This window comes from Neolamprologus multifasciatus, chromosome 3, assembly GCF_963576455.1.
Source record: "Neolamprologus multifasciatus chromosome 3, fNeoMul1.2, whole genome shotgun sequence".
NCBI lineage: Eukaryota > Metazoa > Chordata > Actinopteri > Cichliformes > Cichlidae > Neolamprologus > Neolamprologus multifasciatus.
In genome coordinates this window covers 36,170,371-36,458,728 of record NC_140441.1, presented here as the reverse complement: position 1 = coordinate 36,458,728, position 288,358 = coordinate 36,170,371, and the positions used below count along the sequence as shown (strand labels likewise).

Sequence of the window (288,358 nt, the reverse complement as noted above, 5' to 3'; positions counted from 1 at the left end):
CTGGGCTGTTCAAATCAGGGACAAACAGGATCCCACAGCTGTTTATGTTTTTGAACCCATTTTGAAAAATTTATTGATAGCAATGTTGAATATTATTACACATGAAAAAAACAACTACGCGTAAAATAATCCCACCATGACGCCTCTGCCTTTGTAAATGGAGGGACAGTAACTGCCTGTGTATGTAAGCGTGTAAAACCTGCAGACAGTCAGATTAACAGTATTGTGTCTCTATCTGCCATTCTGCAATTCATCTCATGTAAACAATAACGTGGCGCACAGCGTGACGTGAAAAACGGCACATACCTTTGACGTCCCGCAACGAACTCTGTATTCCTCGTCCACGCATAAACGCAAAAAAGGAGTTTTAAAAGATCTCCGTTTTCGGTGATTCGAGACGCCGTTTACGAAACAGCTGCGTTTCCAAAAATCCTCGTGTAGGTGTGGATGTAGCGAAAAAGAGTTAGTAGTTTATTTTCTTACTACCTGTAATTTATTGCAGATTACTTGTATTTGCTTAATTTTTTACTAAATGTTTGAGGTGTGAAATAAACCGCAATGGAGCAAAATATGGGTGTGTGTGGTTGGAGGATTTGTGCGCGTGTGCGGGGAGGGGGGGCGCGAACATTTTTCTTGTAAACAAAGGGGGGCCCAGCAAAAAAAGTTTGGGAACCACTGGCCTAGGGGAAGCATGTATAATGTAAACAGAATTGGTCCTAGCACTGAACCCTGTGGAACTCCATAATTGACCTTAGTGTGTGAAGAGGACTCTCCATTTACATGTACAAATTGGAGTTTATTAGATAGGTATGATACAAACCACTGCAGCACATCGCTCCTAATCGCTCTAATAGGATATTATGGTCGAGAGTATCGAACACAGCCTTAAGCTCACCACCTGGGGGTCAAATAAATCTGGCAGCGTGGGAAGACACTGGACAGACATAAATGTATAGTGATTGTGCGTTGGAAATACTTAGTATCTTCAACTTTCACCTACAGCAGAGCTTTGGTAGTAGTCTGAGCGAGACTGGTGACATTTAGACTGACTGGACCATATTTCAGTTGAGCTGAAGTACTTGAAATTTAGAGATCTGGGACAAATCTGTTTAAAAAATGAAAATTATTTTATCGTTTATTTGACTAATAACTGAATTCTTGTTTTTAAAAGTTTTTACAACTGCATAACAGGAATGGTAAATGGCCTGTATTTGTATAGCACTTCACTTAGACCCTAGGGACCCCAAAGCGCTTTACACTACATTCAGTCATCCACCCATTCACACACACATTCACACACTGGTGATGGCAAGCTACATTGTAGCCACAGCCACCCTGGGGTGCACTGACAGAGGCGAGGCTGCCGGACACTGGCGCCACCGGGCCGTCTGACCACCAGTGGCAACGGGTGAAGTCTTGCCCAAGGACACAACGACCGAGACTGTCCAAGCCGGGGCTCAAACCGGCAACCTTCCGATTACAAGGCGAGCTCCCAACGATCGCCATGTGGCTCAAGAGTTGACTGTTTTCATTCAAAGGAAAAATTTATTTGAATGAAATTATTGAGTTCACTTTCTTCCTGAAAATGTAAATGTTAAAATCCTTTTCATTTTTTATTCATTTTTTAACTGGACAAAACTTGGGTTCAGTTTTAAAATGCTACATATAAAAACTCAAAGCCACATATATTATTATTCAAATTAAAGCTACAGATATCTTTATATATCTTTATTAAAAAAAATTGTATTCAATTGTGAATACAATTTGGTGCCATTTATAATTAAGAAATACAGATAGTTTCTCTCTTTACTCTTAAAGTTAACAAATATGTTTTTTTATATTTATCAACCTAAAAAAAATAAACATTTAGTCTGATTTGATGTTACAATTAAAAAGTGTGTTTTTATCTGAATATATATCTGTATATTTGATGATGTTGGTGTTTGGCTTGATTGTCAGCACAAAGAGGGAGAGAGAGGAGCAGAGAGGGAGAGAGAGGAGAATGAGGACAGAACAGATGGAACAAGAGCAGGTGAGACACACATGTTAGTCAAATGGTTGTTTACCAAAAGTATCACCGTATCATAGGTACTCATGTATCTCGTACCTAGTGTTTCTTTTTAGGTTTGTTATTTTTTAAATTCTATATTTATTAAGTTATGCAGGCTTGTTTGCACAACAAGGCTAAATAATTATATAAACTTTTCTCAATCTAAATAGTGTACTTTGGTAGAATTAAAAAAATAAGTGTAGTGCAGGTCTATGATGATTTTTAGTGCTACTATCATCTAGTTTTGATTCTGGTTCTGTCTTGGTTAAATCCTAAGTAGTCCTGATTTTGAACTGTTGTAGTCCTGTTTTAATTCCAGATCAGTTCTGGGTCTGGTTGAATTGGGCTTTAGTCCTCGTGTCTTGATACAGCCCTGATTTTGTTCTGCGTTCCTGCTTAATTAAAAAACTAGTTTAAGGTGTCCTGCATATGTGATATATATTTTTCCCTATATGAAGTCATTCTTTTAATCTTACAGTCATATTTCAACCCCCCTCCACACACACACACACACACACACACACACACACATGCATACTACCCTTTAGGGCCAAGCCCCGGGTGTATCAAGTGTCTGCCTCCGCCGCTGATTGAGCCTCATTCTCTTTGCTTTCTCACAACAGGACGTCATCCCATTTTAAAGTGTGGGATCATGCAAACAGTGTTGCCAACTTAGCGACTTTGTCGCTATATTTAGCGAGTTTTCAGACCCCCTAGCGACTTTTTTTCTATAAAAAGTCGCTAAAAAAAGACGTGAAAGACATTACAAAAAACAATAATTGCTAAAAGAAATTTAATTTATAGTTCTAAATAAATTCTAAATGCATTTAGGACGTTTTTTGCTCACTTTATGTCTTGTCCACGATGTTATTTCTCTCTCCAGCAGCGTAGGTTACAATTACATTAGCATGACCAATTATGCAAATTAGGTGATGACGTTTTTTTTACATCACTAAGATGTTGGTCATCCTTTTTCTCTCCATCCTCATCATCTATGTGGCTTACCAACGATGGCAGCGGGAGTCTTTGGCAACGACAAGTCACTCTGACATTTTTACCTATAATGTGACTGCCTCTGAACTAATATTTGTGTTGGGGGCTGCTGCTTTCTTATGTGGCACATACACTAATAGCTCAGTGTTGCTTCAGTTTGGGATGTATTCAATTTCTACAGTCTTCCCAGGAGAGATATTCGTTAACACTGTGACATGCATGGAGCGCTATCTTGCTGTTGTTCACCCCATCACCTATATGGGGCTGAGACATTCGGGTGGGGTCAGGATCAGAAACATCTGCATTGGGTGTGTGTGGTTAATGTGCTTTACTTGGATTGGAGTAATAGCTCTATATTACCCTGATTTTCCCTATATTCCATACTTCTCTGTGATGGTGGCCACATTAATTATCATCTCTTTTTGTAGCCTCTCTGTTCTCTGTGTTCTGATTCGTCCAGGTCCAGGAGAAATGGGAGCAAACAGGGAGAAGATTGATCATTCAAAACAGAAAGCTTTCTACACCATCACAGCAATAATGATAGTACTGGTGGTGTCTTTTCTAGGAATGCTTGTTACAATTGGTCTGACTAACTCAAATCTGTTCCGTGACACAGACAGATGTGTCATTTTGTTGTCTTATAACTGGTTCAATTTGCCCATGAGTCTGATTTTACCTCTATTATTTCTACACAGAGCAGGAAAACTATCCTGTAGCTGTTTCAGCAAGAATTAAAAATAAACAAAATAGGCAATCACAAAAATAATAATAGGTGGAATTTAAGCAGAAGTGTACGATTTGTTAAAAGTGTGCTTTTCCTGTGTCAGTTTGTGTTGCTCTTTCTAATCCTGGTACTGTGTTAAGTAGCAGGATTCAATCTGAGTCAAACTTTGTGCACCAACCTAATTCATAGTGATGTGTCGGTCGCGAACAAAATGGCTCTTAGAGCCAGATCTTTGACGTGAACAACACGAGCCGGCTCCTTATCGCGAGCCGTGGGTTTTTTTTTTCTTTCTCTCACCCTCTCTCTCGCACTTTTTTCCCGCTTCACTCCGCACGCGAACCTTGTGCTTTACGCTGGGCAGAGGGGGGAGGGGCGGTAGTTACACTCGCAGTAGCACAGGAAAAGAGCTGGAGGGAGAGAGAGAGAAAGAGAGCCAGGGACAACAACGTCACATTAGAAAGGTATAGTTATCATACACAACTATTTTCAGTTGCGGATGATAACGGATTCAGAAAGCTTATTCATGCAGGTCCATATGACAGAGAATGTGCATGTTCTTTTTGTTTTCATATTTTAATTTATATTTAATTGTGTTGTGGTTTGCAGTGTTTTGTGTTGTTTCATTTTAAATTTGTTTAAAAGGAAAAAGCTGAAAATTTAAATAGTTAAAAGTTGAACTGTGACTAGTTGTTTTTTGTATTATATGATTTATTTATTACATTTTATGTGGAGTGAATGAATAAAAGTATATTTACGATGTGTCTGTGAAGGTTCTCAGTCATCCAGGTCATCATAGTCAAAGGAGGTTGCAAAGAAAAGCATCTGGACTTCTTTAAGTCGTTTCACCTCTCATCCGAGAAGCTTCTTCAGTTCTAAGGTTAAATGGTGGGGAGTCCCAGATTTAAACCTAGTGGGAGTATCCTTAGAACATTTGATCTTAGAACTGAAGAAGCTTCTCGGATGAGAGGTGAAACGACTTAAAGAAGTCCAGACGCTTGTCTTTGCAAGCTCCTTTGATTATACTTACGATGGCCCCAAGAGACAAAGCATGTACAAACTCCAAAACATGTACAAACTCCGAAACACATAAAAATTCAGAAGCACGTAAAAACTCCAAAACACGTACAAAAGACAACAGAAGTGCTCCAGGATGCTAGGGGCAGTGTTGAGCTTTTGTTCATAGAGGCTAGCCAGCAAGTACCAACAACCGGATTTGGTGTGTGGTAGTAACAGGTAAATGAACTTTTTTTTTTTAATTATTTGAATATATATGAGTGCTTGTGTATACACAAACAATACACACATGCTTTCAATTGTGTAATTTAAGTGATCTAGGCAGCTCTGTTTTGGAAGTTCAGTTAATGCTAGAAATGTGTTTTGGAGTTTGTACGTGCTCTTTGAAGTTTGTACGTGTTTTGTCTCTAGGGGCCACTGTACATATTTATATATAAACATATATAAATAAAACCACTTTTTTTTTACATTAGTAATTCCTTTTGTGCATAATTTTATATTATTGTTAATAATAAATTAATTAAAGCAAAAAATCAACCTGAAGAGCCGGTTTGGAGCCGAAAGTGCCGGCTCTTTTTAGTGAGCCGAGCCAAAAGAGCCGGTTCTCTAAATAGAGCCGGAAATCCCATCACTACTAATTTAATTCAAATATGGACCTCACTGAAATTAAATGAAATAATAGCAGGTATAGAAAAAAAAACAACTGTAACGCCTGCAGTGTGAAATAATTGCATGAAACTGAAGTGTTCACTGAACCTTCTGACAAAAAAATAAATGTATTAAATTACATTAAGTTAAATTAAATATCAATTGCATATGACTTTTAATTTGTATGATTTTTGTTACATTTGGCATTTTTGTGCAGTTTATCACTCACGGCAGTACTGCATGTGTCTGATTGTATACAACAGCTTTTTCAGGAAAAAAGTCACAATGGTGATCTCAAAACTTGATGCATCACACATGATGCACTTGGCTTTAAGGTGAAGTTATACGTTAAATAACGAGTAGCACATCTGTTAAATTAAAGGACAAGTTTTTAATTTTCAGATTTAAATATAAATTCAGCGTTACTGTGTGCACAGAAAAACAAATACAACAATCAGAAAATCTCATAAAAATCATTACTGAATTAATCTCTTTTTGTGGTCAGTTTATGTTTATTTCAATAAAAACATTGTCTTTAAGCTTGTATGAAACCTTTCAGGTGCATTTGATCTATTATCTGTTTTGCATGTCTTGTCATCACAGCCTATTCTGTATTATAATTGTGTTGCATTAAAACTTGAAAAGTAAACTTATAACATGTGTGCCTTTGCATTAACTTCTTCTGTCAAATGCATAAATGCAGACTTTTAATCCAACATCCATCCTGTATATATACTGAATCTTTATATATGATCATAAATGTGAGAAAGAAATGTCCAAAACGATAATATCGTGTCTTTAATATATATGTGGCTTGTATCCTATTGATGGTGTAAGACATACTGTATTCCTAGCGACAAAAATACCATCTCTGTGGCAGCTGTATGCAGCCCCTCAGTTGTTTTTAATGTCAGGTTTTTGATTAGCAGTAGGACTGCAGGTTGAAGTTGAAGTAGTGGCCATTTGATTCACAGTAACCTTCATTTGCTTAAACAAACGAAACCATCACACCTGGCTGGGAACGAACGTGGAGAAAATTTGTTTAATTCAGAGAACACTTGATTTTACACGTTCACAGTCAGCAAAGAGCACACATTATGGAAACGTAGTCAAATTCTCTAAATGCTTGGTTTAAGTCAATATGAACAAACACCAGGCTTTATTTAGAGGTCATTTAGAGGGGATTCTGCCAAACAGCAAGTCTGTTTATATAGTTAAGAACTGGCATTCCAGTAAAGATGACTGTTCATGCTCATTATGAAATGTACATTATGTAAACTCCATTTATGTTTGCCATGTTTTCATTCAAATTTTCCAGTCTTTGGTATTTAAATTATTAGGTGAATGTTGGAGTCAAGCTTATTTAACAACAGCATTAAAAATAGGAATTTTGTGCTTTTTCTAAAAGATGCGTTCAAAAGAAAATGTATCCTACTTAAGTTTGTTTTAAGTAAAGTTCACATTTTAGCTACATTTGATGTTTTTAGTCTTTCAGATGAATCTCTTGTGTTTAATCATCCTATAAATGAAGATGTATTTATAAGTATGTACTTCGGTAAAAGAAAATTGTCTTTTTTCTTGGTCAAAGAAATAATGGAAATATAAATCTAATTAATATAGTGAATGAGAAATGCAGTTTGAGTAATGAAAAGGTTCGTTCTAATGTCAGGATTTTTTGTCAGCGGACATGATCCAGCTTTGACCTTGTCAGATTAATGTTTGTGTGTGGCTGCAGGAATCATGGCAACCTATCATACAAAATTCTGAGTAAAACAAATGGCATTGCTGGGTAAACACGGAAACATAATTAATTTATGATTTTGCTGATAGTCATTCCTATTTGCTTAATACTGATCAGAATATGATCGCAATATGAAGTTTAAAAAACATAGCTGTATGGAAGAGGACTCCCTTACTAGGATTATTTAGCAAGGGAGTCCTTACTCCCTAATGGAGTAAGGGAGTATAGCATAATATAGCATATAATTTATGCTATATTATAACTTGTATAGCATGCTAGGAGCACCGTTGCACTTTTTAAAAAGCACCTTATCAAGTACTTTATTTAGCATTGCACCTTGAGCATAGATTTGCACATGAGGAACATTTGCACAGAAGTTTAATTATTTATTGAATATTTATTTTCTATTTTGTAATCAGTATGCAGACTTTTGGTTCCAGGTTCTGCACAGCTGCTCCTCATTAGTAAGTGTGGCGCCTGTCTGTGAAGAGGAAAGGTTGTTACTGAGAGCAAATAAGGTTAACCATTGAGGAGAGCTGGGGCAAATGTGTGTGCAATTCTAGAAATAAAGGTGGTGCAAAGAAGTGACTATGAGATGTGATTACTCACCCTTCTTTCCTGTGTCACCATTTAAAGGTTCAGGGAGAGGCCTGAACCTTTGACCTTGAATGCCTTCTCCAGGTCCACAAAGCACATGTAGACTGGTTGGGCAAACCCATGCACCCTCAAGTATCCTTGAGAGGGTGAAGAGCTCGTCCAGTGTTCCACGACCAGGGCCAAAACCACATTGTTCCTCCTCTATCCGAGGTTCGACTAACGGACGGACTCTCCTTTCCAGCACCCTGGAATAGACTTCCTAGGGAGACTGAGGAGTGTGATTTCCCTATAGCTGGAATTCTTAAAAATTCTTAAAGATGGGAACCACCACCCCGGTCTCCTAATCCAGAGGGACTACCCCTGATCAACACTCAACATTGTAGAGGCGTGTCCACCAAGACAGCCCTAAAACATCCAGAGCCTTGAGGAACTCAGGGCAGACCTCATCCACCTCAGGGGCTCTGCCACCAAAGAGTTGTTTATCTGCCTCAGTGACTTCACCCCTAGTTACCGGGGTCCCGCCCTGGAGCCAGGCCCGGGGAGGGTGCCCGAGGGCAAGTGTCTGGTGGACGGGCCTTAGACCTGGGTCCCATGGACTTTAAGGTTTTTAAGGTTTTTGTTACATTGTTCACAAAAATTTGTACTGTTATTAAGAAATGATCAGACAAAAGAGGGCTTTCAGAAAATGTAAAAGATCAAGAGCGGGGGTTCTTAACCTTTTTACCTCGGGTCCAACTTTTCCACTACAAAGTGGCCCAGGGCCCATTCAGATATTAACACTGCGTTGAATATATTGATGTTGCATTTGGTTTGATTTATATTTAGTAGATAAATCAAGTCTAGTTAATTTTAACGGCTAAAACCTTGTCAAATAAGCACGATGATGAAATGATACAATGTAACAATCCCAAACTCATTTATTTATTATGTGTACTTGAACCTGGACATAAAACCAAATGCCAAACAGGTTAACAATTCATGAAAAAAATCAAACTGCAAGTAGAAATTCATGGGGGAACCATTTGAATGGGGAAACCATTTGAATACAAGCGCGCCGATCCACACAGGTGTGCACATGGGTGTTCACTGTTCGTAGACTTAAATCACACCTTTCTTGGCTGCTACTTCAAAGCACATTGTGCGCTGTCTGTCCTGCGTGCTGCACAACAACATTCAATATTTAGTATTTACTGCTGTTTACACTTAGCTAGATTAATGCGATGGTGTTGTGTATAGTATGTTGCTTTGTTTTGTTTTTTTTGCTTGTTTTCTATTCTTTTTCTCTCAACAGGTGATCCCGGAGATATTTTTTCTTCCCCCCTTTCTCACTGTCCCTCTCCCCTTCTGTTTTTCTTTTCCTTCCTCTTTCTTTCTCCCTTTCCTATCCCTCACTCATGTCTGTCCCGTCTGTAACAACTGAAAATAAAATAAATAATAAAAACAAAGGTCGATCAAATGGACCAATACGGCAATGCCATGATGATCCATTTGGCAAAATAAATCCATTGGGTATTCTTGTTGGTCTTCAGACAACAATTCTGATGGCTAAAGAACCAAATGGGACAGGCGAAAAAGAAAAAAAAAAAAAAAAAAAAAAAAAAAAAAAAACAATTCATGAAAAAAATCAAACTGCAAGTAGAAATTCAAAGGCTCAAGTCAGAGTTAATAACACAAAAATAATTAATAATTCAATTTTACTACAGCAAAAGAAAAATAGAAATCGGATAAATAATGTGGTGTTAAAATAAATACATTGAAAATAATTTTCCAATTAAATGAATAAACTGTAATAATATTTAAATAAAGCGCAAATTAACATACAGCCTTATAATCTGTTAGTGAATCTGAAAGTTGCTTCAGCAGTAAACCTTTTTTCATTCGCAGAACCAAAAGTTACTCTTTATATTGGAGACAAATGAACAACAACAAACAATCACAACATTTAATTTTTTTTGCAAGCTGCAACTCCCTTTTTATGTTCACCTCCCAATGAGACACTTGAGCCTGCCTCTGAGACACAAACATGTCGAGTCTGGGTGGAATGGAGGAAAGGCTCACTCTCAGAGTAGCTTTCAGTGTTGCTGTGAGTCTGTTTTGGGCTTTGGTCTTGGTTGTGGCCACAATGGAAAATCCTGATTCACACGGATATGTGGTGAACGGGAGCAGGAGTTTCACAGTTCTTAGTGCCAGACATGGGTACTCCTTTGAGAAAGGAATCCAGAAGGAGCTCAGGTCCAGTTTCCCCCACTGCAACATTAAAGTGCTGTCAGTGGAAACTTCTAGTAGCTGGGATTCCAGATGTGAGGGCAAAGCAACATCATTTTCAGTAGGATGCACTGAGGAAACTCAGGGTTTTTAAAAAGCATTTTAAAAATCAGTTTATTAAATTGGAATTCAAACAATAATTTACAAATGCAGAACTTATACTACAACTCATTATTTAAGCACAGAATTCTTTATTTCAATGCGTGTGGCTCTTGTGGTCCTCCATAAGCATTTTAGGTTGTCTAAGTGACGCCTTTCAAAGAAATTAAAATACTGTCTTGGTCTTTGGTTGAGAATGGTTAGCCTGGTGTAAAAAATTGCTCCAACACCGCCCCCTCAGCCTGTGTTTCGAAGTTTCTGGTAGTTAGAATGACTCGGTGGTGTTCATTCATTTAAACTAACATAATCATCCTGTTGCAACCAGGTTTCTGCAAGGCAGAGTAAGTTGATTTGTTGATCAATTATTAATTAATATATTAATTAATATTTAATTAATGTTTAATTAATATTTAATTAATATTCACTAATAGGTGCAGCTGTGGATACTGTATTGTTCTTTCTTTGTGATTTTTTATATTTACGTTTTTGTTTTTGCCGATTTTTAGTTTGTTTTTTCTCTCTGTAGAAGCTGACACAGTCTCTAAGGGGATGGGGTTTTGGGGGGATAGCAAGGAGAGAAAAGCTGCAGAGAGGCATGTAGGACTGCAACTCTGCTTCATGGTCCCAGAAATGTCACTCCTGGTCCGATTGGGAAGGGGACCAGAGAAAAAGACAGTGTGGACAACACACTGGATAATGAACAATGTACACAATCAAAAACAACCTGCCAGTCCAGCAGCCAACAGATGTCATCACATTTTACAGTGTGGAATCATACAAAGTCCATCATTTGTTTGACTGATGCCCATCTTTATACCACATTCAATAATACATTTGCACATCCTTACACACTGTTGGCTGGATGTCAGTGAAGAGCAACGTGTGTGTTTGGATTAAAACAATACTAAAAGGAGAACAACAAATAGTAAGATGGGATTATTATTTTTATTATGTTTTTATTGCTATGTACATTTTAACTGGTCGTTAAAAGATGTTGGGGACACCTCTATATTTCATGTGGGTTTTTGCTTCAGTTAGCACCAGTTACACCTCAGGCAGGTCACCATTTAAAGCATAGACAGTATTTTTGGTGTATTTATCTGAGACATTGTTTACTTTGGTAAATTTCTTTAATTAGATGTCCCGACTAACGGTTTTCCTTTTTTGTCTCCACACAAGCGCCAAACACCCCATTAAGCAACATGTCAGATAACTCGTCTTCCTCTGCCTTTGACTGCGTTACCTCAAGCATTGGGATTTCGATGAACACTTATTTTTTCATCACCAAGATATTTGTTGTACTTTTTCTCTCTGTACTCATCCTCTACGTGGCTTACCAATGATGGCAGCAGCAGTCCTTCTTGGCAGCAACAACTCACTCTGACATTTTCACCTATCATATGACTGCTATTGAATTGATATATGTATTAGGGGCCATTGCTTACTTATGTGGCACATACACCAATAACTCGGTATTACTTCTAATGGGGATCCATTCACTTTCTTTTGTCTACCCTGCAGAGATATTCTTTAACACTGTGACATGTGTGGAGCGCTACCTGGCTGTTGTTCACCCCATCACCTATATGGGGCTGAGACATTCGGGTGGGGTCAGGATCAGAAACATCTGCACTGGATGTGTGTGGTTGATGTGTTTTGGTTGTCTTGAAGTAGCAGCTCTATATTACCCTGAAGTTCCCTATGTTCCATATTTCTGTCTGATGATGGCATCGTTAATTATCGTCTCTTTTTGTAGCCTCTCTGTTCTCTGTGTTCTGCTTGGTTCAGGTCCAGGAGAAATGGGAGCAAAAAGCTCGAAGGTTGATCATTCAAAACAGAAAGCTTTCTACACCATCACAGCAATAATGATAGTACTGCTGGTGTGTTTTCTAGGAATGCTTGTTATATTTGGTCTGTATAATTCAAATATGTTAGGTAACACAGAGAGATGTTTCCTTTTATTGTCTGTTGATTGGTTCACTCTGCCCATCAGTCTGATTTTACCTCTGTTGTTTCTACACAGAGCAGGAAAAGTACCCTGCAGCTTTAATAACATCTAATAATGGTAAAAAGCAGGGAGCAGGGATAGCTCAGTAGGTGAAGTGGTTGCCCCATTAGAGAATGGTCGGCTATTTGAATCCACCAAATGGCTACCCTGAGGTAACCTTGACCAAAGGAACCATTTCTACACGCTGCTCCTCGGCCACTGGATTGGTAGCTTTCCACTGAGTGAATGGGTTAAATGCAGAGGACTACAAATATTCTCACGTGTGGAACTATAAGGGCTTTAAAATATATACATAAAACAGTAATGACAAAGCTGGAGGTTCTTAGCTCTATGCTTTCCTTTTCATTTAAATTATCCCATTTCATTTCCACACATAAGACAAAAGATATATATATATATACATAACACATAAATTCAAGTTAATGTAACTTTATCGTTAAATAAAAACATATCCTGTCATGTGTCAGAAACATGTCACAGCTCTTTAACTGTTGTTACAAGATATATATATATATATATATATATATATATATATATATATATATATATATATATATATATATTCTTAATGCTTATTTTCTGATTATATTGTTTTATGTATTTTAATAAGAGAGGCCTTTAGAAACCAAGCCCAGACGGAAAAAAAACTAGGTCAGAGGGTGACAGTTCGCCCTGGCAACAGACTTTAGAAAGGGGAAGTAAAGAAAGGGGAAGTTTAGTGCAGAGCTGCACAGGAAACCAGACACAAAAAAAGAGGAACTAAGTAAACTGTGTGTCGGTGTGACGTAGTGCAGAAATATATATATGGATTTAGCTGCAGAGAATTCAGACCTGAGCTTGTGTGTTCGTGTGGCGGGTCTCCATTTCCGGAAATGTAAAAATAAAGATTATTTTTTGAGCTTGACCACTCTGAGTCCAGTCTTTCACTGTCGCCAAACGAATTCAAAAGAATGGAATTTAATACTGTGTATAATTAAAAATCAGTGTGCAAGTGTGAGTTTTAATATGTATCATTTTTGCTTCAGCCTGAATTTTTGTGCAATTTATTGCTTACAGTAGAACAGCACGTGAGATTTTTAGGGTAAAAAAAACAGTCACACTGATGATTTGGAAGTCTCAAAAACATCAAACATGAGACACTTGATGTTACAGAATGAAGTTATGAACTAAATAAAGAGTAAAATGTCTGGTTTATTAAAGAAAACGTTTTTTGTTTTCAGATTTTAGGATAAAGTCAGTGTTATTGTGGACACAAAATACAACCTTCAAATAATCTCATAAAAGTTCTATTATCACTTATCTCACAACTTGACTCAACAGATTCTGTTCATTCTTTATTTTATTTGGATAAAACACTGTCTTCAAGTTGGTGTTAAACCTTTTAGTTGCATCTTATCTGAATTATTTTCGATCTCTTGTTATTACAGAAATTTTTTGTTTATTATAATAATTTTGTGTGTGTTTTGTTACACATGGAAACATAGTCAAATCCTCCAATAGCTTGGTTTGATTCTATCTGCACACCAGTCTTTGTGCAGAGGTCAATCTGCCAAACATCAAACTATTTAAACAGCAAGTCTGTTTAGATAGTAAAGAGTAGAGAGTTTGTAACTCTAGTAAAATCAGTCTGACAGTTGACTGTTCATATGAAATGTACATTATTTAAACTTTTTCATAGAAAACAAAGTTGTTTGTTTGTTTCCTAAACACAATAATAGTCTTGATTATTTATTTATTTTAAAAAGGATTTCTGGTTGTTGTGGATCTCATGGAATATTGTTCCTCTTCTAATTTTTGTATGCACATAATTTGGGTTGGAGTTAAAGACTAAAATTTTATAAATGCTGATTTGTAAAAGGAACCTACCTACCTAAGTCTTGTGTGTCCTGTGTTGCAATCAGATCAAGATTCCTGTAACCAGAGAGACTTGCAAAAGCACTGTCCCCATATCAAAATACTGTTTACTTCATGTTAACAAAAAAGTATTTGTATTTGCTGTATGCATAGTTTTAGAAAAATAAAACTAATTACATCTTGTCAAGGTTCTCATCAAAAAGTTGAGTGAATTTTATTAAGTCTCTTATAGATAAAGTTCACCTATTGGCAAAATTTGGTGATTTTAATTGTTTATTTGGCTTGACCTTGGAGCGTGTGTGTTAATGTCAGATGGGGGGTGGGAGTGAAGATGGCACAAAAGTGTTAGTGATTTCAGATAATCTTACTTTGAAAATGTATGATTTAATGAAGAAATGGTATCAAGTATATTGTGATCAGAAAGCACAGAGGTTTGGAGAGAAAAGGTAAAAGAAAGTATAATTCTGAATTAAGAATGAATTATACTACCATTCACCTTGTAGTACCATATCACCCCATTAGAGCCCTTTGCTCTCGCTCTGCAGGCCTACTTGTTGTTCCTAGAGTATTTAAAAGTAGAATGGGAGGAAGAGACTTCAGTTTTCAGGCCCCTCTTCTGTGGAACCAGCTTCCAGTTGGGATTCGGGAGACAGACACTATCTCTACTTTCAAGATTAGGCTTAAAACTTTCCTCTTTGGTAAAGCATATAGTTAGGGCTGGACCAGGTGACCCTGAATCCTCCCTTAGTTATGCTGCAATGAACGTAGGCTGCCGGGGATTCCCATGATGCATTGAGTTTTTCCTTTCCAGTCACCTTTCTCACTCAGTATGTATTAATAGACTTCTCTGCATTGAATCATAACTGTTATTAACCTCTGTCTCTCTTCCACAGCATGTCTTTATCTTGTCTTCCCTCTCTCACCCCAACCGGTCGCAGCAGATGGCCTGAGCCTGGTTCTGCCGGAGGTTTCTTCCTGTTAAAAGGAAGTTTTTCCTTCCTGCTGTCACCAAAGTGCTTGCTCATAGGGGGTCATATGATTGTTGGGTTTTTCTCTGTATCTACTGTACAATATAAAGCGCCTTGAGGCAACTTTTGTTGTGATTTGGCGCTATATAAATAAAATAAAATTGAATTGAATTGAATTGAATAAAAATGAAAAATAACCATCGGCGCACTGGGCAAATGCCCAATATGCCCGATGGCCAGTCTAGCTAAGCTGACCTAACCCCACCTACTGGGCACCTGAAACACAAAACACACAGCCAGTTTAGCAGCCAACAGATGTCATCACATTTTACAGTGTGGGATCATGCAAAGTCCATCATTAGTTTGAGCGATGCCCATCATTATACCACATTTAGTAATACACTTGCACATAAACTTACACACTGCTGGCTGGTTACCAGTGAAGAGCAGCGTGTGAATGTGGATCTGAAGGAAAAGGACTTAAAATGAGAGCTACAATTGGTAAGGTGGAGATCATTAGTATTATTAACTGTATATATATTTTTTTTCAGTAACTAACATCACCTCTACGTTTCATGTCAGTTTTTTCTTCAGTTAGTACCAGTTATACCTCACACAGGTCACCATACAAAGTATAGAAATATTTTTTTTACTTATTTCTCAGAGACATTAGTTACGTTGGTAAATAACTTTGCAGTTTCTAATATTTTTGGTAGTAGTGAGTTGTTTCAAAATTAAAAATATTCAAAATATATCTATTAGTATTATTATTATTTTTAAGTTGTATTGTGTCTAAAAATAAATAAGAAATTAATGTTAAATTGCAAAGATAATTTTTTTATATATATTATATATTTGATATTCATAAGTCAAATATCATGAAGTAAAGTGTTGTTTCCTGACCAACCTTTTTCCCCCTTTTTCTCCACACAAGCGCCAAACAGCACATTAATCAGCATGTCAAATAACTCGTCTTCCTCTGCCTTCAACTGCTTGACCTCAAGCACTGGGATTTCGGTCACCATTTCTTTTCTCATCATCAAGATATCTGTTATCCTTTTTCTCTCCATCTTCATCCTCTGCGTGGCTTACCAACGATGGCAGCAGCAGTCATTCTTGTCAACAACAAGTCACTCTGACATCTTCACCTATAATCTGACTGCCATTGAACTGACAAATGTACTGGGGGTCATTGCTTACTTATGTGGCACATACACCAATAACTCAGTGTTGCTTCTATGGGGGTTGTGTTTAGCTTATTTTGTCTATCCTGCAGAGATATTCTTTAACATTGTGACATGTGTGGAGCGCTACCTGGCTGTTGTTCACCCCATCACCTATATGGGGCTGAGACAGTCGGGTGGGGTCAGGATCAGAAACATCTGCATTGTGTGTGTGTGGTTGATGTGCTTTGGATTTCTTGAAGTAGCAGCTCTATATTACCCTGATGTTCCCTATGTTCCATATTTCTGTCTGATGATGGCATCGTTAATTATCGTCTCTTTTTGTAGCCTCTCTGTTCTCTGTGTTCTGTATCGTCCAGGTCCAGGAGAAATGGGAGCAAAAAGATCGAAGGTTGATCATTCAAAACAGAAAGCTTTCTACACCATCACAGCAATAATGATAGTGCTGTTGTTGTGTTTTCTAGGAATGCTTGTTACAATTGGTCTGCATAACTCAAATCTGTTCCGTGACACAGACAGATGTGTCATTTTGTTGTCTCTTGATTGGTTCACTCTGCCCATCAGTCTGATTTTACCTCTATTGTTTCTACACAGAGCAGGAAAGCAGTCCTGCAGCTGTTTCACCAAAAAGTAAAAAATAACTATTATTTAACAATAAGGACAATTTAAACAGAACTTAATTAGATTTGTAAAGTACGCCTGTCAATTGTATGAACTTCAGCATTTTGTGCTGCTCTTCCTAAATGCTGTGTTATGTACTGGGATTCAGTTTGAATCAACAATGTGTTTTACATTGTGCACAAACATTTGTACCAACTGATTTCAATTAAAGTAGGGACATAGTGGAAAATTAAATGAAATAAAAGCAGATTTAGACAAAAAGATTTGGAAAGAGCAGGTACTGAAGTTGGTGGAAAAAGATGAAAAAGCTCTGATGACAAAGCTGGTGCTACGTAGCTCTGTGTATTTGTTTTCACTTAAATTATCCCATCGCATGTCAAGATGAAAGATTTTTACACTACTGATCTTTTTACGTAGCACATAAATTCAAGTTAGTGTAAGTTTTTCATTAAACAAAAACATATCCTGGGATGTGTCACCAACATGTCACTTTGATAGATTGAATGATAGAATGAGTCAGCTCTAAACCTGTGTAAGCCCTGAGCTGGAGAAAAAATTGCAGTAAACTGAAGTCTTCATTGAACCTTTTATTTAACCTAATATGTATCATTTTTTTTGCCTTATCGTGCATTTTTTTTTAACAGTTTATCGCTCACAGTAGCACTGCATATGTCTGACTGTATACTTCAGGATTGTAGGGTAAAAAAAGTTAAACTGATGATTTAGAGGTCTCAGAAACATGAAGTATGATACACTTGGTGTTACAGAGTGAAGTTACAGTTTGTCTTGATTGCCTTGACCTACCTAAAGAATCTCAGTTTTCAACATCACTATCTCAGCAGAGCAGAAAACACCTCTTGACATATTTTCTCCACCCAAAAAAGTTAACATAGATGTCATTCAAGCAGTTCAAACCCCACGGTTTTAGCTATGGTAACCAAACAGAAATAACCTATTTATAACTATTAGAAACTACCTAGATCAGTATGAAATCAATGAAGCACCTGTTTGACACTCCTTCACACAAATCTTCACTTAGCAATCAGTCTGGTGGCCTTCAAAGATGCCACATCTGTGTTGTTCTTTGCCAGCATGTATGGAGGAGGTCTAAGGCAGATGAGAGTGACTGTCAAAAGTGGCAATTTCTTCAAAATAATACATTGTATTTTGGTTTACATGTATTTTCTCTCATATTTCCAGTCTTTCAGTTTTCAGTCACAGTTTTTAAAAAGTCATGCAATCAATAATGTTTACATCAAAGCATTTCTGATTCTGGAACCATGTAAGGAAGAGGACTCCCTTACTATATTTATTTATATTATATTATCTGTATAGCACTTTAGAGCACACCTTTCGCTTTATTAAAAGCACCTTATCAAGCACTTTATTTAGCATTGCACTATAAGCATGGATTTGCACAGTAAAACATTTGCGCACAAGAAGTTTAAATATTTATTGACTATTTATCTGGAATTTTAAAATCAGTTGGTAGCCTTATTTCAGATCCTGCACAGCTGCTCCTCATCAAGGAATGTGGTGGTTGTCTGTCAGGAGAAAAGAATGGTGATTGAAATTGTGATTAAGGTTTCCCAGTAAGGAAAACTAATGCAAATGTGTGTGTGAAATCTAGGGATAAAAGTGGTGCAAATAAGTGTAAGATAATGATTACTCACCTTTCTTGCCTGTGTCCTCTTCAAGGTGTTTGGGCAAATGTTTCCCTGGGGGTCCAGACACCATTTAAAGGTTCCAGGAGAGACCATTGGTAAAGAGAGTGTGGTGAATCTTTTTGTGCTTGGGTTTCTGGGTTTTTATAATATTGGGTTTGGTGTAATATTAAAGTGTGAAATATTTATTAATATGTAAATGTGAAATGTATTTATGTATTTATTTATTCTTATTGATATATTGTATACTGTGGTGGAGGGTTGGGATTTAATAACTTACCTGAGATTGGAATAATGGTTAAGTCTGTGACAGCTGAACATATTTAAGGCTGCCAGTTGTCATTAGAGTGTGGATTTTTGTGCTGTGATGAAGCTTGACAAGTTAATTATTGTAAGGAGAGCTGTATAGAAAATAAATACTTTTTGTTCCACTACACTTGCCTTGGTCCATCTCACTGTGTTTCCAGCCGCTAAGGGCCGCCCTGTTACAGTCCATCTCATTGCAAGAAGACAAATATGACACTTTATATAGAAAGATAATATGAAACGACACTATGAAGGTTCCATGAATAGGCTACACTGACAAGCAGTGGTGCACTGATTCCTACTGAGTACTGTGTTTGTATTTTGTTGAGCATTGTTTAATGATTGGAAGAGGTCATACAATTTTTTGCAAGTTGTTGTTTGAAGGCAAAATTGGCTGTTGTTTCATATTTTAAATGATTTTAAATGATGAGCCTTTTACAGAAAAACGTGTCACTCTGACCACGAGTGCGTCTGTTTAGGCCTGTGTGTTGAAGTTTGTCATTTTCAGATTTCGATATAAAATCAGCGTAACTGTGTACACAAAACACAACAGGTTCAGTTATCACTTATCTCACAACTTGACTCAACAGATCACTACATCATCATTATTTCATTCATCTCGTTTTCTTTTCAATATTTATTTTATTTGGATAAAAACACTCTTTAAGTTGGCGTGAAACCTTTCAGGTGCATCTTATCTGAATTATGTTCCATCTCCTGTCTTTACAGAATATTCTTTATTATAATCATTTTGTTGCATTAAAAGTGGAAAAAAATGTCTCTTGTATCCTGTTGATGGTGTGAAACATTCTGCATATCTACAGCAGGAAGAAAAGTAATATCTCTATAGCAACTGTATGTAGTCCTTCAGTTGTTTATAAAGGTTTTTGATCTGCAGTAGCACCGCAAATTTAAGTTTGGTGACAATTGGATTGATAGTAACGCTTCATTTGCCTACAAAAGCAAAACCGTCACACCTGGCTGGGAAAGCACTTGAAGACGATTTGCTTAATTCACAGAACACTTTTATTTTCATACGTCCAGAGCTGACAGAGAACACACATTATGGAAACATAGTCATATTCTCCTATTGCTTGTTTAATTCTGTCTGAACACCATTTATTGTTTAGAGGTCAATTTGCCAAACAGCAAGTCTGTTTAGATGGTGAAGACTAGAGAGTTTGTCACTTTAGTAAAATCATTATGAAATGTACATTATGTAAACATTTTTCTTCATGTTTTCTTTCAAATTTGTGATTCTTTGTTATTTGAATTATGTCAGACAAAAAAAATGTAAGACAGGTACAACTTAAAGTAAAATAGGAAAAACTGTAACACTATTAATGGCTATCAGCCATGTGTGTGATCAAACATTTGTTTCTTTGTTAGATTTAAAACATATAAATAAATCAAACCTTGAAGTAAAGAAAAATCATTGCAGAACAGTGAGGGAATTTGGAGAAGGGGGAAAAGTCAAAATGAAACACAGAGGAAGAGGAGTGTCATTAAGTTATAAAGTGTTCCCCATTAATTAATTTATTTATTTTAAAGGTAATTGTCCAAGTCTTTGTTTAGGAAGAAAGATGCAATTCTCCATGTTTTTGTAAGTTTAAAGTCAACAACAGTCTTGATTAAAGAAAAAAACAAAACAAAAGAGAGGATGCATGGTTGTTGCGGATTTCATGGATTACTTTTTCTCTTGTAATTGTTATTTGTGCATAATTTGGGTTGGACCTAAAGACTTAAATTTTTATAAAATGCTCATTGAAAAGGGAACCTACCAAGTAGGTCCTGTGTTGCAATCAGATCCAGATTCCTGTAACCAGTTGGACTTACAAAAACCTCTGTGCCCATATTAAAATGTGATTTACCATAATCCGGCGCACTGGATTATAAGGCACACTGTCGATGAACAGGTCTGTTTTCATACATAAGGCACATCAGATTATAAGGCGCATTAAGCTAAATAAAACAGCCAGATAAGTCAAACTTGTCACGGCTGCGACAGCAGACGTGTGGAGGTGAGGTAAGGACCCAAACGCAGGCTCTTATTTTGGTGAGAAAGAGCTTTATTCATGGGGAGGGTAGGATACAACAGGAGCGGAGATGGCATACGCAGAAACTAAGGAAACTAAACTGGGAAAGACTAACAAAACAGACCTGAAACCTGAAGACACAGAGGGAGAAACTCAGGAAGCCAAAACAGGGAGGAAACATGGGGAGACAACAGAGACAGACCAACAGCAAGCGGGAGAAAACATAGGGTTTATATACTCACAGGGGCAATCAATGGGATGCAGGAGGGCAACACAGCTGGGAGAAATCAGAGCTGACGAGACAGGGGAAACGTAAACTAAACATACTGACAAAAGATACGGACCTTCAAAGTAAAACAGGAAATACAACACGTATGCACAGACACGAACTTGACACAAGATATGGCAACAGGGAGGGAACACAAAGACGTGGGACCAGGGCAGGCATAGAGACACAGAACAAAAGAAATAAAAAAAGAAACTAAACCTAAGAACGAGAAATTCCCAACAACAATGAACCTAAAATATTCAATACTGTTGAATTATCTCGCAGCTGCTCTATTCCCATGTTGCTGCATATTAATGACTAACCTTGTGTAGCGCCTCTACTCAGGACCAGTACACTCTCACCTCAAAGAGAGACCCTAGACATCTTACTAGGTTCAGAAGGAGGTTTTGTTTTGGAGACTCACAAAAGGAGTTGGCTTGGAAGTAAATAACTGGGACCTTTATTGCCTCAGTACCATTTATATACATATACAACACAATAACCCAAATTGCACACTAATAGTGCATTTTAAAAGTGAATACATCTAAAACAAAACAAAGACATTTAAATGGAAGATTTATACTGAACCGTATCAGAGCTCTTTGGAATGAATGAAACAGATTAAAGTGTTCCCGTTGTGAAGTTTGAATTGTCCAGTCTGAATTGTCCTTTAAAGTCGTTGAAAACCCAAACAGGTGTACTGTAGGGGAATTGTCAGTGTACAAACCCTATTATCCGGGTAGGAAAAGTAGTGCATAGGGCTTATCTGAAATCCAGGGTTGCTTGAATCAGTTTCTCAGACAAATCCCACAATCCGATCGCATGGCTGGCCACACCATTTCACGATCATCCAGGATCTCATTTGGGCTGTTCTCGCCATCAGTGGTTCTCCAGAATTCTTCTAGTAGTTAAAAAAAAAAAAACAATCTACACAAACATTGCAGAACAATCAATTTCTTTCCCATTTTGTGTTCTTAACATGAGCTCATTAACTTCTTTTCCAAATGTATTAATCACAAATGGCATTCCCTTTAGCTTTACCAAGTTACAAGAGTTACAGTAACTTGTTTGTACCAGTATAAACAATTTTATCAAAATATCACAACAAAGAACATCAGCAGCTTAAACAGTAATGTAAACAGTCATAGCAATGAAAATGACATTCATCCATAAGGCTTACAAGCAAATGTAACTTAATTCAGTGCAAATACTATTAAACTTGAAATATGCTCATATCTATTAAGATATAACCATTCTAATATAAACAGAGCTAGTGCTTCTACTTGAATACCTCCCCGATCGGAATATGGCTTCGGTGGGGTGGCTAACAGCTATTAGCAGCTAGCATCGCATCTAGCATCGGCATCGTTTAGCTCAAAGCATTCAACACTTATAACACACTGTAAAGAACAACAGGAGAAGTAAAACAACACGCCAGATTCTCATAGCTCCCGATTGGTTTTTGTTCAAAGGTTTCTGAGCTGAATCGGCTAGTAAAATACATTATCTAACTTAACAGGTAGCTAACAAAAGCACATGACTCACCGGGATTTCCAGACACAAATAACTTGACAGACGTTATTCCCTATGTGGTCAGAGTTCGGGGCCTAATAAAAGAGTACCTTATTAGCATTTATACATAAAACAATCTGGTCTCATTAACCGGGTTGCAGTATTGCATACCAAGATACTTTTTCCATGCGCTCTGACACGTACTTGACCGCCATCAGAGGGAAAATCTCACAGGAAGAGACAGGTAATACTTCCTGCGCACTAGACGCAAGGTTGTCAAAACACAAGACTGCATCACAGCACCCCCTTGTGGCAATAACAGGCTATAGCCTTAGATTACAAAAAGGGACTTTGCAGCCCTGTATTTCACATGGGTTACACCCTCCCCCTTTGACCCAGCATGAGCCCCTTCATGCGTCACGCTGTGGTCTACAGATGAACTCTCATAGTCACCTATTGTATAAAGTGCTTGGTTAAAGCTCTCTATGAGGCTCTGCGCAAAGGAAATTAAGGGATTTCCCAACTCAGGATAATGGAAGCGCCCTGGTGGTCGACGTGTCCTTTCCGACTTACGAACATGGTCATTTTTTTCTGCACTTTCAACAGTTTCCTTATGCTCCAGAGCTACCTCAGGGGTTTGTGGGTTCAGATCAATGGTTTCCATAGCTATAGGAGCCTCTACCTCAATGGACGGTACATCAATGCTGTCTTCGGCCACAGCTGATTTTTGATTAGTCATAGTTGGTAAAGTTACATCGTCTTCAGTAGGGAGTTGCTCAGCCACAACATCTGGCTCCTCTCCTTCAGCTACTTCAGGAGGTACCCCTACAGGCTCTGCAGGCAGCAAAGGGGAGCTGCCTCTGCAAGGCTCATCCTGAGGCTGAGGGTTTACACAGTCTGCTGGCATAGCTGGTATACAACTACCCTCCGGTACTGTTTTTCCTGTTTGCTGCCGTCTCTTCGGGATTTCAAACACCTGAACCAACTTTCCAGGAATGACAGAAGACTGCCTAGGATAGACAGGTGAGTCATCTTCAGATTCTGATTGCTCCTCCAGTAACAGAGGCTGACTGCACCTCGTTCTTGGCCTGCAACTCTTTGGCTTGACCTGGTCAACTTCCTCAGCTTCAGATAAGTCACCACAAGGGAGTAAGAGATCCCTGTGAAGAGTTCGAATAGGACCATCTCCATTCATAGGCTGTACAACATACACAGGTAGGTCTACCAACTTTTCCACCACTCTGTACATGGTTGACTCCCACTTATCTGCAAGTTTGTGTTTATTCCGAAGTCGCAGGTTCCGCACTAGCACTTGATCACCTTTCTCCAAAGTTGACTCCCTGACAGTTTTGTCAAAACGGCGTTTATTCCGTTCAGCAACCTTTTGAGAGTTTTTGGCAGCGATCTGATAGCTCTCTTGAAGGCGAGCCTTCAGAGCTCTCACATACTGAGAGTGACATGTAGGAGAGCCATCTTTAACTGGCAGGCAGAATGCAATATCCACGGGAAGCCTCGGCTGGCGACCAAACATTAACTCATATGGGCTAAACCCGGTGGTCTCGTTCTTGGTGCAATTATAGGCGTGAGTTAGTGGTTTCACATAATCGCGCCAATGAGTTTTCTCTTTGTCTCGTAGAGTTCCTAACATGCCAAGAAGAGTTCGGTTGAACCGTTCAACTGGGTTTCCCCGTGGATGATAAGGACTGGTGCGCACCTTCGTGATACCAGCTAGGGCACAGAGCTCTTGAATGAGTTGGGACTCAAAATCCCTGCCCTGATCACTAAGCAGGCGCTCAGGAAAACCATAATGCACCAGAAACTGCTCCCAAAGACACTTCGCAACTGTTGTAGCCTTTTGGTCTTTTGTTGGCATAGCAACAGCATATTTGGTGAAATGATCAGTTATGACCAGAATGTCTTTGGTGTTGTGACTGTCAGGCTCCAAGGATAAATAGTCCATGCATACCAGTTCCATGGGACGGGTTGTTTGAATACTCACAAGAGGTGCTGCTCTTTCAGGAAGGGTCTTCCTTCTAACACAACGTCCGCAAGACTTAATCTTTCTCTCTACATCAGTTGCCATTTTAGGCCAATAAAATCTTGACCTAACCAAGTCGAGGGTTCTTTCCAAACCCATATGCCCCATGTTGTCATGAAGGCAAGTGAGAATGGTGGACCTTAAAGACTCGGGGACGACAAGCTGAAAGGTGACATTTTCACCTGATTTGCGGGTTCTGTAGAGGAGACCATTTTTCAGTTCCAACCGTTTCCACTCTTTGAGCATTAGTTTAAGCTCTAAGGATGCAGAGTTAGGATTGGAATTTGCTTCACCTCCATTTTCTAACATGTTGACCACATACCCAATAATTGGGTCAGACCTCTGATGTTGTTGGAGTTCTACTTCACTATAGGTAGGTATGACAGAACAACCTAATGTTCCATCATCTGCGTAGACGTCTGGCACCGCATCGGTGTGTAGAGCAAGGGACTCTACCAAAGTGATAGAAGGTAGGCTATTGTCAGATTCACTTAAGAGATGACGGTGGCACAAGACACTGAATGTGTCAGCTGTCACATCTTGTCTGTTGGGAGATGGAGAGAGATGATGGGAAGCGAATTGTTTCATTCGCTCTTTTTCTTCAAGAGAAGCATAGTCATCATCCACAGTATCATGTGGCCGCCTAGAGAGGCCATCTGCATCTTGATTGCTCTTACCAGCACGATACTTAATATTAAAGTCGAAGGTGGAGAGAGCGGCCAACCAGCGATAGCTGGCAGCATCAAGCTTGGCTGACTTCAAAACATAGGTCAATGGATTGTTGTCCGTTAAAACCGTGAATGTGTTCCCGTAGAGATAATCTTGGAACTTCTCTACAATGGACCACTTTAATGCAAAAAATTCCAGTTTATGAGCTGGATACCGCTTTTCATTGGGTGAAAGGCCTCTACTTGCGTAGGCAATAACCCTCACTTCACCATCCTGTTCTTGATACAAGGCTGCCCCTAGCCCAGAGGTGCTCGCATCAGTATGAAGGATGTATGGTAATTTTGGGTTAGCATATCCAAGCACTGGAGCTGACGTCAGTTTCTCTATGATTACCTCAAAAGCTTCCTGACAAGCAGGGGTCCAACGGCTGGAAAGAGGCTCTTTAGGGTTCAAGTATCCACTAGGACCGGGTGTCACCTTTCTGCCCTTCCTGTATGGTGGGTAGCCTTTGGTAAGATCATTCAGGGGTTTGACAATTTTTGAATAGTCCTTCACAAACCGTCGATAGTACCCTGCAAAGCCTAGGAAAGACTTGAGGTCACTGAGCGTCTGGGGTCTTGGCCAGGTTTTGAGAGCTCTGACCTTCTCAGGATCGGTCTCTACACCTTTGGTAGACACGATGTGTCCTAGGTATCGCACTGAACTTTAGAAAAAGGAGCACTTTTTGGGAGAAAGTTTCAACCCATATTCTCTCAGTTGCTGAAGGACACGTAGAAGCCTGGTTTCATGTTCCTCCAAAGTGCTGGAGAACACGATGATGTCATCTATGAACACCAGAACTTCTTTCAGATTGAGGCTGCCCATACACCGTTCCATTAAGCGCTGGAAGGTGCTGGGAGCATTGGTAATCCCCTGGGGCATACGGTTAAACTCGTAAAATCCCAAAGGGCACACAAAAGCTGTCTTGGGCTTATCACATTCCTCCATCTCAATCTGGTAATAACCAGACTTGAGATCCATTACTGAAAACCATTAGGACCCAGCAAGGGCTGAGAAAGCCTCTTCAAGGTTTGGAAGTGCGTACGCATCTCGTATTGTTAACGCATTGAGCTTACGATAATCAATACAAAGACGGACCTCTCCATTCTTCTTTTTAACCACCACAATCGGTGAAGCATAAGGGGACTCTGATTCACGGATTACTCCTGCATCAAGGAGTGCTTGCAAGTGCTTCCTCATAGCTTCATAATCATTTGGGTGGATTGGCCTGGACTTTTGCTTAAAGGGTGCTTCGTCCTTTAAGTTTATGTGATGTTTCACTTTAGATACATGTCCAAGATCCAAATCATGCTGGGCAAAAACATCAGCATAGGCACTTAGACGCTGGGTAACCCTCTCTTTCCACTCCTGCGGGAGGGGAGAATTGCCAAAGTCAAATGTCAAATCTGGGTGAGCAGGTTCATCAACTGGCTGTGCAGTAACATTACAACATTTCACAGTGTCATCATTTTTGGTTGAAATGGATGATTCGTCATATATCTTTGCAGGACTATGGAGCTCTGCAATGACACACCTAGAAGGCAGTGTTATGTCATGCTCAGTTTCATTTCTCACCCATATAGGTAACCTATGAGGATGCTGCTTGGGCAAAGTGACAAGACAGCACTCCACAAAAATTCCCCCTGGTAAGGTGGATGTTGTTGGCTGCTCTACAATGGCACATTCACCAACACTGCTGGATCTGACACAGCCTTCAAGGAGGACTCTCCCTTGAGCTGGTACTACATGTTGCACCTTGCCCTTAAGAGTTACAAAGCCATCGTTTCCGGCTAGGTTTATCTCTCTCCTGACCTTGAGTGTACGGAGGATCTGCCAGTAGCCATAGACTGGCGACAAATCATTGGGATCTTTACCTTGACAATATTCGTCGTACAGAACATCAAGTGCATTTGTCCCAATCAGCACAGGCAGGTCACAGTTAGAGCGTAGGTCAGGTACTACTAAAGCCAGGCTAGAAACCTCAGGCTCAGTTTCAATAAAGCTTTTTGGAAATTTAAGGCTGATGGGTATGTATCCCAAGTAAGGAACATTTTGGCCACTAGCAGCCTCAACATCCAGGCCACTGATAGGCTGAATGGGATGTTCTGAAAGATTGGTGTTGTAAAATGAAGCGGATACTGTGGTCACTTGAGACCCAGTGTCAAGGAGACAACTGCAATTGACTCCCGACACGGTAACATTTGCTGTACATTTCTGTCCTACAAGTCCCTTGGGTAACCTAATCTGGGGTCGTGCTGCACGAGAGAGAGAAGATGCTTTGCTCTGAGGTTCCGGTTTGGGACGTTCATGATTACTTTCAGTTCCTGGTAGTCCCTCCCCAGAAACTGATTTTAGTTTAAAGCTGACATATTCTGTTCCTCCCAGACTTGTAGTTTTTGGTTGAACTCCTTACGTTTCATTTCAACTAGTTCAGGGTTTGGTTCATTGCTGCAAGAGGAAGCAATATGACCATCCTCGCCGCACCTGAAGCAGTACCATGGGCGTGGCTTCTTAGTAAGCTTAGTCTCGCTTGGGTCAGATTTCTCTTTAGGAAGAATCTTAAACTTAGGTTTGGTTTTCTTATTTGGCTTGTCAGGGTTCTGGCTTGAACTGTCAATAGCTGATGCTTTTAGTGAAGCCACTTGGGCTTGTAGCTTTGCAAGTTTCCTTTCTAACTTATGTGCATCAAAAGGCACTAGCCTATCATTAACAGCTGATACGTCTGTATCATCAGTGACATACTCTCCTACTTCAAGGGAGTTCAAATGTGCCTTAGGCTTAGAAATGCCTAAGTGCTGTTTCATTCGGCTGGACTTTGCCGCTTGCCGGTCCTCCTCAGTACGCAGCATGAGGAGCAACTCTGGAAATGAAGGTGGCTTGTCCTTCTTCTGCTCAAGCTGCAAGGTTGTGATCAAGCTGTTGTTCCAGCAACCTCTACAAAACTGTTTAAGCAGTTGGCGATCTGAATCATTTGTAGTGATGCCACCTCTTTTAATGACTTTACTCAGGGTTATCTGCAACCGCTGTAAATAGGCAGAAGGCTTTTCACCTGAGTTCTGGTTTGTGCTCAGGAATTTGGCAAAAAGCTCATCCCCATCATCAACAGTACCATAGGCTGAGTCAAGAAGGCTGAGATAGTCATGGGGAGAAGCGTTAGGACCAAGGTGCTTTACAGTGTTAGCAGCTGGTGGAAGAAGGCTCTCAGCTATTTTCCTTACCATATGTTTGTCAGATATGGTACAATCTGTGAGGTGGAATTCAACATTGTTGCGCCACGTATCATAATCAGCTTCGAAAGTAGAGCAAGGGGTTTTCCCCGAGAAGGGCCTGAGCTTTGCATGACCTTGAGAAGGCATTTCATTGTTCTTAATGACATACTCAACTACCACTCTCTGTACTTCAGGTGTAGTGAGCTGTTCAGGTGGTAAGTAGATAGTGGTTTTTCTGTGCGAGGGAGTCACTTCTACACTTGGAGAGAATGAGTGAGAGTCATGCTCAGGCAAGTGGGTTAAATCACTGCCCAGTTTAACAGGACTTTGATGCTCTATGATGGCTGGTTCATCTTGGTCTGTGTCACTAGTGAGCTGCAGATTCTGATTAGGCACTGTTACATTTGGTCCAACTGTGGGGTTACTCTCAGTGGACTTCTTCATTCTGGCCAGCTCATCTAGCAAAACCTTCTCAAAATCTGCACCACTCAGTTTAGCAAGCCCTTTCAGTTCAGTTAGGTAAGAATGGGTTAAACATGAACCCCTGTCTGCAGCATACAGCGCAGACAGAAGCTGGATATGATGGACAACACTTGGGTTATGGCTTTGTCTTTTGCAAGGCAAGCTATCCTTAAGGAACTGGACTGGTTCACCTGATTGGAACTCCACAATGGCTGTGTTTTTAAACTGTGCCTCTGTGCTGGTTACTTTGATTACTCTTCCAATAGAACCAAACTGCCCTAAGTAATCAATAACCTCATTGTCAACCTCATCACCTGTTAACCCTCCTACTAGGACAGAGTTAGGTACTTTGACACCTTCACTTTGGATTACATCCATGTTGTCTTATTGCTCCAACCAGAATGTCATGGACAAATGTAATGATTTGACCCAAAAGGCATGAAAGCACCAGTTGCTCAACTTCCAAAAATAAAGGGAATTAAACCTCCTGGCTGGCTCGCCACGTTTTGTGTAGCGCCTCTACTCAGGACCAGTACACTCTCACTTCAAATAGAGACCCTAGACATCTTACTAGGTTCAGAAGGAGGTTTTGTTTTGGAGACTCACAAAAGGAGTTGGCTTGGAAGTGAATAACTGGGACCTTTATTGCCTCAGTACCATTTATATACATATACAACACAATAACCCAAATTGCACACTAATAGTGCATTTTAAAAGTGAATACATGTAAAACAAAACAAAGACATTTAAATGGAAGATTTATACTGAACCGTATCAGAGCTCTTTGGAATGAATGAAACAGATTAAAGTGTTCCCGTTGTGAAGTTTGAATTGTCCAGTCTGAATTGTCCTTTAAAGTCATTGAAAACCCAAACAGGTGTACTGTAGGGGAATTGTCAGTGTACAAACCCTATTATCCGAGTAGGAAAAGTAGTGCATAGGGCTTATCTGAAATCCAGGGTTGCTTGAATCAGTTTCTCAGACAAATCCCACAATCCGATCGCATGGCTGGCCACACCATTTCACGATCATCCAGGATCTCATTTGGGCTGTTCTCGCCGTCAGTGGTTCTCCAGAATTCTTCTAGTAGTTAAAAAAAAAACCAATCTACACAAACAGTGCAGAACAATCAATTTCTTTCCCATTTTGTGTTCTTAACATGAGCTCATTAACTTCTTTTCCAAATGTATTAATCACAAATGGCATTCCCTTTAGCTTTACCAAGTTACAAGAGTTACAGTAACTTGTTTGTACCAGTATAAACAATTTTATCAAAATATCACAACAAAGAACATCAGCAGCTTAAACAGTAATGTAAACAGTCATAGCAAAGAAAATGACATTCATCCATAAGGCTTACAAGCAAATGTAACTTAATTCAGTGCAAATACTATTAAACTTGAAATATGCTCATATCTATTAAGATATAACCATTCTAATATAAACAGAGCTAGTGCTTCTACTTGAATACCTGCCCGATCGGAATATGGCTTCGGTGGGGTGGCTAACAGCTATTAGCAGCTAGCATCGCATCTAGCATCGGCATCGTTTAGCTCAAAGCATTCAACACTTATAACACACTGTAAAGAACAACAGGAGAAGTAAAACAACACGCCAGATTCTCATAGCTCCCGATTGGTTTTTGTTCAAAGGTTTCTGAGCTGAATCGGCTAGTAAAATACATTATCTAACTTAACAGGTAGCTAACAAAAGCACATGACTCACCGGGATTTCCAGACACAAATAACTTGACAGACATTATTCCCTATGTGGTCAGAGTTCGGGGCCTAATAAAAGAGTACCTTATTAGCATTTATACATAAAACAATCTGGTCTCATTAACCGGGTTGCAGTATTGCATACCAAGATACTTTTTCCATGCGCTCCGACACGTACTTGACCGCCATCAGAGGGAAAATCTCACAGGAAGAGACAGGTAATACTTCCTGCGCACTAGACGCAAGGTTGTCAAAACACAAGACTGCATCACAGCACCCCCTTGTGGCAATAACAGGCTATAGCCTTAGATTACAAAAAGGGACTTTGCAGCCCTGTATTTCACATGGGTTACACTTGTATTGTGGATGGATTATCTCAGTTGCTCTCCTGACTATGCTAACATAGCTAGCGGTCACGTATCATTATATAACAGCTAGTCCAACTTCAGTAACCCTACAAAAGTCACTGCTGTTTTCTGTCTTCATTCATGTTGGAAGTCATAGCAGAGCTTTAGATTTAGCTTTACGGGGGATGGTGTGATCTCAATCAGGTCCAGGTTCCTGTTCTGCAAACATTTTAAATGTATATTTGTTGCCGGCCACTAATCAGCCAATAATGTGGTTGTGCATTTATGCATGTAGACATGGCCAAGATAACCTGTTGAAACTCCTGAGCATCAGGATGGAGATGAACACTGATTTAAGGGACTTTGAACATGCCCTGGTTGTTGGTGCCAAACAGGGAGGTCTGAGTTTTCTCAGAAACTGCTGATTTGCTGGCATTTTCCCACACAAACATCTCTAGGTTTTCCTGAGTCTGGTGTGAAAAAGAGACAATATTGAGTCATTAAATAGTTGGAGCTGAGTTTATGATCAATTGCCCCTATGGTGGAAAAACTGGGCCCAGGTGTTTCCAGTCGCTCATTATCCTAGCACACCTGCTGGGTACTTGGAACACAAAATAAACAGTCATAAATAACCTGCCAGGCTAGCAGCAAGTAGAGGTAATCACATTGTTCAGTGTGGGATCATGCAAAGTCCACCATTTGTTTGATTGACGCCCATCATGTCACCACATTCAGTAATACACTTACACATAGACTTACACACTGTGGGCTGAACACCAGTGAAGAGCAGCGTGTGAATTTGGATCAAAAGAAAAAGTGAATTAAAACGAGAGCCATAAATGGTACAGTGGAGACTATCATTATAATTTTTATTATTGTCATTATTATTACTATTATTATTTTCATTGTATGATGTATTTATCTGAGATATTGCTTACTCTGGTAAACATCTTATAAATATCTGCAGTTCACAAAACTTTTGGTATTGTTGAATTGTTTTAAATTTAATGATATTTTTAATGTATTTAAAAATGTATTTGCTAGTTCATTTAGTATTATTTTTCAGTAATTTCACTACAACACTTTAGCCCACCAAAGAAAAAGATCATTTTAGTCTAATGCCCGCATGAAAGAATTTTATTTGTTTATTATTTTATTTATTTTAAGACTTGTCAAAACATAATCAAGTAAGACATTAAATTAGTCATTATCTGATAACAGCAATCAAATTGTAAAATTACTATTCTTCATGCATCATATCTATTTATATATAAAATTTTATAGCACCATCAGTATACTGTAAACTCTAATTGGTTCTGCAAAAGTAAACATGAAAGTGGATTTTAATTAAATGTTGTTAACTAACTAACATTTTCCCCATCTTATTTTTCCACACAAGACCCAAGTACCACATTAAGAAGCATGTCAGATAACTCGTCTTCCTCTGCCATTGACTGCTTTACCTCAAGCATTGGAATTTCAATCACCATTTCTTTTTACATCACTAAGATGTTGGTCATCCTTTTTCTCTCCACCTTCATCCTCTACGTGGCTTACCAACGATGGCAGCGGCAGTCCTTCTTGGCAGCAACAAGTCACTCTGACATTTTCACCTATCATGTGACTGTCTTTGAACTGATATATGTATTGGTGGTCAGTACTTACTTACTTGGGAAAGACACTAATAACTCAGTGTTGCTTCTAATGGGGATGTATTCACTTTCTTTTGCCTACCCTGCAGAGATATTCTTTAACACTGTGACATGTGTGGAGCGCTACTTGGCTGTTGTTCATCCCATCACCTATATGGGGCTGAGACAGTCGGGTGGGGTCAGGATCAGAAACATCTGCATTGGGTGTGTGTGGTTGATGTGCTTTGGTTGGCTTGGAGTAACAGCTCTATATTACCCTGATCTTCCTTATGTTCCATATTTATGTATGATTGTGACCTCATTAATTATCATCTCTTTTTGTAGCCTCTCTGTTCTCTGTGTTCTGTATCGTCCAGGTCCAGGGGAAATGGGAGCAAACAGGGAGAAGATTGATCATTCAAAACAGAAAGCTTTCTACACCATCACAGCAATAATGATAGTGCTGTTGGTGTCTTCTCTAGGAATGCTTGTTGCATTTGGTCAGAATAATTCAAATCTGTTACGTAACACAGACAGGTGTATGCTGTTCTTGGCTGGAAGTTGGTTCACTTTGCCCATCAGTCTGATTTTACCTTTATTATTTCTACACAGAGCAGGAAAACTGTCCTGCAGCTGTTTTACCAAAAAGTAAAATTAAAGCAAATAAACAATAATAATAATAATAAAAAGATTAATGATAAGAAGATTAATAATGTTTGTACATGTGTTACATTGTTCACAAGTATTTGTACCAAATTATTTCAGTTAAAGTAGGGACACTATAGAAAACGAAATGAAATAAAAGCAGATAGTCAAAAACATTTGGAAACAGCAGGTACTGAAGTCGGTAGAAAAGAAACATAAAAAAGCACTAATAACAAATCTGGTGCTACTTATCTCTGTGGATTTCTTTTCATTTAAAGTATCCCATCATTTGTCTACACATTAGATCAGAAATATATTTTTTACACTATTGATCTTTTTACATTGCATAAATATTGTAGTAAAACCTTTTTCAACATAAAAATGTCATTTTGTCTCAGTAACATTTGACCTTGCAAGATTGAATGAGTCAGCACTTTATCTCTGTGATGCCTCGACAGTGAAATAATTGCAATAACGTGTTCTTTAAACCTTCTGAAAATTAAAACATAATAAATTAAATTGACTTTCAGTTTGCATTTGTATTAAATTATATCATTTTTGTTACATTTATTGCTCACAGTACCACTACATGTGTCTGATTTGACATACTGGTTTTTAGGTAAAAATAAGTCACACTGATGACCTGGGATGCCCAAAAACGTTTATTCCATTCACTGGATGGAACAAAGAAACAGTTCTTGTAAAAAGTGTTCGATCCCTTCCTTTAAGTCACTATCCCAACTTCTGTGTTTGGCTTTATTTACCATATTCTGACCATAAGGCGCACCAGATTATAATGCACACTGTCGATGAACGGGTCTGTTTTCATACATAAGGCGCACCGGACTATAAGGCGTATTAAGCGAAACAACAAAAAAGTCAGATAAGTCAAACTTTACTCAACTCATTCTTCGCGCTTCCTCCACTTCCCTACCATTGATTCCTTAATGTTGAATTCTGAGCTGCAAGAGAATTCAACATTCAACATGGGAATTCACATGTTGTTGCAGTATATTAATGACTAACCTCATATTGTGGATGGATTATCTCAGTTGTTCTCCTGACTGAAGTTTGGTCCATTTACAACATCCTGCCATGTGAATGCATTTGTCCCTAACCATTGGGAACCCTCTTCATTTATGTTAGAAATGATACATTTACATTTTAATTTTTTCTGAAATCTCTCAGTCAGAACATGCTATATCATGTTTAGGTGGAAACTAGCAAGCTAACTTCCTGCTAACTTCTAACTCTGTTAAGTTTCATAAATCCTGTTTTCATGGATGCCTGGATGTTAAACTTAATTGTTACACCTGGTAAAGCACACAGCAAATCCAGCATGTCCAAATTAACACTGTCAGATTTGATTTCAACACTTTTAAAGTGTCTATATGGGTCCACACCAGAGAGTGTTAATTTAACTCTTTTTGGAGAGTTGGTATGTTAACTCTGATTTAGTGTTAAACACCAAATCTCTCTGGAGTTGATAATTTAACACTTGGTGTTAAGAGTTTATATATTAACTCTCAAAGAGTATTTTAGTTTAACTACGTAAGAGTTATCTTCTAATTAATTCTAAAAAGCGGGAATTTTACTGTTCTGAACTTCTAGAAATTTCTTTTGGAAATAAACATTTACTAAAAAGACGCAATGGTTTTTGAAAAACATTTATTCTGAACTGTGCACCACAATTTCAAAATATTTTCTGAAAGATGTAACAGTGTACATGTTCTCACTTTCATTAGAATTTTGTTTATCAAAAGGTCTGACATAGGTGAGCTGGTAAATGCAAATAACAGCATTCTCATCACTTATTTCAATAAATACAAAATACAATATGCATGTCCTTCATTCATCACTTTGTGGAACTTCAACGCACTTCTGCTCTCCCCCATATTCCATCTTCACAAGCATATCCTATGTGGAGATTGAATAAAAATTAGTTGACACTAATTAATGGCACAAATCAATTGCAGCACAGTAAAAAAAAAAAAAAAAAGGAATCCTTTTTGAGACATTACTTGTGTAAAGTATTTTCCCAAAAGATAAGGACACAGACAACAGGTAATACTGAACTAAATGTAAAACCTCAACCTTTTTCATTTTTACCTAAACCGTGTGCACAAAACTCTGGAGGGATCTAAATGCTAACGTAGAACTCAGTCGGGACGTCTGCTACTGCTGTTTGCTCGTTTTTTATGGGAGATCGTTTTCAGGCTTCAAGTAGCACCATTATATCAACATTTCACATTCTAGACATTGTTTTAGGTGTATTTGACCAAAAAATTTAACCGAAAATTCACATGCAAGCTTTTTTTCAAGGCTGTGGTATTTGCCGAAAACAATACCTTTCAGCTAGCTAAAACAGCAAGCGGTGCTATCAGCGAGCAACATGGCTAATGCCTTTCACACAGCTTTGTCTCAACTCCAAAGAGCCACAGAAGTAAAAGCTAATAATAATAATTGAAACAATCTTTGAAAAAATGACTTACCAAGCATGGCAAACAACTCAAATATGTAGAGCAAAATGTTCTGAAACGGCTTCACTTCAGCTTCGATCGGAGCCGTGCTGGGGGCGGAGTCTGTGAATTTACTCTATTAGTGTCATAGCCCCTCTAGGAGTTCAGAGTTAAGAGGTCAAGAGTTAATGTTTCCATTGTAACACCTCCAGATTTGAAATAGAAACACTCATTTTTAACACTCGATTTTAACTACTATCATTTTACACCTCAGAGTTACATTAAAAGCATGTGACTCTACTTAGAGTAAAATTAACTCTAAGACTACTAACACCAAAACATTTAACACTTTTGAATTTGCTGTGCAGTAACACCAATCATTTTATTAAAGATGAAATAATTTAGACAGTTTTCACCTCTCAGTGATGCTGCAGTGTTCATTTGACTTTGGGACCTGAAATGGACGGTATTTTGGATCCAGATTACTCCGCAAGGTACCTAACTACAGTAGCCGTAATGCTCTGACAATCCATCAAGCGGCTTCCAAAGTTACTGTACTAGCTTACCAACGTCGTACTGAAGTACATATTCATACATAAGGCCCACTGTTCATCTGAATGTAGCGTTTTCAGTGGTTGAAACATTTTACCACTCATCCAATTGACTTCATCAGTCTCAGCTGATCAGCTGCCTCATACTTGCGTAACTGCAGAGCTCCTTCAGTGACAGACTGCTGCATCCTAGATGCATGAAGGAGCGTTTCCGCAGGTCCTTCCTCCCTGCAGCTGTCAGACTGTACAATCTGAACTGCTCCCAACAAACATAGATGTTTACATCAATGCTGTAACTGCAATAAGTTAGTTAATTAACCAATTCACACTACAACCTGGTTTGCCTCTTACCTGTAATTATTTTTATTTAATTTAATAACTGTACAGTACTCTCTGTTTATAGTAACCATTGTCCTTAATGTAAATATGTAAGAAAAATTGTGTATGTTTCTGTTCCGTGTCCTGTGTACTGTTTGTAGTATATTTGTCTTTTTGGCTGCTGTTACAACCAAATTTCCCCTTGTGGGACAATTAAAGGATTATTCTATTCTATTCTATTCTCTATGAAGCTTATGCGTAAGTTCAATAAGAAAGAACTATGGTCTCAAATCTGTCTGCTCCCAGGTGCTGCCTGACACAACAGGCATAACAGTAGGGTGCAAGATGCTAGCAGGCAAGGCATACATGGAAAGCCATAACCTAGTGGCCGGCATAGTGTACAGGAACATCTGTGCCGAGTATAACCTGGAAGTCCCAAGGTCAAAATGGGAGATGCCCCCAAAGGTATCCGAGCTAACCGAGCTAAGATCCTGTGGGACTTCCAGATACAGACGGACAAAATGGTGGTGGCTAACCAACCGGACATAGTGGTGGTAGACAAACAGAAGAAGACGGCCGTAGTGATCGATGTAGTGGTTCCGAATGACAGCAATATCAGGAAGAAGGAACATGAGAAGCTGGAGAAATACCAAGGGCTCAGAGAAGAGCTCGAGAAGATGTGGAGGGTGAAGGTAATGGTGGTCCCTGTGGTAATCGGAGCACAAGGCGTAGTGACTCCAAAGCTAGGCGAGTGGCTCCAGCTGATCCCGTGAACAGCATCGGAGATCTCTGTCCACTAACTTCCTGTTTTTCAGTCTGGCTGAGCACTTAGTTTGTGAGTCAAAAGTGGCCTTGCTTTACAAACCTTCATTATTAAAGTACATAAAACAATATAATTAGAAAATAAGCACTAAGAATATATTAATTACATGACAGAGTTAACCAGCAAAATAAGAGACTGAGAAGAGGAAGAGAGAATGAACAGAAAAGAAGAAACAGCTGATGGGACCTCTCATGGCTGCAGAGGTCAGGCAGCAGGAAGCAGCTGTGAGAAGAGGGGACGAGGACGGGTGAGAGGTGAAGCCTGGTCTTCCTAATTTATCCCATTAAGTTTATTGCATGTTAAAAGGCTAAAATATAACAAAAGAGATTATACTAAACAAAATGAAACCTTTCAATTGCCCAACCCTATCTCTCCCCTCAAAGGGTTGTATGTTTTCAATGTTTCCTTATTATTTTGTCATAATTACTTCTATCCACCACAAATAAATCAAGCTCTAAGACAGCACCTGTGAAATGTGAAATGTCCTAAATCTACTTCCTACACCCCCTTTTTTTACCCAGAATCCCAATTTAAACCCACTTCTGACTTCCCTCAGTGCTCACTGTAAACTCCAAACAGATAAAATTAGCTTTTTCTGGGAAAAGGTCCTAGATTATTTTGTCAGTCTTTGGAAACATCCTCTATAGAGTTAAACCGTTTCATCTTTAAAACTTAGCCCTGGTTTCTTCGCCCCCTTTAACGGGTAGCGCATATCCGGCCTGAACACTGTGTTTGGACAATTTACATAACATAGAAATCCTACAAACTATTCAATCTAAACAACAAATTTTCTGAAACTGGGCGATTCTCTGTGCTCTGTGCTTCTTTTGAGTCCCCCTTTCTGATGGTTGGCTTCTGGATTCTCGCCAACCCCTCCGTGGTTTCGCTCTGGTTCTGGAATCTTCTCCTGTAAATGATAGAAAACAAAACGCTTCTCTCTGCTACACCTCAATAATCTACTGTGTTCATCTATTGTTCCCTTAATTATTCAAAGTTGGTTCAAAATATCATGTTCTGGGCTCTATCCTTTATATTAACTTTACTTAACCTCTTAAGCCCCAACGCCCCCTGATACGGGGGCAAAAAGCAGGAGATCAGGTAGGCTTGGGGCTTAAGAGGTTAATCTTTACTTAATCTTAATTTACTTCATCTCAATGCTCGTTATGTGTGTGAGCAACACTTTTAATTTTATTAAACACACCCAGGGTAAGATATACACCATCACCATATCAGCATAAATCTCCGCTAGAAAGCACACTTCAAAATTTTGTCTATCAGGGTTTACGCCCCTTTTTGCTTCAAGCAGATACATAACATGCAAAAGTTACAGTTAATGACAGTTAGACAAGTTTCCATTATCTGCAACATTTTTGTTTCAACCGTCTCACCCCCACACGTTTCCTGTTGACTTATTCATGGCATGCTTATCATTAACACCTTCTGCATCACTAGTTGCTAAGCAAATACAAAGCAAAATGCGTTCCACCTTTACCCTAGAAAATAAATCTATGTGATGTTTGTGTATGTAAGCATGTTATGCATTCATTCACTACACTCCACGCCATCCCTGCAATATATCAGTTCAGACAGTCACACTGAATGAAGCTTTTGACCTTCTTAGGGCTAAGTGCTTAACAACTCTTTATGATCACACTAATAAAAAGAGATCAAAGAGAAAACAAATATTTTCAGTCAGTTAAGCTTAAGAATATAAGCAATTACTTATGCATGAGTTTTACTGTAGCTAAATGATCAAACACCCAAAAAGTCATAAAATGATCATAAAGCCCCGTATTTCAAATTAAACCCCAAAATCCCCCTTTTTTTGACACATTTTATGTGTCAAATAAGCTAAAGACCAGCTACTGAAACTGAAAATGCTTCACCACATCTTAGGAAATTAAAAGAAAAAGGTTAGCCAAATTATTTCTCAAAACACCTCAGGGCTTGTGCTCTCTGGTATATTTGCTCTGGGCCTGCAAACCTGTGTTAAGTAATAAAATCTGTTTAATTATCATGTTAAATCTTCTGAACTCCTGGCTCCATCCAGAGCCTGCATCCTCGGAACTTCCTAGAAACAAAACCTGTGTGTTAACCTGAACTTCACATTTCATACTCAGTTTTCCCCACTGTCCTTCTTTCACTGTGTTCCAATCTGTGCTATAAGAAACAAAACTTAAGACAGAACAGTTATCAGTCATGTTCTTCATAAAAAATTTCATATTTTTAATTTCATGTTGCTCCTCTGAATGTAATGGTACTTCTTTTAATTTTGACTTTATCAGAGCTAACCAAAATGTGTTTTCTCTCTTTACTTTGCTCCTGTTTTCCTCCAGTACCAGCTAGTATCACCTACCCTTACCGATCGTGCTCTTTTTAATAATTTACTGTTTTAAAGGGAAAAAAACCTCAGTCACTTGGACCAGTGTTTGTTATTCCATAACTGTACTTTCAATGTAAGAACTCTACCAATCCCCGATATAATTCCTAAATTTTGCTTTCGTTCTAACTATTTTCCTTCTATAAACTTTAATTGACTTCTACAGTGGCCTGCTTTTGTTAACAGTAACATGAGTAACGTCCAACATTTTCTCCCCTTTAGCATTTGGCATTTTCCCAAGTGTATAATGTACTACCATAATCTAAACCCAGTCAATAAAACAGAATTTCCTTAAAGCAAACATCAGCAACCCAAAATTAGCAGCCGAAAGATTAAGTCTCCAGCTCCACACTCTTATGTGAACCTTCAGTCTCCCCTCCGTTCTCTCTTCTCCTCCTGCTCCTGCCAAAAGCAAAGCAAAGCAAAGCATCCCCTTTCTCTTGCCGGCATGGTAAATTGTTTGTCAACATTTATTCATCCTAACATTGGTCCAGTCTTTGTCTCAGTGTCCAGTCAGTCAAACCTTTAGTCCCAAGGTCCACTTTAGAATTTATCCAATCTGCACAAATTAGCTTGTTCTTTGAACAGGTTTGTGCCTACCTTTAAATCTTTTTAGACCGGTCTTCTGTTCGCCTCATGTCAGATTCCACCTTAAACCAAATTTGTTCTCTCTGTTGCAAAGGGAACCGGGCGGAAACACCAAATATTAAAACTCAATACTTTGATCTCCATGATAGAACAGAGAAAACCCGACTCAGAGTGGTCAAAACATTTATAATTCTTTATTCAATCATCTTCCGGAAGAGAGAGCCCTGAACAGCCCAAAACCAGTTGCCGAATCTCTAACATTAGAATCTAAAAATGTGTCTCATATAGGTGTTTCAACAGTTTCAACAACTCCTTATATGGTACAAGTTCCTCTTTTCTGTCTGGCTTCCTGTATTTATTAACATGCTTGTATAGCTCTACACTAACTTCCTGTTTTTCAGTCTGGCTGAGCACTTAGTTTGTGAGTCAAAAGTGGCCTTGCTTTACAAACCTTCATTATTAAAGTACATAAAACAATATAATTAGAAAATAAGCAGAGACTGAGAAGAGGAAGAGAGAATGAACAGAAAAGGTAAATAAAATAAATAAAGAAATGAAGAAATAAATAAACTAATAATTATATAAATAAATAGAAAACATACATACACAAATAGAAACATGTGAAATTGTTTTTGGAGAGAATCAGGAGCTGGGGGAGACAGTTTCCATTCACAGCTTCACGCCAATATGCATGCATTAATCTGGATAAAAACCCATACATGCAATGAAGACCAGCTTACACTCACAAATGTTCATTCATTAGATAAATGCTAAATAGTGTAGATTTAACAGATACTTGCTATTAAATGCTGCGGTTATCCATTGCTGAGGAATAGCTCTAGAAGTCCAGGACAACAGGGGGCTTTTGTGAAAAGGAAAATATAGGGTATTACCAAACGGTGATCAGATAATAAATTTGATTTTAAAATAGTAAATTGGAAGTGATCCTGTGCTGATTGAGCAAAAGAAGTGATTACTGTAGGAAGAAAAAATAATAATAATTTAATTTTGTGGTAATGTTTTGAATATGCATTTCTGTTGTCATGGTAACTTCTTGAGATATGACTCAATATGCAAATTAGATGAATGAGTGAAGACAAAAGAAAAAAGAAAAAAGAAGAAGTTCTAATTCCATAACATACTAGTAAGCAAAAACTTTCCTGTGAATAATCAGCTCTCGCTCTCTCATTTCTGTTCTAAGCAGGCCTGCAAGACTGAATTAACAGCGCTGTAAAATACTTCCTTGAGAGCAAATATAAGGTGAGCTTTTCCAGATTATAATGGGCTGAGAAGAAGGCCACCTGTGGGGACCCAAGAATGTGTGGGTCCCTGTCTAAAAGGATTGCACCGAGTCAATCAAGTCCAAAATCATAAAGAACTTTGTTTTGTTTTGTTTTTTTTAAAGAAAACAACAAATGAATGCGCTCATATTGCTGATAGTGGAGAATCTGAAAATTTGTGCGTGACACTCAATTATCCGCAAGATCTAGTGCGAATGTGTGTGTATGAATGTATGACTGGACTGTGATTGACTGACGAGGTGGATTAAAGTTTTGACTGACTTGACACTGAGACAAAGACTGGACCAAGTTTAGGATTAGTAACTGTTGACAAACAATTCACCACGCCGGTAAGAAAGGGCAGAGGTTTTTTTTAGTTTTGTTTTTTGCAGGAGTAGGAGGTCAAGAGAGACCAGAGGGGGAGATTGCAGTTTCACATGAGTGTGGAGCTGTAGACTGAACCTTTTGGCTGCTAATTTTGGGTTACTGATCTCTGGAATAATAAAATTGGGTCATTGTTGGGAAAAGATAAATGTTAAAGTGGAAAAAACAAAAACAAAAGAAAAACAAAAAGAAAAAAAATCGGTTTCAAATGTGAAGGTCATAATAATTAACAGGTTTTGTTTTCAGGCATGGGTGATGTGGAAGAAAGCTCGAGGAGTCCAACAGATTTAACATGATAATTAAACTGATTTCATTTCTTAACACAGGTTTGCAGGCCTGGAGCAAATATACTCGAGAGGAGAATCGCTGAGGTTTTCTGAGGAATAATATGACTAACCTTTTTCTTTTAATTTCCTGGATGCGGTGAAGCCTTTGGGAATTTTAGGTTTAATTTGAAAGAAGGGATTCCATGATCAGTGTATGACTTTTTGTGTGCTTGATAACTTAGCTATGGTAAAACTTACGCATAAATCATTGTGTTCATGTTTAAGCTTAACTGATTAAAATAAACTGAATCCTGTTTAGAAGATAAAATGCCTGTGTTCAACAAAATTTCTATTTTTGTAAAAGAAAAGACCTTAAAAGTTGAAGAACTGCCATTTCTTCGTATGTTTCACCTACAGATGTTTAAGAAGTTAATGAAACTGAGTGGCATTTATGTTGTGGTTTTCTACAATTAGTGGACACTGCTGTGTGGTTACTACAAGCAACATTCACACAGATCCACACATGCATATAGCACTTTCAAACAATCACTCTTGAAGAGATTTTCCTTGAATTTTCATGACATTTTCCGTGAAAATCTCCATGAACCGCGATCATGTCACACGTTCAAATATGAGAGCAGCAGCAGATACTTGGCCAGGCAAAACTTCAGCAAGCTGTCGGGTCTGTTGAGTCTAAATATATCCTTCTCACCTGCACAGGGCTGTGCAGAGACGTTTAAAGGGGCGGGTGCTCAAAGTTAAAAAGGGGCACATTGAACCAGGCTGAATAACAACAACACATTTACCAAGATTCTAATATGGGATTGCATCATACTATATCAAGAAAGTTATGCCAGGGAGTCAAGTTCTTCTGATTTGAGGCTTTCAACAGTATCAAAAGTTGTACACAGTGAAGAAGTAACAATATTAACAAGATGATCAACCTTTGTGTGAGTTGGGTTCAGGTAGTTGCGCTGCAATGTGTTGGCACGAGGCATTAAGGAAGATAAGAGTGGATGTAATATATCCTTAACTTTCTTAACTTAACTTTCAGAAAGACATCTACTGTGATGAGATCTATTTAACACTGATCTCACAAAGGAAGGTTTTCAGGAAATACTGTTAAATGTTTCATTTGTTTGCCATCAATCAGATCAAGTTCTTGAGTGTAATTAAAGTGGTTGATGGGTTCTTTTACCCACCAGTTTATTTGATATCTGATAACAGCAATCAAATTGTTAAAATTACTTGTCTTCATGTATACATGTATTTGATATTCATATATCAAATGTCATCATCAGTAAACTGTAAACCTCAACTACAGAAAACATTAACTCCATTAGATTTAGATTTACAAGGGATGGTACGATCTCAATCAGGTCCAGGTTCCTGTTTTGCAAACATTTTAAATGTATATTTGTTGCCGACTGCTAATCAGCCAATATTGTGGTTGTGCATTTATGCATGTAGACATGGCCATGATTTTCTCAGAAACTGCTGATTTGATGGGATTTTCCTACAGTAACATCTCTAGGTTTTCCAGAGTCTGGTGTGAATAAGTGAAGATGTTGAATCACTGAATAGCTCGTGCTGAGTTTATGATTAATTGTCCCTATGTTGGAAAAATTGGGCCCAGGTGTTTCCAGTCACTAATAATCCTAGCACACCTGCTGGGTACTAGGAACACAAAATAAACAGTCATAAATAACCTGCCAGTCTGGCAGCAAGTAGAGTTAATCACATTGTTCAATGTGGGATCATGCAAAGTCCATCATTTGTTTAATTGACTTCCCATCATATCACCACATTCAGTAGTACACTTAAATATAGACTTACACACTGCAGGCTGAATACCAGTGAAGAGCAGCGTGTGAATTTGGATCAAAAGGAAAAGCAAATTAAAACGAGAGACATAAATGGTACAGTGGAGATTATTATTATTATCATTATTATTGTTATTAGTGTTGGTATGTTAATTTTCACTGGTCACTAACAGAGGTTGGTGACACCTCTACATTTCATGTAAAGGTGTCACCATACAAAGTAAAGACAGTATTTTTTATGTATTTATCTAAGATATTGCTTACTCTGGTAAATAGCTTAATGAGTCATCTTTGCAGTTTATAACTAGTTTATAACATTTTTGGCATTGTTGAATTGTTAAGATGTAATGATATTTTAAATATATTTAAAATGTATTTGCTAGTTCATTTAGTAGTTATTTTTTCAGTAATTTCACTACAACACTTCAGCCCACCAAAGAAAAAGAAAATTTTAGTAAATATAATGAAATAATTTTACTTATTTATTGTTTTATTTATTTTAAGACTTGACATGTCAAAACATAATCAATTAACACATTAAATTAGTTGTTATCTGATAACAGCAATCAAATTGTAAAATGACTATTCTTCATGCATCGTATCTATTTGCTATTCATATATCAAATTTCATAGAAATTGGTGCTGCAAATGTAAACATGGGGGTGGATTTTAATTAAATGTTAACTAACTAGCTTTTTTCCCATCTTATTTTTCCACACAAGCCCCAAACGCCACATTAAGAAGCATGTCAGATAACTCGTCTTCCTCTGCTTTTGACTGCTTTACCTCAAGCATTGGGATTTTGATGATCATTTCTTTCGTCATCACCAAGATAGTTGTTGTTCTTTGTCTCTCCACCTTCATCCTCTACGTGGCTTACCAACGATGGCAGTGACAGTCCTTCTTGGCAGCAACAAGTCACTCTGACATTTTCACCTATCATGTGACTGTCTTTGAACTGATATATGTATTGGCGATCAGTACTTACTTACTTGGGAGAAACACCAATAACTCAGTGTTGCTTCTAATGGGGATGTATTCAGCTTCTTTTGTCTACCCTGCAGAGATATTCTTTAACATTGTGACATGTGTGGAGCGCTACTTGGCTGTTGTTCATCCCATCACCTATATGGGGCTGAGACAGTCGGGTGGGGTCAGGATCAGAAACATCTGCATTGGGTGTGTGTGGTTGCTGTGCTTTGGTTGGCTTGGAGTAACAGCTCTATATTACCCTGATCTTCCTTATGTTCCATATTTCTGTATGACGGTGTCCTCATTAATCATCATCTCTTTTTGTAGCATCTCTGTTCTCTGTGTTCTGATTCGTCCAGGTCCAGGGGAAATGGGAGCAAACAGGGAGAAGGTTAATCATTCAAAACAGAAAGCTTTCTACACCATCACAGCAATAATGATAGTGCTGTTGGTGTCTTCTCTAGGAATGCTTGTTACAGTTGGTCTGAATAACTCAAATCTGTTACGTAACACAGACAGATGTGTCCTGTTCTTATCTGGAACCTGGTTTACTTTGCCCATCAGTCTGATCTTACCTGTATGGTTTCTCCACAGAGCAGCAAAAGTGTCCTGCAGCAGTTTTACCAAAAAGTAAAAATAAAGCAATTAAACAAAAAATAAAATAATAATAAAAAGATTAATAATGTATGTACGTGTGTTATATTGTGCAACAAGTCTGTATTCCAAAATATTTCCGTAGGGACGGAAATAAAGTAGGGACAAAAGTATGGAAAATCAAATTAAATAAAAGCAGGTATAGACAAAATGATTAGGAAACAGCAGGTACTGAAGTCGGTGGAAAAGATACACGAAAAAGTACTAGTGACAAATCTGGTGCAACTCAGCTCTGTTGATTTACTTTCATTTAAAGTATCCCATCATATGTCCACACATGAGATCATAAATATGTTTTTTAAACTACTGATATTTTTACATTGCATAAATATTGTAGTAAACATTTTTTCAACATAAACATGTCGGTTTGTCTCAGTAACATTTGACATTGCAAGATTGAATGAGTCAGCACTTTAACTCTGTGATGCTGTGTGATGCTCTGTGAACACCTAATTGCAATAAAGTGTTCTTTAAACCTTCTGAAAATTAAAAAGCAACAAATTAACTTTCAGTTTGCTTTGGAGAAAATCTTGGGGGATGGCTGTTATGAGGAAAGGTAGCCCAGAAACTTTACCAGCAGCACACATCGTTATGTGCCTCAAGTTTCAGTCTTTTACGCATGCTAATCTGCCATTTTTTCTTCTTTGTTTATATTTAGGGATTAGAGATCTGATCTAGTTCATAAGATCATATTAAAATTTGGAAAGCGTCATCAGTAGTGGATCTTGGATTCATTGGTTGTTTCGGCCATTTATCGCTAGACACCCTCTTCCAAGGAGGCCCTGCCAGGGTTGATCAGGCCCCAAAGTGTGTCGCTGGTTTATGTTTATTTGTTATTTCTCCTCTTCTTTCTGCTGTTTAGTTTTCTACAGTTTATTTTTCTATCTATTCACTGCAACTGAGAAATAATACGTACCTCGTTAACATTTATGGAGCCTCACTTCTTCAAAGGCATAGAAAAGGTGATGGAGAGTAAGACAAAAGGGACAAGATAGGAGAGAGCAGAGAGGAGAGGTGGAAGGGGGGTGCCCAATCTGGCTTCACACACCTCCCCACCGGATTGGGCTGTAAGAGTTTTAAATTGTATCATTTTTGCTTTTTTTGGGGATGTATCAGCATGTGTCTGATTTGATACATTAGGCTTTTAGGTAAAAATAATAAAAAAAAAAGTCACTGATGATCTGGGATGCAGGCACGTGCAGAGGGGGGGGGCCAGAGGGGCTTGAGCACCCGCCCCTTTCCTGATGGGTGCCCAAAGTGCCCTTTTGTTGAGGCAACTTTTTAAAAAATTTTTTTTTTTTTTAATGTGTGTGTGCGTGCGGAGTCCTGTCTGTGCCCCTCAACAATAATATTTAACTATTAATCACAGTTTTGCTAAATAAAAGGATCTGGCTTGCATCAGTCACATGATCACATTTAACCAATGATCGCTCTTGACAGCAGAATGCACTGGTCACGAGCCGGGAACGAGCTCACAAAGAGCACGCGCATTTTTTGTAGTCCGGAGCTGTAGGAGAAACACAAGTTAACTCAGAGACACAGACTGATGCGACAAAACCAGTAAGCAGGTGTACAGCGTACACTGTAGTGTATAGCACACAGGAGTGTTAGCTTATTATGTACACGTTGGTAAGCTGTCTTGTTGCAACTGTTGAACTGAAACAAACGAGCGTGCTGTGCGTGCAACAGCATGACAAACATTACCTGTCCTTTTATTAACTGCACATGTAGTGCTGGTCATAGCTGCTGGCTACCTGTGTAAGGCTGTCATGGGTCTGTATCTCTGTCACCGTTTTAGGGAACATATTTAGTTTTAAAGTAAGTTTCTGGGCTTTTCCTGCCTTTCTGGAGGGATTATATTTCACTAAAAACAATCTAATATGCATGTCCACATAATTATGCATTATTATAATATATTAAAAAACACACGCTGTATTTTAAAGAACATACATTAAGAAGCAGATTATATTAGATTTATATTTTAAATAAGACAAAATTTGGATTTTACAGCAGTAAAATTATTGTATCTCTACAGTTTAAAAATGTAATAAGCTTTGCCCCGGCACAGAGTGGATAGTGAAACAAATGGAATCATCATAATGACATTATTTCATATTTATTACTTCCCCCTCCTCATTGCTTTATTATTGTAGCTCTAGTAATAAATAATAATGTAAGGATTCTGGATCAGCACCGTGATGGCATGATAGTATATACAGTATTCTGAAGAAGGTCTAAAATGTCACTGTGTGTGCGTGCATGTGTGTGTTTTATTTTAAAAAAAAAAAATTACCCATGATATAACATTGTCCAGACATGGCTGGTAAGGACATGAGGAGGAAACAGTAGGAGCTGTGTGAGGCTACTAAAGGCAGGGCTATAACATTTTTCTGTCATCATTTTATTATAGATTAAGTGCTGGAGTTATTAGGTGTGGATAATTAGATTATAGTTTATTGCAATAGCAAGTTGTGCCTTGTTCTCAGATAGACAGCAAGTGGAGAGTGATATATGAGTTGATGGGATGGAAGAAGAGAAGAAAAGAGTGATTCACAGGCAGAGCCTAAATTATTTCTCACAGTTTTTTGTTGCCTTATGGTTCCAAGCGCTGTCACCAATCTTTGCATTTTGTTATTATCTCATGACACTTGTTTAATCAGCTACCATCTCTCCTGTGGACTTTTTAATGTCTACAGTCTCAGATCAGCACAGCCCTGCCCTTCCCATATTAGATTCTTGATGAATGTCTGTTGTTGTTATTCAGCCTGGTTCAATGTGCCCCTTTTTAACTTTGAGCACCCGCCCCTTTAAACCTCTCTGCACAGCCCTGCTGGGATGTCTCAAAAAGTTTGCTCCATTCACTGGACGAAGTTCTTGAATTTACTTATTTAAAATTTGAATTTATTTATTTAAAAGGGACAGTGCAGTTTAACAGTGCAAGACATGAAACTGATACAATGCACATAAGTTTATAGCTACTGCTAATTTTCAATAATTGTCCCTTGTTGGGCTTACAAGCTAAATAGGTACATTTTACAATAAAACATACATTTTCATAAAACCAAATTACATCATAAATACAATTAATAGACAATAATTTAAAATAGTGTACAATCCCTTCCTTTAAGACACTACCCCAACTTCTGTTGGGTTTATTGACCATATTCTGACCATAAGGCGCACCAGATTATAATGCACACTGTCGATGAACAGGTCTGTTTTCATACATAAGACACACTGGATTATAAGGCGCATTAAGCAAAGCAAAACAGTCAGAAAAGTCAAACTTTTCTGACTGTTTTTAAATTAAATAAAATTAAGAGGCAAACCCTGGTTATAGTGGGAATTGGTTGATAAAATAGTGCAAGATACAGCGCTGATATAAACATCTATGATTGTTGGGAGCAGTTCTGATTGTACAGTCTGACAGCTGCAGGGAGGAAGGACCTGCGGAAACGCTCCTTCATGCATCTAGGATGCAGCAGTCTCTCACTGAAGGAGCTCTGCAGTTCAGCAACATTTACATGCATGGGGTGGGAGACTCTGTCCATCAGAGATGTTATTTTGGCCAGTGTCCTTCTGTCTCCCACCACCTGCACTGGGTCCAGGGTGCATCCCAGAACACAGCTGGCCTCATAGCTGGACTGGCCATCGGGCATACCGGGCATTTGCCCAGTGGGCCGATAGTGATTTTTCGTTTTTATGGGCCGATGGGTTTTGGGGGGGTTTTTCCGTTTTTTTTCCATAACGGTATAAACACTGAAAGGTGGTGGATTGGCCAGATGCTGGGAGATGTGTAAAAATAACTCAATTGTTTGGTGGTGGTTATTGTGGAGCTTCTAAAGATTCAGTAACATTAGCAAGTGGTGGAGGCCAGCAGATGCAACACGCTGGCAGGTGGATGACGGAAAGGCAGGAGGAGCAGAGACTGAGGCGGTGAACTGAACTTCAGGTAAGAAGTTATGACCTGCAGTCTATCTGTGTCAGATATAAACCAAGTTTAGGTGGAGTTTATTTTTGTTATGCTGACTTTTTATAAGTTACAATAACTCGTACTGCATACTAGCTAGCATGATGGAGTTTCTATACAGCTGGGTGGGTGCTATGATATTATTGATGTTGAACTTGTTTTATCTTATTTTATTTATAAGGTTAGTTATTAGAGTTTCCAACCGTCCCGTAAAAAGCGGAATCGAAAAGAAAATATTACGCGTTTCTTATTGAGGTGAAAAGGAACAGTTTGTCCCGGACTTCAGCTACAATGAAAAAGACACAAAGCTGGAGTTATTCTGTGTCTTTGCTGCACAGCTGCCTCTTCCTCTCTCATTCGCTCCCCCCCCCCCCCCCCTCCTGTTTCTACTTCAATCATGAAACTGATCAATGATCAGCTGATCGGCTTTCCTCTCTTGTTTGTTTATCGCCCACTTTGCTAAACAACAGCAGCACGTTTAAGCTTGATCAGCTGTTGTTAGAATTTATTTAATATTAATTTCTAGTACAGCTGATGTTTGCTGGAGCCACAGCTGTAAAGCTGCTGGTCATGATATCGGTTTGGTTGAGAGGGAAACATGAAGATGAAACCAGGAGATGTCCTTACTGAATCATCAGAGCTGAACAGGTGATGGAGAAACAGGTTTACTTTTTAGGTGACATGAATGAGTTGAAGGGAAGTTATGAACTGTTTCTGAGAAATAACACCAGGATCCTTTTCTATGTAGCTGACAGCTGGTAACTGTGCAGGGGTGCATCTAGCAAAGTTTTGCCAGGGGGGCCAGGTAGGGCATTAACATGGAAAGGGGGGCACAAAGAAATACTTTTTTATTGTTATTTAAAATGTCTCGCTTTTAACAAATAATTATCTGAATCTTACAACAAACATTTTCATCTGATGTAAAATGTATAGAAATCCATTATTGTACATAGTAATTTTTTTAGGGTCCCATCATAATTTCTTCAGAAGTAGCTAAGTACTGTATATGATGCCAGTATTTTCCCCACATTTTCTAGATACTGTACCAGTACTGTGTGTAAAATGCCATCAAAAAGTCAATTAAGTTTTATTCTTTCTCACCTGTCTTTCTGTCTCCTTTCACTTATTAAAGGTTGCCATGTTAGAAAAAATATTTTGCTCTGCCATGCTGTTTATTGATGTGGCAAATGAATGGTTTATGAACATACATCTAAATCTGTCATCAGTAATCAGTAATGATCATGTCTCACCTTTAGTCTTCTCTGTCTTAATTTCAGGTTTTCACCATGTGTTGTAGATAGTTCAGGAGGTTAACTCGATCAAGCAGTCTACTTTCGGGCACTGTTTAGAATACCAGAATAGGGAGGATGATGTAGGTTTAAGTTTATTAGACTGATACATATGTACCAGCAAGACAGTGTACATCACTGTGACAACAGCGTTTGTTTTCATTCAAAGGCTTCATGGTTTTTCCTATAATACCTGGTGGGCCGGTCTCTAGTCAAAATGCCCGGGCCGATTTCTTGTCCCAGTCCAGCCCTGGCTGGCCTTCCTAATGAGTTACTTGCCTATAGGTTAATACTCATAGCATCACTTATCAAACAGAGAGCTAATCCAGACTTCCTCTATTTGGATGCTGGTTCCACAGATGGACAGCGCAAAAGTGATAACATCTCCAACAACTAGTTTATTTTTCGTAGTTTCGTTCTTCATCATGTCTGTCTTGCTGAACTATGCAACTATGCAAGGACTTCGCAGAAAAAATCATGACCAGAGTTTATAATTAGTGTTCCCTTTGCTGGGAAGACTGGGTCCAGGTACTTTGAGGTTTTTACAGTCAGTGACCAGACCTGCTGGGCACCTGAAACACAAAACACACAATCAAAAGCAGCCTGCCAGGACAGCTGCCAAAAGAAGTAATCACATTTTAGCTTGTGAGATAATGCAAAGTCCATCATTAGTTTGACTGATTCCCATCATTTAACCACAGTAATACACTTGCAAATAGACTTATACACTGCTGGCTGGATACCAGGGAAGAGCAGTGTGTGACTGTGGTCATGCAAGTTATAGACTATTTAGTATTGAAATATTTTGAGATATTGGTTGCTTTGTTATATATCTTAATGAGTCATTTTTGCAGTTTGTACAGTGTTTTGTAATGCTGCATCGTTTCAAGATTAGATATTTATGACATATTCAAAACATTATTTGAAAAAATATATATTTGGCAACACTTGGCATTTGATTGGGTGGTTACTTTTTTTTACTCTGATTTTATGTCTTGATGTTTGATTTTAGAACAAATCTGTTAATGAAAAATGTCAAAATGAAAAAGAAAACTACAACATATGAGGTTGTACTGAAAAGAATTAATATAAAATGAATTAGAATTAAGAAATACAGAGTTAAAATCAAAAGTAGTCAAAAACTGCCAATTATACCATGGAAAAAAGGGGGTTACGATCAAAACAGGCTGTATATAGTAAAGTAAGTAAAGTTTATTTATATTGAGCTTTTCACAGACATAACAATCACAAAGCACTGAACAACAATTACATGACCATGTTTTCTGTTCTTCCCTGTTTATTTCCTACATGTTTCCTTTCCTGTTTCATTATCTTCAGCTGCGTACTCACCTGTTTCCAATTTCGTCATAATTCAGTCTGTGTATTTAAGTTCCTCAGTTTTACCAGTTCACTGTTGTGTCATTGTCGCTGTTAGGTCATCGTATGTTCAGTTCCGTCAGTCAGTCAGCCAGTCAGCCATTTCCTGCTTCAGTTCTGTTCGCTCATTTCGTTCTGCAATAAACACCAGCCTTCACCGATCTGTGAGTCCAGCGTTTAGGTCCGCCTTCCCTCACCCACACTTCAACCCCTGACAAATGCACAGGGATATGTATAAAATGTACAGAGCTATGTATAAAATTTGCAAGGCTATGTACAAAATGTAGTAAGATAACCAAAAGGATGTTAAACTGTGTTATAGAGTCAGACAGCTGCTGGTAGGAATGACTTGCTGTAGCGCTCCTTCCTAAAATGTGGATGTAAAAGTCTACTGCTGAATGAGCTGCTCAGGGCTTGTACAGTCTCGTGCAGAGGGTGGGAGGTGTTGTTCATGATGGATGTTAGCTTAGACAACATCCTCTCCTCCCCAACTTGCCTGATGGACTTCAGCGGACAGTCCAGGAAAGAGCTGGCCCTCTTGACCTGTTTGTTGAGTTTCTCAAGAGTCCCTCTCTGCCATTCCACCACTCCAGCAGACCACAGCATAATGAATAGAAGATGCCACCACAGTGTCGTAAAACGTCCTTAGGAGTGTCTGGTGAACACCCAGTTATTTGTACTCCTCCACCGTTTCAATGTTTAACCCTTTAAGACCTACCATAGAACCAAGTCCGCCAGAGCTTATATTATATTTTTACATGTTGTAGAGCCATTTTTGGGAGCATTTCAAGTTGCTATACATTAATACAACCATTACAGCCTAAATTTTAATAATATGTATGCATTAAGTGCATAGTAATTACATAAATTGAAAAAAAGTGTAATAAACTAAAAAAAAAAATTGAAAATCGTTTTTGTTTTTTAACATATATTTAAATTAAATAAATTTAAGAGGCTTATCCCTCAAAACTGTAAATACAAAAAAGTTGCACAAAATAGTTTCCCACCACAGGAAATTTATTTTAAGTGTCTTCATAGTTTTATTTTTGAAATACACCAATTTCTATACACTGCAGGAAAAACGAAAATGAATGAATGAATGAATGCTTTATTGGCCATATGCAGGTTGCCCCGCAGAGGAATAGGACCCCCCCCCCCCCCCCCCCCCCCGACTTACACACACAACAAAGACATCACATGGGAGATCGGCAGCGTTACAGAGAAAACACTGAAAAAAAAGTACACAACAACGGGAAAAGTACAAGAGGAAAAAAAGAGACCTCTACTCATGCTGTCCTCCATTCTCATGCTGTCCTCCCACCTATGGGAGGACAGCATGAGAACATGAAACAAAAAAACTCCTCTGCACAAAAAAGCACATAAATGTCCACATTACAACATTGGAGCACATGACAAGCCACAGGGTTGGGTAGGGAAACCCAGCAGTCCTCCTGCACAGCGCTACCATTCCAGCGCGGCACACAGACCCGCCGTCTTCCCCCACAGGAAACAAGCATCGAAGGCGTTTGGAGAGGGAGGGGGATGAGTGCGTGCTTATCAGTGTAAGTGTGTGCATGTCCAGAGTTCAGCTGAGACAGAGTCCTTCGTCCTATCAGGCTCGGTAAACAGTCTGCTAGCCAACCCAGGTGGCCTTGGGATGGGAAGAACAGTCATCACACAGACGTTATCAGGGAGTTGTTGTTGTTCGGCACCAGCCTTGGGCCCGCAGCTGGCGCCATGGTTTCCGCATGTTGAATTCGTAGATTTTTCTTTTATGCGAGCAGCTCAGGAGAATTTAAAGCTGTTCATTTACACTCAGACGCTGGTCTCTCGATCTCCTGTTGGAGAGCCGCGAGCCTCCCCATGATGGTATCAAACTTCTGATCCGTGGTGTTGTCATTCTTGTGATTCTGAGATCCCACAACTCCAACTTTCGCTCAAGGGTCTCAATTTGAGCAGGCCTCTCTCTGATGTATCCCACCATACGCTCAATGGTGTTGTTTTGAGCCGTCACAGCAGCTGTAAGCGTCTCCAAGGTGTTAACCATGCTGCGTTCGTTGTGAGAGGCCGCGCCTCGTCCCATCGCTTCAATTCCAGCGGGCAGCTTTGGGGGGGTTTGAACAGCCGGTTCCGCTCTCTTATTTCTCCGATAAGTCAGGGCCAAGCCAGCTCCGATCAGCAAGAACCCTGTTATCATGGTTCCGAATAGGTAGACATCTTCAGCGTCCTCGATCGACAGTCCCGCCAGGCACACGACCCTCCATTTCTGCCACCCGTCCATCGTGTATCCGGCAGGGAAAGTCCCTCCAGGGCACTCGGGCTCTCCCGAGCCCAGACTTCTCGTTGAGAAGAGGGTGTCAATAGCATTCAGAGACCAGTTGATCAAATCCATAATTCTCTTTTAGGTTTTAGAGAACGACAGTGAGAGACTGTTCGAGGGAAAGTAATACACATGAGACAAGACAAGGACACAAGAGGCTAAGCAGGGAAGATAAGGGGAAGGAGGAGAGGAGAAAAAAGTGCGACCGCCTTCGCCAAGAGCCAGAGAAGAAAAAATAAATAAAATAAAATAAATATTATGATGCAAATTTGCAAAAAAGCAGCATATGCATCAAAATAAACTATTTCCAGCAGTGCAATATGAGTCCTAAGCATCCCAGAAACGACACAGAAAGTCATAAAGTCAAACATAACTTTTAAAAACACCAGTATAAGCTCATGAGGCCTTGATGGTAAAAAAAAATACATTTCCGCGAAAATGACGTCACTTCCGGTTTGGGGCAGGTCATAGCGGAAATGCGATAGTTCATGCTGATGGACGTAGGAAGTGTTATGAACAGCTGATCGGATCGGCAAAGCGTGTTTCTGGAATATTATGTTTTTGTTGCTGCAAGTGCTTTTTATGCAGTTTTTGCAAAGCTATATTTGGAAGGAAACTGTGACCGAGGACAAGCTGATGGCATAAGATGTAAGTACAACTCCTCCGGTTTCATAGGCAAAAAAAATTATTGCGCTAGCTTACGTGGTTGCAGAGCTACCAGGATTTAAAAATAGTTACGCAAAACAGAGCGTGCCCGCTCCGACCGGCTTTAAAGGGTTAAACCATGGATGTTCTTCTTGCTGAAGTTAATCACCAGCTCCTTCGTCTTGCTGCCATTAATGCGAAGATGGTTCTGTTCACACCAGCTGACAAAGTCATCGATGACCCCTCTGTACTCCAGTTCATTTCCCTCTAATACCCGACCCACAATGGCGGTGTGGTGTGAGAACTTCTGGACATGGCAAGTGTCTGTGTCATAACTGAAGTCTGCAGTGTACAGAGTGAATAGGAAAGGGGTGAGTACTGTTCCTTCTGGGGCCTCGTGCTACAGACTACCACCTCAGACACACAGTTCTGCAGCCTCACATACTGGGGTCTCCTGGTGAGGTAGTCAATAATCCACAAGGACATCTGATAGTCCACTCCTGCTCCCTGCATCTTCTCCTGTAGCAGCGAGGGTTGTATTGTGTTGAAGGCACTGGAGAAATAAAAAAAACATGTCTCTCACAGTTCACCTGGCGCTCTCCAGATGAGAGAAGGCCCGATGCAGCAGGTAGATGACAGCGTGATCCACCCCAATGTTCGGCTGGTAGGAAAACTGCAGCGGGTCTAGGTCTCTCCTGACTAGTGGGTGAAAGTGGTGAAGTATGATTCTCTCCATAGTCTTCATCAGGTGTGAAGTCAGGGCAACAGGTCTGAAGTGGTTCAGCTCCTTGGGGTGCATTGTCTTTGGGACTGGGACCACGCAGGAGGTCTTCTGCAGAATGGGGACTCTCCCCAGGCTGAGACTGAGGTTAAAGATGTATGTGATAACCTCACAGAGTTGATCTGCTCAGTCCCTCAAAAGTCTGGAGCTGATTCCATCCGGACCCGTGGCCTTCCTGATTTTCATCTTCCTCAGCTGACTTCGCACCTGGTCAGTTGTGATGGAGAGGCTGCTGTGTAGGGTGTGGGTGGGTGGCTCCTGATGACTGCCATGGGGGTAGGAGGCAGTAGAGTCGTTGAAGAAAAAAGGAGGCAGGTGTGGTGAATCTAATGTCCCCGTTGCTATGGGGGGTTGCAGAGAGGTGTGAAGAGCTCTGGTGGATGGGGAAGGGCTTCTGAATCGAAGCTGTTAAGAAACTGGCTCAGTGTATTAGCCCAAACCTGGTCTCCAGACTCTGGACCTCCTCTGCTCGTTGTGCTTCGTCAGGTGATTGTGTTCAGTCCTCTCCACACATCTCTGGTGTTGCTCTGCTGGAGCTGCTCCTCCAGCGTCCTCCTGTAGTTGTCCTGACTTCATGCCTTTCCCCTCCTTATCTCTCTCCTTAGGTCATTCTGGACTCTCCTCATTTCCTCTCTGTTTCCAGATCTGAAAGCCCTCCTTTTCTTCTCCAGCAGGGTCCTCAGATCTGGAGTCAGCGATAGCTTGTTGTTGGAGTAACACCGTACTCTCCTTGTCAGTACAGTACATTCACATCTTCTATTTTTAAAGTTTACGACAGCAGATCACTTCTCAACATCGGTAATAAGTTTGCACATGTAACCTTGGACACTGTTAAACCCGACCCGTCCTTGCTGACTGAGATACTATGCAGTGCGGACAGCAACAATGGACAGGAAGCACACCTGAGGCGAAGAACAAAGAAGCGCCGGGGTAAACATGCTCGTGTTTGGAACAGACTGAGGCAGCAGGCGCACTGCAGGCCAGAAGCATTTCTACTCTCTCCAGCAACTGCTCGCCACATCTGGAATACCTGAGCATTACGTTCCGCCTTTTTTTTTTTTTTACCTTCCCTGCGAGTTCACCACGGTAATCGCCAAGGTAGTCTACATCCCACCCCTAAACTACATGATGTTGCTGAATAGCAACGGGGACATTAGGACTCTGGCTCAGCCCTCATTGTAGCAGGAGATTTGAATAAAGCAAAACTCGGACAAGTCATGCCAAACTTTATCAACATGTCACAAGTCTGACGAGCTGAACGAGTTCTACGCCCACTTCGAGGTTAGCCAGGCAGCTAATGCTAACAACCGCCTGACAACTGAGGATGGTGACATCATCAGAGAGGGACCGGCGATCATCATCGCAGAGCACGACATCTGGGCGGCGCTGAGTGAGCACAAGGAAAGCAGCAGGACCAGACAGCATCAAGCTTTCGGGTCTGTTGAGTGTAAATATATCCTTGTCACCCTCATGTGTTTCTATTTCTGTCCTTATTTTTTTCCATGTCGTGTATTGAAATATTCCTCCACTGTAATCAGTTATCATATTTTTGATGTTGCATTTTACATTAATGCTGCATTTTGATTGCAAAACTACATTCATATTCAAAACAACTTTACTTTTGGCTCCCTTTGTTGGCTAGAGCTGAACAACTAAACAACAGGTGGTGCAGTTGTACATTTTATATTTATGTTACATTTGGGGATGTTTGGCTCCTCAGAAAGTTTGTTCCGTTATAATGCCACCCCATGCCACCCTTCTAGATCCGCCCCTGGTTTAGTTTCTGTTTTCCTTCCTAACCACTCTCATCTATGCAACTGCAAATCTCTTTCTACAACAGTTAATTCTTACACAGCCAAAATCAAACTCCTGTATCCTTCAAAAGATATTTTGGTAAGAGTATACTCTTTTTGTATCTGCATTAACAGCAGACATTTTTTTTGGGGGGGGGACCTCTTGTGCTCCTCACATCTCCGCACACCAGGTCTTGTCTTCATTCATCCAATTTTTTCCTTCCTCAGCTAAAAATACACACTCGTAAAACTAGATAAATACAAATAAACCTACAATAAAACACCAAAGAAGCTTTAGGTAAGTTACGTATGTCTCACTCATTATTTTCATACGCATTAATAATCATGAGTTTAGTAAAGCAAAAAGAATTTATGGTTTTTGTGGATCCCGTAGATTCCTGTTCACCTTCTAACTCTTATTTGCACATTAGTTGGAAGTGCAAAATTGTTATGAAATTCTAATTTTTCAAGTCAGTTCTTTGAAGAGGGCAAAGCTTTGTGTTGCAATCAAAACTGACAAACAGTGTGACTTACAAAAGAGCTTCCCACATGCGTTTTTCGAAGATGCTTCAACTCTCATCCAAGAAGTTCATTAGTGAGCCCTGAAAGTGCTTTCACACAATAACCTGCATTCATCCATTCATACACACACTCACAGACTAATGAAGGACTTCCTGTACTGTACTTTCATTTATGTTTGCACATATAATTTGATAAATGGATTTATTTTCAGTGCAGTTTGTGGGGATAGGTTAATTGGTTAATCCAAATTGCCACTAGGTGTGAATGTGCGAGTGAATGTGAGTGCGAATGGTTGTCTGTCTCTGTGTGTTGGCCCTGCGACAGACTGGCGACCTGTCCAGGGTGTACCCCGCCTCTCGCCCTATGACAGCTGGGATAGGCTCCAGCGCCCCCCGCGACCCTGAAAAGGAAAAGCAGAAGCGAATGGATGGATGGATTTATTTTCCATTCTGCTATTACAAAATTAGGAAATAGAGGTTGCTAAAAAAAAAAATCCACACCATTGAATTCTGTTTCCACAGACACACTATAAAGGAGGAAGAAAGTATGGAGCATTGTGAAAGAGAGACACTAGGTTTCACAACCAAAAGAGAACATAGGCACACACAGCACTGAATCTAGTATTTAACCATTTGTCAGCACCCTGATTTCACTCAGCACAATGAAGACTTTGGCGGGTTTACTCATTTTCTTTCTTACTTATGCAGCCTCAGCAGGTATGTTCACTGTTTTAATAACAGCAACGTTTAAAATAAGTACAATCAGAGATGTTACAAAGGGGTCAAATTCATATTCATCCAATAAAGATCTTTTAAAAGATGTGCCACACACACATCTCAAGTGGATGTAGGATGGAACAGCAAATAGTAAATATTTAATCAAAGTATTTGAAATTGTAAGTCAGTACTTTCATATTTCTCTCAATATTCCAACAGCTCCAGCTGTCAGTGTGCGAACGCCGATAAGAAATACAGATAAGAAAGGACCAAGATGTGTATTTTCATTTGTTAGACTTTTTTATTGTTAAACAAAAGCAAGTTAGTGAATTTAACATTTTTTTAATAATTAACTAATGATTAATCCCATTCTTTTTCACTTGGCTATAAACTGTACCAACACTAGGGTTCGCCATTTCATTAAGACAGGAGTAAAAAAACATGTCAAGTCAAATGAAGCTGATATTACTGTTGAGTTAATTATCTGTTCTCACTTGTTGTATATTTTTAGACAATCAAAGGACAGTTGTGAGAATAAAACTAATCTTTCTTTTGTGTATTAAAAGATGAAAAATAATTCATTTACATGAGTTGTAAATGTTTGATACAGAGATCCAAAACACACATCAACTTTAAGTAAATATTTGGAAAAACACATTTAACTCAGTGTAATCTAACCTCCATAGTTGTCATTGTTCTTGGCACATCTCGCTTATATCACAACAGTTCTCTTCTCTGTGGTCTGCCTCATAAATTTCTCCATCAACTGTATTTAGTTCAAAATGCAGCTGCTCGTATTATATCCAGAATCAGATCCACTGAACATATAACACCTGTTCTTAAACAGCTTTAAAACTTTAAAATCCTGTTTCTTACTTTATAAATATAAATATATATAAAACTATGAAACTTATATAACAACTAATGTGTTAAACAAATTGTTTATAAGTATTAATTTCATTTACGTAAAAGGTTTCTTTTTCTGACCACCTCTTGCATTTATTATTTTAGGTCCTCAAACTGGCGTACACCTTAATGGTGGCATCATCGCCGGCATTGCCATTGCTGCTGTTGCTGTTACTATAATGGCCGTTGCCTTTATAGCATTAGCATGGAGACATGGTAAGTTTAGCTTATTTTTGCACGTGTGCACGAGGTGGGTGTTTATATCAATTGTATTACGTGTTAATTACTTTGTTATTTGTATAATTAAAGGGAAAAAACAGAAGGAAAAATGGAATGGGCAAAAAAATTACAGTATTATATGTACCATGATTTCAAATGCACAATATAATACATATTCACTTTTTATAAGTGTTGCTAATTTGACAAAGTGCATCAAAATAGCTACTAAATTATCTTATGATTGTTTTAAGAAGGTAAATTATGATAGGTATTTGTCAAATCTGCTAACCTGTAACACACTGAATTTGTTATTTTTAGTCATGTCCAGGTGTAGATGCATCATCTCTGAGCTTTTTCTTGACTAATATTTACATTTTGGGTACATTTCATGTTTTTAGTCTTTCAGACGAATCTTATCTTTAATCATGCTTGTAAAAGATGATTTTAAGCTCTTTAACATTTTTATACAATGTTACTGCATACCTATAAATTATCTATGCATGACTTTTTACACAGTGCGTGTGTGCGCATGTGCACGTGCGTGCATGTTTTAGGGGGTGGGGAGATAAAAGTCCAGCTGACTCTTTTTCCTACCTGGTGATAACACTGTCATAAAACCATGTCAATAATTAATGTGGTCTTTTGTGTGTGTTTTCCTTACACACAGACAAACACACACACACACATCTGGTGTTACTAGACAGAAAGTGTGTGTGTGTGTATTGGTGAGAGGGAGCAGAGCTGTTCAGACTTCGCCCCACCTGCAGGAAACTGTCGCTCAGTCGCTACATTGCCAACACTGCAACCAGCCGAGGAGCTTTGCACCAGCCCCTGAGTACAAACTGGGGAAACTGTGAGGAAGGTTCACAGCTGGCGGGGGTGGGAGGCACACAACAGCCTGATAGTCTTCACTAATCCCAGCTCTGTTCAATACAACGTTTCCTTACAAGAGCAACAAGACAGGAGTGACTATGGTGAGTGTGCTGGTTTACCCGAGGCTGAGAATGTTTTTTGTATTGCTGTCTGTGTTTTGGCCAGTGTTCACTTTGACAGACACACACCCACTGAGTCTTTCCAGTTTCCAAGGATCACCACACTGGGAGTAATGCTGCTGGGACAGTTACTGCCTCTCCTGTGGGCGTAACCCTCTTCTGTTTAAAGGTCAATCTTTGTCTTGTCTGGTTAGTTTCACCCTGCAATCTTAAACTTTTCACTTCTATCACATTGATAGTAATGGGTGCAATATTCAGTTCCAATTTGCTGGTAGCCAATGCATTTTCTTGCTGATGCTCCATCCAGGGACATGACACTGGCATTGTGATGCTAACCGTTGGTTTTGGCCCACCTCACCAATCTGGCCCGATATTTTGAATTCTCTGCTTGATGGTAATGACAGAACAGCCAGGGTGTTTCTTTGGTACTGTTCTCCTTCTGATCACGGTTAACTCTTTTAGTTTTATCACTCTCTTCTACATTACATCAGTTTTAAAGCAACCTTTTTTAACCTTTATCTTATCCCATTTTTCAAATGAATAGATTCACTTGTGACCACTTCGTCCTAGATTTTGACTACTAATCAATCCATCACAATGATAGTTTGACGTCTGAGTATTGGAAAACAAGATGGCCTGAGTGAGTCAAGCTACAGGAGAGAAAAGTGAAAAGTCCCAACACTGCTGCTTCAAGCTGCTGACTGTCCACACACTGAATGTGGGTTTGAGCAAAAACATGCCTCAAAGGAAGTATCAGCCACCTTTAAACCTGGCTTTAAAGAACCTGTGTGAGTCATTCTTACAGGAGAGAGATCAGAGAGCTTCAGAGGCTCTCTGCAGTCTGCGCTCGGAGAAACTCAAACTATTCTGTCTGGATCATCAGCAGCCAGTGTGTGTCATTTGCAGAGACTCAGAAAAACACACCAACCACCAGAGATTACTTGTAACGCGTTACTGTAATCTGATTACTTTTTCAGGTAACGGGTAAAGTAAGGGATTACTATTGCAAAAACAGTAATTAGATTACCGTTACTTTCCCGTAGGAACGCTGCGTTACTGCGTTACTAAAACCGTGATTTTTTTTGCGAGAATGTCTCATGACAGTGACATAAGCGAGTGCGACGTTTGTGAAAACAGCTGTGTGCAGATCAACAGTGGATCATATATCGAGTGCGGGAGAGAGTATGAGCGTGCAGCGTGTAAAGCGTGGAAGTACTGACCTTACTTTGAGGCTGATTCCATAAAAAGTGACAAAAACATTAGCGTCCGTTGTGCATGGGAAGAAAACTTCTTTTTAAAGCAAAAAAAACCCTAAACTTCCGAGAAGCACCGGGAGTGCGCTACGACGTTATGAGAAACTCACAGAGAAACTCGCGGATTCTTCCACTGACCGCTGCGGCACACCTGCACCAGGCTAAACCTCCGCCTACCCCACTCCTGCTTTACAGGTGAAAATAGAGCAACAGGACCGCTAGTCTTTGACTTTATTTATTTTCTGCTGTGTTTTACTTGCATCTATTTGAAAGATTGAGTGTAAACACACACACAAAAAAAATGATGTGCTTGAATGTGCAGAAAATAAGTTTAAATGTTAAACAAATTTCTTCCAGTCAGTGAATGTTGCATATAATTAAATTTTTGCTTGATGCATAAAGTTAAAAGGTTAAAACTAATAAAACAAGTTTTAAAAAGAGACTTTTCCATTTGATTACATTTTGTATGATGATTATGCAGAAAAAGTAGAACTGGGCTGAAAGATCTATCGCTTTATCAACTATTCAGGTTGTAAATCGTGTTTCTAAAAAGTAACTAAGTAATTAATTACTTTTGAAAATAAGTAATCAGTAAAGTAACGGGATTACTTTTTTGGGGAAGTAATCGGTAATTAGTTACTGATTACTTTTTTCAAGTAACTTGACCAACACTACCAACCACAGATTCAGACCCATTGATGAAGCTGCACAACAACACAAGAAGGAACTTCAGGAAATTCTGGAGAAATTAAAGAAGAAGTTGAAGGTTTGTGAAGAAGTTCAAGTGAAGTTTGATAAAACAGCAGAACACATTAAGGTCCAGGCCTGACACACAGAGAGGCAGATTAAGGAGCAGTTTACGGTGCTTCACCAGTTTCTAGCAGAAGAAGAAGAGCCCAGGCTGGCTGAACTGAGGGAGGAAGAGGAGCAGAAGAGTGGGATGATGATGGAGAAGATGGAGGCTCTGAGCAGAGAGATAGCAACTCTTTCAGACACAGTCAGAGCCACAGAGGAGGAGCTGAGAGCTGAAGACGTCTCATTTCTGCACAACTACAAGAATGCATTGGAAAGAGTACAACACTGCCCCCTGCTGGATGATCCACAGCTGCCCTCAGGAGCTCTGATAGACCAGGCCAAACACCTGGGCAATCTGACCTTCAACATCTGGAACAATATGAAGGACATGGTCTCCTACACTCCTCTCATTCTGGATCCCAAACACTGCTCATCCAAACCGCATCCTGTCTGAAAATCTGACCAGTGTGATGGGAGGAGAAAGACAACAGCTTCCTGATAATCCAGAGAGGTTTGATGATTCCTGCTCTGTCCTGGGCTCTGAGGGCTTTAACTCAGGGAATCACAGCTGGGATGTTGAGGTTGGAGACAGTATACGGTGGGGACTGGGTGTGTTTGCAGAGTCTGTGCAGAGGAAGGGAATCATACTGTCTGGATTATGGAGAATAAGGTTCTATGAAAGTAAATACTCAGCACGCTCACCATCAGCTCCTCCCACTGCTCCAGAGGATCAGAGTGAATCTGGACTGGAACAGAGGACAGCTGTCGTTCTCTGATCCTGATACTAACACACACATACACACCTTCACACACATTTTCACTGACAATATGTTTCCATATATTAACACTTAACAATAAAGCCGATGTGCTGTCGTTGAAGGTTCAGTGTCAGTGGAGCAGATGAGTTGAGGATGATTATATTTCTAATGTTGTTTCCTGTCAGTGAATTGAAGCTGTGAAGCTGAAGCAATGATTCATGTTTAACTCCATATATGAAATGTTTCTGATATTTGATTAAAGACTTTCTTCGTGACAGAAATTAGATTTCAGTACATTAATAAAACTAAATAAGATCAGAGTTGAAAGGTTGAATTATTATGTATGTGCTTCATTGTCAGTATCTTCGGGGGGATTCAAAGTTATGAGATAAACTAGTGTAGAGGCATGTAGAGAAAAATATCTGAGCTTTATTTTGTTTCAAATCGGAGGAACGTCTAAGACGGCTTCACATGGAAACGTCAGCAGGAAGTTTATAATGACGGCGCTTGTTTCATCAGCTCATTTTTCTCATTTTTCCTTCATTTACAGCAGAAGAAGAACTGAAATTGTGTGAGGATTCAGAGCGCTCGCTGTCAGAACAAATAAAGGAGGGGGTTTAAAGCAGCAAAGCGCTGTTTTTAGAATCGTATTTGTTTTATGCATCTTATGTCCCACAGAAGTGAAGATTTGAAGATGAAATTGTTCTATAGCTGTAAATTCAGTGTGCACAGTGAAAAGCAGAGGGAAAAAACTATGATTACAGGAAAACACATATGCAGGAAGTAGCCACTTCATTAGGTACACGTGTTAAACCCGCAATAGAGCAAATATCTATTCAGATAATCACATGACAGCAACTCGGTGCATTTGGGGATGTAAAGATTGATCAAGATGACCTGCTGAAGTTCAAACTGAGTATCAGGATGGAGACAAAAGGTGATGTAAGTGACTTTGAACATGTCAGGGTTGTTGGTGCCATGCGGACCAAAATCTTTAAGGAATAAAGTGTCTGGTGAGTGTATGTAGACATATATTTAGTATAGAACATTTTAATTACACACATTTTATTCTTACATATAAACAAATGCTCAGATTGTCTCACTGCTGTTTATATAGGTTTGCTGCTGTTTTTATTAAAAACTGGGGACTAAATTTGAGATAATTAAAAAATGGTCAGTCGAGGGGATTCACTTTAATGGACTGAATGGTAAATGGACTGATTCTTATATAGCGCTTTTCTACTCTCCCGGAGTACTCAAAGCACTCTATACAACATGCCTCATTCACCCAATCACACCCATTCTCACAAGCACTTTATCTACACTTAGTGCTTTATAACTACATTCACACACATTCATACTCCGATGGACGCATCGGAGAGCAAGTTGGGGTTAGTATCTTGCCCAAGGATACTTGACACGCAGACACGCAGGAGCCAGGGATCGAACCACCAACCTTCCGATCAGTAGGTGACCTGCTCTACCTCCTGAGCTACTGTGAAACTAACTGATCCTGTTCAGTTAGTTTCACACTGCACATTAAAAGGTGTTAAAATAGTATCCATTAATGTAACATTTGTTTTGTATAATTTTAAGTGAACCTGTTGGGTTTTTTTTTGTTTGTTTGGTTTTTTTTGGGGGGTTTTTTTTTGTATTTACCATTGCTGGTGGAACAACACTTTCTTCAAATGAATCACTTTTTAAGAAGAACTTAGACATCAGTGTAACATTTTGGAAAAACTGAATCTTTTGAGCTTTAAATGAAATTATTAACTGATGGCTGTGATGTATATGCCACGGCCACCACTAGAGGGCACCACGAGTGTCTCATTTAGACAAGCTGTGCTGTCACCACAGGCAGGTACATACCGGAATTTTGAAAGCACACCTCAAACAAACCAACACTGTGATCATTTTAGTCTGATGTATTATATTTTTTATTTTTCTCTTTTATATCTGAAAGTATTTTATATATTTTATGGTTTAATGTAACTCTCTGACGGACTGTGGCTTTATATTAGCTGTATGTGTGCTAAATTTTGGAATAGTTACATCTTACATGTTTACATGGATGTGTTAATGCTGCGTTGTTCAACCTGCTTCCCTCAGGGAAGTGCTACAGGTGCATCAGCACAAAGACCGACAAACTCAAGAACAGTTTCTTCCCAAAAGCCATAACCACCCTGAACTCACACAAGCACCAATAACACAGTTCCACCCCCATTCCAAAGACTTCCCTCTATATACCACCACCACTGTGAAATAATCCAAACTGTAAATACACAACATTATTTATCCATCACATATTTATTTCCTCTTTTTTTTCTAGATTTGTATATCTGTACACAAACACACACACAGATAGAGGTGCGCGCCCCTTCTTCTCCAACATGTTTGCACTGAGTAAGACATGCTCTTTATGCTCTCTATCTCATCGTACATCTGCATAGTGACAATAAATGCCTTCTATTCTAATGTGCACTGTCGCTACTGAAATTAAAAAGAAAAGATGTGTGGAGACATCACCATTTTTTTCACACGAAAGGTTTTCATATTGCTGTCCTTAATCTGCGTTTATCTGCTAACAGCTCATTTAACACAAGATTTCAGCTTTCAAATCATTTTCCCTCCTGTTTTGATGAAATGTGATATTTCCCAGCAGTGTTTGAACGCACCATTGGACCCCCTAAAGCGCTGTCCTTGGTGCTGAAACGCAAACACCCCAAACTCTCCTCCTCCTCTTCTCTATTCTCATCCAGATGTAGTTTCGTATCCTGCCAGCGCACTGAGGTCGCGCGAGCATCGTGACATCATTATTATTCGTCTCCAACAAGCAGCACGAGCCCGCGCGGGTGTCTCGTTCTCAGGGGGGCGTCGCGGGGATCGCTCGTAGGTGGCGAAGGCCGACGTGCTGACGTCACTCAAATAACGTGAGGCTCCCCTCCCCGCCGAAGATCGTTTTCGTAAGAAAGATGGAGGCTCCGAGGACAGAAATCAAAACCATGAACGCGAGATTAACTTGTGCAGGGATTCCAGAAACTTCATCAAACATCTGCAAAAGCTCTTTTTGATCACAGCAACATTTTCTGAGTTCTTATAACTGCTTCTTTTTTGTTTTCCCCTGAGTTCAGTAAGTCTCCATGGTGTTTTGTTTTGTTTTGTTTTGTTGCTCAGATATTAGTGTTGTTTGTCAGGAGAGATAATTAAAACTTCAGAGCAAATATTACTTCTGTGGTTTTGTTTCCTGTCTGATATTTGACTTTTGGTCACTGTTTGATGGTATGTCTTCTTTCTTGTATTGCTAGGTCTTTATGTCTTCCCCATGTGTTCTGTGTTTCTTTGTTTCTGGCTGCAGTCAAACACTCATTTCTTCTTAGAAAGGTTCCTAACCCATTAAACTGTCCCCAAAGCACCTCTGTGGCAGTATATTCTCTAAATACTCAGGAAACAAACTCCCTTTATTACCTCCTTTGGCAGAGGACACACTGGACCTTAAATCGTCAGTGCTAATGCTCAAATAAAGTAGAGAGGCTGCATTAATTACCCACCATGCCCACAGCCAAGTCAGGTTCATTTATAAGAAATTGATTGGGCTGTCAGACAGTGTAAACATTTGGGTGAACTGGCCCTTTAAATAATCCAGAGGAGAGGAGAAAAAACAAAACAAAACAAAACAAAACAGAGTAAAACACCTCAGATCATCTTAAAATCTGCTGCCTGTGGGGCTCAGAAAAAATGTTTATAGTTGCTGAATAAGGTAGATAGATAGATAGATAGATAGATAGATAGATAGATAGATAGATAGATAGATAGATAGATAGATAGATAGATAGATAGATAGATAGAAAAAAAACAAAACAAACAAAAAACAAAAGAAAAGAAAAGAAAAAACTGTTAAAATAAAAACACATCAAGTCAGCCGATGTGTAAGAAATTATTTCTTATTCAAACTGTGACTGTGAGTGACAGCTCACCTATCTTAGGTGTAGAGAAACAGATATCCTGACTTACAGTGATCCTCTCTGAATAATGCAGTAGTAACTGTAGCTGTAGCTGCTGCGCCACAGTGTGAACTTATGTAAATGTCTCACTTTGGAGAGGCACCTCTGGGTCCTGTGAAGCTGCGGGGATTTAATGAACGTAAAACTCCAGCTTCTGTTAGTCTGCTTCACTGCTAAACCTCTTCATGATGTCACACTGACACATCTGTGCACATCTGCCAAATCAAACACATGAGCTGTATGCTGGGCTCTGACTGAACTTTATGTTGAGACTAAACAAGCTTGTTTTCCCATTGAAGTCCAGCTTTTAGTTTTGGTCTCATCAAGCATGTGATTGAATGGAGAAAGTTTCCCATGAGCCATAAACTGAGAGCTGGACATCCTGGTTTATAAGCACATCACATCACTGGTGGACAAAAGGGCAAAAGAATAAGATCATAAATATGAAATGAGTTTTTAGTGCCAGCATGAAGAGGCTGGTGTGATCCATTTTCTCATTAGAGGATCTTTGCCCTTCCTCTTCCTCCTCTCCTCCTCTCTCTCTCTCTCTGACTGAAAATAGATCCAGCTGGGTTTGGTTTGGCGATCAGCGGCTCGCGTTTCCACCACCTTTTCCTCCACAATAAGCGGACAGTACCGACTTTAAAGCGAACCGGAGGATTTACCGCCGTCTCTTCGGGCTCCACCTCGCTCCCGTCCCAGGCTCCGTGCTGTGCGTGCAGCTTTCACATAAATATTTCACACACCGTCTCTCTGTGGTTGCTGCCTCCGCCGCTGAAGTGATGTCTGTCGCGGGGTTGAAGAAGCAGTTCCATAAAGCCACCCAGGTAAGAAGAAGCGAGAGACACGCTTCCTGTTTCCCTTCATGTGTCTGTACATTTCTCTGCGGAAAAAAACAAACAAACCTGTGGACCTGTGGTTGCACATAAATCCACTCATATCAACAAAAACACGTTTAGTCTTTAATGAAATCACGTTTATTCCGTTAAAAGCTGCGAGTTAGTATTAAAAATCTACATTTTACCTCATTCAGATGTTTTTAAATTTGTTTTTGTGTCTGATTATTTTCCTCAGATAAAAACGAGATTTGTGTGTAAAATATTCAGATTTCTCGCGATGTTTTGTGTGAATTAAAAGCGGGGTATGCCCCCCTCAAACACACACACACACTGAGAGGTTTGCATGTAATGTTATGTAACACTGTGTGAGCTGAAAGTGTGTGTGTGCAGCTGATTGGCTGTTGATCCACGCAACAGGGAATTCCCTCCTTCCTCCTTCACATCCCTCCATCTTCTTCTTCTTCCGCCATCTCTCCATCGTCTTCCTTCATCCTTTTTAAAAATCGATACACCTCTAAAATACAACCTTCCTTCATCATCATCATCATCATCATCCTCTTCCTTCTCCTTCATCCATCCCTTCTTCCTCCACACTTTCTTCGCCTCTTCGTGTTATTGTTATCCATCCCTCCTCTATAACGCTGCTTCATCTTTCTCCTTCTTGTCCTCCTTCCATCATCTTTTCCATCTTTCACGCCATCATATCTCCACCCATCCCTCCTTTTCTCTCTGTGCCTCTTGCATCACCTCCTTCTCCTGATCTCTCCTCGGTTTCCTTCCATCCACTCGCTTCTTTCTTATCCATCCCTCCATCCACCCTCTGTTTTCCTTCCTATCCCTCCATCTTTTTCTTCTTGCTCAATCCCTCTATCACTCCATCTTTCCCATCTTCCAATCCTGTCTCTTTCTCCACACGCTTCTTTTTCTTTTCATCCATCCATTACCAACCCAACATCTTTTAGCTTTAGACACCTGAACATCCCCTCTGCTTCTTTTTCTTCTTTCTCTTTTTACTTTTCAGTCCTCCCTTCATCTTTTCCTCCACTCTTCCTCATCCCCCTGTTCTTTGAGACGTTCCTCCATCTCTTCTCACTTCTCCCCCTCCTTGTGCTATTTTTCTGTCTTTTAACATCCCCTCATCCACCCTCTGATCATCATTTTAATCCATGTTTCCTTTATTCTTTCTTCCTCCTACACTCATCCTCTGCTCCCAGATTTCTTCACCATCGATCCTTCTGTTTAATCTTTTTTTCTTTTTTTCCGATCATCATGCCTCCATTTTTCATTTTCCACTTTCCTTCACATCCACCTCCTACCGCCCTCCATCATCTGTCCATCATTACAGTGTAATCATAACTCAGGCTCAGATTTCAGTCTCATTAATGATTAGGATTTATTTTTAACACTTGCTGACATGTTTTTCTTTGGAGGTTTTGGGGGAACCGCTTTAATCTTTCAGCCTGTTTTCTGGTGGTTGAATCTGAATGTGAGATGAATACAAAGAGGGAAGCACAAACAGACAGACAGACAGAATCTGTATGACCCAGCGTCTGTCCATCCGGCCTCCTCCCCACAGGGTTCCTCGCTTATCATGTCGGCTGTGGAGTGATGTCGGTCATGCTGGCAGCTCTGTGAGGTTGCAGATGGAAAAGTGGCAGGACTTTGAGCTGAATGGTCATGTGTGTGAAAAATAATAAGGGACAGGAGGAGGAGGGGACTCGGGTTCCTTATATTGAAGTTTGTTAGGGCTGCAATTATTCATCAAGTAATTTGATTAAATAAATTATTCACCCAAATTCTTTGCTTCAGTGCTTAGTTTAACGCATGGCTCTGTTGCACCCTGATGTAATTAACTATGTAAACTAGAGTGTTTCACCTACATTTGAGACTTAAAAACAGACCTGCAATAGATATGTATTTAGGAGTAGCGTGTGATTAAAAAGTTAAACAACATCAAGGCCATAGTGCCCCAAATTTCAGGCCGAGTGAAAGAAAACATCCAAAACATCAGCGCTGTTCCTGCACTCACCTTTTACATTTTCAGTCCTTCATTAAAACACCTGATCAACAAACTTTTTACTGCTCCATCCACCACCGTTTGTTTTATGCTGAGAAAAATCAGCAGTAAGCCTCCAGAAAATATACAAAACTGTTAACTTAGTCACACTGGTTTAATTAGACAGCTTGCTGAAGGCTGACAGCAGCTGTCCTGTTTTACATGGAAGCGAACAGGGTTGAGTCTAAGAAGGGCATAGGGTGTATTAATTGCAAGGCTTTCGTAACATTTTTCAGATTGAAAGTGAAACAATATCAAATTGGACACTGTCTGTTGGACACTGAATTATTATTATTTATTAACATCTACACCATTTTTCAGCAGCACAAAAAAGTTGCCTCCCATTAAAAGGGAGTTTTACCTTCCCACTTTCGCCAAAGTGCTTGCTAATAGGGGCTCATAGGATTGTTGTTGTTTTTTCTGTATGTATTATTGTAGGGTCTACCTTACAATATAAGTCGCCTTAAGGTGACTATTGTTGTGATTTGCCGCTAAATAAAACTGAAATAAAATTCAATTAATGTCAGAAAACCTTAAAAAAAAGACAGAGTAAAGGTACATTTTTATGCCTTAGTTCAGATTGTTTATTTATCTTATTATATTTGATTTGACCTTTGACTGTACTTGAGATTTTTTTTAATATATTTTTCCATTTAAGAAAATGTTTCCTTTAAAAAAATACAAATTTAATATGGCGCGTAAATACAGTCAAAGGGTTTAGTTATTTTGTTATTTGAGATGTTGGTTGCAGTTAAACGTTTAAAAATTGCGATTTCTAAAATGGAAACCAATAAGCAGTTCATTTTGAAAGACCAGTTTTTTCTCTCTTGAATATTTACAATTGCTCATTAATAAGACAAAAAAAATTTTCATCTGATTACTTGATTAATTGATGGAATAATCAATAGATTACTCGATTGCTAAAATAAATGATAGCTGCAGCCCTAGAGCCCAAGCAACAAGCCTCTACTTGAGGCTGTGTCTATGTTTAGAGCCTGGTTACAAAAACCGTGTTAGCCCCTGTGGATGGATTCACTTTCATAACAACTGTGCTTCCATAGCTCCTACATTTGGAAACTGAAGAACAGGACGGGGCTCTTAATTGACAGCTAGCTCACCTGAACTAATTAAATCGCGGAAGTTGACTTCTCCACTATATCTGTGCTGTTGGTGCCATTTTAATGGAATTACATAACAAATCTCCTCCACTGTGTGGTTCACACCATCAGTTCTAGTATTTTATTAATCTGTAGTTATTATTAGTGTTCATTTATTGGTGGGGCTTGCTCATAAGCTTGCCAAGCTTGCTGATAACTACACCACGCTTAAGGTTGGGGCCCAATCTTCTTCCCTTCACCTCCAACTAGTCACGGCTGTTATACCCTGCACCTGGTTCAGCTGGAGGGTTCTTCCTGTTAAAAGGGAGTTTTTCTTTCCTACTGTCACCACAGCATTTGGTCAAAGGGGCCGATGTGATTGTTTGGGTTTTTCTGTTTTCTCGGTATTATTGTAGAATCCTTGCAATAAAGCGTTTGACCCTGTGAAAGTAAAGCAAATTATAAAGTTGTGTTGCGGGATAAAGATCTTGGGGAGCAAAGATGGTCAGATTGATTGGCCATTAGCTCTCAAGTAACTGTGGGGGTTTTTTTCAGCTTGTTATTATGAATGCATTCATTTCCTGTTCTCAGAATTGTTAGATTAATTATTTTAGTTCAAGATTCCAGATTCAATGTGCCTTCATACCATCCATGTCAACACCTGTCCATTTAAACAATCCCTGCAGACCTGGGCTCGTACTGGTTCCTCTTTGAAATGAATGAATGTGTGTAGAGTGTCTTCATTGATCCAGAGTTAGAGAAAACTGAAAGAAGTGTGGTTTGTTTTTTAATCTGGTTTGACTTTAAATTACAGTTTAATTAACAAGTACACTTAACCCTCCTCCACAGCCCTCCTCAGGGACAGTGGTTGGTTATTGATTATTGGCGATCTCGCAGCAGGATGACGGCAGGAGCAGGTCAACAAACCCGAGTATCCAGTTGTACCTTCAGTTTTACGGGTCGATTGAGGCTCAGGAGGTGAAGCTGGAAGGTCAGAGTTTTAATAACCCAGCTCCTCTACTCAAAGTGTCATCGGGAAACAACAAATTGCTTAGCGTGTGCTTGTCACTGGAGCGCTTCCCCTTTTCATTGAATGCTTGTGGTTTGTACCTTTCAGAGGCCAATCTTTAACCTCCACTGACAGTGTTGCACACTACAAAAATGGACTTTGTGAAAAATGTTGCAGAATTTCTATGCATAGTACCAATTAGTATTTTTTTTTATATGTGCTTGGGAAAAAACCACAGTTGCACAGTGCATTTCTAGTCTTACTCAAAGTGGTCAAACAACTTCTCACTTGTCTATAAATTAAAATGACTTCCTCTCTTACTGCTGCTTTTACCGCTCTTACTAATGCAGCTGATGCCCCTGCTGCTCCTATACTTATTAAAACAGCTCTTATTCTGATTATTTTGCAAGAAATATTAACAGCTAAGTGTCTGCGGAGAGTCACTGTAAGACACTTTTACTGCTGTAGCTGGTAGTTGTGCTATAAACACTTGGATAGTCACGCGCTGTTAAGGTTCATAAATTGGAGACATCACAGACGATTACCAGAGAGGAAAGAAGAGGAAATAAAGTCGTGACACACAAATTACTCTTATCTTTGCTCTTCTTTGGTAAATTAATGTGTGTCTGTGCTTGTCTGGGCCTCCCACTGTTCTTAAAGAGAGTCGAAATCAATGAAAATGTTATTAATATGACATTTTCATGCAGTAATCTGACCCCGAGGGCTTCACTGATGTCCTTAAAAAGTGTAAAAAATAAAATAGGAGGAAGAGAGAACAAGGAACAAAAACAGCAGATCGATGTTGTCCATGTTTGCTTTCCGTCTCATCTGTCATCGGGACAAATTCCTACACATTCGTTGCGTTTGCGGGTGCTGATAAAGAGAGAAGATAATGTTTATTGATCCCTCAGGGAGAAACTGGGTCACTGCAGCAGAGCAGAGCAAAAAGCAAAAATAAAAAGTACAGCAACAGAGACGGAGGGCATCCTGCAGGTTCAGACAGCTCCAGAGGACAGCGTTAACTCTGAACCTGGTGCACCAAAGGCAGTCAGGTTCTGTTTTTATGTGGCACAGTCTATCCAAAAGAGACGAACGGCTGGCTCGGCTGGTTCTGGATTGGTACTCGTGTCATACTCATCGAAGGCTGTTTTTCACCTTTCAGATGTCTAAGCAGGCTGTAAAGATGTGTGCAAAGTAAAAAGTGATCTTCTTATACATGGTTCTCTGTGAGGGTATAAATACACTGTATGGACAAAGCTATTCTACACATTACACTTACAGTAGCTCTTATGGCATCCCATCAAGCTTTCCACAATATTTTGGAGTGTGCCCACTTATCCAGAAGAGCATTTGTAAGGTCAGACACTGATGTTGGATACGAGCGCCTGGATCTCAATCTCCCAAAGCATTCATTGTTCGTTCTAGTTCATCCAAAACTGAAAGGGCTGGTTCTTCTATAGTTCTTTTCTACTCTACCTGAGCATTCAACATACTTTATTCTCCCATTCACATACACATTCATACAAGCACTTTTTTCTATGTCAAAGTGCTTCCTATCTAACATTCACAGTCCAATGAACACAGCAGAAGTGAGTCTGGGTTCAGTATCTTGCCCAAGGATGCTCTGGCCAGCAGAATGGTGCAGCCAGCAAACCATCAACCTTCCAATTAGTAAATGAGCCGCTCTACCTCCTGAGCCACAGCCCCCCCGAGGTGTTCAATGGGGTTAAGGTCAGGACTCTGTGAGGACCATTTAAGTTCTTCCACGTCAAACTCATCCAACCATGCTTTTATGGACCTTGCTGTGTCACTTGGTCACAGTCACTCTGAAACAGAAAAGGGTTTTTCCCCAAACTGTTCCCACAAAGTCGGAAGCTTAGAATTGGCCATCTTGTCTTGGTACGCTAAAGAATTAAGATTTCCTTTGACTGGAACTAAACCTTCAGGCATGTTCTCCTGGCATTTGCCAAACACATTCATCAGACTCGTCAGATGATTGCTGGATAAAGAAACATGACTCCTCATTTCCACTGCTGCAGAGAACAGCGGTGGCATGCTTTCCACAACTCCATCCGGGGCTTGGCATTGTGTGTGGCGATGTCAGGCTTCCAGCCATAGAAACCAGCACAGTGAAACTCCCAGAGCACAGCTTCTGTGCTGATTTTAATGCCAAAGAAAGTTTAGAAGTCCAGAGTCACTGACTCAGCAGAGTGTTGTTGACTTTTATACATAATGCTCCTCAGCACTCAGCAACTGTGCTCTATAACTTTACATGACCTGCCACTTTGTGAATGAGCTGCTGTGGCTCCTAAACACTTCTGTTTTGCAGTTCAGTTGTCCCTCGTTTATCACTGGAGTTACGTTCTATAACCCGCGATAGGTAAAATCCGCGAAGTAGCCAACTTTATTTTTTACAATTATTATAGATGTTTCAAGGCTGTAAAACCCCTCACTACACACTTTATACACTTTTCTCCGACAGGCACGAACATTTTCACACTTTTCACTCTTGTTTAAACACTCTCAAAGTTCAAACCTTCATAGAAAAATAAGTCCAGAGATAGAATGAACCCAAAGGCACCGGCGGTTGGCTTTGATGGTGCAAAATGTTTCATCGACATTGTTGTGTCTTTTTGAGAAAACTTACATACATACAGTACAGCACTTCAAAGTCACACTGATAGTGATCAAAGATTTTGTAATTCAGCTTGTCAAATTTGTAAATTTTGCATTCTGTCCTGTACAGGAGACACGGCACGAGATGATTGACAGTGGTCTACAACCAATTAGGATGCAGAACACAATGGGCTATAAAAACACACAAACACACACACACACACACACACAAAAAAAACTTCCAAAAATGCAAAACAGCAAGGCCGCGAAAGGTGAACTGTATTATAGCGAAGGACCACTGTAACACCATGTAGAGTTGAGCGTGGTATATCTAAGGGAAGAAATTTCACAGACTGACTGGTTGCAACTGTGGCATCCTGTTACAGTACCAGAGTTGAATTCGGTGAGCGCTTAAGAACAACCTGTTCTTTCATAAATGTTGAAAGGCATCTGGCATCTGTGGCAGTGGGACTGGAAAATACCTAAAATCAAGATTAAGAGACTGTGTAATCTAGTACTTTAATATGAGTGTAGTGCACAGATGTTACAACTCAGAGATAGTAACTGCTAAATAAGAACAATGCTAATGAAACTCTGGATGGAGAACAATTCTATGAACCTAAAACATTTTAAAGGAGGCAAACAATTAAAAATGGAAGCAGAGGATTAAAGGGAAACTTAAAAGATAAATCTGGTGTTGCTACATAGAAAAGGAGCAGAAGCATCAGTATGCATTGAGTTTAGCTCCCAGTAATTTCAGATTGGACTCTCTGTTCTATTCAACATGGAAATCTTTTATAATGACTTGTAAATATACAGTTTTATTTCTGGAATAAAGCTGAGTATTATCCTTGTTCGGGACTATTTCAGTGGCAGATTTATTGACATTTGGTGACTATTTTCAGAAGCAGGCTGAGTCAAAATAAACTAAAATCATGAATGAACTTGTCATGTTGTGTTGCTGTGTACGGTGGATCACAAGCTAAGTGTATAAATGAGGTATTATCTCAGTTATAAATCCAGATTCTACAGGTGTTTCTTTAAAAACACCTTTGACTTGTCACATATGAATTTCCCGTTTGATTTGAGGTGGCAACGGATCTTTGAGGTGAGAGGTCGACGGCTAGCAGCCAGGTAGCGAGGCCTGAAATAGATCTGTGAATCACCAGTAGGCGTTATTGGAAAGTGAGGGGGCAGCAGGCAGCACGAGATGTCAGACACCCGTAACTCTGGAAACCAGAAAAGAGAGACTGTCTGTCTGCCTGTATCTATGAGTTTCTCTCTGTGTGCAAACTGAATTATAAACCCGATTTGTCATCTCTCTGGTGCTGATTAACCATCGACACTCTGACTGCTGTGATGTCGTTCACAGCCATGGTTTATTCATGGCTGTACCAGGCAGAGTGCAAACACACAAGCACAAAGCAGAGAGAACCGAGTCTGAACGACAGGGTAGATGCTGAGCTGCAGAGGTGAGAGATAATAACCCGTGATTACATGCAGCAGCGCAGCAATACAGTGTGCTGCTTCACTAAGTAATAGCAGGTTGGAAAAATCTAATTCAATAGGACAAATGGAGGAAGTCTGAACTCAGAAAATGAAAAGACGTAGCACATTATTATGAAATTAGGACTTATGTGTTTGTTTATTTTCAGCTTCTGTCTCATTTCAGGAATGTCAAGTTAATGTTGTGTAAGAAAAATAAAGGACAAAATATGTAATTCATCCACTGGCCACTAGAGGCGCACCCAGAAATATTAGTTATTCACCATAGACACAGATATCTAAAAAAATAAATAAAATACTAATAAAATGCCAGAATTTAACTCACTGAAACTGATTAGCATAATTAACTGCAGGGGTTGATAAAAAAAAAAAAACATGTGTGCATTATAAACATCCTCCATTCATTTGTTGTGGTTAACCATGATCTAGTTCACAGCCATGGTTTATGTCAGACAGAGAGCAAAACTAGTTTAAGAGAGTAAAACTGTATGAGGTTGTAAACACATTTATTTCTGCTCTAACAGGAGTCAACTGGTATTGACTCACTTTTGGAGCCATTGTCAAGTAGCTGTTAGAAGAAACTGCAGGTTTTGGTAATCCAGCGTTGGTGTTGTGGATCTTGTTGCCTCACAACAAGTAGGTCAAGGGTTCAAATCCAGGATGGAGGTTTTAGGTTCTCCCTGTGCCTGCATGGATTCTTGTCTGATACTCCAGCTTCCAACCACAGTCCATGCACGTGAGGCTAGCTTGTGATTCTAAATCTGTATATAACAGATTACAACGGATGGGATAGGCTCCAGGCAAAAATTAGATTAAAAGGTTAACATATAAATTTTTAGCTATAATTGAGGTGAGATTGTAGAGCAAAGTGAATTAGGCAGAGCTCAACAGATGAGTCATGTGTTGCGACAGCTTTAACAACAATCTGCTCACCTCATTTGACCAGGCTCGTCTTATCTGTGACAGAAACCTTGCAAGCAGAACGTTTTTCAAATGGAGAGCATAAAAAAAAAACCTTTGTGTTTTCCACTCCTTGCTCATGGGTTGTGTGAGCCAATCACATGCGAGAATTGGGAACATTAAAACTTGATTTGAACTTTTTGCCTGCTGAGACGTGAATCTGGGACACATCCCAGCGTGTGTGTGTGTGCTTTAACAGATGGGAAAAGAAAAATCAGAGCTGAGCTAAGCGAGCAATGGCAGTGTGAAGCCAACTGCCAAGTCGCAGTGCCACCAACCAAGATGGCCACCAAGCAGGAAATGGGATACCTCGGTCTAAACGGGTGAATAAAACATGAGAGGGAGAGAGAGGACAGAGATCGATATCCAGCTGTACAAACGTCAAAGAAAGACCTACAAAAGAGGAAGAACAATAAACAAAAGATCAAAGAGGAAGTAGATCATAAACAGGCCTTTCATTTAATAATTTCATACGTTTTAAATCTTCATCCCTGATTTGTAACTTATCCTTCACTGAATTTGCCTTTATTCATTTAGTATTCCCAATTGTTTGAAATGTGGCATTTTAAAGTAATATTTTGTTGTTTTATTTAACAGGTGTCTCCAGTTATTCTACTTTACAGATTTTGATGGTTATAGCCATTATAAGCCACTCAATGATGCACAAATTCCCATTTTTGTTGTAATTTTGCATGTTTTAGATACAAGCTTACTTAATTGTTATTCAAATTTACCCATTACAGTACACATAAGATTGAGATTTCATTGCATTAGCTCCAATTGTGCACTTAGCTTCATTTGTTTATTTTTGCTATTTACAATGATTCGCAAAACAAGTGGCCTCCTGATAGCCAAACTACAATCTTATCAAAGGGAGAGCCCAGCCACTCTTCAGAGGAAACTCATTTCTGCCTCTTGCATCTGCACTCTCACTCTTTCAGTGATAAGCCAGAGCTCGTGACCATAAGTGATGGTATGAACGTAGATCAACCTGTGAATCGACAGCTTTATTTCCCTTTAATTTTGCCGAGCTGTCATTTCTGGAAGACTTTTAATGTGAAGGGACACGGGGATTGATAGTTGATGATTAGGGAATGAAAATTACAACAGGTAAACCTTCGATATGAAACATGACCACAGAATGTTATAGGCTTTGTTGACTTTAATTTGGCAGGAATTTATATAAATGAAAATACGAAGGTAATCAAAGGTAATGAAAGGCTCCCTCACTCCTTTGTGGCAGTGAATCCACCTGCTTCTTCAAAGGTAATCTTTTCATCTCCCCTTTTTGTTTTCTGCTATGTTTCTTTGGTTTAGCCACTGTTTCTTTCCTTGAGCTCTTCAGTTGAAACATGTTCCGCATAGGCTTGATAATAAACTACTATCATATTACATCCTTATTAGCAGCAGTATTGATACATACAGGTAATTCAGAATACAGTCGTCCTTACGCATACATGGAAATTTGACCTTCAGTTTGACCTTCAGTTCAGTACTACCTTTAAATCCATTTAGTATTTCATAATAGATTCTCTGCCTCATCTTCACTGATCTCACCTGGACCCACAACACCAATGTCCTGGTAAAGAAGGCCCAGCAGCAGCGCTTCCTTCGTGTCCTGAGGAAGAATAACCTGGACTGGAAGCTGCTGCTGGCCTTCTACCGCTCCACAGTGGAGAGCATGTTCTCCTACTGCCTTGTGTTTGGTACGCAGGGGCCACAGCTGAGAACAGGAAGGCTGTGCAGAGGGTAATTAACACTGTCCAAAGAATCACTGGCTGCCCTATGCCAACCCTGGAGGCCATCACCAGATCCTCTTGTCTCAGGAAAACCAGCACCATCACAGGTGACCCCTGCCCTCTGCCCACTGCATATTTGACACGCTGCCCTGCGGACAGTACCTCAGGTCAGTCAGGTCCCACACCTCCAGACTCACAAACAGCTTCTTCCTCTGGGCCATTCGGACTGTAAACAAACACTATCCCCCCACACCCCACTCCTGCCCACCCACAGTCACTCAGACCACTACCACACAGACTCTATACTTGGACCAAGTCCTTTGCACTACATTTAGGCACTTTGTAACTTGTCCTTTTAATGTGTGTCTTCCTCTTATTTTGTATATATTCCTCTTTTTTGTTATTCATTCCTGTTGTCTAACTATTTATGTGAAGCTATTCTTTTATATGCTATTGTATTCTAAAGCTCTCAGTGGTTTGGTCCCTCAGTACATTTCTGACTTCTTCAGTTTCTATAACCTGATTAGATTTTGCAGGTCATCAGGTGCAGGTCTGTGAACTGTTTTAATAGAGTTGGATCTAAGTGTGTTCAAAGTGCTTTCAATTACTGTGGTCCTGTTCTTGGGAACAAGCTGCCCACTGACAGACTCAGAACCTTTTTATTCTCACAGTTGCACACTTAATAACAGAGTGTGTGTGCACATGTGCATTTCATTGATTTGTGGATTTTTTTTTTTTTTACTGTTATAAGCTATGTGGGGGTAGAGCAGGTCCCCTACTTATCGGAAGGTTAGTGGTTCTATTCCTGGCTCCTCCAGTCTGCACGTCAAGTATCCTTGGAAATACTAACGCCAAGTTGCTCTCCGAGTATGAATGTGTGTATGTAGTTAGGAAGCACTAAGCATAGAAAGAAAGTGCTTGTGTGATAAGGTGAATGTGGCATGTTGTATAGACCACTTTGAGTACTCCAAGAGAGTAGAAAAGCACTATATAAGAATCAGTCAATTTACATGTTGTAGACCCACATCAGTTGTTTTTATCTTTTATGTTTAGCACACTGAGTTAACATGAAATTAAATGTGCTATATAAATAAAATTCTGTTTTCTGATCATTTTAAGTGGCTAACATTAACATGTGATCATGGGTCAGGTTAATGTTGATGATAGCTGTGTAAAATGAAAATGTTAAATGTGTTGAATGTGTTCAGCTGCTAGTGAGGGGAGGGGCTGTGCACCTGCCAGTTGTGCATCAGCTGAATGAGGTGAATACGGCACTACTAGTATCAATACTGCTGAGTATCTAACTAAGTGTTATGGTTTAGAGCAGCGGTCCCCAACCCCCGGGCCTCGGACCGGTACCGGTCCGTGAGTCGTTCGGTACCGGGCCGCGAGAGTTGAGGCTCAGGTGTGAAATGTATAGTTTTCAGGGTTTTTATCGGTTTTCAGTGTTATTTTGTTATCGTTTTTATCGTTTACTCGGTTTTCCTTGGTCTTTTCACGTGTGTTATGAATAAATTTTCTTTTTTTCGGTACCGGTACTAGTTTTATTTTGTTGTATTTATCCGTGACACCTTAAAGGCCGGTCCATGAAAATATTGTCGGGCATAAACCGCTCCGTGGCGCAAAAAAGGTTGGAGACCGCTGGTTTAGAGTCATTATGTCTATATGCTGCCCTCAGTGTTGTTTTCCAAATTTTCATATCAAAAGATATCAGGTGTAGTAAATGTTATCAGTCCTGCCCATCTGTAACAGTAATAGACAGTGTTAAATGAACAGGATAACACAGTTACATGTGCCTATGTGTCAAGTTTGTCTGTCTGGTTGTACCAGAGAAAGTATCTCAGCAGTTGGAAACAGTGGCTGCCTTCCTTAGCAACCGTATTTGATCAGCACCAGAAGCAAAGCATTTCCTCAAAGAGCCTAAAAATAGTCATCTTTCATAGTTTGCTCTACCTAAGGAAGTATTGAAATATTTATTGTGTGTGTGCCTGCGTGTACCTTGCAGTTATGTTACTATATTATTATTGTTAGTAGTAGTAATACTTAAGATTGAGTAAGTTCTGCGTAAATCTGCGATAAATCTAAATGCAATATTTGAGAGATTTGAACTGTTAATGTGGCAAAGTAAGTCTTTTGTGAGATTGTTATGAAACACTCGATGAGTTAATTTAGAAATAATGGTCCTGAGATTATGTTTGCAGGCTGTTACACTTATATTCACTATATTCTGAACCCACAGCCCTGCTCTGCATCAAGAGTAAAGGAAATGAATGGGTGCTTCAGGTTTCTTTGAGGATGTTCTGTTTCCTTAAAGGCTGAGGTTCAGAATGATCTCTGATCATCCCGGTTATGTTGATAAAAGTTCACAATGAGGTATTTATTTGCTGTGGAAACATAGTGAATTCATCTTGTATTTCACTGCGTGGTTGTTCTCTTTCCACATTTTTCTTTCAGCTTGCAGTCTCTGTTTGTGTTGACCCTAGACTTGTATTTGACGATGAATGATAGAAGAAGAGAAAGACACAGGAAGCACCCTGAAGATAATTAGAGAGAAAGAGGTGAAGAGGATTGATGGAGCAGATTGAAGAAGCTGCTATTAAGTGGGAGCAGATGGGAGCACAGTTTGTCTCTCTTAAATTCAAATTATGGTGACAGGACACTCAAAAAAATGAGGAAATAGAAAATAATGTGTCAGCAATCAGATTTAAAAAGACATAAAGATGTGAATTTGAACAAAGATTGAGGATAAAAAGGATGTTAATCAGTCTGTCTCTGCTTCTCTGTTGCTTCCTGATCAAACATGCTTCTCTCTCCCTTCGAGGGACGTGTTGTCCTGGCAACCACACAAGTGTGAAGTGAAGGCAGGCTTGATGCAAACACACACACACAGGCCAGGCTGAGCTCTGGTTGGCTCGCTCAATAATTGATTGTCCCTGAGGGCTTCATACGTGAGCAGAGGACCTGCGTGTCTCCGTGTCCTTTCCTTTTGTTTTCAAGTCACTTCATCAATTTGACCTTTGACCTCCTCACTGCGTGCTGATGATGTGGGTGCAGCCATCGGCCACTGTAAGGGAATTCAGCCTAAAATCAATGAAAGCTGGAAGAAGACAGAAGCTCTGCTGCCTGAGGCAAAGCTCCAGCTGAGGGCAGAATGAATCCCATTGGCTGAGATGAACCTCAGGCTGTGTGGGTGTAATCAATATGCTGCATATTACAGTGTGGAAAACAGACGAGTGCTGTCATTTTGACCTCCATGATTTTAAATTGCTCATTTGTATTTAATTTTTTAAAATTAGTCATCAGACTTGACAAAAAAAAAATTTAAGATCCAGATTAAGAGTCTTACAGATTAAACATCTGTTTAACAGATGATGACAAAAACTTCTAAACTGAAATGTGAAAATCTTCCAGAATCCACAAAAAATCAGGACGTCCTTGTTTTTGTTTCCGTTTTTGTATCTAATCGTGAGTTTTTCTTTGTTTATTATTTTTATTATTACCAGCTGACAGCAATCACACCACTTTTTCTCACCAATACATTTACTTTATCTGGTGCCTGCAATTTAACCATCAGGTCAAGTATAGGTTAAATGAATTAAAAATAACAGTTCATTTGAATACCATCACTCTGATTTATGTATTTGATAGTTTTTTTTTCCACCTAGCATACAGTTTCAGAATAGCATTGACCATTTAATTACAGATTGGGAAAGTAAGACATATTTTTAAAAAGCACAAATAGGACAAAAACTAACACATCTGAATAATCTAATTACTAGAAGTAGAAGTAACATGTTGCTTTAACTACACTAAAATAAGGAAATAAAAGAGCAGGCTGAACAGGTCACAGTCCACGTTTTAAATATGCAGCTCAGTTATTTACAACAGCTTAAGGAACACACTTTTAACTGTTTCTTCAGAAACTGGTGAGATCATTGCTGGCCTGCTATATATGTATCAATATAAATGCTGTATATGTAGTATATTTATTAATTTAAACATATGTAGCCAGTTGGCTAAGGTAGATAGCCGATAATAGTTACACAGTAACTAAAATGGACCAACTTGGTTTGGGGCCTCTTATTTTGAAAATCTCATCACTTTAAGGAATCTTAAAACATCCAAAGAGGAACTGGAGGGATTTATTTTGAAAAAAGTATCACTATAAAGTCCATCATCTACAATAGGAGTGGGCAATCTGGCCTTGAAATTATATCACAATATTTCTAGGAAACACTGATATTAATGATGTGGAAGAAAACAATGAATGCTCGCAGCTGCGAGGGAGCTGAATTTATTAGTGCAAATAAAATGAAGGACAGTTTCCATTCTCCTCTTTCAGTGAGCCACTGCTATTAATGTCTAGGGATGGGTACCGGTTTGGCACCGGTTCTGACATAAACGGTAGTAACCAGACCGAAAAGCAGCGCACATTTCGGTGCTTTTTTTTTCCCTGAGATGTCATACACTTTAGATTCTAGCCAATCATTTTACCTTTGCAAGCGCAGTAGGCGGACCCAGGTACGTACGTTCTTTTAGAGCAGAGTTACAGATTAAAAACGCCCAAGGCGAAGCAGTCAAAAGTCTGGCTGTACTTCACAGCAAAATATGCAAACTCAGCAGCCTGCAACAAGTGCTTTAAGATGATACTGTGATACTGTGCAAAGGAGGTAACACCTTGAATCTGATGAAACACCTGGCAACGCATAGCGTTTTTTCAAAAGCCAAGAAATGCACCGTATTATATAGCTTGCTGCGAGACCTCACACCGAGCACATCTACGGCGGGTGGGTTGCCTGTTATCGGTCCCGGAGTTAGAAACATCCCCCAAAAAGCCAAAGAGGAGAGTCCTGGCCCCTAGCCCTGCCAGTGTAGCAGAAATGATGAGGATGATGATGCAGCAGCAGCCGTTCTTCTCTGCGTGAGTAGCTTAATGTTGTTCGTGTGTAATTTACGTTGAGTAGGCTAACCACGTTATTACATTAATGCACGTAAGGTGAACTAGCAAACACCGTCGTGGATACATGCGGCTGTCTTGTTTGATGGCAGATACTCCCTTCTCCCTGGCCGAAAAGGCTAAAATGACCAAAGAAAAAGTGGAAAACAGTTAAACATAAGAGGTGTTTGGACAAAGTTTGTGTTTTTTCCATTGATTAAGCACTGCTTCCAGCCAAGAGTGATACCATAAATCCCCTATATCTGCAGAAAAGGCTAACATTGTTATCTTTTTACAAAAAAACAGCTAAACATGAGAGGTTTTTGGACCAATTTTGTGTTCTCCATTCTTTAAGCACTGGTTTGAGCACCGTTTAAGCACCGGCACCGTTTCAAAAGTACCGGTTTGGCACTGGTATCGGATAAAACCTAAACAATACCCATCCCTATTAACGACATACTGTCTAATTCAAAATTGTGAATAGATTGAAACAAGGCGCCATTACAAGGCCATTACAGTGCAATAGTAGCGACACAGCATAAGTTTAACCTAAGCATAAAAGTCACCTCACTGGTGCTTTTCTCTGGAAATGTTAAAGTATAAAATTACTGAGTAATATTTTAACAATAGGTGAAGTAACTTAACCTTTGAACTGATGAGATGCTGCACACAAGTGTTACAGTGCCATGTGGGGTGTTGTTTTATGTATTTCCAGCTGCTTATAGTTCCATTATGTATCAATTCAATTCAATTTTATTTATACGCACCAAATCACAACAACGGTCATCTCAAGGCACTTTATATTGTAATATAGACTGTACAATAATACACACAGAGGAAAAACCCAAGCAAGCACTTTGGCGACAGTGGGAAGGAAAAACTCCCTTTTAACAGGAAGAAACCTTCAGCAGAACCAGACTCAGGGAGGGGCGGCAGATCATAGTTTCCATCAACCCTTTGTGCTCCAGCGATGCTCATTTGAGCCATTTGTTTTTGTTTGGTTGACACATTACCAGCTGCTAGCATCACCTCCTCACCTGTCCTAATCACCTCATCATTGTTGGAGGTTTTTTAGAGGTTAGCTATGTGCTGTATGATATGCAGACCCCTCTTCATCATGACCATGAAAAGGGGTGGATTTGTGAATGAACTTTTTAAAGTAATGGGCACCGATATTATGTTTTTATAAACAATCAAACGTCCCTTTGCAACCAGAGACTGCTGACTGTTAGGAAGAATGCAGGTTTGATGCTAAACCCGTGTCCACCTTTTTTATACAGTCTTTGTTTGTGCCCAGTGGGTTACAAGGGAATACTGGCATTATGGTATGGCCACCACATTGTACAATTAGCAATTACTTAGCTATGATGAAGCAAAAAACTTGTGTTTCTATTTTAAGCACTGAGGTGAAGTCTGGTAATTAGGGCCAGGATTAGCATAATAACTGAGAGTAGGAGGACCATTAGAGCCTGCTCAATTGCTCATTTAAACATAATACAAATGGAGTGTGAATGTATTTTCTTAAAAACTGTCATTTAATGTAAAATATAATGTAAACATCATTGATTTGTTATAAATTATAGCCTTACACTGTCTGTTTAATCTAATGTGCAAACACTACCAGTCTCACCAAGCATGACTGAAGATGGTTCAGTCCCATAAAACAGTGTTAAATTTCCACTGAGTAGCATCAGTTACATGACTGACTAAGTGGATGGGTGGATTTTGTTCAAGCTGCCATGTTTACTCACATTAAAAGCCTTTAAATTCATGTCATAGATATTTAATTTTTGTGGTGCCTTTTGAATTGTTTACCAACTTTTGTTCAAGGTCAGCCATCTGCCACCAAACTTGTTGAAGGCTAGGTGTGCATGCTGATTTTTTTCTTTTTCTTTTTCTCCCGGTGCTCCGACCCAAGGTTCCCTCTTTCAAAATAAACGCCCTGCTTGCCAGCCCCGCTGACATGATGACACACTAGCAATTCTGACAGGGACGGCACGCTCGGCTCTAAATATATCAGAGTGATCGAAGCGTGCATCTGTGCTTCTGTGTGTGTGTTTGTGTGCAGCTGCAAAAACAACTGGTCGCAGTGATTGCAGACTATTCATCCTCTCAAGCAGGAAAATCGATGCTCGGCAGAAGAGTTACAACCTTTTTTTTTTTTTTTTGCCTGTCCCATTTGGTTCTTTAGCCGTCAGAATTGTTGCCTGAAGACCAACAAGGATACCCAATGGATTTATTTTGCCAAATGGATCATCATGGCATTGCCGTATTGGTCCATTTGATCGACCTTTGTTTTTATTATTTATTTTATTTTATTTTCAGTTGTTACAGATGGGACAGACATGAGTGAGGGATAGGAAAGGGAGAAAGAAAGAGGAAGGAAAAGAAAAACAGAAGGGGAGAGGGACAGTGAGAAAGGGGGGGTGGGGGGGGGGGAAATATATCCGGGATCACCTGTTGAGAGAAAAAGAATAGAAAATAGAAAACAAGCAAAAAAAACCCAAAACAAAGCAACATACTATACACAACACCATCGCATTAATCTAGCTAAGTGTAAACAGCAGTAAATACTAAATATTGAATGTTGTTGTGCAGCACGCAGGACAGACAGCGCACAATGTGCTTTGAAGTAGCAGCCAAGAAAGGTGTGATTTAAGTCTACGAACAGTGAACACCCGTGTGCAGAGTTACAACCTTGCCAGTTTATTTTTTTCCCACTTATATAAGGCTGCTTCAGCTTTTAACCTCTTCAGAGTGCAGAGGTTGGAATTTTTCCTGAGTGACACATTTCAGGAAACTGTTGCTAAAGAATTCAGTCCCCGGTAATCAATAACCACAGTCCTGTGATTGTGGTTATTGCACAATACTCCACTGCTCTGCTCTTTACAGTCCAGTGTGATAAATAATAAATACATGAGGCCAGTTGTCCTTTTGGAAGCTGGGCAGAGATGGGAAGGGAAGCCTTCAGAGTCCTTGTAACAAACCATTTGCACCCCCCTGTTGTACAGGCACGACATCATTCCTGGAATCATTATATTTTATATAAAACTGGAATAATTCACTGACTTCACTGCGGTTTTTCAGGCATAGCAAACCCTCTGCTGGGCCTAACCCTTCAGGCCACATGTTTGACACCTAAAATAAGGTAAAAATTCTTACGTCTTTCTGTAGATTAATCATTTCGAACTGAGTGCACTTGATCTCTGTGGGTCTCGCAGTTGCTTCTAGCTGTGTCCAGCTGACAGGTTAGTTGGGTTGGAAGAGGTACAGATGTACAGGTGAAGTTAGCTCTCTGTCTTCATTCTTGTCTTTGCCGGCTTGTGTGTTTTACTTCTGTGGTTTTTGCTTTTGGCCAACAAATGCTCATTTTTGTAGCGTACCCCACCCGTCTCTCTCCTGCTGTATAAAGCTGGTTTGCTGAGGGGGACAGGTCCACTTATCAAAGAAAATGCTGCACTTCACTAAACCTTTTGCCCAGGTGCTGCGCCGCCATATTGCTGTGACAGTTCGACATGTTTCTTTATCACTGTGTCTGAGTTTTAGCACTGTAACATAGATAACACTGCCATCATCAGAAGAAGGTTAAAGTTACTGTCAACTGTCATTATCATTCATCATCTTATAAAAAGTTTGATTGGTCAAACTCAAAATTGGACAAAAACCATTTTATATACTTCAAAAGTTTGAAGACACCGTTTTGCAGTTAAGTGCAGTGGATGAACCGATTATATCCGATAGCTCATTCTCTTTCCTTTGGATGCTTCTTGTTCATCCCTCTGTGTTTGTTTGCTGTCACATTACAAAGTCATACTCCACATCCTCCTGAGCGCTCATGCATACTAATGTGTCACCATCTATCTCTGCTTTACTTCCCTCTCTTTCTTTTGAAAGCTTTCTCTCTCTCATATTTCCAACTCCCAAAAACCCAATTCAGAGTAACGCTCTGTATTAAGGCCGCCTTCTGTTGCAGTACAGGTCCTTCTGCTTGGCTTTGTTATTGCCCCATCAATCCTGAGCAGCTCTCTGAAGAGCAACAACAGGGCAGCCCTGCAGGGCTCGAGCACAAAAAGCCCTCTCATATTCTGAATAAAGTCGAGTCAGACCCGTGTGCTGGACGGCTGGCTGGTCAAATGCAGGCTGAGCCGTGCAGATAATTCCTGAAATATATTTCTGGTAAACACAAAAAGTCAGAGGGCAAATACACGGAAATGGATAGAATGGCAGAGAATCAACAACAGTGATATATACATACATACATATAAATATATTAGGGGTGCAACGATTCTCGTATCGATATTGAACCGTTCGATACAACGCTTTCGGTTCGGTACGCATATGTATCGAACAATACAAAATTTTTAATTTATTTTATCAACTTTTCTTCTGACGATGCTGTCTGTGTTGAGCGCTCAGTGGATCTGCGTTCGACTACTCCGCCTAGGCTGCACTGTACTCCCCGATCCTTACTGCGCATGTGCAAAGTTGGACCGTACAAATCGGGTCTACCCAATCCGTACCGCGCATGTGCAGATGTTTTCTTCTTCTTCTGTTTGTTTAATGGCAGTTTACTCCCCAGTGTACGAGGATACTGCCACCTGCTGACCGAGCGAATGAACCGTATTGTAAACTGAATTGGCATCATTACAAACGTGTGTTAAATTTGATTTAGTGATAATCGAGTGTGTTTATGCTTGTCTGTGTGGAGAGGATTGACTGGAATAGTGATGATGATGTCCGCTATCACTGTCAATTGTCAGTAAACACTTAATCTGGCTGCTGAATCTTTACGTGACATATTACAAAGTCTGTATTATTAACTCTGTCATTAGGCGCCATTGTTCTTATTTTACGGCGCTGTTGTTCAATCGGGGGACGCTTTCTGTTGAGGAGAAAAGCGTGAATTTGTTGCGGATACGGATTATCCATTGTTTAAATGTCCCGGTAGTCAAAAAGGAGGCAGAGCTGTTGAGAAATGCTAAGAGCTAACTGGGCGCTAACCATGTCATTCAAATATATTGAATGTCGCAATGTTGGCAAAGAGAGGAAGTGACGTAAGATTTGCGCATGCGGGGTACCGATCGGGTTTCCGGTACGGATCGGGTAGTGACACTCCCCCACCCTCATTCAGATCTGGCGTTTGGAACTATTTTGGTTTTCATGTGAAGTATGACCCTGATGGTAAGCGCGTCATGGTAAAAGTAAAACAGTATGTCGGATGTGCCACGCAATGCTCAATTACATGGGTGGGAACTACTGCGTTAGCACAGTTAGCTTGTTAACGTGTTGACGCCGTCCAGCCCCACTGACGGGGCGATCCGCGGTAGCTCGTTAACGGAGATTTGCCGTGTTGTAGCGTTAACGTCATTTCAATGAGATTAACGCTGACAGCACTAGTGGGAACACAACGAATATGACTGCACATTTACGCCGACATCATCCTAGTGCAAAGATAAGTGGAAGCAGACAAAAACAACAAGCACGCATGCTGCAAACTTTACCCGAGTCATTTAGACAGCCGTTAGCACGTGATTCTCCTTATGATGACCTGATATGTTTAATATGCTGCTGAGAGTATAGCCCAGAAGAAGCGTATAGTATAGCTTTTATTTTGGAAAGAGCCATTTCTCTGTAATAAACTCTCTTTTCCAAAGATGAGTGATTTCTCGATCAGATAGATTTTTTTTTTTTTATTACTTTGTTGTTTCAGCAACATTACATTTAAAAACTGTACTTTTGAGTTAAAATATATATTTATAATTTTAATAAATGACAAATTAAAAAGGCATGAACATTTTTGTATCAAAAAAATATCGAACCGTGAATTTTGTGTATCGTTGCACCCCTAAAATTTATGTATATTTATGTGTATATCACTACTCCACTCCAGCGTCTCCTTTCATGCTGTTTTCAACTTAAATATAAATTAGTGCATATAGAAATAACAGCCTTCTTTTCACTATAGCGTTCCTGACTTCAGTGTATTTCCTAAAAAGTCAAATAATTTCTTTAACTCCAAGGATTTAAAATTTAGAATAAACCAGCCATTTTATACACGTTTCATTTTCTTAATCAGACGATTAACTGAAAGCAGTTTAACGGTCAGGTGAGGCTCGCTCCTTTGTTGTTTAATGACAAATGAAGCAGACATAACATCCAAAGTTGGTTCAGTGTTTAATTTTTGTGTTTAACAGCTTTTCACTGTAATTTTAATGTCATTTTTAAATATGAGGCCCAAAGAGACGTCAGTGGAAGAGAAGCAGAAAAAACATCTTCTTAAGTTCAACAAAAAACAACTCAAGTGCATGATGACGAAATTGTTTCCATGGTTTTATCTGTTCCAACATTATGGAGGGCACTGTGTCTTAGTCATCCTTTTAATTTGAAAGAGATGGGGCTTGGAACTACTGCCGAGCTCCTCGCATGTAAGGCTGAGTCCAGGCACGCCTCAGAGGAAGCTCGATTCTGCTGCTGGTTTCCACACTCTCATTCTTTCTGTCACTGCCCACAGTTTGTTGACACAGGTGAGGGTCAGAAAGTCGATCGACCTGTAAATGGTCAGCTTCCCTTTCACACTCAACCATCTCTTTGGCACAGGATCAATGCAGAATCCGCAGCACTGCCACTGTTACATCAATCCATCTGTCAATCTCCGTTTCCGCTCTGTCCTCATAATTTAGGAGTAATTATTTTGGAAAATATGACAGTTTTTGAACAATTACATAAGGTTTAGGATTTGCTGTGTGGTGCAAGCTGCTTTGTAAGCCATCCCTTTCCCTTACTCCTGACTGATCTGTTGCCAATGATGAAGGCTTTCTCATTCAGAGGTCCCCAGAAATTTGCACAGAATTTGGTTGGTGGCTTATTGAAAGTTTCATGGAAGGTTTTACTGTGTGCGTCTACCTGTCTGACCTAAATATTTGTACAACAGTGGCATTAAAGTAGCTGTAGGTTTGGAAGAAAATATAAAATTGTGTAAAAGAAGGACTTTAGGATCATAAAATACTTTGCTCTGAAACACCACAGACAACCAAAACCTGTTGTATTTATTTAGCCCAGGGCTGTGTTGCTTATTGGAAGACATCTGTTATTGTGATTGGTGTGAAAGGAGTATATTAGTATTCATTGTACAGCCTGTGAATCGTAACTTGTGCATGCTGACAGGATGAAGAAGCCGCTGTCTGGTGTTAGTATAAATGAATGTGGTATTGGGTCCAGTAGGTCTAAGATACTTGTCTTTCCTTGAAGTTTATCTCTGGTTGTTCTTTCAAATTCGATTTCTTTTAATAAGTCCGGCGGATCTTTGATGTCTCTTTGTCCGCCTGAATGTCTCAGTTCTCGCTGTTTCATCTTGTTTCTCACCTTTTTTCTTTCACACTTTCCACCACGACTGAGGCTGTGGGTGTAATGTGACATCATTTTTATGAGCTCTATAGTAGCTATGAATGATCCCTTGTTTTAATATTTCTATATGACTAAAGTCATAACGTTAGAGTGAATGTAGGGGAAATATATTCATTTTATGTGCTCTTCAGCTGTCAAGCAGCCTTTGTAATCACTGGAAAAGTCTAAAATAAAAACACTGAATAAAATGCTTATTTGCAGTTGTTTCATATGTTTACAACCAGATTATCTGAGATTGCAGAACAATTCTTCTTTCCTAGTGGTTCATGTCTGCTTAATAGAGGGCCCACTGTTTTGCACGCCTTCCTCCACTTCTTCATATCCAGAGCATCTTACAGTGTCACAGTCATATCATCTTTGATTTGGTCCATCCAGCACTTTTTGTGGTCTTCCTCGTGGCCTTTTGCCGCCTGGGTCTAATCGTCGGGCTGTTTCCGAGACAGAGTTCTCATCAGAACGGCCAACATGGCTGTACCATCAGACCCTCAACTCTTGCATCTTGTCAGTGATCGGCGCCACTCTTCATTATTTCCTGAGAAATCGGTCGAGAGGTAACCGAGTGATGATCAAAGATGTTGAGCTGAGGTGGCCCCGAGACCCAGACGCCACCTCAGCATCTTCATCTCCATGGTGTGGACTTTATCCAAACATTTTATTTCATGCACTTCACAGTGCATAAAATAATATGTTTTCTGGAATCCATTTTTTGTGCTTTATATACCCACCATCCACCCCAACCTCCTCCTAGAAGTTGATAACTGCATTTCATTATTTAACAGTTAATAAAATGTTGCTTCTACTGTAAATATAATCAAGCCCCGACTGCAGGCTTTATATAAAAAATTAATACAGTCACCATCACATCAACCGTTGGCTAACACATGTCAGAGCTTTGGCATTTGTATTTTGGCTGGTGGATTGTGTTTGTTTTTGGAGCCAGTAGTGACCATACAAGTATGCAGTGCTGCATTATCAGCTGCATTTATAAAGTGCACACGAGCAACACACACAGGAAAAAAGCAAATAAACAAAACGAGGACAGTTTAATGGTGCCACTTTTATAGCCTACTCAACAAATTCAAACATAAACAACCTATCTGGAACCACAGTATGCATAATAACCATAAACACTCGGTACATTCAGAATAATTTATTTTGGAAATTAAAGGTGAGATCATGCTTTTAAAAAAACGCCTCATGAGCTGATGATGACCTTTTTGTAGTCCCAAAGAGACATATTGTAGCCTATAAGGAGTAGCTGATGACCCAAGAGCACAGACCCATGGTCTCCAAAATCAGTGTCCTTATTTGTAACACTGCTACTATTAGCTAAAAAATTACAAACAAATGTATAAATCATATGACTGAAGTTTGGCTTATAGTGATACAGCGGGGAAAATAAGTATTTGACACATCAGCATTTCCAGCAGTAAGGGGATTTCCAAGTGGACTATTGACACAACATTCCCACCAGATGTTGCCATCAAGCCAAACATTGAAGTCATACACACAAATCAGAACATTTAAGTATACAAGTTAAACCATAATAAATAAAGTGAAATGACACAGGGAATAAGTATTGAACACACTTTATTTAATACTTTGTAGAAAAGCCTTTGTTGGTGATTACAGCTTCTAGACGCCTCTTGTATGGATAGACCAGTCGTCTGCATTGCTCAGGAGTGATTCTGGCCCATTCCTCCACACAAACGGTCTTTAAATCGTGGAGGTTCCTTGGGCCTCTTCTATGAACCTTAATCTTCAGTTCTCTCCATAGATTCTCTATGGGATTTAGGTCAGGTGATTGACTGGGCCATTCAAGCAACTTGATTTTCTTTCTTTGGAACCACTTCATTGTTTCCTTGGCCTTGTGTTTGGGATCATTGTCTTGCTGGAATGTCCACCCTCTTTTCATTTTTAGCTTCCTGGTAGATGGCAGCAGATTCTTATCCAGAATGTCCCGGTACATCGCTCCATTCATCCTGCCTTCAATGATATGAAGTCTGCCAGTACCCCTTGCTGAAAAGCAGCCCCAAACCATGATGCTTCCACCCCCAAACTTAACTGTTGGTATGGTGTTCTTGGGGTGGTGAGCAGTGCCATTTCTCCTCCAAACATGGTGTGTAGAATGACTGCCAAAAAGTTCTATTTTGCTTTCATCTGACCATACTATAGTCTCCCAATAATCCACAGGCTTCTCCAAATGCTGTTGCGCAAATTTTAACCGAGCCTTGACATGCTTTTTGTTCAGCAATGGAGTCTTGCGTGGTGAGCGTGCATGGATGCCATGGCGGGTCAGTGCATTGCTTATAGTTTTCTTTGACACAACAGTACCTGCTGATGCAAGGTCTTCCTGAAGTTCTGTCCGAGTGGTTCTTGGCTCTTGGAGTACTCTCCTGATTATTCTGTGGACTCCTCGGACAGGGATCTTGCGTGGAGCACCTGATCGTGGCTGGTTTATGGTGAACTGATGCTCTTTCCATTTCCGGATAATGGCCCCCACAGTGCTCACAGGAACATTCAGCATTCTGGAAATGCGCCTATAACCATTCCCATCACAATGCTTTTCAACGATGAGATTACGCAGATCTTGTGAGAGTTCTTTGCCTTTACCCATCATGAAGTCTTTCCTGTGTGCCTTCTGGGTAATGAGGGGCCTTTATGGGCCATCAATTAGGACTACAGCAGCTGATTCCAGTTAGTACTGATAGGGGACTGGGTTTCTCCATCAATACTGACAGATTTCAGGTGATCTCCTGGCTTTCTATGTCATTTTGCCCCTTGTTATCTTCATGTATTCAATACTTATTCCCTGTGTCATTTCACTTTATTTATTATGGTTTAACTTGTATACTTAAATGTTCTGATTTGTGTGTATGACTTCAATGTTTGGCTTGATGGCAACATCTGGTGGGAATGTTGTGTCAATAGTCCACTTGGAAATCCCCTTACTGCTGGAAATGCTGATGTGTCAAATACTTATTTTCCCCGCTGTATGTAAGTAGAACTCAGCTTAGGGGGCACCGACCCCCGGAGCTCATCCATAATGCCGACGCCACACCTGCTACCTGGGCTGATAATTCAGACACCCTCTACAGAAAAGGGCAGAGCAGGCTGTACCTGCTGCGGAGACCCAGGTCTTTTGGAGTGAAAGGCCCACTCCTGAAGACCTTCTATGACTCTGTGGTGGCCTCAGCCATCGTTTACAGCAGACGTTCCCAAAGTGTGGGGCCCGCCCCCTAGGGGGGGCGCAGAGCCATTGCAGGGGGGGCGCAGCATGAAAAGGGAAAAAAAACAAAAAAAAACCCCAACGCTTGGACACTGCTAGCATAGCTGAATATGTTTCCAAACCAACTTCATTCTAAGCCAAAGACTAGAAAATATGGTGAAGCACATCTTCCCTTTGGTTTTACCTGCACAAGTGCCGAGGTAGGTCTCCCTGCAGGATTGGTTTTCCCTTCGTCGGGAGCAGCGCTGGGCTGTTTAAATCACGGACAAACAGTATCCCACATTCTTGATTTGTAGTTCACAAACACTTGTTGTAATGACTAACTACTCCTGACATTTTGGAGATGCTAGCTCTTTATACAGTAAAGTTACAGTGGGATACAAATAATATCAAGCTGATCCTGCCACGATTTGTTCCCCCGGTTCAAATCACGGACAAACAGCATCCAACAGTTGTTTATGTTTTTGAACCCATTTTGCAGAGGGATTTTTTGAAAAATGTATTGATAGCAATGTTAAATATTATTACACAGGAAAAAAAAAAAACAACTACATGTAAAATAATTACACCGTGACGCCTCTGCCTTTGGAGGACGTGTTCTTGCATGCGTGCGCGCGCGAGGGGAAGGGGGGGGGGGGGGCGCGAACATTTTTTTTGTAAAACAAGGGGGGCCCAGCAAAAAAAGTTTGGGAACCACTGGTTTACAGTGTGGTCTACTGGGGTGGCAGCATCTCTGCTGGGGACAGGAAGAAACTTAACAGGCTGATCCGGAGGGCCAGCATTGTTCTAGGATGCCATCTGGACCCAGTGGAGGTGGTGAGTGAGAGGAGAATGGTGGCTAAGCTGTTGTCCCTGTTGGACAATATCTCCCACCCCATGCAGGAGACTCTGACAGCACTGAGCAGCTACTTCAGTGGCAGGCTGCGGCACCCATGATGTGGGACGGAGAGATTTTGCAGGTCTTTCCTCCCCACTGCTGTCCACAACAAAGACTTCAACTGACCAAACACACACAAACCCACACATGTGTAGCAGCAATAACCAGTGTTGGGGAGTAACGGAATACATGTACCGCCGTTACGTATTTAAAATACAAAATACGAGTAACTGTATTCCGTTACAGTTTCCGTTTAAAAAGGTGGTATTTAGAATACAGTTACTTTGTTGAAATAAATGGATTACACGGCGGTACTTCCCTGTTTCATATTGTGGCGGGTCAGGCCTGTTTGGGTTTTGTTTGACTGCTATGCTCTGTTGTTCCAGGCGGCAGCGTTACGGTTGCCATGGTTACAGGGTGACGCTCTCTCTCTGCGCGTTTCCTGGGTGAGAGAGGCCTTTTTGTTGTTGTTGTGCTAAGCTAATAGGCAGAATGCTACAGGTATAGCGCTAACGAATGTAGCATCATAGGCAGTGTAGTCCGTGCTGCAGGGAGAATGGACTGCCATACCCGTTATGTGTCTGTGAGCGAGGGAGGGAGAAAAAGGAAAAGTACGAGCTGTCATCGAGCAAAAACAGGAGCTGGAAGCATGTAAATATAATAATAACCACTGCAGCCAAGAAGAGAGCCTGACGAGCCCAGTTGTAAGTAAGCTATTAAGACTCGACTGTACACCGTGTTCATGTTTTCCTCTGAAACAATAAGTTCCGTTGGAGCAGCCTTTCAACGTCTCTCTCTGTCTCTCGCTAACAAAGTTGACCCAGACAACAAAGTAAAGCTAGTTTTCAGCTAGGAGCCGACACTGAACCCACTGTATTAGCCAGAGGTCCCTTTACTACGGTTCGGAGCCGCGGGCCTTCAGTAACAGTAATAAATCACATTCATGTAGTTGTAAACAGCATGACAATATATTAAGTAATCCAAAGTATTCAGAATACGTTACTCTCATTGAGTAACGTAACGGAATACGTTACAGAATACATTTTGGGGCATGTATTCTGTAATCTGTAATGGAATACATTTTAAAAGTAACCTTCCCAACACTGGCAATAACACTAAGTGCAATACTCTTTTCTGACATCGTTGTATTATACTCAGTTGTATATAGCATTTGTCCATCCATCCGCTTATCCTTTTTCAGGGTCGCGGGGGGCGCTGGAGCCTATCCCAGCTGTCATAGGGCGAGAGGCGGGGTCCACCCTGGACAGGTCGCCAGTCTGTCGCAGGGCCAACACACAGGGACAGACAACCATTCGCACTCACTTTCACTCGCACATTCACACCTAGTGGCAATTTGGATTATCCAATTAACCTATCCCCACAAGCTGCATGTCTTTGGACGGTGGGAGGAAGCCGGAGTACCCGGAGGGAACCCACGCAAACACAGGGAGAACATGCAAACTCCACACAGAAAGACCCCGGCCTGATGGTGGAATTGAACTCAGGACCTTCTTGCTGTGCGGCAAAAGTGCTAACCGGTGTATTAGCATTTGTATTTTATTTTATTCTATTCTATTGTGTACAATTTTGTACAGTATCTTATCCTGTTCCAGTGTTTTTTCTCATTTTTGCTATGTAACTTTGCACTGTCGGCTTTCTGCTGTGACGAAACAAATTTCTCATGTGTGAGACTAATATTGGTTTTCTTATCTTATCTTACTTGGTGCTCTGCAGCAGATTAATAAAACATAAAACAGGCTGTAACTCAAACCAAGGCATATTATTACTCTGATAATGCCATTCAAAATGGTTCACAAAGCACCAACAGCACAAACACGGAGGTCCACGTACATTAGAGTAAGTGAAGCCACCCAACAGCACTTGGACACCTGTCAACTAGAGCGGCAGAGTCCCTAATTTTAATTTTAGCACAATTCAAATGGCTAAGTTACATAGTTGTAATGAAGGGTGGAAACTGTCCATAGAGGCCAAGACTGTTTTTGTAGCAGGCTATAAATTTGGGCATTTTACCATGGGAGTCAGGGGGACTGAGTCACTTTTGGAGCCATCCTCATGTGACCACTGGACCAACTGTAGCTTGTGTTGGCTTAATTTTTTAGCCCTGCAAAACTCAGCACTCCACCATTTCATCCAAATATGCTTAACGTGAATGTCAAGGTTTTAAAATGTGGGGTACAAACCCAGCTGCATATGTTTTTAATGCTAAATCATGGACTTGAAACACTCGCTTTAAATGGTAGATGTGTTTTTGTTCTTTTTTTAAATAATAGATTTAGCATGGCCTTTCAAAGTGCGGTTGAACTCGTGAAAACCATAGAATTGAAACCATGGTTTCAATTGAAACCATTGAAACCATGGTTTCAATTGAAACCATTGAAACCATGGTTTCAATTGAAACCATTGAAACCATGGTTTCAATTCTACTCCAGAGCCAGCATTTCAGATTTAAGCCTGTAGGGAGCAACTAATATGAGTGATAAAGTCAGTGGATTTTCTCTATAGGTGGGTTTATCGGAAATGTGCTACCTGAGATAACGAATTCTGCATAATGTCTTATTAGTCCGCTCTAATTATACAGAGGTGTTATCCTGTCAAAAAGAGAAATGTCAACAAAAAGCTCTGCGCAGCATCATTAACCTTGCAGACAGAGTGGGATGAAGATGAAAAGCAGAAACGTGAATTTTAAAGCTTTGTTAGCTGCAGTGTGTTTTCTCTATTTCACCTTTTTTTCTGTTTTCTATGTATTGATCCTGAGTGCTCGCGCCCCAAGGACACAAGCAAGAGTGGTTATGGATCCCTTTGCTTATAGACCAGCTATTGATCGAGCATTGATTGTGAACTAACACGACTTCCATAGGAATTCCTTAAGGGCTGAAAAAAAAAAAACCCATTAAAAAGCCCCTTGAGTTTCATGCTCACTTGTTTGTGGCCATTTATGTTCTTTTTATTTCGATCTGACTGAAGTCTGTTTAAACCAGCTTCTTCTCTCTGAAACAACACAATCACTCAAATGCTGTCTTTAATCCCAGCTATGCTTGTTTTACCCATTGTTATAAGCACTTGCAATCTGCCACTTGTTCTGCATTAACACGTAGAACTCATTAGATGATGATAATATTGGATATTCATGTATGGAGAGAATACTGAAGCTGGCTTAAGTACCATTATTTTAGGGTTTTGAGTTACTGTAGTAGTCAACAGTGAATAACTGAACCTTAGTCTGTTGAGTTGGAGGGAGACTGATTTAATAACTTCACCAAAAGACACCATGCATGAGGTAAAGAAGGTAGAGAAGTTAAAGAAGTTAAAATACAAGAATGCCCTTGAAATCGCCCTCTGCAGGCTTGCTGCTCAGAGCAGAGTGTTTTGTGTGTGAGCAAGTAAATAGCAGGAGGATTGTGTTTTGCTTTTAGGTTTCGAGTTTTTAAAAGCAAATATAGCTGATAGTGATGTGAGCTCCTGCTTAACCCTTTAAGACCTACCATAGAACCAAGAACGCGAGAACTTTTTTTACATGCTGTGGAGCCCTTTTTTGGAGCATTTCAAGTTGCTATACATTAATACAACTGTTATAGCCCAAATTTTAATAATATGTATGCATTAAGTCCATAGTAACTACATAAATTGCAAAAACTACAAAAAATCTGAAAATCGTTTTTGTTTTGTTTTTTACATATATTTCTACTTAGAGAAATTGAAGAGGCTTATCCCTCAAAACTTTAAATACAAAAAAGTTGCAAAAATAGTTTCCAACAACAGGAAATTTAGTTTGAGTGTTTTCATAGTTTTATTTTTGAGATTTTTATATACTGCAGAAAAAACGAAAAACAATCCTATGATGTAAATTTGCAGGGAAAACAGCATGTGCATCAAAAATAAACTATTTAAAGCAGTACAATTTGAGTTCTAAGCATCCCAGAAACTATTCAGAAAAGCATAAAGTCAAACACTGACTTATAAAAACACCAGTAAAGGCTTATAAGGACTACACGTAAAAAACTACATTTTCCGCGAAAATGATGTCACTTCCGGTTTCGGGGGAGGTAATGGCGGACATGCAATAGTTCGCACTGACTTCTATTTTAATGTAGGAAGTGTTACGAACAGCTGATCGGATCGGCAAAGCATGTTTCTGGAATATTATATTTTTGTTTCTGCAAGCGCATTTTATGCAATTTTTTGCAAAGCTTTATGTGGAAGGAGACCGTGACCTAGGACAAGCTGATGGCATAAGATGTAAGTACAACTCCTCCGGTTTCATATGCAAAATAATTATTGCGCTAGCTTACGTGGTTGCGGTTCTACAGGAATTTTTAAAATAGTTGCCTGCTCAGACCGGCTTTAAAGGGTTAATGAGCTCTACTGTCAGGTGGACAAGCTGAGATGGGGCAACAAGAGATGGGGCACATCCAAGCCTGAAAATGTTGTGAAATGTTTTTTTGTTTTTTTTCTGTGGTCTCATCTGGTGGATATGTCCCAACTCTATTAGCAGCTATCTATGTAAACTCCAACTTTAAGCTTTAAAGTAAATCCAAATGGATGAGTTATAAAAACAATAATACCCTGTGCAGTTCTAATGAAGGGTCAAATTATCTATATAGACCAAGCTGGTGTTTGTAGCATGTTGTAATCATGTTTGTTTCTGCTGTAGAGTTGGACATTTTAACATGAGACTCTATGGGCAGTGACTCACTTCTTAGAGCGAGCCTCAAGTGGCCACTAGTGGAACTGCAGCTTTTAATACTTGAGCGTTGGCTTTACCTTTCAGCCCTGACTGCTGCTGCTCAATAGAGGCCCTACTGATAAAAAAAAGAGGGCTTCCAAACTCTTAAATGAAGTGTTGCATTTATATGAAGAGCTTGCAGTAACTTAACAGGGCAAACAGCATGTCTTCTTCTGTGTTAATAAATTAGGTTGTGTTTGACATCATCAAATCTTTATTAATGAAAGGATTGACTTTATGACGTGATTTGTGGCTCTGCTGCATTTCCTTGCTCTTCTCCTTTCCCCTCTACCGCTGCTGTTAATAATGCATGAGTGTTGGTTGGTGAGGTGCTTGTGTTGTCTGTGAGCTGCTGCAGTGCAGCTGGTCAAGGGCTTTCTGCTGGAATCTGAATGTCGCCTCTTGAGAATTAAATATGTGTCTGCAGAGCAGTGCAACCTGCAAGAATTATAATGCAACACGTGAGGCAGAAGCTTTGCAGTAATCCTCTGCTCCTGCTTTGTTTTTCTTCGCCCCTTCATGTCCTCCAGTCTTCAACTTTTTCATCTCCCTATCCTTTCTATCTCTTCTAATTCACCATGAGGCCCCTGATCCGATCTTTTCCTGTCCTGTCTAGATTACAATCTCTTTAGAATCACTTAGAGAGGTTCTGAGGAAGAGTTTAGATTCAGATAACGGGAATAAACAGTCATCCAAAGACCTTGCAGGGTGTGTGATCTCCGTCTTTCCGAGGGTTTTCCTGCCCTTGGGTTGAATTTTTTTGGGGGGTATTCATCCAAAACACACACTTCCTCAAAGCTTTGTGGTTTTCAAAGCAGAGTGATTCATGCTTCTGGTGTTTTTTCCGACATCCTTTTCATGCATTCTATGTGTGTCTCATTCTGCCTTCCTGTTTGGGGTCTGTAGAGAGGGTGGGGTCAGTAGTACAGAATAATAAAAAATAAAAATCAGCCATAATGCTCATTTTCTTGAATTCGAAGGCCTATCAGAAGAGATAAAATACAGCTATAAAGGAAATATGATTCTTAAAAAGTGTTATTCCTCTGAGAGGAAATTATGCATTTGTACCAAATAAATTAATAAACTTCATATCCTGAGAACTGCAGTGTCTTAGTTAATATTATCAGGTTAAAGAACTTATTTAAAATCAGTTTAAAACATCTGGATAAAAATATGATCTTTCCTGCAAAATATAAATATTAATTTCACCCCATGAATACTGTTTTTCACACATAAAGCTACTTTTGGCTCATTCACTAGGGGTTGCCACCAGGGGTTGCCTTTCCTGACACAACTATAGTGGGATTTTTGTCTCCTCCTGGACACGTGTAAGAAGCTAAATTGAATCAATCAATCAGTCAATATTTTTAATGAACAGGAGATCAAAGGACAAAAATGAAAGTTTTTGAAGAGCAAACCCATAGATAATTATGACATTGTGTTTTAGCTTCTTTCAGTACTTTGTTTTACAGCCAAAATATTTGTTGAAATTTACTGTAAAGCACGTTATTATTTATTGATTAAGATGATAAGTTACGGCCATTTACTTCCACTCAGACTCACTCGTCAGTTTTCAAATCCTCGTTCAAAGCAGAAAGCCAAAATACTCCGTTTATTAATGAATGGCTGGCAGTGGATGTCTTTTTATTGTATTCCTGATGCTCAGGGACGTCTTAAATTTGTCTGCAGTGATTGGTGGTTTGCTGGACTATTTCTTCTTGGTTTGTCCCAAATGTAACATATTCATCAAGAAGGACAGAGTTGTTCTGCTCCCAAGAAGCCAAAAATGTAATTTTTCAAAGGCTTAAAGTTTGATTTAACGACACACCTGGCTCTGATGGGTTTACTTTAGCATCAAAGTTTTAGTTTAAGCTGGCAGTATATGTAATTGAGCCAAAGAAATAAAGAAACATAATGTTTACATTGTAACGTGTAAAATTTAGTCTAAATAATGCATCAAGTGTTGCATCTGCAGCTCTCCAAACTGCACAAAAGGAACTGCCTGCGATTTCCACCTGCTCTGCAGAAACTTACAGACTGCACCTTGTTTTTTGGAATTAAAAAAACAATTAAATACAACACATAACCCATAACTGACAATGGCTTTTACTGTTCTAGAATGAGTATTTTTCATTGGATAACTGAGAAATCCCATGCTGATGAAACTGTTATATAGATTTCTTACACAGAAGGGTAAATCACATCTTTTCTTGGTTTGTTTTCTGAGATTGTGTTATTTCTCTTTATTTGTCTATCCTTCTTAGTTCTCTGACCTCTTCCCTGCTCACTCATTGCCCCTCTGTCTCTGTAGATGTACTTTTATCCCCTCACACTGATTTTCAGCCCTGCGTGTCATAAAATATCAAAAAGCTATCACTCCCCTCTCTCAGTCTTTCATCCTGATTTACTGCAGGTCTAGTAACTACACCTCCCTCTCCCTCAGTGTGGTAATTGAAAGCCTGCTGCGCCTCACATTTTCTCTCTGAGGAGTAAATTGCGAGTAGACGACTCATAATTCCTCAGCTAAATAAAGCTGCAAGGAGCGGTTGCTGTTTAGGTTTCTCATTGTGAAGCTGATGGCAAAAGCTTGCGTAATTTTCCTGAACATTCACCAGCTTTCTACATCAGATGATATAACCATGGCTGCTGCTGGTAAAATAAATGGACCGTGTGTAGGAACCTGGCTCCGAGACAAAAGGCTCTCGGCACTTTGTGTAATAAAATCACTTCTGCCTGGCAGCAGTGCACAGAGCAGGAGATTATACCGTAACACCTAATGAATCATATAAAAGCAGCACTGGACATTGTTTTAAGTGAAACTGTAGCTGACTAATGATCATGTTTGTCCAAACTGGATTCAACATGACACCAGGAGGTAATTAAAGTGACACCTGAGCTGTTTCACCATCGTGAATATTGAATATGAGGGCTTTCCAAAGTTTTTTTAAGTTTCCTTAAAAATTCCCCAAAATATACAAACTTTCCAATCTCAGACCTACAAATATAAGTTAACATAACTCTCTATTGTCATTGCACAGTCATACTTAGTACAATAGTACAACCAAATTGGAAAACTGTCCCACGTTGATACTAAACGCAACACAATAAACTTTAACGTGGATAAAAAGTGCAAAAAAGGTATGAATAATAAATGAAAGAATCAATATTCAGTGTGCATTATTGCCCCCCCCCCCCCCCAAAAGAAAAAGTCCAAGGGGGTAATTATTCAGGTCAACTGTTAGCATTGATTAGTGTTGCAAAAGCTATCCTTGAGTCCTAACCCTAATCCTACTATTTACAGTTTCAAAACAGTCAAATTTCTGTAATGTTTTATTTTAATACTATATTAATATTTGTTATAATCAATTAAAAGGTTAAATCTTAACATTGAGTTTAAACTGTTTACATCTCACAAAACTAAAATCTCTTGAGATGTAAACAGACTACTTCATAGTTTAGTTTCTTGGGTTTTGGCATGGTTTGTAACTGAACATATAAAACCAGAAAGCATTTTAATAACCAGTGACCGAGTACTGTATTATTCAGACCATAAGGCGCATTAAGCAGAACAAAACAGTCAGATAAGCCAAACTTTACTCAACTCATTCAAGTCAAGTCATCTTCAAGTCAAGTCATCTTTATTTATGTAGGACATTTAAAAGACATCAAGTGTCAAAGTGCTGAACAGAGGAATATAATGAAAAGAATTTTTCTTGCTTCCTCAACTTCCGCAGTGTTCATTTGACTTTGGGACCTGAAGCGGAGTTTGGACCCAGATTACTCCGCGAGGCTCCTGACTACAGTAGCCGTAATGCTCCGACAATCCATCAAGTGGTGCGGCATGAGCGCCGTGTACCACATAAAATCGGTTCAAGGTCAGTAAGCACAACCAGAATTCGCACATAAGGTGCACCGGATTCTAAGGCACACTGGCGTGCAGAAATCTGTTAAAAAATATGTTTTAGTACAACTTTGGTAAACCGCACTGCTTGATGGATTGTCAGAGCATTACGGCTGCCGTAGTGAGGAGCTTCGCGGAGTAATCTGGGTCCAAAACTCCGTCCGCTTCAGGTCCCAAAGTCAAACGAACACTGAGAGTTAAAAACGATCTAAATTCTTTCATCTTTAATAAAATCATCAGCGTTGCTGCTTTATCGGGTGTAACAATTAAGTTTTACATCCATGCATCCATGAAAACAGAAGTTATTAAATTTAATGGAGTTACAAGTTAACAGGAAGTTAGCTCGCTAGTTTCCACCTAAACATGACATACCATGTTCTGACTGAGAGATTTTTGAAACTAATTAAAACGTACAGCTCTGCTATCACTTCCAACATAAATGAAGACAGAAAACTAAACAGCACTGGCGTTTGTAGGGTTATTGAAGTTGGACTACCTGGTATATAATGATGTGATTGCTAGCGACACAGCTATGTTAGCATAACATTAGCACAGTGAAGCTGGAGGATGAACGCCAACTTTTTTTCCACTCGATAAAAGTTAACGTGACGGATTCTGGTGGTCAGGGACAAATGCAATCGTATAGCAGGATGCTGTACACGGGCCAAACTTCAGTCAGGAGAACAACTGAGATTATTCATCCACAATACAAGGTTAGTTATTAATATACTGCAACAACATGGGACTAGAGCAGCTGCGAGAGAATTCAACATTAATGAATCAATGTTCCGGAAGTGGAGGAAGCGCAGTTTTTGGTTTTCCCCATATTTCAAAAGTGCTTCATCTCTTTGCTATGACTGTCGCCCTCCATAATTTGCAGATGATAATGGTTTTAGCCGCTGTGGTGCTTTCGACCAAAACAGGCGCAGCTTGATGACATCATCAACATGCGCTATCGCGATAGAGCGATATAGTCCAAATCTCTATCGTTGGCCAAATTTATATCGTTTCTATCGTATATCGTGTATATCACCCACCCCTAACTACAAGTTCAGCTGTTCTTTCCTAAATGCAGTAAAATGAAAACTAGTGATACAGAGTGCTGGGTTGAGGGTCATTAAAAATGCTTAATTATCTTTTAGGCCAGAATCACCAGAAATTTCAAAATATTGATTGAGATATAAATGTTTGTTTTTCTATAAACCAACCTTATTACATTTTGGCATAACAGCCTGCCATCAATCCAGCCTTTTATCCATCTACAGTTCAAGATGGCGTTTGAGTGTTTTGGCAGCCGTTCAGACTGATAGATGAGCTGACTCCGGCTGCCAACCTTTACTCTCCCTGATTGCCCAATTCCCTTCCAAACAAGATTTATGTCAGCTGGAGGAAAGGCTATCTTCTCTCTCTGCTGGCAAGGTGCCACAACCTTTGACCTTTGACCTCTTCGCGGTCGTTCCTGTTATGGCAGTCTTGTAATTAGGTTTATTTTTTTGTGGCATCAGTTGGAGTGAGTCAGCAAAAAAAAGAGAGGGGTGAGGGGGAAATCAAGGACAAAGAGAGGATGGAAAGGAGAGAAAATGATAACGAGCAACTGTGGAGGTGGAGAGATGTAGAACAGATGGGGTTTGTTAATGCCTCAGTGGTCTAAAAGGTGGTTAGCTTCTACTGTCTGTGTTTCTGTTTGTGTGTGGGAGGGTTGTGGGTGTGAAATGACTTTCTCTAGAAGCACCCACTGGGTCCATTTTTGAGTTTTTATGTGTTTAAAGCCAAAAAAGTAACTTTTCCTGTGATTTGGCAAGGGAAAAAAATCCAAATCCACTAATCCTCCAAGGGTAAATAAGGGATAGACACAACTACCAGGATGGCACCTTTTCTAACTTTTTTGGAGTCTGAATTTTGAAGCTTTAACATTAGCAAATGGTTGCTGCCACTTTGACTTTCTTGAAGTCAAAAGTGAACATATTTACATGAGAAGGTAGAGTCCTAAGTTGTCAGCTACTGCTAGCAAACACGGTTAGCAAGCTGTATCGGTACAGTAATTAGAATATCACTCACCAAAACTACAGCTGGAGGATTTGTTGGATGGTATTTTAGTACAAGTACAAATAATATCATGAAAAATAGTCATAAAGGCACCAACAACATAAACAAGAGGTCCTTTAAAAAAGAAAAATCACCTAGTGGGGAAAGTGCATCCATAAGGACTAAACCATTATTTACTTGGAAGGAGCTTGGAAGGAAAATGACTCTCTGCCATTGTTCTTAGAACTGAAGAAGATTCTCGGATGAGAGGTTCAGTCCAGTTGCTTTTCTTTCCAAGCTCCTTAGATTACCAAGACCTGGATGACTGAAAACCTCCACAGCCAGTGTTTGCACCATTAACATGTTTATTTTTTATTTGAAGTTGGCCTTGAACCTCTATGGTAGCGGTGTCCAACTCCAGGCCTCAAGTGTCAGTGTCCTGCAGGTTTTAGATATTACCCTGGGTGAGCACACCTTAATCAAATGATTAGTTCATTACCAGGCCTCTGGAAAACTTCATGACAGTGTTGAGGAGGATTGCAGGACACCGCCCTTGTAGCCTGGAGTTGGACACCCCTGATCTATGGTGATCAACTTACTTTTGGAGCAACCTTCAAGTGGCCATTATGGGAACTTCAGTTTATGACACTTTCCGCAATGGCTTCATTTTTCAGCTCTGAAGCCTTGGGGGCTACTCTTGCATTTAAGCAGTAACCTCCTGGGCTGAAAACTGGGAAGCATTAAATCTGCCCATCTCTAGCTCCATAGTTTTCTTGGACACTAGCAGAGCAGCTTTTCATCATTCATAGTTTAAAAATAATTCTTATGTATCATAGCAATGGATCATTGGGCCTTGGCGCAGCATTTCAGTTCAGCAGTTTAGCTCCTGCTTCTTTAAGACAACTTTCCTATGATGGCTGCTCCTTGTAAAGTTCATTGGAGGAAGCAAGCTACCCTAGTGGTGACCCCTTGTAAATAAGGGAGCGGCATTATTAAACCTCATTATACGAAACTTAGCTCAGTAGACTTGTCTACCAATTAGATGATCAGTGGTTCAATCCCAAGTCTCTTTAGGTAAAGCCCCCAGAATTCCCCTGTATGCTTTCATCAGAGTGCAAGTCTGTATGTGTGATATACAGAAAGTGCGTAAATGTTAGAATAAAGAGGGTGTAGCCTGTAATTAAAAGCATTATAAGTGCTCAGAAAGCAATACATGAGTAACAGTCCAGTCAGTTTACCATAAACACTCATGTTTATGCAACAGGAAATAAGCAAAAGCACTATCGGTCCTCTTGAAGGCGTGTGTTTTTGTATTTCAAAATCTGACGCCTAGGAGGCATGAAGCTGCTCATGTGTTCATGATCGTCGGTAGTGCGGATGCTTTTTGTAACCTGACAAAGACTGAATGGCACAGAAATGTTGTTCGTATTAATCAGATTGTATTTCTGCTGTAATCTGTCATGTTTACACTGTGCTTGAGGGTAAATGTGTTGTCATCACTTTATCAGGGTTTTGTTTAGTATCTGGTATCTCCATGAAGGCAGCTTTGACTCAAAAATAGACTAATGTCATGTTTGTAAAATTAGATGTGACAGCCTGGAATAAGTGAAGGAGTGATAATTTGATTAGCGCCTGTTGCTCCGGTGTTCCCGGTAGAGTAAATCAGCTCATCAGTTATATGTAATTGTGGTGTTAAGCAAATCTCTCTTCTATCTGTGCTGTAATTCACTCTTTGCATTATCAAGTACAAAAATAAACTGTATCTAAACTAAATCATGCTGTTATCGAGACGTACACTGCGCTGTTTTCCACAGTTGGTTGAGGTATTTTAAAGTAAAAACACTGTGTGTTTGTGAAAGTCGCCGCTCCTCAACAACTGCACCTGCACACTGTTATTACCATGCTGTAATGAAGGAGTGTAGGAAGGTGCTTTAAATGTGTGCTGTCAGATCAAAGAAACACCCCCCAAAAAAAAATTTTTTCTAGTGCCAGTAGCAGTTGTAGGTGTAGGTTGTTTTCTGTGTTTAAAAACAGCCTAATTGTCTGGTGATGAAGTTTAATTGGTGTGTTTACTGCTGTGGAAATTATAGTGAGATGCCTTGTGAATTGCAGAGGCACCCACACACAAAGATATAACTCTTTTATAATAGATTGTGACAAAAGCCATATTTGTCTATGTTTTTTCCTTTTATATGCTTGGCCTTTCTGGGTTAAACGAAAATGTAGTGATTTGGTTTTCGCTTCATACAAGTCTGACAAAGGGTCGCTCAGATCTGTGTTCAGTATACCAAAGGGGTCGGTAACAGCAGCGGTCCCCAACCCCTGTGCCACGGACTGGAGTCGTTTGGTACCGGGCCGCAAGAGTTGAGGCTTGGGTGTTTCTTTTTGGTTTTCAGGGTTTTTATCAATTTTTGCGTCTCTCTTTTTGTGGCCTTTTCCTGTGTGTTATGAATAAATCTTTTGTTTTTTTGGTATTGGTACTGGTTTTATTTTGTTGTATTTATCCACGACACCTTAAAGGCCGGTCCCTGAAAATATTGTCGGACATAAACCGGTCCATGGCACAAAAAAAGGTTGGGGACTGCTGGGTAACAGGAAAGCTAGCATTGCGTGCATGGATGGCAAAAGCTAACAGTGTCACGAGGTTGGAGATCTAAGTACCCTAATCCCTACAATCATGTGATCTTGGACTTTTGAAGGATGTTCATTGAAGTTAGGCCCTGAGCTGGCAACACTGTTGCCTCACAGCAAGATGGTTCGAGGCTGTAAGCTAGCTGGGGTGTTTGCATGTTTCCCCTGTGCCTGTGTGGGTTCCCCCCTCCAGTTTCCTCGCACAGTCCATACACCTGCATGTTGTGTTATCTAGTGATTCTTTATTGGCCTAAAGGTTAGGTAGAATGGTGACCTGTCCACCTAGTAGTAGCTGAGATTGACCTAGAGCTCCTGCGACCCTGGAGTGGATAAGCTGTGTTGAATTGATGGAAGTTTCTCAGAGTGTTGAAGACTTTGAGTTTTCACATTTTGCAAAGCCAACCAATGGGACAGCCAGTCATCGAGCTGTAGGTTTAAAGCGCTGACGTTTAGCCTCATGTTACCTTACTAGCCTCTTCCTCAGGGTGAGGGATACAGCTTATTAAATTAACACTGGTGTCAGATCAGTAACCAGTATCAGCAGATGCCTAAAGCCCTGTATTGAAATAGGAAAAGGGTTAAAAACATTATGGAGGTACAGTGAGACCTCGAGAGCTCCAGAAATGTGAATTTTCCCTCAAAACAAACTTACATCTTTTGCTAACATGGTGTGAAACTCTGTGAAGAAAACCTGACTTTGCACCTTTCTAGATGATGTACAGCTTGCAGTGTTTCCACTCTAAAAGATGGAAAAATAAACATCAGCGAGGTGTAAACATGGGTCGTCACACACAGCATGGAGGGACAGTAAGAGGGAAATATTAGAAGAAAGCAACACTGCTGAGAGAGAAGCAGTTACGTAACAGCGTGTCAGCGCGCCGCTCCGCAGCCGCCTCGCAGACGCCTCGCAGACGACAGCAGGGCTGCCAATGTGCGTGTTTGGTTCTCAGAAATATGAAAGGATGCAGTCAGCTCCCTGTCTCCATGGTAACTGCATCTTCCTCCTCATCTGTCTGTACTGCTCACTTTCTTTCCCCGCTATTGTTTTTCATTATTTTTACATTTTCATCATTTCTATTTTTTCATTATTATGTCGCCTCGCTCTCTCTGCCTGTCTGAGAGACCCACTCAGCCTTGTGTCATAACAAGCACACACAGGTGCTCAGGTGCACAAGCCGTTACATAAACACGCACATATTTATCTTTATGCTTGCATGGCTTGTTGCTTTGATGAAGATGTGTGACATCTGCTGTACCAGACACATATTTAGCTGCTCATTCCACGAATTGCATGTTTTCATAATTTGCCTCCATGTGTGCAGAAATGGAGAAACAAGTCTTACCAGAAAAGTCCACTTTAATTTTTACCTTTGGCATGACTACATATGTTACTGTTGCTGCTAAAGTGGAGTTACTTTTGACTACTGCATATCCAGTTCATTGGCTCCTATCCAAGTGATCATTTTTAAAGGTTATGAAATTCAATCATTCAATCAATCAAATGTTTATTTTGAACATATAAGCAACAGGTCTTAGTAACCATAAAACCAAACCAAAAATAAATAAACATAAATCACTGAAAGCATATTTACACGAACAAAAAAACAAATGTTGATGATTTCCTGTTGGAAAAGGAGTCAGAAGAACCAAATGTTTATTCATTCTTACCTCCCGATCCTCACTGTGGGTTGCAGTGGGTAGGGATATCTGGGTACTGTCACATCTATGTGTTGGTGTTTAGGCTGTAATTTGGGTGGTTGATGGGTGTAGGAGTTTCCTCACTGAGTGAACCACTATACTGCCTGTTTGTATTTGTTGTTGGGTTTTTTTTTTCCTTCTCTGGCCTTGCTCAAGTGTTTTGTTATTGGATGTCTTTTGCCTTTTTAGGTAGAAGAGATGGTAGTCGGGGTTGCTCGTGCCATAATGCTAAACAACATTCACACAGGATTCATGTTAGCTGAATTTGGTAGCTAGAACAATGGGGTATGTTGCCTAGTTTTCTTAATTAGTCTTATTTGTATTACATAAACAATGAAATTACATTATTCTGTTTTCTAAAAAAAAAATCAAAAATCCAAATTGCAGACTGTTAATGTTTACAATATGTATATTTAATTAGTTTTTACTTTATTTGATGGAACTTTATTTTTTGTCATTCTAACATCATACTTTAATCATGCAGCACATTTTGGTTGAATCGTGTATGAAACTTAAGAGAAATGTTTGGCAACTGTTTCCGATGAGCATTTCACGGTTTCTTATAGTACTGCAATAGTGGCAACAGCAGTTCAAATATTCATTTGAACTGCTGTCAGTATACATAAGTGCAGCTGTCTGCTGTTGTTGCCGTATGTTGTTTTTATGCATTTGTTTACTGGTATCTACTGCATAGATAAGTGGAAAGGTGCATATGGGTTCACTAAGCTGTGGGTGTCTGATATGAGTCACGATTGTGGAAAATCCCTCTCTCCTCCTTCCCTGCAACCTGAGGCGATTAGCAAGCAAGCAGTGTCACTCTGCAGCAACTCCCTCTCCTACAGTGACAAGCAGAGCAGAACAAAGATCTATATATAAGCAAGGCAATATCTATAACTCACTGAGCGTCAGTGTGATTGCAGTCAGATGGAGGTCATAGCTTTTGTGATGAGTCTGCTGTCTTTGCTGTGCAGACTTCATTCGCTCCACTATGTCTTTGTTATTACAGACAGGGCTGTAGTTGTGTAACGTTAAGTCCTGCTTTTTTTGTTCAGTCTGAACACTAAAAGAGGAGATTTTTAGAGGAAATAATCACACTTTCGTTAAGTGAAGAAAAACTAGTACTGCTTGTTTTGAAAGAGATGAATTGAGGTTACTTTGTCGTTTTTTGGTCGTCTGTGGACTCTTTGTGGTTAATTATGCTTGTCTTTAGGATCATTTCAGTAATTAAGTGTGTCTTTGTGTTTGTTTTGTCTCTTAAGTGTTTAATTTCTTTACTTCACAGGGGTGTCTGATATATGGATATTTACCTTTCCTTGTTACTCATTTCTTTTTTCTTCTGTGTCTCTTCAGGGTTGTTCTACTTGTGTTGGGGATTATTTTGGTAATTTCAGTCGTCTTTGTGGCCATTTACTGGTGGCTTTTGATCCCTTTTAATTGTTTTGAGTCATTTGCGTTGTCTTTGAATGGTTGGTTTCTGGTTGTTTGTGTCTCTGATTATTTTGCTTGTCTTTAGGGCCGTTCAGGTAACTGTGTGTTTCTATGAGGCTGTTTTTGTCCCCCCCCACCCCCTATTTTTTTTTAAGTTTGTGTCTCTTTGTGGCTGTTTTCCTTCTCGTTTGGTTTATTTCTGTAATTTTGTGTGTCTTTGTGGTCACTTTGTGGCTGCTTTGGGTCTCTGTAAGCTTTTGTCTTTTTGTGGCCCTGTTGTTCTTTTTTGTCTCTTCATGATTGTTTTCTCATCATTTTGGTGTCATATAGATTACTAAGGGTGTTTTTCTCGCTCATTTTTTGGGTCTCTTTGTAGTTAATTTTGGGTCTTTTGTGTATCTTTAAGGTCATTCTGTGGGTGTTTATTGTTATGTTAGATTGGAGCTATTTGGTAATTTGGGGTCTCTTTGGTGAGTTTGTGGTGATTTGGGTTCTCTTTGTTAGTATTTTACACTGTTTAACTGAGCTCTGTGATCTTCAAAATGAGAACCATACTGAAGTGACTTCATAGAGAAGCCAGGAGGCTTTTTGGTGTTCAGACTCCCAGAACTGTGATGGTGGGATTGTAAATGAATCCATTATCATCCATCACATTCATGCAGAGTACCACTCATAATTGAGCAATCTTCTGTTGTCCAAACCCGTATTTTAACACTTTAAATGTCCACATTTTGATAATATCCACACCAAGACTGCAGTAACAAAAGAAAAATTCAAGCAAAAAATGTGATTTATTCTCAGAACAAGTGAGTACAAGTTTTAACCTTTTATTATTTTATTGAATAATGTAATATAAATCAGCTTGAACGTGTTTCTGAGAAAAATATTGAAGCATTTCAGTGAAAGCAGAAAGCCGGCTCATCAGCCGAGAGATGCTTGGCCATCTGAAAGAGGTTTTTATTTAGGATGAAGAGACTGTCTGAGAATTTAAACTGCTCAATTTCTGCCTGCACAGGCCAAGGACACAGATGAAAATAAACTGTTATTGACTCACTCTGAAACACTGTATTCTAATGGTATTAAAATAGAAGACCAAAAAGTCGAGGAATCAAAGGTTGAGTGAAAGCTGTTGTCACTCCACACCGACTTTCCTTCTCGTCTCTTTTTTCCTGCATAAATTATTTTGTACAACACTTCCTTTTTTTCTGCCTTTGTTCTTATCACACAGCCAGACTTCATTACCACTTTAAACGCAATTTGGTGTTTCTTCCTCTGAGGTTTGGTTTCAGTAATCAAAGCTACTCAAATATGAAAGTATTAACCATCTTTCTTCCCCTTTCTGTCTCTTTCCTCTGATTTCTTATTACAGAAAGTCAGCGAGAAGGTTGGAGGTGCGGAAGGAACCAAGCTAGATGATGACTTTAAAGAAATGGAGAAGGTAATTATCTTTTTGTCTGTGATCTGATACGAAATTTAATCTTAGCTTAGTGTTAAGTGTAGAAGCAGAGAGAAACTGGATCTCTCTTACCTCTGCTGGTAGAGGTTAGCTAATTTAAAACTTATACTTGCTATAATCACTAAAATAACCTGGAAGCTTCAATGACAATTTTCTGAGAGAAGGTTTGGTGCCAGAATACTTCTTGCATCTAATCCACGAAGTAAGTGGGCACAGCAGAGATAGACTAGCATACTTTAAATTATGTTTATGTTTTGTTTTTGTTTTTTTAATTAAACAAGACATAAGTAAAGGTAAAGTTTGGTGCTCTAACTACAGCCTAACTGGCTGCTATGTGTTGCTTCATTTTGACCACATATGAGTCTTACTAACTTGTAAACCTGTATTACACCAGCAGATTTTCTAATGTATATCTAAATATATATAGAAAATATTGCAAAGCTGTATTCATTGTAGTATATAGAGCAACTTTATTACTTGATTAATAACTGATGAGCTGTTGGCCTTCATCGTGTTCATTAACAGAAACGGAGTGTTCACCTTCAAAGGCAAGGCAAGTTTATTTGTATAGCACAATTCAACAACAAGGTGATTCAAAGTGCTTTACAGATACATTAGAAACAAAAACAATGATTTAAAATTGATTAAAACAAGCAAACTAACTAACTAACAAACAAACAAACAAACAAACAAAACAGTATATAAAATCAAAACAGATAAAATCAGTAGTTAAAATGTAAGTTTTGAAATTTAAGCTTAACAGTGTGGATTTGGTGCTTTATTTAAATGCAGCTGAGAACAGGTGAGTCTTCAACCTGGATTTAAATAAACTGAGTGTTTCAGCTGATCGGAGGCTTTCTGGGAGTTTGTTCTAGATATAAGGAGCATAAAGGCTGAATGCAGCTTCTCCGTGTCTGGTTCTGACTCTGGGAACTGATAAAAGACCGGATCCAGATGACCTCAGGGATCTGGAAGGTTCATACTGGGTCAGAAGGTCACTGATGTATTTTGGTCCTAAACCATTCAGAGCTTTATAGACCAGCATCAGAACTTTAAAGTCTATCCTCTGACGGACAGGCAGCCAGTGTAAAGACCTCAGAGCTGGACTGAAAAAGTAAAAGTGCACTTTTTAAAATGCATTGGTTTCGACATTAAGGTACAGCTTCTAATTTGAAGGTGAACATTCTAAGTTTCTAGTTTGTAGGGTTGGGGAATACACATTTTTCCCCTAGTAATATTTGGTACAGGGGATGGCAGACCTATCTCTAGGCGTATGTCACTGAGGGTGAAGTTGCACCTTTCCAGGTTATGGCTATATAAGGTACCACCCAAGTTTTCTATTGCCAGAGATAATCACTGACTCTGTATGAGTGTTGGTCACATGTTGTTGTTTTGATTTATTGTTTCTGCTTTATGAAATATCCTACCAAACATGTTGTTAACAATATGTTTCATAATTACCTTAATGAAGGCCACAAGCCTAAATACACAGGAAGAAAAATAGAGTTATACTGCGTACTGAAAACATTGCTGGAGCTGATCTATGCACTTTGGAAGTAGTTGAAGTTGTTCCTGGACTTTCTACTCTGTTTATACGAGTGAGTATCAGTTGACATGCTGATAATCTGGTGTTTCCCCTGCAGAAGGTGGACGTCACCAGCAGAGCAGTGTTGGACATCATGACCAAAACTACAGAGTACCTTCAGCCTAACCCAGGTATTAAATATACAAAGGTTGCAGTATACTAAAAAAAATTGCAAAACTATTATATTGTAATTCAAATTGTGACTCCTGATGTTATTTCTGCTTTTTAAAGCATCAAGAGCCAAGCTGAGTATGATCAACACCATGTCAAAGATCCGTGGGCAGGAAAAAGGACCTGGTTATCCACAGGCTGAGACCGTCCTAGGAGACGCCATGTTGAAGTTTGGACGGGAGTTAGGAGAGGAGTCCAGCTTTGGTAAATGTATACCTGTAAAAAACTTAAGATAGTATCAGAAAGTTAACCATTTTTAATTATTTTTTCCAATTCAAGATTAGATAATAGAGGAAAATAGGTCATAAGCAGGTAGCAACCTTGGCGGCTCAGAAAAATTAGCTTTTTGCTAATTTCTCACTTTACTTCCAGGCTTGGCCCTCATGGATGCTGGTGAGGCGATGAAGGAACTCGGGGAGGTGAAAGATGCTCTGGACATGGAGGTCAAACAGAACTTCATTGATCCACTGCAGAATCTTCATGATAAAGACCTCAAAGAGATACAGGTCAGTAAACACAAATCCATAACATTAGATATGTGGGAAATTGAATTTATAATGGTGACATGTTGTTGAATTCTTCTTCAACATGAATCTTAAATTGTTTTCACAGTGGTTTCACAGTGGTTTATTCAACATATCACATGTTCCTTTCTCATCTATTCCAGCATCATTTGAAGAAGATGGAAGGCCGACGTCTGGACTTCGACTACAAGAAGAAGCGTCAGGGGAAAGTCCAGGATGACGAAATCAAACAGGCACTGGAGAAGTTTGATGAGAGCAAAGAGATCGCAGAGCAGAGCATGTTTAACCTACTGGAGAGCGACGTAAGGATAATGTAATATACGTATTCCAATTCCACCATAACTTATTATTATCAGAGTTGAAGGTAAATATGTTCCTTAGCTCTACAGAGAAAAGCGTTAAATAATCTCAGATCATTAATACCAAAACAGAGTTTTGAAGACCAATCAGAAGAAGAAAAACTAATCATATTGTGCCCTCAGCAAATTAAAAGAAAGATTTTAAATCACAGCCACAAAAACAAGTTGAATGTTATTAAAAAAAAACAAAAAGGGGGAAACATATGAAATCAAATATTAAGGTCTATTCTTGTTACTGACATGTTCCAAGTAAAAAATTTGATGCTATACACAAACATGGAAAAGACGAGCAATCTTGTGCCTTCCTGTGTTAAGCCAGTGCCAGCCCAGTGTGGGTATGGAGGATGGGTTTGGAAGAAGAAAAACAACAAAAAACACGTTTATGTGTGTGTTGCAGATAGAGCAGGTGAGCCAGCTCTCAGCATTGGTCCAAGCTCAGTTTGAATACCACAGTCGTGCCTCTGAAATCCTCCAACAGCTCTCCAGGAAGATGGAGGACAGGTATCGATCCAGCCTCCTACTCAGGATAGAAATAAAGCTATAAAAATAGTCTGTGTGGTTAGATAGAACTTAACTGTGTGGCTTCCTTCCAGGATAAAAGAAGTGTCCAGTAAACCGAGGAAGGAGTACACTCCAAAACCCAGAATGACACTGGAGCTGCTGCCACCCAGCGAAAGCCACAATGGAGGGATACACTCTGCCAAATCCCCAGGAAGATCACCAGGTAGAGAGAGGATGTCAATCTTCGATGTGCAGTTAGATGACTGCCAGAATCCAGCTCAATGGTATCTGTCAAATAATGTCCAGTAGAGATGAGGTATCTGCAGTAGTGTCTTGGCAAGTCAGGATCTGGGATGCCTCATGTAGTCTGAGCAAAAAGACGAGCACGTCTACCAGATAGAAGAAGCCGTGGGAGTTCAGATGAGATTTAGAAGAACGGGTTGGCCTATTATCTGCAGGGTTGGAAGTTCAATTCCTAGCCCTTCCTGTCCATGTTGCAAAGTGCAAGGCACTGAACCTTAACATGCGATGCATCCTGTAAAAGCAGTAGATACTACAGACTCTACATAAAAGCCTTGAGGAGTGAAACCAGTGCAGCAGTGCATTAACCATATTTTAAGCAATCAGCAGGGAATAACTCCACTGGTTAAAATAAGTCTGATTGTATTTAAGCGTATAAGAAAATTGCCCCAGTTCTCAATTGCTTGATGTTTTTAATCTTAGTCGCTATTTCAAAGTCATCTTTAAGAGAGTTTTGTGTTTATTTTTTAATATATATTCCATATATTCCTGATCTGGGTCAAAATCTGTATGTCTAATTTTCAGTCAGACTCCATGTTCAACACCTCAATTGGAAAAACACAGGAAAGACTTCAGAAATGCTTATCTCAAGGTTTCACAATGAGTCTTCACCATCAAAAAAAGGCCATCACAGTGGCTCATTGCTCTATCTGCCAGCCCCAGCCCCCCCCCCCCCCCCCCCCCAAATAAATTAATTAATTAATTAATTAAAGCATGTCAGAAAGGAGACACAAACCAAGCCTCGGGGGTCGCAAGCTAGTGTACTCCCAGTGCTCGGCATCTGGTGTAAACTGAGTTCCAAATTAGCATGCGCATCCATCCACTGTGGCATCCCCTTGGGAAATTATTTAGCAGCTGAAAGTTTCTTTCTACCTTCCAGAGTAGTATTAGAGTCTGTTAAACTTGTTTCATATTCGAGACAATTTACTTGTATGGACTTTTTATTTTAAGTTTAATTCTGAAATATACAAAGTTATTTAAAAGATTCCTGACTTTCTCTGGATTTTAGTTGTGCAGGATTTCAAAGTTAGTTAGAATGGTTTTCAGTTAACAGGTGAGCTTTGTCAAACCATTATGTTGATATCCAGCAAATTAGCCCCGTTCAATGCACAGCAAGAAATTCTTAAGTAAAACAAAATAGGCCCCGTATGTAACAGTGTCATTAAGCTAAACCAAAACAAACCAGATAACCAAAAATGCCTCATAGAGAGTGAAACTGACTCGCTATGTTTTGCTTCTGTCCATTCACAGCCCCTATGGACCAGCCATGTTGTCGAGCGCTCTACGACTTTGAACCAGAGAATGAAGGTGAGCTGGGCTTCAAAGAGGGGGATGTCATCACCCTGACCAATCAGATCGATGACAACTGGTACGAGGGTATGATCAACGGCCAGTCGGGCTTCTTCCCCATCAATTATGTGGATATCCTGGTGCCGCTCCCTCATTAGGTCCTGTTACCAACCTTCCCCTTCCCCTCGACCAATCCAGACACCCAGAAAACAGCCTGTATTTGCATAAACAACAAACCACGCCCTCCTTCTACTTCTTCTTCTTCTTCTGTGCTTCTGTGCAATTCTGCTTTCACAAAATGGACTGAAACGAGAGAGAAGCCCGAGATGGGATGCATAAGTTGCGGCAGTAGAACAGCGATTAGAGTAGAAGAAGAAAGGGAGAGGAGGATTATAGCGTGAGAGCTGCATAAGCAAGGGACTGAAAGAGATGAAAAGACAAAGAGATGATGTTCTTTTATAGCGCAGTGCTTGGCCGGGCAGCACAGAATACTGTGAGGTTATGGAGACTTGCGAATAAGGCACGGTGTATATGTATGTGCATGTATGTGTCTGTATGTGCGTTTTGACCTGTTCTTACTGTATTTATGATCAAGCCAGCACAAATTCCTGCTTGTCGTTTTAGCTGCCTGACAGCTTTTTTGTGAGACTGTCTTCTTTCTTCTTTTCTTGCTGTATTTCTCTAAAAGTAACTGTTCTTTCTACCTTAACTTGCCTTCTTGTGCTCTTTTTCATACCTAGATTTTTCAGAAACTGTCACAGTTTTACCAGCTGTCTATCTTTGTTACTTTCTCTTGTCTTGTTATTTTCTTTCATTGGGTAGCACTACCTTTTAGAAAGGCTCCATAGTCCAGATTGTAGACCATCAAAATAACAACCCAGAGCCACAGATCCATAGAGTTTACGATTTAGATATATTTCAACCTCTTTCTAGCTCTTTTTGTAACACCCTCTGCCTTTGCTGACACTGCATAGCATTTCAATTCAGTGGCTGAATGCATGATCCAGCCAAAAAAAAGATTGACTATGTTGAAGTAAGCTTGGTCTTGCTAGAATGGAAAAGAGAACATTTATCCACTTGTTTTTAAACCCATTTATCTTGTAAAATGGAACTTTTAGGAGGGTTTTGAGGCTTGAGGATCAAGAAACTCATTCAACACATCACTAAGCAGGAGTTCAAGTGATGAAAAGGAGAAGTTTGGGTTACTCTTTTTTACCAAGCAGCACTGATTTGCCATCACAGCCACAGATGAATGTTATTGAACAGAGCCTTGTTTGTTTTTGTTTTGTTTTGATACACATTTGAACATTCCAGTATGCATAGTGAGAAAGAAGTTTGTTTGTTTTTTCCTTTCTATATACTGTGGTTTCCTTGTACTCTGTGGAGTAGGAGCTTGCTGATTTGTCTAAATATGTGGCTTTTGCATGCATGACTGTGTGTGGCTAGATGGCTTTAAAAAACAGCAATTTTAGATTTCTTCAGATTTTCAATAACTGATGCTCAGAAACATAATTAAGTTTGGGAGGTGATACTCCCTTGCCAAAAGGCACGTCAGTAGCACATGTAGTAGCTGATGAACAGTTACAACTAGTGCTCCCAGCGTTAATCTCATTAAAATGACATTAATGCCATTTTAACGAGATTAACGCTGGGAGCACTAGTTACAACAATTAATATCTACCCAACAATCTGAGAAGTATCAGTAAAGTCTACTGTGAATGACCATGGCAGACCCGATGACATGAACGTGCTTTGCATCCTTTATTTACACACAAACACATAGAGATTCAGCTCTCCTGCTGCCAGCTCAACAATACCACAACAACTAACCATTACAGGACCCGTCAGCGGGGCATGATTGCAGATGCTGTGCAGGTGCATCTGCCTTCCTTGCATGGCACCGCAGGCCCCACCCTGCCACATACCCCCATCGCCCGACTGAGGCCGGGCAGACATCCGGCCGAACCTACTCCACCACAACGAGCGGGAGGGGGGGATCAGCCCGGATCGTCGGACCCCGGGCCCTGGCCAAGGGTTGTCAGTTCAGGTGGCCGCCCGTGAACCCAGCGGCGCCGGCGAAGCTGGTCCGGAGGTCAGCCGCGTGGCAGGTGGACGCGGCGCGGCTGGCACGGTCGTGAGCCCCAGCTCACAGGCGGCTGAGCAGATGTTCGGTGTACACCGGCCACTGGTTGGGGTGAGGCTGGTCTGGCGTGCACGTCCAATTGAGCAGGCTCCCCTGGCACAGGGACCTCCGTCTCCTCGCGCGGCCCCTCCGTCACCACCACCACCGCCGCCGCTCCTGGCTGAAGCAGCCCCTCGCGGCTCCTCTGTTTTCACTGTCACCACCACCGCCGCTGCTCCCGGCTCGAGCAGCCCGTCGCGCGGCTCCTCCATCACCACCCCCGCTTCCGGCTGGCGGGGACCCTCACACGCCTCCTCCACCTCCAGCGATGGCGTAGCAAGTTCCTCCCACGCTGACCTCCAGCTCGGGCTGGGCAGGTGGGTGAGCTAGTGGTGGGCCCAGCAGTTGCTCCTTGTCCCTCCTCCGGAGAGCAGGAATGGGGGCAGGAATGGGAGCCGGTCCCTGCCGGGCACAAGCTACTCTCACCCGAGGAGTGAGGAAGGGTGCGGTGACAGGCTGCGGGCCGGCCACCCCAGAGGTGTCGGGGAGCGCCTGTGGGGGTGGCGGCGGTGTCGGGCAGGACCGGATTACCACCACCAGATCCTTCATTGTCTGCAGGTTCTGCTCTGCCTGGTCCTGCAGCTCTTTCTGCCGCCGGCGACACACCGCTGCCTGCTCCCGCTGCATGGCTGCCAGCTCAGCCACCATTTGCACCAGCTCCTCTCTCTGCTGGCCCAGTCCTGAGTCTGCCGAGCCTCCCGTCCTGGGTTTCAGCACCACTGTGAATGACCACAGCAGACCAGGTGATATGAACATGCTTTGCACCATTTATTTACACACAAACACACAGAGCTGCAACTCTCCCGCTGCCAGCTCAAAATTACCACAGCAACCAACCATCACGTGATCCGGCGCTATGCTTAAGTCGGCGGGTGTATCCGCCTTCCGTGCACGGCACGGCCACATCTACGCTTTAATCTTTAGAGTGCTGTTAGGGGCCCGACTATTTTACATGATCATAGTTCCCACTAAACAAAGTATCTGAAATTCCTTGGTGAATATTTCAACAATAAATTATTGTTTCCAACAATAAAGTTGGAAACAATAAATTCCAACTTTATTGTTATTTGACAATGAAAAATTTCTAGTATTTTGGTCTCAAACACTAAAACTCTCTAACACTAGTTGCTAAGCTTTATATTGAAACAGTAAAGCAAGATCAAAACATTTTGCTGTCATGAAACCTGCTGTAATGCTAATACTAAATTCCAGATTCACATTGTTTAATGTCAAAATCCTGATAGCTCAAATTGCTTACCAGGGAGAATATACTATATTTTTGCCTGGTCATGATACCAGTTGTCTGTTATAGCTGTGTTTAATGGCAGTTAACTGGGCATACAAAGGTCAGTGCAGCTCAGATGTGCCATATTCACAATGGAAGTCATTCGCTAAACCATCTGCATTGAATAATATCTATAATGTAAAGTTGCACACAATGGAATTGATTCATAGCAATGTGGCAACCAGAGGCCATAAGAAGTCCGTGACATTCAGTGACTTCAAGCGACTATGGCCAAAGTAACCACTGGCAATGGGAAATGGATGGGATCCAAGATAAACTTTTCTCATCTTCCAGATGAGCAACTGAAATATATAACAATGAAGAGTGAAGTCTATTGAGTTTGGAAAGAAAAGCTTCTGGACTTTCATCTAAGAAGCTTCTTCAACTCTAAGAACTGATGGAGCTTCTTGGATGAGAGGTGAAACATCATCAACAAACTTAAAGAAGTCCAGACGCTTTTCTTTACAAGCTCCTTAGACTACAGTGACCTGGATGACTGAGAGCCAACAGACAATAAATAGTGAAGAATATCTGTATTGTCATATGACCTGATAGTGAATAACAATAGAAGGTAACCTAGGCAACCAGTGGCCGGAACACTCACCAGCAACCAGCTGTCACCTTCAAAGTAATGCGTGATGACCAAAATTGCTGTTTGATGACCAAACTTTTTTTTAGGTTGCACTCAAGTTTTAGAATCTTGTCTGCCTTCTTGTTCATAGAATGATACATTTTGTCATATTAGAATGTTGTTAATCCCCTTAAACATCTCACTAAAATCAAGATTTACTCATTTATTTATTTTAACCCTACGATCGTGACATCTTTTTTGCTTCTGAACCTGTTGTCATAATCTCAGGCATAATTATACCATTCTTTAGCCAAATGCTTCAGATATCTCATTCTAGTTTTCTCTTAAACAGTTGTTGGAATAGTTAAATGTTAGTAAGAACTCTGTGTTGGTGGTAGCTCCCTGCTGCAAACGCGATGTGTAGCATCTAGCAGGATGGCTACAATGTCAAAATGCTTCTCATTATTCTCAGTTTCTGGACAGATCTGCAGTATTGTTAAAAGCAGTGTAAAGGAGTCTACTTTGACAACGACCATATGAAAAAGGTTGATATTATTTACTGTTAAAGGTTCTCTGATAAAGCAACTGATTTATGTCTTTTAGGTTAGGTTATATAGAGATAGTCACAAAACTACGTTTGAAGGAAAATGGAAACCATACGTTTACATAAGAACATTAGTGGAACCAGGTGATAGCAGGAAAACATCATGTTTGAGGATAACACTTTAGTTGTTTTGTATATAAATGTATGACTTTTAAAGATCTGGACTCACAATTAGAGAGATGACTCAGTTTAAATAACTGAAACATTCTAGTAATATTAAGAGCTCTCTTCGAAATAGAGGACAGGACTACAAACCTATAATTACATGTGCTACTTGTTGAAATAGGCATCTAAGTATAGTTCTGGGTTTATGTCAAATCAATTGATAAAGGAAAACAATAACACCTTGGTCATCTCTGCTTTGAATTCTAGTTGTAATTTACCAGTCACACATTTTTTAAAACGGACTGTTTGATACTTATTGTACAGAGTTTAAGAATAATTTAAAAAAAAAATCTTAGGATTCTAGGGTTTTCTATCTGAGCATTATTTATGAACCAGCAGGAATCTGTGCTAGCACGGCTGATGCTAATGTGCCAGAAGTGGCTAACCAGCTAGCCTTTAGCTTAACATTCCTGTACTCGTGCTTTGTTGATGCAGTGTTGAGCAGAATACGTTAGAGTATTTAGTGCCTGATTACTGAATACCTCATCTTAAATGTAACATATAGGCTATTGAAAACAACAGAGAAATATAACATATTCCGAATTTTTCTAGAATACTCCGTCAGAAGAGCGGCTTTCATGTTAAACAGGTTATACTACAATCTTTTTTTCCTATTACTTACAGACCATTAACATATATGATCATTTTATACTATTAAAATCAACATACTAAGATCTATTAGCAGGTTAATGGTTTACATGTATAACATGGACCATATTAAAATATATAAAATCTTTACGGTTTCTACCAAACTTTAGGCAAAATGACGGGTTTGATTGTCTGCTTGTTAAGTAATCAGGTATTAAACCCTGTTTCCAGGTATCAAAGCTCAAGACATTGAACTTAGGATCACAGTTTTTCATACTAAGCAATCCAAAACATGAAGTAACACACTGATTATTATTCATGTGTAGTGGATGGTGTCATCTCTGACTTCTAGGCTGATGTTTTATCTGTGTCCAGTGTTTTCTGTCTTCCATATGAAGTTTATATCTGCCAGCAGCGCATCCTCTTACATTTTTATTGAGAACAATTTAAGCCGCATCCTACATCCTCATCCCTGTGCTGATGTGTTGATATTAGCCTACCTATTGCTCTGTAGCTAGCTACAAAGGAGTAGATCATTATGTCAACTAAACCAACTTCAGTGACCTCTATATGTTACTGCTAGTTTACATAGCAGTCTTCATTTGCATCTAGAGTTACAGAAGTGCTGTATGTTTATAGTTTTTCAGAAAGACGTCAGTAAAAACATGGTATACAGTCTTTAAATGACAACTATCTCAGTGACTAAAGTCAGCTTACTGCTAACTCTGCCAAACCCCCATAGATCACTGTTTTAATGGATGCCTGGATAATAAATTATAACACCTGGAAAACACCACACTGATAATTTTATCGGAATCTGGACCTTGCTCAGAAACAGTGCTCAGAAAGGACATTTGGACCTGGAGATGGCTGATGAGGTTAGGCTTAAAAAGCAGATATAAAAAATCATGACCATTATAATTATATTTACAATCTTATTGCCTTCTCTTGCTAAAGTCTAATGATTAATCAGTGCATGACACATACCAGAGAAAGTGTATGCCACCTAAAATGGCACAGATACTTAAGAAGTGTGACAGAGGCAAGACAGAAAACAACAAAAACAAAATGCTTTAGTTGAGATATTTGTCAAGATAAAATATTTGATAGAAGTTTGGTTGAAGGACGGGAAAACCTAAAGCTACTATACAATCCTTTTGAATAGTAATAATAATAGTAAAAAAAGAAAAGTACTGGTTCAGACTAAACAGTATCTTCTATAAACTGTCAATAATACTGAATATAAAGGCAATAAGTTCTGATGGAACAATAAAATTTAAGGTTTCATCAAAGGAAGAGCTATCTATCTATCTATCTATCTATCTATCTATCTATCTATCTATCTATCTATCTATCTATCTATCTATCTATCTATCTATCTATCTATCTATCTATCTATCTATCTATCTATCTATCTATCTATCTATCTATCTATCTATCTATCTATCTATCTATCTATCTATCTATCTATCTATCTATCTATCTATCTATCTATCAAAGAGCTAAGACATCTCTTCCATTGCCAAAGCACATTCATGAAAACAATACAATCATCAAATAAAACTTTATAATAATCTCTTTCCAGTCTTCAATTTTTTTTTCTGCCATATACCTGCTTTTGCTTAAATGTTACAGGTTTTTGTAAAAGACGGAGGTTTGGTTGGTGCAAACATATGTTCAGTGTTTTCTTTTTACTTTATTCTGTCGGTAAGTTCTGTGTCTGAAAACCTGATTTTTCTGAGTCTCTGTCGAATGTGTGTGAGCTGCATGCAACTGGACCGCTTCACGTCTGCTTTTTGAGATGGATTTTTTAAAAGACAAAACGTTCAAAAAGGGAGAAAGAGAAGGGGGAGATGTTCATCCTGCTGGCTTTTGTCTTGCAGTGCAGTGAACCTAGGTTAACTCTGCTACTCTTCTGTTTTTTGTTGTTCAGTTATTGTACTCTTTGACCTGTTGAAAATTCATATGGCACTCTTCTTCAACTTACAAAGTGCTTTAAGACTTTTTTTTTTTATTTCTTTGAATGATGTTTTTATTTTTGCTTTTTTTGTTTTACTTCCACTGCGATTTGCCCTCTATGGCGACATGTATTCTAACCTCAATGAGGGACTTTTACAGTGTTACCCTCCATTTCCCCTGTTCACCTTGGTAAGAGTCAGACCTAGGCCACATTACCTACCTAAAGTCAGTTTCACCTCTCCAGTTGAGAGATCAGTCATGACACTCCAAACAAAAGCTGCAGGTCTCCAGTCTTTCCTCAGAGGTACAGCTGTTCTGAAAGGAGCACCGTCATTGTTTGGGGCTAAACTTGAGAAGCACCAGCTGGCAGATTCTAATATACTTTACATTTGGACTTCTGCTAAAAAATAATAATAATTTTACATTAATTATGTATTAATAAGCAGGTTAATAACCTAAAAAAAAAGCATTTGCGAAATTGTATAAGTATTATTGGTGTCTTGTGATAACTGGTTGGAGAAATTACGGGCTTAATTATTTTCTTGCTAACATTAGCTTTAGAAGATTTAGGGGCTTCTCATAGCTGATGGTTTCCACCAGTGTGCAGCAACAATGAACTAAAAAGATGGTGTATAATTTAACAGTAAGATACAATAGTTAATATCACCTCCCACTTCATTATGGACATCTGTTTAACCTCTTGTTAACCATATATAAAATCAACCAATCACATGACAGCAACTCAGTGCCTTTATGCACTATGACTATGAATACTTAGATAATGCTGAGGGAAGAAACAATATTCACATGGCTTTGAATGTGGCATTATTGCCACACAGGGATCTCCAGGGTTTTTAAAAATGGTCCAAAAAAAGAGAAAATATCCAGTCAGTGGCAGTTCCCTTAGTGAAAATGTCTTGTTAAGGTCAAAGGTTGGAGCTGATAGGAAGGCAACAGTAACAGTAACACTGTGCCATTCCTTTCAGCTAAGAGCGGGAGACCGAGATAGCAATTCACATAAGCTCACCAAAATTGGACAATAGAAGAGGGAAAAACATTTCCTGATCTGATCAGTCTCAATATCCGCTGTGACATTCAGACAATAGGATCAGAATTTGACATAAACAAAGCATCTTTCCTTGTATTAACAGTTTAGGCTGGTGATAGAGTGATATTGTGTGGGATATTTTTTTGGCAAAGTTTGAGCTCTTTCTACTAGGTGAGCATCATTTAATGTGACTGCTTACCTGAGTATTGATGTTGACTGTCTTCTGATGGGTGATCAGAGTTCATTGTATTCAAATGGTTCCCCACAGTCACCAGATCTCAATTTAATAGAGCATCTTGGGTGGAAGACGAGAGTCACAATGGGGCGTAGCTGACAAATCTGCAGCAACTGTGCGATGCTTTCTTTTTATATGCACCCAAATATCTGAGGAATGTTCACAGAACCTCGTTGAATCTATGCCATGAAGAATTAATGCAGCTCTCAAGGCAAAGGTGGGTCCAACCCAGTAGTAGCAAAGTGTACTTAATAAAGTGACCAGTGAGCATATATACTCTCTGTGCTTCAGAATTAGTGTTGGAGTGATGTGAAACCCCTGAAGCTACAGCCAGTTATCTCAGAGAAATAAAGAATTGCTTGTCTTGCTTGGCTCAAAGACGGCAGCATACGCCAATAAACTGGGCTTGATTGATCTAACTACTTGATTGATCAACAGGTTATGATTTGAGGTGTAGAGTGTCCACTTGCGAAAAACAATTAATGTAAGCTACTTTCCTTTGTGCACCAAGGATGACAGTATATTTAAATAAAAATTGGTGTTTTATTTTTAACTCGAGCTGTTTTTTGCTTTTTTGAGGCTCCACCTGTGAGGTTTAACTCAAGCAGAAGGATTTATCCCAAGGGAGCGGGTCTGCCTCTGAGAGCTGACCTGCTTCAAAGAAACATTTGCAAAACTAAATCTAATCTCTGCACCATGATTTTTGGGGTGTAATAATGTGGCCGGGGTCTGAACTGTGGCTGTGTTACATAATAATACTTTATGCCTTGTGGCTGTATGAAATGGCCCTATGACTTTGGAACCTGCTGTCCTCTGGTGAGCTACTTGTGTGTATGTTAATATATACACACCTTGTTGGTATTTATTTATTTATATATGTATTGTATGTATTGATTTGGTTATTTATTAATTTATTTATTCCTGTGTCCTATTTAATGGTTAGGCACCTGTGACATATTTGACAGTCGTCAATACATTGGTGTATGGTGTTGAGTATGGGAGGGGTGGTTATTGGGGGGAGGATGAAGGGGTATTTTGGGGGGGTTGGGGGTGGGGTTGGTCAATGGAAAAAATCTAGCTGTGATACTAACTCTAACTGTTGCTCTCCTCGTATTGGACAATGATATAATCTAAGACCACTGTATGTATAACTGCTTGTCGTGAAGATGAACTACAATGTAATGACAATAAAGATTAACACTATGATGACACGGTGCAAACAAGACTCCAATCTGTTCTTCACAATGAGTCGATAAACGGAGGGATCAGACAAAGAGCTACAGCACCACTGACTGCACAAAAGTGGAACTGCAACAACAACCAGCAATGATGGCTAGTTTTGAAATCCTTCCTGTAATTTCATATTGGAAATGTTTCGGTTTGAGTCTATAGCACATAATTTGCAGGTCAAAGAAAAAAATGAATTCATGAGCCAACAGTTTTAATCTGCATTTTAATCACATTTTTTCAAAATTACTGTTAATATATTATGTTGTAAGTTAAAAATGATAACCAGAATGATACATTAAGCTACAACAACGATAATAATAATAATAATAATAATCATAATAATAATAAAAAAATAAGTAAAGGCTATAGTGTGTAGTGAAAAATGTCATAAAGTCATAGTGAAAGTGAATTATCTCACATGCCAGACATTTTTTGCTAGTGATAAGCAATTCTTCATTATCGTTTATATTAATGTAGAAATAAATGAGATATGATTTTTCTTTTAGAGTTAAGTTACTGCACGTGGTCGACTTTTTATATCTGTGTAATGATTCCAAATGACAGTATAGTGGCGCTGTAGAGTATTGTTTTCCTAGTGCTGCCGTTTCCCTCCATTTACAAATCAATATCTGATATGTTCAAGACCACCTCAGAAACTCGAAATTTACAAGCTCAAGCTGAAAAAACTCAAACTATCTATATCACAGGAAAATTGGTGAATTTATAAAGCACCTAGTAAGGTTTAAGGAATCCAGCAATCTTGAATCCGTTTTATTATCACTGTTTAAAAATACTGTCCGCAATTAAATGTTTTGGCCTATTTGCATTAATTTTAGTCATTTTCTGTGCGAAGGCTGAATATCTGATTTATAATTCAGGCATTTAATGCACCAAACGGTTTGACCCACTTTTCCACACGCGCCACTGGAGCGTTCCGAGCATGCGTCAAGCTAAAGCGAGTACACTAGAACCGAAAGGAGGTTTCGTGTGTTCCCGCTAAAATGAGATGAAACGTATAACTCTCACACGCGCTGGATAATCTCATAAAACGAAATCAGAGCATGTACGTGGATGACTTATAGAGTGCATGTCCTGAATGTAAAGTGTGCGAACCTCTGGGCGGAATAAGCACTGTTTCTACTTCCGCTATACCCACATAACCACAACTTTATTTTGAAAACCGTTCCCGGAAATGACGAGTATCTATTGTGGCTAGCTTCACTCCGGTTCCGCGTGTTGATGCTGAAGAGAGGACGAGAGAGAAAACAAGCTTTCCATAACGTAAAGAACCAAAGCCAGGCAAAACCGGAGGAAAATGGACATGAAGAAGAGGGTCTCCTTAGAGCTGAGGCACCGGTCGCCATCGGAGGTGGGTCTCTCGGGTTGTGTGCTTCTTTATTGGAATTGATCTGCTGTAGACCGGCAGGAGGAGGGGTGGCGAGCACATGGCAGCGTGTCTGCAGCTTGAGGGGGAAAAAGTGATAAAAAAGCATATCTAAAAAAAGCTAAAGTTTAGATCTAAGCTAACACAAAGTCTGCGAAATTCTTGAATTAGCTGCTTCCCTTCAACTAAGAAGCTGTTATCGCCGCTCGCAAACAGCGCAGTCACGCAGTTGTTTACCACGTTGTTTTCATTTTATGCCCACGCATTTCTCGTTTTATTCATGTTACTGATGCTCTTGAAAGTTATTAAAATTTAAATGAAAATCCCCACGCATGAAAATTAACTTAAAACCGCCTGCTTATCGGGAAATAAAAATATAATCGACGTCTTTCGGGCCTGGCTAATTCTAGAATTTCATTTATTTCGAAGTCGATAGATGGTATTTTAATTCTAATAAACCCCATTGCGTATTAACATTTTATTTCCTTGTTAACTTTTTGTTAAAAATATTTTTCTGCAACTCACCGAGTCACTTTTTAAAAATAACTGTTTACGCGAGCGCGTTTCCAGAGATTAGTCGGATCCAGCGAGCGTAAACGCGCTAAGGGCGCGTAGCCATTGGCGTGCTAGCGCTACTTTTATAAAGTGGCTGAATCGTTGTGGCCCGAATTTACGACACTCGTTTACTCATATCATTTCGCATAGAACCACCGTAATGAGAGACATTTTCCGCCGCAATACCTTATCAATTTGGGGCGATAAGTGAGGGCTCCGCGGAGCGGAGAGGCTGGTAATAACACGCAGCTAGCAACAGAGCTAACTAGCAGCGTCACGTGTTGCTATGAGTTTACAAACAGAGAGCCTCGGTCGGGCCCCGTTCCAACATGAAACCGCACAGGTGTCCTCTGTAGGATCCTAGTGTGTTTTTCTTTTGGAAACACCTGAAAATGACAAGATTTACAACAAATAAACTGATATATACCTAAAGTGTTTTGGTGGTTTTTAAAAATAACATATTTCATGTAATGCTGTTGTATTTCAAACATTTCAAAAGGTTTAAATGCTGAGGGCAATGTATGTACAGGTAATCTCTGAGCTCAATGCTCAGGTATTAGGCAGTGTCTCTCTCTCTTTCTTATTTTTTTTCTCTCCTTTTGGCTGTCCCCAATCTCCCTACTGTGGCCATTTCAGAAGTTTTTGAACCAATAAAAAAAATCATGTAAAGCTACTCTTGGATTTGGTGTAATGTTTAATTGGGCTAATGTGGTTGGAGTGATAGATAGGTTCAAGAGTGAAAGGGAAAGTTTACTAGATTGTCGTGAGAACTGCTGCAATGTATGGTTTAAAGATGGTGGCACGGTCAAAAAGACAGTAGGCAGAGCTGAAGATGTTAAGGTTTCTGTTTTGATTGAGCAGGGTAGGACAAAATTAGAAATGAGAACACAAGAGGGACAGTTCGGTTTGGGAGACAAAGTTGGAAAGCCAGTTGGAGGCTGAGATGGTTTGGTCATGTGCAGAGGAGCAATGGTGGATATACTGGACAAAGGGTGATAAACATGGAGCTGGCAGGCAGGAGGAAAGGAGGAAGACCACAGAGGAGGATGCAAAGTATAGGGCGATCAGTTATCAAGTTGTTCCAGATTTCCAGCTGAAGCTAAATTCAGGTATGAGGTGGACACTTTAAGGTTTTGCTGTGGTGCCCACTAAAGGCAGCGCTCAGAGAAAGGAAAAAAAATGTTGAAGTTTTGTCCACATTATTCACATGAGTGAAAATTATTAACTGATTATGCTTTTTGTACATTTTAAATCTGGCTGAAAATAAATTTCACTACTACGCCAGGAATACTAGCACATTAACTAATTAAGCCATTGCATATTTTTAATACAGACCACTATTTAATAGTAAAAAGCTGCCGTGTGTTATTGCCCCCTGGTGGTGACTAAAAATACTGCATCTTATAGACTGAAGCTTCATCCATCTTTTATGGTGTCTTGTGTCAGCTTAACATTCTGCAAAAGTCCTCCTGTTTATACGTAGGGGATGATTGGGTTTTATTACAAGGGAGGCGCTGTGATCATACAATGAAACACCGACATGTTTCAATGAAAACGCGGTGGAAACTCCCGTGTTCTTGCGCTGCTTCTGTGGGTAACCACGCTTTCTATTTAAAGTCACCTCACCCGTTAGGCAGTGCTCAGTACAAGGAAAATGAATTAGTCACATTGACTTCGCTATTTAATCAAACCATCAAGTGAGTCATTTGAGGTTACAGATTTGTTTCATGTCACCAGCCGACAACGAGATTACAGCGGCAGCTCGACTGATTTTGCAGATTCTTCATCCACATGTAAACGCAGAAGTGGAGTTTCTGAAGAACTTCAACTTGGAAGAGTTTCGGTGATCTAAAAAGTTGTTTACATGTGAACGAAGGATCAAAACACACAGGGGAAAGAAACAAAACATAAACTAGGGCTGGGCAATATGGCCTAAATTCCATATCAAGATATAATTTAAAGCAGCGGTCCCCAACCCCCGGGCCTCGGACTGGTGCCGGTCCGTGAGTCGTTTGGTACCGGGCCGCAAGAGTTGAGGCTCGGTGTGAAATGTATGGTTTTCAGCGTTATTTTGTTATCGTTAACTCTGTTTTCCTGGGTCTTTTCACGTGTGTTATGAATAAATCTTCTTTTTTTCGGTACCGGTACTAGTTTTATTTTGTTGTATTTATCCGCGACACCTTAAAGGCCGGTCCGTGAAAATATTGTCGGGCATAAACCGGTCCGTGGCGCAAAAAAGGTTGGGGACCGCTGATTTAAAGCATGTGCGGTAACAATATATATTGTGATACGTTCTTTTCTTCTGTATAATGTATTTTACACACTATAAGGCACGCTTAAAATCCTTTAATTTTCTCAAAAATCAACAGTGTGGCTTGTGTATGAATTCTGGTTGTGCTCACTGACCTCGAACCGATTTTATGTGGTACATGGCACTCAGTAATCTGTCAAAAAATGTTTCAGTACCACTTTGGTAAGCTACGAAGCAGCACCGCTTGATGGATTGTTGGAGCATTACGGCTGCTGTAGTCAGGAACCTCGCGGAGTAATCTGGGTCCTAAACTCCATCTGGTTCAGGTCCCAAAATCAAACAAACACTGCAGCATCACTGAGAGTTAAAAACTGCCTAAAGTCTTTCATCTTTAATCAAATCATCAGCATTGCTGCTTTATCGGGTGTTTAACATCCAGGCATCCATGAAAACAGAATTTATTAAATTTAACAGAGTTAGAAGTTAGCAGGAAGTTAGCTCGCTAGTTTCCACCTAAACATGACATACCATGTTCTGACTGAGAGATTTCTAAACAAATGAAAAAGTACAGCTCTGCTACCACTTCCAACATAAATGAAGACAGAAAACTAAACAGTAGTGACTTTTGTAGGGTTACTGAAGTTGGGCTAGCTGGTATATAATGATGTGCTACGTGATGACTAGCAAAACAGCCACGTTAGTATAACATTACCACAGTGAAGCTGAAGGATGAACGCTAACTTTTTTCCACTCGATAAAAGTTAACATGAGGGATTCTGGTGGTCAGGGACAAATGCAATCACATGGCAGGATGCTATAAACAGACCAAACTTCAGTCAGGAGAACAACTGAGATTATTCATCCACAATACGAGGTTAGTCATTCATATACTGCACCAACACGGGAATAGAGCAGCTGTGATGGAATACAGCATTAATGAATCAATGTTACGGAAGTGGAGGAAGCGCAGTTTTTGCCCATATTCCAAAAGTGCTTCATCTCTTTGCTTTTACTGTCGCCCGCCATAATTTGCAGATGATGTTGTTTGCAGCCACTGCCATGCTTTCGACCAAAACAGGCGCAGCTTGATGACACCATCAACATGGCGGTAGAGCAGAATAGTCAAAATCTCTAACGCTGGCCAAATTTATATTGTTTCTACCGTATACCGTTTATACCGCCCACCCCTAACATAAACCCTATAAATACCTGCGTATGTGTGGAAGGACAACTGCAGATTATTATAATGAAGTTTTTACTTTTGCATAAACAACAAAGTAAGCAGAGAGGAAAAGCTCTACTAGATTAAACATACAAGAGCACACAGTGTATTCAAAAAAGCTGATGTTTTATTATTTTTTTATTACAACATGCTGTTACTGTATCAACCATCACGCAAAAATTGAAAATGATATGTTGAAAACTGGAGGCTAAACATGAAACATTCAGGGTTAAAAGTGGCGAAGAGTCACAGAGTCAAACTGTAACCAGTTTAATGTGTCACTCTTCTCACATGCTGCTTAAAATAGAAATAGAGTTTACAGTTATCCACTCTTTCACCCGGTTGGCAACTTTGAGCCATGCTGGATTAACGCCTTCCCTTCTCTCCCCTCAGGTCCAGGAGCTGGTCCTGGATAACTGTCGCTCGAGCGAAGGAAAGATTGAGGGAATCACAGAAGAGTTCTCGAATCTGGAACTGCTCAGCCTCATCAACGTCGGCCTGACCAGCGTCGCAGACATCCCAAAGCTGGCCAAACTCAAAAAGGTGAGAGGGCCTGCAGAGCGTCAGGAAACCAGATGTTCATGTAGATGTTTGAAGAAGGTGCAGATGTTCAGCTTTGCTGAGCTTTCAGTTCCTTTTCCAGCATGTTTTCTCTTTGTAGTTTCTGAAAGGTGATTCAAATTTGATTGTTTTGTTATTGGTGAATTTCTCAGTTACGTAGCCGGTGGACAGCTGCCTCTGGTATACTTTGCTTGCTTTTTGGTGCAGCAGAGGGTTGAGAAGCTTTGTGTTTGGCTTCAACTGTCACACAGTTTGATGGCTTTTCACGTCTTTCTTTTTGTCCCGTCAGCGCTCTAAAAATAAAAGACACTAATGATGTAATAATATAAAGCTGCGATATCACCAGGTTTTTAAAAAATATATATATTTCTGTTTGATTTTTTGATTCACAGCTTTTCTTTGTGTCTCTGCAGTTGGAGCTCAGTGACAACAGGATATCGGGTGGTCTGGAGGTCCTGGCAGAGCGGCTGGTGAACCTAACGCACCTTAACCTCAGCGGGAACAAGTTCAAAGACATCAGCACCCTGGAGCCGCTGGTGGGTGGAGTCTACATCGTTATTTAAAAAAGAAGTGACAGATCACTGCTGTGTGCCTTTGTATGTGAATAGATTGTGACCATCAGTAAATCATATAACAGCATGAAATACACACACACAAACACATTTATATATGTATATATAAACAAACAGTTTCTATAGTAACAGCCAACATGGACGACAGTCAGCAGCTCTGTTATCCTTATACTGACATGTAGGTATACAATATATGTGCTGGTCTCAGGTGTCCATGATGCAGTTTCAGCTTGTAGTGACATAATAGTGCACAAGAGCTGTGGGTCGTCAGTATTCTGTCCAAAGCAAACTTGCACACCGTGTGCTGTAGCCAAACGAGGGCAGCACTTTGTACTTCTTCATTAGTTCTTTGAAAATGTTTTCAGAAAACTGATCGGATGTCCGTCTTTGTCCCTCCAGAAAAAGCTGCCCCAGCTGAAGAGTCTCGACCTGTTTAACTGCGAGGTGACAAACCTGGCCGACTACAGGGAGTCCATCTTCAAGCTGCTTCCCCAGCTCACCTACCTGGACGGCTACGACATTGACGACTGCGAGGCCTCCGACTCCGAGGGCGAGGGAGACGGCGTCGACGATGAGGACGAAGAAGGTGAAGGTTTGATTTCTAGAAAGCTGAGAGAAAATTAAAGCGACAGTAATATTAAGATAGTTCTTTTTATTTTGCAGAGGGCGAGTCAGAGGACTTTGAGGAAGAGGAAGAGGAGGATGAAGAAGACGTAGTGGCTGAGGAGGACGACGAAGACGACGACAGCGGTGATGATGAGGTGAGTTTGGAGTTAAATCAGTAACGTTTACATAGAAATGCTGAAGAACAATGAAAGATGTGATGTCTCTTCTGTTTATCTGTGACGTATTTGCTCGTCTGTCCTCCACATGCTGTCTAAAACCACTTTCATCACAGCATCACAGTCAAATGCCCTCTGTCCTGTGAATTTGGTGCATTAAGACTAGAGATGGACCGATCCGATATTACGTATCGGCATCGGTCCGATACTGACCCAAATTACTGGATCGGATATCGGCGAGAAATAAAAAATGTAATCCGATCCGTTAAATATCAAAAAAGCACATCACAAAACTTGCTACACGGCGTAACTCGGCTCATAACCGTAGCACGTCGCAGCAATATGCATCACGTGTTAGAGCGGCTGTGTGTATTTGTAGCCTTGCTAGCAAACCAGCATTTCATCTCCGAGGAAGTTATCCCAGAGAGAAGTAAAGCAAATGTGTAAGTTCATCTCTGAATGTCTGTAAAGCATTCCCACGTTAAGCTTAACAACAGATATATGGAGGGACTGCCCCTCTCTCTCTCTCTCTCTCTCTCTCTCTCTCTCTCTCTCTCTCTCTCTCTCTCTCTCTCTCTCTCTCTCTCTCTCTCTCTCTTCCCCCCCCCCCCTCTCTCCCCTGTTGCTACTTCAATCTTGAAACTGCTTAATGATCAGCTGATCGGCTTTTCTGTCGCGAGTCAGTCTCTCTTCTTAGTTTTTGGCCCACTTCTCACCAGAAAGAGGATACCAGCAGCTGAACAACAGCAGCACGTTTAAGCTTGATAAGCTGTTGTTAGAATTTATTTATTATTACTTTCTACAGCAGGATCCTTTTCTACATAGCTGACTGCTGGTAACTGTGCAGGGGTGGATCTAGCAAAGTTTAGCCAGGGGGGCCGATAGGGCATGAACAGGGAAAAGGGGGCACAAAGACATACTTTTCTTTCTTATTCTCATTTAAAATGTCGAGCTTTTAATAAATAATTATCTGACTCTTACACCCAAAGTTTTAATCTGATGTAAAATATATAGAAGTCCATTACTGTATATAGTAACTGTTAAGTCTAATATACCCTAGTAAGCTATAGTACTTTTTCCTTTGGGAAGATACCATCTGTGCAGTCTGCAATTCTGTTGAAGAAAGATGTTGAATCTATTTAATTATTCTTGAAAAATAATTTATTTTGTGCATTTTCCCCCTGCATCAAATTATATTTGATTACATTGATTAAGCATCATGAGGTGGAGGGTGGTTCCCTATTTTTTATTTTTTTTTTTTTTGCTGGGAGTTTGCAACCCTATTAGTTAGGTTGCTTAATATTTTTGCTAAGTACTCTTTAAAATACCAGAATAGGGAGGATGGAGCAGGTTTAAGTTTATTAGATTGATCAGTGTTGCTGAACTATGACATATTTTGGGCGCAGTGTATTTTTTACATACAGGTATAACAGAATAGCTTTAGTGTTGTTATTTATTTAAACTTGAGTATAAACTTATACAAAATGCAGCAAGATATTAAAAAAAACGTTTTATTGATTAAAAAACACACTATATCGGATTCATATCGGTATCGGCAGATATCCAAATTTATGATATCGGTATCGGACATAAAAAAGTGGTATTGTGCCATCTCTAATTAAGACTACAATAAGATGGAGTCAGTCTGCAATTTAATGAGGTTAAGTTGGCATTTACATGTTAAGGTTCGTGATGAATCTCTGAAAAGTCCAGCCAGAACCTCAGAAATGTAACCAGAATGCAACCAGTTAAGTGCCATACTGCACAGAGACGTGTTGCAGACAGGTTGCATTCAGGGACACAAGAGTTGCTCAGCGTTTGCTGCATGTTGGGAATCTGTCTGCATATATAAATAATTAATTGTAAACTCCTCGACAAAGTGACTGACTGCAGGCACACTGGGATTGGTTGGAGGCAGGTTGGCTCCCACCAGGAGACCCGTGCAGTTGTGTAAACACCCATATGGATAATTTATAATACAACAGCTCTGTTTGTTTATAGGTACACACATGTGCTTTCATGTAGTCCTCCAAAACCCGACAGGTGTCCGTAGGTTAAACACAGATTGCTTGGAAAGGAACAGGGAAGCTGCGCTTGATGAGTCAGGAGAGGGTCTCCTTAATTCTTGTTCACGAAAATTAAAAATCATCATGTTTGATAACAACAAAGGAAACTGGCTACACTTAAAAACAATACGGCGACAAAACACTTACACAAAGTCTGACGAAAAGCTGTACGCCAAGCACAGTTTACTATAACAACCCCACACACTATAGGTGGTTCCAGTAAAAGCAACGAAAGGCAGGATTTGTTTGGTTCTTAGCAAAGTAAAACCATTCAGGCGTCACTAGTAAAACATCATCATGCTTTTTCTCATGTTCATGAGTAGAGGCTGGTCAGTGTTCTGCGCATGGCTGAGTCGGTCAAAAATACACAGCTTTTGCAGTACAGTTTAAATGTTCACAGTTTACGTTCAGTAAACAGTAAAACTTTGATTGTTAGCTTGTGGTACATTAGTCTGCTCTGACTTTCCGACGGGGTAATCCGAGTTGAGGGAGCGTTCCACAACACATTTCCAACTGGGAACTCAGACTTTCCGACTGATTCAGAAGAGGCACTGTGAGTTTGCATCAGCAGTCTTTGTCCCTGCAGGATGGAGAGGTGAACGGAGATGTGGACAGCGAGGAAGAAGACGATGATGAAGATGAGGAGGAGGATGGTGAGTAAACCTGTATTTTTCCTCACTATTACTTCTTTGTTTTGAGGAACACTCAACATTCATTTATATCTGATGGTGTCTGTTGAGTTGGTTCAGTCAGGTGTAGCCAAGTAGTAATTAATCAGCCAAATAAAAGACTCCCATTGTTCTTCCTGCAGATGAGGACTCGTCTCCAGCCAAAGGAGAAAAGAGGAAGAGGGACCCCGAGGACGAGGATGATGATGACGATGATGAATGAGGGCCTGCAGAGACCCCTCCCTGACCCCCGCAAACCCTGCTGACCTCTTATCCACCCTCAGTGTAAATGTCTCATCCCTGCTGCCAATTCTTCCCCCTCTGCCTCCTCCCACTTTCACTCTGGGCCACGTCCCATTTCTGAAACTGGTCTCCTCGCTTGTCGCCTGCCTCTAGCAGAGCAATTGACATCCGTTATTGTTTAAAACGCCTCATTAATTATTTGTTTTGCTTTTTTTTTTTTTTTTTTTTTTTTTTTTTAAATACTTTCATTTCCACAAGTTGAGCCAAATTTTTTTCACATTGTCATCAACAACTTACAGCCTCCATTTAGTCCTCTGTTTTTGCCGCAGTGTTATTCTTTTGGTTTAATGGCAGCACGTTTATTTTTTGTGAACTCAGGAAAGAAGAAAACACTTTAACAAAAAAGTATCTGTTTTCTCGTCCCACCATCAACTGTATAAAAGAGTTTGTTTAGCTATTAAAATAAGAAGCTGCAGAGAGATTCTCACATTTTTAGAAGCTGGAACCAGAGGATGTTTCGCCTTCTTTGGAAACCTGCAAATCTTCCATCAGAATATACAGCTCGACAGTTTTTTGTTTGTTTATTTGTTTGTTTGTTTTTTCACAGTTTACATTTAAAATGGGGGGAAAAACAACCTAAACTTGTGCTAACAGGAAAGAAACTATCTGAACTCTAAATTCCAACTCTTGTTTGTGGGCAGTAAATGCATCACCTGTCTGGAAAAGCTCAAAAAAACAAAACATCGCAGACTTTACGTCAGTTTTCCTCTTCCTCCTGAGAATAAATGTCTCTCGTTAACTTTTTTTTTGATTGCATGTGGGCGTGGTTTATTTTTATTTTTTTTACAAGACAATAAAAACATGAGGAGTTAATAAATGAATTAATGAAATTTGAACCCAACCCCATTTCCTTATTTTTCCCCTGATGTCATCGGTCTGTGATGTAGCTCGTTGCTCTGATGACATCATTGTGTTAAAGCCAATCTTAAAAAAAAAAAAAAAAAAAGCTACCCACCCTCCTCCTCCTCCCTCTTCCTGTTGCCAAGGCCAAACCTGCTCAGGGCAAATCGTGTTGTCTTTTTTTGCCAACAGAGCTTTTTAAAAGAAATATTTTTTCAGAGGAATTTGTTTTTGTTTAATTTTTGTATGGTTGTCTGGGGAAACGCTCTGCCTCTTTCCTCCCCCCTCTCCCTCTTTCTGCCTCCTTTAGTTTCTGTCTCCTCAGTAGAGAGCTCCAGATGTTCCTTCAAGCTTACACTGACTAGTCGAGGTTGTTTTCTTTTTGTTTTTGTTTTTTTGTGTTTTACTTTCTGTAAGTTAAATGAAAGCAAACAAAAATACATACAAAAAGGACTTTGTAAATAAAATCTTAACATTTTGCTCCTGGCTCTCTTGTGTCCTCGTCTCCCCCCGTCTCGTTTAGTCTTTTAAAGCCAGCGCTGCTCACAGTCAGTAGCGGTTTTTGACATGTGTGACATGGGCAGTTGCCCAGGGCGGCATCACGGGCATCGGCAAAAAAGAGATGCTCGTACTCATGCTGCCCCAACATCATGAGCGCATATTGGGAATGGCATATGGCATAGGCACCGCTCGATTTTCTATCGCCCACTTGCTGGAAGGGCGCATTCCGTATGCGAGGTGCACCTGCTGCTTGGGGCACAGGAAGGAGAGGGCGGGGCAGCGGGTTATTCACTGGCTGGTTGGAGCAGCATCTAATAACCAACCCGCGCTAATATAACAGCACTAATATATTCCGATCACTCAATTATACATATCAAGAATTAACAGAGGTTAGGTGCTTTTTGGGAATCTCAGTCTCACTGAACGTGCTCCTGTGATTAGCCAGCATGTCATGGAGTGGGTGGGAGGTGTTATCCATGATTGTTCTTATCTTGGACAACATCTGCCTCTCTGACACCACCCTAACGGAGTCCAGCTCCATCCCCACAACATTACTGGCCTTGTGGATCAGTTTAGTCTGTTGGCATCTGTGACCCTCAACCTGCTGTCCCAGCATGCAACAGTATAGAGGATAGCACTGACCACAACAGGGATGCAACAAGATAACATTAATTAGTACAGATAGTGAAAACTTCTGTTTGCATTTGTTAGCCACTTGGCTATGATAGTAAACAGTAGACACTGATGTAGCTTACTGAATTTTTTTTGGCCGATGTTTAGCACAATTGCAGTTGTGCTGCCATATAGTATTACACAGTGGACCAAATGGTTCTGTGACAAGAACCCCACAGGCTGAAATGCAAAACCATAACAGAGCTGCCCCATGTTCTACTATAGATCAGATTCATGACTCCATCAGATCTGTTTTCACTGATTTTTCAGTCCAGTTCTGATTTTTGTCCCTCAGCCTTTTCTCATCTTTGAGGTTCGGTGTCAGGTCTGTGCTGGATTTTAAAATATTTATTTCCGCAAGCTGATGTGACCTCACAGATCAATCAACTTTAAATATGAAACACAATTAAGTCAGAAAACTGCAGTTCCTCTAATGGCCACTGGAGTGAGTCACTCATCACAAACTTTAAAGCAGAAACAAGCACATTTACAGCCTGGTGCGAAACACATTTTTGGTCTTCATAACTAAATTTCCGGCGCACGGGAGCTGTGTGTGTGCTGATCTGGAACATAATATTGCATAATGTAATTACCTGACTAATGATATGGCTCTATGTGTGTTGCAGACCACCCAAAACGAATAGTCAGTTTTGTTGAGGGAATCACTCATATTTTATTGGTCTTACATTCATTTTAATGAGTATTCAATGAAACACCAGGACTGAGGCTTCAAAGAGTCCAGAAACCCTGGGTGACTACATCAAACATTTTCATGCAGTCCAGTTCCAAACTTCATTCAACATTTTTTGCACACTCACACTGTGTTTTTCATGAGTTTTGCGATTTATGCATTTTAGCTCCTTTGGCCTACCAAAACAGCAAGGTCATGTATCTTACCCTTGAAGTTAGTTTGCAAACTGCTAACAAGAAGATCTGCTGTGTCCTTCTGCCCCTTCCATTGTTTCCAACCTGCTTGCACCAGTAAAAGTCACTAGAGCAGGTGGTGTGTGTCTGCTGCCTGACATCACTGCGCCTTGCATGTGGTCATAATTACACTTAGCTCCATAAGTATTTGGACAGCTTTAATTCAAGAGGTTTAAGAAATTTGCATTTTTGCATCCCATCATCCCAGACGCAGGGTTTCTTATATTCGATGGTGACCATTGTGTTTCAGGTAGTTTGTGAAGTATGAAGGAAAATAGTCTCTGCTCCCAAATAAACCATTTTCAGGAATTTTAGGAAAACAAGAGTTGTGGCTTCAACTACAAAGTCCAGTCTGTGGAGGATAACTCCGCTGTCTGTGGGTCACGCTGTCTCTGTAAGCCCCTCCTACACAGCAGGGTCTGAATCAGAAGGTCGCTCTCATGTTCTTTCTGGTGTTTTTGATATCCTGCTCCAGCTGAGCAATTTTCATCTGCAGAACGTGAAAACACAAAATATAAAAAAGTATCTGACAAGAACTTCTGATAACGTACTGTTTGTGAACTCACGCCTTTCTGATGGAGCTCCTCCTTCAGGCCTCTGAGCTCATCCTGCTGCTTGTAAAATGCCTGGAGTAGCTGAAACACAGAAAAAACTAGGACTGAGTTTGTGTGCAAGAGAAGGAGACACTCTTCTGAAGTGTTTTATTATTTATCCAACCTCACTCTCGGTCATTGGTGGCGGTCTCTCAGCAGGCTCGCAGCAGTGCGGGGTGCAGCAGTATGTCCACAGTGGGACCTGGGTCTCGTCTGGCTGCCACCCCGACAGATCGCTCAGATCTTTGGGATATTTGGCATCCTGATAGGACAGCTGCTCCTCCAGAAAAACCTCAACAGAGAACAGCAACAAAAGTATCAGAGAACTACTCTCCAAAAAAGGATCAGGTCTCAGGTCAGTTTCGAAGGATGTGACGGTTACTGTAGCAAAACATATTTCCTAGTTTGTCTAAAGGAAACAGAAGTTTCTAAAAAGAGTACGGTGGCATGAAAAAGTGTTTCCCCTCTTTCCCAGTTTCCTGTTTTTTGTAGGTTTGTCACATTTAAATGTTTCAGATCATCAAACAAATTTAAATATTAAGCAAACATGACACAAGTAAACACAAAATGCCGTTTCTATATGAAGGTGTTTATTATTAAAGGGAAAAAATCCAAACCTACATGGCCCTGTGTGAAAAGGTGATTGCCCCTAAACCTAATAACTGGTTGGGCCATACTTAGCAGCAACAACACCAATCAAGTATTTACAATAACTGGTGATCTTTACAGATATTTTTACAGCCTTTTACTGTTACACATTTAAGTGTGGAAAAAACATACTAAAAAACAGGAAACAAGATATGGACCAAGCACTTTTTCACACAACTGTATACCACTTTAAAATCAAGAAAAGGCACCACAGATTGGTATATTTTACCCTGCAATGTCAGGTAAAATAACCAGATCACACTTTACCTCCTCTATAAAGTCTTGGCCTATCTCTGTCACTGCAGCCGGGCTGCTCTGAAACCTGAGGGAGCTAAGCTGCCTCACCAGCCCCTTCTCAGCTTGGGTTTCTGGGTAAGGGTTGGGTACTCGAGTGTCTGGCTTCAGGGACATCAGCACTGGGCCTGGTGAGGAAATGTAAGAGATCAGTGATAAACTGAATGATCTATAGAGAGTAAATATCTTTAGTGTACCTGATGGCCCAGCTAGGTTACAGACCTCTGTTGACCCCCAACAGCCACTCCTGAGCGGTCATGGCTGCCTGGTTTCCAGCTGTCATCGGGTACAGATCCTCTTGAAAAATTCCTGACTGGAAGGAACAAGAAAAAAACTGGACCAATACTTCTTGTACTCTAATTATACTCAAGATAAGTACATCACCCCAACCTCTTTGCGTGGTACGATCATGGACAGCGGTTCGACCAGGTCTTTGATGGCAATCAGGCGATAAAACCGGAAAATCTCACAGGCGGTCACATCTAGGCCACGCTTTGGCATCACCCCTGGAGTGAGCCAGACGTCAAAACACATTTTAGTCCTGTGTCATAAAGTATTGTGGATATTCTAAAAGTGGCACTAAACTCTTTGCCTTTTTCTATCATTACAACATGAAAGTCTAGACTTTAAAGAACGACAACATCAATATTTAAAGGTTGTTGAGAGGGTGGTGGAGCAAGGCATGGGTTTTTAAGACAGAAGACTGGTCCTGCATAGAATGCCTTAACAGTCTTGCAACCAGTCATAAGACAGTTTCAGAAATGTAGGATGACCAACAGGCATGAAAAGACGACAATTGACCAACATTTGTTGAGTTGTTGGGGCAGAAGCTTGGTTCTTGGTGTCTTCCAGCTGTTAACATGACCGCAGGATGTAGCATTGAAACAGTGAAGGAAATTATCCATCAAAGTCGACATTTAAGTCAAGTTTATTAGATCAGCATCAAAGTGCCTGTGAATGAACTTAGACAAGCTTTCTTAAAATTGTGTCAGTACCTTGAAATGAGTATAGGTATAGATGATGAGTTGGATACAAAGTTTTAGGTTAGTTAAAAAATGCAACCAAATCACTGTTACATCCACTTCAAGAGGATCACAATCTAAAGTCAAAATCACATTTGTGTGCTCTATGATTTTTTTCATATCCAATCAAAGAACCAATATCCTTGAATATCTGATAGTTATAATAACAACATGGAACCAATTTAATGTTTGCGAGAGAGTAAAAGAGACAAGTATGTTTGATCTGCTTTGATGATTTACCCAAGTTTGACTCAAACAGCATTTTGGGTAAAAATCCAAAGGGTCATGTCACCATGTGATTAGATGTCTGGTCAGAAGAAGTCATGGAAACTCAAAACTCTCCTATTTACCTATCTGAGTTTGGGTCGCTGTGGGAGGAGACTTAGAAGGGTCTTTGGCCCCGTCTTGTTCTGGTTCTACCTGATGAGCAGGTCTTACTCCAGGGTCTCCGCCCAGTTGGGCATGCCCAGAGTTCAACATGGAGGAGCAGCTGTTCTACTCTTTATGTCTGAGCTCCTCACCTTAGCTCTTAGGGAGAGCCGACCTACTCTTTTATTTTATGACATTTTATGACTTTCCTCTTTTGGTCATTACCCAGATTTCATGACTGTAGGTGAGAGCTGGAACAAAGGTGGACCGGCAGCTGTATAAATGATGTCATTTACTAGCTAACACACTTATGGGTGTGTGTTGGTCTCACCAAGTCCTTTTTGTGGGAGCAGGGACCTGTACTCAGTCAGGTAGCTGATGTAAGGTTTTTCAGCACTTAGCTCATAGTACCGGATGTTTCCATCACCCTACAAGCATAAATACAACATATACAGTGGTGCTAAACCTCCTTGATGATGGTTATTCAAATTTAACGGCACATTTTGCCATAAGCAGTTTATGTTTTTTGACCTTTCCAGCCAGATACAACATGTGTGTGTCTGGGTCATAAAACGGGAAGAGTACTCCAGCAGACCCATCCAGATCTTCTTCATATAAGGGTTCAGATAAGTCATCCTGCATGAAAACACATATGAGAATGAATGTAGAGCAAATTGTAAAGGAAAAAATATGCAAAAGTTGCTCAATTGAGATATACAGTTTATTTAATAATTTTCCAGTGAGATTCTCTTAAATCATTTCACAAGAAAGCAGTTTTTATTATCAGCTGTTTAATTTTATATATTTATTATATATTTATTTGTTTTTGTCTATGTGCCTCATTTTCAGCAATCTCTTTTTTAATCATGTCTTACGACCCAAGTATTCTTACTCCTAGAAAATGCTGGTAATTGGATTCAGGTTTAAGAACAAGCACAGCTTAGATTAAGTTTCAGATTACAGTTGAAGGGAAAAAAAACTATCTTACAGGGTCCCACAGGACGATCTGCCGGTGGTTCCAAGATGAGCTGCCAGTGGACAGAAGCAACTTCAACCCCCTGATGTATAAAACTTTGTTGGCCTTGTGTGAGTTACTGCTTGATACCTGCAGAAGTATCAGTTACCTTCCTGGCAATTTTCTGTCAGGACACTCATTCAGATACAATAATCATACCTGTAAAATCTTTCCTGTCCGAGGGTCCAGGACTCGAACATGTCTGTCTTTGGATGTGACTGCCAGCCTGCTGCCATCACTGTTGAAGCTGACTGAAAGCAGCAGTGCCTCAGATGGGTAGCGGTGGTGGATGGGCATCAGCACCACCCGAACTGGATACCTGATAACTGCACCGGCCTGGGATACATCCCAGAGAAGGACCTGGAGCAGTAAGTGGGACAAATTCATGTCTGTTTTGCAGCCTAAATGCACTGGAATTACTGATTGTAGAGTGTAGCTCTTTAACATTTGGTTCTCTTGTGTTGATACTTTCTTTACTGGTTCAATCCTGTAAGGTGTCTGTTATAGAAAACGTTTTATGCCAACCATTGGCTTTTTTTTTCTGTGCATTATGTTCATAAGATATATTGAAGGAAGTTGAATACAACACAAAAGCAAAGACTGTTTCTTTTAACAAAAATACGGTACTCATTTAAGGCAGAATGTTATATGATTGGCACTGACCTTGTAGTCATAGGCAGCACTTAGCAGAAGGTTCTCAGCAGTTGGATGCCACTCAATTAGCCCCACTCTTCTGGAGTGACCAATCAGGGTTTTCCTGGCCTTGGTGAGGTTCTGTTGGACTCCACAGATTGGGATATCCCAGATCTTCACCTGTATACATGCACAGGACCAAAGTGTATGTGCTGTAGACTAAATGTTATATAATTCCCAATAATTTAACCCCATCCTTATCCTAAACCTAATTCCAAAGTTAATCCTAGTTAGTCGTTAACTAACAGTGCAGTCCTCTGAGCACGAGGCGATGCAGTAATCATCGAATGGATTCCACTTGACGTCCAGGACTCTGCTGCTGTGGCCACAAACCCTCGGATGCTGAGGATCTACTCTGCCTGTCTGAAAGAGAGAACATGAAACTATTTTAAAACTTTAGGTTTCCCCATTTTTTTTTATCCTTTAATATGTTAATTCAGAAGAAATTAAATTAAAAAGGCCTGTGTACATGATGGATGGGCAGGACTAAAAAGGACCCGCCTCCCGCGCACTCAGTCACCACAGCGATGAAGCAGGGATTGGCTGAGCAGTAGTGGTTGTCATGGACGCTACGCGTGATTGGCACCCTGTCGTAGCTGTGCTCCTTGGTGGCAGACTTTCCAAAAATGTGACGAAACTTTGAGCAGCGAAAGGATGATCGCCATGACATCTGGTGGACAAGAGTACAGTAGCATCAAGCTTAGAGGAGTTTAAGTTTTGGTGCAGATTTATATCAAGAAATCAGAAAATGGGGGGGAAATCTAATGGGGTATGTTAGATTAATGTTAATCATTGAAGGATTAATCCTTGACTAGATTAAAGTTAGGGGAAGTTAGGATAATGTTTAAGGTTAGGATAAATACAGGCTAATTTTGGGTCAAGCGAAGACTTAAGATGAACCTAAGCGAAGGCTTAGTTGGTTTAGATATAGGCTAAGTGTCACGGTCCCCGTGTCTCTCTGGTTGGCTCACGCTGGCTACAGGTTTTGTTGTTGTTGTTCTTTTTTGTTTTTGTTTTCTTTGTCTCTCCTCCTTCTCTCTGCCTGGGTGGAGCTCGTTACAGGCTCTCGCTCTTGGCCCACGCACCTGTGTGATTGTCTCCACCTGCTGTTGCTCTGGCTGATTTTCCCAGCTGCTATTTAAGGCAGTGGCACAGAGCAGCTCACAGCTGGAACGTTGAACCTCCTGAGTTCGTGCTCTCGGCATTATCAGAAGAATCGCCTGTGTGTATTTTGCTGTGGACCTAACATTAACTCTTGTGTGTAGATATCCCTCTTCTGGACCAAATCACGGGACCTGCCCAGGTGTGGCAGCATGTGTGGAGTTTTGGAGCGAGTGCGGCTGAAGAGGAGTGCGTGTGTGCGGAGGAGCTGTGGCGGTGACTGTGTGGAAGAGGAAGCGTGTGTGTGGATTCCCCCCCCCCCCCCCCCCCCCCCCTTTCTCTCCCTGGAGCCCTGGACCCCCCTCCCAACTCACTGTACATATATATAGCACTGAGGTGATCCCTGTTGTAAATAAATAATCTCCTTTTGTTCTCAAAGAAAGAACTGTCTGCGCGTGAGTCCGTCCAGTAGTCATGACACTAAGTTGTGGTTCAAGTTAGGTTTAATTTTATGTTGGTATTAATCTTGGCTTTAACCAAAGCTTTGATTTAAGATTAGGATAAAGATTTATCCTAATAAATTAAGGTTAAAATCAGATTGAAAGGAAGGAATTGTTTGGATACAAAAAACTTAGAGTGAGATTAGTTTTAGGCCATGTGAAGATCAGAGTAAGTGTAAATTATGATTATAGTAATGCAAAAAATACCAATTTAAATTAAGGTCAGCTTAATGCTAGACCTAGGAAAGATCAGGTTTAGGTAGGATTAAGCTTTTGAAAGGCAAGATCGAGGTGATGATGCATATTTTCAACTGTAGCTCTCAGTTTTCCTGCATGTTAATGTAATACTGCTATAATACTGAAATAAATCTTTCAGAATGGCTCTTTGTCAAGTTATAAGAGCTATCCAGTCATTTAGTAGTATTTTTTATTCATTAATTACTTGTAGTATGAATGAGCTAAAGCTGTAAAACTTCAGAAAGTATGATTAAAAGTCCAAAATGAATGCCTTAGGAAAGACTGGGCTTAGGTTAGATTAATGATATCATAGGTAGTTTGGGATAGGGTCAGAGGTCAAGGTTAGAACAGAGACAGGTTAAGGAGGATAGTTTAATGATAGGTTTAGTTGATCATTTTGGAGGATTATACCTAGGTTTGATTGAGATTAGGGAAGATTGGTATAAAGTCAGTTTAAGACCAGGATAAAGATTGGTTGTGTTTAGTTTTAATAAGGCTGAGTTTAATAGAAGATCAACAGGAGGCTCTCTCTGCAACCACTCAAACTGAATCTGTGGTCCAACCCTTCAGTTTTTCTCCGCTAAATGTTTTTGAGGTCCACAGGGCTTTAAATCTGTTGGATCTAAATAAATCTGCAGGACCAGATCAACTTGATCCTTATTTTCCTAAGTTGACTGCAGATTTTATAGCAGAACCGATAACTTACATTTTTAATCTTAGCCTCTCAAATAGTGAGATCCTTGTAATATGGAAATCTGCCTCCCTTTGCTGAAACGAGGTGATCCTTTAGATGTTGATAACTACAGGCCCATATCTAATTTGTGTGTTCTAGCAAAAGTTCTAGAAAAGTTCATTAGTGAACAACTTTTTGGACAGAAATTCAGTTCTTTCCCAACATCAGTCAGGATTCAGAAAACAACACAGCACAATAACTTCTGCTATTAAAGTGGTTAATGACACCATTGATTCAATGGACTGCAAAAAATACTGTGCTGTTCTTTTTCTTGACTTGTCAAAGGCTCTTGACCATGCTATTTTATTAAATAGACTAAACAATATTAGTCTATCTGTAAATGCTCTAAGTTGGTTTTCAAATTACTTGTCAGCAAGAAAACAGTGTGTCCATGCTGCTGGGTCTTCTTCTTCTTTTCTCCAAGTATCCAAAGGGGTTCTGCAGGTCTCCATATTAGGGCCATTGCTATTTTCTCTTTACATAAACAACCTTTGTGATAATTTGTCAAATGCAGCATTTCATCTTTATGCAGATGATACAATTATTTATTGTTCATCCCCTTCAGTAGCACAAACACTGCAATTTCTGCAGTCTGCCTTTGATCATGTTCAGTCCCATTTAACTCAACTTAAGTTGGTGTTAAATCCAGAGAAATCCAAGTTCATGTTATTCTCAAATGGCAAAGAGTTGTTAGCTACGTCTCCTAAGATTAAAACAATTCAAGGAACTGAAATTGAAATCGTCACATCTTATATCTAGGGATCATTATAGATCAGAATTTGTCATTTAAGACTCACATTCAAAGGCTTGTGCCGAAGTTAAAACTAAAACTAGGTTACTTTTTTAGAAACCAATCCTGTTTCTCCCTCCAAGTGAGAAAACACTTGATTCATGCAATGAGAGAATAACTCTTTTACTCAGTGTGATTGTTTTTAATGTCACTCTTAATTTGATCTGTTATTATTTATTTTACACATGTTGGTATGGGATATTGTATTTGTTTTAAATGTTATATACTTATGTGGTATGTGTATTTTGACTTTTGTTGCCATGATGCCAGGTCTCTCTTGGAAATGATATTTTTAATCTCAATGAGATGTTTTACATAGATAAATAAAGGACTAATAAATAAGAAGATGAGCTAATTGAGTGTAAGATAATAACCTCACAATATGAAGCCTTTCAGGTAAAAAACATTTAGCAGCCTATTGTTCATTTTCAGACAGTTGTAATGTCTTCTGAAGCAATGGAGAAACGACTGCATGTTTTTGTTTTGGAAAGAGCTTCAGAACCTCAGCAGCTGCATTATTGGCTCTAATCAATAATGCAATTTGCTGTTATTAATGGCTTTCATAATCTTATCAATAATAAATCAGTTTCTTCAATAAATGATCCTAATCATTTACACACACACACACACACAAACACACACACACACACACAGAGTGATATATCCATCCTCCAAGACAGCTTATTTGTCTCTATTAAATATTTATTGGCTACACACACACTTCCTGTTGTTACAAACTCCCCTAACCTGACCTTTGACCTTTACTGTGGCTGAGACAGATCACCTTACTGTCGAGTGAGGAGAAGGAAAGAAATAGTAAAGGAAAGAGAAGAAGGTAATCAAAGGGGAATTTTTTAAATAAAATTTACAATAAGTGAAATCAAAGCACAGTTTAAGTGGGGTTTTTTTTTTTCAATTCGACTAAGTGTACCTGTAATATGAACATTATCAGTGGCAGAATGCGATTTAAATACTTTAAATCTACTTGTACTTATTTGAACTCTACTTTTTTTTTTACGTGCCATACTTGTTGGTGCCAGATAGGCTGATCTGGGATTTTACCAGACAACCATCTTCAGTGTTTACAGAGAATGGTCTGACAAAGAGAAAATATCCACTGGATGGCTGTTCGCTGAGTGAAAATACCTTGTTGATGTCAAAGGTCAGTTGAGGTTAGACTGTTTTGAGCTGATAGGAAGGCAGCAGTAACTAAAACAACCTCTTGCTACAACCAAGGTATGCAGAAGAGCATCTCTGAATGCACAACACTTTGAACCATGAGGCAGATGGGCTAAGGCAATAGAAGACCACACCAGGTGTCACTCCTGTCAGCTAAAAACAGGAATCTGATTGTCATACGATCATTGATTTTCATACGTATATTAAAAAAAGAATATATAACAATGATGAAATCACAGTGGTTTCTTAGTTAGAACTTTTATAGCCTTGTATAAAATTGTAAAATTATGAGAGATACAAGATAACAATTTCCAGTTATGTTCTTTGTAAAAAGAAACAAAATCTGAGGTTGTGTAGTTTTTATTGGTTTGAGCGAACCAACACTTCAGAAGAATGATGACTCTTTGGTTTGCCCAACTCTCAGGCTGGAAACCACTCAGCTGGCACCTCATGTTGGAGCAAGGCTAAATACAACAGCTACTGAAAATGAAAAGCCCAAAACAAAGCAAAACAAAAGTCCCAAAGTAACAGTCCTACAGGGGACTGGGACCCTGGATGAAAGTCAAGATTTTATGTCTTTAAATAATTCCAATAAAAGGTTTGCATAAAGGGTATGCAAAAATGTGGCTTAATTTAAATTAAGAGTAAATTAAATATAGTAAGAGTAAGGTAAATCTAAAATTGGTTTATTCTTATCATAGGAGAGAGAGAGCTTGGGTTTAATCAAGGCCATGAAGGCTGGGATGAGGTTCAATTAATCCTAAAATGAAGACAGGTCAAAATTAGGTTCAGCTTAACATTAGGAAAGATTATGTTTAGGTTTGATTAAGCGTATGGATTGTTCAGATAAGGTTAGGTAAAGTTTAGGTTCATCCTGAGGTTAGGAAAGATTAGATTCAGGTTCAGTTAAGGTTTTCGAAAATGTTCATTTAAGGTTAGACTAAAAATAAGATTAAGGTAAAACAAATAATGCTTGATAGCCTTTCACCTGCTCTTTCGAATGATCTTTTAAGAAAGGCATACAATCCTCCCTGAAAAATATCATTTGAATGAATGAATATGGTCTTACCTTGAATTCAGTTACTTAGGAATCACTGGGATCTCTTTCTGCTAAAAACATATACTGTTATTATTAATAACACTGCTACCAGTTTTGTGACTTCCACTTCTTCTGCAATACCTTTTATTAGAGGTACTATAACTGTGATACAAATACGGCTTTTTAAACCTGCTCCCTCCGTGTCTACAGCTGAGCTGATCTGCATCCACCTCTCAGTGTGTTTCCGTGTGTGGGTTCACTCCTGATCCATGACGTCTAGCCTCTGCTCCCGTATTAGCCGAGCTGTTTATGCACGGCTGCACACACACAAACACACCTCTACAATCCGATACGACCAGCACAATTGCACGCACTCACATTCTAATGCAGCTCCAAGACCTAAGACAATAACATATTTCAAATCTACTGGAGAGTTGGGACAGTGTAAAAAATATATTTTACCTTAGAACTTGGTGAGCCTAACAAATACCAATCAAATTTCTTATGACTGTAGTTATGATTAAGACAGTCCTGTTCTATTTTTGTAGTCATTTGCATTATGTTAAATACTGGGGTAGATCACCCCTACATCCAACATCCATCCATCCATAGTCTCCTTCCACTTATCCAAGTCCAGGTCTTGGGTACAGCTGTCTCAGTAGACATCAAGACCCTGTCCCTGGTGACGACCTCTAACTCTTCTGGAGGGACTACAAAGCCAGCTGAAAAATATAACCTCTGCAGTAGAACATGTCCCAAATACCTCCTCTAGGAGGCATCCAGGAGGGATCATGGTCATTTTATTGTGGAGGAGTAGTGGCTCTACTCCAAGCCCCTTCTCAGCGACCTTCTTCTCCTGTCTCCAAGGCTGAGTGTAAACATCTCCTGTTTCACCACATCCCATAAGTGCGCTATTGGATGAAGAAGACATTAAATATGGAGGTAATTTGAGTACAGGGAACTCATTTTCATGTTCATGAAATCAGTTTGATGCAGTGTGTGGGAGCAACCATCAGAAGATGGATACACTTCATAAAGACATGGACATGGTCAGCAACAATAATGTACTTCAAATATCCTTTCAGCTAAAAAAGCAGATGAAATCAGCCATTAATTTTAGCAATGGTGTATTTTTCTAGCTTGGTGCTCAAAAGGTATTGTATTTAGTTATTTTATTAATGCTGGATTAACAAACAGTCAGTCATTGTGCTAAAAACACATAGCAACTTAATATAAAGCATGAATTTCCCAAAATTTAATAACCACCTGGCTTTCCCACACCTTTATCCATCAGTTTAACACCAGGTTCTCTTTCTGCAACAGGCTGACTCAAATCAACATCTGTCTCTTCAGTTACCACATTTGCTTCTCCTACAATGACACCTGGTTTCATCTATCACTTCAATAGTTCATATCATATTAATATGAACTATTATACTGATAAAAGTTTTTCTTTTTGTACAGCAGCCACAGACCAATTTTATTAATTCTGAAAAGGAGAATAATCTCCTAAAGAGTCTCCACAGGGAGGCAGCAATACGTTATAGACTAGAGTTCCATCTGTTTTTCAGCTTCATAAAAACTCTGTGAAATCTCTGAAATGTAATTTAGAACTACATAAGTAATTAAATCTAATAGAACTACTTATTTACATTAGGTAACATCATTTTAACTATGACAAAAACTAGTTGTAACAACTACATAAGATTATTTTAGCATAAAAATAAAAACAAACAAACAAAAACATTGTTTCAAGTTAATGAACGCTAACTACAAAACAAGATATTGACGAGGGCAAAGATGCTTTATACATCTGGCTCTGCCTCTACAGTGAACTCTCAAGGACACTATTGGCCCTCACCCAGGGAAGTATTGAAGTGTGTTGATGCCGTTTAAAAGCTGTTTCCTTCTATTCTTTTGTGTTTGTTGTATATATTTACAAATATATGTAACAAAACGTATGACGCCTTTTGTATGGCCTGCTTTAACAACTTGCTAACCTTATTTACTAGTATATATATACATATATATATACTAGCTGAGCTGGTTTGGTGATATGGTTGTTTGTCGTCTGGTATTCATTCACTGAATATCAAACTCATCTGGATTCTTGTCTGACTGCATACTTTAACTGTCAGGAAAAATCTCTGAAAAAGAGAAAATGTAGCAGACACCATGCCTATGGCTTTAAGCCTGATGCCCTCCAGTTAAACACCTGCTGGTGAAAGCCAAGCACAAAAAGCTTCAATCAATTTTTTTTATCAATGCATCTTTTTCTCTTGGTGGACTAATAATACAGTAGTACTGTGTGAAAGCATTGAGCTACCTGTAGTTTCTTTATGTTTAGCTAGGAAAAAGGGAAATATGTGCATTGAACTGTAATGCAATTGGAATAATTGGGCCTTATTTACAAGCATTTGTGTGGAAATATTTTTACCCTGTGCAAATAAATAAAAATAAAAATATATAAATCAAACTGAATGTAATGAAATAGAACTGAAAAATATCTGAAAAAAGTGCAAAGTTACTCGACACCACACATTGATGTCCTCAAGATAAACAGGTGTTAATAAACATATTAACACCTTTAATATTTATTAAATTTATTTTCTGTTGCTAGACTATTATTACAGTACAGTGTGAAAGTCTCTACCTACCTCTTGTTTTTTTTAAATATTTTACTAGGAAAATGGTGTAAATAAATGTAGCAATTTATTAAATTGTGTACAAGCATACATGGAAATATAGGATATAAGGCAAAAACAGAGTTTGTACTCAAGGGTGTAGATTTGGCATGGATGGAAGGGACATGTCCCCACCAATATCCAGCGATTATTGAATTGTCTCCACCAATAATTTGATCTCTTTGAGTAAAGGAAAACAATACCGATAGAAATTAAAAAAAAAAAACCAAAACGATTTGTCAACGTCTCATTCACCCAGCGGTGCAGAAAGAGTTAAATTACGTTCTCTACTGGAGTCCTATATCATGTGACAAATATGGCCAATGTGATTGGCTGTGCCTTTCAGGGAGCTCTTTTTAGTTTTAGCAGCGGCAAACCTGCGCTGCGAGGACCTGCAAGGAGGAGAGGAGGATGGCAGCAAAAAGAACCTGGATATAAGAAAGTATTTTTCAAAGAAACCTGTAAGTCACTTAAAGTCAAGTTCACTCATAAAATCTGTCCATCATAATAACGTTACAGGCTATGCAAGGCAATACATGCCCCTCTTATCACTCTTTCTGGGTTGCAAAATAAACTTTTAAAAAATTTTCAGGCGAGAATGTGCAAACTTCAAATATCTGAGCCGGCGAGAACAGCAAACTCCCGGCACATCGTTTTAGGCTTTGGCCCACATCAGTCTAAAATTGTATGTAACCATGAATAACGTGTTGCCATGTCCACCAGGAGAGACTGGACAGTATAGATGTAAAACAAATATGCCAGCAGTTTATCTCAGTTAATGAGAGGAGAAGGCATGTGTTTGGCTCCTTCACATAGTGGACATTGAGTTGTTGTGTGGGACACCAGTAGTCCATGTCTGTTGCTGTAACAGTAGTTCATGTTTAGAGTTAAACATCCCAGCTCACTGAGTTGATCGGGGCAATAGTGCCTAAAATGTTGCATAATTTTGCTAAGAGATCTGTTACTTTGTGGTAATCTTAGATGAGTAGTTTTATGGACAAAAACCACCAGGTCATTCAGTGTTCCCTTAGTGCTAATGTGTTAGAGATGTTGGTGCACTATAACTGAAGTAATGTTGTTAAGTCCTTAAAGTCATATTAATTTATTCTCATGACTGTATTTTAAGCTATTTTTATTTTTGTATGATACCTGATTTATATGGATTATGGTTGAAGTAAACTAAAGTCTAAAATACTTAGTCAGTCATTTGTTTAATAGTAACTTAACATTATATAATTCACATATAAAACTATGAATTGTAATTTTAAATGGTTTAAAAGCATGCAGAATAGCATATGTAGGCAAGACGAAAAGGAAAAAAAAAAGAAACAGGGCAGGGTTCGGTGGTTGAATCATCCGTCCCCACCAAAGCCAAAACCAAATTTACGCCCTTGTTTGTACAACTCTAATCTGGTGTGACCAACTTTATTCTTCAAAACAGCCTGCTCTCTTCTAATTTCTTCAAGTAGTCTTCTGTAGTGTTATGCAGTCATTCAAACATCTTTTTTGAATGTCGGCTGCCTTCTATTCTGTTCCTTGTCAACACACTACATTGGTAGTGTGTTAGGGATCATCGTCATTCTGAAAAAGGAACTTTTCCAGAAATTTACAGACAGATATTGCATGGTGGATCAAAATCTGATTGAACATAACTCATAATTCCATCAATTTTAGCAAGATCTCCAACATCAGATCTAAAGTGCAGCCCTGAATCAGGTCAGAGCGTTCACCATGTTTTACAGATGGCTGTAGAGACTCACTGTTGTACGGCTCTCATGAGGTCCTTTATATATATTGTCAAAAATTTCAACCAGAATTTTCAAATTTTGATTTTCTGTTAATTTTTTTTTTTTTTGTAATTTCAGACAAATGATTCTTGTTCAACCTTTTTCTACTTGTCAGGTCATTTATATATATTTATAATTAAAAAAAATAAAATATATCATTTATACTCACTGTTTGCCATCATGCCAGTTATTGGAGGGATCACAACGATCGCAGGTTTGGAAAGCAACAGCTCAGCTCTGAAAACAGAGTAGCAAACACTATAGGTTCCTGCCTTTTAAAGAGCCTGACATACTTAAAGAGATAAAATTCCTGCTGAAACAGGTTTTTGGGACATTTCTTTAAAAGGCAGATCATTTAAAACTGCCAACCAAGTGAGACTGATTAGAATTAGATAACATTTTTAGATACCAGCTCAGAAAAGGGAAAGGGACTGCTTTAGTCTCCAACAGTTGGCATTATGTAGCTGATTATATCACATGATTCTTTTTGCTGCAGGTGCCATCAAACTCATAGATGAGTAAAAAGCACAACTAGCATTCACTGTGCAAATGAGCCAGTCGGTCAGGTCCAGAGACCAGTAACCCTCTGGTAACCGCCAATCACCATGAAACTGTGAAAGCTGCAAGCAAGTCTTCAGCTGCCATTTTTCATATGAAATACAGGCAACCGTTTCAATCTGCTGGAAACCAAAGCCACCAAACCAAACAGGGTTAAAAACAGCAACCAAATTTTTAACTTGAGCTTTTCTAGCATCACCAATCACCCAAAGCACTTTAGACTACAAACCACAATTATTATTATTAAATAATTATTTGATCCCCTGTTGGGATCCATACAGTACATTTATTTTCTGTGTTTTTTAAATCCAGATTCAGAAGAGTTTTACGTGTTTTAAAGTGTTACAAAATCTTATTATTATTATTATTATTATTATTATTATTATTATTATTATTATTATTATTATTATTATTATTAGCCTAATACTGCGAGTTTTGCTGACACATATGATTAATGATCCTTTTATTCTCAGTCACTGCAATTGCCCAAGAAATGTGGGGATATTACACTGGTTTTAATGACTCTGCACCAACTGCCCATTTGTTTAAGAACTGATTTTAGGATTATACTTTTAAAGCCTTTCATGGCCCCAAAATAGAATAGAATGGAATAGAATAGAATAGAATAGAATAGAATATTGGAACTGGTGTCTCTGTACCAAGCAGTACACAGCTGACTCTAAAGGCAATCTAGTGTTAACAGTTGGCAGTTGTTAATTACAGTTTTCATTGTTAACAACAAATAACCTCAATGAAAAATCTTAAACCAAAAAAACTGTAATACCAAAATTCCCATAACAAAACCCCACTTTCATGATTGCTATTGATGTGGCAAAGGTAAATTAGCTCTCAATTTACCATTTTGGTGTTATAACCATAATGGTTATAACACAGCTGATAATATTTAAATGCACAACAAGCTGCTGCTTTGCTTAAATATGATCTATTATTGGAGCTGGGTCGTCTTAACTCTGCATCAGGTGATACTTTTTGTTTTGCAAACCTTTTTGTTCTTTATCTCATTGGGTGTGTCTCTGAAATGTTTCTGCATAAGTTCACACCTGTGCACTTATGCTGTGTGTAACACTGTCTGATTTTTCGTAAAGATTAGATTTCAGTTATGTCAGAAAACACATGCTATTTTATGTTATCTTCTAGGCTGTTTAATTTCATATTCAGCAGCTTGTATAAAGTTTTAGCAGGTGAGGGTACAGTGAGGTGAGAACAGCGAGACATCCTTCGAATGCCACTAAAACTGGAATTTTAATTCATTGTTATCAGAGATTCTTTAATAGGACGTTTCAAATTTAGAAGTATTTAAAGTGATGTCCAGTTTAATTAAAGGGAAAATAAATCAAAAAGGAAAATAATTAATGAAATACTTAAAATATGGTCTTCATCCTTCAAGGTCGGTCCTCTAACAGTGGAGTACCTTTGCTGTTCCTAGGACTGCGCTCCTCTGGACAGAGATCTTGGATCTTGGTCCTGGCATCTGCTGGAGCCACTCGCCCAGCTTACTCTGATTACCATGGCGACCACTGTTACCTTTACCTTTACATAAAATCATATGACATGTGACATATACCGTAAATTGATGTGTTGTTCTGTGAATAGTCAGTGAAGCATTTGCGTTGACATGACTGATGGAATTTCATGTAATAAATTTGTTAAACTCAAAAATCACATTTTTAGAATCCTAGAGACAATGATCAAAGAGAAAACTAAAACAAATAACCACCTACAATAATAAGTAAAAGACAAAAAAGTAAAAGACAAAAGATTAAAATAAGGAAAAAAAAAAAAAGAGAAGCAACTGAAACTGAAACAAACTGCATGCACACAATAATCAAATAGTTTTGATCAAATAGATCAAAACAGGCGCTGCAGGCCTGGCAAAAACCACCTGTATAAAACACAGAATATAAATACATATAAAAATGAAAATCTGTGAATGTAATCATAATTAGGAAAAAGCAATTATATTTTTCTTGACAGTTGGTTTTATTGATCTAACGCCAAAGAAAAGACCCACGCGGTGCTTTGCTAGTGACACCTGCTGGCCAATTTGGTTTATCGCCAGGTCTTGAAGATGATGTTCTGTGAAACAGTGACACAGACGAGTCCTGCACAAGTCAAAACAATACTTATCATACCATTCTGTCAATAACTGTGATCAACACATGTTTTGGAGAAATCTGCATATAAACAAGTCAAGTAAATAATGAGACTGTTAAAGACAGCAAGCTGTCTTTAAAGAGGATGAATCAGTGGTGCAGATTTAAAACATTGTACAAGTTTGAACAAGAGCAGGAAGAATCAGGTGAATAAATGGGCTGATAATGAAGTTAGCTGGAAAAACAATGATCACTTTTCACAGAATAATTTTTAAATAGCAATGACACCTTGTGGCGAAAAACTTAATCACCATCTCATGACTGGTTACCCTTCTCGCTACAGCAGCAAATTTAACTAGACATTGTGAGGCTTACCATGCAGTGGGCATTTACTTCTGTGCGTTTATGAAGCAGCTGAGAGTATTAATACGTTTATTAGCTGTCACAACCTTTGTTGCTATCAGTTTATTGCAAGACCTGTGCATTTTTGTCGAGGGGAGTTCTTTCTAAGTGTATCTTTGCATTCCATGTGGTGCATAGCATCCATATGCTAGTCCAGGCAGTGAATGTTCTTGTGTTAACTTGATAAATCTGTCCGAGTGTGGGTGAAGTGGAGAGAGGTGAATAATCCCATAGCAAGTGAAAATGGTGACTGAAGAAGAAACACGATGAAGTGCATCATGGGAATTCATCCATCTATCCATCCATTCTCTTCTGCTTATGTTAAATAGGGTCAATGGTTGCACTGGAGCCTATCCCAGCTACCATAGGGCGAGAGGTGGGGCACACCCAGGTCAGGTCACCAATCTGACATAGAGCTAATAGAAGGTGTTAAAAGTAGAGAAACAGATGTGTTAGGAGTAGAATTTGAAGCGTGGGAGTCAGTTGTAATGTGGTTGAACCAGAAGGTGGAGTGGGAGTTGTTAAATTGCTAGAAGTGGTTGATATGGATGAGGGGCAGAAGCAGTTTTTGATATCTGGGTAAAACTGTGAGACAGTCTTGTGTAGAGGACACTGTGTTCCAGGAAACATGTTAAACTCAGAGTCTGCTGTCCTCAGTTTGTTGTGCAGTTCTGACAGAGTCTTGGTCTGTAGATATTTGTGTTTAGATTCATCTGGAACATTTTCACCCCAGTGTGCGCTAGCGATCCACATGTCCATGTTGAAGCTGTAGCAGCAGAATGCCGACCAGTGCATGGAGGGAATGTTAATCTTGTTGTTGAGGATGTTGTTAGAGCTGGGTTGTGCTCCAGTTACCACAAAAACTTCAGTGACACCACTGCTATTTTTGCAGTATTTGTCCATAACACATTTGATGCACCTCTCCATTTTGTTCCAGCTTCCCTGGTTGAAAGTTCTTGCTTGTGGAACAATGTTGGTCAGGGTGAAAGTAGCCAGTTTGTCATCTTTAGTGAATGCATGAGAGCTTGGAAATATGTGACCTTTGTCATATGTTCCATTGGATTTGAAATCAGTGTCGACAGCCTGGTGATTGTAGATCTTCTCTTTGTCTTTTCTCCTCATGTTATTGCTGTCATTTTCATTCTCAAGCTGCAAAGAGGCTTACAGTTAGTTATGAATATACAGGGTGGGCCATTTATATGGATACACCGTAATAAAATGGGAATGGTTGGTGATATTAAAGTCCTGTTTGTGGCACATTAGTATATGTGAGGGGGCAAACTCCTCAAGATGGGTGGTGACCATGGTGGCCATTTAGAAGTCGGCCATCTTGGATACAACTTTTGTTTTTTCAATAGGAAATGTCACAAGAAAAACAATGGTGTGCTTGGTTTCAACGTAACTTTATTCTTTCATGAGTTATTTACAAGTTTCTGACCACCTATAAAATGTGTTCAATGTGCTGCCCATTGTGTTGGATTGTCAATGCAACCCTTTTCTCCCACTCTTCAAACACTGATAGCAACACCGCAGGAGAAATGCCAGCACAGGCATCCAGTATCCGTAGTTTCAGGTGCTGCACATCTCGTATCTTCACACCATAGACAATTGCCTTCAGATGACCCCAAAGATAAAAGTCTAAGGGGGTCAGATCGGGAGACCTTGGGGGCCATTCAACTGGCCCACGATGACCAATCTAAAAATGTGATTTTTGAGTTTAACAAATTTATTACATGAAATTCCATCAGTCATGTCAACGCAAATGCTTCACTGACTATTCACAGAACAACACATCAATTTACGGTATATGTCACATGTCATATGATTTTATGTAAAGGTAAAGGTAACAGTGGTCGCCATGGTAATCAGAGTAAGCTGGGCGAGTGGCTCCAGCAGATGCCAGGACCAAGATCCAAGATCTCTGTCCAGAGGAGCGCAGTCCTAGGAACAGCAATGGCCCACCCTGTGCAGTAGCACATTGTAAGATATAAATAACAGTTTGATTTACAGTCTGTGAGACCTACCTGTGGCTCTATCTGCCAATGACTGCGGGGTCGCTTTATTTCCACGTCTCCAATGTACTTGTATGCAGAAAATACTGGAATCTTGTTCTTGATGTCATAGAGAGTTAAAAAACCTTCTCTTGTTCTTATAAGTCTGGCAAATAGGCTTGTACTGGTTCTGATTCAGGATTTTTCCACTTTCCAAGACACCAGGGACCTGAGGGGGAGTTTCCTCAAGAAGAAATTGTTTACAGATTGATACTGATGTCACCACTTCAGCTAAAGTGGGATCTATTGGAAGGACTAGAAAGAGCAGGGCAGGGATGGACAGGAAACAGGTTTGTATTGATGACATCCTCAACTGAGATGTGTCCTGTGGTCAGATGAAAAAACAAAAAGACTGATCAGCAATACACCTTAAAACTTTTTGGACAAGACTGAACAACCTGTGTAGAGGAGTAATGCTAGCCTACACATAATGACAACATGAGGTCTCGATTCTACAACAGATATGTACCAGGGTTGCATAAGTGGAAACGATAACATCAAGCTGCAGTGACCTTGCATTTAATGAGCCATTGTGATTCTACTTCTCTGCATTTGCAGACTGAGTACTTACAGGCCTTACTTTCTTGGAAGGCCTGTAAGTACACAGTAGGTCTTTCTCAGAGAGTGTGCTTTGGTTTAAAAAGAAGTTGAAGGGTGGTGTAAGCAAGTGAAATAAACAGTTATGATGACGGATATTAAGTCGTTCATTGCTAGCAGAAAACATTCTAAAATATATTGCTTACTTGCATAGAATAAGGTACTGTTTTAATATGTGGTTACAGGTGGCTTAGAGCACCAGTAGACACACCTGTGGTAACAATTTCAACATCTTTTGTCACCTTATCGCTTTCACAAGAGTTTCAGAAAACTTACTCTCACCTCTGATACTGTGACATCAAGGTCAGTGAGATTCAAACTCGTCCGAGATTTTTAATAGATACACCTGTGGTGTCAGTTTGAAGGTCCTACGTCATTTCATTCTTAAACTGGCGAAGTGACTTGGTGATTTATTCTAAATATAACATAGAAACATATCAAATGTTTAAAGAGGGAAAAAAAAAATCACAATTAAAAAAAATATTAACTCATTTTGAATTTGATGGCAGCAGTATGTTTCTCCTACCGTTTCATTTTCCACTTACTTTTCCAGGATTTATTTTTGCTCCTGTCCCAATATTTTTACAAAGTGTTTCTGCCATCACTTTCAAAATGGGCTAGTTTCTTTTTCATGAAAGTCGAATGTCTGCATTTAAAAGCACCATATAAATAGTTTATATAAATAGTCCATGATTCAAATGTTGACAAGCATAGCAACTGTAACTAATGGAGATGCTCAATGGTCAGTTACTTTCTTAGTATTTAGGTGGAAGTCACATAGCGAGCATACAGCCTACAAACACCACCTCAAGTCAGTTCATGTTTCTTCATAAATATTAAATATTCATCTGTCATCCGAATGTGTTGTTTTCAACACACTCAGATGACTAATAATCTTCATTTGAATGATAATTTGAAGTATATATGCATTTTAATATTACATGTATATGATTTACCTTACGTTAAATTTTTATATATTTAATAGTTAAATATTTATACCCATAAAATACTTTAATGTTCTGATTTTGCATTTCTCATTCATTCTTCGGCGACCATGACAATGAGCTAAAATGCCGTCACAAAAGTTTATAAATACTTTGAAATATAATTCTCTAGCATTGGTGAATGATTTTATTTTTTGTCCACATAAATATATAAAGCTGTGAAAATTAAAGAGGATTAAAGATTACATTTTAAATGTAATGCACACCCAATATTAAAAAAGGACAAATACACTGAATAATCAGCAAGAAGACTTAACTTACCACTCTCAAGATTATCACTGAAACTCCTGTCACGTGAAAATGGCTGTGGAAACTGGGAACGCTTCCTCGGTTACTTAAATATGAATAATATGGAGTAGTTCAGCAGTTTTATTATGAGACGAGTATGCACTGTCAGCAATTTGTCATCAATATTATTCTGAAGACGTTGATGTCAAACTTGTGTCAAAGTCTAAATGTCTAAATACAATGTTTGTTATCACAGAATGAAAACTGGCCTTGCAGCATGTTGACATGGTATAACTTTTATTATATTTTTTAGTTGTAAAAGTAACACAATTATTTATTTATTTATTTTCTACAGTACTCTAATGTTATGCATTGCATTATACATATTATGTGTGGGATGTGATGGGGAAGTACACAACATAAAGAGCACACACGGGTAACTCCCTTAACTCTGTGAGGTCTAGGTCATCAGTGACGACCCCAACCTGAGTCCCAACACGAAACACAATCCTATGATTTGAATTTCAAAGACTTGGGAGAGCAGTTTTTATAAAGCAAACGTTCCATATTTTGACTTTAAAAGGTTAGTTCAATGGTGACCCCTCTACTGTTAGGGTCAGGGTTTCATTAGAATCCACTATTTTATTTAGGAAACAATGGAAAAGCTTTTACCAGAACAAATATAATGAGATTCACTATTTGAAAAGTTTGTTTATTTAGCATGGGTCAGAACAAACCCAACATTGACACTAGATGGGTTGCTGTAGACCTGATGGATGTCAGAGCAACACAAATGAGTATAAAGTTAATGGAAACTTAAGCTTGACAAAAAAATACTTTGTGGCTTTTTCTTGCTGACAGGTCTCTGACCAAACGGCTTCCTGTTCGTGTCTGAGTGGGAGGAAACATGTCAGCAAATAATGCATCGTACATGCAGAGCCTGTCGTTATGTGTCTTCATTGTTGCTGTCAGTTCATCCCTGTGAGTCATCTTGAAATACCGCCAACATGTGATGTGAACGTTTGTCTTTAGTACTGCTGGTGCAGGTGTTCATGGCTGTGAGCTGATGTGATTTAGTGAGCGGAGAATGAGTTTAGAACTGGTGCGATTGGTCCTTCCTCCTCATTTAGTTCATCGGTCCATTCCAATCACAATAAAGCACCATTGCCTGGCATTTTAGATGTGGCTCCTGAATGGCAGCCATGGAGGGTGTGAGCAGCTGACTGGTCAGTTTGGAGTTGCCTCGTCATCCTCCAGAGCTTCGGAGATCATTACGCAAAGATTGGCGAATGAGGGACGGTCCTCTGGCTTCTGCAGAGAGCGAGAAAAGACAAAAGATATTTGAATACAGGACTTTTACATGTTTATATCATGTAAGATGATGGGTTCTCGTATCACGAGACATTTCCAATTATCCATATGAAAAAGCATTTTTAAATGAGTCAATGTTCAGCTTTTGTGCATGTACCAAAAAAATAAATAAATTAAAAAAAATTGGGAGTTTTTCTTGTTCAAGTCATTCATGTTTGCGTTGTTGTATATTTTAATAACAATGATTGACACATAATCCCAAGGCAACAAGGCGCTCTCACTTCTCCATTAGTAAACCACTGTTAGAATCGGCTGAGCTAAAAAGGTCAGTAGAGGTCAAAAAGCAAAACAAATTATCGCATTATGATTTTTGTGTTTCATGCAATGTGTTCCAAGGTAAAGTGTTATTGTAATCTAGAGCTGCAACTATTCACAGAGTAAGATGATTATAAACAATTCTAAGCACTAAATCTTGGTTTTGATGCTTCGTTTAGGGCAAGGCTTGGTAGCACGCCATTGTCACCATGGAAACGTGAGTGTTTCACCCACATTCGTGACTAAAAACAGACCTGCAATACAAACTTATTTCAGAGCAACGTGTGAATAAAAAGTTTGACAACATTAAGCCCACACAGCCTCCAGTTTTAAACATTAACACTCATAACACAACAGCAGCGATGATGACGCTGCCACAGTTTAACGTGGAGCCGGAGTCCGCTTACACACCGGAAGTGCAAAAAGGCGGAGCCGTTACTCCATCCACCGCCATTTGTTTTACGCAGAGAAAAATCTGCAGTAAGCTTTCAGATGTTGTATAAAAATATGCAGAAGAACTTTTAACATGGTCTGATATCATGTTTAAATTATACAGCTTGCTGAAGGCTGATGACAGCCGTCCTATTTTACATGGAAGTGAACAGCGGTGAGTCTAAAGGGGGGCATACGGTGTACTAGACCATATTAATTTGAATACTAATAAAATAAAATGGTATAAAAATAGTATAAAACACTATCAATATAAAAATAAAAGCTAAAAAATAATTTAAAAAAATAAAAAATTATAAAAAATAAAAGACAACAAACTGAAACCTAAAATATTTACTAAAAAAAAAAAAAAAAAAAAAAAAAAAGCCTCATATGAAAAATTTACTTCCCATTTTTTACTCACCTCATACCAACACATCTGCATGGTGTCATAGATGGCAGGCTTGGCCATTTTGGGCCTGTACAGGCGATGACCCTGTGTAACTAATGTCACCACCTCATGGTTGTGGCTTTGCTCAAATGGCATCCGACCCTCTGTGAAGACCTCCCACATCAACACACCTGGAGAAACACAGAGAGGCGATTTTTTTTATGAGCGCTGAGACAATTTCTGTCTGTTAAACTAAGTGGAAAAAAGTTCCAGCTCACCGTATGACCAGACATCCGACTTGCTGCTGTATCTGCAAAAGTTAAAGACTTCAGGAGGTGACCACTTCACAGGAAACTTGGCGCCCGATGAGCTGGTGTACTGATCATCTAACACGTATCTGCATTTAAACCATTTAGTGATATCAGACGCTTTTATTTTTATTTATTTATCTGCTGACTTGATGCGAGTCATTTATAACTGGAGGGAAACTTATACCTGGTCATGCCAAAGTCAGACACTTTCACCACTAGAGAGTCGTTTACCAGACAGTTTCTGGCTGCCTTTAGAAAACGAAGAACAACAGAAGAGGATGGAATCAAAACATATGACTAAAAGTACTTAGCAGCTCAATCTACTTAGTGATGGATTTAACAGTTTCCCAACGACAAGCCAAGCTTGAAGTTACCAAGTCTCTGTGGATGAAGCCGTTGGCTTCCAGGTGTGCCATGCCCTCGCAGACATCCAAACAGATACTCAGCAAGCACCCCTGGTTAAAGCTGCCCCGCCGCTGCCTGAGGTAGTTCAGCAGGCAGCCCTGCTCCATGAACTCCGTGACAATGTAGATTGGCCGCTGCTGGCTGCACACCCCATACAACTGTACCAGTTTGGGGTGGGACAGTTTCCTGGAGAGGGGAGTTGGTTTTGTAAAATGGAAATGACATTTTCCAAGCAGCAGTTTCAAATATTTATTGGTCAAAGAGTCTCAAATGTGAAGAGTCGGTTACAGATTTCAGTTCCTCCTTTGTCATATTTGATTGCTTCATCTTTTCTCTACTTGTTCTGAGACAACCTTCTACTTGACAGAGAAAAGATAAGGAAAGCTCCTTTTGGCTGCTCCCTTTTCCGCAAGCGGTCACCACACTAGGTAGCTCCACATGTTTGATGTGGCAGATTTTCACACAGTGAAAGGATGTGTCGTCTCCCAGGACAATGCTGGAATCTTTCACTTATGAGGTGAATTTGTAAACCACTATAAACTATGGAGGCACATAGATAAGGTGTAGGTGAAATATTGCTGTAGGACTTTTTAAACTCCACCAGGTGGTAGTACAGGTGAAGGACGACTTCATCTGTGCTGTTTTTGAATAGACCTGCAATAATCCCTCTTTCTCACACCATTTCCTCATCCAGTATGACTTTGACCTTTTCCTTACTTACATCATAACCTTGGCCTCCTCAATGAAGTCTTCCTCATACATGGCTCCCTCCTTTAACGCCTTGATGGCCACTTTGTGTTGAGCTCTCCACTTGCCGAGCCTCACTACTCCAAACTGACCGCAGCCCAGCTCCTTCATGAAGGTTAGTTCATTGGGGTCAATCTCCCACTTTTCTGAAAGGAAAAAATGTCAAAAGTTACAAGAGCACACGATAACTCCTACCAAGTAAACTCTAGTCTGTACTCAAGCTAGCATCAATCAAGCAATGGTTAATTTTTAATGTTAGTTCAATAAAGAGCATTTGATACATGGAAAGGGTAAGAAAGGTAAGAGCATTATTTGTTTAAAGATACACAGTTCATCGTAAAGACTCACCATAGCTGAAGCCAGCAGTGGACGGAGCTGATTTGTCTTGTTTTCCAACAGGATATCTCAACCTGGCTACAAGACCTAAAAGAGACACGTAGAGAGATATAAATATAAACTTTACCAGAGAGCCCTTCATGATAGGCTAAGAGGGGAGCCCAGAAAAGGAAGCTTTCCATCACATGTATCCACATTCAACATTTTTGAGTCATTATCTAGATCGGTATAGGTGAGGCTTAAATGATACTTCAAAGCTTTGCCTTTATTCTCAGCTGTCAGAGTTAAACTGTTCTCATGATGGCAGCAGTCAACACAAATAAGCACAAATTCACAAGTTCACAAATTGTTCTTTTCAGAAAACTGTGCAAACGAGCTTGAACTTTCTACCGTTTCAGATGCACGATTGCATCACTCTATGAACTTAACTTCTTTTGACCTGTGACTAGAAAAAGCAAGCGTGATGGCAGACCTGCCTTGGGGCAACAACAGCAGTTGCCTCAAGGCACTTTATGTTGTAAGGTGAAGACCCTGCAACATCCTACTACTATACACACACACTACTTTCAGTAGTGAGGTAAAACTGCTCAAATTAAAGGCTAAGTCTAAGTACTGTGTAATATTAATTTTCTTTAAAACTGAACATGGTAAGCACAAAGAACCTAAAGAACTTCTTTTTAAACTGTAAACTATTTAACCCCTGTTACAGATTTGCAGTTGGGATACAGTACCCTTGACTGGATAAGTGGAAGATGATGAATGGATGGATGACACAACTTTCAATAAGTTGGAAGAATAATTCTCAATTCCGGCCAAATCTAATGTTGTCAGAAAACAATTTCTTTCTACATTAATACCTTTATATATCATATCATATTATAGTATTTCTTGCAAAGTGTTGGGCAAATTACTTTGAAAAAGTAATTAGTTATAGTTAGTAGTTACTTCTTCAAAATGTAACTGAGTCACAATTTTATAAAAGTAACTGATTACTAGGAAAAGTAACTATTGTGATACTTAAAAAAATGTTTAACCAGGTCCATGGTACAATTGGCCGTTTTCGACTACGTTTTACTTCTACATTTTACCTTTAAAAAATATTTACCTTTCCTTCTTTAGTATCATTCTTTTCAGCACAACCTCACGTCTGAATTTATAGTTGTTTTTTCATTCAGACTAAAAGCTTAAAATCTGAGTAGAAAAAAGTGATATTTTTCACTGTAAAAAACACAAACATGTTTACCGAATGATTTTCATAACTTGAAATGCAAATATAAATTGTAAATTTTAAAAACAAAGGTTATATGCAGCTATTTACCTAAAAATGCAAAGAAGGCATTTTGTAATTAACATTTCAAAGTATTTACAAAACAATCAGGTGTTCTGCATCAAATAAGATGGCACTCAAATTATTTGTGCCAGTCCAAAACATCATTTCTGTCCACTGTAAGATAAAGGAGAACATCACAAGCCTGATACCTGTAGGCCTGACAGCAGGAGGTGTATCACTCCTCTGTGATATTCAGCAGTCGCACTATTGTTCTGACACACAACAAAACTATCAATTACACTACACAACACAACGCAACAAACTAACTTTAGACTCCAAACACGCTAAAAGTCACATCTCACGTCTCAAAATCCCCACTTTTAACACAAAAATGGACACTCAGGGTTGTCTTGGGCTGACATAGCATCTTGTTGCTTTGATATCTTAAATTGGTCATGTTTAACATGACTACCTTTCTTTCTCAACCAATCAGCAGCACTCATTTGTTTGTTTCACCCCCCCCCCAAGCTCCCGGTAAACTAAAGGCAACTTTAACCGTATAACACCATTACTTTTAACGCCCTTATTCCCATAACTGATTGCAAAGTGTCTTGCAGCAACTGTAAGTTCACTAAATTAGCTTGAAAAGCACTGACTATATGAAGCCATATAGCCATCTAAGCCATCAGCAGATGTATAATCAGAAGTATAATCAGCTGATTTACAGCGATTACAACAGAGAAAAACCCAACAATGTTTTCCCTGCTGAAGTTTTGTTTTCCTGAGTTTGACACGAAGACCCTCCATCACATTGTCCGTGAACTCACTGGTGCAAAGAGTGGGCAGCGAGTACCTGTCAAAAAAAGAATATCAAGCTGCTGCTGACCAAACAGGAAGAAGATGCCCTCTGAAACACTTCAAAGAGACCCTGAACCAGTGCATTCTCTCTCCCCTACTCTTCCTTCTCACCATCAACTTTGTTTTGCGGACTGCCATGGCCATGGATGGCTTTGGGATACCTTGGCATCCACCAACACATCTGACGGACCTCGGCTTCATGGATGACATCGCTGTGTTGGCTGACGTCCAGAAGAACATGAAAACCATGACATCAAACTTGGAGCAAGAGCCAACGTGGGCTTGCGGATCAGTGGGAACAAGACCAAGGCCATGAGGATTGGTTACATGACAACACAGGACCCCATTATGGTAGCACTGCAACCGCTGGAGGAGGTGAATCAATTCACCTACCTGGGCAGCATCCTTGCAAGCAACAGAGATGCTGACCATGAATGATGTTGTGTGTCGGATAGCAACCATCGGACTGCAACACGTCCCCTCCATGGCATTGTGACTTTGGAGGTCACATTCTATGCCAATTCCCGCACAGACTGCCCAAGACTGCCATCACGTGGAACCCACCCCATGGAAGATGCAAACCAGGCCACGCCCATACAAAAAGGCGGAGGACTTTCCTTGATGATTTACGTGCCTTAGACATTGCATGGGATGAGGCCAGCCGCAGCTGATCGAGTACGCTGGCGGGGATTTGCCGCCCAATGCGGACAGGGCGACCAAAGTAAGTCTCCTGAGTTTTGAAAAGCAGGGATCAAAATAAATAATCAGCTGATATGCATAAAATATCATTTATATTTTTACCAGAACAGTACTTCGTCCCATCTCTGTAACACAGGGTTAGTGTTAGGGGGTGGGTCTGGGGCACGTCACTGTCACCATTGATGTTTTAGGCCTCAGAGGGTCAGAAAAGCACCGTAATGCATTTAGCTTAAGTCACTGTTTAATAGTCTACACAAATTGTGTGTTGGTTACCTGCTGCATTATGTTTGTGGTATTCGATCAGGTCCGGGATGGAGCTGAAGAGGTGTTTCTCAGCCAGGTAGAAGTGTTTTGGTACGGTTTGTGTCTCCTTGATGTGGTAATGTTTAATAGCTGCACCTCCATCCCTACAAATACAACATAACCACAGTGTAAATCAAGTTACACCAGCTTTTATTACATAAAAATTATAACTACCACACATGTGCAGAATTACCCTGAAGACTTGGTGTAGAGCGAAACAGTGTAGGTTCCTGGGGTGCTGGAGTTTCTAATAATGAAGGCTCCTTCTTTATCCTGGAGGGCATGGCACAGAAACAAAGGCTGAAAACTAAATAAGATTTATGCTAGTTATTGATATTAAAATAATCAAAGAATATTTTTGTTTAACCTCTCAACATACACCAGGCCACCGACAGACTAGATTTTGGGCTAGGGTTGTTTCAGCCACAAAATAAAGTTTTGACCTTGCAGTTTTTCCTCTTTCAGGATTTTCCATTTGAGCCTTCCAAACAGGCAAAAACTAACTCTAACCCCAGATGGCTCGGACACATAGGCTGTATCCCAATTCAGGGTCTGCAACCTTAAAGTACGCAGCCTCAACGATCCTCAAGGGCCGTGTACTTAAAGACCGCTAAGGCCGGAAGTGCGAGACTTGTGAAATGGGACGGTCTAGCCTCCGTTGCGCTGCCCAGGTTGCCTAGCAACCATGATACTAACAGCTGGAAACGTTTCATAAAGCTCTGTTTGACAGAAATGAAGGAGAAAATCTTTTGTTCATTTGTTTGTTTGTTTCTACATGAGCTTTGATCATTCTCTGTAAGATTAAGGTCAGCTATTGAACGGTGTATATTTTAAAGTAACGGCTGTAAAACCAAATTAGTACAAACGTCACTAATGTCACATAACTTTGCCGACATGTGGCCAACAGTAATGTTTTAATGTTCTTCGTTATTAAACATTTGCACATAAATAAGTGACATAATATTCAGTACTTACTTAAAGTTTACTCTTCGGGCGCCCCTCATCCGCCATTTTTTTCGGCAAAATTATCCACACCCATGTATTCTGGGATATGTTGGGCCACGAAGTCTACACCGCCACCTCCTTAAAATTCAGGGAAATGAAGGACGCATTTGAGGGCCGCATTTCGAGCAGCCTTCGAATTGGGACAGCCTTCGTTGCGTCGCGGTGACGTAATCGGCCTTAAAATGCGGCCTTTAAGGCTGCAGACCCTGAATTGGGATACAGCCGTAGTGCTTGTTAAAAGATTAAAGAAAACACTCCATTCAACCTTAGTTTGATATAATTCATTTTAGCTCTGCCCCCTGTAAGCTAACCTTCTACTGATTTGTATATAGAAGAGCTGAGCAGGTGGATTTCTGTTCAGCTGTTCACAGTAAGTTTTATGTATTTCTTGTCTGCATGTTTCATGTTGTCAAGCCTGTGTTGTCATGTCTACATCTCTGTTTCCCCTTTTGAAGAGTCAAGTGTCTCCACGTTCTATACGTTTTGTTTTACTTCCCCTGTGGCGTCTCTGGCTGTGTCCCAATCCAGCGACCGCACGCTTCGTAGTGCGCATTTGGAGACCGATTACGCCACAGCGACACGATGACGGCTGTCCCAATTCGAAGTGTACTCCAATTTGAAGGGTGAGTCCGGTGTAGACTTCGTGGTCCCATATATCCCACAATTCATAGCACGGCGGTGGGTGTGGATATTTTCTTTGAAAAAAAACGGCGGATGGCTGAAACGGGGCGGCCGAAGAGTAAACTTTTAATAGTAAGTACTGAATATGACGTCACTTATTTATGTGTGAATGTTTAATAAAGAAGAACATTAAAACATTACTGTTGGCCACATGTCGGCAAAGTTATGTGACAGTAGTGATGTTTGTACTTTCAGCGTTAACTTGGTTTTAAAGCCTTTACGTTTAAATATTCGCCGTTCAATAACTGACTTTAATGTTAAAGAGAATGTGATGATTTTGTGGATAATTAAAGTCAGTCATATATCCACAAGCACAAGCTGAAAGTCAGTGATGCTGCTCGGTTTGCAGTCCTGAATATCACGGCACAAGCAGGATTCACTGCACTGTTAATGTTAGCTATGTTACATTGTTGCCTCTGTTCGATGGTGTGTTCATATACCTCTTGTCATAGTTATCATTGCTGTCATAGTTGATTCATAGTTGATTCATAGTTCCTCAGCCTCTTCACAGTTTGTCAGAGTTATTTAGTTTTCCCAGTTTAGGTTTAGTTTAGTTTCGCCCAAGTTTCATCTCGGCTTGTTTTTCTGTTTATTGTGTTTCAGCCCCAATAAAGGCTCGCTTTTTGTTTAACTTCAGTTCTCCCGTGTCTGCTTTTGGGTCCGTTCATTGAACACACCAGCTGCTCAGCTGTGAACGTGTGCCTCTAATTACCATATTAGAGATATCCCTTCTTTCTGACATCATAGAAAGCAAAGAGCAAAAATGCCTGAAACTTTGCAGACTAAACTTTGTAGTTTCACCTGTAAAACAGTTACCAGAACATGTCACTGACAAACCATCTATGATTAGGCCTTATATTTGATTAACATCCACCTCTTTTACAATAGATTGCTAACCTGTGTGGAACTCTTAAATGTAAATACTTTGAAAAGAAAAACTGAAAGGCCAAAATGCATGAGACTAGACTGAAATCTAACATTTTCTAGTTTGTGGACACCATATAGCCAAGTAAAACCCATTTAAACATTAAACAGTTTGCCTGGTGGCTATTAAGAGGTTGACGGATTCCACAAGTTTAAAATTCAAGACTTTTCTAATCCACACAACAGTAATTTATGTTATCTCAGTCACCTTAGTCAAAGAATCCAGAAAACTGGAAGGGCTGATAATATCTAAATTTGTGTTTTCTTAAGAATAGATTTCGTTCAGCAAAATGCTATCACTAATATCACTGTCTCTAAATCATAGAAGTACGTATAAACAGGGAGGGAATAAAGACAAAGAACCAAAGAAAGGAAAGAGAGCCTAACCTCCTTCCTCAGCAACTCCTCAGCTTTATTCCTGTTGACATTTTTATTGTACCAGCTGAAACAAACAAAGAAAACACAACATGAGACTCTCTAGTGCTCTGCCTGCTTTGTGAAGCACTATCAGCTGGCTGAATCCAAACATCAAGAGTGAAATGAGCGTTTACTGGAGGATAACATGACTCACAGTGAGCTTTACGATTCAACTGCAAATACATTTACTTCAAGAGTACAACGTCAGCCTCCAAATGATCGAAATTTCTCTTCTACAGTTTTTGATCAACTTACAGTGGCAAAACCTGGATTTGCCATTTCACCAATGACATTGTGATGGTGTCTCAGGAAAGCTGAAAGTCAACCATGGGAGTTTCAATTTTGGTTTAGTTTCACTTCATTTAGTGTTTTTAGCGTTTTTTGTTAATAAATGTTCAAGATTCGTTTAATTTTAATTAACCCTTTAAGACCTACCATAGAACCAAGTCCGCCAGAGCTTATCTTTATATTTTTACATGCTGTAGTGCCATTTATGGGAGCTTTTCAAGTTGCTATACATCAATACAACCATTGTAGACCAAATTTTAATAATGTGTATGTATTAAGTGCATAGTAACTACATAAATTGCCAAAAATTGCAATAAACTACAAAACAATTGAAAATTGTTTTTGTTTTTCTGTTGTTGTTTTTTAACATATATTTCTAGTTAGAGAAATTTAAGAGGTTTATCCCTCAAAACTGTAAATACAAAAAAGTTGCACAAAATAGTTTCAAACAACAGGAAATTTATTTTGAGTGACTTCATAGTTTTATTTTTGAGATACACCAATTTTTATATACTGCAGGAAAAATGAAAATAAATATTATAGTGCAAATCTGCAAAAAAACAGCATGTGCATCAAAATAAACTATTTCCAGCAGTGCAATATTAGTCCTAAGCATCCCAGAAACTATTCAGAAAAGCATAAAGTCAAACATGACTTTGAAAAACACCAGTGTAGGCTCATAAGGCCCTGAAGGTAAAAAAAAAATACATTTTCCGCAAAAATGGGCAGGTAATGGCGGACATTGGCGCTTACGTCTATTCCAATGTAGGAAGTTTTACGAACAGCTGATCGGATCAGCAAAGCATGTTTCTGGAATATTATGTTTTTGTTGCTGCAAGTGCTTTTTATGCAATTTTTGCAAAGCTATATGTGGAAGGAAACTGTGACTTAGGACAAGCTGATAGCATAAGATGTAAGTACAACTCCTCCGGTTTCATATTCCAAAAAATTATTGCGCTAGCTTACGTGGTTGCAGTTCTACAGGGATTTAAAAATTGTTACGCAAAACGGAGCGTGCCCGCTCTGACCGGCTTTAAAGGGTTAATTTTGTAGATCAAATTGTAAGATTTAAGAAGTTGTCTATAGGACAGCAATACAACACAATGCAAGTGTGTGACCTCTACTCATACAGATGCTGGTTTTATCATAAAGGTCTAACTATTAAATATATAAATATCACAGCTTTGATCAGAAATCTACACTTTAACTTTGGAAACCTGTATAACCTGTAAGATGTAATTAAGTAAACACAGTTAACTTAAGCAAATAACCACATATCAAACTCAATTCAAATGTGGCGTTGCCCAAGACTACTTTTCCCAACATGTGTTTAACTGCTTGGTTTCCCAACATGTGTTTAACTGCTTGGTGGTTGGCCATGCTTTCAGTCCATAGAAAGTGTGCTTGTGTAGACTCAGTAAATGCCAGATTTCAAAAACCCTGTATTAACAAGGTCAAGACATTAGGATTCAGCCAGCCATTAAACTCAAACTGTAACTGGGAAATGATTAACACACTCACACATATTGGACCAAGTTTCCGGATTTTTTCTCAGTTACATAGTTACTTGGAATGTATCCTTCCTCACTGTGAAAAAACACAAACAAACTACCACATCACCACAACACACAAAGACACGAGAAACTAGGCGGTAAAACAGAGAAATGCAGCATGAACTCACTTATACTTGTTGCGTGCCCTGTACCAGTTGACATCACACTTATCCACGATGACATACTCTTCCCCTTTCACCAGACTCAGATCATGAGGCTCCATGCCGGGGAAGTCGTACATAGCCACGACCACCTCCTCTTCCTCAGCCTCCTCATCGTCTTCCTCATCATCTTCGGGGGTTGGGGGGGCAGGAGGAGGATTCCGACGCTGAGGAGGAGTAGGAGTGACTACAGGCTTGCAGCTCCTGGCTTATACTGATATATTGGTAGTACATGTGTACGTGTGTGTGTGTGTACGTGTGTGTGTGTGTGTGTACGTGTGTGTGTGTGGTTACCCTCTCTTTTTTACACTTCTCTCCAGGAATCGGGGGTAGAGGTTTTCTGGAAACTAAAAAAAAAAAGGAACAGAAACAGCGAGTCAAGCATGAAGTTTTTACATTTTCGTATTCAGTTTCATCTTCACCATCATCTCTGCTTTCAGTTCACACTGACCTCTTGACCCTTCTGCTTCTGGTCACCAGTGATGTGGCTGATCAACAGCTGTTGATCAGCCACATCACTGTGTTGCAGTGCACTAGTCAACGCCTTAGCTTTTAAGCTATAAATGTAATTTCCTGTTTTTGTCTTCTCACTTGGTGAATCAAGGGTTTCAAAATGTACTAAAATAACCATGACAACAGAGCAACTCAGTTTTATCTGAAAACCTTTACTGTGAAAGGTTCACCGACTTTTACAAATGTATTCTACTTACTGTGCGAACGAGTTTGAGGTACTCTACCAAAGTGTATTAATGTAGTTATCGCTACATTTCACTGATGACTGGAGTCACTTTGCAAATTCAAAGGTTTACATTTAAAGAAATGGTTGGTTTATTGAAGCACTGTAGCTTCAACTGTGTGTGTGACTATACAAAACTATTAGGCTTTATCTGGGACACTTAAATGCTATTCAAGTACAACTCAGCTGCCGGTGGCCTGTTACCGCTCCACGAGGGAGTATTTTAACATACTGACTCACAGTGTGGTAAGCTGGTTGCCCAGCAGCTGACAAAGAGTGTAAAGAGGCTACAAATGGTCATTAGCACAGGCCACAACATTATTGGCTGTCATCCTTCTCTCTCCTAGATATTGTTACCTCACCAGAGGCCAAAACATTGCCTGAGACTGCGGCCACTCTGGCCACCAGAGACCTGTAACATATGTCCTCATGTCACTGGCTCAGGCACTGAGAACTCGGACTAATAGACCATGAACAGTTTCTTCTATAAGGCCATTACCACTCTCTTACAAAAAGCAGGTGTGCTGCATTCAAACACTCTGTTGGAATTACATTCTCACTATATGTTTTTATGGGTTTTTTTTATATATTGCCAAAATTATTGTAGTCTCCTAGGCACATAGACATGCAGGCTGCTGTTACAAACATTTGTGAAAGAATGGGTCGCTCTCAGGGGTCCAGTAATAACATTTTCTCGCTACTAAATATTCCAGTCAGCTGTTAGTGGTATTATCACAAAGTGGAAGCGATCGGAGACGACAGCACACAGAGGTCGCCAACTTTCTGCAGAGTCAGTCATTGCTGACCTCCAAACTTTGGGGGTGTCCAAATTCATGGGCTGCATCCTCCTGAGGCCGCATTTGTAGACCGATTACGTCACAGCGACGCGGTGAAGGCTGTCCAAATTTGCAGACTCCTCCGAATGCAGCCAACAAATGCGATTTGAACAATGGTGGCCACTATTAAGTTTTAATATTACTCTTATTACTCTTATTACTTTTAGCATATTTTCAGGTGAGAATGTAGCTGTGTAAACTTCAAATATCTGCTTGGTTAATTAAGATATCATATATTTGTCCTCCGACGTTTTCGGAGACGTCTGTTATCCACCAGCTCGATAGCTAGCCGAGAGCTCGAGGGTCACTAGAGCCGCAGAGAACGGCACAACTCCCGGCACATCATTTTCAGATCACCGCGGTCTTTTGCTACTCAGGTTAAACGTAATATATAAGTCACTTAGACAACCTAGAAATTTTATTGTTTGGCTTTTTTCAGTGTTTTGTTTGTTCGTGAGTAAATCGGTTTGGCTGAGATAAAAGTTATTAGATTAGATAAAATAAAACTTTATTAATTCCCCGGGTGGGTTCCTCCTTGGTTTTCACACAGCTGAATGTGAAAACAGAAACAGAAAACGGATTAAACAGAAGTGTGAGACGATCGAGAATTTACGCCAGTGTCCTGTTATATTTTAGATAGCAAAGGCCGAGTTTATTAAACTCCACCGAGACAGCGGTGACGCAAATTTGAAGGCTAGACCGTCCAATTCCACAGCCGTTTACTTCCGGCCTACCCGACTATCTGAGGACCCGGCCTACATAGACCGCGAAGGCCGGGTCCTCAGGAGGATGCAGCCCATGAATTTGGACATCCCCTATATGTGGCCTTCAACTTAGCTCAAGAACAGTACATTGGGAGCTTCATTGGATAGGTTTCCATGGAAACAGCTGCATCAAGCCTTACATTACCAAGCACAATGCATATTGTTTGATGCAGTCGTGTTAACCACACTGCCATTAGACTTGTGTTCTCTGGAGTGGCGAATCACACTTCTCTGTCTGACAATCCAACGTATGGGTCTGGCGGTTGCCAGGGGAACTGTCCTTGTCCTACTGCATTGTGTGAAGTCTAAAGTTTGCTGGAGGGGAATTTTGGGTTTGAACCCTTAGTTCTAGTGACATTAACACTTCAGCACACCAAGACATTTTGGACAACTTCATGCTCCTACCTGTGTGGGAACAGTTTGTTTGTGGCACGCTCCTGTTCAAATATGACTGTGCACCAGTGCACAAAGCAAGCTCCATAAAGACATGGATGAGTTATGTGTGGATGATGTGGAAGCTCTTATAGCTGCAAAGGGTGGGCTAACATCATATTGAACCTTTTGGATCAATAATGGGATGTTACTCAAGGCAGACGAGCAATTACGTTTGGCAATAGTGTATTTATTCATTTTTATGTCACATGACAATAATGATTTGCGTATTCACTGTGGACTCGGACACTTTATAGCACAGCTACCTCTTTCACATTATGTGCACGTGGCTTTGTGGTGTAACTGATATCATGATCTAAAAATGTAACATGCAACTGTTACTTTGGGACATGAAAGCTCATTGTATCTTAAATACAATGTCAAAAAAGGCTTTCTGTTTTATTCTATTCCAGCATACAATGCACAGAATAAATTTTTAATACATAAATTATTCAGCAAATATGAAAACTGGTATTTACACACATTTTGTGGATTCTATGTGAAGCTCGGGGGCCAAAACTGTGAGCCAAAAAGACACTATAAAGGTCTGTAGCATTTAATGTTAACACACTGAGGTAGAATTTTGGAGTTAGTTAGTTTCCAGTATTATGCAACTGATGTGATGTGGTTGGTGCTAGCTCACACTGAGCTGACATAAAATGAGTGCAGCGCGAGGACATCAGCTTAGCAAACAGCTAAGATGTGCAGCTAATGTAAGCTAAACCTTGCTTCAGAGCTGGGTCAAAGTGTCACCCCACAGGTTTATGAGACTGGTTTGTTCTTTACAAAATCCTGACTGTTAAACATGGATAAAGGCATCATTTTCATTGGAGGGGGGCTGGTTGAAGCAGTGTGTGCCTTGCAGCTTCTTTGTAGACATTCTAGACAGCCCACCTTCGTTACAAGCTCCATTTGAAAGATAATTATTTTTCCACAGGTTGTTATTAACCATAAAGTTAATAACTTTGTTATTAACCATAAAGTTAATAACTTTGTTATTAACCATAAAGTTAATAACTTTGTTATTAACCATAAAGTTAATAACAAAGTCAAGAGACAGGAAGTCTAGATGGAGCACAGAAAGCAAACATATGAGTGTCAGGCACTTACTGTCTTCTAACGGGTTGTACTGCTCGCACCCCGGTGCTTGTTTTTCTGCCTGGCGGCAGCAGAGCCACAACCCATCCTGCCAGAACTGAGGGTGAAACTTCACCAAGACCTCTGCGTTGTCTTTGATCTCTGGATACACACACACACACACACACACACACACACACACAAAAGTTCAACAAAACCAGGTCTTTCCTGCTGCTTCTCTTTGAATTTTTATGTCTAGATTATCTGAGACTGGTTTTCATTGATAAGCTGTATATTAGGTTGATAAACTGCATACGCCATCACTAAAGCTGCAGCTGAAGTACAGAACTTTAGCTTTAATTTAGAGATGAACAAAAGTACTTTGTGAAATGTTTAAACTGCAGCCACAGTTGTAGTGACAGCTTGAAGTGAGGAACTCATGACTGTCACAAAAGGATGGGTTTCCTCTTTTGTCATCCCTTGCCAGACGTTTAATGCAGCTGTTTTCAGTTGTTCGTTTGTGGGCCTTCCTGCCTCAGTCAGTGCAGAATATTCCACTCCTTTACCTTAAAAACATTTGGTTTTCTTTAACTGGAGGTTTTGGGTTGTTGTCTATCTGTGCTTCCAAGCGGCATGAAGTCAACTTTGCAGCAGTTGACTGAATCCCTTCATCTAGCTCCTTCCCCACATCGTTACTAAATGCAAGTGATCTATTGCCACGGTAAGCCACATGTTTTCAGGTGCTGTTGTATACTCCAGATCATAAATCATTCCAAGCCCTGTTCTTACTTTTTTCTTCCCATATTTCTGGTACGAGTTCATTTTAATGTCACCTGCTCAAAGAAAGCAATTCTGTCCAGGTTTGGTTGGTCCAGATTTTTTTTTACTACTTTAATTTGGCATTTCTGTTCTTAAAGATGATTCATGGTTCATAAATCTTGCATTCAGTATTTTCTCTTACCAAGTTTTCTCTGTAAAATAAAATGTCTACCACTTGGAGGGTGCTCTTTATTAGGTTGAATGTTCTTAAGAGTTTGTCTTTATCATGCCAAGGATCCTGTGATCCTCTACCAGTGTGGTCTCTTGTGACCGTCTGGGTGTTTTTATGTTATCTTTTTTTTTTAAAAATTCTCAATATGCACCAGATTGATGTTGATTTGGTCACTTCTAAGGTTCCCGATCTCTGATTAATTTATTTTGGCAGCTTTAGGATTGTCTGTTTCATTTGCACTGTGGCTTTCAAATGTAAAAACATCTTTTTGAATCAACTCCAGACCTTTACCTTTTCCATAATTTCAGTATAAATAATGAAAGAAAAGTAACACCAGTCCATGACACAATTTTTTTTATCGACTGCCCACTTGCTTCCAGTCCATGCGAAAGTGAGGCTACATTTAAAAACGTGTAATTATTTAAGATTTCGTCCAACTTGTTCATGAAGATGCTCAAATTAAAGAAAGTTTGAGCGATTTCAATTTCAAACTGAATAAACTGAATAATAGTGTCCAAGGAAACAATTTCCTGAACAATGTCCCCAAGTCTAGCCTTTCTGTTGTGTTCGGGTCAAATCTGACTGATTTACAAATTAAAAAATGTTGTGTTTTACATCCGATTGACTCGAGGCCTTATGACATCCTCCACACTGTGCACGTGAACATATAAAAGTGATGAGCACCTCTTTCGTTGAATTTTGAGTGTTTTTATCAACGTTGTTACATCTGTTGTGTTACCGGTCAAAAGTGAATAGCCATAGAAAATGAATGGAGACCCTCTTTGGCCTCTGACCCCCTGAATGGCAAAATGAAAGACCCACTTTACGACCCATTGACCCACCCAACTGAACTGAATTTGGTGGTGAAAAATGTTTCTTATGTTAATTTAAGAGCTGTTAAAACAGACCGGTCAATTGTGACCGGAGCTCTAAAGTAAGGGGGTGGGGGTGAACACAACAGGAGGACTAGAGCTGTCATTCACAGCTGAAGCTGAAATATGTAGAGTATCCCTTCCTAACTTGTTGTTTTTGATCTATACTGCAACCAGCTACCTAACCTATAATGATACTGTTTGTATTTTACTCATTGATATCTATTTCCTATGAAAGACTTTGAGATGCACCCATTTATAGTCCTAATGACTGATACTTGCATTGTTTAAATAAAGAGAATTAAATTATTTAGAATAAAAAGACCATTGTGATCGGTGCACCTCTAGAAGAACATCAGTAATGATACACAGTTCAAACTATAAGACAGAAAAGTGAACTAACCATTGTACTTCTGAGGTTTGAGAAATCAGGTCAAATTACTAAGCAGTACACAAGCTTCTGTTGAGTAAAATAAATGCTAAATTTCTCATGACAGGAACAACAAGAACAATGGAAACAGTGCAGGGGTGCTGGAAGGTCTTTGCATGTGTGAAAACCAGTTTGTGCTTTGTGGTTCAAAGTGTGAAAAAACATCTCTGCAGTACTTCAGATGTCTAAACTCACAGTATGAGCTTTCATACCCAACCCCTGTATATGTGCATTTGCTAGTTTTTCACAGAACAAAACAGGGACTGACCATCTTTGAGGCTCTGGACCCATCGACTTCTGCTTTCATGACTTGGAGCAAATACATAGAGGGTGTTGGTATCGTACACCACCTGGACACAAACACACAGATGCTAACACAGTTTTATGTAGATTTCAAAGCTGTATAGGCATGGTTTAATCTTACAACAAAACAAGAAGTGGTCTGAAAGCTTAAACATACTTAGGAGGTTCATAATGCAACAAGAATAACACACCTCAGACTCAACTTGAAAAAAAGGCAGATGTGAAATGTAAAAGTGTGGTTACAGGTTAAATTTGGCATAATAATTGGATGTAAACTATAATGTGATATTTAAAATCCCCATATACCAGATATACCAGTGTCATTTCCTAAATGTTCCTGATACAGAGTAAAATTTAACCATTTAAGCAAGTTTGAGCTTATTCTGCCTTCAAGAGGTCCAAAACGATGTAATATTTAAATTTGTATAAGGGGCTTAGCAAGAAAGTGACTGGACTTCTTTGAGTTTCTTGAAGATGTTTCACCTCTCATCTGAGAAGCTTCTTCAGTTCTCAAACCAAATGGTGGAAAGTCCTAGTTGTCCCCTAAGAGGGACGTTGACCCACTATTGATCAATTCAAGAATGGTACTGCATTTGTGTCTATTTGCATTACGACAGTGTGCATATAAAGAAAGAGGTCTCTCTGGTTGCAGGTGAGAGTGTGGTAGTGTGTTTGTACCTGAAAGGGGTATTTGTTCTGGCAGGGGATGACCCCTCCTCCATTCTTGACAATCTCCACACATCTGATGCGACTCACTTCGATGGAGCCCCTCTTGAACTTCTTCTGTTGATGCAAACATGTCATTTTTTAATTTTTGCTGTCTTTGTAATATTATCCAACTTGCAGTCTTATACACTTTGACATTTTGTGCTGACATAGCATATTTGCACATTAGCAGTATTCGAATGATTGTTGAACTAATTTGACATGTAACTCATTTCCTTCAGCAGAATTTTTGATTTAAACTGGGATATGAGCACTGTATGCAGCTGTGTGGGCATTCCTGGAAAAACTGAAAGTGAACACTCAGCTTGAAACAGGGTGTTGCTACCTGAACCAACGAGATGTTTAAACAGACATTTTCAGTTTCACAGTTGAAGGGCATAAATCATATTAAAACAATGTAGATTGATGACACTTTCGCACCTGTGCAGTACAAATGAACCGGAACCATTAGCTTAACTTAATATAAAAAGAGATAAATGACTATTCTGGCTCAGTGTAACATTAAAGAGCTCCTGCTGACTCAAATGACTTTAATGTTTTTTGATGAAATACCCACATGTAGCTGCTATTTATTTAACCAAAAGGTTAAAAATCACCATTTGAAAGGTTAAAAGGCAGGAGAAAAAAAAGGTACCACAAAAGCAAAATTACAATATGTACCAAAGAGAGAAGAAAAGTCATTTTTAAAAGGCAATATTTTGATCCAAAGTACCATGCATGAAAAACTGGTATAAAATGACCAAATGCCAAAAAAACTTGGTATAAAAAAAGATGCTTTTCTTCCCTGGAAGTTAGATTTCTGCATCATCTCTGCTGTTGTTGAATTCTCCGAAAGCTTTCACTTCAGCATTCTTTGAAAACCGCGTCTCTCTCTAATAATGTCTCTAAAATAACTGCTGAACAGGAGCCCAGCTTGCTGTTTCCAGTTTTCATCTTCAAGTAAGCTGACTGGATACTGAACATGTTTCACTGGCAAGTTCAAAGATCTAATTCCCAGACTATGCTATAGGATTATAGTATAGAACCAGGTAAGCATGAACTCTGAACCAGTGCTTCTCCTTATTGTCTTATTTGTGTCTTGTTCCTATAAAACATGGCCAAAGTTTCAAAATGAACTCACTACATGTACAAGTAATCTATGTGAGCCAAAACTCACGTTGTTGACTGTTGTGAGCACTCCTTTTCTGTCCTTTTTTCCCCCAATTTTGGTTTTGGATCTGTATGATGTCATAGAGAGGGGATATCCCTAATATGGTCATCAAAACCCACAATCGTTCATTTCTATGAGAAGCAGCCAGTCAGAAGAAGCTCTGTTAAAGTAAGGGTGGCCTTAACGGAAGGGGGTTAAATCAGGTTGTAGGAGAGACTGTAAAAAAAATAAATAAGAGTTGTTTTGGTATTTAAATCATGCAAAATTACTCCAATAAAGTTCAAGAATAAAGTTACAGAGCTGGACATGGGCAGAATAAGTCGGCTTTAAGAAAAAGCAAAAATGATCAGATTGTCAGTGCTCGTCTTGCTCATGATCCATCACAATTCACAGGTTGTTATAATGTCTGAGAACTAAAATCCCTAAAATCCACTGAGATGTCAGGGAGACTTACAGTCACATCCTGTACAAATGAATGTTGTTCCACTAAAGTCTAACCAGTACTGTAGGAGTAGTGGATGAACGCTTCACCATCACATAATCTCATCAGTACTAAAGGAGCTAAAAATAAAAATACAACAAATGAACAGAAACTGAACGCGACCTCAGCTCTTCCATCGTAATATGTCAGCCGGCTCTTGGTGAGGACGAACAGCCTCTCCTTGTAGTTCAGCGGCGACGTCCTCTTCTTCTGCTGCGAACGCTTGATTAGCAGCTCCTCCAACAGCAGGTCCGCACTCATCCTGGCCCCGCCGACGGCCTCAGCCCATTGGTGGAAGACGTCAGACCGCAAAGGTATTAAACTGATCTAAGAGAGATGACCAAATTCCCAGATTTAACTCATTCCTCCTTCCAGATAAACACACCTTTAGATTTGTTGTTCCAAAAAAGTTAATATATTTCCTGAGATGAATCTCTATCATCAATATGGCCACAAACAGGAAGTCCTCCTTTGTCTGTGACCACATTGTTCTTCTGCCACAGTAAAACTTTATCTTTAATAAATGCTATCTCCTAAATTTCTGGTGGTACGGAGCTTTTTGGGAAGCTGGACACAGCGAGCAGCTCTGAGGGGTTTTATTGCACTTTATGTGGAAGCCTTATTTAGCAGGAATTTATTTTTGGTCATTACATCCACCCATACTCTGAGGAAGTGCAGCCATCTATACCGAGCTTTCATTATGATTTATTTCTGTCTGTCTGATTCTGCTTTTTTTTCTTTAGAGCCACAAGGCTCATAAGCACCGTCTGTTTACATGTGACGCACACCGATTTCCTTTATTTCACCGGCAACGCTCAGTTATCTTTATAATAACACAGTTTAGTTTCACTTGTGTCAACTCATTACACCTCAGCCTTTGTTGTTTATTCTCTTCTAGAAAGATGTGATTCATCCAGGATAAGATTTAAGAAGGGCTCACAGATCTCTTTTTACTTTTAAGAGTGAATAACATGATTTCAGTTTGGTTTCTTCTTTTTCTAAGTTAAAGCTGCTCCGTGTAACACACATATATGTCGCTTTAACAAAGTAATGAACTCTAATGACCTTTTCACTCAGTGGCTTCACATGCTATTCATTCACTGTCAGCTCATTATGCAGTGATCACATAGCTCTCTTGCTGATTATCAGCTCATTTGCTGTGATTGATTCAATGGCCCAAGTTCAATCAGCACAAACTACTGAGTGTGATTAATAAAAACATGTGGGCATGTAATTCATCGACTAGAAATTACCATAGTCACTAGCATTTATGGGTAGGTGAGTAGCATATTAAGCTTACAAACCACATCCGATAGTCAGTACATCTTTTGTGGTGGTTAATCATCCAGTAAAACACTGAGTCAATTGATAATGTCAAAGTAAAAGAGGTGTTTTGTCTCGAGCTGATGCAGGATGTGCTCTTATCTGTGTCCGCTCAATACAAAGCTCTTCTCTCAGTTTGAACTTATGAGGTGATTTACAAATTTGGTTGGTAAGTAATAAGTAATTCCGTGCAAATCTATCAGAGGCAAGGCAAATGGTTAGCTGCACTACACAGAAGCCTTTTGTTTCTGCTTTGTGAAACAAGTAATGTGAGCGTTCAACATCAGGAGGCAGATGGGATCGGGCGTGACCAAGCAGCAACATCTGAGGTTAAAAATACATGCCAATGCTCAAGTGCCAACACATTTCCCACAGGGGCCACCTTAAACTGTCACCAAAAGTGCATAAATACCCACGCACTCCTAATTTTACAATTCTCAAATTCAGCCGTGGAAGTCAGATTTTTGCTAACAAAATAAAATAAAATTCACCCAAGCCATTCGTTTGAATTTTTCTGAGGCTTAATTTTGGGGTCTGTTTGTGAGGCTGCATTAGCCAAGCGTCCCATTGAGTGCGTTCACAACATTGGCTCCTTATTGAATTAGCTGACAAATAATATGCTTCAGTATTTCAGAGTTTGTCACTTAGCATGAACCAGCAGGTACGTGTCTGTGTGATGCATCTGAGCAAGCGAGCCCTTTAAACTGCCAGAGTCCAGAAACCAGCAGGTGACTTCCTGGTGGCATTCGATGTGCGTCAGACACGTGTTACTGCTGCTCGAACCAAAAACGAGTCAAAAAACAAAGCTGGGTTGAGGCAGAGCAGAAGAGGCATCTTATTTTGGTCTCATGTGACTATTTAATGCATCAAAATGCAAAATGCTCATCTAAAACCTTAAACACATGCAGAATAACATCTGATAAGATAACTTGATATAACGCCATCAATACAACAGTGTTACAGTAGTGTCGTCTGGATCTCCATGCCAACTTATCAAAGTAAAAACATACAAAATCCTGGCAGGTTGCCTTCATGCATGTGTCTGCAGAGACATGTCAACGGTTTCCTTTATATAACTGTGTATGGGATAAACATGTTAACAGTTTTCATGCTATATCTCGACCTATTCCGAAGGGTGACAAAGGCAACACCTGTCTTACTGGCATTGCACAATGAAGCACATTTGTTACTGGTGCACTGTGGCTCCTTAGTCAAAGGTCACGTTGTTCCCCTTCTTCACCTGCTACCTTCTTTATTTTCATTTCAGGAAGCGGTAAAGCATCCTTTGACTATGAATAGTCCCCGCAGAACACATTCACATATAATCCTCACAGTACATTCGCCCATAAAGCATAAACCCTTCACTGCTACAGTTTGGATTTGAAACAAGGCCGAGATTCTTCACAGTAGTGTCCATTAAGTTTTTCCAACCGCACTTAAATGCAGCAGAGGGAAGGTAGCGCGCGGGTTGTACACCTGTTCTCAGGTGATACTACACCGTCCTACTACATATACCATACTATATGTATACTATATTTTTTAATCTATACTGTCCGATTAAATACTAATATGGATATTTTACAAAGCAGCAGCTGAAAGCAGGTCCACTGGTGTTTGTTTATAGTCACGCTGCAGCATCACCCCCACAAAACGAAAGAGTTTCAACGTTATTGAGCGTTTTTGCATCGTATCCTCTGTTTTAAACTCACAGCGTTTTTAAACTCACAGAGTTTAGAAGCGGCACTTCTAAACTCGCAGGTCCGCGGTTTCGTTTGCGGACAGCAGAACACAAAAGGCAGAAAGTTTACAGGAACTTCGCTGGGTGTCAGTGGAAAGAAGGATCCCTTACCTCCGCGCCTCATTTCCCAGTTTCTCCTCACTTGGTTGGAGTCCGTGGGCCTCCCATGTCGTTGCGAATCTCAGGAGCGGGATTCAGGAAATGAAGAGAAACGCACCGGCTCACGGGCACGCGCACTTCCTCGTATTGCGCTGCAGCACGGTGATCGCTGAGTGAGCTACGACTGATTTAGACTTCTGGGGTGGCTGCGTCACCAGTGGGTGACCGTCCCCGTCTCCAGCTTTCACGCATGTACGTGCTGTTACCTCGTGTTTAATGCAGAAGCAGCAAATGAGATGCCGGGATTTTCTTCCATCACGGGTCACATTTCTGCTGGGTTACTCAGGGTTTGTTTTTTCACTTCCATCTGTGATGAGCCCTGTTACACCTGAGCAAACAACGTATCTTTCACACACACACTATAAATCAAAAACTAGCAGCATATAGTCGTAATAAAACACAAACTGACATGATGAGTCAGCATACAACAAGTACTCTCCTTTATAAAATTCCTCACTCAGTGCTCGTTTCCACTGGAGCAGCTGCTACATGCACACACTCATGTTGCAGTTTGAGTGCACGTGTTTAACATGTAAGTGGTAACAATGGTTCATTGCTACGCAGCCGTCTGAGCTTCATCGTTCAGGCCTTGCACTGCTCAGATCTCACGTCCCGGTGCTGTCCTCACCCTGCTCTCTTCTTTCCTTCCTCTTTTGACAGGCACATTTTTGCTTTGCTTGCTAAACACAATTAAAATGCAGCACTACCGAACTAAAGTTCTGTTTTATGTTATATTAATACATCTTTCTTTGTTTGAGTTACCTGGGGGTTGGCTTCTCCTCCTGTCTGGCAAAAGGTGTGGCAAAGGGCTGGGAGACCTGAAGTACCACTGACAGCCTAATTGGATTGCACCACATGCTTCATTGCCTGGGGGGTGTTTCATGTTTGTTTAATTGTTTCGTATTAGTTGGTTATATGGCAGCCATCTTTTAGCTAAACCAGTATTTAAGTTCCCCCGTGTGTCATTTCAGCAGGTCAGTTTATCTCATGTTGTTTGAGGTTTTGTTAATTATTATCTTGAGTTTAGTCTATTGAGTTGACCTCTTTTATCGGTCTGCCTGTTTAAGTTTTGGCTTTGTTAAATATATTTTTGGGTCAATAAACCCCCTTTTTTTGAATTAAAACACCTGTGTCCTTTATGCTTTACTGCTTGGTCCCTGACAGGAAGTATAAGTGATACATTTTCCAGCATGCTCCTCTGCTACCAAAACATTTCTGATAAAGTGACTTTTTTAGTCAGTGGAGTGTGAGTGGAGAGTTTGCACTGACAATTCATCTCATAAGGAAAATGTATATGGCATATCATGATTCAATCATTTAAATCACGTTTTAATCAAAATTCTAGTGTTATAGTAACGTTACTATAACACTAGAATTTTGAGATTCAAGTGAAATGTAAAGAAAATGCACCTTGAAAAATGATTTTCACTGGACCCTTCCTACCTTCAAAGTCATTTAGTGTTAGCTTGGCTGTCCTGTCAGACATTACACTTTTTAAAATTGTGTGCAACTTTCCATAAAAGCAGTGGGCAGAGAGGAGTTTTCAGATTAACGAGCACCATCAACTATTAAATATTTCCTAGTGTGTTGTCAGCCTAATTTGACCAGTCAAATGTTCTCACACATTGCTGACCTCTTTCTCTTTGATGGGCACAAACTTACAGGGGGTTTATTCTTCTGTGTTAAACCTTCCACAAACCCTATACCTAAACACACACCCCTTTTGAAATGCTGTGACAAAACCTGCAGCTTAACCTGCGATGCATCTCCATGGAAATTTCACGCTGCACTCGGCAACTAGCCTGCTCAGTACCATCAATCAGTACCGTCTATGGTGACACAATGCCAGCCATAGCTTTAATATAAGGACGCACAGCTGTCAGATAAGCAGAGCGGTGAATAAGGAGAAAAAGTCTCATAATTGTACTTGTTTCTATTGTCACTGGCACCACATGAAACACTAGGACACAACCACAATGCAATTAAACCCATGCTCAGTCATGAATGCTAGCAATGGCATCAGCCTCTTATGTAGTTTACATCGCAAGCCAACGGCTGCTCCTTGGCTGATTGATTTGTGCTTCTTGAGAAACATGATAGTCTCTGTAAGAGAAGCTCCACCCACCTGCTTATCAAACCTCCTGTTTGCAAGGGGCAGCCAATCATGAAGATATTATCTTAAGGAAAGAGGAACTGAAACAGATGTTTGATGCAGATCAGGGTGAATTTGACAGGCTGCACCAAGGTCGAGTATACGATAAATAACAATGATTTTGAACTACCCCAGTAGAGTCCAAAATAAAAACACAAAAATAGATATGCGTAGGTGTGTGTGTGTAGAGGAAATTGAATCAAATTAAACTTTTTTTTATACGCATATATGAACGGTTTACCCTGCCATGATGAACTGACTAGAGTGGATAGATATCTTATATTAAATTATAACATTTGGCTTGATATTTTATCTCTTTTTAAACCTTTTTATTTAATTTTATTATGTGTTTAAAAAATGATTGACAAGAACAGCAGGCCTACAGGATACACTAGGTAAATTAGCCAAACTTCACAAGGGATTTATACTTATGTGTTGCATCCAACACGGTGATAAGGACACACACACACATAAATCATCTTCCCAGGGCCTATCGCAGAGTTTTTAAGCCTGTGTTTAAGATTAATGCATAATTTTTAAGGCTCGGGTTCTCATAAGTACCTTAAGCTTTAATCGAGTTCGATCATGAACAGCTGGCAGGAGTGCAGGATTGAGCCTTGACTTTTTTCAGACTAATGACCTGTCTTACTTTATTTCATTGTTGACGTAAACTTTCTAACACATTTCACGGTTTGCTGGTTTCATTTCTTTTATTAGACTGTGGAGGCACAACACTTCCTGTGGGTATACTCTTCATGGCAGGCACTTTGAACCATCGTTATCTTTACTAAAAAAAAGTAGAAGCAGCAGCGAATGACTGAGAACAGAGAAAGGATTGTTATGGATCACAGGTCTTTTCAGTGTTGTTGTGCCACTCAACACCTGATGATTGATAATCAAACATCAGACGCATAATGTTCTTTTTTGTTTCTTGTTTAGATTTGAATCTCTGTCAACATATTGTACCAGAGGTCGGAGTCATATTTGGGAAAACTGTTAAAAGCGAAAAGTGTTGCTCATAATCAGCAAAACAAAGCTAGGTTTTCCAAAAGACCTTCAGTTTCAGCAAATGCCCCAGAAATGTCCTCTAGGTCAATTTAAAATAGGAATATAAGTCACCTACAGTGTCTCAAAGGCAAAGCGTGGAGGAGTTTGGGATGGAGAGATGGATAAACAAAATCTGGATTATTTTACTAGATATTCTTGGGTATTTTTAATTTTTTGTTCTTTTTAAAATATGTTCTTTCTTCAAACTGAACATTTTTGACAAGGAGGAAGACCACACATGACAAATGTCTTGTGGTGGAGAGGAAACGTCTCCATGGCACGGCTACGTCTGCAGCCTGTCTGCAGCTCGGACACCAAGCATTTCACTGCATGTTGTACTCTGTATGATTGTGTATGTGACAAATAAAGGTTGTTTGTTTAAAAGGAAAAGAGAAATCTGCACAGTGCCATGTACCCTGGTAGGCTCAGGTGATTAAAAGGATAACCCTTACATGTTTTGCTGTTATCAGTTAGAGTGGGCTGCGACTTCCTTTCAAACTGTGGGAGGGGTGTCACACCACACGACTGATAGCTGAGTGGAAAATATTTAATGCTGCTTGTGCTGCTGTGTTGGAGGGTTGGTTTTGGAAAGTCTTTGGATCCTGTAAAGAGTGACGACAGCTCTCTGTGAATATATTTTCTAAAACTCACTTTTGAAAAGACATTTTCAAAAGTCAGACCACCTTTGAAGGTGGAAGCATTTATAAGAGCAAATATTTTGGAAAATTGCTAAGTTGACTTTCTCCGCTTTTGCTCATTTTCTGTTATTACACATACTGTGGATGCTCATATTAAACATAGCCAAATGCTGTAAAATGCCCTTAAACATAGTTTCTTTTCTGCTCTTTGCTCTGTCTGAGATCAGAGGGAGGTGATTTCCCATATATGGTCATCTCAGGAAACCAGAATTTGCTGTGACCACAAGAGTCTCATAAAGAGCTAAAACGGCACATGTCCAACACAGGATGCACTGAAGGTGATGTTATTGTAAGCAGTGTTGGTCAAATAATCAGTAACTAATTATTGTGAGTTTCCCGTTACGTGGTAGCGCACTCGGTGCTTGCTTGGAAGTTTAGGGGGTTTTTCACTGTAAAAATAAGTTTTCTTCCCACGCACAATGGACACTAATGTTTTGTCACTTTTTACAGAATCAAACTCAAAGTAAGGTCAGTACTTCCACGCTTTAAACGCTGCACGCTCATACTCTCTCCCGCACTCGATATATTATTCATTGTTGATCTGCACACAGCTGTTGTCACAAACGTCGCACTCGCTTACGTCACTGTCATGAGACATTCTCGCAAAAAAATTCACGGTTTTAGTAACGCAGTAACGCAGCTTGCTTACGGGAAAGTAACGGTAATCTAATTACCATTTTTGCAATAGTAATCCCTTACTTTACTCGTTACTTGAAAAAAGTAATCAGATTACAGTAAGCCCATCTCTGATTGTAAGATATATATGTACTGAAGACTCTACAGTCCAAGTACACACACAAGTGTGGATTGATAGGAAAGGTTACCAGGAGAAAGCTTCTTATTAAAAAGTTTGGCTGTAATGCACAGCAGTGTGTTGGAGAAAACCAAACACAGCATATCAAATGATGGTGGAAGAATGACTATTTGGGCTTTGTTTTACAGGAATGGACAGGTTGCAGGCATGATGTCGACCATGAATTCCTCTGTATACCAAAAATATTCCAAAGATGAACATGAGGCCATTTGTCCAGTTGCTAAATCTTGGATAAAGCTGGACTGTGATCGCTACCACAGATTTGCTGAAAAAGAAAATAACAAAGGAGATTGTTACACGAAGAAACCTTTTCAACTTAAGCGCTCACGCACACAGGTGCCAAGGAAACTATATCTTCCTTGGCTGCTACGCTAAAGCATATTGTACACTGTCAGACCTGCGTGCTGCTCAATAACATTCAATATTTAGTATTTACTTTTACTTACACGTATCTAGGTTGTTATCTCTATATTGTGTTTTCTCTTTTACTGCCCCCTTCCCCTCTGTTTTCTTTCTTTCTTTCTTTCTTTCTTTCTTTCTTTCTTTCTTTCTTTCTTTCTTTCTTTCTTTCTTTCTTTCTTTCTTTCTTTCTAATTGTCTGTCCAATTTGTAATCTCTTAAAATAAAATAAAATAAATAAACAATGATAATATAGATTAATCAAGTGAAACAATTTGGCATTGGCATATTTTCTCCACTTGAAAAAATCAGTCCGTTGCGCATCTTTCCTGGCCTTCAGACAACAATTCTGATGCTAAAGTACCGAACAGGACAGGCAAAAAGAAAAAAAAAGTAATGGGAAAGTGTCAGTGTGCAAGTTACGACTGTTTAACCCTTTAATGATCAGTCTAACAGTGAACTACTATATTACTGCAAACTGCAGTTGAATAAAAGCAGAAATATGAAAAATAAGGTTTTACACTTGACTGGGTTGAACATAAACAAACATACTTCAGGAAAAATGATGATATGCGTGAAACGTGTCACTTAAACATGACTCAAGCCTTCACGAAAGAGAAAAAAAACAGGGGGTTTCCCATCACTTGAGCCTTGACTGGAACTCTTTAAATTGTGTCGTCTTCTTCTTCTTCTTCTGTCATGCTTCAGTAGTAGAGCCACCATCTGGTTATCTCAATGAACCACTTCCTAATGTTTGCTTTCTGCAGATGAAAGCCTGCTTTTATTTAAAAATGTCAGACTTTCAGACTCCTGTAGCGCCTACCTGAGTACAAAGTATGGACAGGCTGTGTTGGGAGTGCTCCCTGTTGTTAATGAATTGTGGGCCCTCAGGAAAACCGCAGTAGTGTGAATGTCTTGTTGTAATCGGAGGGCTGTTCCCATGTGAAACTCTTGAGGTCACCCCAGGCAAGGTGAGAGTGGCAATCAAGAGTGCCCTTTCTCCTCTCTTTGACGAGGCCAGTCTTCACATTTTGGACCAAGAAGACAAACAGTCAGCTGAGACTGAAGAAGTCACTTATATGAGTGACGAGATGTTTCTCTCACTGAAATTGTTACATTCAGATGAACGTTGAACAGAGGTGGTGGATTATGTCACCAGCTATCAACCATCTGCAGTACAAAGCTGTCTTGGGTTGTCTTACCAGGTGTTTCAACCTCTGCTTTCATTTAGCATCAGGTGACCTAACCTGGTCGCACGATGGTTCTCACAGTGGTTTTACACACAGTGGCAATGATCACACCTTTTTTTTGGTTTTGTTTGTTTATACTTTGGCTGATGTGATGAAACACATCATTAATAAAAGGCCAGTGATCATTAGCACCACCACCTACAGCTTTAAATACCTGGAGTTTTAGAAGTGACTAATTCTCTTGGATGAGGGGGGAAATATTTTCATGAATCTAGACCAGTCTAGCTCAATTTTTTTCATACACCCTGTTACGGCCAGGCTCAAAAGCCGCAACATAAAAAAGGAGACGAATACCAGAGTGGTAGTGAGAAGAGGTTTTATCTTAAAATGGCATAGCAAGTTGGCTAAAATGGCTAGTGCCATCGAGGCAAAGACTAGTGAGCTTCCGGGAAGCTTGCCTCAGGTATGCTTTTATCAATTAGCACCGGCTGAAAACATTGAAGAGATTAGGGGCTGCAGAGGGACGTAACACACTCAAGACCTTAAAATCCTGAATTACTGAGAAAAAATGTCTCCCATCTGCCCCGGGGCCTTCTTCATGTATGACATGCCCAAAAAACTTAATCCAGGAGGCTTCCTAGTCACATGTGCAAACCACCTGGTTCTAGGACAACTCAGTCACCCTTGGGACGAAGATTATTTCTGCTACTTATATTCACAGCCTCATTCTTTTGGTCATTACCAGAGCTCGTGACTGTAGGTGAGGGTAGAGACGTAGATCGAGCAGTAAACTGAGAGTTTTGCTTTGACACTCTACTCCTTTTATCACAATGACCCATACAGTCCTGCTGCAGCTATCCTCAGTTGTGAATAAGATTAAGGAGTGACCACAATATGTAGGTGTTGGTCAGCTGTGTGTGTACCTCATCGTTTTGAGTTTGCTGAACTAATTTTAGCAGCTCTGCTATATCTTTGATCTATCTCACTCAGCCAATCACACAGAGGCTAGAAACAGGAAATGTGAAGAAGATACGGGATGTGGCCCTAACCTTTATAGACCAGGTAAAAGAAAAGGTGAAAGTACTCTAACAAGGCATCTGAAATAACATTTTCCTGACCTTTCTTAGGAGGAAATTACAGTTTTGGACGATATTACCCCAGTGCTAAAACTATTCAGTCTGAAACAAAACTCTTACAGTTATCTACTTTACACTGGATGAACCTGTACCCCATGAAATATTTTTATATGCTTTTATTTTACACTAAAGGAATGACTGGATGAGACACTTTCAAGTCACAAAAAGAATTTATGACTTTATGATCCTCTAATCACATACAGTGACTTTGTACTCTGAGCTCCCTAGACAGCATTTGGATAGCTCACAATTACACTACCTCTGATACAGTTTATTTACAGGACAGGTGAATCCTCTGTGGACCAGATGTGGCCAACAATTATGAAAAAAGGGTGGAGCTGTGGCTGAGCTGAAGCATGAATGAGGTCAATCAGGGGCAAATAGAAAACCTGTGTGAGTAACACAGGGTCAAACATTTCTGTTAAAACATTCCTTTTAAAAAAATCTTTGCTAAAGAAATAACAAAAATAAAAAGAGCAGCTGGAGTCAAAGGACCAGATTTTGAACTGGCTCTGACGGTCATAGCAGCTAAGCGGAGGATAAAATATGAGCCCTGTTTTTGCATTATGAGCCTCAGTGTGTGTGTGTGTGTGTGTGTGTGTGCGTGCACTCTTCCTGGAGATATTCACATAGACGGATGCTTTGTGGTTTCATTCACGTCATTCTTTCACTTCCTTTCTGTATCTTTGTCTTCATCTTTCTCCCACTCTCTTTCGCCCGCTCTCTCTCTGTAAACACTGTAAATATAAATGCTCTGCGTTCAGACATTCAAATCTTGATTCATGTGTCCAAAAGCTGACTCAAAAAATCGTCAACAGCAGCAAGGCAACTATCCTCCTCTTCTTTTTTGTGCCCATATCTTCTTTCTTTTGCCTTCTCTTCTTCACCTACTCTACTTCCTCCACCCACCTGCCTGCCCGTGTCTCCGTCTTTCTTTCTACCTCAATCTGTCTCTGCACCCTTGTCGCTCAATTATTCGAAGGTTTCCCACCTGTGGCGTCCTATCAGCTCCGCACCGATGGTTGCAGAAAGAGATTGAACCGAGCTGACCTAAAAAGAACTGAAGAAGAATAAGTGGCGCTGATGAGGAGATAGAAGAAGAGTCAAAGCAGGAGAAGGAGGGAGACAACAAAGAAGAGGTGGAAGACAAAAGAAACAGACAGTCATGATTCACTCAAGTAAGTAATTTACGAACATACGTACAAACCTTGCTTATTTCTTCTTTTGATATTGGAGCAGGATGCAGCAAACTAACAAAAAAGCCAACATTTGCACTGATAAGAATGAGTTACTCAGCGTTAAAGGAGAAAAAGTGAGTAAAATGTGCGGCGTTAGTACGCGGCGTGAAATGAACCCGAGACCATTAAAACGTCATTTAACAAACGGCCGGGCTTAATACCACCATAGGTTTCCTTCACTTTCTACCTGAAGTAACATCAAGGTTACGAATGTCTTCTGAAAGTTTTTGATGTTTCTTGATCTCTGAAGCTGTGGCAGTGAGGCAGTTAAAGGGGACACCAAAATGGCAGTTTGGCTTGAAATGTCACTTCATCACATGACAAAACACAACAAAGACTCAACTGTGGCTCTTTATAATCTTTTAATGCCATGTTCAGGGGTGTCTGCTCCAAAGTTTTCTTCTTAGGCTGCACTGGACTAGCTTTACACGAGTTTTACTTTAATTCTTGCTAATGGCACAATGCCACAGTTATGTTGCTCACGTTCGTACCGTCTGAAGTGACTCACTTGAATGTTCCTTCTTTAAAAAATTAGAATCTCAAAAAAGTCTGAACTGGGATGATTTTCAGGTCTTGTTCTCATTTGTTGCTTAGTTGTCTTAGTTCTCTGACTGTTTCTGGTTTCCCTCTTCTGCAGCCTACCTGACAGTTTTTTTGTAGTCCTTAACAGTAAAGCTTGAGTTTTAACCAGATGAAGTAATTTCCCCTTCATAATTTAAATTAATTTAACTTAGTTTAGCTTTTACCTGCACTTTTACCTGAGAGCCACTGATTTGACCCCCCAAAAAACCAAACAAACACAACAACACGAAAACAGTGTGGCTTAGTTTACGTGTTTAAAAATAAAAGAAGAGAAAATCTGTCTGCACATCCAAAAAAAAGTGTATTTTTTAGCCTGAAACATCTGCTGTTAAACTGTTAAACCATGTTTTGGCTTGAAACTTTTTCCACATTTATTATGCATAAACCCTTGAGCTAAGGACAATGTGAAAATGTCGACCGAAAGCTAAGCAGAGGCAGAGACACCTGTATGCAAACTAACACCTCTGGTTTGCTGAGCAGAAAGGAGTGTTTTGCTTGCTAATGTAAAGTTTCAGTTCTGTTTCTCACATGGTACAAAGGTGCAGTTACCCAGACAGGAAGGTACACTCATACTGGCCTTTAAATCTGAGCAGAAACAAAGTAGAGCTAGTTCAGGTTTCTCCTATATGTTAGTCTCATGTTGACAAAAGTAATGCTAATTTGCTGTCAATTAATGTTTACCATGTTCACCAGGACGGTGGCACTGTTGCCGCACAGCAAGAAGGTCCTGAGTTCAATTCCACCTTCAGGCCGGGGTCTTTCTGTGTGGAGTTTGCATGTTCTCCCCATGTTTGCGTGGCTTCCTCCCACCGTCCAAAGACATGCAGCTTGTGGGGATAGGTTAATTGGATAATCCAAATTGCCACTAGGTGTGAATGTGAGTGCGAATGGTTGTCTGTCCCTGTGTGTTGGCCCTGCGACAGACTGGCGACCTGTCCAGGGTGTACCCCGCCTCTTGCCCTATGACAGCTGGGATAGGCTCCAGCACCCCCCGCGACCCTGAAAAGGATAAGCGGAAGTGAATGGATGGATGGATGGATGTTCACCATCTTAATAAATTGTGTTAGCATATTTATTTGCTTTATGCACTGATTTGCAGCTGAGGCTGATTAGACTTTCACTTCAGAACAAGTTTGCAATTCCAGTTTAGCAGAGGAGAGGCCTAGCGGAGAGCTAGCAGCTACACCTGCCTGTGTCCGCATGCTAAGCAACCAACAGCATCTCTGTTAAAGAATAATTTTAGGCCTTACCAGTAAAACTCCAAGATGAGTTACAAAAACAAAAAGCTGACTTACTTCATAGCAGGCCATAAACGTGTTTCTTTTCAGCATTCTAAAACAGAAGTCTGCAACCAGCCTTATGACACGAACTTCAGTGTTGGCTTCATTTTTCACCCCAAAGGAAATATTACAGTTAATATTTTCAGGCTAACCACAGAAAACAGGAATCAGAAGCCCAAAAAGTGTCAACTAAAATCCACAGCTTTCACTTCAGGTACTCTATATACACTCTGAAACCTTTAACTGTTACTTTTAAAGGACAATTATGACTTTTATTTAGAATCTAAGTGCTTATTTTACCACTTGGTAAAGCAGTAAAGAGTTATACAAATCTTAGAAATCTGAGAATTCACGGATATGGCTTCTGTGGGTTTTTCTGCTGATTACACCCCTCTTAGACCCCCTGGCAATAACAGATACCTCAATAAAACTGTGTGTTCCCTGACCAGCTACGGGAAGTTGCTGCAAGTCTCTAGGTGAAACTGGCTGCAAAGAGGTATGCTACACCAAGATCATCCATACATTTATTGTGGTTGCTAGCAGGTTGCTGTGGTCATCCTTAGTTTGCAAGTAAGATGCCAGTTTGTCTGCAAACACTCTCCAACTAATTACCAAGCAGTAGTGAAACTCAACACAATCTGAGACAAACTGGAAATTGTTTTTCTTCATAGAAACACTTGAAATGTGTTGATTGCAACGATAACTCATAACAGAGTTTCATATTGTAACACTTTGTAAACCTTTTAGAGTTTTGCTTTTACTGATCGGCAAGAGGTTGGCAGGTGTTTGCAGACAAGTTGCCTTTTTTGTGCAGTCAATGGATGACTTTAGCAATCTGCTAGCGGCCAAAGCAAACAGAAGGACGCATCTGATGACTGCTTTCATCTAATGAAAGCCAATAACCTCAACGGATGACTTACTAACCAGGTTGACACAGAGGCTATAGTCAAAGAGTCAGTTTGCTTTAGGGAACTTCCTAACTAAGTGACTTGAAACAGAAGTATCTGCATGATGGCCATATTAAGAGCTGTTTCATCTCTTTAAATACTCAGGAAAGGTGAATAGCTTAGAGGAAACACTGAAACATTTCTTATGAAAAGAAAAGAGATGATTTTACCCCATCAGTCATAATGATAAACAATTAGAAAACATTTGGTTAATATCTACTATGATGCAGTAAGGGGCGAAAATATAAAATGAATGCAGGTCCTGTGGTACCAGCAGGTGGATTCTCTGTAACCATGCCTGAAACAGAAAGTTTTCAGCTGAACGTCCAGTTAGTGGAGCAGAGAACGGTTTGGATCCGTTAATTATTCACAGCCACAGTCATTTGGATGACCTCTGAGCTGAGTCCACAGTTTAACAGCTGCTGTATTGCAGTCACAAGTCACTTCAGTCACAGAAAACCTGAATAGGTAGAGGTTACACTGGATCACCTCTCCAGTAGGAAGTGAAACTATGACGGCACAGGATAGGCAACTATACACAGTATGGCAAACACTTCCTTTCACCTTACAGCCCATTTATTCCTGTTTATTTATCATTACAATGTTGGTAAGGAAGTGACATGATTTCACCGATAAATAGTCCAAGATGAGCATTTTATGATCCTGAAGAAATATGTCAGCTACATAAATGATCACACTGTTGAGGAGTTGCGTTTAAAAGCTGTTTGTTTCTCTGATCACCGAGCTTCTCTTTTCCTAACTCCTGATTCTCCTTCACACCTTTCCTCGACCTTGTGACATTTTCCATTGGGTGATCAGATATAGAAGAGGTCATTCTTTGGGCTATTTGACTGCAGCCCTCGTCTAAAGCTGTCCCACATCCTACTTTTTCTTTACAGGTAAACTTTTAAATAAGTATTCACCAGCTCGGACCACATCCTAAATTAGATTTGACTGCCAGTCCAATGAGATTTAGACTGGCGGTGGCTGCTGGGCTGGGCAGATCCTTCATCCACTCCCAGTAGCCTGATCGTCCTTTAAAACACAACAACCTACAAAAAAGTAAACCGGATTTAGGATTAAAAACTGTACTTTGTAATTATGACATTGTACACCAGTGGGAGGAAAAATGTAAAGTAAAAAAGTTTCAGAATAAATAAATATAAACACAAATCAGTTAATAAAATGTAACTTTTATTTATCCAAAAGTTGAGGTTTTTAGGGCCCCAGCTGATAGAAACCTCGGAGACTGGTTGTTATTAGGGTGTTGGTTCACCAAAAACCACCAGGAGAGTTCATAACTCCCATGGCTTAACTTCTACAACAGGGAGGGCACTTGCAAAGCATGATGGGACATGCCATAGATGCATTTGGCAGTTACAGTTAAAATCACGTGACACTTCGAGCATTTTGCCTTTGAGCGTTTTTTTGTTCTCTCAAACACATAAAGTTGCACAGGAAAGAATGCAGCCATCACACACAGACACACCTGTCTGCTGGCCCACATAAACACACACACACATGCAGGCATGCGCACACAGGTTCACAGGAAACTCCACTTCCTGACAAAGACCTCCTACACAAAACCACAGAGAGAATTTGAACTTAATATCAAGAGATGACCAAAGCTACAGAGGAAGCTGCGTCTGGAGGCAAAAGTCTAATCTGTTCCGTTTGAAATAAAAATTCAAATTATTTAATTAACCTTTAGTTTTATTTGATTTTAGTACAGATAGATAGATAGATAGATAGATAGATAGATAGATAGATAGATAGAGAGAGAGAGAGATGGGAACGTCGACCCATGTGGTTAACTCTTAAGACTATGTGAAATACCCTATGAAAGTCTAGTAGAAAATGTGAATGCCTCATTATGGACACTCTCTACTGTGACCGTCATTGCTTGGCTATACGACAAACAGCCACAAGGAGCAGTACTAGAAGCAAAAATATCAAGCCAGTTTTTGTACCTGCAGAAGTCTGATGACGAAAGGGGCGCCTAAGAAGTACAGCAACCTGCCCGTTCCTGAGGCTTTGGAAACCTCCAAGCTAAGAATTCACCTAATTGTAAAGGTAGAGGCAGGCCAATAAATCAGCAGTTCTCCACTGAACCATCCGAGGTGTACGCTCAGTGGCAGGGGAAGAATATGAGAACAACCTTCCTGAACAGGATCTAGTAACCATCACCGTGGCAGGCACCCAGGAAAGAGTCTCCTGTGTGAAGAGTTGGACAGCACCAGGCCCTGACATGATTCAGACCCACTGGCTGAAGAAACTGACTGCACATCAGGAGCATCTGGCAGCACGAATGAACCACCAGTCGAGAGATGAAACACTCACCTGGAATGGAAAACCAAAGGTCCGAAAGTCCTGATCCTGAAGGAGCCCCATCGAAGTTTCTTATTGTATTAGTATATTTATAAAAATTGACCATTGTGGTTGCTTTGAACTCTGGATTTGCAATACTGGATTCCACTAGAGCAGGAGTGTCCAACTCCAGGCATCAAGTGTCAGTGTCCTGCAGGTTTTAGATATCACCCTGGGTAAACACACCTGAATCAAGTGATTAGGTCTCTGGAGAACCTTAAGACATGTTGAAGAGGTTATCTAACCATTTAAATCAGCTGTGTTGGATCAAGCACACATCTAAAACTTGCAGGACACCGGCCGTTGAGGCATGGAGTTTGACACCCCTGCACTACAGTAACTTTGCATCATTAAAAATTAAATTAAATTAATTAAAATTCTAAATTATCCTTATTTATCTTAAACTGGGCCTCGGTGATTCCTCTCAGGTCATCCTGTGTGTGAAACAAGCTTTTTTGCTCCTTCCCCTTCAATAAAGCTTTATTCTGATTGGTTGCCTCTTGCAACCACCGCAGCCATGTTAGGGATATTTACTCTGTGTGACATCATACAGAGCGCAGAGTGGACCGCCAGAAACTGAGTAGCAGTATATATTTGTAACAGTATATTTAGTATTTGACCCCAAATTAAAAATAAATAAAATAAAGAAGCATTTCAGTGTTGTACTTAATTCAGGTTGAGGTGGAAGGAGAGTCATCCATTCATTAATTAATGTTTCTGGTTCTTTTAAACTGCAGAGAGTGATGAGTAATAGAAACCATTGAGACCATACATTGATGCATCAACTCGTGTTATAATCTGACCTCTTCCCGCAGTGCACCCCTATGTGTGGACACCACACATAGGGCTGCAAAATCCAGGGGTCCAGCATTCGGCCCTTTAATGTGTTACCCTCATGTGCGCTTGTTCACTTATTGCAAATTTTGGTGAAAGATGACTCATCTGACCACACTCTTCTTTTTCCACTAACTCTGGCTCTGTGGTTTTTAGCAACACTGAGCTCTCACTAATGCACTCTTCTTTGTAAAGAGAGCCCTGCCATAACATCTTCTCTCTCTCTCTCTCTCTCTCTCTCTCTCTCTCTCTCTCTCTCTCTCTCTCTTCTTTGATTGTCTGACCGTGCGAACTGACAGTGTGATCACATCCTGCACTTACTCTTACAATCACCTTCATGCAACGTATTGCACTGAGAGCAACACGGCCATCAAATGAAAGCCATTGGCCACAATTTCCGTCGCCGCTTTTACGGATGTCTGCATGCAGACGACACGCTAACATGAGCAGTGTTTTTGACTAAAGACTCTGCTAGCAATAAAACTTTTTCAAAGTCATTCAACTCTCAAGTTTAAGCAATGAAAATAAAGTTGACGTAATTATCATGTCTACACCATATCTGTGATAGACAGTCTGAAGTGCTCCAATATCACTAATTGTGGTTTAGGCTTTGCAGTTCCACTAGATATCTATGACATGCTTAGCTGTTTTAGACAGCTAAGCATGTCATAGACCTCTCCTCATCCACACAGAGATCAGTGTATTTTATGTAACTGGGCCTCAAACGTCATCCAAACACCCTTAAAAGCCTGTCAGCGTTGGCTACTCAGTTTTTAAACGCATGAAATATGAGATATCTCTAAATCTCGTTGTGCGTGTCTTAGTCGTGAGTGAACAGAAATGGAAAATTACATTGAAAGTCAATCAGCAAATGTGAATGTAAACCTGTGTTGTCATTTTATTTTTAAGTGGACTCAGGCAATAGCTCTCTAGACTTTCTGAAGGTCTCTCAGAGATTTTCTTTGGACATTGGCTGCTTTTCCCATTCTTTTTCCACCCTACTATTTTTAGAGGAATATGGTTTTGTTTTGACTTAGGATTCCTAAGTCAAGTCAACTGTTGTTGTCTCTATCCACAGAAAACTTAGCAAAATAAATATTTCAAATCTTTAGGCATTTTGTTATCTGAATGTAAATTGGGAAGGACAGCCGAACACCCAATGGATATTAACTCCTTCATAATAAAAAGCCTGGTCTCAGAAACTAGAGGATGTTAAAACATTTGGGGTCTTTTATTATAAGACTGTCATACATAAAATTTCAATCAATCAATCAATCAAAGCTTTATTCGCCACATGCAGGTTGCCCTGCAGTGAAATGGGACCTCCCACCCCCGACCTTACACACACACACAACACAGACATTACATGGGGATACAAGTCGGAGATCGGTAGCATTACAGAAACACACTGAAATGTACACTACAATGGGAGAGTACAAGAGGAAAAAAGAGACCTCTACTCATGCTGTGCTTCCAAAAGTGAATCCAACTTGACTCTCGATGTGAGAGGTAAAAGTACTCTAGTAGTCAAAGCAGGGAAGAATAAATGTGTTGTAGCAGATAAGAGTGATATAATTATGGAAATTCTTCAGATCTTAAGAGGCTAATCAATGGCCTAGTCAGTGAACCTAGCTTAATGTAGCCCAAGACCATAGATTTTTATTTTGAGGAATAACTAATACGTCAAGTTAAGTTGGAGAGATAGAGTTGAGATGATTTGAGGCATAGTGGATATATTAGAGAAAGGGTGGTGAAGATGGAGCTAGTAGGTAGGAGGAAAAGAGGAAGACCACAGAGGAGCTACAAGGATATACAGTGATGAAGAAGGACATGCAGAGGGTTGGTGTGACATTGGACGATGCTAGGGATTTGCATTCCCTAAAGAGAGCAGTCAAAAGAAGAAGATGAACTAATCCATTAGATTCATTAGTTTAGAAAGCTTCGTGGCAGATCAAGGCTACTGGAACTGTTTGATAGCAGGTGGCCATATTAACCTACAGTGGTGAAAAAATGTTATGTCTTTGATTAATCTAGATTAAAAGAGGAAGAGGTATATTTGAACATAAAAGTGTGCCAGGAATAGAGCCCTGGGAAACTTTTATAAATAGCTCATTTTACCCCACAGTGCCTGTATGGAAGCATCTGCTTATGCTTCATGGTTCAGTTTTTTCCTTTAAATATGACACTCCATGAAAATAAATGAACATATTGAAAGCTCCATTATGTTTACAATTTGTTCACTAATTCAACTCTTTTCTTGTTTGTTCCTTTCTTCAGATCACTCTATCCGGTCGATCATCTGCTGCTGCTGTGCTGTTCAGACCAGGTGGGCATTTAAAGAGACCAAAACAAACATAAAAAAAAAACCAAGGAGCTCGTTCATTTTATAGATACTGATCAAAACATTAAGTTATACCTGATTTTTAAAAAATTATGGGAAGAACAGGAGGTGGGAGTACAGCTGGCACCAAAAACAGAATAACAAGGCAGGGGAAGTAGAATTAAACCCAAGCACATGAGACTCAAGACTTTCAAAATTAAACAGTGCTAATACAGACTGACACACAGACCAAGGCACGTGAAATAAAGGCTGCCTCAAACCTGCATTTTTAAAATGGTCACCAGGAGGCGACTCTGCTGGTTTTATTGCAGGGTCCTTGCCTTAAAATATAAAGCACCACATGGCTACTGTTGTTTTGATTTGGTGCTATATAAATGAAACCGAAGTGAACTGAATCAGTTTGGGTAAAAACAAAAAAACATATGTGGCATATAGACTCACTGATTGATTGGTTGATTCCAGGGAGTTCAGCACTCGTGTGGAGCTGGAGAGCAGAACCTCCCTTTGTTTCCCAAACCGACGGTATTCAGGACAAGCCACCCGGGTAGGTCAAATGGGTTTGCTTCTGTGTGTTTCAATGTTTCGTTCATTTCTATGAATTAATCTTTACTTTTTGTCTCAGTTACAGGTCGAGAGGTCAAGGAGAAAGCTCCCCCTCCCCCCTCCCGAGGGTGAGGACGGTGAAGGTGAGGGCCTCTTGAGTGTCGTGGCCATGTACGACTTCACCGCCAAGGAAAACACTGACCTCACACTCAAACAGGTATACACACACATGCAAACAAATAGACACACAAAAATAAACTGCAGAGATTTGTTCATCTTTTGTGTTGTGACCACAGGGGGAGGAGTACATCATACTGCACAAGCAAGACCAGCTGTGGTGGCGGGCGCAGGACAAGCATGGGTACTTTCACTTTAAATTTCAGTGTTTGTGTTTGTTACAGCAAGAGTATTTTGAGCAATATTACTGCTCATATAAGATATCATAGATCAATTATTGGTGGGATTGTGCTTGATCAGTAAAACAAATAAATATTGTTTTGTTATAGGAATGTGAAGTTTTCTGGACACAAAAATATGTTTGTTTATTTTTGTGATAATAACATATAGTATAGATAAAAATATTTCATAGTGTATGAAATACACCCCACAAGTTTTCATTTTGAAATGTAAATAAATTTTTCAATCTAGAACTATTTTTTTTTTATTTCTTAAACATCTTAAAGATTCTAGATTATCAGTGTTTTTTCTTCCTACTCTGTTTCTATCAGAAATAAAGGCTTCATCCCCAGTAACTATGTGACAGAGAAAAACAAAATCGAGGCAAACCCGTAAGTTTTACCATATTTTTTGACTTTTGCCTTCTTTTTTTCTTTTTTCTTTTGTTTTTAGTCATTTTAGAATCACAAAAACAATCCTTTAAATTCTCGTTGTCCATCCTGTAGGTGGTATTGCAAGAACATCACTAGGACAGAAGCAGAGCAGCTGCTAAGACAAGAGGTATTTATGCACCTATTTAAATGTGCTCTAAGCCGAGCAAAAACAATGGTTTAGCAGTGAAGCATTCATGTATGCTGACATGGCCCGAATCAATGAATATGAGATAAATCAAGCATGCACTGAAGTTTTTACCCCTCTCTAGTCAGTGTTTTTGAGCAGTGTTTAAAAATACTACTACTTAGATAATTGTTGTTTTGGGAGTTATTCCTGACAAAAATGTCTTTGTTTTTGTTTTTAGCTTATCAAATGTGAAAAGCTGTATCTGATTGATTATTTTAGACCAGACTCAAAGTGGATGCTTTTATGCACACACTCAGTATTATATTAGCGAAATTTTGAAATGTAATCTTTAGAGTGTTGGAGATAAACATGACCATATTTGGTCAAGAGGGCGGAGCATCAGATTATCAGCTAATGATGGCAAGTTTGGTTAGTAAACTGTCTTCGAAGATACGTACATGTGATAACCTGTGCAAGACAAGTACCAGCCTGATAAAACAAACTAAAACTTTGCTCTTTAAAACTGTAGCAAAACTATCCTGGGCTGTCTGTACCACAGTAATTACTTGATAATTCAATGTTAAATAGTTTAACATTACAAATGTTGTTTTTTCAAAGCACAAAAAGTGAACTAAAAGAAGAATCCAAATTGAGACACATTATGTTATTTAAAAAAAAATGATTAATGATTATTCAAATAAATAATGTTTATTTCTTGTTTTCTTCCAGGACAAAGAGGGGGGATTTGTGGTCCGGGAGTCTAGTCGAAAGGGAGTCTACATTGTCTCTGTTTACACCAAAACAAATAGGTGATTCATGTAACCTGAAGGGTTAAATCTTAGACTGTCTGACAAAGACAAAAAATACACTGAATTAAAATCACAAACAAAGCACATCTTAACCTACAAACTGATCAATTCTTCTGTTTCTTTGTCTTTAGTTCCAGCGGAGATATCAGGCATTACCAGATTAAAATAACTGACGATGAGCAATACTACTACTTAGCTGAAAAACATATTTTCAGCTCCATACCTGAGGTTATACACTACCATGAACACAACGCAGCAGGTAATTAAGCACATGGTATTTGTAAAAACAATACTGTCAGTTTTCCATTCAATACTGCAGTTAATATGTTTGTTTGCGTGTTTTGTGCAGGTCTAGTGGCCAGGTTGCGATATCCAGTCGGACCAATGGGAAGGTGTGTCCCTGCCACGGCAGGATTCAGCTCAGGTATGTGTATATAAACACTTACAGATCCTCTCTAGTACTAGTCAAAAATACCTGCTAAATTTAGAGATGGAGAAACATGTCAGCTATAGTTCTTACTGAGCCATTGAAACGGTTTTCTATTATACTCATTTCCTAACTCACACATTTTTTATTCTGGGACTGGGTTAGAGTAGCTTTGCATGATTTGCAGTTAAGATACTCATATTTATATCCATGTTTCTATCTATATTGGCTCTTTAGTCATGTAGAAGATCAAATGTCTAAAGATACTGAAGCGCCAACAGAATTTCAACAATTTTGGGGGCTTTAACACATTTTGCCCTTGTAACCTTTAGTGCTTGGCCTGCAGCCTTCATCGCCCTGATGAAAGCTAAGGTTAAAGTGAAATGATCAGTCAATGAATAAAGTTGTTCTTCTTACTAAAAGAATATGATGAACTTTGACAGCCTGCTGAAACTGGATCTTCAACCTTTGTAAACTAATATATTTCCACATAACAGTGGAAATATATAAACAGCTATAATTAGCAGCTTAAACGCAAACTTCTTTCTATCAAATTGCTTCTATAGCTAGCAGTCAAGTTTTAAAATGTGGACAGAATTAGGTCATTCAGAAACTGGTTGTATAAATGTATGCAAATGCCTCCTTAACAAGGACAGGAATGAGAAGCAAGCAGATATGACCAGAGCTACATCTAATATATAGCAAAGTAAATGAGTGAACACAAAAATGAAAGTATCTTTCATTTTGAAAATAGCTGAAAGTATCTTTCGTTTTTGTAGCCTGATTTGAAAAAAGATACAGATTAGAATATAATGTCTGTTTGTAGATGATGTGTTACTTTATATCAGAATTTGTTCCTGTTTCATTTCCCACGCATGCGACTAATAAAGGTTATCTCATCTTAACATTTCCTGTGGCATATTGCAATTATATTATTATCATAGACTAAATGTGGGTGTGTTCTTTATTTTTGAATTATTTTTGAATAAATGTAATCATTATAGGCAATAGGAAAGTGAATCCAAAGTTAGAAAAAATAAAAAGCAATCTAAATATTTAACTAAATAATATAACTAAAGTTTTGTTTTGTTTTTTTAAGAATTAGCAGTTTTTATGAAAAGCACATGGAATTCCCAACTTGTATTTATTCTGTTTCTTATATAGTGGTTGGTTTTTAGGTCTCATAGAGCAAGAGGTTTTGAGATGACCTCACTCATCTCTTTACTCACTTTATCTTGTTCTTGTGTTTTTTCTTCTAGAAAAGTGGGAGATCAATCCCAGTGAGCTGACCTTCATGAAGGAGCTGGGTAGCGGTCAGTTTGGCGTGGTGAGGTTTGGCAAGTGGAGGGGACAGCAAAGAGTGGCTATCAAGGCCATCAGGGAGGGAGCCATGTATGAAGAGGACTTTATCGAGGAGGCCAAAGTCATGATGTAAGGATGTCGGGATGATCCGGATGTGGGAAAAGGAAGAGCAATTAAAGAGCTCCTTAAAAAGAATTTGTGACTGATCTCTCTTTTAGGAGGTTGTGCCACCCGAAGCTTGTACAGCTGTATGGCGTTTGTTTGCAGCAGCGCCCCCTGCTGATCGTAGCTGAGTTCATGGAGAATGGCTGCCTGCTGAACTTCCTGCGGCAAAGGAGCAGAACTCTACCGGAGTCGTGGCTTCTGTCTATGTGCCAGGATGTGTGTGAAGGGATGGATTACCTGGAGGCACATAGTTTCATCCACAGAGACCTGGTGAGCCAACACAGTAATTCTATATAACATGAGTAACAGTCTATGAAATCATGGTATATTTTTTGTAAGATTTTAACCTGTTAATGAGTTTGTACAGACTCCCGTATAATGCATCTTTGACATGTTCAGATTCAGATTCAAGGTCTTTATTGTCAATATAACAATATACACAGTATTCAGTGTACCAAAATACCCCAAGATCCCATGGTGCATTTATAAGAATATAAAAACACACATCTTCAAGAGAGATTAACTAGAAATTATAAATAAATAATAACTTGCTAAATTTAGGTAAAATAAAATCTAAAATACTAAAATATGTGATTTGGTGAAACAGAAGAAGGACGATATTCAAAAAATCAATTTCAAAACTTGTGCTGCTCAACCCAAAGATAAAATAACTAAAATGCTCAAACATACAGTGGCTTGCAAAAGTATTCGGAATTTTTTGAATTTTCCCACATTTTGTCACATTACAGCCACAAACATGAATCAATTTTATTGGAATTCCACGTGAAAGACCAATACAAAGTGGTGTACACGTGAGAATTGGAACGAAAATCATACATGATTCCAAACATTTTTTACAAATAAATAACTGAAAAGTGGGGTGTGTAAAAGATAAATCTCTTTGCCACACAGCCTAGTTGGTAAGCTGTTTCAGCTGAATATTTGGTTTATAATGTTTCTTTTCCATATCCAGGCAGCCAGGAATTGTCTGATTAATGAGTACAATGTGGTGAAAGTCAGCGACTTTGGAATGACCAGGTATGTTCTTTTTTATTTTAACCACATTTGTTATGCAGACTTCCTATAGAATCTAAAGCATGGTGAATAACTACTCCTGCCATCTGTTCTCTGGTTATATTTAAATTCTTCAACTATGTTTTCCAGATACGTTCTAGACAATCAGTACACCAGTTCAATTGGTGCCAAGTTCCCAGTGAAGTGGTCTCCCCCCGAAGTTCTCCACTACAGTAAATACAGCAGCAAGTCTGACATCTGGTCCTATGGTGAGGAAACACAGGCCAAATACACCAAGTGTATAGCTCCTAGTAGTAGCTTAAAATAGATTGCAGCTTCTCTTTTTCTTCCCACTCTCTCTCTCTCTCTACGTGTGCATGTGTGTGTGTCTATATCTATATATCTATATATATATCTATATATCTATATATATACACACACATTACATATAAGTATGTAATATGTGTCTATATTACATATATGTGGCTATTTTTCTCCAGGTGTGGTAATGTGGGAAATATTCTCTGAGGGTCGGACTCCATTTGAAAACCGATCAAATGTGGAAGTAGTTGATGACATCACCAGGGGGATCCGGCTGTACCGACCACAACGTGCTTCACAACCACTGTACGCCATCATGTACCGCTGCTGGCACGAGGTATTAAACATTTTGTATTTTAATATTTTGACTGTACCATGTTTCTACACCTTCTATAAAGAAATGCATGACATCTTCCTCCTCTTCTTCTGTTCATCTACTATTACGTCTCCTTTTCTTCTTCGGTGGTGGTGCAGAAGCCTGATGGTCGGCCATCTTTCTCTGAACTGCTGCAGGAAATCAGAAAACTGGCAGAAAATCAAGACTAGCACACACATATTACTATATCGCTGGACTCCAAACTGTTTGTTTATTGTTGTCATGAATGTAAATATATTTTATTCTGTCTTTGTAAATAAATATTTTTATAAGGCCTTGTTTTAATGCTCCTGTGATATATTTTACTTAATGCACATCAGCTGTGGATACATACGAACAATGAAGTGAGCAATGCTGTTCCTTGTTTGCTTTGAATTTGAAGGAACTTACTGTGCACATGAAACACACATGAAAGTGATAGTAGCACAAATATATCAATAGTATGAGTATGCAGTTGTGTATATTAGGATTGAGTGACCAAATGAATAAGAGAATGCTTCATTCATTGAAAATTTGAAACGGAACAACAACAACAACAAATTGGTATCATAAAAATGTTAGCACATGTTTACATGTTTCCTATCTCCCTAGACCAGTGGACTAATCTTGACAAAGCATGGCATAATTATTTCAGAGGACACTGTGTCAACTTCTACAGGCCTATGGCTTTTATAAATATTTTATACAAATCCCAAAATCATGTTTATATTTGTAGATTTGACAGTTCACTCATCATCATAGACGAGTGGACTAATCTTCTTGAAACTCTGTATAAGCATTACATAAATCTATCAAGAGCTTCATCACTAATATCTCTAAATACACTACAGGTTAGAAATCATAGAAAAAAGACAGAACTTGCCTAAGAATTCATGTGTTTTTAAGGTTTCTACAGTTTACAAGGACTTTAGTGACGCTTATCATAACATGAAGCAATACATACCTCAAATAAAGTTTAATGATGAATTCGGCTTATTTAAATCCCTAAAATGTGAAATAAATACATGCTTAAAGAGACATTAAGCTAATTTACATCGTGGCGGGGAAACTTCAGCACTGACAAGCGACAGGTGGCGTTACCATGGTGACAAACACACGGACACGGAGTCAAGTTGTCTTCTCTTGTGACCGCAACACGTTACGCACATCAGAGAAACGGTGTTTACTGTGAGTGCAGGAGCTCAGTGCGCATATTAAAGCGATCAAAGGAGATCCGTATAAGGTCAGCTTGTGGTTTGAGTGTGTGTCTAATATAACTGCCGCTGTTTGTTGTCTGTGTCATGCGCTTGTCGTACTTCTGTCATATTTTTTTTTAAATGTGTCTATTTAATCACGATTTATTCACGATGTTCAGTGATAATGAGGCATTTTTATGCATCCAGAATATTAATAATCTAACGGCGCAATTAAGTCAGCAAAACCCATTCCATATTTTACATTAAACTTATATTATTTTACAGGTTTAATATCATATCTAAACTTGTATGAACAAAATGATAAAAAAATATATACATCAAATAAAACATAAAATAAAACATGTTAATAACTGGTGAGACATTTAGCCCTAGTGAAAATATATTACGTTAATACATGAGTGATAATAATAATAAATCATGTAGTTGTGCATGAAGAGTGGACTTTTTCCGGCATGAGGTACTCTCACTTGGATAGGTTATATAGATAATTTGCTTAATTGAAAGAACTTAAAAATTATGAAGTCGTCCATTAAGTTCAAAAGTGTGCAGGTTTAATGAAGACATTCACGACTCTGACTGCAATAATATTTTACTACTGTCTGTAGGCTACTCTGTCATTATTTGACAGGTACTTTTTTATATAACGAAACGGCAGCTGATTTTTTTTTCATGTTAAAGTAATGTAATTATTTTGTTCTGAGTAATATTTTAGGATAGATTTTATATTTTTCTTTTTTTTTTTTTTTTGTTACTTTCATATTTTAATAGCCTTTCCGTAATTTGATATGGCTTTGTTTTCTACAGGCATTGCTTGTTTGGGTAGTAATTGTAAGCAAATGGGGGCGATCCTGGCTCAAGAGTTGGTAGTTTGCCTTGTACTCGGAAGGTTGCCGGTTCGAGCCTCCGACAGTCTCGGTCGTTGTGTCCTTGAGCAAGACACTTCACCCATTACCTAATGGTAGTGGTCAGAGGGCCCGGTGGCGCCAGTGTCCGGCAGGCTTGCCTCTGTCAGTGCGCCCCAGGGTGGCTGTGGCTGCAACGTAGCTTGCCATCACCAGTGTGTGAATGACTGAATGTAGTGTAAAGTGCTTTGGGGTCCTTAGGGACTAAGTAAAGCGCTATACAAATGCAGGCCATTTACCATTTAAATATGAATTTGAAAACATTAATAGTGTTTTAAAATACATTTTCAATTACACTGATGAACACCAAACAGGAATTGGTTTTAAAATCCAACTTATTCCTCTTTCCCTCTGGAATAAGAATTCGATGGAACGTTATGAATCTCTGGGTCCAGTCGGAGAGGGCAGTTACGGCACCGTGCTCAAGTGCCGTCATCGTGATACTGGTCGCATTGTCGCCATCAAGAAATTCATGGACTCTGATGATGACAAGACTGTGAAGAAGATCGCCCACAGGGAGATCAAGCTACTCAGGGTACCTGTCAATTAATCCATCAGCCTACCACTCATTCGGTCATTAAGTGAAACCTGAATGAAGACATTTACAATAACAACCAAGAGACAAACAACCCTAAAATAACTGTGTCAGTTTCTTACCTTAAGTTTAAAAGTCACTATGAGATGATGTGTGAGAGGAACCCAACAGATTATTGTAATCTAAAGGGAAAATTTGAATCTATCCACTAAATATTAGTGTTGACTTGTTGGAAACCTATGAATAGTTTAATAACTTTACAGTAATCTGACATTGGACTTACAGGTTATATAAATTAGTATACAACATGGTGGATAAGAGGGTTGTTTGTCTACTTTAAGCAAGTCACAGTGAAAGGAAATGAATCAGTCCTTATTTCTAAAAGTTTTTTTGTCAACAAGTGTATCTCAAAACATTTGAATATCATGAAAAAGTCAAGGTCCTTGATTTGCTGGGCCTGTGCAGCTTCGGTGACCCAAAAGCACGGATACCATCAATGATAGACTCAGTACTGTATGCATTCACAGAATAACCACCCTTATCTTTATAAACTTCAAGCAACTGCGACACGAAAACCTGGTGAACCTCCTAGAAGTGTGGAAGCGCCGCCGCCGCTGGTATCTGGTATTTGAGTTTGTGGAACGGACACTTCTGGACGATCTGGAGCAAAACCCAAGCGGACTGGAGATAAACACATGCCGACAGTACCTGTACCAGATCCTAAGGGCTGCTGCCTTCTGCCATCAGCAAAATGTGAGGACATATGATTAATTATTCATAAGTTAGCTGTATAGCAAGAGAACACCCACACTAACTTCTGATTGTTCTATAAGCAGCCCTGAAACATGAGAAAAACCAATCACAAAAAAAGCTTGAAGGGTTACTCCTAGCAGGCTTTCAATGAGCAATATACCACATGATGCTGGTTCGTTCTTTTCATTTCCAGATCATCCACCGTGACATCAAACCAGAGAACATCCTCATCTCTCAGGACAGTGTGGTTAAGCTGTGTGATTTTGGCTTTGCCCGCACTGTTGCATCGATCAGTGAGGGCAGCGTCCTCACTGACTATGTGGCCACTCGATGGTACAGAGCCCCCGAACTGCTGGTGGGAGACATTAAGTATGGCAAGTAAGTATCTGTGTACTAACCTTGCTGAAATTACCTGTGCTATAGGGTGTTTGTTGATTAGAAATTTTAACATATTTGTGTGTTTGTGTGTGTAGACCTGTAGATGTGTGGGCTTTGGGGTGTGTATTATTAGAGATGTTAACAGGTCAGCCTCTGTTTCCTGGAGACTCGGACCTTGATCAAATATATCAGATCATCCGGTGCTTTGGTAAGCTCTTCACACAGCGTTAGCACATTGTCTTTCCTCTTCCCCATGCTAACTGCACTCGCTTTTTTTCTGCTATAGGTAACCTTAAAACTCATCACCAGGAGCTGTTCTACAGAAATCCTGTATTTTCTGGAGTTACACTGCCCGAAAGTTCTGACAGACTCACTCTCCAGCAGCGTTTCCCTACAATCACACCTATTAGCCTGGATCTGGCCCAGGTACAGTTTATTTTAATCTCAGCATATAAAAATACTTTCTTTTTTTAAATTTTGTTCATGTGGTCTTTTCAGTAGCTGTAGCATATTGTGGATGTATCAGTTAATGGAATGTGACAACTAAAAGGCTGTGTGTGGGTTTACAGGACAAGAAAAATATTTAGATTTAGAAAAACTTGGAGACATGTGAATGCCAGCATCTGTGGCCTTCACATGCATCTTTATTTCTTGCTTGATAACTGTTGGACTTCTGAAAGTATTTATGTCTTTTTGTGTCAGTTTCAGGGTTTCTTTTTTTCTCTTCTTCTCAGAAGTGTCTACACGTAGATCCAGAAAGACGGGCTCAGTGTTCAGAGCTGTTAGAGCATCCACTCTTTACACAAGACTCCTTCCACATCAGGTACCACTTTGTTTTAGATACTCTTGATGCTGGTACACCTTGAAATACATGTGAGCAAGAACAGCCCCGATAGCGTGATTTGAAAATTAACATTTGGGCTGGTGAGTAGCCACTAAATTAGAATTACTAACCTGCCTTTCTCTGTGCATTTAGATTTTTGGACGAGCTAAATTCTAAGATCCAAAAAGACCACAGAGAAAACTCTACATTTCCCAAAATAACCAAAAACCCAAGAAAGGATGAAAGGGATGAGAAAAACTGTAATGGCAAGGACAAGAAACAACCTGAAGACATGGATGACAAGGTCAACAAGGAAAAGATGGAGAAAGTAAAGGGAAAACAGCCTCTGAAGTTGTCTAAAACCCCTCGTCAGTCAGAACCTTTAATCTCCACTAAACAATCCAAAGGAGGCAGCAAGGTTATCCACAATGCAGCTCAATCTCCCATGGCTTTGAAAAGTAAAGCAGGCAAAGCTGCTGGTGTAGATTTGAAGAAAGAATCAGAGATTCCAAAGATAACCAGAACTCTTACTTTTGACTCATCAGAGACCACCAAGACTGTAGCAAACCTGGATGTCACAAACAGCACAGTAGCAAAACCAAAACATGAGCGAGCGCTATCCTCAGATATAAGGGAAGACCCTATGAGAATTATAAAAGACATGCACAGCTCTGACAATACAGTGTCAGGTAGGACCGAGAAAAATACCCCAGAGAGCTCAAGACTGTATCAGTTTGAATCAAGCCAGGATTTTGAACAAAAAATGCATAAAACAATCAAAAAAGGTTCCCAGTTGTTGAAACAATCAACTACTGACCATCTAAATTTCTGCTCATCTCCAAAACCTTCTGTGGAATCAGCCACTCATTGGTCCAAAACAGACTTGCCAATAAAATCCCCTAAATTGGGAATCAATCATCACATTGAGGTCCATACCACACTGTCTATCACCAAACAGTTTGAGACCAATAGTCATACTGACCAAACAGCTGATTCAGAAGAAAGAAAGACATCCAGAAGTACTGAAGTACTATCATTAAACCTCAAGCCATCTGTGTCTACCTCAAAAATGAACAACTCATCTTTGCACACATCATCTTCAAAGCTGCTTCCACAGCACATTAACTGTAGAGAAGATAAAGAAACCAAGCTGGGCACACACGTATCACATTCTTCTGGTGGAGACTACAAGGTACATCCTGAATCTTCTGAACCTTGCTGCCTACATCAGCAGAGCACCAAACCTAAGACCTCCGCAGAAGTCACAACAATTTCAAATGAAAATACAATAATAGGGGCTGGTCTTAGGACAACACTGGATGTCTTGAATAAAGAGAACCAAGAAGATTTAGCTCTCACTGTGCCCATTAGTGCAACAGCCAACTCATCAGTAACTCAAACCTCAAATGTGTCTTCAGGTAATGACAAACAGAACAACAGCAGTGACTTTGAATCTGACATAAAAGGCTGGAAAGTTCCTCACTCCAAATATTTGGTTGGAGAATCTAAAACAAAGTCTGGATCTTTCAGAGACCACATGAGATCCACAAGAAAGATGAATGACAACCCAGAAAGAAAAGACAAAGCCAGTATATCCAGTGTCCCAGATGTGACTTCAGTCACATCTACAGAAACTCTACACCACAAAGCTTTGACCAGAAGCTCTGTCCTTCACAACGAGGATAGTGCAGACGTTACTGAGCTTGATCTGAGTGTCTCTTGTTCTTCTCCACCCCCTCGTCCACCATCCTCCACTCCTGTCCTCATCCCTTCATCCTCCACAACTCTTGTCAACTCCTTAGTCATCAAAACCCATGGCCCAGCCATCAGAGATCATTATATCCTAGGGGCAAGTTCCCATCCAAGAACCCCTACCCTGAGGTATCATAACCAAATACTACTGTGTTTTGTAAAATACTGATATGGTTATGTGTCAGTGTCTTCGTTATTAGACTGAGCTTCCCCTAAATTAGTTAGGCCTGTCGGGTGTTTTGAGTCCTGCTTATCTTGCCTGGTTTGGTACAAGGTTTTTGTCTTTGTTTTTACAGGACTTTAGATAAGTTAAGACATCACGGTGGCATTTATAACCAAAAAACCCAACAGTTTCCATCAAGTCATGTTAAAGAATTACTCACCTTCCAGGTAACAGCTTTCTTTACAGCATAATCAGAAGATTTAAAAAAAATATTTGAAAATAACCTCTTTGTCCTTTCAGGAGCCAGAGAGGAGTCCAATCTGTGAACACTCCTTTGTATCTGACCGCCTCCAGAATAGCAGCGATGTTTCCAAAAATAATTCACACATACATTTCCCAGATTTAGGTACGTAGAGAAGGTATTCACACATGGTAACAGTTTTTGGCGCGCTAATGGTGATGATGGCAGCTCAATTTGACCCAGTAGTCCAGTTTCCAAGCTATATGTTAAGTGTGAGCAATAGCCCCCTTTTGGACTAACCGGCCCAGTTACATTTGAGATTTGACAAGAAAAACACATAAAGGCAGTGTGCAGGAGAGTAGTTTGCTTTGTTTCAACCTGATGTCTTTCTACTTTGTAAGTCTGTGGTACATCTATGGGACATGCTAATTTGCACTCTCCATCTCCTTTGTAAAGTTTCAGTGGACACCAAACAATATGTGTAGGGGTAAAAAGAGCAAGATTTTCAATAATCACTTATTTTTCAACCAGTTCCAGAGATTATCGACCTCAACTGGATACTTAGCTAACAACTTTGGGGATCTCTATGTAGGGATGCCCAGCACTCTCACCTAATCACTTGCACACTCATCTGCACATCATCCAGTTTGTTGGTATATATGTTATTCTGGCCATTACTGTCAAATGAGTCAGAGTCAAATGAGTCATGTCCTGTGTTCTCAGGAAAGCAAAAAGGAGCTGCCACAAACCAGCGGAAAGTCAAACAACCGTCCCACCTACCATCAGAACCACAGCAGAGTGGACACAACAGCACTGAAACACACTAAAACAAACATGAAATTTACTTTTATTTATGGACACAAATGTTTATCCTTTTGTCCATTATAAAGGTTTATTTATCTGGATTTTGCTTCTGTAACCAGATTTAGATTGAGTGATTTGTCAAATAACCAAATACTGTTAAAAAAACAGCATCAAAACAGTGAACTTTGAACATTTTTTCAAAGAGATAGACAATGTACATCATTGTAACTTGTTTTTCTGTTTAATTACGATAAACCTTTTAAAGTGGCAAATAAACAGTCTGTAAATACATTTTCAATCACCGCTTAAATGAATTCATTACATTAGTGTTGTTGTTTTATTTTTTATGAGATCAAAGTAAAAGAGCCTTTAAGGATAAAATAAGGGATGGGTTGTGATTTGGTAACTAAACCCAAGCTAAGAACAGTATCATACAGTCACTGAAACATCCCCAAAACAATCTTGTTATAACAGCCAGGTACAACAACTACTGTCCTAGCTTCTAGATGTGGTAGAGTTTAAAATACACTAATAAAAGAAAAACATTCACAAATCTGTAACAGAAAATCAGGTTCAAAACATGGTTATGGTATGATTTTAAGATTCATCACTTGAGTCCTCAGAAGAGAATGAACCTGCTTTCCAGGTTGCTGATGACTTGGCACTGCGTGATGCCATCTGTAAACGTCCTATTTGTCCTTGTCTATTGGCCAGTAAGTAGTAAAGGATTCTGAGGGCAGCGTTGGATTGGCTGTTAGGGATTGGTATTACAGCAGCTGGCTGTATCCTGACTGGTACTCCAGCATCTTTGGTCTGTGGTTTCTTTAGTGGCGGCTTGACAGCTGGCTTTTTAGTTGTAGTGGCTACCTGCTGCTGTAATACAAAGATAAGAGATTAAGTTTAACTGTAACAAAATTGGTTAAACTAGGCTACAGCTAATCTGTCAAGGTGCTACTTCTTAATATATCTAATACATCACCTTCCTGGTGATGGGGGAGGTTGTGGTTATCTCAGTGGGAGTGTCAGGTGTATAATCAAAGAAAATCCTGCAGGCTGCATCCACAGCCGAACCGTCAATCTCTGGAACCGCGAAACCCGTCAGATAGGAGATGGACCGATCTAACAGAGGGGAGGCTTATTTGTCAATTTCTTAACTTTGACGTTAACAGAAACATCTTTTTTGTTTTGTTTTTCTATGATAATGTAGCACAACTTTGAAAGTATTGCATTTTAACTGGAAGTACATTTATTGCACTTTGCATGTTTCCAAGAGTCTCTTAAGTCGTCACAGGTGGAGAAATACTGAATACATGGTAAACACATTTTTCTTCTTGCTGGGAAAGCACTATTTATACTTTCTTTTGTGAAAAAATTCTTTGTCTGCTTTTATCCAAAACATAGGGTTCAGGATTTGAGTAACATAATTACTATGAGTTGAAATTCAGAGGGTTAAGTTTTAAATTACAGCTCCACAAACTCATTCAGCCTGCAAATGCAGACATATTTACAATTTAAGGCCAGGTTCAGTACTCAGTGGTGAACCTCTATCTTATCTACACCAAGGTCAACAGCTCTGTTTTGTATCAAGGTGTGTGTGCTGCTATTTGATCTGTCAGTGTGCTGCATATTTCATGATGACAGGACTGAGGTGTGTTTTCTTTTGTCTTTGGTTTGTTGCAAAGCCGCCATGAAGATAGCATACTAAAAATAGATCCATTTACCAAATTTGTATTTACTGTATATGTTGTTTAATCATAAACATTTGCGTCCTATGGCTTAAGTTCTAAAATTAAATTAAAATTAGTTTACTTGTACTCACCATTAATTAAGTCCACACTCTGAACTTTGAAGAGGAAGAGCAGGAAAATGAAGGGTGAACTCCAAGACATGACCACCGATGCAAGGAAGGGAAAAGAAGGTAGACAGAAAGAAGACAGAGAGCAGAGTGATTTAGGAGAGCAAGGTGTTGAATAAAAGAGGCTGAAAGGAGGGAGGAGAAAGGAAGGGAAGACGTGTACAATGTCTAGACTGTAAATATTAGTCAGAGCAGGACTGACAGATTTGTGGTTCTGTTTTGCAACAGAGTAAAAGCCACTAATCCTTGCTGCTTTTTTAAACTTTATTCATTTAAGGTTTATGGAGCAATGTCAATATGTGTTCTCCATTACTGGGAATTTTTTTTCCCAGATTTTGTCATCTTTTCTAGACTTTTCTAAACCTGTCATATAAAAACTGTTTTCATATTATTTATATATAGTAAAACTCCTCCTCAAATTGCTTTTATATACAAACTGTAAGGTCTGGATATAAAAGATTTTTAAGTTAAATGTTGCAATAACTTTAGCCTAACTGTTTTTTAGGGATTGAAGAACCAGCACATTCACCCAGACTACCTTCATCATTCAGAGAATGCAAAGCTTAGTGAAATACTGTAAAGACATTGTGCTAAAATTAGCATGATGATACCTGCTGGCCAGTATTTACTGTATTGCATTTGTTTGAATGTGTTACACCTTATATTTTAGAGCTACAACAGATGATAAGAAACAAGCATTCAATATTCAAAACTAATTTTGCAAGAAGGATTTAGTTTATTTCAAAACAAATTTCATATTTTCCCTGATAATTACAAAGAAAAATATTTATTTAGGTGCTTTTTAAAAAAAAAAAATTTGCACATTTTGGGTTTTGTTGTTGTTGTTGTTGTTTGTTTTGTTTCTTAGACAGAATAAACCTGCGACCTAAGCTACAATTAGGAAACTACCAAGCTCCTATGCAAGGAGCTTGGTACTTTCACTCAAACCAGAGATGACTTCCTTTCAATCCTACTGCACAGAAGTTTGCTGTAGTTCAGTTGTGGGCACACCAGGGGGCAGTCAAGAGCTATTTAAATACTAATGGTTTAAGTTTTTTTTCAATTTATCCTTTATTTATACAAGTAGTCCGACTGAAACTCAATGCCTTATTCACACCTGTTTCTGATAAACATTAAAATTACAACAATAAAAAACAATAAAATACTAATAAAATAACAAAAATGCAAATTTTCTAATGTTTACACAGTCACATCAAAAATAGGAACAAGTTCCCAGTGATGATTTCACAAGGTAATTCGTACATCTTAAGAAATGTCATTACCTATTTAAACTTGCTTCCACACAAAAAGAGATACATTTTTCTTAAACACTTTGCTTTGTACCACAAAAGTATCACACAAATTACAACTGTAAAAAAAGAAAAGAAAATGGCCTGTGATGTGATGTTATGCCATTGACAAATATTCTAACATATCACAATAGCTAAAAACACTAAAAAGTAAAGGCCATAGTCAGCAGCAGGGAGAATTTCACGGTTTGATCCAGGAGTTGAAGCTTGGTCGCTTTCATGTATATTTCAGGATGAACTGTTCTTGGCAGAGTTGGGACCACATCTTCAGACTCAGAGAAATAATTTCAGAGAGATAAATGACCGGAGCAACATCTAGCTGTGTTTCTCAGGTAAAATAGCATTATGTTACTATTTGTATATTCAGTGCCTGAGTGCATTTTGAGCTACAGCACACTTGTTTCCAAATGCAGTGGTCTGATTGGCCAGATCTGGTTATTCAAATGCAAAATATCAGAAAAATTAAAGTTAATCCAAAAGAATAAAAATGCTGGACATTCTTCCTGCTACAAACTTTGTGGGAACAGTTTGGGGATGACCCCTTCCTGTTCCAACATGGCTGAGTACTAGTGCACAAAACAAGTTCCATGAAGACATGAATGAACAAATTTGATGTGGAAGAACCTGACTGGCCTGCACAGAACATCTTTGGGAAGAGTTAGAGTAGAGACTGCGATGTGAGCCAGGCGTTCTCATCCAACATCAGTGTCTGACCTCATAAATGTGCTTCTAGAACAATGGTCAAAAATTCCCATAAACACCTTTAAACCTTGTGGCAAGCCTTCATAAAAGAGTTGAAGCTGTTATAGCTGTAAAGCATGGGCTGACATCATATTACACCCTATGAATCCAGAACCGGATGTGACTCGAGTTCATATGTGTGAAGGCAGTTGAGCAAATACTTTGGCCGAGATATAGAGTAAGAAAGAAAAATGAATCTTGACTTTTCTGATCTAACACGAGAAACCCACAAATACATTTGGTTTTAAAGAAAAACTCTGTTAGCAGGGAGCACAAATAGCTTCACAATACTTTTTGTCATCTTGGGACTTCAAACAAAACTACGGAGCCCGCAAGGGACAGGGGAGAAAACAAACATTACGATGAACTTTTCGCAAAACTTTTGCGAGATCCCGAGTTTGTGTTGCGAGATCTCGCAAAAGTCCATCTTAATTTTATTTTTCTCCCATGTCCCTTGCGGGGCTCCGTACAAAACATCTCCACACACCATAAAGAAGGATAATGTTTGTCTATGCCCCTGTCTTATTTACATTCACAAATCTATCAGACTCCTTCGAGAACAAAATCTCCATCATTTGTTCAAATTTGCTTCTCTTTATAATCTCAGCTGTTGGCTTGATGTTTTGCTAAAGGGCTCATTAAACGGTTTATGGAAACAGTTAATCATCCACTTACCACACAGAGGTTTTCCTACAGCAACACAAAGCTGTTCTCTACCTATATGTCATTACTGCCGTTACTCATGTTAAGTGAGATTTCCCAACTTCCCACAACACCATAAACATAGCAGTGGTTTCTATGGGAGCTAGTGTCTGTTTACCGGCACACACCTACTGTAGCCCTCTGATGTTTCCAGGTTTGTGTACACGTGCTCTACCCTCATGATCCTCTCCCATTATCTCATCACGTGCAAACAAAAGGCAGATTGTTTTTGAGCCACGCTTTTTTCATGGCAAAGATCCAATAAAGTGTTGGAAACATTCCTCGGGGCTGTTTGGTCCACATTATAATGATAGCATTGCACAGATGCCGCAGATTAGTCGGCTGCACCTCCAGGATTTGACTCTCTCGTTCCACCACATGCCACCAGAGCTCTATTGAATTGAGATCTGCTGACTGTAGAGAACAGTGAACTCACTGTCATGTTCAAGAAACCAATTTAAGATGATTTAAACTTTGTGACATGGCGTGTTGTGCTGCTGGAAGCAGTCATCAGAAGATGTCTGAATATTTTCTCTGTTTTTGGACAATTCTCTGTAAGATACGGAGCCCCGCAAGGGACATGGGAGAAAAAAAAAAAATTAAGACGGACTTTTGTGAGATCTCGCAAAACAAACTCGGGATCTCGCAAAAGTTTTAGCCGCATTCTTCGGAGGCCGCCAGCTCGAAGCTGACCGGGAGAGCGGTGTTCCTCCCGGCTGTAGTAGGTCTCGACCTCCTGTTAGCTTCGAGATGGTGGGTGTCAGATCTCCAAAAACGTCAGAGCACTTTTGCAAATATGTGATGTCTTGTAAACCGAGCAGATATTTGACGTTTACACAGCTACATTCACCCCTCAAAATATCTTAAAAGTTTATTTTGTGACCCAGAAAGAGTAATATTACAACTAAGTAGCTGCCGCCATTGTTGGAATTCAACTTTTGCGAGATCCCGAGTTTGTTATGCGAGATCTCGCAAAAGTTCATCGTAATTGTTTTTCTCCCATGTCCCTTGCGGGGCTCCGTAGTAAGACTTGTAAATACTTGCGTGGGGAAATCCCAGATCAGCAGTTCCTAAAATAATCAGACCAGTCGTCTGGCACCAACAACTACACCACTTTCAATGTCACTTAAATCTGATTTCTTTCCATTCTGATGCTCAGTTTGAAGAATCTTGAACTGAGCAGCTGTATGACTGCACCTAATAAAATGGCTTGTGTCCCTGCCTGTTGCTTAGTTCCCACAGCACCACCATCTATGAGTTTTGACTGAAATGTTTTTGCTACAGCTGACTGGTTTAACACTTGTTTCAGCCTTTCATGAGTCCATCAGAATGAATTATAATAACTGTGAAGGTACAGTAGGAGGAACTGGTTCAAAGCTCATGTATGATTTTTTTTACAGGCAAACATTTACAGCTAAATGTTGCTGCTGCCACTGTATGTCCTAAAACGATCATGAAAATTTAAAAATGAGCAAAACAGACACGTAATGTAAATTCAAAGTTTATAAATATGAAATTCTTGTATTTGTGATGCTGAACTTTAAAGTGCAAAAATTATGATACAGCTGATGAGGCAATGACATTGTTAGTAAGAGGTGATCAAACAATCAGTTTTTATAACAATCTTTATAAAAAATTTACAAAAAGAAAAAAAGAAAGGAAAAAAAATCAATATTATAGATCTGTATTTATAAACTGAATAACCTGAATAAATGACGTGAAAACTAGACCTGAACTTGAGAAGAACAAATAACACAAAAACATCCACGACCAACAGGAGTCAGCGGTGTTTAGGTGAACTTCTTGATGAAGCGCAGTTTCAGGTAAGTTATGATGAGGAAGCAGATCGTCATGATGAACAAGGCCAAGTGGTTCTGCCACATGCCCCAGAGGGAGTATTCGACGCCCTGCTCCTCCAGAACCTTCTCCCCAGAGTAACAGCTGGAAACAAAAACAAAATAAATGCTGAGATATGTGAGATATGCTGAGATACCAAAAGCTGCAGTTGATCTGATATCACTAGAGGTGAGTCATTCCCCAGAGACTCCCAACTTTACAGCAGAAATTTGCTCATGGTACACCAGAACTGCAGTTCCTCTAATGACCACTTGAGACTGGCTTTATAAACGAGTCAGTGCCCACAGACTCTGATGTAAAAATGTCCAACTTCAATGCAGAAATAAACATGTTTACAGCCTGATACAAAAGCTGTTTTTGCCTAGTATCCATTTAAACAACATCTCTAAGGGACTTGAATTGTGTTAAGGCTTAACGTTAGATGTATCTGTTGTGTTAATAACTTTAATCCCTTTTTAATCCCATTTTCTAAATTTATATTTTGAATTTTGATTGCAGCACAAATTTGTTTTTTAAACGTCTTGCATTATTTTGGTAGTTGTGTGCTTTGTGCTCTCAGATGAGCCTGTTTTCCATGTTTCTATCTCATTTAGGAACACACAGTGAACCTCATCACTTCATGTTAACTTGCATGTGTCTCAGTGCTGCTTACTATTGTTGGTCGAGAGTGGTATTCATTTTCTCACAGAACGTCAGCCCGGTGAACTCATTAGCCTGCAGAGCCTGGAGAGATTCACAGACAAATCAACAAACATCACTCAACAAGAGTTTCATCTGAAGAAAAAGTTTTTTTAAACCCAGAGTACCAACCCTGCTCACAGTGTGCATTTGGAAAATGTAAAAACTCCTGAAGAGCTGCTTTTTTTAAACAAAATGTTCTTCCAGGTAAGGTGATGCTAGCATTATTGCACAGGAGTGAAAATCTACAGCAAGTTAAAAGGTTTTCTAAATCTTTGCAAATGCCTTCATATACTATCATGGTTTATTTCTAAAAGCTGATCTTACCTTATCTATAACTGATAATCAGCACATCAATCAATCAAACTTTATCTGTATAGCGCCCTTTCAGCTGGAGACACAAATCCTCTTTGGGGTTGTTTTAGGAAAGGTAGAGCCAAATGCAATACAAACTAAATGCAATGATGCATTTTAAAGTAATAACAAAATGTCAAAGAGAAAAAAAAAAAACTTGTAAGCACCACAGGAAAAGAACCAATAGGGAAAAAGTTAAATAAGCAGTAAAACTTTAAGTAAATAAAGACTGCCATATAAAAGATCCTAAAAAGAGAGAAACATTATAAAATAGAATAAAAAGTATGATTAGTTAATAAAACAATGTTGCAATGTTGTGTATCATGGTGTAGCCCAACTGAGATCAAATATGGTGTAACTAACTAAAGTAAGTTTAACAGTTTAGTCAGTTACATGCCTAACTTAAGGGAAGGTAAGATTTTTAAGTGATTATAAAATTGCTGCAGATATAATAAAACTGTTAAAAACAGATGTAATTGCCAGTGTTTGTACTTACACTGAGGCCATATCTGGGTATACTTAAGTACTTTAACCACGCGAGCCAGCTGACGATGGAGGGGATGTTCACTAGCAGTCCTGCAAAGATCTGGAGAAAAGGAAACATAGCAGATGAGGCGAGTGGCGAGGCTTTGTGTGGTAACTTCAGGATTAGCCTTGAGTTTTCATTTCTTCCTGCCTGTATGCATGGAAGATCCCACATCTACAGAGGTTTTTCGTTTCCCTGATGAGTACCAATTTCAAAACCATGGTATTGATCTGTCAGCCTTTTACAGATCAAACAGAGCACATAGGCCTTGAACTTGTTGACCTTTTATAAAATTTGTTGAAATATTGATTTGTGTTTTTATAGCTGTTCTTTTCTTGCTCCCAGACTTTTACCTCTGCCAGAAATAAAACTAAGTCAGTCTTACATGTCACAGGAATACATTCCTTTAAACAGCATGTTAATTTAATTTAATTAGAATAACCAGCGAATGAAATTCTCCTTTAGGCTGTTGTCTAACTTCAATAACATTAGCATTACCTGTCTGACCATCATGAAGATTAAAGGTGTTAGCTATAACTTCTCTAAAGCTGATATTTAACTTCTCACTGTCATTTTTTTCATGAATTGATGTAAATTCATATTTTTATAATCAAATGACTGAACATTATGAGATTTGCTTTAATTCAGTTTGCTGTAAACGTGTGTCAGAATCTCAGCCTGATGTTAAGGTGGAACCAGAAAAGGGAAAATATACCCCGGTGCACAGTGTTGGGGAGTAACGGAATACATGTACCGCCGTTACGTATTTAAAATACAAAATATGAGTAACTGTATTCCGTTACAGTTACCGTTTAAAAAGGTGGTATTTAGAATACAGTTACTTTGTTGAAATAAATGGATTACACGGTGGTACTTTCCTGCTTCATATTGTGGTGGGTCAGGCCTGTTTGGGTTTTGTTTGACAGCTATGTTCTGTTGTTCCAGGTGGCAGCGTTGCGGTTGCCATGGTTACAGGGTGACGCTCTCGCTCTGCGTGTTTCCTGGGTGCGAGAGCGCCTTTTTGTTGTTGCTGTTGTGCTAAGCTAACAGGCAGAATGCTACTGGCTCTAAAGAATGTAGCCTCATGGGCGGTGTAGTCCGTGCTGCAGGGAGAATGGACTGCCATACTCGTTATGTGTCTGTGAACGCGAGGTGGGAGAAAAAAGAGAGTCGAAAAGTATGAGCTGTCATCGAGCAAAAACGGGAGCTGGAAGCATGTAAATATAATAATAACCACTGCAGCCAAGAAGAGTGCCTGACGAGCCCAGTTGTAAGTAAGCTATTAAGACTCGACTGTACACCGTGTTCGTGTTTTCCTCCGAAACAATAAGTTCAGTTGGAGCAGGCTTTCAACGCCTCTCTCTGTCTCTCGCAAGCAGAGTTGACCCAGACAACAAAGTAAAGCTAGTTTTCGGCTACGAGCCCAACACGGATGTATTCTGTGTTCTGTAATGGAATACATTTTAAAAGTAACCTTCCCAACACTGCCGGTGCATGCAGGATTTTGATGGAGATTACCATTACCTGTGTTATAAACACGGTTTGCATTCTGCACTTTTTGATGGACTTATTGACTAAGCCATTGTTATTTAATACGTGATTCATTTATTATGTCTTATAGACTGTATACAAAAAAGCCAAAAAAGTGTCTTCAACTGATTAGTAAAGCCTTGAGCTGACCACATTTATGCTTTCCTCTTTACTTTTGGAGTCTTATGGAGTTGTGTGTGTATTCATTTTGTATTTGATTTTATGTTACATTTGTAATTTTGTAATAGTGTGCCTTCTTTGCCCGCTCTTCCTTGCCTGCTGTAAAAAGAGTTGGGGTTTTTTGTTTTGTTTTTTTATTTAAAGGGACTTTCGGGTCAAATAAAGTTTAAATAAAAAATAAACAAGTATGGGGCTAGTCAGCCTGTGAAGCCGAAGGACACTTGTGACTCACATGAAACAATAAACAAACCTATCGGGTCATGAATCAAGTCAAAAGTAGGGTCACTTTTCCATAACCTTCTGTACAATCAGACTTCATTTTGAAACAAGAGTCGTCGCCCCCTGCTGTCCATTAGAAAAAAATGCAGGTCTAGGAGACCTTCACATTGGCTTATCTTTACAGAGCCAGAAGCTACAGCCATCTTCATATATGCAGGCTCTGGATGTGTATGCACTAATGTTTGCACATGTGTATGCTGATGTGTGTGCATCACCATCATGAAGACGCAGGTGATTGTCATAAAGATGTTAGCGATGGCCACCACTGTCTGGTCAGCTGAGATAGCAAAAGCCATGGACGTGGCGGTGTAGGCACACAGAGCGACAGTGAGCATGAAGACGAAGAAAGCCCCAGCTGTCGGCTTCAGACCTGTACATACACAGACGAAATCATAAATCAGAGTGCCAGGGTTATAAATAGTAACAAAGATGCACAAACGGCACATGATACAAACCTCTGATGTGTAAAACAAGGTTGTTTTACACATATATGTTTTTTGCCTTGATTTCTGTGATATAAAAATCTGAGAGTCTAACAGTTTTTCCTTCACATATGCAAAGGATAAACAGATCAAGATCAACATTCATAACACAGACCATTAGAAACACTGACACATCGGTTTACCAATCACATCTCCTCTACTCTGCATACAATTAAAGAATAAACACCGGGATAGCACAGCTTGTCTTCCACCTACCAACCATGAAGTATGCCACACAGGAGAAGACGATAGCGGGGATGGTCCTCAGCGTGACGATGTCAGACAGGATCTTACACAGGAAGTAGACCGATACCCTGTAGTAACCGCTGATATACTCATGACTGCAGAGAGAGAGAGGAAGACATACAGGAAAAGTTGTGTTAGAAACAGCATCTGTGAAAACATAATGATAAATTACTGCAGACCTTTAACTAATAAAGTTGTCAGAAGCATTTAATCTGAAATAGCAAGAAAGAAAATCAGCATAAAAATGTAAAATAACAAAAAAATAAAATGATTGGAAATACATAAACTTTCCATTTTTAAAATGCTTCTTAATAATCCTACTGATCCTTATTAATTGAAAAAAAGACATTAAACATAATGTGTTTTTAATAAGTAGATGATAGTTGTCATTATGATATAAAAAGGCACTGCAAGAATGTGTGTATTACGATTTCTCTTTTGTTGGCTAAACCTAAAATAATACATTTTGTGAAAGAAGAAGGCAATGAGAGGAGAACATATTGATCTGACTAAAAAAGAAAGTAAAGATGTGCATTTTCTGCAAAGAATACTGACTCGGGTCCCTGGATGATAAGCAAGTCCCAACAATTTCACTTCATGAACACATCTTTAAAGAAAGCAAAGATGTAAGCTTCTCAACATGAATGAATGAGGGAATTTTACCCTCATATAATGAAAACCTTTCACCCCAAAGTGAAATAAAAAAAGTTCCTTGAGTGTGAGACCCACGTGAAGATTTTCCTCTCTGTGATGAAGAGTTCAGCAGCCGACAGGGAGCTGAAACACTGATTCACGACGACAAAGAACAGCGCACCAGTCCTGGAAACACAACCACACCATCGATAATCTCACATCCCAGATTCATCTTTATCATTTGTCTTTCAAATGTGACAAAGACAAAAGTACCACAGCAAATACCTGTTCTGAATTCCACTCGAATCATTCTGGACATTGAAGAAAAGGGCTCCGACAACCAGAGCGAGGAAGATTGTCACTGCTACCTAAACAGATTTTTTTTTAAAAGACACTTTTAACCACTTATCACAGTTATCAATGCAAGTTCATTATTCCTTGAGTTTGAGGCAGGGAGGTAGTGTATTTCCCAAACCCCATAAAATGATCTGATGATGCAGTTTCAGTTATTGACACCAGGTGCTGCTCCTGCTAAACTCCCACTGACTGATGACACATGCACACAGGAAGAGATGAGTGGTGATGCAGTGACCACAGAAAAGCCCAGAGTAAATTCAACAGCAGGAAAAATAACAGTCAAGAGAAAAAAAGAAAACTTTCAGATAAATATGTAGTCATGTAAAAGACTAAGTGCCCCCTTACTGCGTCCATAGGACTAAGAGGACAAACATCACCCACAAGCTGCTAATCAAAAGCACTTGATTAGAAGTCTTGTTATCTATTTTGTCTGTTCTGGAGACGTCAGATATGCATTAACACAATGCCACAGTATTCACAACAGTGTCAGTCCCAGACTGTGCAGTGATCAGAGAAACTGCAAAACATCCAAACATCTATATCACAGACACTACCATCTTCAGTTAGCATGTTAAATGTTAAAGTTCAAGCCGGTACAGTTAGAAAAACACTGAGCAAGTACGGTTTGTTTCAAAAGGTTTCATCCTTATATTTTGCTTGTTCTTATGTTATTGTATTTTTGCACACATCTGTTGCTTGTGAAGCCCGCACACAAGAATTTCACTTGCATGTGCTGTGCCAGTGTACCTCCACATGTGACGTGACAATAAAAGTGATTTGATTTGATTTGAAAACTTTACCAGCAGAGAGCCTCTTCTCTCTAAAGACAACATAGCAACAGAGTTTAGATAGTTTATCTGAACAAACCACATATCTCCTGGGACAATGTCCTTAGACAGATTAGATAGAGTAGAGCTGTTTGGCCATAATGTGCAGTGCCACAGTCGATGAAAACCAAACTCGACATACCAGCAAAACACCTCACGCCAACTGTCGACTGGTGGTAGAGGGGTGATGAATTTATGTCTCTGCATTATTCTAGGGTCTTTACCGTACAATGTAAAGTGACGGTTGTTGTGATTTGACACTATAAAAGTAAAAGTGAATTGAAAAAGACAACTGAGGGCTGCTTTTTCTCTTCACAGCCACAGGACCGACAGCCATACCAAAGTACTGTAGTGTCAAATGTGTGGCCATCTATCCTATAGCTAAATCTTGCCTTGCCCTGAAAGCATCTTATGTTTAGACTTTTTGAATTGTTTATTTTATACTCAGGTATAAAGACTTTCTCTTGTAGTGATAATCTGTATTTTACCATTTGTTCTTAATATCATGGTTATATGGGATTCTTCTTGAGTTTTTTATATCTAATTTCAGATTTTAGTTATCAGCCTTCCCCTGTGTTCCCCGTATTTTTTCATATTTCCATCTGTTGGTTTTACTTAATTTTTTTGTCATAGTCTTTTGTCTCACATGCCTTGTTCTCAGTTTTTCTTCCTCTGTCTTCTTTTCCCTGATTATTAGAGGTGCAACAATACTCGTATCGATATTGAACCGTTCAATACAGTGCTTTTGGTTCGGTACGCATATGTATCGAACAATACAAAATTTTTAATTTATTTTATCAACTTTCCTTCTGACAGTGCTTCTGTGTTGAGCGCTCAGTGATCTGCACTCGACAGTGCAGCCTAGGCGGAGTAGTCGAACGCAGATTCACTGAGCGCAGGGCAAGCTAGAGAGACAGAAGTTAAGCTCTCGTTGCAACATGGCAAACTGAACCTCCTCCACCCTCATTCAGATCTGGCGTTTGGAACTATTTCGGTTTTCATGTGACGTATGACCCTGAAGGTAAGCACGTCATGGACAAAAGTAAAACAGTATGTCGGATGTGCCAGCAATGCTCACTTACATGGGTGGGAACTACTGCGTTAGCGCAGTTAGCACGTTAACGTGTTGGCCGTCCAGCCCCACGCACGGGGCGATCCGCGGTAGCTCGTTAAGGGAGATTTGCCGTGTTATGGCGTTAACATCATTTCAATGAGATTAACGCTGACAGCACTAGTGGGAACACAACGAATATGACTGCACATTTACTCCGACATCATCTTAGTGCAAACACAAGTGGAAGCAGACAAAAACAACAAGCAGGCATGCTACAAACTTTACCCGAGTCATTTAGACAGCCGTTAGCACACGATTCTCCTTATGGGGACCTGATATATTTAATATGCTGCTGAGAATATAGCCCAGAAGAAGCGTATAGTATAGCTTTTATTTTGGAAAGAGCCATTTCTCTGTAATAAACTCTCTTTTCCAAAGATGAGTGGTTTCTCGATCAGATAGATTTATTTTTTTATTACTTTGTTGTTTCAGCAACATTCAATTTAAAAACTGTACTTTTGAATTAAAATATGTATTTATAATTTTAATAAATGACAAATTAAAAAGGCATGAACATTTTTTTTGTATCGAAAAAATATCGAACTGTGACACCAAAGTATCGAACCGAACCAAACCGTGAATTTTGTGTATCGTTGCACCCCTACTGATTATTTTCAGTTGTGTTCCCTGGCATTTTCCCCTTCCTCAGTTAATGTTTGCATTTGTTCTTTGTCATGTTGAACTGGTTATCCTCCCTTGTGTTACTTTGTGTTACGTTGTAAGTAAATGAATGCCTGCAAAACCCAATGAACTGAATAAATGTACTACAACATACTACAAAGTACCCCCACAACAATGTGAGAGACTGATGAAGACCTAGAGAAAAGGATTACTTTAAGGTGGCTTCTGAATCATAGTGAGCGTTTATTGTAGCTTGCAAAGATCTGCTTTGTGTCAGCACAATGTCACTATGGTAACAAATGTTTATCAATATAAATGAACTAATCCTATATTGATATTGATCTTATTACTTCCCTCTTAGACAGTGAAGATACACATTCCCCAAACTGGACAGTTCTTCTTTTAAATAAGTGAATAAATAAAGTGAACTTTACACAGACTTACCTGAGCGATGGAGGTCTGCGGGTTGAGTATGAGGTTGCGAAATGTCCTCTTGAGAACCCATCTGAACTGCGTGAAGAAGCCGGTGGTGTAGGTGATGGTTCTGAAGGGAGTAGTAGTGACCACCTTCTTTCCCTGCACGATCCTCTCTGAGACAGACAGAAGGTGGCAAAGGTTTGAATTAATTTACATTTAAACAAATGCTCATGTCTGTATGAACTAATGTGTTTTGTTCACATTTAAAGTCGTTAACATGTCCTGTGAAGTCCAAAAAATGGGGAGAATTTAAGGTCCGAGTGGCTAAAACACTAAAACATAACAGCAAAGTTTCACAGTAAAACCAAAATAAAAACATCAATTTGAGACAATGTAGTCATTCATTATCTCTTTGTGGTTCATTTACATCGGGATGCAATTATTTGGAGATTTCTGACCAATTTGTACTCACTATACCTCTTTTTTGTAGCCATCTAGCTTTGTTTATCGTCACCCAACATATTTTTGTAACAGTTTCAGATACAAACATTAAAAATCAATAAATACTGAAGCCTTCTTTTGGTACCCACCCAGCTCTGCTTTGGTCTCTTTGAAGTGTTGACAGTTTCTGTACTCCTCCACCAGTTTCTCCCCAATCCCTCTTCGGGACTTCGACATCGATTCTGAATCCAGCTCTTGATCTGGATCTGGACAAAGAGAGGTCTGGTCAGGTCTACAAAAAATAGGGTTTTATATTATTACTTCTAATCATATAATCACTGGCATATGTCACAGAATCAGGATAAATCACTTTACAATTACAACTACAGTAGTGTGGATGTATTACTAACATGCAAGCTGCAAATATGTGAAATTAAAAAGCATTTTTTCTTTTTTTTTTAAGCTGTCACTTGCATAGTGTTCAAAACAAGCCAAATATTTTAACCCAAACAAATTCAAACTAATGTCAAATCAAGTCTAAATAATGTCACGTGTCCTACAGTGCCTGAATGCAGCATGTGTTACAGGTTCACTTGAGGGAATTTTAATTTTGCACATCTTTCTGCAGCACTTTCACACCTGGTTGACCAGTGAATCTAAAAATGTATGTAGGACAGAAGAGGGCGCCTTCATCCTGCTAGCAGCTTGTCCATAATTTGAGTTCATAACATTTTAAAATCAATGTACTTTTAGTTATAGTAAACATTTCTGTAAGTATTTTGAGTCATTAGTAATACCTTTTTGGAGAACAAAAAAGGGAATAAAGTCAACCACTTTTACGTAACCACTGTATGCTGGACAGTTGGTTAAAACGTATGTTTTGGTTTCCACATGAAAGAAACTTCTCAGTGCTCAAAAGGTTTCAGGAATATTTGTCTTCTGTGTGTTTGGATGTTGTTGTTTCTCTTCTGTAACCTAATCATCATGATTATGATGCAGCTGATATCGTGAGTTAAACACAGTCTGCTGAACAAAAGTTATTGTTCAGACTTTAATGATTTCATGTTGGAACCAACTAAAGCTTCACAGGATGAATTCTCAAAAAACTATTTATCTAATGTGCTTTTCTCAGTAACGTTTTATGTAACAGCAGAAAGCCCTACGAATATTATAGAGGGCAAAGTTGTAGCTCCCACTGTGACCTGATAGTGGCAGAGTTGTCTCATTGTTATGTTGGCTGAACCTGGACACAGTGATACAGAAATGTGTCCATTTGGTGTTTTAACATAAAATGATGGTGCAGCAACTGGGTATCAGCGTTAGTGTAGAACAACTGTTTACTGATACTGGATGGTGTTTGAGGAGATGAAAAGGGAAGACTTGACTTCTAAAAGCTTCTTGATCTGAATTTTTTCCCCCAATTTGTCCACAGTCAACTGCAAAAACTGCATGTGATGGTTATTATTATTGTGTGAATGCCTGTTTCTTTCTATTCTTTATACTTTATTCTAGTTGCTCCGTGGTTCTTCGCCGTGAAACTACTTCCACAGTTTTTGTGCAATTTTCATTGTTCAAATTTTAAACTATTCTGCTGTTTCTGCTAATGCCGGCTTTGGTGCTCATAACGTCTATACTTTTTGAGATATTAAGGTTTTTATGCCATTTTAGGCCCATTTTGCTGAATGGGACCACATTATCGGTGTGGTCACTGATTTTGCTTGCCGGGGCAGCTGTGTTTTAGCTCAGTGAGATGAGCAGCCGTTCTCAGAGCAGGAGGCCCGGGTTCAAATCCCGCTTATGGCAACATTTTTTTTGATTAACAGTTAAACATTTTTAATTTTTTTCAACACAAATTTCAACTTCTTCACCACTTTTCAGCAGAATTTTGAGTTGTTTCAGCCCTTTTCAGCTAAGTTTCCGGTTGTGAATCAGCAGAAATTCTGCTGATTCACAGCTTTTCAGCAGAAAAAGCTTTTTCACCTCTTTTCATCACAAATTACAGCCTCTTCTGCTCATTTAAGCATATTTCTCCATATCATCTCAGTATACTGAGAACTGGTTTGGCTCAGTGAGATGATTAACTGCCTTGAGACAAGGCAGCCTGGGTTCAAACCCAGCTTGTAGCAACATTTCCTTTCAGGTGATAGTCTAACTTTTTCAGCACAAATTCCAGATTTTTTAGCTATTTTCAGCACAATTTTTAGCTTCTTCAGCTCTTTTCAGCAGATTGTTCTCCTTCTTCTGCTGTTTTCCGATTCCACTACAAGGTATTCACACAGCATTTTTGCAGGAAATGCAAATGTTTCTAGTTATTATTATTATTATTATTATTAAGAGATTTTCCAAACAAGGTCAGGTTATAACCACGATGGCTTACACCTCAGAGGATCTTTTTCCCCCACTGCTGTCTTTTTGTCCAGAACAAACTTACACACCTTCTGTTTTCCCACTGTTGAGGGCGACGGCGGTCGAGTCTCCGTTGATGACATCCAGGAAGAAGTCAGCAGGGTTGTTGTGGGGCTCACAGGTGTATCCTAGGAAACAGTTTTAAAACATAGTCACAAACATTGCCTTTCTGTCGTGTTACATCTTGTTGGGTTAAAGTTAATCAGGCGTGCTTACCAATGTCAGAGAAGTACTCCAGTGCACTCCGTGCTGGGCCGTGATAAACCTGACATGTTTTACAACAGAGAGAAGAAGAATTAACATGTAAGTCACAGTTTCCGCCACAGGTAGCTTGAAGTTAGCTCAGTGAAAATGTTTAAGCATTTCAATAAGCAGTATTTAAAGAGGACCTGATGACCGTTGACTAGCAGGGTGAGGCTGTCGAAGAGGCGGTAGATGGTGTATCGAGGCTGGTGGATGGAGAGGATTATGGTGCGACCATTGTTTGCCATCCTGGAATAACAGTAAAAAACTGTTGGTAGGTTAAACTTATTCAATGGATTTTTTTTTCATTTATTATAGTTATTCATTTAGTGATACTACTATTACTACTCCCATATGATGCAGAGGGCTGCAGCTTGTGGCTTTCACCCTACATTGACAATTTGCTAACTGAAGTTACCTTTGGCCTGCCTTTCTTTCCATGTTAGGGCAGCCTTTGGTCTTCTCACTCATGTGTTTGGTTAGGGTTACCCTAACCTTTCACTTCATGGCAGATGTTTATACAGCCAGCTGTTCTTTACAGTCCTAAATTTCAGCATTTGTTTGGCCAGAAAATGAAGACCAATGGACCAATGGACTCAGTGTTAACATTCAAGGTGTGGCCGCATGATATAGATGGGCATCTTCATGGCATCAGCACTAAAAATATGTGTGTTTTCACCTCTTGAGCAGCAGCAGCACAGAGTTGGCCGTGCTGGCGTCGAGGCCTGTGGTGGGTTCATCCAGGAAGAGGACAGGCGGGTCAATAATCAGCTCCATCCCAATGTTTGTCCTCTTCCTCTCGCCACCAGAAATCCCACGAATCAGCTGAGTGCCCACCTGCACAAACACACTACAATCAGACTTCAGTCTTTTTCCTTTCAATCTGTCTTCCAGTTCTTCTCATGCGTCTTTGTTTTGTTTTTTTCTAGTTTCTTTGCGCTTTTTAGCTTTCTTTTGGATACTTTCATTCTTCCTACATTTTAGAGTCATTTTTTATGCATTCTATTATTCTTTTGTACCACTTCTTGACTAAATGTTTTTTTTTATTTTTATTGAAGTTTCTTTCTTCTCACCTTGGAGTTGGCCACTCGGCCCAGTCCAAGCTCCTGGATCAGTCTGTCAACTTTCTGCTTCTTCTCCTTATGGCTGATGCTTGATGGGAGCCGCAGGGCTGCAGAGAAGGTGAAGTTTTCTCTGACCGTCAGAGTCCCCATCACCACATCATCCTGCAGGCAGGAAGCTACTGTTTAGAAAAAAAATCTAATACATTAAAAGTGACCAAACATTTACTGCTGCCAGATGCATTTTTGTTTCAAGGACATCTTTTTAACTCAGTTTAATTTCCACAGATGTGACCTCAGTATTTCTAAAACAATTAACTTTATGCAACTCAAACAGACTTGGCCTAAGAAGCCGGTTTTATTGTTGCTGGAAATCTCTTCCTGCCCTGTCCAGGAAACTCTGCTAAATCCTGTCGAACTTCCTGCCTGCTTCACCCACCTGAACCACATAGCCAGACAGACACTTAAAGTTTGGGGGCTGAGGGGCTCCGTCAATCAGGACCTCTCCTGACAGACCTGCAGGGTCCTTTCTAGCTGCCAGAACATCAAGAAACCTAAAACAAAAAGGCAACACTGAATCACAAATTGAGTCCCAGTCAGGAGGCTTTATGCAGACATCAGCTCACACCATCTATAAGGATGATTGCTTTCCTGTTACACACCATCTGAATTAGCAAAGGCAAGAATAGGCAGTCTTTGCTAATCAGCTGGCACAAATATAGACGGGAAGTTTGAGCGGAAAAATAGCAAAACGTTCTTGTTTTATTTCCTGTAATGTCTTTTCCATGTGGCAGGAAAATTGTTTATATATTCAAACTGTACTGGATAGAAGAAGACCTTATCTTTCTGTGTACAGGCAAAGACACAAACATTTTGTTTTCCAGCAGTTAATGTGTACAATACTTCCTCTACACTGATGCATCGACCACCAGTTGCTCATCTCTTAACAAACAAAGGTGTTTTCTTCAGATTTTTGCTAAACATGAATGGAAAACATTCAATCCCATTTTCTCCCTGTACAAACACATTTGCAGCACTCACGATGACTTCCCGCTTCCTGTCGCTCCCATAATGGCGTTGAGACCTGGCTTCATGATCCCACTGAGGGAGAGAGCGACAAAAATATTATCAGTGGTGAATCTGTAGATGTGCAGGGTTTCACATGAAAAATGTTTTAATAATTCATTTCATAAACAGCAGCCGGGAACGTTTGGACACATTCATTCAAGGGTTTCAGCTTCTTAAATTTTAAAATTTGCACCTTTTTTCTTTATTCTGTTTATGTTTTGCTATTTTTTAAATTTGAACTCTTGGTTAAATGAAGTCACTGTGGTAACTGTGAAATTAATCAGCAATAAAAATAATAAGCTTCATTTGCATGAAGCATATAGCTCTTGAAAATTACATTCCTAAAGTTTAATGGATCACTAATAAAGATTTAATGTTGATCTTATTTTTTACTGTGTAGGAATAATAAAATCTTCTTCTGAATTGGGGCAACCAAAAAATCCTGAAAGCAAAAACTCTGTGCTCTTCAGTGATATCAGGGTCATTATAGTCATCCCAGGCTGTATGCCACAGTTAAATCTCAGGGAAATAAGAGGAAAAAACACAGCAAACAGCAAAAACAAAACAATAAAAAAAAGAACCCAATCGCCCAATAAAATATTTACTTTCTGTAGACCTCCATCCCACTCACTCACCCTCTCTTCTCTCTACCAACCATCATCTTCGCAGTGCTGCTTAGCCTAGGATTACAGTAATGACCCCAATATCACTGAAAGGCTCAGAGTCGCTGTTTACGGAAAGCACTGGAATTCCTCCAATGAAACAAACCCTGTCTGACCCCAGTGACAGATTAGGCTCTAAAAAGTAACTTCCAGGGTTACTTTTCCGTGGACGTTTTCACAGGTTTTTTTTTCTGAAATGATGAAGCAGTTTGAGTTCTGCTTTTCTCTAGAGTGACTTTTGTGATACTACAGAAGTCATGCTGCTGTATTTCTGAGGAACTGAAATGGCTTTTTCCAGCAAAGTTTAGTGGCCGTTTGGTTGAGGATGTTTCGTAACACTGTGATTCTTATTCTGCATTTTCCCTGACATGTACAGGGATGAAGACTTCCTCTTTTTTTTTAAACTGCCACTAAGCAAATCTCAAGCTGTAACTATGACACAGCAGTTTTATATGTATCTGTCTTATAGTCGCCTTTCTCTCCTTCATGCCTTTCAGGCTAATGCGGGTTTATTTATTTATTTTGCTCTTGCTGGTATAGCTATAGTATAGTGACGGGGATTGAAATTTACCACATGCATCTGAAACCCAAAACCACATGGGCACACTGTTAAGTGTCTGCCAGGGCATTAGTCAGCAATTTACTGATTTGGAAAAGTGAAATTCATTTTTAGTCACTCAGTCATTTAAGTGACTGTCCTGTCATACATTCAGCAGAAAACATGACTCTGCAGCATTGTTTAGGTTCCTGCAAATGAGAAACTTGCCATTCTTTTCATTGACATTTAGAGGTTTTCCCCCCTACATCCCATTGCATGTATGTGCTCAACAAAGGGTCATATATTTTGTTACATTTTGTGTTACGCTGTAAAATAAAATTAACTGTCCCCATACAATGACACACTTTTAAAAATTACTCTGTTCAACAGCGATGTTTAGGGTTTTTTTTTTATAATTATGTGATCCAAATGATCCCTAATAACTAAGACAAATTAACAAGTCCTGGGAAGCTATTGTTTCTCTGTTAAGTGAGCAGGAAGTAGAACCTCTCAATGGACCACTGAGTCTATGTTTCGAAACCTCACGTAGGGTTATAGACACCACTGCCAGAAAAGAACGATATCGCAGATAAAAGTGGTTACTGAATTTCACTGATATTCCACAATCTCTGGTTGCCTCATTGCAGTTTTTCTCTTCCTGTTTAAACACCTCTTTAGAGATACGGTGAGTTCAGACAGACAAAGATATCTTGAAGTACAGTTGCTACTCCTTTGTGGTGAGAGGAGGTGCCTCCCTTTGGAGATTTGTAGTCCCCCGGGGAAGACCCAAAACTCACTTGAGAGATTATTTGCCTGGACTAGCAACATTGCTGGGAAAGAGTCTGTGACTACCCTGGACAGCCTGCCACCACTGCAAAATTAAAATGGATGAATGACTGGATGGACAGACGGCCAAGTTTCCCACTTTATGTGGAAGTGGACAGTCTCTGAGGCTATGTTCACACTGCAGGTCTCAATTCCAATTTTTTGATCAAATCCAATTTTTTTTGTCTGCTTGTTCACACTACAAATAAAATGTGACAGCAAACACGCTATAGTGTGAGCCCTCAAAGCGGCCCGCGCCCCAGGTCGGATTTGAAAATATTGGATTTGTGCTGTTCACACTTTCATACCATGATCGGATATTGGTCGCATAGGATCAAAAAAATAAATCAGATTTGATGCGCTTTTGCCTGCAGTGTGAACGTAGCATTAGTAACTCAAAACACATAAGAACATTAAAACAAAAACAAAAAATGTAATGCAATGTAAAGGGAAAAATTAAATACAGTATATTTGTCCTTCACATGTTATCTGCATTCTTGTGTCTATTTGTTTAACTTACAAAAAATCTCACTGCTTTTTAGCATTTGTATCCTGTCCCATGCAAAGATACTTTCACTATCTACTTTGCAAATGACTTATTTTTTTACACACTACGTGTAGGGTAAATAAAACATTCTAGTAATGAAAAGAAAACTGAGGGCGTACTGTTGAAACTCCACTTCTTTATCACATACTGACGTATCTCTGAGATTAAATGCACAGATAGGGTAGGTTCACTGCTTTACCGAGCTGCTCTAATGGACAGAGTGAATGGATGGATTAGCTTGAAGAAGAAGGCGACTGGACCTCTGTAAGTTTGTGAGGATGCTTCGCCTCCGGGCGATTGTGGCTCAAGAGTTGGGATTTCGTCTTTTAATCGGAAGGTTGCTGGTTCGAGCCCCGGCTCCGACATTCTTGGTCGTTGTGTCCTTGTTAGCTAATAAATCCAATGACACTTCGCCTACTGGTGTTGGCCAGAGGGGCCGATGGTGCAATATGGCAGCCTCGCTTATTTATCAGTCTGCCCCAGGGCAGCTGTGGCTACAACTGTAGCCTCCACCAGTGTGTGAATGTGAGTAGTGGAATTGTAAAGCGCTTTGAAGGTCTCGAAAAGTGCTATATAAATGTTATAAATATTATTATCTCTCATCCAAGTGACTCCACTAAAAAAGTGGATGAAATCCTGCTTTGTTAACTTTACCTTCTTTCTACATCTTCCTCTCGTCCTTTTTTTATTAGGTTTTTCTTTCCACATCTTATCACAATTCAGAATACCTTGCGTGTATTCGCCGCGTGACAATGGCGTTGCTGATAATTTAGCTTCCATTACGCCCAGACAGGTCAGTTTCTGGCCTGATTATAAATGCACAATCATAAATGATGGTAAAGTCAGTTTTAATGCGCTCCAGTATGAGCTGTCACAGCAGGATACAGCTGTTATTCTCATGCAAACAGGTTAAACTAAAGCACAGACCTTCAACTTTGTCAATGATTACACATGTCCAATAAAGTCTCACAGGTACAAGTCATTAAAATCTGCACACACGCACACAAACACACCTGCTACACTTTGACCCATTAAAGCTTTCATAACTTACATATATAATAACACATTGATCTTTTTTATAACAGAGTATAATCCATGGCTTTGTCTGCAGACACGTGTTGGTATAGTAGATTTAACTCTACCATTACCCTACATTTACCCTGACCCTACAAAGATAAAACCAACTATTTGTAAAAAAAAAAAATGTGAATAGCAATTATGGTCTTTAACAAATTTTTGAAGGTAAATGGTCTCCATTTCCAGGTTGCACTTTTCACAGTTTCACTATAAGCAAATCGCAATTTGCAAACAAGGTGACATCTTTGTCGATCGTCAACATGAGACCGTGGCATGGTTAGCGACCGAAGCTAACAAACATTTCAATGTTGAAGAACTTTTGGCAGCCAGGATTTTCACAGTGTCAAGTCATGACTAAAAAATTGTTTCAAAATGAAAGTTGAACAGACACTGAGAAAATATCAGCAACGTTGATTCAACTTTCATTTATTTTTGGAGTTCTTCTACATTTATGTTTGTTAGAATACAAATCATAATGTGGTTTTCTGTCAGCCCCCTGCACCTATTTGTGATAGATTTCACCTAGTGACTGACAGGAACCACTCACCAATTGGTCACCAATTTCTAAAACCATTTACATTTTCACAATTGGTCACCAATTGGTCAGGGAATTTTTTTCTAGTGACCAAAGGTTACCAGGGGATTGGCAACTGGTCTCTAGGTTTTGTGAATAGGGCCTTAGACCACTGAAGTTCAGTTGTTCTCAAAATCTCAAAGACTCAGACCTCAGAAGATTAATGAAACTATTATTTGACTATTATTATTATTATTATTACATTATTTTATTAGCTTTAACTCCAACATCATCTGCACGGCTCATCTGGCATTGTTTTAAGGACCTGAAGAAGCTTAACTGTCAACAACCTGGAGAACTTTCTTACTAATCATTGCTTCAGTGTTAAAGTAAGTTTAAATGTATATTCCCGTCAGTTTAAATGTATTAATCCTGGCTGCTATAAAGTGTTAACACCTTTGATTCAGTAACTTTTACACCCTCAACGTTCTTGCTAAGTAAAGTTTCAAACAAGCTGAGGCAGTACAGCATCCTGTACCCGTGCTTGTTTGTTGGTTTAAGCCCAGAGTCATTGTCTTCTCACAGGCTTTTGTATGTACAGTATGTGTATGTGTTTCACAGAGGCAAACTTGGGAACCTGAGTCTCCCAACAAATCAAACTTCCTTCCTTTGCCTCCCAGCATGTGGGAGTGTTTGAACCAAGCAAACCTTGATCGTGTCACGTTTGCATCCCAGGTAGGCTCCTGGCAGCACGTAGACAAATAAACACACAGTAGCTGCACATGCAGACTGTGCATTACCAGTTTGCCACAGTATGGGCTCATGCTTACAGTCACCTGAGGGCTAAAGCATGCCTTGCATTGTAGCATCACAGGAATTTCTTGTAAGACAAAGTAAATCCAAGCCAGCTTATTGCAGTTTGGTTGGTAAACTTTAAGAGGCAAAGTGCATCACTACAGAAACAGTGAGGTGACAAGATATGACTTAAAACGCTGTTAGTCAAGTTGTAAATCCACAATTTTTCCTTGAAGCTGTTTCATTATCACAAGTCCTGTCAAAACCTGAGCATTTCCACCCTCTACACATATATACCACGTGACTGTGTGGTATATCCTTGGGTAAAGAGCGTGCTCTTTTTGCCAATTTTTATTCATGGTGTATGTTACTCTGCTGGTTGTTAGAGCGTGTGATGTAAGACAAGGTTACATGTGCTCTAACAATAATGCATTACACAAGCTGATCTTATCTTATCTTTAAAATACCTGACTGCATGTTTCTTTTAGTAGAGTGGACCAGCATGGGCCCGCAAAATCGTCTAACTGAACCCAATGGATGGGTTTGCAAAGTGTGAAAACTGCAGTGAACTTAGAAATTATTAAAATACATTGGGGTTTTTTTTATGATGGCTGAATAACTACACAGGATTGGAAAGTTACAAAATTTGTTGTCTCACAATTTTGAAAAAAGGAAGGTAAGCGGCATCTTTCACTTGGGCTTCTTTGTTCAGCTTTTTTTTAAAAAAAAAACATTACTGGCACCGAAACTAAAATTCTGCAAACATGTCTCCTCATCTGCTCAGTGTCTTTCATGAACATCCACTGGACGTCCCTCGAAATCTTTCTAAAAAAAAGAAGTTTGTATTCTAGGAATTTTTGTTTGTTTGCCTTTACCGTGATGAAACAATAGCCTTTCACTGATGGTGTAACATCATAGCCCACTGAGCATCACACAAGGACAATTCATAACCAAGTTATACCATTAACCAGAATTTGGGAAAAACACACCTGTGAGTGTTCAAAGGTCCTCAGTAAAAAAGATGAATATTTTTTAAGATGAATGTGTGAACAACGTCCCTTTTATCAAAACATTCCTCAGCCACACAACTTTCAAAATGAAGCTTAAAGTTCTGAAAACCAATAGATAATTAGCCATTTGTGGGATATACATGGAAAAATCAAAATCCCAGACTTCATTTGCCTTTGTTACATTTAGGGATGGGTATCGTTTAGGTTTTATCTGATACCAGTACCAAACCGGTACTTTTGAAACGGTGCCGGTGCTTAAACGGCCCTCAAACTGGTGCTTAAACAATGGAGAACACAAACTTTGTCTAAAAACCTCTCATGTTTAGCTGTTTTTTTGTAAAAACATAACAATGTTAGCCTTTTCTGCAGCTATAGGGGATTTATGGTATCACTCTTGGCTGGAAGCAGTGCTTAAACAATGGAAAAACCCCAAACTTTGTCCAAAAACCTCTCATGTTTAACTGTTTTCCACTTTTTCTTTGGTCATTTTAGCCTTTTTGGCCAGGGTGAAGGGAGTATCTGCCATCAAACAAGAAGACAGCCGCATGTATCCACGACGGTGTTTGCTACTCACGCAGAGAAGAACGGCTGCTGCTGCTAACATCATCCGTCATCATTTCTGCTACACTGGCAGGGCTAGGGGCCAGGACTCTCCTCTTCGGGTTCTTGGGGGATGTTGCTAACTCCGGGTCCAATAACAGGCACCATACCCGCAGTAGGTACGGTGCATTTCTCGGCTTTAAAAAAACCCCGCTATGCGTCGCCGGGTGTTTCATCAGATTCAAGGTGTTACCTCCTTTGCACAGTATCATCTTAAAGCACTTGTTGCAGGCTGCTGAGTTTGCATCTTTTGCTGTGAAGCACAGCCAAACTTTTGACTGCTTCGCCTTAGGTATTTTTAATCTGTAGCTCTGCTCTAAAAGAACGTACGTACCTGGGCCCGCCTACTATCCTTGGAAACGTAAAATGATTGGCTAGAATCGGAAGTGTATGACATCTCAGGAAAAAAAAGCACCGAAATAAAGCACCGAAATAAAGCAGCGAAATGTGCGCTGCTTTTCGGTCTGGTTACTACCGTTTATGTCAGAACCGGTGCCATCATGGCACCGGATACTGGTACCCATCCCTAGTTACATTTCGCTTCTAACACTTTGATCAAGTCTTAAAATGTCTTAATCTAATGTTGTACTTTTAGGCTGCATGAAGATGAGATATTGCAGCTAATGCCCTCATTTTTTTAGAAGTGTGTTTAAAATGACAAGTAGCCTGTTGTTTGTTTGCTTAAAAAAAAACGTCTGTTGTCCTCGAAGTTTAAACGCATCAGTCTACTCACTTGAGGTCGATGAGGATGTCTTTGGTCGTGGCCTTCTTTCGGCAAAAACATCCACCTCCCTGTTTCACCTTGTAGTGAATATTGTGGAAACTGACTGTTGCGCCGTGCAACTGTTGTCTTGAACGGGACCCTTTAGAGGCTCCGTTTATCCCCATTTCCATCGTATCTTCGTTGTCTGACATCCTTCAGTTGTCTCCACCTGTATGCCCAACACTGAAGAACATTTTTGCTGTAAATACCATTTCTTAATAAAAATCTCATCTTTTACATCTTTTGAGGCAACGGTTTTGTTTTTACATAACAAATATCACCATATCTTGTCATTTTTTAAAACCAAATTTGAAGCAATTTGGTTTGTTACAAATCCTTATTTTTTGGATTTCCATATAAAAATGCCTATTCTACATCAACATTAACAATAGTAGATTTTAAAACATCATATTACAATCCTGTTGCTGCATTTTTTTGTGACTTTATGATATTACGTTCATTGCTGCTAAAGTTCAACTTGAAATGAAAGCTGCAGACAGGTCATTTACTCTCGTCTCCTCAGTGCTGCTGTCTCAGAATGTATTCTGTTAAATGTTGGGAATCTACAACAAAGCAAAGCCATATGAACAATGTCTATGCTCTAATGTCTATGTAGTTAAAATCAAGTATGTATTTCAACTATTATTATATGTTAGAGCTAAAACAAAGACCAGATGTTTAGATAACTGAAGACATTTAAAACACATGCAGCAACACAGTTCACTTACTCTTAAACCCAGCACCAAGTTCGGATATTTCTTTAAGTGAGTCAGACCCACTGAAAAAGAAAAAACACTGCATACGGCTTTTTGTTGTGTTTGCCCAAGTTTCTTTCCTAAACACTGTTTGACTTTTAAGCCAACATCAATAAATCCCAAGAACAACTATCTACAATTATCTAGAACCGTAAATGAATGAAGCCGGTGGTTTCCTGTCATTTTCCCTATTAATGTTTCGAATATTTCTGGAATCTGACCTCCTTTTGGCCAAAAGGTTGATGTCAACTTTTCTAAAACATTTACATTTTTACATTATTGTTACTGGATTCGGTTTTTTTAAGACTCATTATCCAACAGTACAAGTTCACAAGATGTGTAAACTGAAGCTTGGTTTGTTGAAAATACCGTAAAGGTCAAAAGTTCATATGTAAATTGCTTGTGGCATCCGGCCTCCGCAGTAGACGATGATCGGGCATCTCTAGTCTAATCTGATATACTCAGAAGCAACACAGTTTAATCTTAATGTCTGCTTTATGTCACGTTAATGAAAACATGTTCTAGACTCTTCCATCTCAGCGAGAGCTGATTTTAGATTTTAAAAATAGAAAAAAAAGATACACGTGGCAACCAAAAGTCAAAACAAAGACACTATCTCTCACCTGCTTTAGTCGGAAAGCACCAATGAAAACAGCTACTGACGGATATCCAAACCGCAGCAGGCTTACCAGGAAACTGCAGTGACTCAGACTGCAGAGCTAAATGCGTGCTTAGCAGAGCTAGAGAGGTTTGTTTAGTACATGTGCTCGGCCCAGTTTTATGTCTGAAAGGCGTGATAAGAGAAGTAGGGAGGAGGGCACTACTGTCTCTCTCTCTGTCTCCCTACCACTCCCCCCCCCCTCCCCCCTCCTACAATGGTGAGGTCCTGTTATTGCTTTATTGTGACATATGAGTTCCTGGGTAAGCAGCACTGCTGTTAAAATTTGCACTTGAGATTTTTGTTTATATCATTTTTCACTTGACAAGGGCAGGGCTTTGAACTTTATTGGTGACCCTAAGGGGCGGGTGTGTGTTTGTTTCAAAGGTCATTTACCTGCACATTCATTATAAAACTTGTGACTTGAAGAGATTTTCTGAAAAAAAGACCATTTAAATAATATAAAATAACTTTATTTAACCCAAATGTAATACATTTGTGTTACAGCAGCCAAAATATCAAACAGAAGCTATAAAAAAATTAAATCATAGCCTAAAGTGTCTCAATGATCTAGAGAATGACATAACAAAGTAGGTCAATAGGGTGAAAATTATATAAAGTAAAGAAATAAAAATACACCTTGAAAAGCAGCTAACCAAGCAAAATTCCAAATCCCATGCTATGTAAAAAAATTAAAATAAATATATATATATATACAAAGAAATAAATAAAATGCCTATTGAATGTCTATTGCTGAGTCACTTTAATGTCATTTAAAGTGATTCAGCATCGTCGAGTTTAGAATTTGGAAATCACCGTTATATCACCACAGCTGTAAGCACTTTAGGGTGACAGAAAAAACAGGAAACGGGAGAAAACCTACCAAAACCTCAGGGGGAATAAAATGTACAGGGTGGGCCATTTATGTGGATACACCGTAATAACATATCAAAGAATAAAGTTACGTTGAAACCAAGCACACCATTGTTTATCTTGTGACATTACCAATAAGTTTGATGTGTCACATGGCCCTCTCCCTATTGGAAAAACAAAAGTTGTATCCAAGATGGCCGACTTCTAAATGGTCACCGTGGTCACCACCCATCTTGAGGAGTTCGCCCCCTCACATATACTAATGTGCCACAAACAGGACGTTAATATCACCAACCATTCCCATTTTATTACGGTGTATCCATATAAATGGCCCACCCTTTATGAAAGATAAGTTTCACCCTTTTCAGAAATGTTAATTAAAAAAAAAAAAGACAGTTGGAGAATACCACAAACATAAGCCACTTTCCATTAGTACCTACTCGGTACTTTCTTTTAGTACCTGGTAAAACTGTCAGGGATCATGCCGACTCTATACAAGTAGATGAAAGTTAAATTATACAGGCTTCCATATTTTGCTTGACATAGTAGACAAAGTCTACTATCTGTAATCTGTTGGGGATTACACATTTTTCCCTCATGACTGATGTTCACCAAATGGCTGATTGTCGTGGACCGGTCTCTGGGTCTGTGCAACTAAGAATTTATTCACTTGATCCTGCACTTGTGCCATGATTGTCACGTGTCTGAAATGTCTGGCACATGGCTAGTGATCACTTGTCCGCAAAACCTGTATAGAAGTCCACAGGAAAACATCAATGTCTTGATATCTAAACACTTTCCCAACAAAGATATAAACAGAAACCATGAATTTTATGATCCATTTGATCCCGCCCATTAAAACCACTGTGTGAGAGGTGAAGATCAAGAAATCGTTTATCATTAAACAAAGGTAAATGCTACACAGGTTTGCTGACTCGGACTTATACAACATAACATAAAAGTTCCAGTAGTATTAGTCATATTTATGTGGTATGATGAAGTTGATTGCCTATTTTTCTGATGTCAGGTAAATCTTTCCTACATTTTAAATTACCCACCACTAACAGGTTGAGAGAAGCAGGGATTTGGTCGAGTAGGCATGTAAGGCAGGGTTGAGAAAGGTGTGCTAAAATACGCTGCCCTTCTGGCAGCCAGAAATGAACATGTCACAGTAGTGGGTGTGGGACCCAGTGTTTTGTGTTTGTTAATTAATTTATATTCTTTTATTTAGTGTTATTCATGTTATAGCATTTGTATTTCTTGTTTTTTAGTTATTTTCTGTAGTTTCTAGGATTAGGTTTTGTTTCCATGTCTCCCCGTATTTTACATCTTGGTCTCCCGGTCTCGTTGTGTGTGATTACTCTCAGATGTGATTACTCCCAGATGTGGGAGTAATCACAGCTGGGAGCCAGCTTTAAGCCCTTCTTCTTCTTTCACCAGGTTTCACTCTGCGTTTAGGTTGTGTCAGTTTAGTCACCGTCTTCCTGCGCTTTTGTTAATGTTTGATCTGCCTATGAATAAAAGGCACGTTTTTAGTTCAAGTTCACTCCCGGTAACACCAAACATTGACTAAGCAGGGGTGTCAAACTCCAAGCCTCGAGGGCTGGTGTGCTGCAGGTTTTAGATCTCACCCTGGGTCAACACACCTGAATAAAATGATTGGTTCATTACCATTCCTCTAGAGAACTTCAAGACATGTTAAGGAGGTAATTTAGCCATTTAAATCAGCCGTGTTGGATCACATGTAAAACCTGCAGGACCACCGTCCCTCGAGGCCTGGAGTTGGAAACCTGTGGATTGGTGTATCTGATAAAGCACAGTAGCCATCTGACATTTTGGCGACGTTACAATCCAAGATATTCAAAGGATGGGCAGAGGGCAAGGGAGGACATATAGTTTTGTAGTGTGTCCCAGCTCTGATGTTACTTGAAAACTACAGAAAAGCAAAAGCACAGATACTGAGTGAAAGACAGGACACAATAGCACTATTTACACACATGAAAGTAATCGGACATTCAAGATTCAAGATTTTCATTTGCTATTTGCACACAGGACCAACAGTCCATGCACATTGGAAGTCTTGTGCAGAGCTCTCTAGGTCAAGTCACACTTTTTACAAGATAAAGACAAAGCAAATAAAAAAGTAAAATGGAAATAAAGTAAAGAATGGAGCAATTATAGTATTATCCATCCAGCAGGGGGCGCTGGAGCCTATCCCAGCTGTGATAGGGCGAGAGGCGGTGTACACCCTGGACAGGTTGCCAGTCTGTCGCAGGGCTAACACACCGAGACAGACAACCATAACATTGGTTACCATCCAAGAAGAAGAAGAAGCTGTGAGTCAGGAGGGAGGGGGTGAGTGAGTGATTCGTTCGCTCTATGATTCAGCACAGGGGGGGTGAGCGAGTCCTGAGTGATTCGCTTAGGCTTACGATTCAGCACAGGCAGGGAGGGGGTGAGTAGCTCAAATGTACTGTTAGCATGTTAGCAGAGCGATGCTACTGTGAACCGAGGAGCTATTTTCTTGATGTGAGCTTCTACTCGGGGTTTTTTCTTCCAGTTCAGAGCAGAAATGCTTTTGTTAAGAAACTGGCTGTTGTTTCCCCGCCCCCACAATTTTAATTATAAGCTAGATATATTTCTACTAATGGAATTAGTTTGCTAACAGCAACAGGGATGAGTCAGTGAGTCAGTTGGGCTTGTGAATCATGATTCACGAGTCAGTAAAGTGATTCTCGAGTATTGAACGATTCGTTCACGAATCGAACATCACTAAATTCACCTATCCCCACCAACTGCATGTCATTGGACTGTGGGAGGAAGCCAGACTACCCAGGTAGAACATACAAACTCCACAGAGAAAGACCTGATGGTGGAATTGAACTCTGGACGTGTTTGCTGTGAAGCAACAGTGCTAACTGCTGTGCTGCCCCAATCATAGTATTTACTATATACAAAAACACTGTACAGAGAGGGTTGTAATACACTTCCTAGTATTAAAGTAAGGTGAGGTAGTGCTGTTATTTAAAGTGTTCAGTGTTTTTTGTCTTGCCATCAGTCTGACAGATGCAGGGAAGAAGCTGTTGAGAAACCTTGTTCTGTGTGTGATGATGCTGTCCGCTCTGTTGTGTCTCAGATTGTATGTACAGTTTGTGTGTCTGAGCAGAGAGTGAGCTGGATGGTGTGAGTCCCTAATAATTCTCTCTGCTCTTTTTTGGCAGCATTGTGTATACAAAAAGTCCATGGAAGGAAGTTTTGTTCCTGTGATCCTCTCTGCAGACTTTATGACTCCGTGCAGAGTTTTCCTCTTTGTCTGTGTGGTGTTCCCATATCAGATAGTGATGCCTGCTGTGAGGATACTCTATCAATCGTATCAGGCCTGGGTGAGAGGGCAGTGGTTCATGCCGCCTTCTTGAGCAGCCAAATGATATAAAGCCTTTGCTGGGCTTTTTTCACTGTTGCTGTGGTGTTGAGAGTCCAGCTCAGGTGTGATTTAACCTGCAGTCCCAGGAATGTGTGCCTGTTGGCCCTCTCCACCTCTGTCACTTTGACGATGAGAGGCTTCCTTGTTTTTGTCTGTGTTGAGGATTTCCTTATTATAGACAAGAACATTGTCTTCTAGAGTCCTGTGAGAGGCAGCAGCCCTGTGGAGATCCAGTGCTGACGGTGAGCTCAGCAGACACACATCCTCCCATTCTCACCACCTGTGGTCAGTCTGTCAAAAAGTCCAGTATCCAGTTTCAGGTGGGAGTCGGGATGCTATGGTCTGTCAGCTTCTTGATCAGCTTGCCCGGGCGGTTGAAAGCAGAGCTGTAGTCCAGGAAAAGCATCCTGACATATGTTCTGCTGCTTAATAATAATGGATTGGATTTATATAGCGCTTTTCAAGGCACCTAAAGCGCTTTATAATGCCATTATTCATTCACTCTCACATTCACACACTGGTGGAGGCAGCTACAGTTGTAGCCACAGCTGCCCTGGGGCAGGCTGACAGAAGCGAGGCTGCCATATCGCGCCATCGGCCCCTCTGGCCAACACCAGTAGGCTAAAGTGTCTTGCCCAAGACACAACGACCAGGACAAAGAGCCCGGGGGATGCGCTTCCCAACCCCCTGAGCCACGGTCGCCCCCTGCTTTCCTGGCTTTCCTGGTGTTGCAGAGTGTGGTGCAGGGCTATTGCTGTTGCATCATCCACTGATCGATTGGGACGGTATGCAAACTGGAGGGGGTTTGTGGTGTTCGGGACCATGTGATTGATGTGTGTGAGAACCATTTTTTCTGGACACTTCATAGCGACTGGTTTCAGTGCCACTGGTCTGAAGTCATTCAGGGCAGAGGTGTCCGGTCTTTTGGGAACTGGTATAATAGGAGTGTAGTAAGATCCAGGTGAAATCAATAAGGATAATTACAGAGCGGAAGTGAGATTGGATGAAAGACACCTACAATTAAACAGAAAGTTACTGACAAATAGAACTTAGGTGTACATATGCCCACACAGCAACATTACATGGAGGGAGAAAAGGCGAAAACTCGGAAGCTTTTTTTTTTTTTACATCAAAGTGTTGTAAAACAGCACTGTTTTACAGCACTGGTTTGTTGGTTTGTTATCCATTATCTTTTAACCTCACTTGTTTAGAGTTTTCCACCTCAATTGCCAGGTTTGATGCCCTGTCTAGCAGGTCATAGGGACAATGTATAACTAAATGCAGTTATACATTGATAAAATAATCATTCGTAAACTGACTGGTATATCTGATGCCAATTAGGAGGGACAGCAACTTTTAAATTCTTACTTATTTTACTGTTAATTGGTACTATGGCTATTACTAAACAAACTAGTTGCAACATTAATGTATACATGAATACGTGTATTATGATAATGGATAGAAGTTGACTCTAAATAGTCTAAAAAAGTACAGAGACTTGTTTTACCTGTTTTACCTAAATAATCATTAAAGCATCTGTATAAGAGAGCAGGGCTGCACTTGAGCCTAATACTGATACCCAGTGTTTTCCACACTGGACTTATTTCTGATCACATATTCTGATTTCCTGTGACACTAATAGTAAAAACTACATTATGCTGGAGTAAATTCTCTTTAAAAGTCTAACTTTTAAAGGAAATTTGAACTCTTGTGTGCCTGTCTGTGTAGGTTCTCAGTCACCCAGGTCATGGTAATCCAAGGAGCTTGGAAAGAAAAGTGAGTGGACTTCTCAGTTTCTTGAAGACCAGTTGGTCTTAGAACTGAAGAAGCTCAGATGAGATGAGAGGTGAAACAGACACTTTTCTTTCTAAGCTGCTTAGTTCTTCTGTGTGTGTTCTCCTCTGCGTTGCACTACAGCAGCTTCCCCTACTGGACGTAACACGTTACTACACTCCTCAATTTTAACATTGTAGGGGAAGTAACAGAGTGGAGGGTTAGGTGAGCTTTAGGATTGAGAGTCCCATAAATTGTAAATAATATGTAGTAGAGACCACCAAGATGAAATACCCAAAATAAATCAATAAGTAATATTTATTTATTTCATAAATCACATAAAATTCCCCATTAATTCCCAGACAGCTTCAGTCATAAAATCTACAAATATCTAAGCTGTAACTTGCAATACTGAAACCAAAAGGTGAAAACAAATGTTACTGCATTGCAAATTGTCACAGCCTATTTTAGAAACACTGCAATCAATTCACCTGTGAGCCAAGCGCTGCAAACAAGTCGGGTCTCAGCACTGTTTAGTGCTGTGTCACACTGGTTTACAGAGTACATCTAGGTCTTGATGGACTTGACCATAAAAATTTGTGGCCACAGCAAAAAAAAAAAAAAAATCCAAAACACACACTAATAATGACCACCTACAATGCTAAAAACCAAACAAACGTCTTACCCCAAATCATACCCACTAATGGTCTGCTAATGGTCTCCTGAATTTCCCACAAAGGAAACATGCACCTACTTCCTTTTCAATGGTCCTTTTCCATTCACATGACAGAAGACAGCAATGTGCCAGGTGGCTCTTGTTGCGAATATATAGATATTTCCTGCCATAAATATACATAATTGTGCATTACAATTTGTTAGCTGTTGGTTCTGAACTCCACATTTGTAAGTCTCTGATTCTAACACGAGTGTCAAATCAAAGTTCAAACCAACCTTTAAACTTTAAAGGTCTGCCAGGTTTCTAAATCTCTAACTGGCCCTCTCACGTGTATAAACACACACATGCACTCCCTCACAGAGGTACTAACATTACAACATTTTCTGAAGGTCAGCAAACACGCCGTCCATCACAAGGCTTTCCGGGTCAAGTTCTTGTGTGTGTGTGTGTGTCACTTTTTTTGTGGGTATTTAGTGTCACTGACACACAATATACATTAAGATACTCTCTCTGTGTGTGAGTGTGCCGTTGCAATGTCAGTGTCAAGTTGAGGCCACGTGAAGAAATTTAAGGAATCTCAATGGTTTCTATATTTACACACTGGCACCGGGACACCTCGTTACCCACAAGGTGGCAGGAGATTCCTGTGCTGCTATTCTGAGAGGAAAGAAACTTTCCATGACAGCATTGTGTGTTGGGAAATCACAATGCTACATAAATAAAGTCAGAAAGGCCAGCTGTGTGTATTCAGGCTTGTGGTAACAAAAACAAATGCAAACAAGATTAACCAGCACGCCATCAGATCATATATGTCACTAACAGACTAAACCTTTGCCCTCTTAATATTTTTAATTATTTTTAGCTACTATTTTCCTTATTTTTTAAAGTAAATCTCAATTACTTGTAAAGTAGAATTTAAAATCGCAGAATTGTTTACTTATATGTAGTTATAGATTATGTTTGCTTGAGAAAATAAAATATGTGCAGAATCAGGAAAGTTGTAAAAATGTTTTGGGAAAAAAAAAAACTATCCTAAAAAACTGTGGCAAGAGAGCAGCTAAGTTTCAGTTATTAGCTGCACTGATCCTACATGCATTTGTGTCATCGTGTTTACATTATTGTAATTCCCTGTTTACCAGCTTGGATAAATCATCTCTTTCTCGCCTCCAAGTTATACAAAACGCAGCAGCCAGACTACTAACTCGCTCTAGCAAGCATGCTCACATTACTCCATTCTTATATTATTTACATTGGCTCCCAATAGAGTTTTGAATTCGCTTTAAAATTCTTGTTTTAACATACAGAGCACTAAATGACCAAGCCCCAGATTATTTATCCAAGCTTCTCACAAAATACACTGCTGCTCGCCGTCTCCGCTCACAGACTCAGAGTTTGTTGGTTGCTCCCAGAACACGTCTGAAGACGAAAGGGGACAGAGGCTTTCAGTCTGTGGCACCAAGGCTGTGGAACAGTCTACCTCTACAACTACGTTTGGTTGACTCTGTGGAATCCTTTAAAAAACAGTTAAAAACTTTACTGTTTAAACAAGCTTTCTGTTGACCAATGCTTTTATATTTTTAATTTACATTTAAACTCTATAAACCCCCATTTTCATAATAAAACAAAAATGTATTTAAAAAGGAAAGAAAATGCAAATATAAATTTGGGGGGGGGAAGGTTTTTTTTTTCAAATATCTTTATTTTCCGATTCATTGTAATAAATAATAATGGATTGCATTTATATAGCGCTTTTCGGGACCCCTCAAAGCGCTTTACAATACCACTATTCATTCACTCTCACATTCACACACTGGTGGAGGCAAGCTACAGTTGTAGCCACAGCTGCCCTGGGGCAGAAGCGAGGCTGCCATATTGCGCCATCGGCCCCACTGGCCAACACCAGTAGGCAGTAGGTGAAGTGTCTTGCCCAAGGACACAACGGCCGAGACTGTCCGAGCCGGGGCTCGAACCGGCAACCTTCCGATTACAAGACGAACACCCAACTCTTGAGCCACAATTTACTGTTCGCTAAATAAACAATTTAGCAAACAGTAAAATTCAATTATGAGCACTAAACCTGTGAACAAAACTGACACAAGTCTGTGTAAGAAAGTGACACTGATAATAAAACAGAAACAAAATGATGTTTCGGTTTAAAATACCAAACTTTATTCTTCCCTGTGTCAATGGGTCAAAGGTCAGAGGTGAGAATGTGGAGCTGGGTGAGGATTTGTCTCATCAACACTGAAGTGAGATATGTGACCCAGCTAGAGATATTTTGTATTGGATTTCTCACTTATATTTTAAAATGTTTTTTCCAAACACAAATCAAACTTTTTACAAACATAATGTACATACAAACACTACAGCAAATCTCTGTATGTACAAGATATATATATATCTATCATTATACACTGTATAAATACGGACTTTCTTTTGTTAGCGCCCAGCTAACAAACGAAAATTGATGCTAACATAATGTTTTCAAATAAATTTGATAGGGGTTATGGATCATTTTTAGTATAAAAAAAGATTTTTGTATCCTTAAAGTCATCTTCAACTTAATTCCAGAGCTTTGTGAAGTTATTGTGTCTTTGTGCCGTCTACGCCCATCTCCCACTTGAAATGAAGTTCCTGCTCATGCTGTACACTGTGGTGGAGCTCTGATGTCTCCCCCAGGCTCCGAATGGGATGATGACGATTGTAGCATTGTCCTCTGAGCCGTACTGCAATGCCTAGAAAAATATAAATCACATTATTTATGTCGGCAGCCTTGGTGACTATTCAGATTCACAAAACTCACAAAAAGCCATATCAATTCAATGAAACACATTTTTACTCATTTTCTTTATCTAATTTATATAAAGTGGATGAAATAATAATGAAAAACCTGCTGAGCGATGACATCAGCAGCCTCAGTGGGGTCTTGGCATTGGTTGATGATGTCACAGATCTCCTGATCACTAAGCAGGAAGTTGATACCGTCTGTGGTCAAAGCCAGGAACGAGTCCTTGGCATGTTGGACCTGCAGGAAAAGACAGGTGAGTTTTCTGTCATTTCAGCCGTAGAAAGTACCGTTACACTTGTGTATAAACCATGTGAAATACCGTGTAAAATATGGATGTGACATCACCAGTATTTTGAAAACTTGACATGGACATGGCTGTGACTTTAAAGCCAAGGTCACCATAGACTCAGGGCTGTTTTCCCACAGACTTTATGACCTGAAGTTTTGTAGCCATTGGTAGGCCAAGGCAATATGGCCAAAAATATTTATCACGATATATTTTTGAAAATTTGGGATAGCGATATAACTGACGATATGGTTGACGCGAGACAAAATACTTTACAACTCCACAACTATATTAGTGCAAAAAAAACCCCCATCAATGTATTTTCACTTCAACAAGCAGCTGCTTTTTTATGTGCATTAAAGCTACAGTGGGGCAAAAAAGTATTTAGTCAGCCACCGATTGTGCAAGTTCCCCCACTTAAAATGATGACAGAGGTCAGTAATTTGCACCAGAGGTACACTTCAACTGTGAGAGACAGAATGTGAAAAAAAAATCCATGAATTCACATGGTAGGATTTGTAAGGAATTTATTCGTAAATCAGGGTGGAAAATAAGTATTTGGTCAATAACAAAAATACAACTCAATACTTTGTAACATAACCTTTGTTGGCAATAACAGAGGTCAAACGTTTACTATAGGTCTTTACCAGGTTTGCACACACAGTAGCTGGTATTTTGGCCCATTCCTCCATGCAGATCTTCTCAAGAGCAGTGATGTTTTGGGGCTGTCGCCGAGCAACACGGACTTTCAACTTCCGCCACAGATTTTCTATGGGGTTGAGGTCTGGAGACTGGCTAGGCCACTCCAGGACTTTCAAATGCTTCTTACGGAGCCACTCCTTTGTTGCCCGGGCGGTGTGTTTTGGATCATTGTCATGTTGGAAGACCCAGCCTCGTTTCATCTTCAAAGTTCTCACTGATGGAAGGAGGTTTTGGCTCAAAATCTCACGATACTTGGCCCCATTTATTCTGTCCTTAACACGGATCAGTCGTCCTGTCCCCTTGGCAGAAAAACAGCCCCATTGCATGATGTTTCCACCCCCATGCTTCACAGTAGGTATGGTGTTCTTGGGATGCAACTCAGTATTCTTCTTCCTCCAAACACGACGAGTTGAGTTTATACCAAAAAGTTCTACTTTGGTTTCATCTGACCACATGACATTCTCCCAATCCTCTGCTGTATCATCCATGTGCTCTCTGGCAAACTTCAGACGGGCCTGGACATGCACTGGCTTCAGCAGCGGAACACGTCTGGCACTGCGGGATTTGATTCCCTGCCGTTGTAGTGTGTTACTGATGGTGACCTTTGTTACTTTGGTCCCAGCTCTCTGCAGGTCATTCACCAGGTCCCCCCGTGTGGTTCTGGGATCTTTGCTCACCGTTCTCATGATCATTTTGACCCCACGGGATGAGATCTTGCGTGGAGCCCCAGATCGAGGGAGATTATCAGTGGTCTTGTATGTCTTCCATTTTCTGATGATTGCTCCCACAGTTGATTTTTTCACACCAAGCTGCTTGCCTATTGTAGATTCACTCTTCCCAGTCTGGTGCAGGTCTACAATTCTTTTCCTGGTGTCCTTCGAAAGCTCTTTGGTCTTGGCCATGGCGGAGTTTGGAGTCTGACTGGTTGAGGCTGTGGACAGGTGTCTTTTATACAGATGATGAGGTCAAACAGGTGCCATTCATAAAGGTAACGAGTGGGGGACAGAAAAGCTTCTTACATAAGACGTTACAGGTCTGTGAGAGCCAGGGATTTTCCTTGTTTGAGGTGACCAAATACTTATTTTCCACCCTGATTTACGAATAAATTCTTTAAAAATCCTACCATGTGAATTCATGGATTTTTTTTTCACATTCTGTCTCTCACAGTTGAAGTGTACCTCTGGTGCAAATTACTGACCTCTGTCATCATTTTAAGTGGGGGAACTTGCACAATCGGTGGCTGACTAAATACTTTTTTGCCCCACTGTATATAAAAATTTAACAGTGCAAATGCAAATTCCTTGCTGACAGTTTAACCAAAAGGCATTTTGGGCTGACATATCCTCATCATAACCACAAAACTTAATATCCACAAACTTAAAAAAGGAGGTTATATTTGGTGTGTATCTGATGGACGAAAGTCAAACCAGTTCCACACCACTGAAGTTGCGATTCAACGATCCGCTTTCGCCCTTCTCATTCTCCGTTGCCGCCATGCTTTTCCGTCATGTGCATATGAAAATGAAGGCACTGCGCATGCATGTTTTACCTATATTCTATCGCGATATTTTATTTTCTCATCATTGGCTAACATTATACCGATATTACTGTGAACTGTACGATGTGGCCCAGCCATAGCCATTAGAAAGGATTTGGGTAACAAGACACTTCCGTGTTAACCTCACTTTTTAGACCTTGAAGCCACATCCATGTTTTTCTTTTTTAATTGTGTGGTATAACTCCTCCAGTGCAAGTAAAAGTATAGAATTTAAAATAAATATTAAACTCACTTGAAAGTCAGAGGACTGAGGAAACAGTAGGAAAACTTACGGTGCGTCGTTGGGTATCTGGCTCTGCGATGACACCGCTAGCTTTCAGGTGGAAGTCTCCAATGCTTCGTGTCATGGCCAGCCTCCCGTTAACATTAGCCTGACCCACGCTGTTCCATGTCACGTAACCTCCAAACCTCTGGATCCTGAACAAAAATGCACACCCAGGATTACCGTCTCAAAGACCAGGATCAGCTGTGTGAAACTTTGTAAGGTTGTTGCTCTTTCCTACGTTTTTAGTAATTACTAGTTTCACAGTTAGTTAAACAGTGAGTTGCACAAGATTTTCATTTTTACATATTATTTACATCTACTAGCCACAAGGTGTATAGTAAACATTTACAGTGATAGCCATTTTTGTGGTTCAGCCTGCTTTATTTAAGTTACATGTCAATTGAGAACCATGAAGAACTGACCCAAGTGGCTCCAAAGTAGTAACAGTTGGAACATTTAAGGTCTTTAATAAGTTTATGTTTTTGCATTCTGCAGAATGAGAAACCAGACACCAAAGCGTTAACTAGCTTTGGATTAAGTTCAAGTGAAACAAGACTTGGTCTGCTGTTACATAATTCTAGCAGCTTATAGCTAAAGGTAAATCCAAACGTCTGTCCCTGCACATCTCGTTTCGAGTACTGGATGAACCAGATCTAATTTCTGCAAGGATGTCCTGGAGCCCCAACTCTGTGCCAGCTGTAGGCACATGCTGCAGGGTGTATTTATACACAATGATTTGACCAGCTGCTTTTGGGAAACCTGAACCCTTCTGAACTCTTTTATCTGTACAAATCTCTTTGGACTGTAAGTGGTTTTGACTGAATCCCCCTCAAATATTCCTGCATCTTATTAAAATCTAATTATAATATTCAACAGGTCAATATTACTTTAATTATTAATTTGTTTTTTGCGTTGATTCATACTATAATTTTAAGGTAGCATGAACACAGTCATTTGATTGCCGCTAATAGTGCCCATAGTAATTGTAATAGCAGTACTGTACTAGTGGGTGTAGAGAAAGTTTCATTAACCAGAGGGGCTAACATTTATTGTGGTAGTGGGGACCATGTACCGGTGTCTCTCGTCCTCGCGGTCAGGTGTGTGGTCTGTGGTGAGCTTGTTGGCTTTTCCATTCGTGCACAACATTGCCCGACTGTCACCAACGCTACCGACCACCAGCTCTACGCCGTCCCGTAGTAAAGCAACCGTTGCAGTGGTGCCAGCTGTCAGGAAAGAGGCTGGAGAGGAAGAGATGCACAAATTTTTGATTGTTATATTATAATGTCCAAAATGCTTTACAGAAAGTTCTAAACTTGAGTTTTTCTTTAAGCACTTTTTGTATTGGTTATTTATACATAGATAGACAGTACAATAGCCCTTCAATAACTCCAAACTTTATTCCCTGTATATGTTAGTTTGATGTGATTTTAAACCAATGCATTGCATTATTATCTACACAAGTGTCAAAACTATAAAGATTAAAATGCTTTTCTATTAACTTAAGACAAAAGTTGTGATCAAAACATTAAAAATACACTTCAAGATTATCTTCTTGTCCACCTCTGGACTGTTTTAAACTACTTTTAGATCAGTTCTGATTACTTGCAATGGTGGACTGTGTCACAGCATCTTACAACTAAATGGAGACAAAACTGGCAAATAGGGTAAGTGGTGAGTGAACATTGTGTTGGTGGGGCTCAAAAGTGTTTTTAGTACACTGTGAGTCAACGCAGTCCAGCACACTCTAGCTTTCATATGTTTTATTCTGACTATCATTCCTCAAGTGTTTCCACACAGGCAAAGACTAGCATGTCAGGGATTTGTAGTGACTATGTGTAAAACCTGAGACATTGTTATTCAATTAAAGCAGCTACCAATGAGAGTAATGGATGCTGCTGATAAAGACATGACATATGAGAAGATGGCAAAGATATGGTTACCTATGCAACTGGAGCCTGGAAAGTCCACTAGGGACCAACCATCAGTCACAAAATCTGTTTATATGTGGTTTGGGCTTCACCCTTGGAGGTGCACAAGTTCACAGTACAGAAGCCAGGAAATATAAAAATGAGGGACATGTTCCTGGTCGGAGAAGAAGACGACGTTGAAGCTGGGATCCAAATTTAAACCAGTTATGGGTTTAGGTTCATTTGTTGGCTAAGTCACTTTACAGTTGCACCATGTCACCTCCAGATTTATCCACTATGCTAACTTCAACTTTTCATTGAAAAGTCTATTACTCTCACTGAATAACCATAATGAACTCTTTATTACTATTTACTTTCAGAGCATCACAATTAAAATTCAGTTGTCCAATACTTACCCTTTTTTAAATCATTTTGATTCACTCTTTATCAGCAAAGTCACAGTTCTCTATTTAGTTTTTTGTTTTATGTCTTAGAAACTACAAGACATAGTTGGTGTTAACATATTGTGTAACTTCCTTTAGGTATCTCAAAGATTTCACAAATACAACAAGTCACATTGTGCCTGCTGATAAGACCTGACAAACTCGAAACGTGAATCACTTTTTACCATTTTGGCTTCCAGCGCTTTACGGCTTTAGAGAAATGACTTGTGTCTCACCATTGTTGAAGTAGCTGAGATGTGTGTGTAGAGCCTTGTCAGCATCTAAAAAGGCTTTCTTTAAAACTTTCTCCAGATCATCATCCTGTTCCAAAGCATCTCTGCACCAAAAAAATTGAGTTTAGGTTTTTTGTTTGTCTGTTTTTGTGAAGTGCAGTCATTAAGGACTACACAGCTTTTCCAGTATTCAGTTGTTTATGTTCTCATATGCTCAACCTGATAAATTTCTCCATGAAGGTGTAGCAGTAGTCGGCAGCATGCGGGCCACCATGGCCGTCGAACACAGCGAAGTACAGTAGGTTGTCATGAATACGGCCGATGCGGAGACGGTCCTCGTTCTGATTCCTAAGACCGAGAACAGACGTACTGCCGACCCGAGACAGACTGACCTGAGAGGTGGAGGAAGACAACCTTTGGTTGATAAACTGAACTGACTGATTAGCCATTTCATTCATGTGTCCCAACCATGGGGGGATATGTAACATGTTAGGTTAAAATCTTTTTGAACCTGTGACCATGCCCTTAAAATAGCCACTGAAAACAGTCATTGTATACTTCAATACTTAACTATTTGTGCATTTCTGAATATATCTATTCAACCTATGCTCTACAGACCTTTACTTTACTTTAATAGGTACACGGTGCCAGTACCCAACTAAACTCAAGTTTGTCTCCAGAAGTACTTCAGGTCTTCATGGCTTAGATTAAACAAGGTGCTGGAAATATTTCTCAGAGATTTTGGTTCATACTGACATGTTAGCATCAGTTTGAACTTTAGCCTAAAGCCTTTAGCCTGCCATGTGACTGACTGATAGATACTAGCATTTGCAGCTGTACCTGATAAAGTGGCAGGTGAGTGTATTTATTTATTCTTTTATCCATCCACTGCTCTTTCCTACCTGTGGGATGGGTCTTCCATATCTGATACTTGAGGGCAGTAGTATTGGTTCTTCTATCCTGTTGTCCCAAATACCAAATGAGTCCCAGGTCACTGGACGGACGCTGACGTCACCGTCCAATCCGACTGATCCACTTCCCTGCCGCACGCCCACCATCCCGAACAATGCCCCGCCCACCTACAGGACGATCATCCAGGACAAGGTTAGACTATTGTTGTAGCTTGTTTGTGTAAAATCTGATCAGGGATTTTTTTTTTCTTATTATAAGATCGTGAGAAGTGTGTTGTTTCAAAGAAGACATTACATAGTTACTTTACTCACCAGCAACTAATCCATTTTCCAAAATAGTCATAATATTTATGTCTAATGACAAAAAATGATCTTTTTGTTAACACTATTGACAAAATATTTAAGAAATCTGTCTTTTCACATCCCACTATGTCTAAAATGAATAAATCACATTTCTGGTGCTTCAAATGAGATTGAAGTGTTAATAGTAAATAGAAAACTCTGGATTTGTAATCATGCAAAAAATAAACAAACCCAATCTGAACAAATAATTAAATTCTGTTCCAATTTTCTGAAAGTAGGATTACATTATTTTTAATTTGGTTTTTTTGTTTGTTTGTTTTTTAATAATTTTGAAACAGAACATCACCTGTCCAGAGGCTGTGGAGGTTTCTGGTGAGGATCGTATGGAGAGGAAGGTTTGTCTGGCGATTGTGGAGCGACCACAACGCAGCATATTGAACAGCACTGCAGATGACATGACTGATTGCCTTTAACAGCTGTGGAGATTTTACAAAGGAGGAACGACCTCGCCAGGTGCTGGACTTCTAAAAAGAACGAAGAAAAATCATGTTAACAGGGCTGAGACTTGGTGCAGTAAATAAATTCACATTCTTCCATCCTCATGTTTCTAAGTGAACTGTATATGCACAATTTTCTTTCTTAGAAACTTGTGGAATTGTTAATGTTAACCTTCAAACCCAGTGTTACGATCATGCTTGTGGTTTTGTTGAGTTACGATTTGGATTCTTGTAATTTTTTTTTTTTGTGATTGGATTTCTTAATTTTTCTTATGGTAACAACTTTTTGTAATTAGAAAAGTTGTGCAGAAAAAAGTAAAGCATACTTTTTAATATATAATATTACTGGTTTTTCCATCCAGTTGTCCAGATGTTAATAAAACCTATATTCCTATAACTTTGCAGGATGTGATTCACAACAATGTGACAAGAAGAACTTAAATCAGGTATAATCATATCAGATAAATGCACATTATACTTTCTGAGAATCAGTTTTGAGTTTGTTGGGGTAGTTTCTAGGATGAGACCCTATTAGACTGAGAAGTGGTCAAATGTTGGCTCCAGTTGGAGTTTAATCTTTCAAGTGTACGTAAATGACATTAACAAGGATTCTTCTTATGTTTCTCATTCTCTCTCTCTACTTTTCCATCCATCATCATCTCTCTATATATGAGTATGTCCACAAATAACCTCACGCCTCCTGCGGTGTCTTAGCCCTTGATCCCCTATCTATTACAAGTATGGCATGGGCATGAGCTCTGAAAGTACAGAGAGTATTACTTCTTTGGAAAGGAGTTTCCTTCCAAAGAGACACTTTTTTTTAAAGATAAGTAGCCTATATTATCTATAATTTAAATAATCGGAGAGACAGGTAGACTACTGAAGTTGCAACCTTTCCCCAAATACCTTTGACATAATTTATGAACCTGTCAATACCTTTGGATTAAATTTCACTCTGCAGCTCTGGGGCGTGCTTAAGTAAAGCTGCCTTAACTCTGCACTTCAAAACAGTGTGGGCACAAATAAACACATATTGTTGACAAAACACGGCGATGCCTGCTTTACAGATGAGTAAATTCAGAGGTCACATGCATTGACACACATAAAAGTAACAGTTTTAGGTCAGTTATTAGAATTTCGACCTGAATTTATTCAAAACCGAGCATTTTATTTATGAGATGAAAAAATAGCAAATAAAAAAAATTTAATGAAGAAAATTTAATAGACAAAAATTACAGAAATATAATTTTAAGTTATTCTATATGCTAAAAATATTTTTGTAAATACATCACACGTCTTGACATAACCTAAAAGATTATAGCATGTTTAAATGAATATGACATAACTATGCAGGACTAGCAACTTTAAAAGTAAAGCAAAAACTGAACTGCAGCGGCACAAAATCACCTTCTTCCTGTTTCTTGTACTTCTGTTATTGATCTTCCCCGCCTTGTGCTGCCTCTGTAGCAAAAGGTGTCCAGAGTCCCAGCAGCTGCCTGGAGCCTTCAGCCGCTCTTGCGCTGTTGCTGTCAAAGCTCAGGGGCTCGGCTGGAGGGTATTTAAACTGAGCCGCACCCATCCAATCAAAACGTGAGATGTCCTGACGTCACAGTTGAATCACATGTGGAGGTTGTGACTATTTTGGGCACCAAGCCAGTTGAAACACTGTGTGTTAGGCAGGTCTTTGTATGCTTGTTTTTACAAATAGTTAAAAAAAAAAAAAAAAAACGACAACAACTACAGCTCCAGTCCTAAAAGTTAGAGCAATTCAAAATGATTTAGAGAACACAAAAAATAAAGCAGGTGTAAAATTAATAATACCAACAACAACAACAACAATAAGAGTAACAAGAAGAAGAAGAACCAAACTCTGCAGATGTGTACATGATGGGTTGCTATGAAGGTTCTCATCTATATTAGATATTGTGACATCATCACGTTGCCTAGCATCTATCAATTAACAGCTTAAAATGGTGCATTTGTAACTTTTTTGCATTTACAGTGTATGCTGTTGTAATTTGGTGCTAAATAAAGACATTTTTTGGATGGCTGTAAGAAATAATATAATAAAATAAAACTACAAACACAATCACTTGGAGCCACACATACGTCAGCTTTTCCTCCTTTATTTCCTCTCTTGCTCTCCCTTTTATCCTACTCTGGTGTGAATGTGGCAGATTGTCACCAGCTGTGGGAAGTCCTCCAGGGGGTTAAGCTCCTGCTGGCTCCTTACTCACACACCTGTTTCTCATTCACTTGTCATTCATCTATGATAAGAAGACTGTCTGTTCACCCAATTGACATTACAGTTTCCTGGTGATAAAGCATGTAAGTGGTACTTTAGCACTGTAGTACTTTGTCTTACTACTTACCCTAATATCTTTTTTTTTTTCTCCTGCTTCAGCTTACATTTTGGTGTGTCAGTCAGGCCTGTTAATGGGTTTTCGCTGATGTGGCTGTTCTACCTGGGTTCATGCTTACCTCCTGCAAACCTGCTCACCAACAGAACTTTCAAAGACTTCTTTTTGTTCCACAGTTGCAAGCCAGGTGAGTAATAGGTTTGACTGGCTTGTGAGTGTGGGTCAAGAAGGGTTTTCTTGTTGCCCTGAAACTGATGCTCTCATTTGTCTTGGGCCATTCTGACCTTTTTCACTTTGCGTCAGTAGGAACTCTTGATAGCATTTTGTGGCTTTAAAGGAGAAATAGTGAAAAATTAATATCACCAACTGCATTAGGAAGAAACAAAAAAGCTGAACTATCATTTCAATGATATATTTATTGTTATATGCTTTTTGCTTTCAGTTTTTAAAGTGCCCACATGGGATGGCTTTCGTGGCCCTATATGGTCTTTTTGTGGGAAAGACCACTGCAAGCTTCCCACAAAAGCCCATACAGGGCCCCAGGGAGCAAAATGACAACTACAGCTGCTCTTTGGTAATCAACATCTTAAAGACAGTTGAAGAGGGTATGGTGAAATTGACTAGATATGGTAATGTACATTGATCAGGCATAACGCTATGGCAGGTGAACTGAATAACACTGATCTGGGAACACCTGGCACCAGGATGCACTTTGGTCTGCGAATCCTTGAGGCCTACCATCCATGTATGCCTGCAAAATAAGCATTGTTGCAGACCATGTACATCCCTTAATGGAAATGGTATTCCCCGATGGCTCTCATACAGCAGGATAATGCACCCTGCCACATAACGGAAATGGCTCAGGTTAGAGCACAACAAGAAGTTTGAGGTTTTGACTAGGTTTCCAAATTCCCCAGATCTGAATCTATCTGTAGGATGTACTAGACAAGTGAGTCTGAGCCATGGAGGCTCCAATTCACAACTTGCAGGATCAGTTGCTACCACCTTGATACCAGATGCCACAGCACACCTTCAGGAGAGTAGGTGAATTGACAGGTGAGGGCAGCAAGGGGATCAACATAATATTTGACAAGTGGTCAGGTTTTGCCTAAATGGGGTGTAAACCTTTTGGCATGCTCCATTCTTAAATTTGTTTTCATCTTTACTGGCATTTGAAATTTAAGAAAAAAAGCTATGAATCTAGAAAGCAGTTGTTTCTGGAGTCCATTTGTTTAACTGTTAGTATGCAATTTTAACCCTAAAGCTTGAACTCAACCAGTTTCAACTAGCCAGCCAGTCGGGAGTCTCCAGTGCTACTGAGCTCTTGACTGGTTTGGTTTTGGGGAGTCCCTTGGAAATAAAGCTGGTGGAGATGAGCTTAAATTTACACCTCAGGATGACAACATGAGGCACGTCATCTGTGTGTTTCTTTGTAAGTTGTGTTTTTCTGCTTCTTTCAAAAGAGTTCGGATGACTGTGGAAACTTGAATGACTCTTTTAGACTCTATTTTATATGGTGCTGTCTGTCCACTGTTACCCTGGAAACACAGTAAGCATCGATGGATCACAATCTCATAGTGATCCATCAAAATTGGTTTTGCAGTTTCAACTATAAAAACCTGAAATGTTAAATCTTAGTCTCTCTGATGCTGTAGTAGTAGAGTTGTGTTTTTTTATTTTTTATCTTTTTCTATTTCAGTATGACACAATAGTTGTAATTCTATGCCATGAATGTATATAAAAGTCTGCATAATTTATGTCATTTGCTCTTAACATTACAGAAACAAAGATTCTCTATGGAACTTGACTGTATGCTGAAGTGGCAGCTCTCAAGGACTGGAGTTTGAGACCCCTGGGTTAGGTGATGCCACTTCCAGGCACAGTTTGTCCCTTTTTTTTTTTTTTTTAAATACATAATTTATTATAAATAATAATTATAAAGAAGGAATCTTATCATTTTTAAACTGCAACACTAAAATCTATTATTTAAAACTAATATTATATTATATTTTGCATGTCCACTGTTTGGTACACTTGTTTCTTACTCAAGCAGATGTTAAAGTATGCTTCAACATGACTAAAGGTTAAATGGCTCTATCTAGTGGGGAAAAGAAGCTAGTGTCAAGAGTTTGTTGGCATTAATCGAAGTAAAATCCATCTCATCAATTAGACAAATCTTCTTCAGGACACACAGTTCTCATGCCTTTTCTCTTAGAGGTCCTGGCATCTCATATGTACTGGGTCCCATTACTCATGAGCAGGTGGCAGCGCACCTAATGCTGATGACGCAGCTGTGCACCATTTAATCTGGGTTACTGGTTGGCAATGATTTTATTTACTATTGTAGCCCTTCATAATAAAGCTTGTGATTTATTTGCCAACATTCACAAAGTAATTCATAACTTAAAACAGCAGTTCATAATAATACTCAATTTATTTGCAATCCACAGCTTTAAAAATTATGTAGTATGTGAAATGTAATGATTACCTTAAGGATATTTGTCAGTAAATAAAAACAATGCTCAATCAAATGGGCTACAATTCATTATGAAAAGAATAGTTGCTTCCCTTGTAGTTAATGTGAAAGATAAGACATGCTGAGGCTCCACTTTCACCTGCAAGCATAATAATCACTTAACCATACAAGCCTACAAAACAAAATATACTGTTACAATGTAACAGTGCACCTCTACAGTGTAATTACAATATAAGAAATGGGGATGGTGTAATTTCATTTTTGAACATTGTTCAGTGGAAAAACTGTCAGCTTTACTTTAACTCTGTTCTCTTCACACAGACAGACAGCATACTTGTCACTAGAGATGTTACAGTAATCGGACTCGTGCTCCACTCGTGAACCCTAGCCTCTGGAAACATTCAAATTCCAGCTGATTCACTTTAAATTTGGCCTGAACAAGATGCAGTCTTAAAATATTTCATCACTGAATGAGACCTGATTAAATAAAATGACAAAATGTTGATGCTAAATGTGAAATTTAATTTCAGACTGCGTTGTCTTTCTCTAAAGCAACACCAATAGAAACCAAAAAGAGATCACCTCCAACTTTGACGCCAGCTTCTACAAGGGCTTTAGTCCCATCAGGTAAACGCATTTAATGTGCTAAAGTTTCTGCAAATTAACACCTTTTGTGTATCCCAGTGGAAGCTCTGAGTCAGAGGGCAGCGTGACACTGAAAGCTGTGACCAAGGCTGATCAAGGATTCTACATGTGCCACCACCCAATAGCAGGACGGACTAATGACCTCTGGATTACTGTTAAAAGTACTGAAAAGGACACCGGTGCAATCCCACAGACACGGCAGAATTTGAATCTTACTCTTGGCTTCACAGCTCAACCTGAAAACGCGTCTTAAAGGGAGTGATGGAAGCATGATGCCATCAAGTCAACTGCTTGCCGATGGGCAGTGGCTCTTTGAGTGCCTTCAGTGACTGTGCAACAAATATTAAAATTACACTTGAGTGTTTTTCTTTGTCTGCCTAAAATGTATCTTCTGAACATGAATTAACATGGAAATATTTATCCATGAAATTGTGCCAGCCTGCTGTAAATGTGGGGTAGAAGTTATAGTACTAGGGCGTGTCACCAAGGCTTATTTCCCAAAACTTCAGGTGGTGTTTTGTGTGTGTGGGTTTTTGGTTTGTTTATTTTTTTTTTTTTTTGGAAAAGACCTCAAATTTTTAATTATCGACTGGCTTAACCTCACCTAATTTCCAGGTGTTTTACAGGAAAATTGACACCTTTAAACACTTTCAGAAAATTGTTTGAACAGTGATTTGTGAGTCCGTCAGTATAAAGTCACATAGGGAGGGATTTAAAAAAAAAAATAATAATAATAATTTAACACTGGAAAATATTTCACCTAAATTGCACAATATTTAAAATTGTGCAATATTTCAATTCATTTACAGTCAAATTATTTTTTTGGCTTGTTTTATTTCATTTTATTTTTTTTAATGGAAACATTACCCTTATGCTGATGCACCTGCCTTGTAGGAAAGTCAGACTGCACAGTAATTTTTACTGTACTTATGTCTGTATTTGCCTCGCAGCAAATCCCCAAAGAAAAACATTTCACTTTCCCAGACAACTTAACCTGGTTTAAACATGTAATAGTGGATATGGGAACGTTGCTGTTGTGGCACTTCTCAATATTCAGCTGCTTCCCCAGAGAATCAAATCTTGAGGTCACACCCAGTCCATCTCCACTCCAGACTGCAGCTGATGTCAGCAACCTCCCTTTAGTGAACTCTGATCGGAGCCTGCAGTAGGTGGATGCTCTGTTTAGCTCGGAGCAAAGATTTGTCACCAGTCAGATTTGCAGACAGTGGAAGAGGACTCTTTTTTTTTTTTTCTTCTTCAAATGACTCATCTTGCTACTACTTGTAGGGCTAGAGTGGGTCAGACTGGTTAGTTTAACCTCATTGGTAACAAAGTTTAAAATCTTAGTTTCAGCATAGTGTGGCAGTCGACTATCAAGTGTCTCATTAATAAACAAGTGCAACTCCCCCTGAAAGGCAACATCTGAACTTTTTTTTGTGGCAACATGCTGATTTCAGCCTTTTATCACATCATTGTAACACTTTGTCATCATTGTCAACTTTTACCTTCAACACTAATGAGGAAAGTCAAAGTCAAATACGTATCCAACCCAGGTGCTCATGATCCCCACGGCCTAGTATAATATTGTAAAGTCTGAAGATGATCCATAAAGAATTGTAGGTAATAAGGTTTTTACTGATGTTCACATTTGTGGTTTTGATGGTTTTGACACTAACGTGCTAACAGACAAACTAAACCAATTATATACTCCCTTTTGCAGGAGTGTAATTCTAGTGGAAACATTACAGGCCTACTGCCCTCCGCTCTGAGCATGCAGTACTGCATGACACAATATGCAGTTGTTTTTGAGTTAAACTTTTGTAGGGTTACGAACTAAAAATTCTAAAAAATGCAGGAGCACAAAAGTGGTTTTCTTTGGAAATCCAATATCACTGATGGACAGTCGGCTCACTGTGAGGGGTTTTTCCTTACATACTTTACATATATAGTGTAAATGTACCCTGTAACATATGTAATGCACAATGCAAAATCATTTTAGATGGATTTTACTTTTCAAAATATTAAATATTTCTTTTGATGTCATTTCCTGGAAAAAGACAAGGTCAGCATTTTTAAAGTGGCTTTCAAGGCTAAAACTACAACACTTTGAACAATAAGTCAATAGATGAGATAATCAGGAGTACTCCATCAATAAGTAGCTCCAAAGTCAACATTACAGAAGCACTGATGTCCTCTTTACTGAGAGGATGTAGTACTCATTGCATAAATGCACCAGTGGGATCAGTTTGAGCATTTCTTTAAAGGGACCAACACTAAAAATCCCAATAATGCAGAATTTTAAGTGGGGGTGGGGAGCACACACTAAAAAATCCACTTCACATATATTTCACCAGCAGGGGGTAATGAAGCGACAGTGCTCTTCAATACTTGTAAACTATAAGGGAATTTGAGTTGAGACCGTTTAATCATACACAGGTAAAACTAACATTTTCTTTAATGCACACAACGAACTAAAGACAATCACATCTCAATGATAATGGAAGACTTCAACGGCAATTCATAAGACATTAACAACCCAAGAGTATTTCTTGAATGCCATGTCAACAATTTGGTTGTCAGTTGTTACGGATTCAAATATTGGGGATGGATACAAGAGGAAAACCAAAAATAACCACACTGGTCTGGCCGGGTCAAGTCAAACGATGATTTAATGAACACACGCGTGGGAGATGGACAACATACAGCCGACAGCATCAGATCTCAAAATGGTGGAGCCTTGATCAAACTCTTATAGCCTCTAGTGGCCCCCACCTAATCATAAAAGCCTAAACATTCACATTCTTTCTCACACACAGCGCCTAAGCTACGACCTTGGCTCCCTGTTTATCTGCTCCTGCTGAGATGGGGCAGTATGCTCTGTTCTCTTCTAACCAGACAAATAAGGCGATGACTTTCTGTGAACAGTATTTCTTATAACTCAGCAGTATAATGCATCATAAAACAATATCATTCATTCACAATAAATCAACAGTCTAATGTAATGCAAATCAGTTTACCAAATGTAATAGTTATCACCTTCTTCTAATTCAGGAGAATAATGCAAACTAAAACTACATAATAATTCACAATCTTTAATTAGGGGTCTAACATGGCATAAAATAATATTATAATCCGACACAGTGCATAATTTGCATGTTTTCTGAGTTTTTGGAGCTAACACTAGCCAGCTTGGTAAACAAGTAACCAGTGCAGCCAAATACATTAACCAAGTACATTAACATAATGAGTGCCAAGTAGGGATGGGTACCGGTGTCCGGTGCCATGATGGCACCGGTTCTGACATAAACGGTAGTAACCAGACCGAAAAGCAGCGCACATTTCGGTGCTTCATTTCGGTGCTTTTTTTTCCTGAGCTGTGACACACTTTGAATTCTAGCCAATCATTTTACGTTTCCGAGGATAGTAGGCGGGCCCAGGTACGTACGTACTTTTAGAGCAGAGCTACAGATTAAAAATGCCCAAGGCGAAGCAGTCAAAAGTCTGGCTGTACTTCACAGCAAAATATGCAAACTCAGCAGCCTGCAACAAGTGCTTTAAGGTGATACTGTGATACTGTCAAAGGAGGTAACACCTCAAATCCGATGAAACACCTGGCGACGCATAGCGTTTTTTTTTTTAAAGCAGAAAAATGCGCCGTATTTGATAGCTTGCTGCGAGACCTCACACCGAGCGCATCTCCTGCGGGTGTGGTGGTGACGGATGATGATGGCAGCAGCAGCCGTTCTTCTCTGCGTGAGTAGCTTCATGATGTTCGTGTGTAATTTACGTTCAGTAGGCTAACCACGTTATTACATTAATGCATGTAAGGTGAACTAGCAAACATCATCATAGCTACATGCGGCTGTCTTCTTGTTTGATGGCAGATACTCCCTTCACCCTGGCCAAAAAGGCTAAAATGACTAAAGAAAAAGTGGAAAACAGTTAAACATGAGGTTTTTGGACAAAGTTTGTTTTTGTTTAAGCACTGCTTCCAGCCAAGAGTGATGCCATATATGCCCTATAGCTGCAGAAAAGGCTAACATTGTTATCTTTTTACAAAAAAACAGCTGAACATGAGAGGTTTTTGGACCAATTTTGTGTTCTCCATTCTTTAAGCACCGGTTTGAGCACCGTTTAAGCACCGGCACCGTTTCAAAAGTACCAGTTTGGCACCGGTATCGGATAAAACCTAAACGATACCCATCCCTAGTGCCAAGTATGAAACACATAAAACACAGTTTTAGTGACCAAACTGGTTTGTTAGTAAAATTAACTGTATTTTTATTTTTCCAATAAGGAGCAAGCTTGTTGGCACTGAAGACATAAAAGCAGTAAAATAACGAGCTGCATTTAAATAACAATGGCTTTTGTAAATATATTCTGGTGTTCCTGAACTCTAGGAAATATTCAAACATTTTAGAAATTTCATGACACAACTGTTTGGAAGTTAAACACTAAAGACTTTAATTGTTTATTCATCACATTATGGTCACAGAGACCTGTCTCTAACAATGACCACAAACTTGCTCAGGGTCAGCTTGTTCTATGTAAAGATAGTTACTGTTGGCTGCCAGCTGACTGGCAATCAAGAGTCAGTGGAAAATAAGGAGGCTGCTAAGGTCACCATAATCTATCAAGTAGATATGTTGCAGCAGGCCATTAATAAATACATAAAAAGACAACAGAGGAAACAATTGGTACTGTGGCTTGCTTAGCTAGCATGTAAACTCTTTAGTTGAATGAAGAAAGAAGAAAAGTCTCAAGGTCCAGCTTCACTTCCATTCTGTGGTGACAGGTTGGACATGAACACAGAACACACCACAGATTGTCCCAATCGAATGGATCTTTATCTTACGATAACAAACACCTTTAGATGACTTATATTCTCCACAGTTCTACACCATTTCTAGTTGTACAAAACTGTATTTATATACAAATTTATGTGGACACATGGAAAGTAATTTACTAGAAATGTGATCAGAAGTCTGCATGTTTGTTGCATCTTTGTAATGATGTTCAAAAAGGCATAATTGGTTTTAGTATTTTTTGTGTTAAGGTTTTAATATTTCAAGGGTAAATCTGAAACTTTATAATTGCAGACTGCACTATGTATTTATCACTGTAAAGTATTTTGGCCTTTGTCGCTGCTTATCCAAAAAAAAGTTTAGCTTTATGTTCTGAAGTTTTCTGAGATTTGAAAAAGTAAACAAACCCTACGTGTATCTAAACCTGCCATCAAAAGCACTGTTACTCTGAAAGCAGTGACCAATTTGTATTATTGTTAAAGGTATTAGACAACACATAGGAGAGAACGAAGTAAAACAGCAGTTGAGTTTTATTAACCTTCATGTCTTCACAGCTCCATCTGAAAACAAGAAGAAAGGAAAAAGCCATGGTGCTATAATGGCATCATAAATCAGTCCAGTCACCGACTTCTAACCTCTGATTTTCTCTTCATATTCACTGACTTTCCAATAATGTCTCCTGTCACACCAGAGGAGACAAGACTTTAGACCATGTTTATTCCAACCTGGCTGGGGCCTACAAAGCAACACCCCTCCCCCACATTGGACAGTCGGACCATCTCTCCCTGTTCCTCACACCTCGGTATTCACCACTCATCCAACTTGTGAAACCTGCTGTCAGGACAATTAAAGTGTGGCCAGAGGGGACAGACGCAGTTCTCCAGGACAGATTTAAAAACACAGACTGGAATATGTTTACCCACCCAGACCTGGATGTTCGTCTCCTCCTGAAGGCCCGCAACACCGCCTTTAGGCCAGTAGATGCACACGCCTACAGTACAGCCAGGGCTAATCTAAAGAAGGGTATCAAAAAAGCCAAACACCATTACAAAAAGAAGGTAGAAGAACACTTCTCCAACTCCAACCCCCGACGCATGTGGCAAGGACTCCAGACCATTACAGACTACAGGACCACCAAACCCTCCCCCGCATCCTCTGATGTCTCCTTCCTCAACAAGCTCAACAACTTTTATGCTCGTTTTGAGCGAGGGAACCCCACAACCACAATCAAAGCAGACATGACGCCAGACCACCAACCTCTGACTCTCTCCCCCACCGATGTAGGAGCGGTGCTGAGCAGGATCAATGTCCACAAGGCTGCAGGCCCTGATGGTATCCCCGGGCGTGTTCTCAGAGCGTGTTCTGGGGAGCTTGCAGGAGTGCTCACAGACATATTCAACCTGTCCTTGGCCCACGCTGTGGTACCGGCCTGCTTCAAATCCACCTCCATCGTCCCGATACCCAAAAACTCCAACCCATCTAACCTCAATGACTACCGCCCAGTAGCACTCACCCCCATCATCACTAAGTGCTTAGAGCAGCACACTTCAAATCCTGTCACCCTGTCACTGTCATCCTGATGAACCGCCCCCAACATGTCCGGCTGGATAACTACTTCTCATCTACAATCACAATGAACACCGGTGTACCACAAGGCTGTGTGATAATCCTGCCCTCTGGGAGGCGCTACAGGAGCCTCCGGACAAAGACCACCAGGTACCGCAACAGCTTCTTCCCCACAGCTGTCAGACTCCTGAACTCTGCCTCCTGACATCTGACCCACGTTAACACATGGACTGGACATACACACACCCACAACCACCTACACACACACACACAATGGACAACTGTACCCTCAAACACACAATAATAACATGGACTGAACCACCACTCACAACCACTAGCACTTTATATAGCCTAAATTATCCACATATCTCACTTATCTTAACTGCACTACTGTATAGTTCTGTGTAAATAATCATTCTGTAGAATACGATAATTTTTAATTCTACAACTGTTTACAACTTGCATAGTTCACATTTCTGTATAACTGTATATCTCATATTTCTGTATAGTTTTCTTTTCATATTTATATCCTGTTCATAGCCTGTACAAGCTTGTACTCACTACAGCCTGTACATACTTATAGTTATAGCATATTCATAACTTACTTCATACCGTGTACATATAACATACCATAATAGACCCATTTCTGTAATATACTCACATATCTATATTATTGCTAATATATATTGTAATATATCTATATCACTAAAGCACTTCTGGATGGATGCAAACTGCATTTCGTTGCCCTGTACCTGTGACATGTGCAATGACAATAAAGTTGAATTCTATTCTATTCTATTCTATTCTATAATTATTAATGCTCAGAAGATTAATGAACACCACATTTTTAAATGGTTTGACTAATGTAGTGAGATAATCATATTATTTAGAATACTCATTTTTATTCTCAATAATACTAAAAAAATATAAACGAGGTCTTAAGAAACCTGTGAAACAGTGGTGATTTATAATTAATAGGATTTTTTTAACCTTTCAGAACCAAAACCTTTTATTTAATATTATTAGTAACTGCTCGATATAATATTTAGAAATAAATCATAAATAGCATAATAGCGCAATGTTTATGATATTATGTCTGTATTCCTGAAATTTTTGTAGATTTCTGAGGATACTTTAATAAACCATGTCTGCTCAGTGTTTCCTACGTACCAGCTGAATAAATCATGGTGGAGACACTCTTGTTAAGATGAGGGTGACTTTAATGTTTCTGAATAATTCAAAGAAGCAATCCAGTGCTCTGTCAACAACATTACTCCATTGCAGGAGGAGGAGTTATGAAAGAGGCGGATGGAAATGTAACAGAAGAAAAAAGGGAGGAGAAAGATTTGGCTCCCAAAAGGACAAAATCACTGAGATGCCAGAACAGAAAACGAAAAGAGAATTAACATGAAATACAAAAAAATATTATTTTAATAATGGAGACTAAACAAGCACATGCTGTTTCGCCCCCTATCAGTACAGACCAGCTACTGCAATAAAAAAGGACTACTGACAAAAGTGCAGGAAAGGAAAGGCAAGGAAGAGAAGAAAAGAGAGAAAAAGACAAGTAAAAAGAAATTAAATTAAATTAAATGAAAGTAACAAAAGAAAAAGAAAGCAGGAACGTAAAATTATGAATAAAACAACAAACAAGTAGAAAAGGATCAGAAGGCAAAATGAAAATAAAAAACAGAACAAGAAGGCACAAATAAAGAGAAATCAAATAAAATAAAAAGGTAAAATGAGAGGAAAGGAAAGCACATCCAGAAAAGAAAAGAAAAAAGAAAATAACGACAAAAGAAAGGTAAAGGATGACGTGAAAGCAAAAAAAGAGGACATAACCAAAATTATAACCATAGAAGGCCAATGAGAAATAAGAAACAAGGGGAAAAGAAAGTGCATGTAATCAGAAAGGAAAGGAAAGGAAAGGAAAGGAAAGGAAAGGAAAGGAAAGGGGGAAGCCCAAATGATATAAAATGGAAAGGAGTAAGGAAAAGATACAACAATCTGCCGGAAACAATTTAGTGGCTCACTCGAGGCAGTCTGGGATCCCGGCTGCCTGAGTGCTTTGTCAAAAAGAAAGTGGATGAAATATTCAGCAGCAGCAGAGCTGCTGTCCTCTCTGCTCCACATCAATAACCACTGGCTGTTTGAATATGAAACACTGGAAGAAGCACACAAAATGGAGCACCACTGACTCCTGCTCTTACTGCTGTTTAATGAAACTGTAATAAATTTTTAAACCTGTACTGATATTGTTGGAAAACTAGCAGTGAGAGTGGTAAAAGTCATAGCAAAACGGTAGAAGTACGATGTGAGAGTGAGCAGCAGTAAGAATTACATGTAGCAATGTTAGTGTACATGCAAGTGATTTTAGTAGCTAATATAATGTTACCTTTCACCTCCAGGAGTTTCCTACTGTTTTTAATCATTATGCTAAGATGGTCAGCTTTCAGCTCTGTAAATGATGATCGAATGACAGATCCACATTTAGTTGAGGTATCCATTAACTGTGCATTTACTCTCCATTTTGGTCTTGCTCCAGGTACAAGATCCCTATTTCTAACACTCACAAAAAGCAAGACCCTTACTTGATATACATTTAATCATTGGGTGCTTCAAGGTTAGCTCCTTGTGTATCTCTGGAGCTCTTCTAGCTCTGATGAAGTTTCAACATTTGTCCTTGGAGAGTGGTCAGAGTAGGACTTCTGTAGAACAATCTAAATACAGTAGCTGTTGTCAAAGTGATTCAGAGGTGCACAAGAAGATGACTGTGATGGGAAGAACAGAAGATCTGATTGGGTTATTCTGAGTGATAGTTGCACAAGGTGTAAGATGACATGGGGTGATATGAATAGGAAAGTGCAGTAAACAAATGTGCTGTGCATACATTGCAGACTTCTCCATTTAAGAGCATTTCTGTTTTAGAGTCATATCTCAGAGGGGTTTGATGTTTCTAGACTGCTCTCAGTCTGCCACAGCGGATGCCTTCCTGCAGCAACTCAGAATCCTTCCTGTCCTCTTCTTCCGCTTCTTCATCTTTAACCCTTTGAGGCTACTGTCAGAGCAGATGGACTTCCTCAGACTCCTGATGTGTTTTTCCTGCTCCTGAATCTTTGACTCCAAGTGGGACTGGATTGCTGTGCCCAGAGATTCCAAGTCCACAGAGGCGCCATACACCTCCCATGTCATCCCTTGCTCATCCCATGCTATGTCCTGTGGCTTTTCTGTCTCCTCCTTATCCCCATTTTCTTCCATCTCCTTCTGCACCATCTTTGCCTCCTCCTGCTCCCCATATTTCCACATGCTATCAGTGCTAACATCTCTGTCTTGGTTTTGTCCTAGTTGTTGCCCCAACATGAGAGAAGGGCTTTTCTGAAAGCTGTATGTACGCAAACAGGCAGGCAGGGAGTTTGCCTTGTTTGTCACAGCTGACGGAAGTAATGACTGGCTACGCAACTCAATGTCAATCTTGCAGATATGCTGGACAGGTTTCTGAGTAGCTGGGATACAGCAAAGGGATGGAACTGTTGGCAAAATCAAACTAGCTGTCTGACAGCTAGGTGAGCCAATGAGAGAGGAGGTGATACCTCCCTGGTAGAAGCTGGGACTGGTGGATGCTGACCGTTCCACAACCTCCACCTCCACTTGGACAGCAACTTCTCTTTGCCCTCCTGCCAGTGGATAAAGGCTCTCCCTTGGGTCAGTCATGGTCGCCATATCTCTGACCTTCTTATGGTTTGCTGTAATGGTGGAAACGGGATAAAGAGAACTACCCTGATCCAGTCTCTGTCTCCCCCTCTCTTGTTTTTTTTTCTCTGTGATTTTTCTCTCCACACTCTCTGTCCTCGATGAAGAGGTGTTGCTGCCAGCAATTGTGGCATTTGGCTCTCCCAGGTGGCCAGTTTTACTCAGCAGACCCTCTGGTATTCTCGCAGCACCTCCTGGTGACCGTGCTGCATTGTCAGTCACAGCCCCCTGGGATTCTGATGTTCCTCCTACAGCTGCTGCTTTTCTCTCAGGCACTTTTAAATGCTTTTCTTTGACGTCAGCACCCATTTTTGCTTGTGTCTTAGTGATAGAGTCAAAAGTGAGACCCCGAGTCAGAGAGGTATTATAAGATACACTGCTGGGATTTGTTTCCACAGTTACACATGCTGCAAGTTCATTTATGGATCCTCCCATTGTAGTCAAGGGAGTGGTGGTTCTGGTTTTGGGGCTGGAAGTAGCCAGTGGGCCTGAAATCGCAGAAACACCTGAAAGTAAGAAATAAATATTAGCTCATATATATATGAATTGCATAAAAAGCATAAATTATTATTATTATTATTATTACTATTATTACTATTATTACTATTATTATTATTATTATTATTATTATTATTATTATTATTATTATTATTATTATTATGCCCAATTTTTTTCTTATATTTTTTTCCAATAACCACTTGGATATTTAAAAGTAAATTCATCTCAGTGCTGATTTTGTGACCTTTCAGCATTATTGTTGTAATTCTAGTTTTGGGCTGTGACTTAATTGTTTCTTCTCTTTTTCTTTTGCTTACATTGAAATGAAACATTGCTGTCAAATATAAACTAATATAACTAAAAACAAAAGAAACTTCCCAATGAAAAACCTTCTACAATGCATACACATAGTATTTTTTTAACAGAAAAAAGATGCTTGATGCTTGGCTAACTGTCCATTGTTTTGGATTTTTGTCAGGTTTTTCCTTAGTACCATTTGTTTTAATAAAAACAATAATGGATTTTTGTTATTACAATCATGAATACCCAAATCTCAATTACTGTATTAAAAGCTACCTGACCTGAAAGTTTTTATAGAATACCACACTAGAGTATTGGAGGTGGAGGTTGTACCACATTGAACCCCGACTGAAGCTTATTTTGTCAAACTGATTATTACATTACAAACTGATGATCATAAGATGTCGGTTTTGCAAAATGTCTAAATAAAATTAAATTGTGGCAGTAGTTACCTGGAGCAGAGCCAGGGCTTATCTGGGCATCTCTGTGTGGTCCAACAGGATTTGAATCAAGAGTTTTCCCAGCACAAGATCCAGGACTCCTACTTGCTGAGCCTGGTCTTGGAGACAGTGTCAAGGAAGAGGGCAAATCCCTCAAAGCTAGTTTTGAAGTAGAGTGAACTGGTCCAGACTTGGAAATGTTTGATCCAGCTTTAGGGTCCGTACCTTGTTTGGTACTGGATGCTGAAGTCTTGAGGTTGCCATCTTTGGACCCAGACAGACTGGTTCTGATGGATGATGGGGAAACAGATCTGACAAGGTCTATTTTAGAGCTAGAGTTTGTTAAAGTAGACATAGAAGTTGACCGTGTTGGCTCAGCTTTATAATTGGAAGAGGCATCAGAACTAGAAGCAGTCCCACATTTAGCAGTTGGGCTAGTTTGAAGATTGATTTTTGAATCTGGCAGAGATTTGGGATCTTGGTCATCCTTTGACCTTATGCTGGTTCTAGAGGCCCCAGCTGTCTTAGACTCTTGAGTAGTTTTGTTTGGTTTAATATCTGACATATTTCTAGAGTCAATGCTATCTCTGGAACTCATCCCTGACTTAAAGTTGGGAGTGGCTTTTGAAGTGAAGTCATTTTTAAGATCTAAACTATCCCTAGAGTCTGAACTTGTTTTGGAAGCCGAACCACTTTTGGAATCTAAACTGTTTCTTGACCCAGTCTGTGCTTTAGAATTGTGACTGGCTTTGGAGTCAGTGCCAGTTTTAGAAACCAGACTGTCCTTGGACACTGTGGTTCCCTTAGAGTTTGAAATGAATTTAGAACTGGTTTTGCATCCAAAACCAGCACTCGAATCTTTACTCTCAAGGTTCTCCTTTGGTTTCGTTGTATTACTGTTTATAGTCCCGGTGGCTGTTCTTTGTGTGGATGGCTTGGGACTTACAGACGTCAATAGGGTGCTCTTGTTACTCGGAAGTGCTGATTCTCCCCTCTGACTTGGTGATTTTGTAGCTGTAGAGGATGTTTCAGAACTATGAGTTCTTGAGTCATGCCCAGTTTTTGGATTTGACTTGCTGGTTATGCTCGCTGGAGTTTGGTTGACTTCCACTATTGGTATTGGATTTGCCAGTTTTGAGCTGATAGCCTTTGCCTCTGCTTTCTGGTTAGGAATTTGGGGGCTTGCAGGTAGGTGTAAAGTTTGTGGCGAAGGTGTCTTGATCACTTTCCCCCCATCCTCTTTTTGGTTTGACTGCATACTTAGACTGACTGTTATTTTATTTGTAGTCTTTGTGGTTAGTCCACCTGTCAGAGATTTTGTAGTGTTCAGGCTCTGTATTTTTATTCTTTCAGTACTTTTGGGGATGCTAGCCATTGTTGTTTGCTCCATCTGCTGTGGTTTTAGACTTGTGTGCATCTTGGTGCTAAGTCCTGGGGCATGTTTGATACTTGCTGATTTCAGCAGTTGCTCATCTTTGCATCTAACCGTTGGTTTAGCTGTTGGTGAACGAGACAAAGCAGGGATTTTGCTTTTTTGCCGTGATGGGTCATCTCTCTCTTCTGGTGATGTCACAGTGGGTGTAAGGATGCTTGCTGACATACTTACTGCTTCTTTCACCCCAGGTTTTTCACCTCCTTTGGTCACATTATCCTTTTTCTGTCCCCCATGCAGCTTTGAGGACTCGATGAATGCGCGGGGATTGCTTGGTGAGGTAAGATTGAGGTTAAGGTTAAAGTTAGGTTCCAGTTCAAGTTTTGTATTAGCATCTATGTTGCAGAGATTGTCTTCAAGTCCATCCTCCCTTGTAACTGGACCTTCTGATTGGATGATATCTCTCTGTCGTTTTAAAAGATTTTTTGAGGTTTCCATGATAATAATGATGATGATGGTTACTGTGTATCCAGTAGAAATAAGGAGCAATTTCTGTGATATTTTTCAGTTGATACTGAGAACCTGACGAGACAGATGGATAAAGAGATGATTAAAAACAATAAGCCAAGCAGAGGCTATAGATGATGCATGTTTGATTGAAAGATAGCGGTCTCACTAGGCAAAAGTATTCAAAAGTTATTGACGTAATATTATGAAAAAGTGACACACAACAAGAAAAAATGCCCCCTCACACATAGGAGTAAAGACTTCAGATTAGTAGTTCAGCCCTGTCTGGCAGCTATTTTCTGCCAAACACATGAATTCTCATGAGACCCAGTTTCACTCACGTTTGCATTTTCCCTACTGTGCTTGATACAGGCATCCATAGTCATGACTAGATTTTAAAAAGGAAATACAAGCGACCTGCTGTTTCAAAAAAAGTTCTGTACATATAATGAAACTAACTGAGACAAAACTGAAAGGAGTCACATATTTATAACATACAATTACACTTAAGTTGACATCTTACAGCTTTTTCCTGGTTTTAAATTGAACTACTAATGTATTACAAAAATATCAGGCAAGTCTTGATATAAATAGAAATATAATTAAAAGAGCAAACAATAATTTAAGCATTTTAAAGTCACTCGTGGGTATGACAGAAAGTTGTCACTGGAATATTACTGCAGGCTTGTAATATATTTCCTTCATACCTGTTTAGGATCCACATACATCACTGTTGGTTGACAAAGGCATGGTAAATGTTCGACAGTCCACCGCTGCAGACTCCCAAAGTGGAGAAAAAGTCTTCATCTGGTTCCCCGCTTCTTTCTCCTCAATGCTCTACCAGAGGAGGCACCAATGAATAAATTACAAGAGGAGGGAGCAAGGAAGCAGAGAGGAGAACGCAGGGGCTAAGAAAAAAAGAAAAACATTATCACACTCCCCTTATCCCATTTTTCTTCTGTCATGGATTTGTCTTCAGATGTACTCCACCATTTGATTCTATGCCTCCTCCTCAATTTGTAATTCCCTCTTCTTTTTTTAGGTTTTCCTTGTCTGTTTTTCCTGTCAACCACCCAATATTTTGAGCGCAATCTATGCTGTGAAAACGTAATGCAGTGTTAAAGGCAAAAAAAGGAAGTCTAAGCCTGTACTTGTCATGGTCCTGGGTCTGTGACCCTGGGTTTTGAGTTTTGGGAATGTTTGGGAGTTTTCTTGTTTGTTACCCTTATGTTATAGTTTTGTATTTTGTATCACTGTCATTAAGGATTTTGTGATGATATTAAGGTCAGGTTTGGGTTTCAGGCTTTTATAGTTTCTTATAGTTGTCATGTTGCTATGCTCAGTATTTGTATTTTCTGTTCTTAGTCTTGTTATCTAGTCTTTAGGTGTCTGGGTCTCTGTTTCTGTATTTAAGATAAGATAAGATAAGATAAGATAAGATAAGATAAGATAAGATAAGACTTTATTGATCCCACAATGGGGAAATCTTTTGCGTCACCTCAGCTCAGGTACAGATATCAGAAGGAAATGCAAAAATACAAACAAGTACAATCAATGAAAAAAGTAAGATAATACACTATATACGATGGTAGCATACACAGTATGTGATTATGGATATGGTTGGAAATATGGAAGACATAAACTATATAGCTTGATATAGCTATTGTACCACTACTATTCCTATTTATAGACATGTACACACACACATGTACACACTAAATATACATATGTATACATATACAGACATATATACCTGCACATGTCCATACACATGGAAGGTCCATTATGCATGAAGTGGTGACCGTGGATGTTCACAGTGTCCAGTGACTTATGACATTGTGATTGAGGAGATATAGAGTCTAACTGCTTTTGGGATGAATGATCTGCGAAGGCGCTCCTTCCTGCAGCGAGGGTGTTTCAGTCTCTGACTAAAGGAGCTGCTCAGCCCACTTACATACTCATGCAGTGGGTGATGTGGGTTGTTTATGATGGATGTCAGCTTTACTAACATCCTCCTCTCGCCAACCACCTCCACAGACTCCAGGGGACATCCCAGCATGGAGCTAGACCTCCGCACCAGTTTGTCAATCCTGCTCCTGCTCCTGTCCCTGTCCGTGCATCCACTCCCCCAGCAGGCCACTGCATAGAAAAGGGCACCACAGTGTCATAGAATGTCCTTAACAGAGTCCTGCAGACTCCGAAGGACCTCAGTCTCCTCAACAGGTGGAGTCAACTCTGGCCCTTCTTATACAGGATTATACTGTATTTGTTGTCCAGTCCAGTTTATTGTTGAGGTGAACACCCAGGTACTTATAAGAGTCCACTATCTCAATGTCTTTCCCTTGGATGTTCGCCGGTGTTGTAGGGGGTGACTTCCTCCTGAAGTCTATGATCATCTCCTTTGTCTTGCCGGCCTTTGGAGCACGTTGGTCTCACACCAGCCAACAAAGTCACTGATGACCCCCCTGTATTCCTGATCATTCCCGTCTGATACGCATCCAATGATGGCTGTATCATCTGAGAACTTCTGTAGATGGCAATCGTCCGAATTATAAAAGAAGTCTGAAGTGTAAAGGCTGAACAGGAAAGGTGAGAGAACCGTGCACTGTGGTGCCCCCGTGCTGCAGATTACCACCTCGGACACACAATCATGGAGCCTCACATACTGTGGTCTGTTGGTAAAGTAGTTGATGGTCCATGCAGTCAGCTGTTTGCCTACTCCGGCTCCCTCCAGCTTCCCTCTCAGTAGTGCAGGTTGGATGGTGTTGAAAGCACTGGAGAAGTCAAAAAACATGATCCTCACAGTGCTCCCCACCTGCTCTAGGTGAGAGAGGGATCGGTGTACCAGGTAGATGACAGCGTCATCCACCCCAATTTTAGAATGATACGCGAACTGCAGGGGGTCCATCACTGAGTCCACCAGTGGCCGAAGGTGGTGCAGGATGAGCCTTTCCATGGTCTTCATCAGATGAGAAGTCAAGGCAACAGGCCTAAAGTGGTTGGGCTCCCTTGGGTGTGCAATTTTTGGCACCGGAACCACACAGGAAGTCTTCCACAGTTCAGGAACCGTCTCCAGGCTCAGGCTCAGGTTGAAGATGTACAGGGCCACCTGACAGAGCTGGTCTGCACAGTCCCTGAGCAGTCTGGAGCAGATTCCATCCAGACCTGCTGCCTTCCTTGCCTTCATCCTCTTGAGCTGATTTCTCACCTGATGGGGCTGGCTTTGTTGTGGGTAGATGTGTGGATAGGGGTGAAGCAGGGTTGTGGTGAGAGGAGAGCTCAGGTGACAATGGCATTGCACCCGGAGGGGGGGGGGGGGGCAACTGGAGGGGGGTTAATGGAACCTGGGGGGGTGGGAGAGGTGATAAGTGGGCCATTGTCAAATCGGTTAAAAAACAGATTCAAGTCGTTAGCCCACCCCCGGCAAGCAGACACTGTGGCTCCTCAATTGTCCTGGAAGTGTCCAGAGATTTTTTTCATGTTCCTCCAGACTTCTCTGACGTTTTTCTGTTGGAGTTGGTTGGCACTCCTTGCCTTCTCGGATCTTGTATTTAAGATCCTTTTGGACTTTCTTAAGTTCCTCCTTGTCTCCCGACCAGAAAGCACTCTTCTTCTTGTTCAGCAGGGCCTTCAATTCTGGGGTGACCCATGGTTTATTGTTTGAGAAACACTGTATCTTCTTGGTAGGCACAGTGTTCTCATCACTGAAATTAATGTAGTCCGTGATGCAGTGGGTGAGGGCGTCGATGTCCTCACCATGAGGCTTGCAGAGTTCCTGCCAGTCTGTGCATTCAAAACAGTCTCTTAGGGCCTCAGTGCATTCCTCAGACCACACCCTTATCACCTTCTTCGTGGGGGGGGGGTTCCTCTTCACCATAGGAGTGTAGGTGGGGTGGAGAAGGACCAGGTTGTGGTCTGAGTGGCTTAGCGGGGGAGGGGTGATGCACTGTAAGCCTTCTTTGTGTTGGCAAACAATAGATTCATCTCATACTTCCTGTTTTGAGGTCCTGTATTAAATGCACACACATATACACACACCTCTTGAATTGATTTGAGAATACGAAAGTTGTTATTGGGAAATATCGTGTCAAAATGCTCCCCAACTGCTGATATAGTTCACCTTTTTGGTGGTTCCATAATGTTCTCCTTGCAAGCTTGTGATGATCATGAAAATCACATCAGATTAAGTTCACACATAAATACAAATCCCTGCATCTTTTCAGCAACTAGAGTCACATAATAAGGCAGTGATGTCATTTCAGAGAAATTATGTCTTGTTTATCTTTGGTTGTGAAGGACGATACGTGTATGTGGCGATCGTGGCTCAAGAGTTGGGAGTTCGCCTTGTAATCGAAAGGTTGCCGGATTGAGCCCCGGCTTGGACAGTCTCAGTCATTGTGTCCTTGGGCAAGACACTTCACCCGTTGCCTACTGGTGGTGGTCAGAGGGCCCGGTGGCGCCAGTGTCCGGCAGCCTCGCCACTGTCAGTGCACCCCAGGGTGGCTGTGGCTACAATGTAGCTTGCCATCACCAGTGTGTGAATGGGTGGATGACTGGTTGTGTAAAGCACTTTGGGATCCTTAGGGACTAGTAAAGCGTTATACAAATACAGGCCATTTACCATTTGGATACGCCCCTATTTCTTGACACAGGCCTGGGGGCTTCCAGTGTCAGACGTAACATCATTACTTACTACTGACCAATTTTTTGTGTGTTTTGAAAAGAGTTCAACAATAAAGCTGTTTATGGAGTCATCTTTGGGCTATTGGCATCTTGCACTTGGGTCTTAAACCTGCTCGCCATACAGTCGTTCTATGACAGAACTTACAAAGTGTTCCTAATGAAGTGGCCGGTGTGTGTATTTTTCTTGTCAAGGCAGTTCAGTTTCACTTCCAGTCCAACTTGACCATCAGTCAAAATGATACAAAAAAATATTCACTTTTGTCAGACACTGGCAGCATACTGAGTTTAAACTGTTTCTGGTCAAGCTGATGAAACAAGGAAAAACATGCAAAAGGTAAGGCTGTGTAACAATACTTTTGTTGTCTACTGGAAAAAAATACGAGTCAGCTGAGTTCACGTTAAATCAAAAATATCTGTTCCTTTGTTAGATGATTAGGACATCTGGATTGACTTCCTCCACTGAGAAAACAAGGCTTCAATAGAAGATGATTAATTTAACTTTACAGCTGTTGATATGTATTATTGTTAGATGCACTTTAGGGGAAGTAATTCAAATAACAGAATGTGAAAACTATTTACAGGCATCTGCATTTATGTTGAACATGGTAATATTTCTCATATACACATAATTTGGCTGCATTTCCTTTTTTGACAACAATATTGAGATGATGACCAAGAAAAACCTTTTGTGTGAAAAAGCTTTAGAAGCTCCTTGTATTTAGGATCTCTATCTGTTTTAGAGACTCTGTGCTCACTCTGTTTTATCTGCTAGTCTTACAAATGCTAAACCTTTAGGATATTTTGGTAAGTCTGAAATATGGTTGTTCAAGTGTCATGTACCCTTGTAGGTGCAGGCTGCTGCACTGGTGCCCAAATCTGCACCATGTGGTCCACATGTGTCAAAT

At 39.6% G+C, this 288,358-nt stretch overlaps 10 protein-coding genes and 1 pseudogene across 16 annotated transcripts; 4 read left to right on the top strand and 7 right to left on the bottom strand.

Moving 5' to 3' along the window:
• Positions 1-21,488: 21,488 nt before the first annotated feature.
• Positions 21,489-29,347, bottom strand: LOC146522905 (uncharacterized). Its single transcript, XM_085154170.1, has 6 exons — positions 27,712-29,347; positions 26,874-27,403; positions 26,375-26,666; positions 26,071-26,281; positions 22,724-25,962; positions 21,489-22,647 (listed from the first exon to the last, which is right to left on the bottom strand). Exons 1-5 carry the CDS (start codon positions 29,345-29,347, stop codon positions 22,884-22,886), a joined length of 5,748 nt encoding a protein of 1,915 aa, XP_085010296.1. The 3' UTR covers positions 21,489-22,647; positions 22,724-22,883.
• A 39,314-nt stretch (positions 29,348-68,661) lies between these two features.
• On the top strand, positions 68,662-125,247 carry LOC146522904 (endophilin-A1-like). Its single transcript, XM_085142012.1, has 9 exons — positions 68,662-68,972; positions 114,210-114,278; positions 115,940-116,012; positions 116,113-116,256; positions 116,425-116,558; positions 116,720-116,878; positions 117,333-117,436; positions 117,529-117,659; positions 118,988-125,247. Exons 1-9 carry the CDS (start codon positions 68,928-68,930, stop codon positions 119,182-119,184), a joined length of 1,056 nt encoding a protein of 351 aa, XP_084998138.1. The 5' UTR covers positions 68,662-68,927; the 3' UTR covers positions 119,185-125,247.
• Positions 125,248-129,915: 4,668 nt separating this feature from the next.
• Positions 129,916-140,577, top strand: LOC146522903 (acidic leucine-rich nuclear phosphoprotein 32 family member D-like). The gene is made up of 7 exons (XM_085142376.1): positions 129,916-130,262; positions 134,699-134,848; positions 135,280-135,402; positions 135,838-136,024; positions 136,102-136,199; positions 138,873-138,939; positions 139,098-140,577. Exons 1-7 carry the CDS (start codon positions 130,209-130,211, stop codon positions 139,175-139,177), a joined length of 759 nt encoding a protein of 252 aa, XP_084998502.1. The 5' UTR covers positions 129,916-130,208; the 3' UTR covers positions 139,178-140,577.
• Positions 140,578-142,393: 1,816 nt separating this feature from the next.
• coro2ab (coronin 2Ab) lies at positions 142,394-147,979 on the bottom strand. Of its 2 annotated transcripts, XM_085141853.1 has the most exons (13): positions 147,298-147,977; positions 147,075-147,191; positions 146,799-146,948; positions 146,295-146,495; positions 146,109-146,225; positions 145,652-145,756; positions 145,452-145,548; positions 144,120-144,235; positions 143,952-144,042; positions 143,703-143,857; positions 142,912-143,079; positions 142,761-142,829; positions 142,394-142,684 (listed from the first exon to the last, which is right to left on the bottom strand). In XM_085141853.1, exons 1-13 carry the CDS (start codon positions 147,496-147,498, stop codon positions 142,619-142,621), a joined length of 1,653 nt encoding a protein of 550 aa, XP_084997979.1. In that variant the 5' UTR covers positions 147,499-147,977; the 3' UTR covers positions 142,394-142,618. The 2 variants fall into 2 exon arrangements, with proteins under 2 accessions (XP_084997979.1, XP_084997971.1); XM_085141845.1 differs by having other exon boundaries at positions 142,394-142,829; positions 147,298-147,979.
• A 9,803-nt stretch (positions 147,980-157,782) lies between these two features.
• On the bottom strand, positions 157,783-163,994 carry LOC146522901 (endonuclease domain-containing 1 protein-like; annotated as a pseudogene). The gene is made up of 3 exons (XR_014870961.1): positions 163,866-163,994; positions 161,977-162,328; positions 157,783-161,101 (listed from the first exon to the last, which is right to left on the bottom strand). The product of XR_014870961.1 is annotated as an endonuclease domain-containing 1 protein-like (transcript).
• A 167-nt stretch (positions 163,995-164,161) lies between these two features.
• On the bottom strand, positions 164,162-188,876 carry tec (tec protein tyrosine kinase). Its single transcript, XM_085141832.1, has 18 exons — positions 188,207-188,876; positions 185,158-185,361; positions 183,356-183,460; positions 182,643-182,724; positions 180,115-180,243; positions 176,531-176,583; positions 176,204-176,403; positions 176,044-176,109; positions 174,205-174,259; positions 171,401-171,480; positions 171,178-171,311; positions 168,090-168,164; positions 167,716-167,887; positions 166,964-167,180; positions 166,774-166,838; positions 166,557-166,675; positions 166,312-166,469; positions 164,162-165,143 (listed from the first exon to the last, which is right to left on the bottom strand). The coding sequence occupies exons 2-18, from the start codon at positions 185,293-185,295 to the stop codon at positions 165,060-165,062; spliced, it is 1,932 nt and encodes a 643-aa protein (XP_084997958.1). The 5' UTR covers positions 185,296-185,361; positions 188,207-188,876; the 3' UTR covers positions 164,162-165,059.
• A 4,218-nt stretch (positions 188,877-193,094) lies between these two features.
• On the top strand, positions 193,095-211,472 carry txk (TXK tyrosine kinase). The gene is made up of 16 exons (XM_085141872.1): positions 193,095-196,868; positions 205,216-205,264; positions 205,742-205,823; positions 205,902-206,039; positions 206,119-206,183; positions 206,551-206,610; positions 206,725-206,779; positions 207,509-207,588; positions 207,720-207,847; positions 207,938-208,012; positions 209,275-209,446; positions 209,536-209,752; positions 210,456-210,520; positions 210,647-210,765; positions 210,997-211,154; positions 211,292-211,472. The coding sequence occupies exons 1-16, from the start codon at positions 196,856-196,858 to the stop codon at positions 211,361-211,363; spliced, it is 1,548 nt and encodes a 515-aa protein (XP_084997998.1). The 5' UTR covers positions 193,095-196,855; the 3' UTR covers positions 211,364-211,472.
• A 118-nt stretch (positions 211,473-211,590) lies between these two features.
• LOC146522898 (uncharacterized) lies at positions 211,591-219,038 on the top strand. 2 transcript variants are annotated; one of them, XM_085141785.1, is made up of 11 exons: positions 211,591-212,415; positions 213,653-213,826; positions 214,385-214,579; positions 214,773-214,957; positions 215,053-215,165; positions 215,244-215,383; positions 215,695-215,780; positions 215,934-217,661; positions 217,829-217,922; positions 217,996-218,101; positions 218,660-219,038. In XM_085141785.1, the coding sequence occupies exons 2-11, from the start codon at positions 213,659-213,661 to the stop codon at positions 218,761-218,763; spliced, it is 2,919 nt and encodes a 972-aa protein (XP_084997911.1). In that variant the 5' UTR covers positions 211,591-212,415; positions 213,653-213,658; the 3' UTR covers positions 218,764-219,038. The 2 variants fall into 2 exon arrangements, with proteins under 2 accessions (XP_084997911.1, XP_084997908.1); XM_085141782.1 differs by having other exon boundaries at positions 215,692-215,780.
• Positions 219,039-219,054: 16 nt separating this feature from the next.
• Positions 219,055-247,580, bottom strand: abcg2a (ATP-binding cassette, sub-family G (WHITE), member 2a). Of its 4 annotated transcripts, XR_014870930.1 has the most exons (20): positions 247,378-247,579; positions 245,970-246,182; positions 238,642-238,701; positions 238,040-238,154; positions 237,613-237,765; positions 237,219-237,376; positions 236,686-236,788; positions 236,513-236,561; positions 236,326-236,424; positions 234,040-234,156; positions 233,477-233,622; positions 230,399-230,481; positions 230,210-230,299; positions 229,451-229,575; positions 228,968-229,122; positions 226,734-226,823; positions 225,858-225,928; positions 223,322-225,289; positions 219,720-219,859; positions 219,055-219,613 (listed from the first exon to the last, which is right to left on the bottom strand). XR_014870930.1 is itself a non-coding variant. In XM_085141822.1 (19 exons), the coding sequence occupies exons 3-19, from the start codon at positions 246,149-246,151 to the stop codon at positions 225,139-225,141; spliced, it is 1,947 nt and encodes a 648-aa protein (XP_084997948.1). In that variant the 5' UTR covers positions 246,152-246,182; positions 246,728-246,777; positions 247,378-247,580; the 3' UTR covers positions 223,055-225,138. The 4 variants fall into 4 exon arrangements, 2 of the variants coding, with proteins under 2 accessions (XP_084997948.1, XP_084997936.1); XM_085141822.1 differs by lacking the exons at positions 219,055-219,613; positions 219,720-219,859 and adding an exon at positions 246,728-246,777 and having other exon boundaries at positions 223,055-225,289; positions 247,378-247,580; XM_085141810.1 differs by lacking the exons at positions 219,055-219,613; positions 219,720-219,859 and having other exon boundaries at positions 223,059-225,289.
• An 8,724-nt stretch (positions 247,581-256,304) lies between these two features.
• On the bottom strand, positions 256,305-265,599 carry ppm1ka (protein phosphatase, Mg2+/Mn2+ dependent 1Ka). Its single transcript, XM_085141990.1, has 9 exons — positions 265,459-265,599; positions 263,901-264,078; positions 263,243-263,419; positions 262,560-262,732; positions 262,344-262,444; positions 260,830-260,995; positions 259,765-259,909; positions 257,049-257,183; positions 256,305-256,893 (listed from the first exon to the last, which is right to left on the bottom strand). The coding sequence occupies exons 2-9, from the start codon at positions 264,009-264,011 to the stop codon at positions 256,762-256,764; spliced, it is 1,140 nt and encodes a 379-aa protein (XP_084998116.1). The 5' UTR covers positions 264,012-264,078; positions 265,459-265,599; the 3' UTR covers positions 256,305-256,761.
• Positions 265,600-276,878: 11,279 nt separating this feature from the next.
• LOC146522895 (uncharacterized) lies at positions 276,879-284,073 on the bottom strand. Its single transcript, XM_085141770.1, has 3 exons — positions 283,478-284,073; positions 280,904-282,845; positions 276,879-280,159 (listed from the first exon to the last, which is right to left on the bottom strand). Exons 2-3 carry the CDS (start codon positions 282,759-282,761, stop codon positions 278,871-278,873), a joined length of 3,147 nt encoding a protein of 1,048 aa, XP_084997896.1. The 5' UTR covers positions 282,762-282,845; positions 283,478-284,073; the 3' UTR covers positions 276,879-278,870.
• Positions 284,074-288,358: the final 4,285 nt, after the last annotated feature.

What these genes read in the sequence shown, in the direction of transcription:
- LOC146522905 (XM_085154170.1), bottom strand. Translation starts at nt 29,347, where the DNA reads ATGGATGTAATCCAAAGTGAAGGTGTCAAAGTACCTAACTCTGTCCTA. An exon ending in TGAACTAGTTGAAATGAAAC is followed by an intron (nt 27,404 to 27,711) that starts GTAAGGAGTTCA and finishes CCAATCTTTCAG; the next exon opens with AACATCCCATTCAGCCTATC. An exon ending in TTCATAGATGACATCATCGT is followed by an intron (nt 25,963 to 26,070) that starts GTTCTCCAGCAC and finishes CTTTTTCTAAAG; the next exon opens with TTCAGTGCGATACCTAGGAC.
- LOC146522904 (XM_085142012.1), top strand. Translation starts at nt 68,928, where the DNA reads ATGTCTGTCGCGGGGTTGAAGAAGCAGTTCCATAAAGCCACCCAG. An exon ending in ACTTTAAAGAAATGGAGAAG is followed by an intron (nt 114,279 to 115,939) that starts GTAATTATCTTT and finishes TTTCCCCTGCAG; the next exon opens with AAGGTGGACGTCACCAGCAG. An exon ending in ATCCCCAGGAAGATCACCAG is followed by an intron (nt 117,660 to 118,987) that starts GTAGAGAGAGGA and finishes GTCCATTCACAG; the next exon opens with CCCCTATGGACCAGCCATGT.
- LOC146522903 (XM_085142376.1), top strand. Translation starts at nt 130,209, where the DNA reads ATGGACATGAAGAAGAGGGTCTCCTTAGAGCTGAGGCACCGGTCGCCA. An exon ending in AGCTGGCCAAACTCAAAAAG is followed by an intron (nt 134,849 to 135,279) that starts GTGAGAGGGCCT and finishes GTGTCTCTGCAG; the next exon opens with TTGGAGCTCAGTGACAACAG. An exon ending in CGACGATGAGGACGAAGAAG is followed by an intron (nt 136,025 to 136,101) that starts GTGAAGGTTTGA and finishes TTTATTTTGCAG; the next exon opens with AGGGCGAGTCAGAGGACTTT.
- coro2ab (XM_085141845.1), bottom strand. Translation starts at nt 147,498, where the DNA reads ATGTCATGGCGATCATCCTTTCGCTGCTCAAAGTTTCGTCACATTTTT. An exon ending in TAGTCCTGCCCATCCATCAT is followed by an intron (nt 147,192 to 147,297) that starts GTACACAGGCCT and finishes TCTCTCTTTCAG; the next exon opens with ACAGGCAGAGTAGATCCTCA. An exon ending in AGATCGTCCTGTGGGACCCT is followed by an intron (nt 145,757 to 146,108) that starts GTAAGATAGTTT and finishes GTTTTCATGCAG; the next exon opens with GATGACTTATCTGAACCCTT.
- tec (XM_085141832.1), bottom strand. Translation starts at nt 185,295, where the DNA reads ATGAGTGCGGACCTGCTGTTGGAGGAGCTGCTAATCAAGCGTTCGCAG. An exon ending in GAGGAGGCCAAGGTTATGAT is followed by an intron (nt 167,181 to 167,715) that starts GTAAGTAAGGAA and finishes TCCCCTCTCCAG; the next exon opens with GAAACTGTCCCACCCCAAAC. An exon ending in GCTTCATCCACAGAGACTTG is followed by an intron (nt 166,839 to 166,963) that starts GTAACTTCAAGC and finishes CGTTTTCTAAAG; the next exon opens with GCAGCCAGAAACTGTCTGGT.
- txk (XM_085141872.1), top strand. An exon ending in AACAAAATCGAGGCAAACCC is followed by an intron (nt 206,611 to 206,724) that starts GTAAGTTTTACC and finishes TCCATCCTGTAG; the next exon opens with GTGGTATTGCAAGAACATCA. An exon ending in AGCAGCTGCTAAGACAAGAG is followed by an intron (nt 206,780 to 207,508) that starts GTATTTATGCAC and finishes GTTTTCTTCCAG; the next exon opens with GACAAAGAGGGGGGATTTGT.
- LOC146522898 (XM_085141782.1), top strand. Translation starts at nt 213,659, where the DNA reads ATGGAACGTTATGAATCTCTGGGTCCAGTCGGAGAGGGCAGTTACGGC. An exon ending in CCTTCTGCCATCAGCAAAAT is followed by an intron (nt 214,580 to 214,772) that starts GTGAGGACATAT and finishes TTTCATTTCCAG; the next exon opens with ATCATCCACCGTGACATCAA. An exon ending in TTAGCCTGGATCTGGCCCAG is followed by an intron (nt 215,384 to 215,691) that starts GTACAGTTTATT and finishes TCTTCTTCTCAG; the next exon opens with AAGTGTCTACACGTAGATCC.
- abcg2a (XM_085141822.1), bottom strand. Translation starts at nt 246,151, where the DNA reads ATGTCAGACAACGAAGATACGATGGAAATGGGGATAAACGGAGCCTCT. An exon ending in ACAGGAAGCGGGAAGTCATC is followed by an intron (nt 238,155 to 238,641) that starts GTGAGTGCTGCA and finishes TTTTTGTTTTAG; the next exon opens with GTTTCTTGATGTTCTGGCAG. An exon ending in TCGAGTGGAATTCAGAACAG is followed by an intron (nt 230,300 to 230,398) that starts GTATTTGCTGTG and finishes TTGTGTTTCCAG; the next exon opens with GACTGGTGCGCTGTTCTTTG.
- ppm1ka (XM_085141990.1), bottom strand. Translation starts at nt 264,011, where the DNA reads ATGTCATCTGCAGTGCTGTTCAATATGCTGCGTTGTGGTCGCTCCACA. An exon ending in CGCGAGGACGAGAGACACCG is followed by an intron (nt 259,910 to 260,829) that starts GTACATGGTCCC and finishes ATTTTTGTTCAG; the next exon opens with GATCCAGAGGTTTGGAGGTT. An exon ending in CTGATGTCATCGCTCAGCAG is followed by an intron (nt 256,894 to 257,048) that starts GTTTTTCATTAT and finishes ATATTTTTCTAG; the next exon opens with GCATTGCAGTACGGCTCAGA.
- LOC146522895 (XM_085141770.1), bottom strand. Translation starts at nt 282,761, where the DNA reads ATGGAAACCTCAAAAAATCTTTTAAAACGACAGAGAGATATCATCCAA. An exon ending in AAGCCCTGGCTCTGCTCCAG is followed by an intron (nt 280,160 to 280,903) that starts GTAACTACTGCC and finishes TCTTACTTTCAG; the next exon opens with GTGTTTCTGCGATTTCAGGC.